This window comes from Tetrao urogallus (assembly GCF_951394365.1).
Source record: "Tetrao urogallus genome assembly, chromosome: 14".
In the NCBI taxonomy this organism is placed as follows: Eukaryota; Metazoa; Chordata; class Aves; order Galliformes; family Phasianidae; genus Tetrao; species Tetrao urogallus.
In genome coordinates, this window is record NC_136827.1 from 1 (window position 1) to 277,500 (window position 277,500).

At 46.7% G+C, this 277,500-nt stretch overlaps 7 protein-coding genes across 10 annotated transcripts; 4 read left to right on the forward strand and 3 right to left on the reverse strand.

The window, feature by feature from the left end:
* Positions 1–38,486: 38,486 nt before the first annotated feature.
* Positions 38,487–42,346, forward strand: APBB3 (amyloid beta precursor protein binding family B member 3; the record flags this gene model as incomplete). Its single annotated transcript, XM_079542306.1, has 9 exons — positions 38,487–38,535; positions 39,560–39,750; positions 40,054–40,130; positions 40,321–40,381; positions 40,593–40,733; positions 40,879–41,006; positions 41,190–41,322; positions 41,402–41,495; positions 41,571–42,346. The coding sequence occupies 9 exons, from the start codon at positions 38,487–38,489 to the stop codon at positions 42,344–42,346; spliced, it is 1,650 nt and encodes a 549-aa protein (XP_079398432.1).
* Positions 42,347–42,542: 196 nt separating this feature from the next.
* On the forward strand, positions 42,543–43,648 carry SRA1 (steroid receptor RNA activator 1; the record flags this gene model as incomplete). Its single annotated transcript, XM_079542370.1, has 5 exons — positions 42,543–42,567; positions 42,680–42,805; positions 42,923–43,116; positions 43,230–43,338; positions 43,413–43,648. 5 exons carry the CDS (start codon positions 42,543–42,545, stop codon positions 43,616–43,618), a joined length of 660 nt encoding a protein of 219 aa, XP_079398496.1. The 3' UTR covers positions 43,619–43,648.
* A 4,723-nt stretch (positions 43,649–48,371) lies between these two features.
* Positions 48,372–149,672, reverse strand: ANKHD1 (ankyrin repeat and KH domain containing 1; the record flags this gene model as incomplete). 3 transcript variants are annotated; one of them, XM_079542462.1, is made up of 34 exons in its annotated part: positions 48,372–48,431; positions 48,889–49,053; positions 49,838–50,013; positions 50,567–50,767; positions 51,932–52,111; positions 56,112–57,727; positions 58,030–58,179; positions 61,152–61,298; positions 63,517–63,970; positions 64,314–64,488; positions 65,460–65,576; positions 65,828–65,923; positions 66,713–66,875; positions 67,524–67,699; positions 69,013–69,226; positions 69,949–70,091; positions 70,287–70,432; positions 71,391–71,502; positions 71,648–71,793; positions 79,469–80,212; positions 88,946–89,048; positions 89,644–89,787; positions 89,955–90,082; positions 90,756–90,843; positions 103,693–103,802; positions 105,525–105,716; positions 105,935–106,172; positions 110,043–110,137; positions 111,664–111,897; positions 112,899–113,046; positions 113,753–113,900; positions 116,097–116,253; positions 134,435–134,588; positions 149,394–149,672. In XM_079542462.1, the coding sequence occupies 34 exons, from the start codon at positions 149,670–149,672 to the stop codon at positions 48,372–48,374; spliced, it is 7,599 nt and encodes a 2,532-aa protein (XP_079398588.1). The 3 variants fall into 3 exon arrangements, with proteins under 3 accessions (XP_079398588.1, XP_079398587.1, XP_079398589.1); XM_079542461.1 differs by having other exon boundaries at positions 50,567–50,821; XM_079542463.1 differs by lacking the exons at positions 48,372–48,431; positions 48,889–49,053; positions 49,838–50,013; ... (20 more) ...; positions 90,756–90,843; positions 103,693–103,802 and adding an exon at positions 98,084–98,160.
* A 1,276-nt stretch (positions 149,673–150,948) lies between these two features.
* SLC4A9 (solute carrier family 4 member 9) lies at positions 150,949–167,015 on the reverse strand (the record flags this gene model as incomplete). The annotated part of the gene is given in 23 exon segments (XM_079542219.1): positions 150,949–151,037; positions 151,040–151,175; positions 151,177–151,221; positions 151,225–151,425; positions 151,515–151,688; positions 152,352–152,420; positions 154,781–154,853; positions 155,039–155,217; positions 156,044–156,205; positions 157,490–157,603; positions 157,742–157,924; positions 158,041–158,096; positions 159,746–160,017; positions 160,142–160,275; positions 161,170–161,344; positions 161,556–161,672; positions 162,284–162,438; positions 162,727–162,814; positions 164,102–164,259; positions 164,610–164,671; positions 164,789–164,932; positions 165,111–165,271; positions 166,753–167,015. Coding segments are annotated over 23 exon segments (3,210 nt in total).
* Positions 167,016–172,005: 4,990 nt separating this feature from the next.
* Positions 172,006–177,036, forward strand: HBEGF (heparin binding EGF like growth factor; the record flags this gene model as incomplete). Its single annotated transcript, XM_079542419.1, has 5 exons — positions 172,006–172,048; positions 172,153–172,341; positions 174,548–174,725; positions 176,699–176,854; positions 176,964–177,036. 5 exons carry the CDS (start codon positions 172,006–172,008, stop codon positions 177,034–177,036), a joined length of 639 nt encoding a protein of 212 aa, XP_079398545.1.
* A 4,522-nt stretch (positions 177,037–181,558) lies between these two features.
* On the forward strand, positions 181,559–210,184 carry PFDN1 (prefoldin subunit 1). Of its 2 annotated transcripts, none has more exons than XM_079542308.1 (4): positions 181,559–181,615; positions 181,792–181,958; positions 195,120–195,204; positions 209,987–210,184. In XM_079542308.1, the coding sequence occupies exons 1-4, from the start codon at positions 181,583–181,585 to the stop codon at positions 210,068–210,070; spliced, it is 369 nt and encodes a 122-aa protein (XP_079398434.1). In that variant the 5' UTR covers positions 181,559–181,582; the 3' UTR covers positions 210,071–210,184. The 2 variants fall into 2 exon arrangements, with proteins under 2 accessions (XP_079398434.1, XP_079398433.1); XM_079542307.1 differs by having other exon boundaries at positions 181,576–181,615; positions 209,990–210,184.
* Positions 210,185–211,786: 1,602 nt separating this feature from the next.
* CYSTM1 (cysteine rich transmembrane module containing 1) lies at positions 211,787–228,690 on the reverse strand (the record flags this gene model as incomplete). The annotated part of the gene is made up of 2 exons (XM_079542198.1): positions 211,787–211,965; positions 228,468–228,690. 2 exons carry the CDS (start codon positions 228,688–228,690, stop codon positions 211,859–211,861), a joined length of 330 nt encoding a protein of 109 aa, XP_079398324.1. The 3' UTR covers positions 211,787–211,858.
* Positions 228,691–277,500: the final 48,810 nt, after the last annotated feature.

A 277,500-nucleotide genomic window follows, 5' to 3' on the forward strand; every position in this document is an offset into this window, starting at 1 on the left:
GAATACACTGAGAAGGGAAATAGCTGAGCATGACAAGAGGCCTTGCTTTTCTGATGGCAGAACATGCTGAGCTGTACTGTGTGTGGAAAGGCCTGTCTGCTGACTATTGTCCCCTTTTTTTTTTTTTTTGCTGCTTTGTCTACCAGTATTTTGTGGATTTGGTTCTACACTTGGTTGGCCTATGTAGCCTGATTATATAATGTGATAGCATGGAGAGTTTAAGGAGAAGTATTTACTTCCCAATGGGCTAATTTTTGTATCTGGTTCTTCAACTGGCTGCTCCCTATTACTACCTGTAGTAAAGATATAAATACATCGTTTGATTTGCCAGAAATTAATGTTATTGAATGCCAGCTCTTCTCATGTCTAGGAAGAGCAAAGTTCTGCAGCTGCTATCAGAATTTCCTCTTCCAGAATCAGGAGGAAATGTAGGGACCCCACTGATTGCCTTTGAATTCAGCAGTTCGTTCTGTTTCCTTTCAGAGCGCATAACATCCTGAGCGTGTTAATCAAGAGACATGGCTTTTTAGTCTGGTGTGAACTATGTTGTGCATTGAGCCTTTGTCCCTTTGTAATTAGGACTTTGTCCATTTCTGCAGGACTGCAGAAAATCCTTTGGGCTAATCAACACTGCAATTTGCAGAACGTGGCAAATGGAAAATGATCCAACTGCTTCAGGTGTACATTTCCTTAGAATTGTGAATAGTTTTGGACTGAGAGTTTGTTAGCAGAATGGAGCTCTTGAAGCTGTCCAAGATTGTTTCTGCAAAACTTAGTTCTATCTGTCTGATGCACACAGGAGCTGAGGGCTGCATTGCTTGAACTGGTGGAACTTGTTTAAGTGAACTGGGATGAGCAAGTTTCAGAACTGAGTCAGAATGCAGTAAAAAATGGATAATCTCACAAGTATTAAGATACTGGCTTGCTATTTCTGCACTGAATTTGTTTTAATTGCATGTGGCTGTGATCTGAGAGGTGCTTGAAATGCAGACACCTAGGCATTGTTGTGTAATTGACTTTCGCACGTTACAGATCCTGAAATATCCTGGAATCTAAAACTCAGAATTGGTTTAAGTCTACTGCTTGACTCTAATCAGGATCATAGCATCTGTGTTCAGTGTTCTTTTCCCCGTAATGCTCCACATCACTTCATTTGGGAAGTACTTAAGGAAATTGACTATGTGCCATAACTGCTGTTAGAACAAAGTATTTCTGGTGTGATCTTAGGCATTTTGTAGCTCTTGTGAGCAGTTTCCCTTCCAGCATTGCCCTCAGCCAAGTACGTGTTAATTTTTACCATTAAATTTATTCAAGCTATTCTTAAAGCAGAGTTTGTAATCTCTGTTCCTGTGCTTTGAAAGAAAAGAGATGTCAATATCATCCAAATAATTTAATAGTTCCTTTTGAGCTAGTTGTTCAAGGTTCATTCTCAATCCTCTCTTATTTTAGTTAAGAAAATAACTTTTATTGCAGAGAGGAAAATACACTGTTCCAAAACGGCTTTCACCTAGCAGCACGCTGCTACTTAACCAACTGCTACAGGTAAAAGGGCTGCTTCTATTCAGATTGATGTACAAAATGCTGTTGCATAAGCTCAAAACATTGATGGAGTGCTTAGAAAATATGCGGTGTTTAAACAAGTTAAACTGCTCCACGCCTGATGTCCTTGAAGAAAAGGTTAGCATTGCCTTGTGCTGAAAATTCTCAAATAATAACGTAGTACTAGTTAATGGTTATAGAAATAATTACAGTTTTAATAATTAAACAGTCTTCAAGCAGCTTGCATTTGGATGTTCTTAATTGTGCTGTATAATTAAAAGCGATTTGTAAACAAAAGATGTTTCATAAAGGAAGCTGAATGTACTAAGTATGCCTTTGGGCTGTATCTACGCAGTCTCAAATACAAAATCCTGGTGGAACATTTAGAGAACCTATGGTTACAGTAACTGTTCTTCACAGCTCAGGTGTTTGACCTTCCTTTTGGTGAAGTGAATAAATACCGCTGGTCTCTGTCTGTGCTTCTAGGCACCTTGAAGTTCTTAGGAAAAGAATAACTGTCTCCAGTTCTTCTTGATGATATAAGTAACAGCTTGAATGTTGCTGCCCACTAGGTAGACCTGAAGAAGCAGATTACAGTTAAACACCTGTTAAATCACCCTTGGCTCATGCGAGATTATTCTGATGCTGTTCAGCGGCAAAGTAAATACCCAGTAAGTACGCACACTCGAAGAAGCCTAAGTATTTTCTGGAATCTTTTCTGGACCACTGGCATCCTCACAGAATAGGAGTGATAATACATTTCTTCAGAGGCTGCTGACAAGTGGTGACTCTCGGGGGTCCATTTTGGCGCCCTCAATACTTTTGTCAGTGACAGAGAGAATGGAACTAGAGAGCACCTTCAGAAAGTTTGCAGGCAGCCCCATGCTGAGAGGTGCGGTGGATAAAACAGGAGGTAGGGATGTCTCATCCCTGATGGTAATCAAGGCTGGGTTGAATGAGGTCCCGGACAGTTTGATCTGGTGAGTTGCAACTTTGCAACTTGGAGCTTGATGGTCTTTAAGGTCCCTTCCATCTCAAGCCATTCTATGAGTCTCTGGAACTGTGCTTGTCCTCCTTATCTCTCAATTGTCTGACCTGTGTGAGAGGTTGGGGTAGCGGGGTTGGGGTGGGGCTGGGAACTGGGTGTGTGAGGGAGATTCTTGCTGCAGATACTGAGAAGTTGCTGTGTATTTGCAGCCAATGGCTGCTGCTGGCCACTGGGTGCCACTGTTTCCCTGAAGAACAGCTGTGCTGATGGTACCACCGTGTGCTGTGCAGGCCATGCAACTGAATAATTAAGGAGGGATAGATGTGTAACTTCTGCTCTCGTGAAAATTTCATCTGCTGACAGGCTTTTGTACTTGAATTCAAAACCTGTTGCCACAGAGGGACCAGTTGCTGAAGTTTGGTGACTCTTTCTCAGGGGTCTGTGCTGGGTCCGGTCTTGTTCAACATCTTCATCAGCGACCTTGATGAGGGGATGGTGGCCACCCTCAGCAAGTTTGCTGATGACACGAAGTTGGGAGGATTGGCTGACATGCCTGAAGGCCGTGCTGCCATTCAGCGAGACCTGGACAGGCTGGAGAGCTGGGCAGAAAGAAAACGGATGAGGTTTAACAAAAGCAAGTGTAGAGTCTGGCATCTGGGGAGGAATAATTGCATGCACCGGTACAGGTTGGGGGATGAGCTGCTGGAGGGGAGCTCTGCAGAGAGGGACCTGGGTGTTCTGGTGGACGGCAGGTCGGCCATGAGCCAGCAGTGTGCCCTTGCGGCCAAGAGGGCCAATGGCATCCTGGGGCGCATTAAAAAGAGCGTGTCCAGCAGGTCGAGGGAGGTGATCCTCCCCCTCTGCTCTGCCCTGGTAAGGCCTCATCTGGAGTACTGCACCTAGTTCTGGGCTCCCCAGTACAAAAAAGACAGGGATCTCTTGGAAAGAGTCCAGCAGAGGGCCACAAAGATGGTGAAGGGCCTGTCCTATGAAGAAAGGCTGAGTGAACTGGGTCTGTTCAGCCTCGAGAAAAGAAGACTGAGAGGAGACCTGATCCAGGTCTATCAGTATCTGAGGTGTGGGGGGCAGAATGGCGAGGCCGGACTCTTTTCAGTGGTGAATGGAGACAGGACAAGGGGAAACGGCCAGAAACTGCAGCATAGGAAGTTCCACACAAAATGTGCGAAGGAACTTCTTTACAGTGAGGTGACGGAGCACTGGAACAGGCTGCCCAGGGAGGTGGTGGAGTCTCTTTCTCTGGAGATGTTCAAGACCTGCCTGGATGCCGACCTGTGCGACCTGCTGTAGGGAACCTGCTTTGGCAGGGGGTTGGACTCGATGAGCTCTGGAGGTCCCTTCCAACCCCTACAATTCTGTGATTCTGTTTACTCCTTGCAGTATTTAGCCCTGATACTAACTATTTAAAATAGAAAATCTGAAATGGTGGCTTACTATTGACTCGATTGCTGCATATCAGAAGACTATCGTGGTGATATTGGCTCTGTGAGATGACTTGGAAGCTGTTCCTTCAGTATAGGTCTTGTTCTTGCAGCTGGGGCACCTTGATGAAGACTGTGTAACAGAACTTCCTGTGTTTCACAACCAGAGCAGAGTATATCGGCATTAATATCAGAGGTAATAAATGTATGTAACTCATTGTATTTAAGCTCATTACTACAGTAAATAACCTTTCTGTGTTAACAGACTCTAATGCTTGCTTATTCTCAAACATGAAGTATTTTATACCTTTCAGAGCTAAGGTACCCCTGCTGAACTCCGTATAGTCTATCTGTAGCTAATAACTACATTTCTGAAGTTCACATTTATTCTATTTTTCTCCTTTAATTTTGTTTTCTAAGCCTTTCTGTTATTTTCTACCATGTTAAAATCCTTATGAAATGAATCCATTCCAGTAACTTTTGAAAATAAATGAGAAAGCTAAACTGAGTGCTTCTAGAGATATTGTATAAATGTCACTAATGACATTCCAAGCTGCAGAAGAGATTTAAAACACGATGTGTACTCTGGCTTTAACCTGAATCTGAAAACTGTTTCTTGAAATTGAATTGTCTTTCTATTAAATAGAAAGTGGTAGAATTTGGAAGGATTGTTAAGATTTCCATATAACTTTAGTAGGAATAGATACAAAATGTAAGTTTTACCCAGGAGAGACGTTTCTACTTTTTTTCAGGTACAGAAAATAATGAGAACAATCTACCTACAAGGGGAAGAAGTTCTTCCATGTTAGTCTGTGATATTTTCACAGTCCTTTATTAAAGGACTTTTAATGCCTTGTAATTGTACTACACTGTGAGTCTATCAAGCAATTCATCCATGGTTCTCATAGTCGTCAAAAAGCTGCTGAAAATCAAGTTGAATGTTGATGCTCCTTGGGGCTGGGCTGAAACATGACCCCCAAAAATGGGAGTCCAGATGAAATACTGTGCAAAATGCATTAATAGGAGCTTTGCCATTCACTTCAGTAGAGCCATTCTGGCACCAGCTTTACTCTTCACTTTCAGCAATTGTACTGCTCTCAAGCAAAAACAAGAGCAGTCTGCTTCTTTATCTTAAACTTGTTGTGTGAACAGCTAAGGTCTGAAACTAGCCTAATGTGATCAGACATGAAGGTTGCACATCAAGGGGAAAATATTCCAGACATGCAGAAACGTTTAGAACGCTAAGCTTTCTTTGTACTGACAACTTCTCTGAAGAGATCTAAATACTCTTGTTTTCAGGTGGAATTATGACCGGATGTCAGCAACCTATCTCTTGATTTAATCCAGGAAGGTTCGTGGCAAGCGCATCCACTTAAGAATTCCATCACAAACGACGTGCCAGTACAACACAGCCAGCAAGCCAGGGGGTAAGTTTTAGAGTTCAGCACAACATTCTGGTAAAAATGCTTCTGTGTGCTAAAGCTCTGCCTGGTAAACAGCCTGGTGGCCTAAACATCTGTAAGAGAGATGTGTGCAGCCAGTCTTGGTCGTCAAATCTTGTTCTATGTTAAGGCCACTCACTTTGTGTATGAAGGCAGAGGATGTAATCTCTCTAGATTTCAGGGAGGCCTTTGATCCTGTCCTTCGTGGCATCCTTCCAGACAAGTCATCCAAATGTGAGATGGACAGGTACAGGCTATGACATCTGACAGTGCAGACAGTGCACTGCAAGTGGTTTAACCATATGTCAGGGCAGGTTACTCGTCTATTAATTACGGAAGTTCTCACAAGGAGCGTGCCTTTAGATGCATTCAGATAATGAGACAATTGCTGTGTTCCTAAAACTAGCACGTGGTTCCACTTCTCATGGAGATGTAGTAGAAAATTTCTTCAACATTCATTATGTTTTTTTGTTTTTTTCTGGGCTGCTATTTTGAGTGAAAGAGAAGGGTATGCTTTTACTTAACTGTGCTCTTATTGCATCTTGCTTCTAAATGAAATGTAACCTGTACTTTCACATATCTACTCAGTGTGGCATTGAAAATACTTAGGCTAGCAATGTTAACACTTGCATTTACGTGCTGGACCAGAAATGTGTCCATGCTATAGCAGCTCCTCTGAGTTACAAAGATGTTTGTCCTCATCCTTAGTGCTGATACTGCACGTGTTAACTCTGCCCTTTAAAGTACTAAGCATTTTTCACAATTGAAGATTCTTCTGTTCCAAGTGCTAGGGAATATTGTTCAGAAATGCTCGATCTCTGCAGGCTAATGTGTTACTAAGAGTTACTGAACATACCACTTTCCTTTGTTAAGTATTCAACGAAGTGCATTACAAAGGCTGGTTGTTCACGCAGGTTTTATTTTTGTCTTAAGACTGCATGTGGTAACTTCTGATGTTGGTCTTTACGGTAAGTTTAAAAAGTAAAAGTAGGTATTTCTTACATGAGAAGTGCAGAAGTGTGATTTCAGCTCGTTTTTGTTAGATATTCCTGAGAGTTAAAAAATTAAAATACTTTTGTTGTTCTATTGGAAGTTCTTACATTCAGGATAGGTTAAAGCAGTACTTAGAGATATAACAATAAACGGTGGAAGTATCTCTTGGAAGTGTTGAGAAAACATCGCTGTCTGGGGCCAACTGCTGCTATGGAAAGCTGAATCTTCGAGCTTTATTGAGTTGTCTCCACAAATTCAAAGCTGCTCTACAGAGCTCTTTTCCAACATGTGGACAATAGAACTTTTTAGGCCGTTACTCAACATGTAGTATTAACTGTGGTGATGCAATTCGCACCTTTCACATAAAGGAAAATGTGCTTGATGTGGAATGCAACCTTTTGACATAGTAAATTCCTCAGTGTTTGTCCTGAGACCAGTAGCAGAACAAGAAACCAGTTCTGGTCCTCATCCCTTCCAAACCTGCTGTACTGCACTGCGCCGGCCCCTCAAAGACTTTTGAATTACAGAGCTCTGGGGGGATCAGTCTCAGTTTTCTGTTGTGGTCTTGTTGTTCTAGTAAAAACCTATTTTATCACTCTGAAGATCCAGACTAGAGATAGATAGGAGGCTGGCTTTAAAAAAAAAAAAATTGCTAATCGTGAGAAATCCTGACTGAAGAAAAGTAAATCCTCTACTGCAGAAACATACCTGCTTTGGTTTGGATACTTTCTTTCAGAGAGCCAGTGCACAACAGTCATCGCAGTTAAGAAGCCCAAAACACCAACAAATACATATGAACTGACAGCAACGGAGATTCTTCCTGAGAGGAGGGAAGTGTACAGTTATCTATATATGTTTTTGGTTCAGAGCAGTGCTACCTTAATCAGTGAACAGCCTAGGAGACATTGTTCGCAACAGCAAGCGGTATTTCCTTTCTCTTGGTTAAAATTTTCCGAAAACCTCTTGCTGTATTCCCTGGGAAGCACTGAAAGCAGAAAATAAAATAAAATAAAATAAAACTAGAAGTCACTCATCTTCAGAATGCATTCCTGTTTTCCATAACATAAATCCCATCTTGTTCCATTTTCCCTGAGTGCTGCAGTTTTAAAATGCATCTCCGAGCTTAAAGCTCAACTGACATGTAAGCAGAAACTCTCATAATACACAACACTTCCTTTTGTTTTCTTCATTCTGATCTGATCATGTTCTAATAGTGCATATGAAATAACTACAGTCTGATTGCTGAGGAAAAGTAACTAATTAATTTGGTTTTGTAACAGGTGTCATTCTGTGGATTTAGATCTCAACCTAGCTCATGTGGAGAGCAGCCAAAAGAAGAGAAAGGCCAAACGACTTGGAAGTCTTCAAAGAGGCCTGGATAAAGTGATTACGGTGCTTACAGCAGGCAAAAAAGGAAGTGATTCAGCAGACATGGGCCAAGAAAACTTAAGGTATGTTTGCTAGAGAAATATTTTATGGGAGTGATAGCTCTTGAAAACATTTAATACTATTAGGAATGGCCTTGTGAAAAATTCTGTAATCTGAGTTGCCTGCGCTCTGTAGAAAATTGCACTTGCTCGTCCTGTTTTTCTATTGATATAATGGCCCTGTTATTGCCCAGGGATTTAGTGCTGGCTTCAGCTCAGGTGAGTCACCAGCACGTCATGGGAGAGGGCTGACCATTGCTTTTTGCTTGCCATCTCTCCAAACTGGAGGAGGATGCAGGATGGGTTTAAAGGAGGCCTAGCTGAAAATATTGAATGATGTTATTTCTGTAGAGGTACCGCTAGCTTTCCCTCTGGTTTGAGGGAGCTTTGATAACATTCCTTGCTGGCTTTTTTCCTTAGTTCAGGAGTGATACACTTGGAAAGGAGTTCTCTAGCATCTTTTCTGGAATTCAATAGAATCCAGATTAAAGATTTAAAGATTAATAAATTCAGCTGGTGAAGGAATTTCTGATGCGGTCAGTGTGACTTTTGATTTTCAAAGTTTTGATGTCTCTGCAGCCAAGCCATATTTTTTTTATTACTAAGTCTTTAAATAGCCTTAAAAATAATAATTACTTAGTGCACTGCATAGAACACTTTTGCATGAAACTTACACCAGGCGAAGTCGATATATAGCATCAGTTTTAGATTTTTAGAATCTGCATACATTGACTTTTCCATGAAGTGAACAGAATCATATAAATCACTTGAGAGGAATTTATATTTGAATCAGTAGATGACATGTTCAAAAAAACTGTGATTCATGTGAAAACAAGGCTGTTATGAAGGCATAAACAGTTCCATAAAAGAAATTGACGCATCTCTCCAGCTAGCTGTCTTCTGGAGCTGTAGCTTTTAGAGACATCTCCAGTACAGTCACAGGAACAAGGAGTCTGGAAGGGAGACCTCTGGAGATCATCTAGTCCAGCCTATGCTAAAACAAGTTCTCTACTGGTGTGCTGGAAAACATCCAGGGGAATTTTGAATATCTCCAGAGAAGGAGACTTCACAGTCTTTTTGGGTTGCTCCAGGGCTCTGACACCCTCAAGGTAAAGAAGTTATTTCTCGTGCTTGTGTGGAACTTCCTGTGTTCCAGTTTGTACTCATTGCCTCTTGTCCTGATGTTGATCACCTCTGAAAATCATCCGACACCTTGACACACTTGACACCTATGATTCAGATATTTGCAAACGTTGATCCCCTCTCAACCTTCTCTTTCCCAGGCTGAACAGCCCCAGGTCTCTCAGCCTTTCCTCATAAGGGAGGCACAGCTAGCCTGTGCCATTGATCACAGCCCTGGCTTATCAGCCAGTTCTCAATCCACCTCACTCTCCAGTATTTATCCCACACTTTCTAAGCTTACCTATGAGGATGTTATGGGAGACAATGTCAATTCAGTGTCTTGCTGAATTCAAAGTACACAGCAGCCGCTGCTCTTTCCTCATCTACCCAGCTGGTCATGACATCATAAAATCCTTAGAGTTGGAAATGGACCTCTGAATGCCATCTAGTCCAAGTCCCGTGCAATGAACGGCGACATGCACAGCTAGATCAGATTGGCCAGGGCCTGATCCAACCTCTCCTTGAGAGTCTTCAGGGATGGGACATCCACCGCGTTATGAGACAGCCTGTTCCAGTGCCTCACCACAGAAGAGTTCTTCCTTATGTAAATCTACCCTCTTTGAGCTTGAAACCATTTCCCCTTATTCTGTCAGACCCAGCTGAAGATTCCATCCCCTTTTTTGTCCACTGAACAGTCCACCCATCAAATCCATACCTTTCCAATTTGGAGAGAAGTATGTTGTGGGATACCATATCAGAGGCCTTACTGAAATTGAGATAGGTGATATCAGTGGCTCTTCCCTTGTCCATTGACTTGTCCACTATGTGACGCCATCATGGAAGGCCGCTAGTTGGTCAAGCAGGATTTGCCCTTGGTGAAGTCATGCTGATTCTCCTGTATCACCTCTTTGCCTTCTATCTGCCTTAGAATGGAATCACAGAATGTCTGGGGTTGGAAGGGACCTCTAAAGATTCATCTATTCCAGCCCCCCCTGCCGGAGCGGGAAGCTCCGGTCACTCAGGAACACTTCCAGGTGGATTTTGAATGTCTCCAGAGAAGAAGACCCAACAACCTCTCTGAGCAGCCCATTCCAGTGTTCTGTTACGCTCACCTAAATAATTTTTTTTCTCATATTTATGTGGAACCTCCTGTGTTCCAGCCTGCGCCCACTGCCCTTTGTCTTATCACTGGGTGTCACTGAGAAGAGCCTGGCTCCATTCTCCCTGACACTCACCCTTTACGTATTTATAAACATTAATGAAGTCACCCCTCAGTCTTCTTCAAGCTGAAGAGACACAGCTCCCTCATTCTTTCCTTGTAAGGGAGATGTTGCGCTCCTTCCACCATCTTTGTGTCTCTGTCCTGCACTCTCTCAAGCAGTTCCCTGTCCTTCTTGATCGAAGGGGCCCAGAGCTGGACGTAATATTCCAGATGCGGTCTCACCAGGGCAGAGTGGTGGGAGAGGAGAGCCTCTCTCGCCTACTGACCACAGCCCTTCTATTACACCCCAGGATGCCTTTTTCCTTCTTGTCCCCAAGGGCACAGTGCTGGCCCATGGTCATCCTGCTGTCCATCAGGACTCCAGGTCCCTTTCCCCTGCTCTCCTCTCCAACAGGTCTGTCCCAGCCTACACTGCTACCTGGGGTTGTTTTTGTCCAGATGCAGGACTCTACACTCGCCCATGTTACATCGCATTGAATTCCTCCCTGCCCAACTCTCCAGCCTGTCTAGATCTAGCTTCCAGGAGGATCTGTTGCATGATTTTTCCTGACACAGAGGTGAGACTGACAGGTCGGTAGTTCTCCGGGTCATCCTTTTTACCCTCTTTAAATATGGGCATGATGTTACCTTTTTTTCCAGTCTCCAGGGACTTTACCTGATTGCCACAACTTATATCATCAAGAATGGCTTGAAGATTATATCAGCCAATGTCATTAGGAGTGGGATGCATCTCATTAGACTTGTGGATGTGTAAAATAAACAGGGTGGATAAATAAATGTGGATGTATAAAATAAAATGGTACCAGATCAGTCAAACATGATTTCCCATCGGTGAGCCCATGTTGACCAGTCCTGATAACCCTCTTTTCTTCCACTGCTTGGAGATGACATCTAGAATAAACTGCTCCATCATATTCCCAGTGACAGAAGTGAGGCTTCCTGGCCCATGGTTTCTTGGCTCTTCTTCTTGCCCTTTTTGAAGAGTGAACTGACATGACTATCCTCCAGTCGTCAGGCACCTATCCTGTTCTCTCTGGCCTTTTAAAAATGAAAGAGAGTTGTTCAGCAGTCACTTCTTCTAGCTCCCTTGCTGCTTGTGGGTGCATGCCATCAAAGGCCATGGATTTGTGTGCATTGAGTTTGCCTAGCCTATCTCTAATCAGATCCTTCTTGACCATCAGGAAGTCTTCCTTTCTCCCGACTCATTCTCTTACCTTCAGAGTCTGGGTTTCTGCAGGGCAGTCTTATCAGTCAAGACTAAAGCAAAAGCAGCATTCAGTAACTCCACCTTCTCACTGTCCTTTGTTGCCAGGACCCACTGCATTTGGTAGTGGGACCTCACTTTCCCTCATCTTCCTTTTGCTATTGATTTACTTACAGGTGGCTTTCTTGTTGTCCTTGACCTCCCTCACCAGATATAATTCCAGAAGTGTCCTAGCCTTCCTTCTTGTAACCCCGCACGTCCTGACAGCATTTCTATATTTCTACAAAGCGGACAGACCCTTTTTCACATTTCACAGACTTTCCTTTTTTCCGTTTGAGATTTCTCTTGAGCTCCTCGCTCATCGTTGTAGGTTTCCTGCCACCTGCGCTTGATTTCTTACCCATAAGGATTCCCCAGCTGTGAGCTTGGAAGAAGTGATGCTTGAATGTCTACCAGCTCTATTGGACTCTCTTACATTATTTATTGGGCATTAGCTCCTTCTGTTGTTACAAAATCATCCATGGGCAGTAAGAGGCACCTGTATCCACCGAAAGATAAACTTCTTTATCCTGTTCCCCCAGCTGTAATTTAAGCAATGGAACTGCTAGGGTAGACTTCCCAAATTCCCATCCTTCATCTATGCAACCAGAAATTGTTCCCTCTTTCTCAGTAATTTACACATTACTTTCATTCCAATGGGGTGGAGCCCTATCTGGGCTCTTCCAGCCCCCATCTCTCTCTGAATGGATCCCTGGGTCCTACGGCCCCACTCCAGTGCCGCGACACTAACAGCTGCTGTTATTCCCAATTTACCTCCTCCTCTCCAGAGGCTCCCAGTACCAACACTGGGATTCTCTCTGCAGAGGCTAGTCTCACTTCCAGTGCCGTGTCCTCTTCACCTCCCCCTTTGCAAGTTATGCTGTTTACAGCAGCAGTCTCCGTCTGCAGCTCACTCTCTCACACCAAGTTCTGCTCGCAGGGGAACATTGTGGGGGGTTGCTCTCACACCAGCGCAGGCAAACTCACTTTCTCTTTAACCCTTTTTCCTTTGTCGTACCCTCAGTTATACTTCCACATATCCTCCATTCTACTTCTGTATACCAGTAACAATTACCTTTCTTATACCATCAAAACAGTTTGTCCCATTCCTTTCAAAATCCACAAATCAAACCGTACAATTCTTCGACTTCCACAAACACCCAGCACTTGGTCTCTCATGATTAGGGTACTCAATTAGAAAACTGGTCCCATTTTTCCATTTATGTTCCTAGTTTCTTATTTAATATTCCCCCTGGCCCTCCTGCAACATCCTTCCAATGTGACAACATACACCTGAGAGGTGTTTTGTTTATTTGTTTGTTTGTTTGTTGTTGTTGTTTTGTTGGTATTTCTTTCCCTTGCGACCCTCCCATAGTACTCTTTTGTTGTTTTATTAGTTTATTAACGTTTCCACAAATTACTCCTTTTACCCTGAAGTTTCCCTAAAATGATCCCCAAAACTTGTTCCACCACTGTTGTCCACACTCCAGACACGAGTAACACCAATCCCCTTAATATATCTCTTTACAAGCTAAACAGAGTATAACATAATCTGGACAAAATAATATGTGAAATATACACCTTTCTTCCGGTCTGTCACTGTAATTTATGATATATAAGTTCCCATATTCATCCCACTCCAAAAAGTTCATTTGCATTTACACTAAAAACCATTCAGATTACCTTTTTCCCAATTTATCAAAAATAAGAATTTTACTTCTTTATTGGTGAACGAGGGATGGGAATGTAACAAAGGACCCTTGACTTAAGGCACTTGATTAAGAATTGATTTTTTTAATGACAGATTCAATTTTGTTTTAAAAACCAAAACAAAACATTTGGCAATTAAAGAAAAGCTATATAAATACTGGTTAATAAGCTTTAATATCATACCAAAATACTTTTTCACATCAGTTAATATAGTTAATAAGGTATTTGTGGATTTTGTTTATATACATACAATATATGGTTTTATTTCACAAAAACAACAACAAACACCAAAGCATTGCTTACAGCAACAATTAGTCACTTTAAACAGATGCTGACAGTGAGCATGAGATTATTTGCCTCCTTTATACTCGTCCATTAAGATCTCATTTTAATCATTTGTTTAGAAGCCATTTTTTGTCCTGCTTATTTGATACTTAAGGATTTTGAATCAGATTCTGTGAATTCTTTTGCCTGTGAAATATCCTGAAGCTAATTCTGCACCTTTTTTATCTCAGCAGCACTGAAAGGTTTCTGTCCAATGCACAGTTCAAGTTGCAGTGATGCTGAATTCACAGGTGAGAAACAGGAGGAGCTTGCTTGATTTTGGTATTCAGCCTTTTGTTCACTCCTGACTGAACAGGCCCTATGGATGAGAACTTTGACTGAGAAAGAGAAATTTCAGAACAAAAAATCTACAGAGAGCTGCAGTCTCCAGAAAGGTTTCCAAGTATTTCTCAACTGCAAGATAGATTGCTGCTCACAGGAAGCAGTGTGATCCATTTTGCCGAAGGATGCAAAAAAAAATCTTGCCCCTTTTGATTTTTGATGCCTTTCATCGTTCTTTAACGGAAAATCATCGTTTCTTTATCGGAAAATGTCTTAGCTGGTTCAGCTGGGATAGAACTGTTGTTTTCAGTGTTTCTGGTATGATGCCATCCTTTTGATTCAAGGAGAAAAACAATGATGATAACACAAGGATGTTTATAGTGGCTGATAAGCAGTGTTCTACAGAGCCCAGGCCATTTTCAGAGAAGGGCCCAAGGTGCTGGGAGGGAACAGAATTCAGCTTAAACTGAATGAATCCAACAGGCCGACCATCTCTTTCAGTAGTTCTATAAAAGTATCTGTGGGAACTAAATGCTGTTCCTGCATTTAGAACTAGCAAGATGAGTATTTTATGGTCTCTGCTGCCATTTATTGTCATTTATTGGTACTCACAATTCTTCTGGGGATTCTCTTCATTCCAATAAAGGGGGGTCTTTAATAATTCCTATCACTTGTCCTTTAGGTAATCCTTCCATATTTATGCACGCTTAGTAGATAAGATGAAATACTTCAGAAGTACCAAAATTGTAACTTTTGTATTATAGGCTATTCTGTTTTGCCAAGAAGCCCTCAGCAAAAGAACAACTTAAGGGGCCTTTGACCTGAGGTCAAACTGTCCCTCTTTTGGATTAGGAGGAATGCAACTGATGCTCCTCTACATTTTTCCTTCCAACTTACCTCTATCCCAGGACAGCAGGTGTCCAGGAATAATGGTCTAGTTTTGAATGAGCAAATGTGAGAAGTTAATTAGCAATATATGCTTAGCTAGCAACAATTCATCTTCAGCCAGTAGCCGTATGTTTAGTTGAGTGTCGGGAAAATTGTGAGCCTGCAGTACTCAGCCAATGTGGAATCAGGGCAGGTAGAGAGAAGCGAAGGGCGATAGGGAATGAAAGACCTGATGGCTGTTCTATATTGGAATGTCCCCTAACACCTTTCCCACAATGTAATCTGCCAGTTAGGGGTGGTTTTTGGAGGTAGTAGCTCAGATACGATCAGTAAGGAACTTCATTTTCAGATTGGCAGGGTTTTTAGGAGCTCCTATCTTCCTCGTTCACTTGACAACTGCTGTCTTTAAATAACTGGAAACAGCACTTATGACTATACTGTTGCAAGGACTTCAGAAGGTTTCTTCCTGTGATAAACCTAACTGCAGCTTTTCCATATTTGATTATGGATTGGGGATTATTGCCAAGCCTAGTAAGGGTATGAAAGAACAACAAAGGAATAAATGTTCCAAGAATTGTTATGGGCTATGGATATATCCAATTCTGCTTACTAATTAAAAAAAAAAAAAAAATCAATTCTATGCTTTGTGGAAAGCAGCATCTTCTCTTGAAATCTTATTTGTCTTATGAAAAAACACCTTTGTTTCTCAGCTTTGGTGCTGTTTTGTTCTTGATCTGCTTTGTGTAGTAACATGACAATTTTCTAATGACAGCTCTCTCCCACAGTCAATGCAGCTAACATCTCCTGCATGCAACACATGAATCTTCCTGGATTTCATTTCTGTATTTGCAGATTTCCAGGAGAGTGCAATGGAAACAGCCACAGGTTTTGCAAGAATGGGACTTATTTATTTCTTTGATCCATATTCTAATAATATTATTGTATAAATAAATATGAAGCTTGAATTTTGCCAAGTTTTGAACTTTGAATGGACTTTGGCCTGTTTAAAGAAAGAATGTTCCTGAGCCTTTTCAGCATCACCAATCATCCAGCTTGCCTGGGTGGCATTAGCTGAAGAGTCATTGTCTTGGGCTGAAGATAACATGTACAATGTCCTTAATATATATGAGTAACAAAGCTTCTTTGTAATATATGACTAAAACATACAATAAGAAAGCATAACACTAGTGGGAATTTGGACCTTGCTTTTGTGAAATGAATGCATCAGTGTCTGATTCAAGGGAAGTGGTTGCAATTTTGAAGTTCTCAAGGGTGTTTGTCAGAGGTTTTTGATGAAATATTGCTCTTTCTGTGATTCATCTTTGAAAACAGAGTGTTCACAAATGCGCCTACTGACAAAAAGTAATGACAATAATAAAGCAATAATGACTATAATGACTGTGAAGCAAGGGATATTGTTCTCTGGTAAGACAGCTCTTATAAATGTCTCGTAAAGAGACATAATCAAATATTTATTTTTGTTGAATGTCTAATTGTAACTCAATATATTCAATTTGAAAATTTGCAGCTAATGTATTCATGTTGACATAAAATAAAAGCGAGACTCTTTTTAAGTCTTTTAAGTCTTGAAGCCTATTCTCAAATTTCTTTATCAGAAATAAAAGCATGGATGTATATTTTTCACTGCTCACAGGACTCTGTTTAGCCAGCATATCAAAACACATGAAATCATTTTCCATAAGTTAGTTAAACTCATAAGATTTGTGCTCCAGACCCCTCACCAGTTTCGTTGCCCTTCTCTGGACACGTTCCAGGGCCTCGATGTCTTTCCTGTTGTGAGGAGCCCAAAACTGAACACAGTACTCGAGGTGCGGCCTCACCAGTGCTGAATAGAGGGGGATGATCACCTCCCTGCTCCTGCTGGCCACACTATTTCTAAGCTCAGGGAGGCCAGAAACCTCCCATGGAGCAGAACGGCAAAAGCTCGCTTGATCTTGCAGACCAGAATGCCGTTGGCCCTCTTGGCCACCTGGGCACACTGTCGGCTCCTGTTCAGCCGAGCATCAACCAACACCCCAGGTCCTTCTCTTCTTCGCACTCATCCAGCCACTCATCCCCAAGCCTATAGTGCTGCATGGGGTTGTTGTGGCCAAAGTGCAGGACCCGGCACTTGGCCTTGTTCAACCTCATCCCATTCACCTCAGACCAGCAGTCCAGCCTGTCTAAACCCCTCTGAAGGGCCGCCCTACCCTCAGGCAGATCGACACCACCTCCCAGCTTGGTGCCATCTGCAAACTTACTGAGGGTGCACTCAATGCCCTCATCTAGGTCATCAATAAAGATATTAAACAGGATGGGCTCCAGTACCGACCCCTGGGGGACACCACTTGAAACGGGTCTCCAGCTGGACTTCACTCCATTCACCACGACCCACTGGGCACGGCCCTGCAGCCAGTTCCTTACCCAAAGAAGTGTATATCTGTTCAGACCATGGGCAGCCAGTTTCTCCAGAAGAAGCCTGTGAGGGACCGTGTCAAAGGCTTTGCTGAAGTCTAGGAAGACTACATCAACAGCCCTTCCCTCATCTACCAGTCTGGTCACCCAGTCATAGAAGGAGATGAGATTGGTCCAGCACGACCTGCCTTTCACGAACCAGTGCTGGCTGGGCCTGATCCCCTGGACACTGCGCACATGCCGTGCAATCTCGTCCAAGATGATTTGCTCCATAACCTTCCCTGGTACCGAGGTCAGGCTAACAGGTCTATAGTTCCCCGGATCCTCCTTACGGCCCTTCTTGAAGATGGGAGCCCCATCAGCAAGCCTCCAACCCTCTGGGACCTCACCAGTTAACCAGGAGCGCTGATAGATGGCCGAGAGGGGCTCGGCAATCACCCCTGCCAGCTCCCTCAGCACCCGAGGGTGCAGCCCATCCGGTCCCATGGACCTGTGACAGTCCAGACGGAGGAGGAGCTCTCTGACTGTCTCCGCCGGAATTGCTGGGGGCATATTCTGAGCAGTGTCCCAGACTTCCAGATCGGGGCATAAAAAGCCCAGAGGATAACTGATCTGGCTGTTAAAGGCAGATGTAAAGAAGGCATTGAGGACCTCAGCTTTCTCCTTGTCTTCAGTGACCACATTCCCTGCTGCATCAAGTAGAGGATGAGAATTATCTTTGGTTCTTCTTTTGCCATTAATATATTTATAAAAGGATTTTTTATTGTCTTTTACTGCAGAGGCCAACCTGAGCTCAAGTTGGGCTTTCGCCTTCTTAACTTCATCCTTGCATACCTTAGCTACTTCTTTGTAATCTCCCCAAGCAGCCTGTCCCTTCTTTCAGAGGATGTAGACTCTCTTTTCCTCCTTGAGTCTCAACAGCAATGCCTAGCTCATCCACACCGGTAAATGTATACATGTATACATTAGTCTCCAAGTTGCCAGGCATCAGTTTTCAATGGAGAAAAGCCGCATTTGACATTGGAAACAGCACTAGACAAAATTATAAGTCAGGCTCAAAGGCAACTGTGAGCAAGATGGACAACACTAATGCATGTCAGGATCTTCAACATGAAAACTGTTGGTCATTTCAACTTATAAGGAATTGTAAGAACAATTAGAAAAGAGAAGCAAGCATGAAGGGCAATGAACTCTTCCCCATCATGAGCAGGGGTTAGGAGGTCTCTCATTGGGACTGGGGACTCCAGGGGCCATATATGATTTGTTGGAGGGGGTCTTACTGGGCTTGGAGGACTGGGGAGTCCCATTGTGGCTGGGGGTCCCATTGGGTTGTGGGGCTCACTGGGCTCCTGTTTTAATGGGGAGAGTCCTAAGAAGGGTTGGGAGGGTGTGTGCATTCCCATGGGTCCTGTCTTTTTTCCAGGGGCCTTATTGGATTTGGGAGGACATGGAGAGTCCCATTGAGGCTGGAGTTCCCATTGGCATGGGGGGGTTTTGGAGGGGTTGAGGGGGTCCCATGGAGGTTGAGGGGTTCTGGGGGGATGTGAGGGGACTCCATAGGGGTTGGGGTCCCAGGGTTTGCAGTTACCCCCCAGAGACCTGCAGCCTGGAGCTCCAGCTCCAATCCTTCCATCTTGCCCCTCCAGCAGCCCCTCGAGACACCTCACTGTCCCCTCAGTGACTCCAGGAGCCCCTGCTCTGCGGCAGGATGCAACAGGACCGCTCCAGAACCACACTAGGTGGTTCCATGGCCGGGGGACTGGGGGTGAACCCTGTCACCTCCCTGTAGGGTCTGGGGGTCTCCAATCTCCTGCCATTTCAGGAGGGGACATGGTGGCATCAAGGGGATACGTGATGATGTGCACAGGAGGTGATGGGTACATGGTCATGATGGCCTTGGAGATTCCAGGACCCCCACTGGAAGCTCAGAATCCCCTTGTGGGGTCATGGTGGCCTTGAGTATCCCAGAACCAACAATGGGGATGCCAGGAGCTCTGCCATGGGAACACCAGAACTCCTTGGTGTGCCTGAGGTGGCTTTGGGGATACCAGAAACCATCATGGGGCCACTGGGAAGCGACATGGAAGGCACACAGCAGAAGCGACATAGAGAGACATAGAGAGGGGTGTGGAAGGGACACATGAGGAGGTGATACGTAGGGACAAGGAGAGGAACGGGGGGACAGATATGAGCAGGTGACACAGGAGGGGATGCATGAGGATCCTGTTGACATGTTAAGGATAAAGTGACACGGAGCCAGAACCTCGTCACGTGATAACATTTTTATTAAACAAAACTATTTTTATAAAACAAAACTCTCTTCCCGTTTTCACTGGCCGCCACCGCCACCTTCTCCCCTCATCCCCATTGTCCTTCCCTGTCCCCTTTCTTCCCTCTGCCACTCACTGTCATTCCCTGTCTGCTTGATCCTGCTGTCAACTCCCAGCCCTGTCCTGTCAGCTGTCAGCTGTCCCCTGGTCCCTTCTGCCACCCCTTGTGCCCTCTGCCACTCCCTGCCCCATGTCTCCTCATCCCCCCTGCCACCCCAGTCTCTGTCCCTACCCCCAGAACAGCTCCGCACTCTGTCCCACCTCAGAGGGGCTGATGGCCCTGGTGACATCCTGCACCACATGGGTGGTGGCAGCAGAGTGACAATACACCACCAGTCCCAAGGTCATCACTTTCAGGCAGGATTGCACAGAAAACCCAAACTCTAATACGTTAGTGTGGTAGTGTTGCAGCAAAAAACCATGGACAGTATTGTTAAATATGAGGCTGGGGATCTATGGGACCTTGGAGCGGGGATTCAGCTGGCTTTAGAAATAGGGAAAAGATCGAAAACAAATGCAGAATGGTGCAGCCAGGTGCTGCTGCGGGGGATTGCAAAGGGAAAGGAAAACCTCCTGCAGGGCAGAGCACGACTGGCTGCAAACACGTGGTGCAGGAGCATGACACGCCCTGTTCCATGTCTAATATTCCAGGAGGAAGATGCCCCCTTTTTCCACAGTTTTTCCTCATTTGTGGGGCTATTTTCTTGCTTTTCCTCCTTATTTCCTGACCACCCACTCCCCAGTGTCCTCTGATGTCCCCAGTAGCTCCCTATGTCCCCCATACCCCAGTCGCCCTCAGCAGGTCTCAAGCACACCCCCAGTAGTGACCTCCATTTTGTCCTTGATACATCCCCAGTGTCCCTGGAGCTGTCCTGGCGTGTCCACTGTGAACTGGGGTCAATCCAGAGCATTCTTGGGGTCAATCCAAAATCATTCAGTGGGAAAGTTTCAGGGCGTTCCCCCTCCTGCTGTCCCCATTTAGCCACAGTGTCCCCAGCCTCAAGTGACAATCAGGAGAGTCAGTGTTCAATGTGTCCTTGAAGATTACTGGGGACATGAGACAGTGTCACCCATTTGTCCCCAGTGCCCACAGGCTCTTGTGTCCCCACAGTTCCCCATTGTCCCTGATGCTTCAGGGGACATCAGGTTGTCCTTCAGACATGGAGGTCCCACCTATGTCCCCAGATGGATACAGGGACATCCCAGTGTCCCAGTCCATACTCCCTCGGCAGACTCTCCAGCACTTGATCCCCTCCTCATCCTTCAGCACTGTCCCTAAGGCCACCACAGTGTTCCCCAAGGCTCAGGCACTGGCAGGGAAACCTTTGGTCACCTCTAGTTGTTGTGGTTTTGTAATTGTTTTGTTGTCAGTATTCCACATCAGAACATCATGTGGACCAGTGGGAGTTAACGAGGTAATGTTCTGGTTCCGTTTGCTGCCTTTTGTGGACTCTTGGAGTATCCCGACGGGAAGGGAGGGGGCGGCATCCCCGGAGGACCTGGCAGGCAGAGGCAGTGCGGTGGAGCTGCGGACAGGATCCGGAGCGACTGCCTCTCTGTCTGGCCCAGCTCAGCGTCTCAGCTCGCCGCAGAGACAGCGCGTGCTTTCCCCGCCCTGTCGTGGTTTGACTCTCATTTTTTTATACTCTTGTCTCTCTCGTTTTGTTTGATTTAGTTAAACTCAGTAAATTACCCTTCCTCCTCAGATCGTTGCCGCTGTGTTTTCTCTTTGTTGAAACAATCGGCTAGCTCTCTGACCTTCCCCCTCTCCCGGAGCGCACGTGGCCCGGAGCCGGCCGGGTCGCGCCAAACCGTTCGTCCCTTTTTTTTTTTTTTTTTTTTTTTTTTTTTTTTTTTTTTTTTTTTTCTTTTCTTTTCTTTTCTCTCTCTTCTTCCCAGGGCCTGTGCCCCCGGTCACGGACTCCTATCTAAGGATAACCCCGTGACAATTATTGATGGAGGACACGGGCAATTACGGTTTTTTTTTTACTTCATCTTAAGAGTATTGTATAGAGGACTAAGGACCCTTATGTTCCTTGGAACATATTGGTCCCTTTTTAAGCTCCTCATATTGTGTTTTGGATTTGGACATATGCATAGTCAGTTAAGGGCACTGATGGAGATACCTGCCTGGTTCCTATACATCCTGGCTAATCTAACAGATAATATGATGCTTGGACTGGCTTCCAGGTGCTTTTCCCAGTTCCTAATACATGTCCAGGATGCCAGCTTAGGTACTGTACTATAAGTCTCTCTGAATGTATTCTCCGTGATAGGATTTTACATCGTGTGGAGGAAGCTTTCCCCAAAACCAGAGAATGTGGAGTGGAAGGGAATATGGAGAGGTTTAGGACAGAGATTAGAAGCATAGGGACCCCCCGGTGTCTTGGGATTTTACTCTTGAACACCTGAGGAACTAAGTGAGCACTTTGGTAAGGGATGGTGCAGCTCAGAAAGATCTGAGGAGGAACAGCTTATTTTGGGTTTAGCTTGTGCTTACCAAGCTCTATATAGCACTGTCGTGGAGAGAGAGAGAGATTCCAAAGTGAGATCTGACCCAAAAGGGGAAGCCTCCAAGTCAATCAATCGCAGGAGGCATGAATATCAATGTTAGTTGCCACTGTGGATGGCCAGAAATAGAAACGGGTGTCTTCACATTTAGAACGGAAAGAAGAAGAAGTGGAGGAAATAGAGGAAGATCCAGGCGAGGGGCCTTCCTCAAAACCACCACTACCGAGAAAGGCAACAGAGAAAAGTAAAAGACATGGAGAGGAGAGTGATGAGGAAGGAATCACTGTTACTACCATTCGCCAATCCCTGAAAATGACTGAAATCCAAGGCATAAAAAAGGAGTTTACACAACACCCAAGTGAGCCTGTTGTCACTTGGTTGCTTTGGTGTTGGGACTGTGGGGCTGATAGCATGTTCCTAAATAATAATGAAGCCCACTAGCTAGGAAACATCACCCAAGACTCAGCTATTGACAGAGGGATCAGTAGATGTCTGGATGGAGTCACCAGCCTTTGGGAACAATTAGCTGTGAAGGAAAGGTATTCCTTCAGAACTGAGCTGGAGCCTGGGATGAAAAGCTGGAATACTGTTGAGAAAGGCATCCAGTAGAGAGAGAAACAGCTGTAGCTGAAATGCTGTATGATCCTGAGTTTGTTTCTAACAATCCACACCAAGGCCATGATCCTGAGAGAATGGTGAGTACACCCAAAATATGGCAGAAACTCACAAGAACAGCACTGGAAAGGTACGCCAGCTCATTGTTTGAAATGACCAATAGATATGAAGACTTAGGCAGAAGACCCCCAATTTTTGAACTGATTCTTGCACTTCGGAACAAAGATTACCACCGTCCCATGTTTCCTTTCAGTCATCTGCCAAATGGCAGAAAGACTAGATAAAGCAGAGAAGAGCCAGAACGGCACGCGGTAGAAGTTGTCCCTAGTGTTCAATCGTGATGAACCCGCGGCAGAAACAGAAACACCTAAGAAGACCAGGACAATCAAAAGAATCTGCTGAAGGAGCTGGTTGAACTGATTAAAGTCTCAGCTATTAAAGGCAGACAACCCCCTGCTTGAGCAAAGGACCACAGTAAATATTTGTCTCATGCTGCCCTGTGGAGCTACTTACGCGAGCATGGAGAGGATATGAAGAAATGGCATGACGAATCCAATCCTGCACTGCGAGCACAGGTGTGAGAATTACAAAGCAGATCAACCACCACTGAAGTTACTTCAGGTAACAAATAGAGGGCCCCTGCCTTCAACCAGGGGGAGGAAAGGGATTATAGATTGTATTGGACTGTGTGGATTCAATGGCCTGGCACATCAGAACCACAGGAATATAAAGCACTGGTGGGCACCGGTGCCTAGTATACTCTGATGCCCTCAAGTAATAAAGGAACAGAACTGATTTATATTTCCAGAGTGACTAGGGGCTCCCAGGAATTGTCTGTGTTGGAGGCAGAAATAAGCCTCACTGGAAAAAAACTGGCAGAAGCATCCTATAGTAACTGGACAGGAGGCTCCATGCATACTTGGTATAGATTATCTTGGGGGTATTTCAAGGATCCCAAGGGATACCAATGGGCTATTGGAATAGCTGCTGTAGATACAGACAGTGTTAAGCAGCTGTCTGTCTTGTCTGGCCTGTCGGAAGACCCATCTTTGTGGGGTTACTACAGGTAAAAGAGCAGTAGGTACCCATTGCTACAAGAACAGTACCGCACCAACAGGGATTCATTGCTGCCCATTCATAATCTGATTCATCAGCTAGAGAGTCAAGGAGTGATCAGCAAAACTCACTCACCTTTTAACAGCCCCATACGGCCAGTGTGTAAAGCCAGTGAGAATGGAGGCTGACAGTAGACTACCACAGCCTGAATGAGGTCACACCCCCACTGAGTGCTGCTGTGCCAGAATGTTAGAACTCCAGTATGAACTGGAGTCGAAAACAGCCGAATGGTATGCCACCATTGACATTGCCAATGCAGTGTGTTACAGGCCTTAGTGTAAGGACTTCGTCACAATTTCCTTGTGAAATGCTACAGACTGTCATGCAGTGCAGTCTCTTTATAGCCTTGATAGTAGAGGAGAAATGAATAAATCTGCTTTTGAGATGTTTGGTAAGGACATGGCTTGGGAAATATTTACCTTCTGTTCCAAGTGTTTGTTGCAATGGCATCTCTTAAGTGAGAAAGGTGATAAACTTCCTGTGAATTGGAAGAAAATAGAAAAGGCTTCTTATGGTTAGTCTTAAATGAAGGTCAGGAAATTTTCACTGATGGTCTTCCTTCTTCGAGTCCAAACATACCTAAATGAGTATTCCAGTAATAACACACAGCTTTCACACTGTTGGCTCTATCTACCAAAGAATGTATACCACAGGACTGCCTTTTGGATGGTTGATAGTAGGGGGATGGTGTCTCGGTGAGCGTGGCAGGTCTGATTGCTGTCATATCAGCCAACATTTGGGAAATTGTTGGAACTTCTGGACACCAAAATGAGCTATTGTGGAACTTATAGGAGCTCAAACAAACCTGAGTTTTCTGTATGGTTCCCCATAAGAGATTGATTAAAAAAAAAAAAAAAAAAAAAAAAGCAACCATGAAATCTACCACACTGGTGTTTTCCTCTGTACAGAAATAGGATTTTTACATACAACTCTTGCAAGCCACAGAAGCTGCTGTGTGTGTGTGTGTACATATACACACACAGAGAATCTCAGAACATTAATCTTGATTATATTTTATGAACATTAAGATGATTCTGCATAGCACAAACTAATCTTTGTCTTCACAGCCCAAGGCTGAAAAAGCCTATCAGAGTTCTGGGAATACAAACTGAAATGACTCCAAATGCAAACCAGGTGCATGGCAGCCCTGGGGCTTACGGGGGAGATGAGCACTCGCTGCAGGTAGTTCAGCTTTGCAGCACGCAGAGGTTGTTGCTGGCAGCTCACTGGACATCAGCACCTGTGGAGCAGCATTTTGGGGTCTGTGTCAAGTGAGCTGTGGATATGCCTTTCAGTCCTCACCACTGTTGAGTGTCTGGGAGGTGCTTTCAGGATGCTCTGTGCCTGGGATTGTTGAAGCAAAACCGGAAAATGCTGCGCGTGGGAAGGACTCTCTTGGTTGGAAGGAATTACACCTATATCAGCATATGAATACATAGATATATCATACAACCACAGAATGGTTCTGTGAAGGCAGAATGCCACCTTCCCTCGGCCCACCCCTCCCCTAACCCTCTGCCCTGTCCCTGCTGGAATGAGCATTCTGGGGATGCACTTCCTGTCCCAGACAGCCTCTTTCAGCTGCCAGCCAGACTTGCTCCTGTGACAGGAGAGGCCTCACCATCAGCAATGCTATTTCAGTTGCCTTTCCTGCTTCTCCTTGTTTCCTTCCTTAGCTCCTTGTCACTCCAGACCACACATTCTACACTGAAATAAAACCCTTTAATCTCACATCCCTCTCCCCTTCCTTATGGGATGTGGTACATTTAAAACTTACAGTGTTTGTGCTGAAAGTCTGTGACAAAGCAGGTGCTGAGACTGTACTCTGTGGTGTGAAGGTGTACAATCAATGAATATACAAGAGAGTTTGGCTAAACAGGCTATTACACTAAAAAAAAAAAATAGATAAAGGGCTTACCCTTGTCCTGGGCTCACTGCAAAACTCCAAAGGAAGGGATCTCCAGAAGAGATCCTTCTCCCCTGGCAGTCAGTTCTTAAATGGGTCTAGGAGAGGTGCAGCCAGGCTCCCCCCACTTCTGGCAGCACAGGTGAATTGCCTTCACTGTGCTCCCTGGCTGACTCATTGCTTGCCTCAGGTGATCAATCAGAGGTTCAGGCTGTGATTCAGCAGTTCCCATACAGAAGGAGACCTCACAGAGTAAAGATAATGTTAAACATCAGCTTTGAAGTGGTGGTCTCCATATTGGCCTTTGTGAACGAGGGCTTCTGCCCTGTTATGGAAAGGACCTACAAATACATGATTTGTTTGTTGATTTGTTGCAAAACCACTCGCTCAGTCCCGTGGCAGTCAGTGCTGGCCTGGAACGTTTATTCCCCATAACCTGCCCTGGTCATCATGACAAAGAAAGTTGGTTCTTACACTTACTTTCTGCTTCATATTAGGTTATGAATCAGTGCCCTTTGTTTGGCTTGGAGTGTTTTCCTTAACTCAAGGGTTTCATAGAATCATAGAATATCCCAAGTAGGAAGGGACCTCTAAGGATAATTGAGTTCAACTCCTGGCTCCACATAGGATTTAATGGATTAGATCCCTTTTAGTAATTGGAGACATAATCCAATGCTTTTTGCATTCTGCCTTTACAGAGCAATAAATTTTTATTTTCCCTGACTCTGAGGATTGGCCTGTTGAATCTTCTCACATTGTTCCCTTTAATTTCCCTATTCAAAAGGAAAATCATCCCAAAGCGATGGGTTCCACCACTGCCACCTGACGTGGCCTGCACTTGAGTCTGTTCAGGCTTAATTGGACACAGATGACCCAAGATGCTCCATGGGTGTTTGTGTGTTTATTAAGAATCAGGCAGTTTCTTGGATTCCTGGTGGCCGTTTCAACTGTGAGTCATCCCCTGGGACCCACTGACTTGTCTGGGGAGGGTTTAGTGTGCTGGGCTGCAACTACAGGACAACTGCTGGCAGTATAGGTACTCTGGGGCTCTTTGTCCAGCCTTCATCTGCAGCTCCCAGAGGGCTCTGATCTCCTGCAGGTGATCTCTGACCAGCTCCTCTGGTGCAAAAGAGCTGTAATATCCTGATGCAGACTGTAATGGAGAGATCGAATGTAAGGAAAACAGATGCTAGACCCAGGTAGCCAATGACAGAAATGGTAGGGCTGGGAGGTGAGCAGCCACTTTGTCCATACTGTGTCAGACTTCAAGAGACTGTTTGTCATACCTATGCAGGTCTTACAGTGGGATACCCTGGATTAGTATCAGTTGAAGAATAAAGCTCGAAAAAAAAGTAAGAAAATGCATCCTTGAGAACAAAAATTGTTTGTAAGAGGTTTTCTTTGAAATCTTCATCGTTAAGGACTTCAGGAAATCTTTCCAATTAGCTGCACATGTGTGGAAGACTTGAACAAACCTATGAAAAAGACAGCTCATTAGGACTTTCTGTATTTCACAAGTTCCAAGTCATATTTGATGCTAAATATTTGAACCTCAAATAGGGAGTGCAGAATGAAGTAAACTCTGCAGAAATTTAAGTCAGAATTAAATGTTGACTTGTTCACAGGACCCAGTGAAGGCCATTACTCACAAAGCCTTCTCCTCAACTTGTTGGAGTACATATTTGGAGGTTGTGATTACAGACAGGCAGAGCACTGTGCTAGGAAAACTCTTGGTTTGTTTGATGGAGCAGAAAGGCCAAGGCCTGACAACCAGATCCTGGGAGGAGAGACCCATCCTGTCTGGCTCAGGGCTATTCCTGGGGTCAGTGGGATGGGCTGGGTGCATTGCTATGTGGAGGACAATGGCATGACAGCTTCCAGCCTCTGCACAAGGATGAAGGTGGCCCCATTGCCATGAGCACAGTAAATCTCCTCACAAACCATAGTAAAGGGGACAAAGACCTTGTTGCTGATTGGGCCTTCCATCCTCACCAGCACTCTGGTTTCTCCTCTGCAGGCTTTGCTATACTGTCCCAGACTGCCCCTATTTCCCTCCAGTCTGCGGACACCCCCTCTCCTCCCCACTTTTATCTGACCCTGGCATTTCAGTCATTTCACTCTCTCAACCCTCACCAAATGCTCCTTGAGAAAGAAAGATATAGTGTGATCTAAACTGCCTTGGAGTGAAACCACTGCATTCCTCCAGTGATATCACTTCCTCCATATGCCCAGTCCACATATTTCAAGCTGCACTTTGTTGCCATTTTTTTCTTTTCTGTGGTTCTCCACTGCCATGGTGAACTCCATCATGTTGGAAGTCACCTCCTCATGGAATCTCCATCCATTATCCTTCTTGTGGCCTGTCAGCTGATGAGACAGAAGGAACAACATCATCTTCAAAGATACGCGCCTGCTGCTGGCCTTTCAACTTCTTGGGTAGACATCAACTCATCAGAATTATCTCAGCAATCCCAAATATCTCTGCCTTGTGGCATTAAGCTGATCAGACACATCACATTTGTACACATTACTTGAAAAACACGTGTCTCCTCAAAGACCTCACCATCCATGCACTGGTAAATACCCAAAGTTAAGGGTTAGGAGATGGGTTGAAGAGAAGAGGTCAGAACACAGAAACAAGGGCTTTATGTGCAAGGTGTTCAAGTGTTAGGGAATAAGGATTAGAGCTCACCTTTCAGGATTACATGTTAAATGATGGTGCTTAGAGCTGAATGAATTCCTACAGTCAAACAATATGTTTCTCAACATTTGCACCTGGTTGTGTTTTATTTGCTGATGCACCTTTGCTCTGCTGAGGGCAGAGCTGTCAGGCTGACTGCGGTTCATTTGCTGCCATCTGAGCAGGAATGAGACAAGTAAAGTTTTCTGTAAGCCAAATGCAGCATAAGCATCCAGCTCCCCATCAGGAAGCCAGAAACCCCACAGAAACCTGCAGGAGAATCAGAGCACATGTGGGTGCCCAGGAGGAAATCTAGCCCCAGAACTGGAGCAGCATCTGGCCATGGAGCACCACAGCCCAAGAACAGAGCGGTGCTGTCTCTGCCGAGCTGGCTTCCCAAGAAAGACTTGTTTATCCCCTTCAGACCTAGCAGGCTGGTTCATCCAAATGCTTGCTGATTGTTTGGGAACTCAAATTCTTCCGGCCTTCAAGCTGGAGGCAGCCAGAGGGGAACACCTCCTGGGTCTGATTGTGTGCTGCCTGAGTGAGAATGTAATCCAAGCTGGCTGCACAAGAGTCTTCTTAATATCTCTATCATTTTACTTCAAATAACCTCAGGCACAGAAGTGATGTGGACACTTGCTGAGGTCACAGTCGTTGCCATGGTGGGAGTGTTTGTGCCACAGCTGGTGAGCAGAGCTGGTGCTCTGGTGAGCAAAACACTCTGCAAGCAGAGACTGAGCTCTGGGCCTTCCAGGGAACAAATCATCCTGTGAGAGCCCATTGGTAGCACCACTGCAGTATGTGTGTGAGCTGACACAGCTTAGGCTGATCAGGCTGAACAGGTGAGCTGGGTTTGGTGCTGGGTGGTTGCTGGGAGGTGTCTCAGAAGAAAAACTAGGCAGGGGAGGAGTTCCCAGATCCAGCAGTGCCCCTCGACACAACTGCTTCCAGGGGAAATGGATTCTTGTAGGGATTCCATCCCACATTTCAGTGGGGATGAAAAGTCATTACTCCCCTGGATAACTGCTGGTGGGCCCCCACCTTTATGTCAGACATTAAAAAGAAAGGAGAGCACCAACTGCACAGAGCACAACTTGTGCCTCACTGCCCCAGTGATCACTGGCTGTGCCATACCCAGCAGGCACTCAGCTGGGACACAGACTGTCCGGTGATATCCCCACACACTGAGATATCCAAAGCACATGGGACCATGGCTGCCACCAGTGTCACAGCTGTGAGCACTGTGCAGGAAGGTGGCACACGGCGTCAGCTCTCATCCCAGCTGGAGGTGAGGGGGTAGCCGGTGGGTGCTGCCTGCTGTCACTGCCATGCTGACCATGTGGCACAGCAGTGCACTGGTGTGTGTGCTGGGAGGGAGAAGGGCTGCCGCTGTGCTGGGCTAAGCCAGAGCTGAAGGTTTGTCAAAAACCCTGACTGAGGGTTGGGGCAGAAGACAAAGGGAGTTTTCTTCACGACAGCAACACCAACTATGTGCAGAGCTATTGAGGAGATGAAGAAGAGCAGTTGCTGACACAAGTCATGGTAGACACAACCTGGAGTTAGTGTTAGGCAGTGCTTGCAGCCAGCTGATTTCCATACGTTGTCCTCCTCGAGAGACTTACTGGCATTACAGAAGAAAGCTGGGGAAATGTTTCTTCCTCATGATTTCTCACTTGTTGATACTTTCTACAGGGTTTCTATCCAAAAGGAGATTTCAGGGAGCAAGGTGGTCTGAGAAAGAGTGAAGCCAGCTCTTTCCACGAGCGAGGGAAGTCCCTGTGGAGAGGGCAACGAGAACTTGAGCTTCCCCTGAGACATTCCCCACCATGTCTCAGCAAGGACACGGCTGCTGTTCCTATTCCTGCTCTGCATATGGAAAGGTATGGCTGGGTTTCTTTTCCTTGGGTTTTCTTCCTTTTTCTCATTTTTAAGGGGAAGGGGTGAAGCATGGGGAGCCCTACTCGTCTTTTGTTACCTCAGTAACTGGTTGGATTCTGCATGTGCAGCAACAAGACAGCATTGCCAGGCTCCTTAACCTGCTGGGACAGGGTGGGAGCAAAGAGCGTGCACTGCCCTCCTGCTAGCTCCACCTGGTTATGGTTTGCCAGGTCCCTGCTGCCCTGGGTTTCTGCTGAGAAGTTTGTTCCAGCTGCCTGCAGTAGTAAAGGGTGGGGAAGAAATGGTGGTGAAGAGCTAAGGCTGTGCACGGTAATTTTGCATGGATTGAAATGTGGCACCTGAAGGCACTGTTTCCCTCAGAATAATGCTGGTGTTTGCAGGTGTGTTGGTTTAACCCCCTGAAGTGATGTCTGAGAGCACCTGTCTTCTCCACGTGAACTGAAAGACGGATATGCCCAGAAATTGCAGCTTGTGCAGATGTTGTGAATACACCCCCAAATATTTCCTTTAGTGATAACTAATGTTTCAGCACTCTGATATCCATCTCTGGCATGATCTGGAATGCTGCAGCTCTCAACAAACCTTGGCTGCCCATTCCCACCGACATTTATTCCTTTCTCTCTTCAGAAGCAGCACAGTGCTGTTCCCTGTGCTAGGAAGCAGCAGCCAGCAGGCTGCCAGAAATCCAACAGTGCCTTGCAGTGCACAGGGGGACGCGATGGGGACGGACCGTCCTTAGCACCATGCAAAAGTGAGTTTCTTCAGTCCTCTGTCATGAAGTATGGAAGAATGCATTTTAAGTATTACTTCTGAGCGGGTGCAGTACTGTAGGGATGTCCAGTAACCATGGTGAAAGCATTAGAGAGGCCAACAGTGATAGCTGATGGCAGCAGTGAGACAGAAGTGTGTGTATAAGTAGTGGTGCTCAGAGCTGACTGAATTCCCTTTAGGGACAAAAAATCCATGTTTTGATTTCTGCAGCTGATAGTGTTTTGTTTGCTGTGCTCTGCAGAATGCAGAGCTGTCAGGCAGATGGGGTTCCTCTGCTGCCATCTGAGCAGGAATGAGAGCAGTACTGCTTTGTGTAAGCACATTGCAGTTTAAACATCAGTTTCTGTTCTGGCTGTAGAACAGTGTCTGTCAGTTTTTGGGGGTGGATGTGGGCTAACAGGACAGTGCTGCTCCCGTTGTCTGTGAAATCACACACGATCTGTTGTTGCAGGGACGGAGCCTGCGCATCCATGGGATGGTGCTGGGCATGGGGGGAAACGGAAAGCCTCCCCAGGTAAGAAGCTCTTGTGAGCTGTGGTGTGGGTACCTGCCTCTAAATAGGGCTGCACAAAAGGCTGTGTGTGATGGAGGAGAGAAGACGGGCACTGCAGATCTGTGCTGACTGCAGAAATGGCTCACCATTGAAGCAGAAAAAAGGCAAATTGAAGAAACTACACTTGAAGACCAGAAGTCTGTGGTTGGCTGTGCTAAAATGTTCCTCCAAATAGATGCTCTTCATGTCTTTCTTGTTTCCTTTCTGCCAGAAGCTGATGCAAGCAGCCTTCCACTGAAGCACTGCTCTGTGGAAAGGCACAGGAGAAGCATGGAATGTGGCACAGCACCAAAGAGAGATACAGACACAGCAGGCATCTGGGTTTGGTGCCCTGTCTTTCTAGTTAGGCTTTCTGTCTGTTCTTTCTGGGACTGTTCTCATTGCATGTTGCTCGGGGTCTTAATCCCTGGGATTTAGTTACCTCTCCTGTCCTGATTTGTACTGGGAACCCACAGTTGATACAAGATCCTAAGATCCATAACCATGAATACCCAAGATTAGATTTTCTAGTACTGTGGCCTATTTTGTAGAATGAAAGTAGTTCTGGACTCTCTTTAAATCCTGTTGCTTTTCCTTTCTTTATGGTGACAGTGAGAGGTGCTGAGTCAAATGGAGAGAGACGCATGAATGCAGTACAAGAAGTCTATTCTGAAAGAGCTCATCTAAGAACTGAATCCAAAGCTCGTGTACGGGCTGGAGGGCTTCTTAGCAGAGCAGGTCCCAGTGAAGGGAGAAGACCATCCCCTGCAGTGAGCCTCCACTCCCTCTCCAAGACCCTGCCTGAAAGAAAGCGCAAGGACTTGGAAGGAGCAAAACAAGCAACAGAGCAGCTGCCTCCCTACAAAAGAGTGAGGAGTGAGTGCAGCAGGGAGAAGGCTCTGAGGATGTATCAGAGTGGGGACAGCGTGCTGCCTCCAGCAGCGCAGCCTGGGCCTGCCACAGCGCAGAGCTCCAAGCGAAGAAGTAAGAAGGTGCTGCGATACCCTCCCCGGTGAGCTGCTGCCTTTGGTGAGGCATTGAGTTTGCTTGGGGTTGGCTTTGCTTTTTCCTTCTCTGTGGAGGGGAAAAGAGTTGAAGGCACTGAGGTGCCAGAATATGTAACCCCATCTTTTTCCATTCATTCCATGATGGTCTTCTGCGCGTCCAACTGGAAATGTCATTCACTGAGAATGGCTTCCTAGTCCAATTTCAAAATGAAATTATCTTTTTTCTTACTTCATAGCTAGAAGAAAAAGAAGAACAGGACAAAAAAAGAGGAGAGCGGAAATGATGAAGGCTTCTCTGAGAGCTGCTGCTGCACATGCAGAGGTGAGTCCTTAGTGAGCACAGACACACTCTCTTGTTGTTCTCATTGCCTCCATCTGTCAGACATGAAAGAGTGCTGAGGGAAGCAGCGTAGTAGGAAAACACCCAGCTGTGCGTTTGAGGAAATCACACTGTCAGTGAGGGCTGCCTAGGGGAGCTTGGGTGCCTTTCTCTCACTTGAGGACTCTGTTAGTAATGGCCAGAGAGTTTTGCTGTGATAAAGAAGTTTGCCATGTCGGGCACTGCAACTTTGAAACTGCGTCTCACAGCAGAGCATGAATCTTACCATGGGCAGCTGTTGTGGGAAGTAACATCAGTGACCTGAATGGCAGGAACGTGCTGTGCTGCATGGGGCCATTCTGGAAGTTTTCTGATTAAACTTTCTTAATGAGATCTCCCTAGATTGTTTCTGTCCTATTTCTACACTCACTTTGTTTCTTTTCAGTCTTCCACAGTGAACAGTCTTGTGGAGATGATGCAAAAGCTGCAGCTTTTCGACTGACAGGAGGAGCATCAGAAGGCAGAGGCAGTGCATAGCGTTACAGGGCAGCACTGCGAGTGCCACCCAACTCAGCATCCAAGTCTTTTTCTGTTGCTGTCAATCAATAAACTGTCACGATTATGGACTCAGAAAGAGCACACAGCCTGATTTGCTGAGCAACATTCCATGAGCTGGTGCATGACCTCCCATGTGCAACTCCCACAGCTCCATCAGTGAACACTGGAATTTATCAAAGCAATGGATGCACCAATCCCTTGCACTGCCCACAAATGCACTGTCTGCAAAGCACGTGCAAAGAGCTGTGAGCAGCACAGCTCGGCCATGAGCATGCTAAGTTAGAGAACAGCTCTGTGCAGATGTCTGAGTTCTCCTGGGGCAGCACTGAGCATAAGTGTGCATGTGCCCCTCACCCTGCAGGCATCTCTGCTGGGGGAAGAGAGGCTCCGCCGGCCGCCTGATCCCAGGAGGCAAAGGTGTTCTCCCAACTTCCCTGCAATGGTTGCTTCCTTCATCTTCCCCCGTTTTCAGCTGTTGTTCTACAGATGGGGCTTGAGTGTCTATCATCATGGCACATCTTTGTTTTGGGTTGTATCACTTTGGTTTTAAAAGACTAAGCTAAAAACTTCAGAGTGCACACTAAATGAGGGGTCACAGCCCATGGAAGTGGAGAACTTTTGGCATGAAGGTGGTGTTTGGTTTTATAATGAGTGTATAATAGGCAAAGTTCACCTAAAGGATGGCGTTTTGTCTAAAAATGACAGATGTTTTTTCAAGAGTAGCAGAAATTCCTGGTTTTAGTTCGATTACATTTTGGTGTACAGAGCTCATCATTGGAGTCTTTTCTGCTGGGCTCTTTTTGAAGGAGGAATGCTTCTTGGTGAGCCTGTGCAAAGTTTTTGGATGTTTGAAATCAATTACGAGAAATTCATTATTAAAAAGAAATAACTACCTTTATGCATACTTTCTTGTTATTGCTTTTTCCTTACCACTGCATCAACAAATATACCACTGCTTCATGAAGCCTTTTAAACACCAGTAAGTTGGAAACTATTGATGCTTGCTTTATTTGCAAAGGATTTTTCACAGCTTTGAGGGTATATTTGAGGGGTATTTACCCCATGTTCAGGGGGACCTTCATTCTCCACCCCTTTCTTCCTCATGAAGCCAGTGGAGAAGTGGAAAGAAGAGATTATGGTTCTATAGAGATAAAGGGAAAATAATTTACTAGAAGTGGTAAAGAACTGTGAGACTATACAGTATAAAAGGAGTCAAGGGCAATGAATCAAACAAACAGAAACAGAAAAATCTCTGAGCCACTCTGCATTGTCAGCTGACCAGGTGGAAAAGGAAGTCCTCACATCACATCACATTTGGTTTTTTATTCATATCATAGAATAATAGAATCACCAAAGTTAGAAGTGACCTTCAAGATCATCCAGTCCAACTGTCTGCCTATCACCAGTAGCTCTCACTAAACCACATCCCCCAACAACATCTAAACATTCCCTGAACACCTCCAGGGTTGGAGTCTCCTCCCCCTCCCTGGGCAGCCCTTTCCCCCTCCCTGGGCAGCGCCTGACCATTAGTATTTCCCAACATCCAGACTGAAGCTCCTCTGGCACAATTTGAGGCCATTTCTTCTTGTCCTGATACATGAAAGAGGAGGCCGACCCCCATCTCACTACAACCCCCCTTCAGGTAGTTACAGAGAGCAATGAGATTTCCCCTGAGCCTCCTCTTCTCCAGACTGAACAATCCCAGCTCCTTCAGCCACTCCGAATCAGACTTGCACTCCAGACCCCTCACCAGCTTTGTTGCCCTTCTCTGGACACGCTCCAGGGCCTCCATGTCTTTTTTGTAGTGAGGGACCCAACACTGAACACAGCACTTCAGCTGAGTACAGGGGGGATTACCATCTCCTGCTCCTGTGCTATTTCTGACACAAGCCAGGATGCCATTGGCCTCCTTGGCCACCCGGGCACACTGCTGGCTCGTGTTCAGCTGAGCATCAACCAACACTCCCAGGTCCGCTTCTTCCACACAGTCTTCCAGCCACTGCGCTCCAAGCCTATGGCATTGCCTGGGGTTATTGTGGCCAAGTGCAGGACCAGCCCTTGGTCTTGTTCAACTTCATCCCACTGTCCTCAGCCCAGCAATCAGCTTGTCCAAATCCCTCTGTAAGTCCTTCCTACCCCCAGGCAGAATGATGCTTCCTGCTTGGAAGTCATCTGCAAATTACTGAGGGTGCACTCAGTGCCCTCATCCAGGTCATCAGTAAAGATATTGAAAAGTATATGTATGTATACATTCATAATACCCTAGAAGGGAGGGGAGAGTTGCAGTGTTTAGAAGTGTTTCCAAAGTTTCAACAAATTTAAATTAATGGGGAAAAAAAAGATGTCCAGCAGAGGAAGTTTCTCAGACAGAGAGAGACTTTCTTTTGGGTAGAAATCAGATTTTTTTATATACCATAGAGTCTGAAGAAGCATAGGACACAACTGGATAATGCAACCATTTCAAATAATATACAATAGACACCATTAATATTCATCTTTCTTCTGAGACAGACAAGAGATGATGGTTTTTCTTATATTCTCTTCAATAATTTTTTTCCCGAGGCTATTTCCACTTTCTGAGATGATAATTTTTTTTTCAATTTCTTGTTTTATCCTCATCAGTGGTACATGCCTGCCATCCTATTTCTTTCCCAAGCACAATTCAAACCAAACCCAGATCCCATTTTTGTCAGAATCAACACCAGAAAATAGTGATTTACAGAATTAGTAGATGTGCCATGCATTTCCCTAAAGAGGAGGAGGGAAAGCTGCTTCATGTGTATAAAAGAAAATCTTCCCCAGGCTCTCTTGGGCAGCTGGCCTTCACTGAGTCCCAGAGCCACACAGCACTGCCTGCTGCAGACAGTAATAAAAGTGTCACTGTATGTAAGTGCTGCTGGGGAATGGGGATGTGGGATGTGGTCAATCCAAAACATTTTGCCTCTGTCTCTCCTTCATCCTCAGGCTCTTTCTCTGCTTCAGCACAAGGTATGCAGTCCTTCCATGGGATGCAGTCCTTCACAAAATGAGATTCTCACAGTTCAAAATTCACCATCTCCATGTCCGTACAATGGGGTGCAAACAGTGCAAACCAGTGGTGTGTCCTTTTTCAAGCTGGCTGGAATATCCTCTTGTCTAACGAAGGGTAGCTTTTGAGCTCAGCTCACAGGTGCCTTCCCTGCTATGTATGACCTCCTACCAAAATCTTGCTACATGAAACCAATACAGATGCAAAGGATGCATCCAACATAATGAGACCCATCTCCAAGCCATGCTAATTTGGGGTGCACTGTGCTGTATAGCACGACAATGTGAGCATACCCCACTGTCAGAAATCGTAGAATCATAGAATGTCCTGAGTTGGAGGGATCCACAAGCATCACTGAGCTGAACACTTGAGTCCCCACAGGTCCATCAAAAAAGCTGAACCTATCTAAAAGCATCGCTCCAGTTTCTTGAACATCGATAGGCTTGGGACCATGGCTGACCACCTTTCAGAGAGACTTTTGTTTTTTCCCAGTATCCAATCTGAGTTTCTAATGATACAGCTTTAAATCATTCCTTTGCAATCTATCACTGGCCGCCAGAGAGCAGAGACAGTCATCTCCCTCTCTGCTCACCCTCATAAGGATGTTTTACATAGCAGTGAGGCCATCCTCCAGTACTCTCACTGCCAGGGTCCCCACCATGTGCACGCAGCTCTTCACAGAACTGAAAACAGGTCCCAGTCTAATGCACTTTCAGACAGTCCTGTGATTTAATATACAAGAAAAGTAAAAAAAAAAAAAATCTGAATAAATAAATAAATACATACATATGTATCAAAATATCAAAGTCATGTAAGTAATGACATTAAGATTCTTACGGTGTTATTTACCACCCAAACTGATGGAAAGACAATCTTGCTCATTTGCTCTCATTTGCTTTATTCCCAAGTTTGCGAATAAGCAGCACAATGGCTGCTTATTAATTATCCCACCTCACAGAGTCAGTGGGTCTCCCTGGAGGCAGCAGCCCTCTTTTCCACTACACGTATGTCGAAAAGTATGTTTTCCATCGCTAAGGATTTGTCTCTTCTTCATTAGGGGCTGGGAGTGGATTTTGTGTTAGGAAACAGCCTGACAGACCTCTAAAATGGAGACCCCAAAGGCAGGTTCACTCACAGGCACAGAAAAATAAGGATCTGTCACATGGCCAGTGGTGAGCTGAACAGGTTCATGCTGCGCTCTGTGATGTATTGGCTCAATGGTTGGACTCCAAGGGCTGTAGTGCACAGGGCTACATCTGGCTGGGGACATTTCACAAGCAGTGTTCCTTATCGGGCATCTAGACCTTTGGGAGAATTGTATGTAACAGTACATGACGTGATCCATAGGGGAAATCAAAGTGTACAGCTGCTGCATGGGAAGCTTTTGTCCCCAAATACTGAGCGTCAGCTAGAATTGCCTGCTCAAGACAGCACAGAAAACAGAAGTATCAAACTAGGGGCACAAAGCTCCAGACTCCTGGTGACAAGGGGATTGTGGCACCCACATCCAGGTGTCCTCAGCACTGCCTAGAAGGGACTGAACCACAGGCAGTTATTTTTCAGTGATGTTCTAATTCTTCCCGTTTCCCTCTGAGCAGGGAGGATCTGAGCATGCGTGAGACAATGAATGCAGAATAACAGGTTGGGGGGGGGGGGGGAAGGGGGAGGAGGGGAAGAGATCTTTGAGAGAGGGAGGGGAGCGGAGAAAATGTAAAGGATGCGTGGAGGGGAGAGGAATGAACCTAAGGGCACACAGAGCAGAATAAAGCCGATCTGAACCCACTATCACACTCAAATCCTCCAATCCTATTCCCAGATACCCCCATTCACACTCACACATCCCCTTTCTCGCACCTGGAAACGCTCCTTCCACACACACTTAAATGGAGTAACCGTGCCACGCACCCAAACGCCGCCTCGCATTTCCAAAAGCCGCTGCAGCACCTCCCTCGCAACCGCGCCATTCCCCTTCACGCCCACCCGCATTCGCCCTTCTCACTGCAAACGTCCCCGCCCGCAGCCGGGCACCGCCGTCGCCCGTCCCGCCCCGCCCCCGCCGCCCCATCCCTGCGCTCGGGCTCCCTCTGCGGCCGACCGCGTCCCCGCGCCCGCCCCCGCCGCAGCCGCCGCTCGGGCCGCACCTGCGGGAGCGGCAGCCCGGGGCGGCAGCCGGGGCCATGCTGGGCAAGGACTACATGCTGGCCATCATCCTCGTCAACTGCGACGGTCAGCCGCGCGGGGGGCGGCCTGGGGGAGCAGAGGGGAGCGGGGGGGGGCGGGGCGCGCGGCTGAGGCGGCGGCCGCTGTCCGCGGTGCTGAACTCGCGGCGCTCGGCCCGGCGGGGTGGCGCATCCCGCAGGCCTCTTCCTGTGCGGGCGGGAGCGGGGGGGCGCGGCGGCACCTCCTTCTCCCAAGGGCGGCTGGGGAGCTTCGCGCTCCGAACGGCGCTGGGAGTCGCGGAGCTCCCCGCCCTTCGCCCCCTCCGCGATGTAGGGGCCGCAGAGACGGGCTGGGCCCCGGCGAGGCGGGTGCGGAGGAACGGCGCGTCGGAGCGCTGCCGAACCGAGCTCAGACAGGGGGTGCTGAGAAACCCCGATAGCGGACGGGGACGGAGTCCGGCGCTGGGAGCGTTCGCGGTCCAGCGGGAGGCTCGGCCTGGCCAATGACAGCTGCAGCGCTGTCACTGGCGGATGGCATGACGCCCATCCTTCCTGGCAGCACCACTCTGAGGGACAAGCAGCGCAGGGGGCACGACGACCTCTGTATTTTTAGCCGCAGACCCAGGAGCAGATCCCATTACTTATCCACACCACGAGCTTGTTCTCTCGATCTCTCCAGGGCTTGCAGGAGAGGGCCGTTGCCCTTCCCTGGCCATGCTGGGAGGAAGTCAGTCCTGGTATACTGCTCTGCTGGCAGAGAGCTAGGAGCTGCCCGATGCTGGGGACGTCCCTGGGCCATGCCCGGGCAGCCTACCTCGGTGCCTCCCTGGCGGGGCCATCTCACCTCTCAGGCTGCCAGTGAGGCAACTGCCTGTACCGACCATGGTGCAGGGGGTCTGCTGCTGCAGCAGCAGCTCTGGCATCTCTGCAAACCATCCTGCTCAGCTCTCCCCTGTTCCATGCCGGGGCACCAGGTCGCAGCCCAGAGGCCACTGTGCAACCATTTTCTCACCAGTTTATTGCTTACTGCTCCCTGCAGCTGGGAGCAGCTGTGGGAGCTTTCTCCCTTGCCTCACCCTGTCTCTGCATAGACAACCTCTGGAGTGACCAGAGCCTGGAGACGGACCCTGACCTTCCTCCCGGCTGGAGAAAAATCCATGACTCTCTGGGCACCTACTACTGGCACGTGCCCACGGGCACAACACAGTGGCAGCACCCTGCTCTCTCTAGCAACCTAGGAGGATTCCTGGAGGCTGATGGAGAGGAGACGCTCCAGGAAACGGTATAGGACATGGGCAGGGAAGGAAGGGCTGGTGCTGGATCCCAACAGCCAGTGTGCAGGCACAGAAGTCTCTGGGTACTTTGTGCAGCCACCATAGCAGGACTCTGTCACCCCAAAGTCGTGCTCAGTCCATTCCTAGCCAGAGTTAAGTCCCTTGAAGAACTTCAGGAAGCCCCACAGTGTTCCCCACCCCAGCCATTCTGCCAGGCTGTCCATGAGCTGAGATTGCTTTCCCAGAAGGGAGGCCTCTTACAGGTACCTCTGCAGATATATGTTCTCCTGACAACCCCTCTTCTCTCTCAGGACTGCCAGGTCTCTGTGGTGAAGCACACATCAAAAGCCAGGCCTGTTCCCAGCCCCATGGCCTCACTGACCAGGAGGTAAGGTTGCCCCTGTGCTCTGCTGACTTGTGGCCGGGGAAACTCAGGATTCCACCTACTGAGGCCAGAAGTTTGAGCTGGCACCATGGTAGGATGCGGCCCTGACAGTGGTGTGGGGGTGTTCTGCTGCTCCTTGGGGCTCTCAAGGTCAGAAATGCTTACTCCTCCCCACCTCATCCCATCCCTTCAGGACATCGCTGACGTGGCAAGGTGATGACTTCCAGCAGTGTGGTGCAGAGCCCAGCTCCAAGGTAATGCATCAAGGCACTTCCCTGCACACACACAGCCTGAGGTCTCCCTGCACTGCCATGTACAGGCTGCCAGGAGTGGCACAGGAGGGAGGTGGCAGCAGCTGACAGGCACCAGGGTGGGAGCAGGGCTGGCCATATAGGCACAGATACAGATACAGGTACAGGATAGGGCTATGTCAGCCCAGCAGAGGCCCACCATCTCTCTGCTCAGTGCTTTGCTGTGCGTTCACTGGGCTGGGTGGAGATCCCCGAGGAGGACCTAGCGCCTGGCAAGAGCAGCATTGCTGTCAACAACTGCATCCAGCAGCTCTCCAACAGCCAGGGCCGAGGCTCTGCAGACAGCTGGGGAGAGGTGAGCTGCACGGAGGTCCTGCTGCTGCGCTCCGCGGAGTGCAGTGCTGCAGGACGGGGCTGTTCCCATCCTCGGTGTAGTTCTGGGACATGGGACGTGTGCGGCTGGGCCGCTACCAGGTAAGGGTGCCCCCGGCTCCCCGCAGGGCCAGGACCTGGTGATGATCCTGAAGAAGGACACCATGAGCCTGGTGGACCCTCTGGACCACAGCCTCATCCACTGTCAGCCCATCCTCAACATCCGCGTCTGGGGCGTCGGCTGCAACAAGGGCAGGTGCCGGGCGCGGGGCGGGGCCGTGGGTGCGCCGCAGCTCCACCGCTCGGCCCCGGGGGGCCCAGGCACGAACTGACCGCCTCACTCTTCCCCCACCGCCACGCCGCGCACAGGGACAGGTAACGGCAGGTAAAGCCTGTGCGGGGCCGAGCGGAGCGCCACTTCTGACGGGGCTAAGCTCAGACCTTCGCGGTCTCGCAGGGACTTCGCCTTCGTGGCGAGCGACAAGGACACCTGCGTGCTCAAGTGCCACGTCTTCCGTTGCAACGTGCCCGCCAAGGGCATCGCCAAGGCGCTGCACGGGATGTGCTCCCAGGTGCGCTCCGCGGATCTCTATCGTCGGGCCGCTCCGGGAGCGCCGGGCCCCGCACGAACCGGATCGCCGTCCCCGGCAGATCGTGGCAGAGCGCGCAGCAGCGGGCAGCAGACTTTCACCGCGCAGCGCCGCGCTGGAGTCCATCTCCGCGGCCACGTGGCCCCTGCGTACAGGTACCGCACACGCCCCGGAAGGATTCGGGGTCCGGGCTGGGGCGGGGGTCCCGCTAACCGCTCGTGTCCCGGCAGCGGACGTCCAGGACGCCGTAGGGAGGCCGCCCCGGCAGTACGAGGCATTGTACATCGGCAGCCGGCCCGTGCCCAGGGCAATGGGTAAGGCCGCCCCGCCGCAGCTCCGCCGCAGCCCCGCAGCGGGCGGGGAGCACCGCGCGCCTCTCCCCGCAGGGATGGACGTGCTGAACGCCGCCATCGAGCAGCTGCTGGCGGGCCCCGGGCGGCACAGCTGGACGCCCGCCCACGTCTACGTGTCCGACACGGCCGTGCGGGTGCGGCGGGCGCAGGTGGGGCCGGGGCGGAGCCGAGGGGAGCGCGGCGGGGTCGGGGCGGGACCGGCGCGGCGCCCGCAGGAGGAGGACGGGGCGCACGTGTGGCAGTGCGAGGTGCGCTACGTCACTTTCCTCGGCGTGGGCCGCGACGCGCACACCTTCGCGCTGATCGCCGACACCGGGCGGCGCTTCCAGTGCGCGGCGTTCTGGTGCGAGCCCGACGCGGGCACCATCTCGGAGGCGGTGCAGGCAGCCTGCATGGTGAGCGGGGCGGCGCGGGGCGACGGGGAAGCGGATCGGGAGCCGCCCGCCGCCACGCCGCCCGCGTACCCGCAGGTGCAGTACCAGAAGTGCCTCGTGGCCGCCGCGCCGGGGCCGAAGGCGAAGCGCGCTACCGCCGGGGGGGCGAAGGCGGGCGGGGGCAGCGGCGGCGCGGCGGGGCCCGGTCCGCGGAAGCGCGGGGTGCTGTCGCTGCTGGAGGCGTTCCGCCAGCGGCATGCGCTGCTACACCTGCCCTAACGCGGGGCTGCGGGGCTCGGCCACACCGCGCCCCTCCGCCGCCCACCAATAAAGCTCCGCAGCCAGCTCTGCCTCCGCTTCGCTCCGCCCTCGGTTCCGCCCTCGGTTCCGCCCTCGGTTCCGCCCTCGGTTCCGCCCTCGGTTCCGCCTCGCCGTGGCGCCTAGCGGGAGGGGCGCGGCGCGGTGACGTGGCGCCATGGCGGAGCTCTACGTGAAGCCGGGTGAGGGCCGCGGCGCGGGGGGGATGCGCTTCCGGGGCGGGGGCGGCGGAGGGAGAGGGGCGGCCGAGCCGTCTCTCACCGCGGCCTCCGCGGCCTCCTCTCCCTCCTGTAGGGAACGCGCAGCGCGGCTGGAACGACCCTCCGCAGTTCTCCTACGGGCTTCAGGCGCGGGCCGCGGGCCGCGGGCGGACCCCGCTCAGTCGCCGGGCGCCGAGCGCTCCGTTGGGCCCCCCCGCAGGTCAGTGCCGCACAGCCGGGAAGGGTGGGGCCCTGAGCGCTCTCGTGCGGCGGCGGCGACGTCGGCCCCGCGGGCGGCCCCGGCCCTGAGCGCCCCGCGCCGCTCCGTTCCCCGCAGGTGCTCCTCTGGACCGCCCCCCCGCGGCGCCGGGAGCGCCGCCGTTGGCTCCTCCCGGCCCCGCCCCGAGCGCCCGCGGCGCTCCGAGCCCCGCGCCCGGCGAGGAAGGCGGTGCTGCGGACGGGGAGGTTCCCGCTGACGCCGTGCTGGTCCCGCTGCGGGAGGCGCTGTCCGCGTGCCGCCCCGCCGTGAAGGTGAGGCCCCGCCGCTCTCCGCTCGCAGCCGTTCCCGGCGCCGTCCCCGGCGCCGTCCCTCCCCGGGGCCGTCGGCCGGCGGAGCCCCGTCCAGCGGGTACCGCTGCTTTCAGAAACAAGTGTGCGATGACATCGGGCGGCGGCTGACGGCGCTAGGGGACGCGTGGGCCCAGGGGAAGCTGTCGGCCCCCGTGAGGAGGAGGATGGCCCTCCTGGTGCGAGGTGAGGGCGGGGGCGCCCGGAGCGCAGTGGCGCGGAGCGGCCGCGGGACGCCGACGGTTTCCTCTTCGCGGCAGAGCTGGAGCGGCGCCGCTGGGACGCGGCCGACGAGATCCACCGCTCGCTGATGGTGGACCACGTGAACGAGGTGAGCCTGTGGCTGGTGGGCGTCAAGCGGTTGATCGCCGAGTGCAGGACCCTGCCCGCAGCCGAGCTGGGCGAGGACGACAACACAGTCGCACCCGGGCCGGAGATGCCCACACCACCCGGAGCTGCGGACTAAGCGGGGCGGCTGGAGGAGGAAAGCTCGGGACCTGGGCGATGCTTTTGCCTCTCACTTTTCTCTCAGAAAAGGGGAATTTTAATCACTGCGACATATCGGTGGTGATTCACTACATGATGCTCAATAAACAGCGCTAATCTGTCCCCAACCCCTTTCTCCGGGTACAGAGCTGCTGCGTGGGGGCTGCAGCAGCCTCAGCTGTTGGTTGCAGGCTGTGCAAGCCCAGCGTGGGAAGCAGTTCCACCCTGTAGCACAGAGGCTGCACTGCAGCTGGCTGTGACAGCAGCGCTGCTCGTCCCTGCCCCACTGGCACCCTCTAGCCTCAGATATGGCAACATGGGGGTGAGTTGCTGCAGCAGAGCCAGAGCCCAGGTCAGCTGCAGGGAGCGTCGGGAGAGGGGAAATGGGAACCACCCCAGGCAGCCTCAGAGCTGGTGTAGAACCATCATGACACTCCAGGCCAAGTGCTCCACAGATGCTGTAGAGCAAGCAGCCCCTGCCCCACCACTCCATCACGTGCCTGCCAGCACTGCCCCAACCACAGCTGGGACAGTGAGGGACATGAGTGGCAGCAGCAGCAAGGGTGTACAATGGGCTGTGCCCAGATGTTAGCTTGTACTGCTGAGGTAGTTGGAGCTGTTGCTGACATAACCTTGAATTCCTACATTCACGTGCAGGATCTCCTTTGCAGAAGGGAGGTACCTCTGCACTCTGAAAAGTCACCTAGCGCTGCTCAGATTCTCTAAGCCTCCCTCCCTGGTGCACTGAGGACCAATGGAGAGATCCACCAGTTCAGCAATGGGGTTTCATGGTGTTTATTAATCAAGCATGAGCTCCTAGGCAGTTGCACCAGCTAGTTGTGCTAGAGCCTGAGGTGTCACACATTCATCCCCAGCATCAGAGAGGGCTGCAGCCAGCTGGTCACGGTGCCAGCACCTCCACAAGGCCCAGGAACAGGCCCAGCCACAGCCTGGAGACATGAAGCTGGAAACTCAGATGTCCATGTCACACTGGTCTTGATCTGCAAGGGTATGGATGGATACAGACATGGGTTAGGATGGGGCTCCTCCAACATGCAGGGGAACATGCAGACAAGTGGCTGGGACAGCCCAAGGCTGAGCTGCAATCTCCCACCCTTGCCCCTGTGGCCAGGCAGGAGCCCCATGCCCCAGGCAATGTTGGCCTGGTCCCCCTTAGGCAGGTGCTGTACCACCCATCTGGGCTGCTCACCTGGCATGGCCTCTTCACTCTCATTCTGCTCCTTGTGCTCCTCCAGCTTGACGAGGCTGGACTGGGCCAGGGAGGTGACACCGGGGATCTGGGGCGGGCAGCAGGGAAGGGTCCTGGCCCCGGGCGAATTCTTGCACTCCAGCAGGAACTTGCGGTCGTAGATGATGTGGGTACCTGCCAAAAGGAGGGGGCTGTCAGGCACTGCTGTCCCCTGCAGCCCCCTTTTCTGTGCACCACAGTTCTGTCCCGAGCCCGGTGCAGGGGGTGGCACTCAGCTATGCTGAGAGCCACAGCTGAGTTTGGAGCAGTGGTGAAATTTCCTGCTGGCAGTAGGCTGAATCCCATCCTGTTCAACAGCCACTGTTCACACTGTTCCTTCCCCCTGGAGGCACAGTATGCAGCAGGACAAGTGAAGGCAGAAAGCAGCCTCATGCTGGGTTCCCTGCAGCAGCGCACACAGTGGGCTCAGGTCGGGGTTGCTCCCTGTGTTGCCAAGAGTACTTCAGGGTTTTGCCCAGGCTTTTGCATCATGGTGCTTTTGCATCCTGCATCTAGGAGTCCTGTGCCCTGCCCGGAGGCACAGCTGGCTCTGAGATGCATCTCTTCATCATTGAACAGCAAAGACAAACTGCATCCCCCAGTGGCTTCCTAGGGAGGCCACTCCTCTCAGCTCAGCCACACAGGCCATCCTTGTGTGCACTGTGCTGGGTTCAGTGGCACGCTGCTAGCTTGTCAGCTGCTCAGGGTGCTGCTGGGGGGGAAAGACCCTGCACTGCAATTGCCAGCAATTTCAGAGACCAAACCATCCACTGTGCTACATCTGCCACCCACACAGAGCAGCCAGGGCCCAGCAGGATGGAGGGTTAAAAAAAGTACCAATTCTAGTGCCAGGCTCCAACAGCTACAGAGATGTAGCTGGCACCAGCAGGGTGGCCAAGAGATCCTGCATGGGAGCAGCAGGACAACGGCACACAGGTACCCGCTGCAACCTTCTCTGCTGTAGACCCGGCTCTCACAGCCCTAAAAAGAGCTCACTGATGGCACACAGTGGAGCCAGTGCCCACAGGGTGAGCACCTGCCATTCAACTCAAACATGACTAGAACAGGGATGGCACCAGAAAAGGGCCTGCTTGACAGCTATGAGTTGTTTTTTGCAGGGGGTTGGATGACAGTTAATAGGGCACAACTCAGGCACCCTAAGTGAGAGCTGTACCAACCAGCTCCTGAGGCTAAAAATCTCAGGTCTGAGCAGCTTTTATGCTGGCATCCTGTGCTGCTCCAGCAAGCCAGGGTGCCAGAGTACAGCTTGTCCCTGTCTGAGAGCAGAGCTCCCTGCTGGAACCCATCTCCCACCAACACAACCCTCAAATGCCAGTCAAGGCTTCTGCCTGCTCCCACAGGCAGCATGATGGCAGCGATGGCCTCAGCCGCAGCTACAGCCTTCTGATTAACAAAACATTAGGCTTCCTGTTCCACAGCATCCCTGTGCCACCCAGAGCCATGCTGTGAGGCAGAGAAGCACAGCTGCCTGAGGCTCACCGGGACCAGCTTGGGGCAGCCTGCAGCAGGCAAGGACACAGCGATGGAGGGCACTGCTCCTGCTCAAGACAAAGCCCAGCTTTTGTCCAGGAGGAGGACAGCAGGGCAGCAGCCCTCCCCCCCCCCCCCCCCCCCCCGCCAGTCTGGGCAGCCTTCCTTTTCTGCCCTCTCTTGCACAGTGTCTGATGGCCAGCAGAAGGTATCAATCACAATGCCTACAGCAGAGCTCTTCACTAATGCAAAAGTGAGGCCAGCTCCTAAGCAGGGTGCTGAACACCAGGTCACAACTGAAACTCCTCCAAGGGTACCCAAGAACAGTCAGCTAAGTCAGCACAAAAGCTATTGCACTAGAATGCCATTTTTTTTCCTTCACCATCAGCTTTTAATACAATTACCATCAACACAATCATTTCTCCTTTGATATTTGTGTTATCAGGGTGTCAGTAAGATCATTTCCTTCTTGAATACTAGATAGAACATCTGAACACATCCAGTGTTGTTTCTGATGTTTATTTGCCTATCATACTTGGATACTACTTGTGCATTTCATATTTTTAATATTCCTGAACACTCAGGAGTTAACTGGGGCTGAGAACAGACACCATTACATTATTTCAAGAGTTCACTCCATGCAAATTAACACTGAATCCTCTCTTTTGGCTGTTCCTTCCTCACGCTCCTCCTGGAGAAACTCTGATGTTTTATGGTAAGGAATGGTCAGAAGGTCGAAGAAGAAAGGTAGGGAAGTTTCCATCTCCCCTCTGGTCTAAAAGACCATCAAAAATGGTCCATTTACTGAACACTGTGCACTGTATTTACCTGCTGGAGAAACAGACCAAGTATTCAGTGTAGTTGCGGCATCATCACTGAGCAAAAGCAGAAAGTACAAAGTGGAACGCCTCTAGTGTGCAGGCCTCTAGTGCAGGCCAACACCAGAATCAGGCTGGGTGCAGAATGAGGGTTTGTCTCGTTTGCTGTATCCAAAAATCCTCTTCTTCCTCACAGAAAAGGCGTGAGGAACACTTACCAGATTTAAGGGGTTACAAAAAACTTGAAATTGCACAATGACATCTTTTCTCTAGTAGAAAGTAGTCTGCTTTCCTAATATTTGCTTTGGGGCAGTAGGAGAATGATGAGAAACTGAAAGGGTGAAGAAGCCCTGCATTTGTCTACGAGACACTGATTTACCTATGGCAAATTTAGACACCACTGTTGCCAACGTGTCAAGTCAGTCCCTGAACAACACCTCAGTCAACACATCTGGAAAAACAGCACTGGAGGAAACAAAACCAACCCAGAAAAGTGCACAACCATGGCCACAGAGAAGAAAAAGCACCACACCCCAAAACAACAAGACTGGCAGAGGAAGGATCCAGCAAACTTTGCATCACAAATATCTGCACATCAAAACCCTCTCCCTCTTTCCCCAAATCCTGACTACAACCACATGCTGATGATGTGACTGTGAAAAGATGCACCACTAGGCATGGCAGCTACCAATGACAATACACATCCTCCCCAAAATTCTCACACACAACCTATAAATACTGTTCACCTTTTATTGAATATTCAGGTAAATATTTCACATTAATACAGGCTACAGAAAGTAGAGCCACTATAGGACATGAAATTTACTCAGCTTTTCCTTTCAAGTATGTAAACAATTATACACTTATTTACCACCTTAGCAGGTTGAAATCATATAATTATCTAGTTCTCTCCTGTATACCAATAGCATTTAGTAGTTTAGCCAAAAGCATTAATTTTATCTCATTTTTAAGTTCAGAATGGCTAAACTAACTGGAGAATGGAATCAATTTTACAGGTAAATCAATTTGTTCTTATACAATGGGCAATCAAGTTTTCATTGTTACACAGCCCACAAAAAATTGCTTAGTTAGGCACACTAAAAAAAAATAATCCCCAGGGTTCTTCAAATCATAAGGTTTCCCAAACAAGACTAAAAAAGGATAAACCCCTTAAATCAGTTGACGTACTTGAGATGCATGTTTCCAATGTGAGGTGCCCAGGTGCCAGGCCAAATCTACAGCAAGAAATAGAAAGACAAATCTATTATGAAAACAAATAAAGGTTCCTTTAACAGACCAATTTAACCACTAGAGGGTAAGCTTAAGGCTTCTCCTAAAATATAAACAGAGTGTCCAAGCACTGGGAGCTGTCTTCAGCTCTGGCCTGGTTTTGACTGACAACCTGAAAGATAACAAGCACGGGTGTGAACCCTGCCTCTTACAACAAGAGCTATTACCCTGTTAAGCATTCTTGAATTCTCACCATTTTACCTGAGAGTTTCCACATTGATACCACTATATGTATTAAACACACGTGTTATGGGTGAAAAAAATCACATAATCTCCATTCTAGTATCAAAGAACAAGGAGAAAATGACATCTAGTTAAAAAAAAAAAAAAAAAAAGCAAAACAAAGCATAACACCATAAAAAGCCCCACAAAAACAAAGATGGAAAAATGCAACTACACTACCTGCTGAGCATCAGTACATTCTGTTGAATTCTGGACAACTTTGATCATGGGATTCCAGGCTGGATCTGGCGTATGAAGCCCATTAAAGAGAGGGCCTCCTGGGCCATCCGCTAGCTGAGGGTGTGAGGGTATGAGAGTGCCTCCGTACATGGAAATTGGTAGGCCCTGAAGAGAAAACACAAGCACCAGGGAACCAGTTACTAGTAGCAAAGATAACCATACCACAGCTACTTCTGAAACACACTGCAAAAGCAGTTTCACTGTCAAGCCCATAGCACCGGACATTTCTCCAGCAGAGGCTGAGCTGATTATGGCTTGGCTACGCTGGTCTGCCTCCAGCTATTTTCCAGTGTTAATACACAAAGGGCAGACTTGCAAGTATTTTTCTCATCCTGTCACTTTCTTAAGAAAGGCCTGTGGCATTCAAACAAACATGGTTTCTATCTTTAATCAGGCTCTAGAGCTCAGCCAGCCTTATGCTATCATTTCCAAGGGACTGGGTCTATGAGAAAGGAAAGTAAAGACTGACGAAGGCATCCAGTGCCTAAACAAGGAAACATCTGCAATCCGCAAATTCTGATTTTGGTTAAGTGTGCCTCTGGGCTTAGCATCCTTTCTAGTCAGTAACACAGTCCTAGGATGAAAGTCGATCTGGGTGTTACAGCAAGAAAGGGTAGAAGAGGCACAGATATACAGTGTAAAGCAGCGAAACAGAAAATACATTTGCATGTAGAATAAACTTGTCTCTCAGAATCAATGCTACAGACTCCTATGTCTACTAGCACAGTGAAACTCCCACATTATCCAAATTTTCCAGTTATTTTCCGAACCAATCACAGGGATGCAGCATCATGAACTCAATCTGTTAGGCTTGAACTGCACAAATCATCCTTCGAATAAAAAAGTAATTTGTCATTCAACAGCCCAAACTCATCCCTCTGTGACTTACTTTAGAAAAATCCACAAAACTGTTTGGCATAGGTTGATGGAAAATGTTTGAGGGAGCCACTATTCCAGAATCATCTCTCTCCATTGGCTGATGCTGAGAAAACGTGCCCGGGTCTGACAACTGCTGATGCATCGGATGGTTCCCCATTACAGGCTGAGACCAACCTGACAAGCCTTCTGGAAAGAACAAGATTGAAAATGGACTATTAGATTGGACTGAAGATACTCTGAGTGTGTACAGCTTCATGCACTTCCACAAATCCAAAGGAACAATGTAAAATCAGCATTCACAACTATGCATTTCTGGATGCATTAGCTGCACCACAGCTTTTAAAGTGTCTGCAAACAAGCTTAAAAGCCTGGAGGAAGGCAACTATCCTTCAATGCCAAGGTTCAGACCTGGAGATGGACTCCCTAAGTAAGTAAAAGTTGTTTATGTTTACAATTCTCAATAGACTTTAATATAGCGTTTTTGAAAACTTCAGGGTTTACAAGTCTACTCATAGAGATGATCTAGATTGAGTGAGAATCATCTCTGTTAGGAGCAAAAATCACAATATCTGCATTGTGAACATTACTGAAAATTACACCACTTGATAATAGTTTTCCTTCTGGGATACACTACATCCACCTCTCTCTTTTCCTCTCCAACTTCCTTTTCAAATGTACTATTTTCAAAAGGCCCCACAAGTTTCTTCAAGGAATTCCAGACCACGAAAAATAGACTTACCAGATATGCTGTTAACTCCAAATGACCAAATGCCACTATGACCAACTGGAGCTGTGAAGTTGGTTCCTAAGGGCGTAGGAGTGACAGATCCTCCCTGTCGAATTCTAGCAAGTCTTTCTGTCCCAATAGGGGGGGGTACCTTTCGATCTTGATTTGTGTTACCCGTTTTTGGCTGGCTCAAGTTAGAAGGTGCAGAAGCAGCTGAAAGGGGTGAAGATGATCCTGAGGAAACTGATGGAATAGGAGATTCACCTGCTGAAGAAAGAATTTATTTTGTTTAATCACACAAAAAACCCCACTGAAATTAATGACAGTAAATGCTACCCTTTCTATCCCCTTAATGCTATCTCAAGGCAAATGATAAAAGGGTTTTAATGGCTTTTTTTTCCTCCAAAACATTCTTCAGTCTTTCACAGAAGTTCTCTTTAAATCTTACTTTAATTCTAGAACGAACATTAGCACAAGTGCTTTCAGCTGCCAGAATTGTGATAGTCTCATAACATAGAAGTACATCTAAAATAACTACAAGAAAGAATAAGAAACATGGAAGAGTTTCGGGAAGATATGAAAAAAATCAGCCAAGATACCACAAATATCAAAGCAGCCTGGTTTTGGTATCTGCCACCTCCAGCAAAAGAGAAATTAAAAGACAGCATCTCAAAGCCAAAAACGTAACATAAGAACACAACTTTCACCAACTTCAGAAGCGTCACTGTTTCTGAGAAATCCAACTTCTTTTGAGCACTCATTTAAACATTTTGCTTCTTAAGCTCAGAGTTGCAATGAAGTTGCATGCAGTGACATGAAAACTCTCTTCATTTAAGACTCTAAATCAAAGACCCACAGTTTCTGTAAAGCTACTTCCATGTTCTTCCCTTTAGTCGAAAACTTCTATGTCAGCTTGGATGATACATTAAGATATTAGGATATTTTGACTAACAAGAAAATTCCAGAATGCCAACTTAAAATAAATAATAAAAACAAAAAGAAAAAGGAATTATAACTTCACACATTTATGACAGACATAACACATTCCCCTAACATTATATTTGTTTAGAGGGGAATCGTTAACTTGCTATAATCACCTCCACTCCCACTCCCCCACAGCTTCATGCCTTCTCCTTTTAGGACCTACAATGACTAATTTTTTTTCCCAAATAGCCTTTGGAAATGCTACCAGGCCTAATGGCATTTTACTTCTAAAGAAACAAAACAGTGAAGTGGGATTGGCATGGCATTTCTCACAACTGCTAAATTGGAAAGCACTGTATTCATAACTGTCTAATTTCCCCTCAAGTTACAAATCTACTGAAGACAACAGCTAAGAATTTACAGTTAACTAAGACAGACCCATGAAGTTCCTACATGAATTTGTTGCGCTTGTCCAAGGATGTGGTGAAAAATGCTGTCTGTTAAAGCTGGGAGTCCCAACAGGCGCTGGCCCTTGAAGGTAAACCCGTGCTCCTTGCATGTTTGCTGAAAAGCCTGTCAAAGGACCTGAAGAAGAAGTTGTAGAGCTGTTGGATGGATCTAGAGAGGGTAAGCCTGAAATAAACATAAATTTCATTAAATATATCTCTTTGGGAACCTGCTTCAAAGCACTAAAGAGAGCTTGTACTTCAATATAATTAATTAAAGCATCTCATCACCTTCGGGGGTATCTGCATACACTAAGTTAATTTTACAGGTGCATAATTCTCCCTCAAACAGAAACCAACAGAAGGCATTTCTGTATGATCTCTGCTTTTGCCTCAATTTTTTTTTTAAAAGCCATCTCTTCAGTCCTTGAAAGGAATTGAAATGGAAATTACAAGAAGAAAACCGGGAGGTGGCAAAAATCTTTCTTTACCAAAGAGCCAAACAGGAATACAGGGTTCTGTGAAAGCCCTGAGGGAATCAAGCACCAAGGAAGTCTCACTGCAGCACAGTTCTGCCACCTAGTTACAGTCACATACAGGTCAGTCAGAGCACACTGCCTCCAAGGAAATAGGGCTGACAACACGCAGCAAAACAGAGAAGGGGCTGCTTCCTACAGAAGTGCGTGAGAGGAGGGAAAAGATGGAGTTTAAAGTCCCACAAAAAAGAATCAGCAAGAGAAATAACAATTTTTGAACAAGTCCAAGCTTTTAAGCACTTTTCCAAAATACTTTTAAAAGTTTTTATCACACACCATTACCAGAAAAAAAAGAAAAAAACAGCATGGCCATACATTTACCTCTGTTTTGGGTTTAGTTTCAAGGGCCTATTAAAAGACTAAAGACTAATTTCAATACCACTGAAACATTTCCAGATGACCACAACCAGGACCAGCCTGTATTGTCACAGAGCAAGGTTGAAACCACATCCCTGCTTACACTCCGAAAGTCTGAAAGCAGCACTGGTGACAGGCAACAGCTTAGGTCATAAACTACAGACGCACCTTTCATCTCTTGGATATATTACCAAAAGCCATGTCTTTTCCTCATTATTAAATGAAGCATATCAACCAAATGCCCTCAGTTTCCTGCCTCCAGAAGTGTCAGATCCAACCTGCTCACAGCAGCAGAAATGACGCGCTGCTTTTGGAGGTCGTGTTTTTATCACTAGCCACGCCCAAAAGATTTGTTTAGAGTCTCTGTTACAGAGAAGGAGAAATACAAAGGTAAACCTCCACCACCACCAGAATATGGAGTGATTAGAAGGAGCTCTAAGACAACTCTAAGAAGCTGCTGAGGCTGCGCAGGCTGCTGGCACACACTGCCCAGACCATTCCTTCCTAGGGCAGCAGCTCTCCCCCAGCACACTCCTTGCCAGAAACAGACTGCAGCATCTCCAGCCAAGGGCCCTTCCCACACACCTGCCACCAAGCTACCGATGGGATGCTCCTGCTATCCTCCCTCGTGTGACAGTACATCGGAAACAGTCAGAAGGCCTCTATGGCCATGGATGGCACTGCACACCAAAGACTAGCTTCCAGCTGGCCGGTATGAATGTATGTACTCATCAGTGAAAGCAGATGTTTTAACACTAAAACAATTTGCAATAGTGTACTTTGCACTTAGAAGTCAGACTCCACATTATGCTTAAAAAGCATTTCTGGGCTTTAAGAGACTGGTGCATCAGCATTGTACAAATCTGCTCAAAATTTAGTTCAAAGCACCCAGATTCTCCCTGCAGAAATCACTTAACTACAAGGGCTAACTCCAACTTCAGAGAATCAGCAGCAATATTGGTGAATCCATGCAAAACAGGGAGCCCAGCAAGCCCTTGCAAATTCATAGTCATGCACTGCTTTTTCACATGCCTTATACCAAGTTTGCAGTAACTTTTAACACAAGCAAGTTCTCAAACCCCTTCTTAAAAATGCAGAGGAAAAAGCAGACTTCTGGTCATCCTAAAATCTCTCCAAACAATCAGGCTCTGCCAAAAATCTGCAAGCTGCTAAGACAAGAGCTCTGAAGGCACAGATGGAACAGAAGGCCATTCCCAGAACAGATCCACAAGAGGTAAGGATGCGTGCACAGGTACCTGAGCCTCAAACAAACTGGTGAAATCAGAGACAACTCAAGTTGTAATAGCTTTTACCCAAGAATAGAGAACATAAACTCTACGTTAAAGTGACAAAAAAACCTGTTGTAGTGCATAATCAGATCAGGCTACATCTTTACCACAACAGCTTAGAGGTGATTGCTAAGAAATGCTGATCTGCAGAAAGATTTCCTATAGCCCAGCTGTACAAGACAGGCATAAGAGAAACCTCCTGCTCCAAGCATAGAGTCACAGCCAGAGATTAGAGGACTGTATCTGTTTTTACAACCATTACTATCCACTCTCTACATATAAAGGCATACTGAATCACCAAGCAAGGTCCAAACTATAACACTGCTTGAGGCCAAAGTATATGCAAGTGCTCTTTGAAATCACACAAAACCTGCCACTAAAACTTAAGAAAAACATCAAAACAGTCCCAACTCATCCTACCTCAAGGGCTGAGTCTACTGGAAGGCCTATTCATCTGCAAAATCCCACTAAGAAAAGAGGCAAGCAGACTGGAAGACCACACTTCTGGCCTAAGGGTCAAGATGTTGGAGAGCCTCCAGCCTCCTGCCACTTCTTTCCTCACCATCACAACTTCCAAATACCCCCTTCTCCTTCAGCTCAAGTCCCTTCTCCTTCCATGCGACAGAAAAAAACCGTAGATTCTGAAAGAAGGGTGATCATTAATTAGAATGACATTGTGAGCCAGCAGAGAACCCAACAAATCAGTTAACTGCTGTCAGTCAGAATCTGACATAACCTTCCTTCCGCAGAGCAGGGTATTCCAATGAGCCACAGTTCCTGGAGTCTACTGAGGATGGTCTGCCAGCTCCTGTGTTGGCAGACATCTGATGAACAAGGCCCAGTTACTTCACCCCCTTGAAGTCTCAGTTACAACTTGTTCTGCTTACCGCACTGGGAATGGACACGGTATAAGTAGTCTGGGTATCCATGTGCGTTGCAGTGCAGTCACGCAACCCAAATTAAATGCCTGCGAATACTACAGTCATAACAAATATCTTGATAGTGGTTAAACCTAGTTTCTAATTTCAAGATCTAGTTTTCAGAAACCCTGAATGTTTTTAAATCCACCGAATGAATGTGAATACTAAAAACCCTTTTCTTCACCACATCTTTCCAATGCCCCCTTCTCCTTAAGTCTGGAAGTCAAACTGAAGAAGTGTACAAATTCAGCATTCAAGTCCTGAAGCATCAGCTGACTCATCTAACACCGCCGTTTGGTGTGGAAGACGACTTTAAAGCAAGCTTCTCCAGCTGTCCAGCTGCAAGGCACCATAAATGCACCTCAGCAAGAAGAAAGCGGAGAATGGAGTAGCAGTGGGACCTCTTCAGAGCGCCTTCTAGCCTAATGAACACAGCCAAGCACCTGCGTTATCATCATCACTAAAATGATAATAATCTCCCAGGCAGTGTTTTCACTGTGAGTGTTTCTAGCCCACTTCAGTTAAAGATTTGTAAGCTTGAACTACTATACTTCACACCTGAACAACAATTGCTTCTTAATAACACACCATGCAGAAGCACACCAGTTTCCTAGAAAAACATAGCAAAATCCTCTTTCAGCCTACACGATCGGGTCACACAGAAAAAAATACAGGGCACTCTTTCATAGTCCATCTGGAATCTCATACAGTGAAAATATTAAATGACTACATGCTGTCACTCCTGCTGCTAGGTTGAATCTGTTGAAAGCTCTGGCCTGGCTATTTCAAGTTTAGAATCACCTAACAACATGTTATACTCCAACTCAAAAACTAAAAATCAAAGCTACTCTAAATTCTACAAGGAGGGAGACACATTCCTCTCTCTCAGGGCAAACAACACAATGTCTACAACATTCCCAACAATCAATATCCTAGAAGAACTGGAGAAAAAAGAAATAGATGAAAATAGGTCATCTAGTATTCCATAACCATAACTTGTAAACTATTTCTCAAACGATCTCAAGCAACAGAAGTGTTGCAGAAAAAAAAAACATTCTGTCCAGTACATGATCTTAGTGACTTACCTACAGGACTTGTAGAAACCCGTTGCGAAGGTGGCCTGAAACCAGGAGCCTTTGAGTTATCAGGATGCACATTCTCCACATGTCCTAGCACAGAGTTATTCAGAAAGGTGGACTGAACAGTGAAAGATGGGTCAGCTGCTGCTCGGGTGGAAAGCGGACAGTCTCCCCATCCTTGGTTAGAGGGCACCTGGTTACTATCAAAAAGACTACTGAAGTGATTGAAGAGAGTTGCTGGCCCAAAGGTAGGAGGCAATGACTTATTTGCTGGGTTAATGTGCATCTGAGAACCGTTCATAACGTTCATGGCTGACGAAAGCTGCACCGCAGCAGGTGGACCTTGAGAAGGTGTTAAGGGAACTTGATTTGTAACAAAAATAGACTGAGGATCTTGATGAAGGTTTGCATTTGGTACCACTGAATAGAAAGAACCTCTGGACTGCATCCTGTGAGTAACTCGAGGTGCTGGTACAGCTACTTGAGGTAAGTTACTGTTGTCCTGATTATCTGCAACAACCGACCTGGGTGATGCTAAGCTTAAAGGAGCGGTTTCTGAGCTGGAAGAAATAGGCATCGACATAGAAGGGCTCATTTCTGACATGCTGGCTGTTAGTATTTCATCTTGGGTGTTCGTTAGAGGTGCAGGGCTGCTAGATGGGTGAGCTTCAGTGACTCCTGAATTGCTGCTAGTTGACATACTGGAACTACCTGCAACAGAAGATGGTGTGCACGTATTTCCAACAGGCTGGTCTGGTGTTGACACTTTCTCTTTGGGCGCTGAGACAGCTGAGAAAGAGTCTGCTTTAAGTGCAGAATGCTGCGTTTGTGGAGCAGAAGAGGGCAGAAATGCTGCAGAAACTTGCCCATTGTTTGGGGGCGCAGAGGAAACTGAAGGCAGAGTGCTACACGTGTTTGTCACAGTTGAGATTGCTGTTGCTGCAGCACTTGTCTTCGGAACACAGGCAAACAACTGCTTTCTGACTGAAGAGGGAGTCCGATTACTTGTTGCACATAGCGGCTGGGTGGAAGCAACTACTGAAGAGACAGTAATGGGACAACTAGAAGTAGCTAATCCGGGAGACTCTGTCTGTAAAATATTTCCATTCTGACTACCTACACGACTTGAACTATTATGCTTTGGAGAGCTATTTGTGCTGCCAGGGTTAACTGGTCTCACTGGGAATGGTCCCCAAGTGTTTGGTGAAGGTGAAAAAGTTCCTCCAAATTGGGCCATAGGTAAGCGAGGGTGCCGGATCTGTTGCATAGTTTGGGCAGCCAGCAAGGCAAAATGAGGATGAGAATAAGCTAGAGGAAGAGATACTGGAAAAGATGAGCGCACATTTGCTGGGACATTCTTGTTTAGTTTGTTAGTAGGCTGGAAAGTAGATAGAGTCGATGACTGCGATGTGACAAGAGGTGGTGCTCCAAGAGGAAAGGAGTTTTTGTTTGGAGCAGATGCTGTACTAACTCCAGATGAGAAGTTTGCATGGATTGATTTGTTACTCGAAGCAGGTGTTCTTATATGAGTTTTAGGAATCAAGTCTTCCAGTTCCTTGGCAGGATCTTGAATAAGGGCATTGATGAGTTGCACTGCGTATCGCGTTGACTCCATACCACCCCTAGGTTAAACACAAATATATTTACCTTTAACAAAAGGAAACCCCATTCTGTGCAACATTCTGTAGCCCCAACTTGATATTGATCTACAAGTCTACTGCAGTTTTGCTCCATTTAATTAATCCTTAAGATAGCCATAGCCAAGAAGTAACTTTGAATATGCAGACCATCAGCATATTTTGGCAGCAGTATTAGAAGTTCTATTCTATAACCAAGAAACTAAGTACGTCCTGTCTTAAAAAGCAAAGAGAAGTTCTTGAAAAATGACATTTCTGAGTTAGAGTTTCATTTCTAAAAACTGTACCTTATAGTGATCATTCTTTCTCCATTCTTATCTTTTTGTTTATCAACATCAATATGGGCACCAGTGACATCTTGAATTGCTGTGATGTTGCACCCACCTCTTCCCATTATTCTAGACACGACAGAAGCTGGGACAGATAATTTCTTTGACCTATATCACAAAGATCATAAATCTGTCAAATGTACTTAAACAATATGCACATAAAAAATGCCTCATTGTCTCACATGTGGCTGAAACAACATACTTATGTTTGAGGGTAGCAAATGGTTTTTGCTGATATTTTGTTCACCCTTTGGAGCCTCTCTAAAAATCCCCAACCTCAGATTATTTATCATTTTCAGCACCTAACAAGGGTTCTTCACAAGCATTTCTATCACCACTGCTGTATCACAAGTGTGCCTCATGTACTGCATCAGAAACATTTTCCAATTTTATCTTATCTTGTGCGTGTATCTTCGAAGACAAAGACAAAGCTTATTGACCTAAATTTACTTAAGTAGCACTGCTTCATATACAGAAGGCCACAGCTTAGCTACTTTGATCATTTGTAACTAGTAGAAGGTGTTTTTCCATGATCTTCTCAGTGATGAGCTCTGTGTACCACGTGTTTTCACAACCCTTGTAGTATCCATTTCTTTTAGGCCTCAAAGACACTACAAAAGATCTTAAAGTTTAACAGGTGACACTACACAACGGTGGATATCAGATTGCTAAACCATGCAGTTCTGCAATCCAGTGAGCTGCTGGAAGCCACTATGAAGGCAGCACAGATTTTTCAGGAGCAGGCTCACTTTTAGGCCACAACACTTCAATGCATACATCCAGTAAAATAAGTCATCTTATCATTTTTCTGATTTACACGGTGCTGGTGGGTCAGTGCGGGCATACAGCACTGAGGAGTCTTTGAACATGATCTATGCTTGCATCCAGACCTCTGCCAAGGTCTCTCTGGGCCACTTCTGTCCCCAGATTTGAAAGGTTGGACCTCTCAAGCCCATACAGTGCTTTCCAGCTTACTAGTGTTGTACAATAGTAGTTCAACACTGAACAATTAGAGGGGATTCAAAGGGGTTTCAGAAACCACAGTTCAAGCACCTCTGAACACTGTACAGATCACCACAAATCCCCCCAAAAGGCTGCAAGCTTCATTCAGCTATTTCACTCTGAGAATTTCACGTACTTTGATCTGCAGGCACCCAGATTATGCACCAAGCTCTCAATCCGAAGGCAACTTCATGCTTTGGGTATTTGTCTCTCCACCCACCCCAAAGGCTCCCTGCTCAAACCAGACAACTCTGTTGCTCCCTCCCCAAACTGCAGCTCCCAATATCACCTAACTTGAGAAGATCCCATTATACCAAGGATTCCAGCTGTCCCTTTGGTTCCTTTCAACTCTGCCGACAAGGAGCCCCAACACCACCATCGACCAAGAAATGCCTCCATCAAAAGAGCTTGCCCCAGCACCCAGGATCCCTTCCACCCATCACCCACTGCCACTTCCCTCCCTACCCACAAATCTCAGTGGTTTTTACCTTAAGTACCCCAAAACAGTACCTTTTTGCTCCTGAACAGCAGCGCCCTCCTCTCTGCAGCTGAAATTGTTCAATTGGTGTTGGCTGCAGAGTGTTGCTAGGGGGAGGGTCTTTCAAAACTCTGCCTACTTGCCTGTCAAGGGTAGAAGGGATGTTTTCATTGGTTACTTCTCTGATCCCTTCTAGCCACAGTAGGATACTCACAGAGAGAGGGGAGGAGAAAAATTGCTGTAGAGACTGGGAGAGACTTAGAAGATGAAGGCATGCAGCTCCCAGGCATTTTGTACACAAAGCTACAGTTGCGAAACAGCTCTTTGGCTGGATGAATGCTTTACCAATCATCAGGGCACAGCAAATATGTGCAAAACATTTATGCACATAGTCTTTTTGACAAGACCTGATCCCCTGAGGACTAGGAAATCTCAGGTTTTAGATGCTGTTTCTTGAACACTAGCATCTCTATCTGAACAGCAGACAACACCCAAAAAAACAATTCTTAGGAGACCCAGGAGGAGAGATGGAGCAGCTCCTGAGTCAATAGCAGGCTCTGTGTGCAGCGCCGGACAAGACAGCTGCCTCTGCAACAGTTTCATGCCTGCATGACTCACCAAGTGGCAGGCAGTCTGTGACTGTACATTTGGCAAGGACACAGCACAGCAGAGAACGTATGGTAAATGCAACAAAAGGCAGAAGACTGAGCCAACTTTCTAAGGGTTCATATGTTTAAGTTTTCAGATTAAAATGCCTTTTTTTTTTTTTTTTTTTAAAGTTATAATGAAGTTTGTAGCTTCCTCTGTGCAACTATGGTACACAGCTTAAAATTTCCTAGAATGAGCACATACAGTTATACCACTGCAGAACAGAAAAGCAGCAGGGCGCTATAAGCATACCTAAACATGGGACACTTGTATGTTCATGCTGCATTCCTTTTCAACAAAGGGAGCAAAACACGACAGCCAGATTTGTTTGTTTGTTACTAGTTAAAAGTAGCAGACATAATAATGATTGCAGATGAGATTGAGTGGTTATTAGCTAGACAGCAAAAAAAAAAAAAAAAAAAAAAAACCAGAACATTTTCAAAGGGAGCGTGCTTTACAGAAGTACAATTACATTTAAAAGGCTTTTCAACACTGAATTAAGGTCACAAAATTTTCATTGGAACTGGCAATCAAGGTAACCACTCAAAATGCATGAAATTTAGCCACAAAGTGATCATCCACCTGTCTTCTACTTTACCAACATCTACTCCACTTTCATTGCAAGCAATCATCCACATTAGGAGCTTTTTTGCTGCCATTTGTTCCCTCCTTCTGTGTCTTAAGATATACCTTAACTTTTACTCCAATGACAACACATGTAAAGAAACCTCCTTATGCCAAATAAAACGTTCATATCATGTTAAATTAGTGAGGGGGTACTACAAATTAGGACTCTAATTTGTTTTTACAGCACTGCAAGACAAAAATAATGGATTTTTTTCTAATTATTACAGTGGAATAATTTTATGAACCTGATGGAATTCTACATTTGAGTATAATTTACAAGTAAAAATGTTGAAACATTTCTTAAATACAGAATTAAATTCTTTACCTTCTAACCACTTCTTTCCAGCCTTCTTCTCTTTTCTGGCCTCTTTTTGGACTGGTCAGATTCAGCTTTACATTTGGAGAGGTCAGAGGCAGGGAAACAGGCTTGTAAGCAGTTGACAAAGAATTTGAATTACCTTCACCATCAAGTCTGGGAACAGAAACGTGCCGATTACAAATTATAGAACAAAACTGACAGCATGAGAGCATTCATTTCTGGACCTCAGCACTTCCAGCATGAACTGCTTTCATTCTTTTTTTTTTTTTTTTTTTTTTTTTTTTTTTTTTTTTTTTTTTTTTTTTAAATTTCTTTTTTTATTTCCCACCCTATTTGGAAGAACTGTTGGCTGACTTCTATAATTTCTTACATTTTAGTCCACGGCATTCCTTCCAAAATGGAGTGCTAAACTGAAGCAAGTAATATTAGAAGCACTAAGGGCATAATCTATAAAGTACTTTATAATAAGTGTTACACAGCCATTAAGTTACACTTGGATTACTCACTCTCCTTTTTAATAGGTTTTTAAGAAAAAATACTTTTATAATCATGTCCCTTTCTTACTAAGTACTAGAAAATGTCTTCATTTTTCATCTCCTTTTAGAGATCCCCTGTAATTAGGTAAGCAGTAGGTAAGTGCTTCTATCCTCTGCCCCCGCACCCCGTTTTACAAACAGGTAACTGCATGTGGTGCACAGATTGCAGGGTATTTTGCTCCCGTTGAAGTCAACATGAAAGTGCGTATGCAAAACCTGTACTAACACAACCGTAGCAATAGACTGGCAACACAAAACAGAGTAAAGTCTGGATGAGACAGAAAGAGAGGAACAGCTAAGCTCCTGTAGGCTAACTTATCTACATGAATGTAAAAAGAGTACATCTGGGTGCTCAGGTTCACGTCCAGCACTGAAGCAGAGGCAATCTCTAAAACATAAGGCTAGTCTTCAAGGAATGACTTATAAAGTGATTTGGGTATAACAAATATAACAAAATAAAACAAACCTAAGGCATATTTAGAAAATGTTTCAATTATAACAGCATTATCATCAAGTCTATGCTGAAAATGAAAAAATTCAGGAGGAGAAAGTTTAGAAACTTTTCAGAAAGACTGCTTAGTGCCGGAAGTAAAGAGCACCTGCAGAAGTTAAAAAACACACCAGCCCTACTCATTACTGTCGTGGTTTTTAGGTATACTTCTATCTGACAGAAGAACCACTCCTTTCTTCAGTTTAAGGAATTCAGTATATTTAGTTAACTCTATGTTAGTGGGTCATACAGGATTCCAAGGCATTTGTAGGAGAGGTCCAAGGCAAAACTCAGTTTATATTCATAAAACAGGATATGCAGACAATCCAATTTCTGACATTCTTAAGAATTTTAGGGAACTCTTCCCTCCTCCTCACAACCATAATGGCTGACAATTCTAATTCTGGAGGAGAAAAAAAAAACAAAAAAAAAAAAAACCAGCAAAAAAATCCATAAAGCTGAGAGCCAAACTTATCTTCCCCCCTCCCAGCCAACAGCCTCATGCTTGCTACACTTTTTGATGCCAGGTCTGCATTCTTGTTGAAGGTAAACCATGCGTCCTGCAGATCAGTCCCTATAGCCTCTACCTCTCTTAACGCCGGGATAAAAATATAAGTAGTATGAATCTGATTTCCATATAAGTAAAAGTTAGCAGAGGCAAATTTCTCAGCAAAGGCTACAGATTAAGAGGTTATTTAAGCTTACTGGTTTTCAGTAATGATCCTATTCAGAAACTGTTGTTTCTGTTAGTTACTAGCTCCTTCACTGGCAACTCAATGATCTTCCAAGTCATTAGTATGGACCCTGTACATTCACTGAATTCTTTTGACTCTCACCTCTGGCTTGACAAGGTTAAATCAAACTGGCCATCAACCTGGCAGGTGAAATGCTCAGAGTCATCAGCCTCTTCCCTCCTTAAAAAATAAAAAAATAAAAAAGAGATGGCAATTCAAAGAAGTTAATGATGAAATCAGAAAACAATCATAGGGTAATGACAACTTGTGATTATATTATAAATAAGATTGGCTTTTACTTTTTTAAATTCCCTGCAAGTTTATTCTAAAATCTACTCCAATTAGTTCAGAGTTTAGCAAAGTTATTAAAACAGTGCAGAGACTTAACTGTTCTGCTAGAGTAGTTTAAACTAGTCAGCAATAACAAGAATTTATCTCTAGTGTTTTGACAAAGCTGCATTCAGCAAACCAGACAACGTAATTTAACAAGCAAGCAAGCTTACTCTCTGGTTGCAAGAATGCTCCAGCTGCTGTAATGCCCGAGCTACAGAAAATTTACATCAGCACAGGCAAAACACTGAAGAAATAGGGAAATAACACTGAAGTCTCACCTTGTTGGTGTTTTTGAAGCTGAAGTGCTCGTTTTTTCTTCCTGAGAAGGGATAAGCAATGAGGCATAGCGCCGCTCAGAGGAATTTGTATCCATCGTGAAGTTCAGCTCCTGACTTTTACCTCCACTGCTACTTTCACTATTGCAGTCTGTGCTATCCAAATTATCTGAATCGCTATTTCCACTTGCACCACCACCTCTTGGCTCTCCATTTATTTTATTCTTATCTGCTTTTTGCTGTGCTAGAGATATATGCTGATCTGGCAAAATTATCTGCATATTCTGAGGAGTCTCTTTTGTTTTATTTTTCTTATTTTTTCTATTTGTGCTGGGAGTAGTCACCACATTAGCTCTCTTCTTCCCAAAGGCATTGGTGAAAGTAGCTGAAGTTGCAGAAATCCCAATTGTAGTGGTAGTCGTTGCGCTAGGAGGCTCTATAGGAACTTCTTGCTCCGCTAGAAAAAAAACAAAAATCACCAAATATATAAATCAGTGCCTCTGACTGAGGACACTTCAACCGAGATCATACTCCTGCTGAGCTGTCAAGTGTATCTGCACTATATGCAGATGTAAGATCACCAAGAAGGAAAAAGTTTTAGGAACAAAGAAGAAGAAACAAAGATTTACCAGCAACGCAGCGCCTCCACACTCTAACAGCAGGTAAGAACCAGGGTAGAAACTATACAACATCATCACAGTACCAAAGAAGCCAGCTTACTAACAGATTACCTTACCTAGGTGCTTTTAAAAAGGCAACTATAGAACTGCATTTTTCACATTTAAACACTTATTCTTTACCTTCATCATCATTTTCTTCTTCATCATCGTCTTCGTGTAGTTCTAGAATTTCTTTAGGCTTATTTTCTTCATCTTCTTCTTGTTTCCTTTTTTGTTCCTCTTTCTTCTTCTTTCTCTTTTCCTTTCTTTTCTCCCTCTTAGCTGCAAGGGCTTGTTTTCTGCTTTCCTCTCTTGACTATATAGGAGAAAAGGATTCATATTTAAATACGATCACAAAGACTAAATTGTAATTCCAATCTTTCCTACAAATTGGGGCAGGGGATAAAAGAGAAGAAAGCATGGTGAACAAGTCACAAACTGAAGCATTATGCAGAAACCCAACAGACGTTATGGAACAACAGGCCTGAGTGGTTCCAAAAATTTCCAAAGAACAACGATAAATACAACCAAGTGAGAGACACTGTAAAAACAACTTCACTGAAAAAGCCAGTAAGATCCCTCATTATCTCAGTCCTTTATCAAAAACCATTAAACAATGTTGCAAAAGTATTGATGAGATTAACAGTTTTGACTTTAAAAAACTATCCCACAGTACATTACAGAATTAACTGGTCTTACTTTCTCATTTTAACCACGTTTTTTTAGTATGAGATTGGTCACAACAGCAGCGCCATACTGCAGCTTTGCATAGCAACCAACTTCATGAGTTGTCATCTTCCCTCTTTAATTAAACGCTGCATGAATTATTCATCAACAATTCTAAGAGCCTCCATTTAGAACGTTCATTGCAGATCACTTCTCTGCATTAGTCTGGGACACTTAAGGAGTGAGGAAAAACTTCACTTCCCACACCACCTTTTCAATTCACTTTAGCTCATGTGGCAGCTTCCTCTTTGTGTAGTTTGTGAAACTGAGCACTGGCCTATAAAACACTTATGGACTACATTTCACACTAAGTACAACATACTATGCAGGATACCACTGAGACTGAAGATCTCCCTTACTCGCACTCTTTATCTGTGCTGAAGTAATGCAAGAAAGCAACTAGTCTGGATAAAAAGGACCTTGGAGTGTCTAGCTAAATAACAGCTCTATACCCTCAGTATATACACTTACAGAAAGTAGATACAGTCACAGCATGAAGAATTACTGCCCCTAAATCACAGTTTTAAGCATTAAGCTAGATGACCACAATTCTCCACTCACTTTTTCCAGGTCCAGCTCCTTCAGCAATATAGTTGCATTCTTATTTGCCTCTGCAGCTTGCTGGTCTTTAGCTTTCACAATTGTTTCCACACACTGGTGACACTTTTTCAACAGGTCCTGGAATGCAAAACTTCTCTTATTACATCTGTAATAAACTAGAACTAAGGGAGAGATGCTTGCTCTACGAAACATGCATTGATTAACATACAAAATAGTTCAGACTCTAAACACTAATTTTACGTTTCATATTAAAAAGATGTGAAAAAACAATCAAACATACACATTCACTTTCTGAATAATTGAGAATTTCCCGTACATATTTTTGTTGAAAATAAATACAGGGACTTTTCCCTCATAGTTACACTCACCTTGTCAGTTATAGTTGCTATATATCGCATGCATTCAATGTCCGATGGAAACTGGTTAACTTCTTTCACTAGGAACTGAACTACCTTCACATGGCCCTAGAATATCAAAGAAAATCCTGGTCTCTGGTATACAACTGATAACATTCATCATCAAAATACAAATTTGGTATCTCTTAGTTCAGTGCAAAAGACTGAAAATATACAAAAAGATTTTTGGTAAACTATTATTTGAAATGAAAAGTGTTGTCCAGTACATTTATATTTCATTTTAAATGCGAGCAGCTAACTGGGCTCAAGGGCAGAGCTGTCTGTCCACATTTTTAGCAGTCAAGACCACTCTGTTTAGACCTCATCTGTCACCCCCAGCTTGCTTTCTTGCCAGTCACTCCACAGAGCTAATGCAAGGCAAGTCTGATTGACAAATTGAGCTACCTGAATATTATCCTAGCAAACTTCTGCTGGATCCACCACCTGATAGGGTACACTGTGCAGCCACACAGACAATAGCTAAATGTTGCCTAGGTAGTTATCAGCAAGCAGTGGAAGGACAGTAACGCATACTCAGTATTTTCATTCGTCAGGAAAGCTGCAGACTTGTTTGACATTTTATTAAAGTTAATAAATTCTCTGCAACACAGTTAGTTAACTTGTTTTATAGACAATTTTCATCTCTCCAAAATGAGTTCAGTGTGATATACGTTTTAGTTCTTCTCTTTAGAGGGTCTAGGATTCACAGATTATGATTACTTTAAAGTAGATGTTTTATGAAAACAGAAATTTTGTTGTGCTGATTCTTCCAAAAATCAACCAGTCAGATTTAAGACCAAATGAGAAATGTTTTGAAAACATTTAACACTGGCTCACACAAACAACTTGGCGTCCTACCTTGCGAAACGCTGACATAAGAGGTGTTATTTTCCGGTTATCTGCTGCATCCACATCTGCTCCTGCCTGCACAAGCAACTGAACTACATCATAGTGACCACCATTAGCTGCCAACCAAAGAGGTGTATTTCCTTTCTTGTTACGAACATCAATATGCGCTCCTCTAAAAGAGTACAAGTGTAATCAAATAAGACATGAGTAAAGATAATGAAAGATCAGAATACAATTAGATAAACAGCTTTAATTATTGAAACCTAGTGGCTAGAGAAATTGTGTCCTTGGGATCTGCTCTTTAAATCATAGTAACACAAGGATTAAGACTCCCTCTCCCTTCCCAGGAAGAAAGGCCCACTGAATGCAGACTACTGCATCACAGTTACACAGCTAGCCATCTACGGTCCCCTTACCTTATCATTAACATTGTGACTATCCACACAACAGAACAGCCCCTTGAGATTTTAGCTGCATGTAGGGTTACGCTTGAAGAGCCAAGAGTTATTTCCAGGCCTTGCCTCATAACTGACAGAGGGACAATGATCATGGAAATTTCTGGATTAATATCCAAAGCTGCCAAATCAGACACTGTTTGCTTACCTCTGATCTCAGCTGTCTGCTGAGCTTAATTAATACTGGAGTAGCAGGATACTCCATGGTAACACTGAAAGAGTTAGGAGCAGATGCAACATGCTACTTCCAAAGATTTCCATTCCCTCTGCTCTAAGATGCAAGAGGCAGCATAAACAAGAGAACCCTTGCCACAGAGGATCATAGCTACAGAATACATGGCCTGGTAATGAAAAAAATAATTTACCGATTAATCAGCAGCTCACAGAACTTGTAGTGACCCTTATCTGCCGCAATTGTTAAAGCGGTATCTCTTGAGGAAGGCACAGGTGGAGCATTAACATCTGCTCCTTTGTCAAGGAGAACCCTCCCAACCTCTGCATATCCTCCTGAAGCAGCTTCCATCAGCGGCGTGAGACCAGTCTGGGCAAAGAGAAGGAAGTACATGATGTGAAATTCATACAATATACTTTGGATAAACCACACACAATTGCCACACACAGAAATCAGATTTGTATTTACTTAGCTGCTTATATCTATGTTATGGAGCCTAACCTGGAGCAGTCTCAAAAAACTCTTGGCACTGCATTTATACAAACTTTGACAAACTACTGACTACCACTGCATACCCATCTCAACAGCAACAGCAAAAACAAAAGTTTTCAAAAGAATCTCTAAAGGAAAGGCTAGAACAGATCCAAATGAAGACAACTCTTTCTATGAAAATGTCCCCAGTCTGGTTTTACACGCTTTATATCTATCCTTCCTCAGTACTGAGGCTGATGTTGAGTCAACTCAGTTGCCTGGCCAGATCATTAAATAAACTAACACTAGGCTCCCAACATGCCCAACCAAAGCCAGGAGGGCTGGCTTTTATCCATATCCCTTTTTCCTTTCATTCCAGAAGCAGGCAGACACAGCAATTATTTCAGCAGCCTTAGGAGTTACCAAACATTCTTCTACGCTTGGGAAATGGGTCTGGCAGTCCACACAAGATTTAAGCTTGTTTTATTGCAGGAGAAACAAAGCTGCCCCAGAGTGACAACACATGCAACCTATGGAGTGTTTCGGAGGTGCAGAAAGTCATAATACTGAAGCCATTGGTTCTAGACTAACATAAAAGCTTTATAAGGTTTGATTGCACTACTTCTGTTCATGTGGACAAAGAAATCTGTGACAAATGAGGATCGCTATAGCAGCGCAAATCTCTTCCAGTCTAGACGTTTTTATATGCTAGTGAAGTCGATCTGTTCTGTTGACAAATATCCGTACTGATCTTAAACCTGAAAAGTTCCCCAGTACTACAGAGGCAATCTAGTAGTTTCATTATTAAATTGGAGGAAACAATCAGCTTTCCCCTAGTGCAAACAATGCATCTTCCTCAATGCTTGCAGTATTCTTAAAAGAAAGCAAACAAAAAAAAAGAACATTCAATAAATCCTCAGATTCTTCTCTTCTGCATTAAGATTTGCATATCAAGAGGGGCAATACAGATTCTACAATTTAATTTTTCATCAGCACACAGTGTGTTTGAATACCTTTCAAGAAAAGAAAAACATACTGTTAAACATCCACCTCCCTTCACTACTGATTTGCCTTTGAACCACTGAAAAAGAGAAGGATGAATGCTAGAAGAGTAGGATATAGAGTAGGAATAGGATAATTTGAAGAAATAACTACTGAGAGAAACGCGCTTGTTAAAGTAAATTATATGGAAAAGCAGTTCAAATACTCACTTTTGCCCTGTGCTCGACATTGGCCTTCCTGTCCAACAGCAGACTGACCACCTCTGCTCGGCCTTGGAAGCAGGCCAAGGTGAGGGCTGTGTTCCGATTGGTCTCAATCTGGGCGTTAATATCAGAACCCATATCGAGCAACAGCTTCACGGCAGGTACGTGGCCATTCATAGCAGCCAACATCAGAGGAGAAATACCTAGCTTACTCCCAGTCCTAGTGAGAAAGAAACAAACTGCAGTTCCCAGAACTGGTGAATGCTCTGAGAAATGCAGGTGTATCTAAGAGGAAAATGTTTCACGGGAAGCCAAAAATGAACATTAATATATACAAACACATCCACTCTCCTGCAGTACCAGCAATTTTGAATTGCTTATCAGAAAGCAGCAGAGTAACCACATGCAACAGATAACTAAAATCTATGAACAAGTAAAATGTGTTTCAGCTTTTAGATGCTCAAATGGCTGAAGAACACGCAAGTATGGAACTACATATAATCAAGGCTGCATCTGATTCAGGAACACATGCTTCTAATATGCAGATACAGTTAAAGTTTTTCTAGTGACTGAAAGAACATTACTTTTCCTACAACTAATAAAGAGGAGGTTTGAGAGAAGTAGCTAAAATATATTTGCTTGGTTCTACTGAAAACTGCATTTGACTTCCAGATCACAGAAGGGTAAAAAACGGAGAGAGAAGGAACAGGTTTGCAGACTACAGCATCGCTTAGAACTTAGATATAAGGGAGATGAAGTTTGTCTGTGGTAGTTAAAGGTAAATTAAAAGCATTAATCAAGGTAACGTTAACATAAATAATAACATCAATACTGTAGAAAGGCTGAAAGGAGCTCTGAAAGAACTACAGATTCCAATATATGACTCAGAAAAGACAACAACAGAGCATCCGTCCCACACGCGGTTCATATGAGGTATGTTACCTTGAATTAATTTCTGCTCCAGCATTGAGAAGAATCTTGATGATATTGACATATCCACCAGATGCAGCGAGGCTTAATGGTGTATAGTCAGACACATTCCTATGCTCTTTGTTTGCTCCCCGGGCCAACAGCAAATCAACAACCTGAAAGGGCCAACGTAGAAAATAAATGCCCTCTCCTCTTGGGAGGAGACTAAAACTATCTACACTTATTCAATTTAAAAAAAAGCTTTTAGAAAAAAAAAGATTTACTATGCCATCAAAATAAAAAACTAACTTGTACATTAAAAAAAAAACGAGCAAAAAAATCAAATCCCTCAAGGACAAATATGTCTGTACCTCTTGGCGTCCACCAGAGCATGCCAGTGAAAGCGGAGTATCCTTTGTGCGCTCAGATTGTGCTTCTATATCCCCACCTTTGTCTAAAAGAATTTCCACTACACCAACATGTCCAGCAGTTGCAGCAAGAATCAAAGGCGTAAAACCTAGTAAAAAACGATCATGTTAAAAATAAACTGGATACCTCAAAATTTTAAGCAGAAATATGTAATTTACAGTGATTTTTATTGCTCAGCTATGTCTCTCCTGGATTGAGTATTTTCTGAGTAACGCCCAAACACTATCAGGCACTCTTCTAGCCCCCTACTGACCCTGACACTTGGAGACATGTAAGGCATGACTCTTGCCAGCTACATTTAAAGGTTCATCGACAAAAAAAAAAAAAACAACAACCTGAACAGTACTGCACTGACCAATATGGATTAAACTCTGACCAATTCAAGTCTTTAGACAAGTCACTGTTTTCTATTTAATTCCTACTGAAGTTCCAAGAAGATAATACGCATTCCTGCGCACATTGCTTACTGCCAGTGGCTAGCGTGACCTCTGGGGAGAGAAGCACGATGATTCTGTTCTCTCAGCTCCAACGGATATGATTTTGCAGAATTTGACTAATGGGAATGACACGATACACAGCCTGACTCCTACTCCACGTTAGCCTTGTCAGTTGAGATTTGATATTTACTCCAATCGTAGAATCATAGAATCACAGAATTGCAGAGGTTGGAAAAGACCTTCAGGATCATCAAGCCCAATCACAACCAGACCACATCATTCTAACAGCCCACCACTAAATCACATCGCTGAGCAGATTAGCAACTCTACCCAGGATGCTAAGTATTTTGTGCTGGGTTAACTGTAACAATAGAAGTGCTTTGTATTTCAAAAATTTGCCTTATATGCCGTTCAGATAGATAACTTCATTTCAAAATATGGATCGAAAGCCGTACAGTATCACTATGTGGCGTATACATTTCCACATACGTACTAGAACTCTACATCTTTGCAAGCTTTGTACACTTTCAGAAGCAAAAGCTCCCAAATCTCTATTTGAAACATCGTGTAGTTGTAGTTCTAAAGCAAACTTTTACTATTTCAGCTTACCCTTCTTATCTCTGTGTTCAATACTGGCACCACGTGCAATTAGTACAGAAACAAGTTCTTCGTGACCTCCTGCACATGCAAGGGTCAGAGCGGTGTCATGATTGCTTTCAGTCTGCATGGTGGAAAAAGAAGAAAATATTCAAAAGTTAAAGATACTTTAAGAGAGCTTTAGTATTTTTAATGCTACTAGATTATTATTTTTCCTTTCAGAACTTATCAGAAAGAAAATCTAGTCAAAACTAACTGAAATTACTCACATGTGCATCGATGTCAACTGAAGGATACATAGGGAGCACTGACTGTGACACCACATTGCTCGATGCCTGTGAGCAGGGCTCAGGCGTAGGGGATTCCGTAGTGTGCAAGGAGCTGGTGGAGCCGCTGGGCACTCTGCTATTCACAGCTGAAAAGCAACAATGCATTATTAGCCCACTCTTAGAAGTTCTACATTTTATATGAGAAAGATTTAGTCCTGTAAAACTGCAACACTCCGAAGCCAAAACAGAAGTGGAGGAAAACAAATTAAGTATTCCTAACAACAAACATGTCGGTATCTTGCTTAAAGAAGTTTTTCAGCAGTAAAATAATATAAGTATTATCTCCAAACTGTGTTAACTTAAACAAATAATTTTATTAGTCACATTAGAAACATTATAAATTATGAAATTTAGTTATCCTTTTAAAATTCTATCTTCACCACTAAAGATGAATCATACACTAAATCTAAGCAGATGGATAATTTATCAATAAAATACAAACCTAACATTCAAAAATGAAGTATCAATCTGGAATTCAGAAGTTTTTCCCTTGAAGGTTTTCAGAAAAAGTTTTTAAAGCAAGAAGAGTTGACAGCCACTTACACCTGTGAGTTACAACAACTAAAGAAAGGCAGAAGAGAGAGATGGAGGGGAGGGAAGGGGGGAAGGAAAAGAAAGCTGAAAACCATGTGCTCCCCAGGATTTATTTCTGATTGGTCACAGCCTTTGAAAGATTTCATTCTGAAGGTACATCTCAGCTCAGGGACAAGAGTATTTTGGTAGTGAAACTTAATACTTAAATTTAAAAAATAATTAAGAAGTTGAGAAAGAGTTTTTACATTATTTATTTTAAAGGTAAGAGCTGAAAAGCCTTAACAGATCAAGCAGAGATGACCCCTGCAATACGTATGCACGGGGATAAGGCCTTAGTCTGCCCTTGTTAAACCAGCGAAAGCATCTGAGGAGAACTCAAACCAAAGGCTCTCATCTCAGCTGGGGTCACTTGCCAGGAAGTCTAAAACAACAACTACTGATGCACTTTACAAAAAGTCCTGCAAAACAGCTGTATTTAACAAGTAACTTTTACTGCTGGAATGCCAGTTTCTACCCTGTGCAGTCTCTTTAGATTGAATATTTTATTAGTTTTAATTATTCCTAAGCATGTAATGCATTGCAGTATTCCTGAAGCAAACAACCAATGGAGAACATTAACTTTAGGTAAGAAATAATTAGCACAGTCTTTTGCTTTCGTCCAAATACTTCAAGTGACAAGGGGAGATGAAGGGTTAACTCAAATCTATGTATTGGCTACAAACCTTTCAGTGTGGCTGTGATTAAATAGTTCAGCCTTCACAATGCTATTAACAACACACACACTGGCAATTATTCATACATAAACATTGCAGATGGAAAGATCTCGGAGAAATCTTCAACATGACTAACACCACTAATGAAGCCTACTCATATTTGACTGTATGTGACAAAGGAAATACAGATAGGAGCAAGTTTTAGGTGGGTCAGTTTAGCTGGGGAGAGAGCAATAGCACATGGATGGGTGAATGAATGAACAGGGGCTGGGACATACAGACCTCAAAAGGTGACAATTTCCCACTGTATTTTTTAGAAGTCACTAAAGTGCTCTCCTTGGTCTACAGTTGTAAACAAGCATTAGCATTGGGCCAGCACATTTCAACAACAGAGTATTCTTATCTGAATGCCAAAGTGACTTGCTTCACCCTACAGCCTTCATGAAGAAATCAGGTTTGTGTTTTAGGTTTCAAAGTTTCCACACTTCATCTGCTTAGTATGGATTACCACTTGAAGCAGCAGATGAGAAAAAAATTCATGTAATATCATTATTTTCCCCCTCCCCCCTCAACACACTGATGTGCATTCAGATATTACTCAGATTTCTGAAGACTATTCCTTCCAAAATACAAAACACCGTATCACCCATAAACGACTAATTTCACTTTAAGTCAAGAAAGACATTAAATCAATGCTTTCAAGTCCTGTAGCTTCGGATGTGCATGGCTAATAATACAGAGCAGGTGTGTGCAGAGACCATGCTGGTGCCGCCTGAAGATTCCTTAATGGAATCCATTCACTGCTGCTGACAGATTCAAAGAGTTCTCTACTTTTCATGGCCATAACTGAAAGTGTCAAAGTATTTCTTGCATACTTTCAATTCTCACCACGTGCTTGATATAGGTGTGTGCTTTAAGCACTTCACTTTACATAGCAACAGTAAGAGCAAATGTGAGAAACAGACCAAAGGCAAGAGAAACACAAACTGTCTCTATATATCACCTTTTTAAAAATACAATCTCAGAAGAGTCCTACAGCAGCCAGTAGTTAACCCTCTCCTCTTAACTACTGTATCCACAAAACTGCAGGATTTATTTTTCCCTAGGTTAATTTGCACTTCCTTAGAATGTCTGACAAGCTTGAGGATATCTTAATGGAAGCGTCAGTGGGGTCTGTGTTCTGCAGTCAGACACAGCTGAGCACTTCTGCCTCCCGTTTCATGCAGATGATTTAGTTCAATGAACAAGCAGGATTACAGGATATACAGATTTTAAACTGGAAGTATTATGCTGGAAACTTCATTGCAAGTTATCTTTGCAAACCTCTGTGTGAAATGAGAGTTAACTGAGTCTGGGAAGATGCCCATTCCAGAGCCTGTCCCTCAAGAACACCCCCTTCAATCACCACACAGCAGTTACCAACCTTCCAAAACCCATTCATCCCAGCAGAGGATGTCATTCTATTTGTGAATGCAGTCTTTTGCCAGAGATGAAGCAATACCTGTCCCTTGCCCTGGCTGGCACCAGGCCCATCAGGCTTCACATAATCAGCCGGGCAGGGTCTGCCTGAAAGGCAAGAGGGAAACTGCAGAGAACATGCCAATGGCTAACTTTTAGCAAGTTCTATTTACAACCAATAGCTAAAGCATGGTCTTCCCGAGTAGCAGCAACACCATGCCTGGCCCAGGTAACAGCAGTTACTCTGGTCTCAGAAACCAGCATCACTGTCCCGACAGCCACACAGTGCACAGCACAGGAGCTCGAGGTACGAATGGATGGCAGTGCTTATGGAAAGCCCGTTGGGAGAATACAAAACAAGTGACCAACAACAAGATCACTTTCAGTGACTCCAAGTGACACTGCAGGGTTTTTAGTGGACCAGAAAAAATGTGCTGCTTTCATCTTTAAGACAAAAGCTTTTCAAAATGCTGTTTATTTCCAACAGAACAGATATTTCTTCTTTCCACAAGAAAAGATGCCAATTAACAAGGTAAGAGGCACTGATTAAAAAAATAAGTTAAAATCACTTTTCGCAATGTGTAACTCACATCTTGATAAACCATTTTGTGACGTATGTTGTGGATTTTTCTGTAGACACTTTTAAAAAGTTTATGTTATACCAGGTCTAAACTTTAAGTGACAAATGGCAAAATCCATTCTCCTCATATTTTAAGATGGGTTTGCAGTTTTCCAAAGAGACTTTCTTTGCATCATGGTGAAGCCTAAGAAATCTCCAAAGACACAGATGGTTATTTCCCAAAGTTATGAAAAAATTATCAGAAGAAGCAGAAGTAAAACAAACAGAACTTAGTATTCTATCTCAGTAAAACTCCTTAGACACTGACAGAACCTTAAGCAAACAGCTTCTGGATGCAACCAGAGCTGCAGTGTACCCAGAATTTGTAGAACTATTATGCATATTCATGAACACTGGATTTGTATTTCAGTCCTGCTTTCCTCAGACTCTGGTTTTCAGGACAAAGAAAACAATGTGTTTTCATGAGAGAACAGTCTTTCTGCTTTCAGTCTTCCCTAGGAGCTTTTAAATAACATGTTACTGTACACAGGCTTTTGCATAGGGGTAACCATGTCATATTCTAAGAGTCTCTTTTACTCCAGCTAACCCTAGTAACTAGTTATACTCCAGACAGCAATCCTAAAAAAAGTAACACACAGATCACACCTTTAAAACAGCTCCCTTAAAATATTCCAGTTCTATATAACCAACCACAACCAGAATTTCAGATCCAGATACAATTTAAGTGTCTTATAACATCTGGAATTTCTGAACCCCAACACCCTGAGGAGAAGCAGCCAGAAGCACACAAAAATGCTAACCCCTGGCAAAAATCAGCAGAGCAAAACAGGATAAAAACATTTTAACTAAACACAAAACCTAGCAACGTGAAAGAAAGTACCTCACCTTGAATGTCCTTAAAAAAAAAAAAAAAGAAAAAAAAAAGGAAAGTACCAATACATAAACAGCAATCTAAAATTTACTGAGGTAAACGTGCAATATGAACAGCAATGAAGCTGCAATAATGCAAGGTGAGATGCACAAGAACGCAAACTTGTACTGAATAATGAAAATTGAAGTGAAAATTGTGCTCTTGTACTGGAAGATGTGATCCAAGTTTATTGCTTTCCCACCCTAAACTGTACCGTGTCAATTTATTTTTTTTTGTAAATCAGATTTAAATTTTGACTGCATGTCACACCTTCAAGGACCGAATTAGGCATTCATTGTAAAGTTTTCCTTTATGACATCTAAATAAATTCCATTATAGCAAAAAAGAGTTGCTTCATTTTAAGGTAATTCAGTTACTGCCGCACAGCTCAGGCGCAGGCTGAGCAGCTTTGTGAAAGAAGGGACTCAGGTTACCTACCAGTGATTCTGACTGCCACTGAGATTTTCAACACTTTGTACCACCTCATCTCCTACCAGTTATTCAATTAGCTGACATGATGCAGGAGACAAGATACTCTGTTTGTGTATGCCATCACAAGAAAGCTATGTGGCAAAATAAAGATTTAGTAGAAATGTAAGGCATCCCCTAGAACCAGTCTGACCTGAGGCTTGGAAAAAACTGCTTTTTTTCCATTGCCACTGGTAAGAGTAACAATCACAGTTACTTCAGTGCATTGGGTAAAAGCTGATATAACATCTCTGTTCCTCTAAAGCAGACTTAATACAAAGCGGATACTCAATAGGAATAAAATTATTATCTCTTCTAAATCAAGGGTCACTCACCACCATTAATGTAGATCATAGAATCCTTAGAGTTGGAAGGAACCTCTGAAGGCTGAATAGTCCAACTCCCCTGCAATGCACAGGGACATCCACAGCTTCATCAGGTTGCCCAGGGCCTGAACCAGCCATGGACGAGGTATCCGCGACATACATCATGGGGCAACCTGTGCCAGTGCCTCACCACCATCACTGTAAAGGACTTTTTCCTTATATCTAACCTAATCTCCCCTCTCTGAGCTTGAAGCCATTTCCCCTTGTTTTATCACCACAGACCCTGCTAAAGTCTCAGTCCCCATCCTTCCTGCACCTCCCTTTTAGATAATGAATTCACAGGGTCACCTCACAGCGTTCTCTTCTCCAGGCTGCACAGCCCCAGTAGATCCACCAGCAATACTGCAACCAAGGGAGATATTTCACAGGCAAACCAAATTCTGAGTCAGAGAGAAAAGAGGAGCCTTCCCGTGCACCAAACACTGAGCCCCTTTCACAATAATTTTAACCAGTGTCTATAGTTTGGTTTTAAAAAAGTCAGGCTTTGTGTTTTTTACTGCTCATTATTTCCTTACCAAGTTAATCACTAAGATAAATTTGTGGGAAAAGATCAGGTCTCTTGCAAACAAAGAACTTAGAAGATATGTTAGATTTACAGTTTGTTTTTAAATAGGCATAAATTTAAGTTTAGGGAGATGATGATTTAACCTACACCCAGGATTTAAATTGAACAGAATTATCTAAAAATCTCTCTCAATGTTTTTGCAGGATTTTTTGTTTCTTTGGTTTTTTGGTTTTTTTTGTTCTTGTTTTTTTGTTTGTTTGTTTTTTTAATGAAACAAATTTCTGAATTTTGGAACAAAGTAAAGCAATAGCAGTAATTTTTGCAAATGCACCTGGAATTGGGACAGCTAATGTTTCCTTGAATTGCATTTCTATAAAAAAATAAAATGAAAAAATAACAATTTTGAATAATTTTAGGAGTGTGTGCTATTTGCACCTAGTTCTGAAACAAGATTAGGTTTATCCTGCAAAAACAGCAAGCAAATCAGAAAACCAAAAGGAAGCAGCATGTTTCCTCTGAAAGGTCTTACAGTCAAGATGTTTTTTCTTAATGAAAAAATGTTTGAATAGAAAACATTTCTTTCTGCCTGAGATTTCCCCCCCTCTACAAATAGCATACAGTTGAAGTTTATCTCTTTTCTTATGTTATCGGTGAATGAAAAGACAACGTGAATTTTTTCAAAGAGTGGACTGGCAAAATCCTCGACAAGTCCATTACCAGCCTAAAACAAAATTGGAAGAGTTGATTACAGCAATTTTTCATTTTGGGTACACTGGCTATTTAGTACATAACATACAGCTGCTAAACTCTAATAGGTATATAGTGCATGGTCTTCTGCTAGATACCTTCAACTCTTCGAAACAGTAACTACTTCATAGATTGAGTCGTTGCTGATTATTTGTTTGAAATCTTCCTTCCACACTGCAGTTCCAAATCCTGATAAATATTATTTCAGAATGATCCAATTGCCTTTTTTTTTTTTTTTTTTTTTTTTAAGCAGCCTCACTACTCCCAAGAAAATCCTAGAACAGCAAGGAACTAAACCAGATACTCTAAAAACAAAAAGATGTATTTGAACTAAAACCACATAGATGAAGGGAACTACATCACAACCGTTGGATCGACTGAGTTTCCAAGGAAGGCTGTAAAGTGAGCCTCAACTCGCCTGATCTCAATTCTAGTTATCACCATTCTAAAAGCTCACAGGACTTGTTACCAGAAAAATCTTACCACACATTTCTAAAACCTTGAAACAAACTTCAGGAGACAGGGCAGTAACTATGAAGAGGGGAAAACAAGACAGGAAAATAAGGGCTGAGGGACAGACACAAGGTGAAAAGTAAAAAAAAAAAAAAAAAAAAAAACGGTAATTAAGAATAAAAACAAAGAAACAACCCACTACAGACCAAACAACACCGGCTATGCCCTGCACACCTCCAGCAGTAAACACAAATCCTATTCAAATACATGAAATGAAGTCAACAAAAATGGTATCTCTATTTCACAATGAATCTCACAACCTAATGTGTGGGAACTTCAATTCCTCTTCATACCATCACATACAAGTGGAAGAATGCTTTGGTTTTTCCTTTTTATCCAGATAACAGGACACTTTTTTTTTCTTTTTTTTTTGCTACGTTATAAGAAATAAGCAAACATTCCTGCATAACAACCACAGTTAAAAATGAATTCTGAAAACACAAGCCACTGCAGAATTAAATGATTGTGCATGGATTCCAGATTGCGTTTAAATTGTAGCAACACTTCCAGCAGAAAGAAGAGGAATACGTTTGTAAATACCAGTGAAGGTATTTTTTTTAGAGATGGGCTAATATACTGAATATATCTACTGTGGTTATAAGCCTGCACGAAAAATTCTACAGAAGACAAAAAAAAAACATCACGTTTTTAAGTTTCCTAGTGGGCACTACTAATCACAATTAGGCTTTTTAAAGTAGCATGGAAAAAGATAATGCCAGAGGCTATAAGAGGTCTCCAGTACAGGAGAAGAGATTTTTTGTTTGTTTTGTTAAAAAGTCTTGTGTTAGAACTGGAAGTCACTATTAGGATTAATAGTACTAATCAGGAACTTTATGCATAAGCAAGTACTCCCAAACTGGAAAACCTCAAGGTATTTTTGGAGGGAAGGAGAAAAGGGAAACTAAGCACACAGGTTAATGCAAACATAGGTATATTTCTTAACCCACCTGCTATTAGGTCATCAAGAGTGTCGGTAAGCGTCTGTGCTGGAGTGGCAACCATTAATCCGTCTGGTTCTTGAACTAACAGTCCCTGCCCAGCAATTTGCTGCTGCTGTCCTACATTCTGCTGATTACCTATTGCTTTCTGAAGTTCAAGAGACTCTGTCCCATTATAACCTAAATTACCAGAAAAATTACAATGCGATGTTGGCAAAGGCTGGATAGGGACAAATTCTATTTGTTCAGCAGGTGGTGGAGAATGTTGTTGCTCATCATCTTTTGACAAGATTGTGTCAACCTGAGGTAACTCTGAAAAGTTATCCTCTGGCAGACCCTTATCAGCTTCCACTTCTGGGAAGACCCCGGTAAGTGGGCATTGCTGCTGTAGGGGAAGTGGTGTGTCTGTCTGACCTTTGGTCTCCAAATATTCTTTGGTAAACTGCTGTTGTGTTTTCATCTGCAACTGCCTTTCCACCTTCTGTAGCTCCTTCAATATTTTCTTCTTCTTCTGTACTTGTTCTTCTCTGTTCTTTTTAAGTTCTTCAATCTTATCTTTATTTAAAGGTTCACCTTGAATTAATTCCAATGACTTAAGTTGTGCTTTTTCAATAGCACTAATTCTCTGTCCAAGTTCATTCAGCTTGCCTTCAGTCTCTTCTACTATGCATTCCAAAGGCTGGTATGGGTGAAAAGGTGGCAGTAGGTCCTTATCTGCTACCTGCAGGGAACTTGACTTCTGCTTGGATGCACCTAAGCACATGAAAAATGTTTGAAAAAATGCCATGCTGAAGATACCCCAAACCTCCCCCTTTCACCCACCAAAAAAAAAAAAAAATTAAAAATGTTTAAAACTAACACCGCACATCCTTCAAACCATAGTAAGGTAAAACCCTATGCTCTACATTAAAACAGAAAGGACAAAGCAAAGCAAATAGCTGGAATTTTTAGTATGGATTCTAACATTCCCTTGAACACAGCTGCTTTAATCTTTAGGAATAAGGAACCTTTATGATATCTGACACACAACAGTCCATCTTGGAAGTAAAATCAGCAAGAGCGAGGCAGTTAAAAACAATCTGTTAAGTTCTCAATGTTGTTCTGAGGTGCAGAGCAAATTAAACTATTTTCTAGAAGCTAACTTCCAACAGCAGTTACAAGCAAAAGCACTCTACTTTTGAGAGAAAGTTAGCTCTACAGTAAAAGCAGTATTTTGGACTAGTTTACCAAAATGCTGTAGTGCTCCACCTTCACATTAAAACAAAATACAGCCAGTGCAAACTAAATATATGCAAATGCATTTTAAAGCTTTGGCACACCTTTTGGCATACCAAGCTCAACAGAAAATTGGCACCTTCCCTGCCTCCCTCTAGCCAGTAAGAAAGGAGCAATTCTCCTCACTATTAGGGCTCAAAAACCTTCAATACAACAACATACCATGCCAGAGCACAGCTTCTATCAATGCTCACAAGGCACTGCGTCCATGCTGCACAGGCTGCTGTCACGGAAATCTCACATAGCAGCAGCCAGATCTTGCAAACAAATCTTCAGTGCTTACATTTTAATTAATTTACATTCAGCTAAAGATAGTTTCATTACAGATCTGAAAGACTTAGCTTGACCAAGTAACTTTCTGCAGTAACACTCATTATCTATACCTAAAACAGTAATACATGCTGCTTTAAAAAGCAAACATCTTGAACATTTACAAAGCAGACTCACACATCTCAGCACGAAGGGAACTACCTAAGAAAGAAGATACCTAAAAATTATACAGTAAAGTGGAAGTCTGGATCCAAGAACTAAGTTCTACAAGCTCTGGAAGAATTAAATTCCCTGAAACACCAATTTATTTTTCTCTGGATCTTCTTTCACCAAAAATTTAATATACAACTGATTCCATTTTACACTGCTCTGAAAAAAGAAGCCACATACACTGCACTTTTTTTCTCTAATTAATTGAATAAACAAACAAGTGTGAGGATTTTGTTATAAAGAGAAAGAAAAAGTAATAAAATAGAGTTGAACCAATTCTATGCTGAATACTTTCACCAAACAGAATCTCTGAAGTGAAAGCAACACCTCACTCTATCTAACCTCAGCATACCAAAAGCTAAATACCAAAATACTAGGTACACTGAGACAGATCCCCTCACTGAACATTTTCTCCCATCTAGTTACTCTCCGTCACTGCCATGTACTGAAAGATCAGCACTTCCAGCTAAACACACATTCCAAACTTTCCTGCTGCTTTGTCTCTGAATCCTAAATTCCAAGAGAATCTCTCTGGAGAGAATAAAGAAAGTTCAACAATAACTGACTTGGTGGACTAACTGGTGGATACTCAGCTCAAGACTATTGTAAGCTTTTGGCTCTTTGGCTCTGTAGCACTTGTAGCTTTTCACAGTTATCTTTTTGTTTTAAAAGCTGAGATTTAATTCAAAAAGATAAAATATAATTTGAGACCACCATCAGAAACATCTAACTCACTAAAATTATGTAAAATGTTCTTCTACGTTTGTGTTAGATTATAATAAAAGAAGGAGTTAGTTGGTGCTTTGAAACTTAAGCTGTTCTACCACAAGTTCTCTTAATTAGCAAAAACAATTTAGTAAGTGTGACTTAAGACGCAGCTGAGAATGGAATGCTTCACACTGCTCTTCTTACAGTCGTCCTAAGATTACTGTATGTACCATCTTCATCAGAACACAAAGCATTCCCATGACTTCTGAGAGTTCTGGACAGCCTCCTTCACTCCACAGGAAGGAAAAGCTGCAGTTCAAAGAGCCCCCAGATTATGAAGTATCAATACTATCCCACTCAACTCATTCCCACCTGAGTAGAAAAACAAGCCTTGTTGTCATAGGAAAATCTTACCATAAAAAAAAAAAAAAAAAAAAAAAAAAAATCAAGAGAAACCGAAGAGCCAAAGCCGTACTACATAAAGATTGGGCGTTTCCAGTCTGTGTTGAACAAGACACACAGAGCTGGTCTCACGAGAAGCCAACTATCCTAACAATGTCGCAGATCTGGAACAGGCGCTGACAGTTCAGACAGCTTTTGAAAACAGAATTTAGAAAAATCAGGACAGCCTACAGGATAGTGCTGGGCAGACTGCACACAGATATGGACACAATGCAAGTGGACATCTAGGCTCTTCAGTTCCAAAAAAGGTGCACATATGTACTTTAATCAGCTTCCAATTAGTCAATGGGGCTGCCTTATGGGTTCCAAATCACCATTTCTATACCAGAAAATGCTTGCCATCTATAATCTTGGGAATAAAGGAATAGCGTGAGGAATTGGAAAAAAGATTTGCTGAACTTGATATTGTCATCATAACAGCCTGTACAAGCCAGAGCTGGAGAGGATGCTATTGGTAGCTTTGAAAGTGTAAGCACTGGAGAATACAACAAGTATTGAAAGGCAGTGATTTCCTGGTTTTACTCAAATCTCTTCTACGTACTCTTTGCATCCTGAAAAACACTGTGCCCATTTTAGTATATACTTTTGAACAAGACACTATTTTATACCCTTGCTTTTGAAATACTTAAACACAGGTAGGAATTAAAAATCCAGTCAGGCCAGGCCATAATTACTTCAACTTACATATATAAAATAGATATATAAATATCTAATATAAAAATATATACAATATATAAATATATATGTACATTAGTGTAATGTAAATCTATAAAACCAACCTAATGCAAGACTAAACCCAGGAATACTAAGCAGCCCATCTGGTTTCCACATCAATTATTTTGACTTCTTCTGGAAGACCCCTTTGGTACAAAATGAATACAGTGAAAGCCCAGATGCAGCTGTACAACCACCACCAGATATCAGGCAATCAAATTTATGGGAAAGAGAATCATTCATCTGACAGAAGATCCAAAGTGGTTATGGGCACATGCAACAGAGGAAGGAAACAGTCCCTCCCTAATAATCTACTAACACAACATCTCTCCATAGGGCTGATACCAGTGAACAAGCCAGATATTGTATCTCCTTCCTAGTGCTCAAGATTCTCTAGGAACTCTTCTAGTCCTGCCACCTAGTCTACAGGATGGCTTACTTTTCCAAGAAAGTAATTGATTTGTCCTTTCACAGGTAATTAGCACAAGAAAAGTCCTATCTGTCCAGAATGAACCTACACAGAACCACTGACCTCTAATCAGTCTGTTATTAGCTGTGCCATCTAGACTTGCTACCCCCCTTGTCAGTTACAGTAATAGCACAGGCAGACACTTCTGTCTTCTACAAGTTAAAGGACGTGTCCAGGACACAAGGCAGACATACAACTCTCACACAAGCAAAGCCTAGTTTCTACACTAAAAGCACTGCTGATAAACTGGTAAAGACAGACACACTGAAAAAGCATTTCTAAGCAAGCAACCGAAGTTGAAGAAAACCAGTACTTGATCTTTAAACTGTTTCCAGAAAAACATGAAGAGCAAAAGTTTGTTTTTATAATCCACTATGCTCTTCAGGAAGTTTTTGTCAATGCAGTCGCTAATTACTCCTGCATTTCACCTTAGTGGTTTTCATCTTGGCCACCACCAGCAATAGTTTCACTCTGCTTTACTTTTTACTACATGAAATCCTGGGGTTTGTTGACAGGTCCCTCATTTCAAGAGTTGTAAATGAAAACAAGTAGATCAAAACACAACAGTTAAATTCCAAACGATTTTCCTGACATAATAAAAGTGACAAGAAAAAAAATTCAACTGTGATGCACATTCAAACACACTTTCTTCACTGAAGCCAATATCTAGTACACAAATCTGTATTGATCTTCCCGATAGTATAACCTAGAACTAAAAAAAAAAAATTTAAAAAAAAAAAATTGTCTACTGTTATTCTTGCGCTTCAGCATGGAAAAAAAGGAGTGTTCAGGCCTTGTTTGTTTTTAAACTGAATTTTAGAATTAGACTTGTAGTCAGTTTCAACAGGAATAGAATGAGCTCAGTATTGAATCTGCAAGAATATTCTGCATTTAACTACAGGAATTCATACAATTCATAGGAAAAAAAACCTCAGTTCCAAGACCACAGAGAAATAAGCAGCCAACCCACATACACAAAATAAAATATTATGTAACTGAGAAAGGAAAGATTTGATTCTTCTACAAGAACAGGATGATTCAAGGAGTGCTGAGCGTTCAAGCGAGTTTCTATTCCACTACATTCCTCTTGTAAACCATGTGGCATTTTTGCCTGTCACTCCTGCAGGTGTTTCTATAGGAAACTTTCGGGGATGAGGTGCAATGATTACATGGTTGAAACCAAACCATAATCTAATCAACTTCAACTCAACTTTTGGCTTTGTAAGTTTTGGTTATCTTCCAACCTTAGTCTTCTTGTCTTCTTCCAAAGGTGGTGATGGTTGGTTTGTTTGTTTGATTTGTAGGGTTTTTTTGTTGTTGTTTTTGTATTGGGTTTTTTTTGTTTGTTTATGGGCTTGATGAAATCTAAATGGAAAATTAATACAACGTAATTAAACTAGCAGGTGGTAGGCAGGCAACTGAAGCTTCCAAGGAACAGAATTTCACAAACATTTGTAAAAATATTTTTAATAAACGTGTGATCATGGGGATATCTGCCTGATTTCTACCATCTGCCTGCACTGCTAACGTCATATGAAAGAGTATCAAGTACATAAGTCAACTAAAAATAGTCGTGGAGTTAGCAAGCAGTATTTCCTCCTTCTTTTACTTCCAGGAAGGCATTCTGCCTATACAGAATAATCCACCTCTACGGGCACACTGTTCTTTAGGATCTTTCAATAACTCACACAATGCATGAGTTCAGTATATAACTCAGAATTAAGCAGAGAAGTCATATATTTGAGTAAAAACATTCAATGATTTCAGAAGTAAGACGATTTTATTTAATTTTCTTCTCCAAGATATTAGATTGTTAGTAAGATTCAGCATGAGGATACAGGGAATAAAAAGCTTAAAAATTCCCAACCTATTCAACTTTTAGAGTGTTCTGACCTCCTTCTCAGGGACAAAGGGCAGATGTGGACAGCTTTCCTGCAAATAACAAGCCTGTAAACTCTGGTGAATTCTTGATAAATATGTAAGCAAACCCTCCAAATAAGAAATGCTGCAAATTGCTCTCTACTTAAAAACAACAGTGGAGAAGTTGAATGTCAGCATGTTGATGCCTTTTGAATCCTCATTTATGGCCAATTAGTTATTTTGAAACTAGAATTTCACTTTAGCTATGAAATACAAGAAACCTGGGGAGAAAAAAAACAACATTTCAGACCAGTGACAGCTCTGTCTTCCAAAAAAAAAAAAAAAAAAAAAAAAAAAAAAAAATTAAATCAACACATTTAAAAATATCTTGCTTCAGCTCAAATATTTTAACAAAGAAAACAATAGCACTGCTCTGCATGGAGTCCCTAAGCATCCCTTTATTTCAGTGCATTGCTTTTCAACGATGTTCTAAAAACACGTTGAGGGTGCAAGGCACAACACTCATCAAGAACGTTCTATGAAAGACGAAGGCAGGGCACTGCAGAACCCTAACAGTTGCTGGGAGCTTTGGGTCCCACTCTTTAACAGGAGCTTGCATTTACAAGCTATGCAAAACTATCGTGGCAACAATATTACAGAGACTATTTTCTTAGGGAAATGTAATAGCATTCTTTTTAAGGATTTTGTACACTGGAATGGCCCACAATTTGAGCTAAACAAGAAAACTTCAAAGGTGCACCCAAAATTCCAAACCCAGCCTGAAGACATTCACAGCTTCCGGTAAGTGGGCTTAGCAGCTCACACAGCCACGTGAAAATGACACACACCATTTCTGAGCATCACAGTATGTTTGTAAGGGACTGAGTGTGAAGAGCAACCTTTCCTAACAGGAAAAGAATTAAGCCAGTGAGGATCAGACAGTGCCAGGTGGAACAGTTCATAAAGGGTTCTTTCGTCACCCACTCTACTCCATTTGCCTTGCAGGTGGCCAACCTGCCCAGTGCCAGAGCTGGAGACCAGGAGGGAGGAAGCATTCGGTGGCTGCAGAGCGGCTGGCGCAAGGCACAGAGATCCGCTCCTGGGAGCTGCGCTGCTGCCCTGCACTGCGCCCCCAGCCTGTCAGAGCTGCAAGCAGCAGGAGAGATCTGCCATTCCGTCATCACAGAAATACTGCACTCCTTTCTAGTGGGAATGCTATCCTTGTGGAGCTGCATCAAAATTACTGCTTTCTGCTGAGCAATTCAGACTGCATTCAAGAGAGGACAACAACAGATAGACACAAGGCAAGCAAAACTACACCACAATTTCCCTCTCACATGGACATGCTCACCACATACTAGAAGCATGCTAACAGCAACCTTTCCATATTACATGAGTCAAGTTCTCCTCAGAACCATGAAATAAAATCCTGCTGCTGCTTTGTTTGACTTCCTCATCAATACCAGGTTACCACCTTTGCATATTACCCTCTCTAGAAATCATTTATTTTGAGTTGCTAAACATTGAAATCAAATCATTTGCCAGAACACTCCGTGGCAATTATTCCATAAGCCTTCTCACTAGAGTAAGGATAACACTGTCAATCAAAATTAAACCATAACTTCTTGGAAAGCCTCACAGCATATTTAACCCGTAATGATAATACAAAAGTGTATTCTAGTTTTACACATGACTTCCCAAGAACTCTTTAGGAAATGAGTTGTTCCTACTACATTTTTTTGTGAAACTAATCTAAACACCTAAAAAAGACCAAACTGAAGTTAAAAAACTAGGTGTTCCTCTCCTTCCTCCACAGAGGCAAGTCTACAGAAAAAACTTAGGAGACTCTGCAGGCAAGGAATTTGTCTTCTCCAAAATAAGTAACTGTTACATGAGAACTTGTATTTTTTTTCCCTGTGGAAGTAGTGAAAATATTTTATTTACACCCTCTTTTATCTTTCATCTCCCAAGTCTAACAGTGAAGTCTAATAAAGCCATGTGTGTGTCCGAAGACAAGAGCAAAAATCCAGCAAATACCAAGTTCTCAATTACAGTTAGAATAACAAAGGGAAAATGACCACACAGCATTTAACGCAGAAATACTGACTTTTCCCTAAAGATTTTAGGGGCACAATAACTTCAGACACAGAGCTCTTAATTAGACCAATGGCACATTTCAAATCTCTGTATCTCTTGTAACTGATCACAGACTAGTTTGGCTGACACACAAAGCACAATACTGAAATACTGACAACTATTAGATTTCTTGGTAACAGTTCCAGCAAGATAGTACTGCTAAAAACATGCCTAAAATATGAATTGACATCTCTCGTAAGTTTATTCTTTTTTAAATGAGTTCTACTTCTTAAGCTACATGAACTATCTGCATCTCAATCTGATTAAATAACAGACTTGAAATTTATAACTTCAGTCTTCTGACACAATCAACTGCTCTCTCTTTGACTCTGATGCATCATAAGCTGCATTCCCGGAACACTAGCCTTCTTAGTAGTACTAAAAATTAATTAATTTTAAGGGCACATGTAAGCATGTAGTTTTTGCTACATTATTTAAAACAGAACTGGCACTTTCTTACATTCTTTTGGGCCAAAATAGCAGTATTGCACATCCTACACAGTGACTGTATTTACACACACACAGTTACACACACAGCATAAATGCATAGAGAAAATCAAGGTTATACACTGAAACATTAGGTACACTTTCTTTTTCCCCCCCCCGCTAGTCACTTGTGCCCCTGGCATTGTTATTTGCTTGTTTTAGGAAATCCTTGAACACTTTCAGAATAAACAAATTAAATAAAGCTATCTAAGAGCTTTGACTGCTGTAGCATTTAATTTCCTCAAACTCCAAACCAGAATTCAGAAACTAAATCACTCGAAGTTGTAACTTTCCACTTAACAATGTGCTTCACTTTCTGAGCTTGCTTAGAAGCAAAGATTTATAACACAATCCGTAACTGGATGGCACAGCTTTGCCATTTAATGACTGCAAATAAGTTTTAACCAGTAAGTTAAAGCACATTCAAAGCAACAGCCCTAATTACTTACAAGAGTACTATTATAATAATAAGAAAACTCGTCCTCTGGGAAGTAGATCTGCATTGGCATTTTACAGTGCCAACATGTTTGTACTACTATTTTAAAAACAGGAATAAGTTAATATATCAAGTTCATGGATAATAGTAACTATTCTAAATGATCAATATTCAAAGCATACCTAGAGTTTACTAGTCTGGACTACAGAAATCATCTTCCAAAAAAATGAGAATAAGCATGCCCAGTAGCCAGTGCTATCATATGATAGTGTAACAAGAAAATTAGCAACAACTACACACTACATAAAATACTTTTATATTCAATCATACAGGCTCAGGTATCATTACAGGTGTTCAGGAATTGCTGGAGCAGACTATGATACGCATAAGCACTCAGATAACATCCCCTAGCCTAACACTTTCCAAACTGCATGTATTTTCTGAAGGGCTGCATACTAACCTTTCACCACTCCCACAAGAGGTGGAGAGTTCTCTTGAGGGGTTCTGTCAGGTTCCTGGGGAGGTACAACCATAGCAAGCGTATGCACCGGAACACGTGGAACCTTAAAATAAAACCACACAGTCAAATTAAAAAGCTCCTCAACTGACACAATCATGAAGCAGTAACACAAAGGTAGTTTTCTACAGCAGACTTCCATTCTACTGTTCCTGAAACATCTATGCCCTTTTATTTCTTGGTGTAATCACTCCAAACCTAATCTAACTGACATGATATTCACAATAGCTGTATGACGCTTTACTAAAGCCCTGGATGGTATAGGCTGGAAAACTTGTTAACATTTTTAGCTTTTTAATCAGCTAACTGCATTGGAAAGTACCTCTCAAACAACATGGTGAGCAATAAATTTACACAGTACAGTCTCTTTCTTATAACAACCAGAACCAGCAGGAAAACTTAAGATGCATTTTCATAGTGGCTCAGAACTGTAAAACAAAATACTTAGCAAATGCAAAAAAGCAATACACTTTTTGAGATTAGGTTTGGGACTAGCCTGCTTAAGGATCAGAATACAAGGCAGTTCATGCACTGCAGACAATTCCAATCAACTTTCTCACGCTGCTACTTTCAAACATACATTCTTTTCCTCCTCCAAAGGAAACTTTTATTTGAAACAGTCATTGTGGTGTTTAAAATACCTGAGTCTGATCCTGAGATGGAGGTGTGAGCTGAGACAAGTCTGCTGAAGGAACTGGCAAAACATTGTTTGGGTAATCCAGCAAGTAAGAAACAACATTTGTATGTCCTCCTTTGGCAGCTTCAATGAGCATTGTTGAACCATCCTGAATTGAGAAATTGGAAATACGTCAGAAGATGGATTCTGCTCTATGGCATGCAAAACATGAATTAGTCCATTTAAGATTGCACATTTTTTAATACACTAAATCAACCACGTGGTTGTTTTAGTACATGAAGTACCCAAAATAAACAAGCACTTTCAAGTGAATACCTTGAGTCGATGAGTAGGATCTGCGCCATGAGCCAGAAGGAGCTCAACAACTGCCAAGTGGCCTCCTGCACATGCCAGGGACACCACTGTGTGGTCATTATTAGCTGTAGCCCTATTGACATTGGCACCTGCAGAGAGAAAAAAAAATCCAAGAATTAAACACAAGGATATTTTTACTAAAATATCAACAGGTGCTGGAATATTTTCTGGAATAAGGACTACATTTTTCTTCCAATAATCTAAATTCATACATAATTCTGGGGTAAAAGCAAGAGATTTTAAATACACTATTGGCTTGCATACAGAACTGTCACTATCTCAACAACACAGAAATGACACAGTAATAGTGGGCCTCATAAGTCATAAGAATGACACAGTAATAGTGGGCTTCATAAGTCATAAGAGAAGGTGCACTAAAAGGCACTCACTCTAACCTCTTATCAGTACTACTGCATGGTGTTTTTTCTGTTGTTCCAGGCAGACCCTTGAGGGTGATGGTTTGATTTTTTTCCGGGGGAGTGTGAGTATTCTTTACTTTGGCTTTTTTTTGTGAATCTGAATATATTTGCCATACTCCAAAACTACTTCTTGATCTTTAAAAAAGAGTTGGGGAAAAAAAAAAAAAAAAACAGCAAAATATTCTGTGCTTTGTTTTTATCATATACAAAATGAAATACAGAAAATCCCTAACAGCCTAACAAGGGCTCATATATACATAAGACTAACCTACACGATGACAAATGCTGAATTATCTGGCATTTTATATTTTAAGTTTTAATACCAATTTTTAAAATATTTTACCTTTGCTAATAAGGAATTGCACAGTGCATAAATGACCAGCTCGTGCAGCCTTCATTAGTGGGGTTCTCCCCCCTTCAGATTCATGTTCCTGTTGTAAAAGAGAAATAACAGTGTTGTGTAAATGGGTAAAATCTCTAACGTTTCAGCTCACGAATGACCTTGTGATGGGACCGGAACCATCAGTCTCTGAAGATCCACCCATCTTCTTAACTGACTGGAATTAATTTTCCTTATACCTTAACTACTGACGCACACTGCCAAAAGGCATAAGGACTGCATCTCTACTGTTAGTCACATAAGTAAGTTTCCCTGTATAAATGTGTTTTTATTTTAGCATTTGAACACGTAACACACTTGAGAACAATAACATCTCATTTCTTCCTCAGAGATGAGCTAACACTTATCAGCAAACACCGCGAAGTACACAAGTAACCATCACGTAGCAGTTCTGAGAACTAATGCAGCAGATGAGATTTCAGAATTGAAATAACGTCCAAACTGCAGAAAACCTTTTTGTGACACACGGAACATGATTAGCAATAAAAGTTAGACAACTGCCTCTATTGCTTTTCTTTGATGGATCCTTCATTTCAGGTCATAAAGTCTCTGAATAAAAGGACTTGAAAAGAAAACTCAAGAGTGACAGAAGGATGACTTCAGCTTCACAGATGGCACAAAATAACAAAGGACAGACCAATAACAACAATTTTCTGATTTAAAAAGCTTCTGACAATGGAAAGATGTGGTTCAAGACAGCTGTATTAGAGAAATTAGAGTCAGAAAATCTACCTGTTAGGTGGACATGATCAATACTACAAAGAATGCTGACTAACATATATTAACTATTCCACTGCAACAAAGTAAGAGAATACTGTCTTCTCTGAGTCTGAATTTGCGCTCTTCTTCATTTAGTCTGGTTGATAATACAACAAAAACAATAGAAAACTTGGGGTTTTATGTTGTTGTCTTTTTTAATTTAAAACCAAGAAGCCAAACTCTAAACATATAATTTAAACCTAGAATAGCACACACATCCAAGTGTGAAAGTTAACATTTGGTACTGACAGGGAGTTATATTGCTATTTACAAATATAAAAGCAGAATATCCTACAGAATAAAATTGCCAGAAAAACAACTAATCAGTAAGACTTCTGAATGCAGAATAACAGAACACAATGCCACTGAAAAAAATGGCAGTGAAAATGACATGAAAGCAGTTTTCTTGAATTTCAGTCAACACATCCAGTACAGCTACTGATGGGCCTGGTGACAACTGGTCAAAAGGGAATTAATAGAAAATGACACAATTGCCACCAGCAATTCATATTTGATGAAAAACCACTGCATCCTACCCTGAGAAAACTTATGCATGAAAGCTTTAAAAATTAATAATGTTGTGGAAATCGTCAAAGTTATAAATGTCATAAGACTGAAGGACTGAATTATCGCCAATTCCTGGGGTTCCTTAACAATATGGATGCTGATTATGAAAACGTCATTTACTTTTCTGAAGTAAGGTGGCTTAAGTCAGGGTAAAAAGCTAAAAAAGATTTTACGCTTTGTGAAATTAAATCAACAGAATCAAAAGGAAAATTTGTGTCAGATCCTGGAAGATGAAGAATGGCTCACAGATTTAGCATTTTTGGTGGATTTGACTGCTCACTTAAATGAATTAAACATGTGTCCTCAAGGTGATGTCTTTCTTGCAGTGAGGGGCCCAAAACTGAACACAGTACTCTAGGTGCGGCCTCACCAGTGCTGAATAGAGGGGGATGATCACCTCCCTGCTCCTGCTGGCCACACTATTTCTAAGCTCAGGGAGGCCAGAAACCTCCCATGGAGCAGAACGGCAAAAGCTCGCTTGATCTTGCAGACCAGAATGCCGTTGGCCCTCTTGGCCACCTGGGCACACTGTCGGCTCCTGTTCAGCCGAGCATCAACCAACACCCCAGGTCCTTCTCTTCTTCGCACTCATCCAGCCACTCATCCCCAAGCCTATAGTGCTGCATGGGGTTGTTGTGGCCAAAGTGCAGGACCCGGCACTTGGCCTTGTTCAACCTCATCCCATTCACCTCAGACCAGCAGTCCAGCCTGTCTAAACCCCTCTGAAGGGCCGCCCTACCCTCAGGCAGATCGACACCACCTCCCAGCTTGGTGCCATCTGCAAACTTACTGAGGGTGCACTCAATGCCCTCATCTAGGTCATCAGTAAAGATATTAAACAGGATGGGCTCCAGTACCGACCCCTGGGGGACACCACTTGAAACGGGTCATCAGCTGGACTTAGCTCCATTAACCATTACCTGCTGGGCACAGCCCTCCATCCAGCTCCTTACCCAAAGAAGGGTAGACCTGTCCAGGCCAGTTTCCCCAGGAGAATACTGTGATCAAAGGCTTTGCTGAAGTGCAAGTACACTACATCAACAGCCTTTCCCTCATCTATCAGGCTGGTCACCCAGTCGTAGAAGGAGATGAGGTTGGTCAGGCATGACCTGCCTTTCATGAACCCGTGCTGGCTGGGATCTTGGATGCCACACACGTGTGATCTCACCCGAGATGATTTGCTCCATAATTTTCCCTGGTACCGAGGTTGGGCTGACAGGCCTGTAGTTCCCCAGATCCTCTTCATGGCCCTTCTTGTAGAGGGGAGTCACATCAGCAAGCCCCCAATCCTCTGAGACCTCACCAGTTAACCAGGAGCGCTGGTGGATGGCAGAGAGCGGCTCAGCAATCACCCCTGCCAGCTCCCTCAGCACCCTACGATAAAGCCCATCTGGTCCCATGGACTTATGACAGTCTAGAAGGAGGAGGAGCTTTCTAACCGCCTCCACCTGAATCATGGGGGGTGTATTCTGCGTAGCATCCCAGACTTCCAGATCATGGCGTAAAGTGCCCTGAGGATAACTGATCTGCCTATTAAAGGCAGATGTAAAGAAGGCATTAAGGACCTCAGCCTTCTCCTTATCCTCAGTGGTCACATTCCCCGTTACATCAAGTAAAAGATGGAAATTCTCCTTGGTTCTTCTCTTACCATTGATATATTTGTAAAAGGATTTCTTATTTTCTTTTACTGCAGTGGCCAATCTGCGTTCAAGTTGGGCTTTTGTCTTCCTAACTTCATCCCTGCATACCTTAGCAACTTGCTTGTAATCACCCCAAGCAGCCTGTCCCTTCTTCCAGAGGACGCAGACTCTCTTTTTCTTCCAGAGACTCAAAAATAGCTCCCGGTTCATCCACACCATCCACACTTCATCCCCTACGGCTTGCTTTACGGCACTCAGGAAAAGCCTGTTCTTGTGCCTTAAGATTTCCATCTTGAGGAGCGTCTAGGCTTCCTGGACACCTTTACCCTTAAGGAGCAACTCCCAAGGGACCCGTGCTACAAGCGTCCTGAACAGGTCAAAATCCACCCTCTTGAAGTTCAAGATAACAGTTTTGCCAGTCACCCTTCTGACATCACCAAGAATAGAGAATTCTACAATTTCCTGGTCATTCTGCCCAAGATGGTCCCCAACCTTCATTTCTCCTACCAGTCCTTCTCTGCTAGCAAAGAGCAGGTCTAGCAGGGCACCACCACTGGTAGGCTCTCCTACCAGCTGTATAAGGAAGCTATCTTCCACACGCTCTAGAAAATTCTTGGACTGCTTCCTCTGTGCTGTATTATATTTCCAACATATATCAGGGAAGTTGAAGTCTCCCATGAGAATGAGTGCTGGTGATTGCATGACTTCTGCAAGCTGCTCACATAATGCCTCATCCATCTCTTCATCCTGATTAGGCAGTCTATAACAGACCTCCAACAAGACATTGCCCCTACAGGCCTTCCCCCAGTCTTTATCCACAGACAATTCCTCTTCTCTTACTGCAGCCCAGGCAAGCCAAAACACTGGACCCGTATTAGAAATAGTAGCCTTGCAACAATACCAACCACTTCTCTTAACACCCTGGAATGGATCTGTCTGCAGAGGCTGCATGCCAGACCCTCCACCACTACTGGTGAATCAACGCACACTGGTGTGCTACTCAATCCTGTGACCTGCGGTCCAGCTATGCTGCTAGAGACAGAGACAACAGCTATTGAGAATCTCTGCCTTGACATTACCTGTGTGCTTATGTCTTCCCTGTGGTTATGCTTACTGCTCAAATATCTGTTCTTCCTGTTCTCAGCATCTTAAGAAAACTTCAGTTCCTTAGCCTTCTGCATTTCTGCACACCCTAGTGAGGTTCTTGTAATCCGCAATGGGTATCTAGACAAGCTCAGTCTTTATTCACCGAAGAGGAGGTCTGAGCATCTTTACGGCCTCCTATAGACCTACTCCAAAAGCTCCCTGGGCTTGGACACAGTACTCCCTATGGAGCCTCGTGAGAGCAGAGTAGCAGGGGACAACCAACTCTCTTGTTAAAGTTCTTTTTTTCTTTCATGATGTTTTGTTTTTCTTCCTTATTGAGTACTGGTGTTAAAATGGACTTTAATGCTGTAACCCATTTGAGAGCTGTAAAAGCACAGAACCGTACTGAATTGTGGTCCTTCCTGGAAAATCCTCTCTGGATACATGCTCTTAGGAGCCATGGGTTGTTTGTCTGAAGCCAGCAACAGCTTCCTCCAGGAAGAAAAGGCTTTGTAAAACTTGTGAGCCAGAGCAGTGTGCTGTTGTCTGGGTTGGAGAAGCTGACAGCGTGGAGAGGCTACTGAGCTGCTCTGCGAGCTGTGCTGCATGTTCTGTGCTCGTAAAGCTGCAAGGCCTGGATCAACATAACTGAGATCTCATTCGGGTGCCTGCCTCTGTGTGTCTCCCTTCCTCTCTGCTGAATAAAACCCCAGGAGGGCTGTATGTAGAGAATAGGCTCCACAAGTTCTCTGGACAGCCAGTGTTAATGTGTCACCTCCCCTGAGTAAAGAATTTCCTCCTAACATCTAACCTGAATCTCCCCTCTTTTATGCATAGTTTAAAGCCCCTCTCTCTTATCACTATTAGACCACGTTAAAAGTTTCTCTCCTGCTTATAAAATCCCCACAAGTACTAGAAGGCCACAACAGGCTCCCTCTGAAGCCTTCTCTTCTCCAAGCTGAGAAGCCCAGCTGCCTCAGCCTTTCCTCATGGGAGAGGTGCTCCAGCCCTCTGAGCATCCCCAGGGCCCTCCTCCAACAGCTCCATGTTTTTCCTGTGCTGGGGACCCCAGGCCTGGCTGCTATACCTCAGATGGGGCCTCATAAGGGCAGAAGACAGGAGGACAATCCCCTTTCTCGCCCTGATGGCCATACCTCCTTTTGCTCAGTTGTATCAACTATGCCGCTCAGCTTAGCATCGTCAGCTGAGGGTACACTTGATCCCACTGTCTATGTCATTGATGGACCCTTGGGGGACACTACTTGTCACTGGCTTTTACTTGGGACATAGAGCTATTGACCTCAAATCTCTGGCTACAATCATCCATCAAATTTACCTTCATCTTTCAAATCCATCTCTCTCCAATTTAGCGGTAAGAAAGCAGTATAGGACCATTATCATTGACCACTTGTCAAAGATCTTGCAGACAGGCCAAGTAGACAAAATTAGTTGCCCTTCCTTTGTCCACCGATTCTGTCACTCCATTACAGAAGGTCATCAGATTGGCCAGGTATGATTTTTGGAAAAGTTGCGCTGCCTCAGATCATCTCTTTTATGATACACATCTTCAGTCCAGCCAAGCTAAAACATTTGTGTGCCCATCTGCTATAAATTTTCCAAAGTTATAAAAGAATACTATAAAACTGTCATATCAGAAGACAGAAATGCTTTTTTCACTTTTTTTAAAAAGCTAATTCTATGACTGCAAGACTACATTGAGCTCTAATAAAGGCCAATAAATTAGCATCAACTTAAACATCTAGAACAAATCAAAGTCAAAAGTTAAGGCAATGCACTGTCTTTGTCTACTTGCATCCTTTCTTTCAGCTGAAATCACCAAAAATTTCAAAACTTTTTTCATGCTGCAGTAGAAACTTGGTCAAGATTAGGATAGGGAACATAAAAGTTGGCCAACAACATCCCACATCCGCTTTGCTGTATTTGTATTTTCTGCTCATACAAGGAGGAAGTGCAAACACTCATTTTGTCAGGGCAAGAACTAGCAAAGAACTTATCACCAAAGGACAGTTTTCCCTGCTATCTACACTATAGCAGTCATCACAATATTCTGCATCTTTTCTTCACTGACCAACTCCTGAGTAATTCTGTATAAAAAAACACCTATGCCAGCCCTGACCAGAAAAGCAGGAGACTACATGCAGAGAATAGCTCAGTCAATCCAAACAGAAGGAAGGCTTGAGTGTAATTTTCTGTAGGTTTGGATATCATATAGGAAGAGAGGGGAACGTGAGAGAATTCCCCAAAGTAAGAGTTTACATTACTTGCACCTTTTTCACCAGAACCCCAGAAGTAGATGATGACCCAGACAGTAATAAGTATTTCCCTTCTAGACAAAAAGCAATACAATCAAAAGCATAATTATCCTATAATCAAATGATCAAAACCTAATAATTATCACTGATAACGCTTTTATTCTTGACTTCAAGTCCCATTCTATTCACTTCCAAGATTAGCTACATTTTAATAGAATTTTTTATTTAATTTTATTAAACTACTCTCTTTGGGTTGCATGTATTCACTGGAATACTTCTGAGTTTGCTTCCCAATGTAATGTTATTTAAGAGATTCAGAACAAAATGACTTTTTAAGTAAAGCCCCACTGCTCTCTTCAGTTTTTTGACAAGCCTCTAGTCCACAACAGTGTCCTCCCTTAGTGAATAGTGAATTCCTAAGAGGATATTCAACAACTAATGGCTAAATTTGTTATTTTAAGCAAAATGATTTACACAAAATTAGTGATGATAGCCACCAAGTAGTGCAGTTCTCATTTATATGCCACTAATTTTCGAGATTTAACCCCTATCAAAAGACAGTACACCAGCTGCCACCAACCTAATCGCCCCAGACAGCCTCCTGAAGGCACAAAGCAAACCAGTGACTCGGGCAGGTAAGAACTCAACTACGCCTCTAGTTCAAAGAAAACATCTGAAGAGGGAAAACAAACATTGCGATAAGTTTATCACAGCTATATGAGCTAATAGAGTCAACGAGATAACCTGCTACATGTACATGAAGTTTGAGTTACTCTGGATTTTTTTAAACAGGGTTTCAGAAAACCCAACAGAAGAAGAAAATGCAGCACAAAGAAGGCGTTTCTAGTCTACACAGCAAGTCTTTAAGAAGAATTTAAGAAATTTAAATGCCTTAAAGCCATGCTTATCTCTTCAGCGTGTATCCTGAAGCTGCAGCTTACAAGCATCAAAGGCCAACCTCACCTGATGCTTGCCCGTCTCTATGCCCTCCAAAATAGTCTTCTTTAAGTCCTCCTGCTTGTCCTGCGGAAGGAAAAAGAAGAACTCACGGCTCTTGTTCTACAAATAAATATCATTCTTGGTCATGAAGACCTGGAATGTGAACTTAATGGAACAGATCCACCAGCAGAATACTCTGCTTTGCTGGACAAGCACAGAGATAAATCCAAGCAAGCAGCCCTCACCAGCTGAGACTTCTACTGCAAGCCATTCATGAAGATAGCACAAAGATTATGCATAGCATCTAGTTAAACACAAAATGCCTTTTCGTTCACTACTGACAAAAGAAAGTGTTACACTGTATTTTATCCCACTCAGAAATTACAAAATACAGCATTAAAAAGGTATTAACAGGAGGAAAAAAAAAAAAAAAAAAAAAAAAAAAAAAAGCTTACTGACTCCTTACTGCCTTTCCCTTTATTTTTAGAAGACTGAGGGCCAGGCAGAGACCTAAAATCCCTGACATTCCAATGATGGTTCAAGGATCAGTATGGAAACTCATCCCTCACTCTAACAAAAATATAGCTATTACTATTATGGTTTCTTTCAATTCCTTGTATTGGCTATTCTTGTACGTATTTAAATACTGCTTTACTTATACTACAGCAAACACAATGTGTCACACACATACAGGACAGTGAGTTTCTAATTAAGGAGCCACGTTAGCGCAAGTGATGTTAACTTGTGATCAGCTGAAGGCAAAGTAACAATTCCTGCAATGACAAGAGAATCTGTAAAAATATTTCTGTTGTAGGGGAAGGGTCAAGGGGTAATTCGGCATTTTGTTTTGTTTTGCTTTGTTTTTTGCAAGTGGAGTTACAGGAGAGCCAGGTGTAGTCTTAAGAAATTGCACACAATTTATAAAAATATGCTAAAATAACAAGCATGAAAAGATGAAGCTGCCCTCAGAGCTTCTCTCCCATCTCTCAACTTCAGCATAAAAGTGCCCATATTTCTTGTAGCAGAAAGAAAATCTCCATCACTGATCAACTCCCCTGAGTCTCAAGTAAAGCTACAAGGCATCCAGATCAGTAAATCTGAACTCAAAACTCCTTCCTGTATTTCACAGCTCTGAAAAGCTGGGATCTTCTTCTCACAGTCCAAAAAAGAACATGTTTTGTTTCCAGCTATACTGGCAGAAGCAAAGATGCAATGACTTTATCAAAAGCTGTCTTGTTTTCAAAATGGAGATAGAAATCTCAAGTTCACAGTGCTTAAAAGCAGGACATTACACCTCATTAAGCATCACCAAGTATTTTCCTGACCTTAACAGATCTTAGCACGGTTCCTGAGGGAACCTGCATGTCTTCCCTTCAGCTCAGAGCCTGTATAAGATACCTGCTACTCCCCTTAGGAAAAAGTTACATCTCTCATATTAAAAACATCTCTCAGCTTTGAGATTTCAGGAATTCATGTCATACAGGCAAATAACTATTACTGTAATATTGTTTTGTTGTTGTTTTTTCCAGTGAAGCTAATATGCCACAGTATTCTAAAATAAAGTGTTTTAATTAATCATATTTCTGAATTTCTGAATTTCCAAAGTAAAACTCCTAACAATCATAAAATCTCAAGTAGGCATTCTGTCCTGTCAAAAAATCTGTAGCCAAATATACTTTACGTTTTGTCTGGAGGCAGAAATTCAGACTGTGACCCAAAAGTCTTTAATCCTACTGGCAATAAAGGAATCAGAATGCAACTAACATAGGGATGGAATCATAGGCTGAAGTCTTCAGATATGCCTTAGTAGAAATCACTCCTATTCTCAGGAAAAGCAAACAAATTTAAAGATGGATACATTAACATGGTGTAGCAAAATTAGTTTGGCAGGCCTACACATTTCCACAAGCCAACTTTGTTCCTTTACGAACACCCCTTCAAGAACTCCATCAGAAAAGCATCACAATAATTGGTAAGAAGTCAGTCCATAAACGATTAGTCACGTCAAAATACCCTACGTGAGTGAGCAGCTCTGCAGAAGACAGATAAAGACAATTGGTAACATTGGTAACTTCTAATACTATTTTCCATAGTTAAGTTTTAAGGGAAAATTAACCACAAACCAAAGAACATTAATCTCAGACATAACTTTTTTACTTCTTCTGCTACCTATAAAGCTGCTTTGCTTAACTAAGCTAGCATAGACCTCACAAAATCTTAATTGGTTCCTGGATTTGATCAAATTAATATTTGATACCTATGCCAGAGGATATGATCCTGGAAATCAAGAGCTTTCTGCTTTCAAGAAGCACATATGCCTTACATCAAGACATAGCGGTAACATACTCTCAATTCGAACAGAGCTCTCCTGCTAACTAGAATCGCTTGAATTTTGGCTCCGGATTCTATTTCCAGATTGACAAAACACCACTAGAGACGAGCAACACACAGAAGTCAGTTAAAAAGCTGGGGTGCAAGACTTCAGCAAGGTTGGAAGACTTCTGTTTTCTGTGAGCACAGTAGAGGAAGCTGCATGAAAAACATGATCTGCTTTCTGCCAATGTGATCAGCGCAGCCTTAAAGAGGATCCTCCTCAGGACAGCAACCCCAAAGCCTCTATCTTGAATCCCACACAGTCCTGACCTCTTAGCAGCTAAGAGGAGGCTTGAGAAACTAAAACAGATTTGAGGTCTTAAAGCAGAGGTAGAGGTTCTGAACTGGGAAGAAATGGGAGAAGTGATTGTAACAGATCTTGATGGTCAGCATTTACTGTCCTTTTAATTCAAGAGGAGGGAGGAAAGAGTTAAGCAATCTTCTTTCCTCAATCTAGAACCAGAGAAAAGGTCTCAACAGTGGTGAGGAGCCTTCCTGGTGTGAAGTAACACACTGAATGCAGAAGGGTCACGAAACAAAAAATATTAACAACAAAACTCAATGTTCATATACCTCTATGGGTAAATAAAACAGGGCTAGGAAATGAGCTCAGGCCTAGGATCCACAATTTTCACACTGCTTCTTCCTTAGCAGCCGCCCTGGCACAGGTCTGGCCCTGTTCTGAATGACGGGGTGCATCAGAGACCATTTCCAATGGGCAGTTTGGATGACATGATGTCAAAGGTAGTGTCCACAGACCTCCAAGGCCTTTGTACCATGAAGAACTTCAAAACCTCACCCCACAGCCCAGGGGCATCCAGTACACACACAACCCAAAACCACACAGACATGTATGTGCAGCCCAAAGTGAAAAATCCCCAGGTCCTCTGTGACACCATGCAGATGGGTTCAATGACAGCCCTTTCTCCTAGCATTCCAACACCAGCCCTCAACCTTGCTTTGTTTTACTGTACAGACATAATCAACACTTTCCTCAAAAAGGAACACAAGATCAGTATCCCAATATCCCCAGCATCTGTGATATAAACCCCAGAGAAAAACTGGATTCCGGTAAACAATGAATTAATGAAAGCCATCTCAGGAAATACTACAGTTGCAGCATGAAAAAGCAGAGAAAGAACAGCAACTGAAAATGTATTTTCACCTGCAGTATCCAAACAACAAAAATAAAGCAAAGTTAACTAGACAAACTGAAGACAGAGTAACAGCAGTCCAGATCTGTGTGCAATTTCCCACTCCATGGCAGACATCCTGCAACAACCTGGTGAAATCATCTAATCTAAGACATCACAAATAAACACTGACATCTAGAATAATCTACACTACTGCCAAGGAAGGTATTTCATATTCCAGCCACAAGGTAACACACACTTATGAAACCTATCTCAGAACGATTACAAACACAACAAATTTATTCAAAAGAGTTTACAGCCTCTAAAAAAGCAAAGCAATGCAGAGAATTGAAAGAAACTTGAAGCATCCTCTCTAAGTATCACTGCAGTTCTTCAGTTCGAAGTATTTTTTATCTGTACCATGTAGATATGACTGCAGCTTCACCAAATGGCTGTTGACACACATCTTCCCTCCATCTCAAGATAGAACTACTGAAGCTTAACATATCTATGCTATAGACTGTAATTTGCTTTTAAGTTACTTAACACGAGAATTCAAAGAATAGGAGACTACATGGCAAGCCTTCACGTGCAAATCAACACTCCAATAAAAAGCAACTATTTGGATAGGCTACAGACAATTACCACCAACAACAATTCTTACTTCCTTACTATAACTCTCTTGACAGCTTTTCAGTTTGATTACAAGTAGTTAAAATGCAGTAAAAAGACCTTCTGGTTAGAAAGGCTTGAGTTTTCTCAGCAATACTAGCCACATCTAGGTGCTGCATAATGCCGGTCCAATCACAGCAGAGGCGAGATGAAAAAATAGAATTATTTACAAGTTACAACAATTTAAGTAATATTTAAGCAGTGATCACTGCATCTTTTTAAAGCTTACGCACACTGATCTATGTTTCTTTGCTTTAAGCTTTGCAGTTGTGCTCACTGTCACGGACTACATCTTTCATTAAGAAGAACTGACGTATTCTTCTTTGGTTTTACTGTTGATTTAAAGAAAATTCATCTCACATCTACTGAAGTGGTTACCACTTGGTAACTAACACTGAACTCAGCAAAGCACAGGAGGTATGCTAGCCTCCCCCAGCCCCAGCTTTCCCTGCACCTATCCTACTAACATATCCTTCCTCCCCGGTGGGAACAGATAATTATGAACTACAACTTTCCTGCAGATAAATTAGTAGGGCCTGAAAGAAGAGTCTTTACAAAGAAGAGCAAAACTGTTATTAAGAGTTATAGCATTCATTTATTTACATTTATCAGTGTGAACTTCGAATAATGAAAGACACCAAGACAAAACAAAGAACAACAAAAACAAACCAACACAAAAGCAGACTGTGGAAAAAGGAGAATAGTTCCAGCTCCTGAACTCCTTTAATACACTAACGTACCATTTGCTTTTTCCTACTTAAAGTCAGAAAAACACCTGTAGCTGATGGAAAAGCAGTTTTAAGCCTCATTTACAGCACAGAAAAGTGGAAACAACCACACACACACACACACACACAAAAAAAAAAGAAGAATGTAGTTAATGGTTAAAAGCATCACAGAACAAAAACACTATGAAAGCAATACACAGAAAAAGATAAAAGACTCCTGGATCAAACAAAAGAGACCATACTATGCAAGTCATTTTAGAGGTGGTACTTAGTATAAATTTTGAAAGCTACGTCACAAAAAAATATATATCAAAAAGACTTAGAAATTAACGAGAGTATTAATAGCTGCTAGTAATAAAACATTTAAATTTCACAGCCGTGAAACAAAAACTGTAAGTTTAGGAAAAGACAAGTTGCATGAGAAGCAAAGGTAATGCAGAAATGCAAGATAATACAAGGAACATACTGAAATTAACTGTCACATATGTGACAGCTAAAATTTTTCACTTAAGAGATCAGTAGTTAATAAAAATTTCCACTTTTTAGACCAAGCAGAATATGCAGACTTCTCAAAAGTTTTCCTACCTCTTTTTACACCCATATAGGAATGTCAATTTTTTGAATCCTCTATCTGCTCTATAAGCACACGAGCTTTGGCATAAAGTCTGAAACCAAAGATTTTTCTCCACAAGATGTAGCAGAAGCCTTACCAAATCAGCACCTGCTTGAAGCAACACATCCGCAACATCAGTATGTCCATTTTCACACGCGTAGGTCAACGCTGTATCTCCCGTTGCTGTGGTGGCATGAACATTAGCTCCTAGAAACACAATATCAATATTTTTTCCTTACTGGACATCACCTTACCAAGCATTTCAGACAAACACAAAAATCGAGACGCTATTTATCCACGACAGCAGCTACATCCCAACGGCCAACAGCTTCCACAGCCCACAGGTATCACTCTTACAGTTAAAAAATTGCTCTCACATGAAAATACTCTGAGAAGATGGGACAAGGCAAGGCTTATAACAGGCTTGACTGACAATCTAAGCACTTAAACCTTCATGCTCACTTGCTCCTAATTCTTCTCCTACAGCACTAGAAACGTCAGCTCTACCTACAAACACTGAATCCAGATGGTTGTCCAGACTGTCCATCTGACAGGTAGCTGCATACCAAGGACAGCCACATTTAGCGCTTATTCAGTGAAATACATTTATGGTACATGATTGCATATTTCTACAAATTTCATTATTTCCCTGCTCTTTAAAATAATTTTCTTTAAAACTATCTTAGTGAAATAATTAGATTAGCTTCACATACTTATCAGCTACTTGAAAATTATGCACTGTTCTTCTAAAAAAGTGAATGCTATTACCCAATTTCTTATTTTCAGTGTGAGAGGTGTTTAGAAACTAACTGATGCCGAAACAAAGCTTTTCTAACTACTACACTATCAGTGTAAGTGCAGTGTAAGCAGAGCTTCAAGCGAACTAGCAACTGGCATCACATGCTGGTATCACTGCACAGAGACACAGTTGCAATTTACTGCCCTTTGGTGAGCATTACTTTTTAGAATTACAAATCCAACAAATTTTATGCATATACTTAGAAAAGAGCAATCAAATAAAGTATTTGCCATTACAAGGAAGATTTCCAAAATACAGCTCCCTTTACTTTTTAATTATTGTACTTTAGCTTCTATCAGCTTTAAACTGATATCATCATTATGCCCTATAAAAGTCACGTAACATTTTAATTTTATAATTCTTTAAAATTAAGAAGTTTAGCACCTTCCAGAAATTTTCCTTCTGTGCCTTTTACCAAAGTGCAATTTCAAATGCACTGCTAATTCAGACAGATTATTTGTATGTAGATAGTTTCGCTCAGTCAACACAGCAGTCCCATATAAAAACAAGCATTATTCATATTAAAATTTTACCCTAAATGCTGAAAACAATTTTTCTAATGAGCACTGGTATTTCTTAGAGATGCAATATTAACCAGTATTCCATAAGGCATGTTCCTCTTAACAGTATCAGACAATATTAAGGCAGAACATATCATTGAGTAGAACCATTTGAGTTTGGAAAGGACCCTCAAAGGCCATCTGGTTCAACTCCTCAGCAGTGAACAGCTTGACCACAAATGTCTCCAAGGACAGAGCATCCACCACGTCTCTGGGCAACGTGTTCAGGTGCTTCACAACTCTTACTGTAAAAACTTTTTTTTTATTTTTAATAAATACCCAGTCTAAATCTCCCTTCTTCTAGTTTGAAACCATTTCCTCTTGTCCTCCTGCAACAGACCCTACTAAGGAGTCCAAAAGGCCACACTCAGATCTCCCAGAGCCCTCTTCTCTTTCCAGACCAAGCAGCCCCAACTCTCATCTGTCCTCACAGGGGAAATTGCATTGTTTGTTCTTTTAAATATCTGCGGATAGTTACATTACCCACCATCAAGCCTAGGTATCTTCTAAATCATATAGAACATCTATTCCACGATGTTTGTGGGCTAAGGATTTGTACTGTACACATACCTGCTGCCAACAAGTATTTCACCAGTTCAAGATGACCCTCTTGAGCAGCTTCCATCAAAGGTGTTGAGCAACCAAGTTCTATATCAGCTCCTGCCTTAATGAGGAAGTCAGCTACTTCAGAAAACCCACCACAACATGCCAGAGTAAGAGCTGTCTCTTGCGTTTCTTCAGTCTGTGCATTTATATTTGCCCCTGGGAAACAAAACAGCTGTTATTCCAGCTGAACAGAGACAGCATAGAAAGGTGAATGCTCATTACCTCTGCAGCTTAGGTGTTCTAGCTTTACTCTACAGTTACAGCAACAAGCAGTGATAACCACATACTAGGTAAGGAATTTGTGCACACTACTTGACAGGGAACAGTTAGTACCACATGTTCCGTAATGAATGTTAAAGAAACAGTGCTCTCACCTTGTGCCAGTAACAACGCCACCATCTCCTCATGGCCTTCACGTGCAGCTTCCATTAAAGGAGTATAGCCTTCGTCATTCACTTCCTCCAGGTTAGCTCCCCTTTCTATAAGAAGAGCTGCTAACTCCACATGTCCACCACAAGCAGCCAGGGTGAGGGGAGATTCAAATGAATCTGCAGGCATATTCACTTGAGCACCACTGTCTAAAAGTAACCGTGCTACTTCCACATGTCCATCCTACAAAACAGAGATGAAAATCAGAAACTAGCAAAGCTATTTAATACAGTAATTGTAACTACCATTGCATTAGGTCTGAAAATGATTGGGGAGTCTTATTTATGATGGTGCAGTTTATGACAACTATTATAACATTTGGATTAAACTGACATTTAGATTTGCACCTATACTTATTTTACATTTAAATGGACAACAAAAGAGAGCCAGATTTTTTTTTCTCCTCCTTTTTTTCTTGGGAAGAGATGAGAAAGAGTTGTGAGGTAAGACAGAATCATACACAGAATCACAGAATCACCCGGGTTGGAAGGGACCTCAAGGATCATGTAGCTCCAACCCCCCTGCCTAGCAGGGCTACCAAACATACACATTTAGACCAGGTTGCCCAGGACCCCGTCCAACCTGGCCTTGAACACGTCCAAGGACGGGGCATCCACAACCTCCCTGGGCAGCCCGTTCCAGGGCCTAACCACTCTCCTTGTAAAGAACTTCCCCCTGACGTCCAACCTAAATCTTCCCTCCTTCAACTTGGATCCATTTCCCCTAGTCCTGCTATTGTCAGCCCTTTTGAAGAGTTTACTCCCCTCCTGGGTGTAGGTTCCCTTCAGGTATTGATAGGCTGCAATGAGGTCGCCCCGCAGCCTTCTCTTCTCCAGGCTGAACAAGCCCAACTCCCTCAGCCTGTCCTCATAGGGGAGGTGCTCCAGCCCCCTGATCATCTTAGTCGCCCTCCTCTGGACCCTTTCCAAAATCTCCATGTCTTTCTTGTATTGAGGGCTCCACACCTGGACACAGTACTCCAGATGGGGCCTCACAAGAGCCGAGTAGAGAGGGACAATCACCTCCCTGTCCCTGCTGACCACCCCTCTCCTGATGGAGCCCAGGATCCCATTTGCCTTTCGAGCTGCCAGAGCGCACTGCTGGCTCATGTTAAGGACATTGTTAATGTCCTTAATAGGACATTAGAATGTTAAGACATTCTCAAATACCCATAAAAATACCCGTGGCACAAAAGTAATGTAGACAAAAAGCAATTCCACAAATAAACCTACTGCATGACTAAACCTCAAGACAAGCAGTGGAAAAAAAAATGATTTTTCTCTTCATAGTTGTTTCATAGCTTCTACAGACAAAAAAAAAAAAAAAAAAAAAAAAAAAACCACAACCAAAAAACCTACAATTGGCAGTTTCTGTATCCTGGAAATACACCTGCAGAAGAACTGAAGTGGGTTACATCTAGGTGGTTAAAAAGGAGCAGGAAAGGCTGGAATAGATCTTAAAGGATAGAGAAAAGTAGCCTGCAGTGAACTGATCTTTGCCACAGAACAAAGAGGATTAGGACTGCCATATCAGTCTGTTTGAGACTTAACAATCAAAATATACGAATGTAGCTGTTAGCTTCTCAAGAAACTATTATTAAACTTCTCAAGTTCCTTGGAAGAGCCTAAACACCAAAAATTTATGTTTTAAAGGTGTGGTTTGTAAAAAGCCACAATACCTTTGAGAATTGGCAAATGCAAATAAGTTTTGGCATCCGGAAACAAGAAACATCCTTACGGCTTTTTCCTCTCACATTATTTATTGAAATGGGATCCAAACTTTTGGAACACTGAGTAAAGAAATTGGTGAACTGAAACTCATTATGAACTATGCTGATAAAAGACCCAAGGAATGAAAACAGTGCTCAGTGAGATACAGGAGTCCTCTGAATAGAACCTAGGAACATTTCAGACTAGATCTTTCCTGAGCATAAACAAATAACAGAATAACTTAAGGACAAAAAAATGGAACTTCAAAGTGAGAAATTTGAATTGAGGCATGCTGTTTGTGTATCTTAGAGATACTTGCTGCCTTGCAGATGCATAGGTAGTAGGTGCATCACCTTGATCACTCTATTTACCATCCAAAGAAATGAGATTCTTCTGGAAGGAAAAAAATATTGTCAGACAGATCTGATGATTTCACAATGCTTACACATCTCTGTGTCCTGACACAGTGGTTCTCCTGGAATTTGGCCTCAAACCAGGATTATTTCTTCAAACTAACCCCCAACACCTGCTGACAGGTCTTCCTACAGAAGAAAATACTTCCAATGAAAATTAAAAAAAGGGCCAATTTCAGTGGTAAAAAGTATATGTATACATATCATTCTCTTGGAAGAAAAGTTGGACTACATTAAAGGGCAAAAAAGATTTTAGAATATATCGCTGCCCAAAGTTAAACACCTTGGCAGAATTGTGAAGTGGAATTCTTACTCACAACTACTCCCAATTCTCAAAACTAAGGAACTTATCCATTAAAAAGAGTAACCTCAGGTGAACTACTACTTCCCCATTTTGATCTCATCAGAATTGCCAGTCAGTAACTCAAACCACTAAGACAGTAAAACAAAAGGGGGAAAGATGAATATCAAACAGAACAACTCCTGACAGTGCTTGCCTTTATTAAGTCAACCAGGAAGCAGGTAGTACATAACGTGAGATTAACAGCAACCAAGTCTGTCAACTAAGGATAGGCTGTTGTTCTTGGAGAAGCTGCCCAAAAGCCAGCAAGAAACCCTTCTAACTAAAGATATTACCTTAGGTGTAGCATGCCAACTTTATAAGAACATAGTACCATAACTCGGAGGCACTTACAATATAACTGCTAAACAAAAACCAGACAATTCAGTTTCCTGAACCCACCGCTTAAAAAACTGTGGAGACTGGCATAAATCACAGCAATTTGCCAGAATGGTTCCCTTCTCTACAAATATAGCTATAAGACAACAATAAGGAAAAAATTTCATCACTAAGACTTGGAATCAGGACTTCAAAGGGTCAGTTCACTCTCGATTGCTTTTAAAGGTTAAGTACACATACTGTAATGCAAACTGGTCTGAAACACTCAAAAATTACAATATGTAGGCCATCCACATAGCTTATCTTGCAAGGGAGACTATTCAGAGCCTTCAAGTCAACCCACAGCTTAGACTATCACAATGAAAGCAAAGAAGTGATCATGTCTAAATGCTGCAGTCTCCTTTAGGTGACACCATACACCCAGTGCATTATCAGCAGAAGGCTACAACACAAGACATTACAAGCTGACCTTGGTCACTGGCATCATTTCACAGCTGCAGTAGAACTGAGAGCAGTAGGATCAGCTGAAGACTACTGGAATGCTGCACTTTCCTCTAAAGGTTGTAGCCCACTGAAAGAAAACTTTTTTCCTCCATTCTCTATGCTATCTACAAAAACAAGGAACTAAGAACTGATTTTCTCCTATTTTCTTTAATTTGCAAAGGAAAAACTCATAGCACCAGTTCCAAAAGCCTAGAACAAACTGCCTACACGCAACACACTTGTTCCCTGTACTGGTGAAACGGTAAGTGCAATGCATTAGTCATTCAGTTCAATGCACTTCTGGAAGGCATACACCACGATGATCTCTGAGGTCTAATTTATAAACACAAAGACAGGAAACTAGCTCTTTTACACTGCGAAAGACACAGTGACTTGGTCTCAACCTAATACCCAATGGCACTGCAAACTACTTATCCCTACACTTCACATAAGCAGCTTTTGAGGGTGACAGAGCCCCAGGACGGACTGCCCAGAAACGCGGTCAAAACTTCTTCTCTGGAGATATTCAGGAATTGACCGGATGCTTCCCTGTGCAACCTTCTCTAGGGAACCTGGATGGTCTGGAGATGATCTCCAGTGGTCCCTTCAACTCCCCATGTTTCTAATGACTCCGTGGTTACAGCAGGAACTGAAACACTCACTTGCAGACCCAAACTGGATTGTTATGAAAAGCTCATTACATTTATTTTATCATCTCCTCTATTTCTCTCTCACTGAAGAAGCAGCAGTACAGATAAAGGCTATTTACCATGCAGGCCTCCATTAACGCTGTGTGCATCTCATCTGTTTTATGTTCTTGATCAGCTCCGGCTTCAAGCAAAAAACGAACCATATCTAAATGGCCTTCAAATGAAACAGGTAAAAGTCAGTAAACGTTTAACTGCAAAAGCCTTTAGTACTACAGACAATACGTTAATAAAATAATTTAGATTCTCATAGCTTACTATTAGAAGTTACAAGTCATAAGCCCACTCTAAGTCTTCTGATGAGTAACGGAGAATGGTCAGCCGTAAGACTTTTTCAATGTCTTTTTCAATGACATTAACTACGAAATTAAAATAGACCTCTAATTTATACAATAGAAACATTTCCTTGTGACTTCAAGTTACAAAAGACTGTGTAGTTCCTTATTCAACAGAACACAGACATATCATTCGAGTGTTCCAAAGCAGCACAAGTTTTGAGAGGGGAGCTATCTATCTTCAAAAATATGTCCATATAGATCTGAGCTTCAAGCTTTTTATTCATAGCTCTTGGGAATATTTCTGAGAATTTGAGGAACACAGTATGATATAATGTGCATATATGTGACACTACTTTAAAAAAACCTCTACTGAACTTCAGCAAAACCTGTTTTTAACTCAAATCTATTATTGCTTTTGTTGTCATAGAATGTGTCCCTTACAAATTATACATTTTATCTTATCCTTCAAAACCAGATTTTGCTTCACACAAATTCATAGGAAAACAATGCAACTTAATTGTCTTGCCAAAGATGACACAGGAAATCCCCAGTCAAGGAAGATATTGCATTACATCACTCCTATTATGTTTACAATGAAAGAAACAGGAAAATTCCTTCAAACATATCCAAAAATGCTACTACTGAAAATTCTCATAATGAACTACTAGTACATGCTGCAGGATATCCATGATGGAATCAGATCCGAGCCTTCTGATGAATTACAAATAACTTGTATCCTCCAATTCTAACTGCAGAGGCAAAATGTAAATTACTTTGACAATAATCCGCATGCTTACAGCTTCTATTAGGGGAAAACAATTGAGGAAAACGTTACGGTTTTTAGTTTGCTTTCCTTTGAAAGAAAATAATTTGGTTGGTGGTTCGTTTGATTACTGTGGCACTAAGTTATTTTATGCAAAAACTTTGAACTGCAAAAGAAACTAAGCCCACAAGAGGTCATAATACACAATTGAAAAACATCCTCCAAAATTACACTGCAGAAAGAGTATTCGGTAATCATACTAGGGTTTTACTCCCACCAGTTATTACAGAACATCCAATCTAACAACAATTTCCTAACAACTAATAGAGATGTTTTCAAAACTTGCAGGTAGTTGGTGAGGAGAATCTAAATGAAATGGTGAATGCAGTAGTGGAGGGAAAGAAAGTGGTGCTGCGTCAAAGCGCAAGTTTGGACGTAGCCATTCACAAGATTTCAGCTCCAGCATGCCGCATATGTCCACCACATCCGAATACAAGCAGACCACTACACCAAGGAAGAATATCTCCTGACATCAATTTTAAACAGTTAAGAAAATCAAAAGTTCGGTTGGAAGTTTCAGCTAGGTAAAACCCAGAAATAAATTTCGTCAACAAAAATACAAAACAACATACGAGACAATACCTTTGTAGCATGCAAGTGTAAGTGCACTTTCTTTGAACTCGTTGGAATGAGTATTGATTCCTGCACCATATTCCAGCAATACTCTTGCAACCTCAACATGACCTGCACTGGCTGCTTCCATTAAGGGGGTATGCCCATTCTCATTATGGTCTTCTATATTAGCACCTGCTTTCAATAGCACCTTCACTATGTCAACAAAGCCCCCAGCACAAGCATAAGTGAGCGCTGTGTTCCCTGCAGAGAAGAAGAAGTTACACGTAAGTCCTCTTTGTTTCCCACTCCTAATACACAACATGAAGTTAGTTTTAAAAACCCTGAAAAAACAAGTACACCACCAGGGGCAGCCTCTTATGTCACAGTAAAGTTACTTCAGCCAATATCTTCAACGCAATTATGAGAGTTTTAACACGTAATACTCAAGCATTTTTTTCTTTTATTGTCAAGTTTCCTACTTCGACACATAAAAAGAGAAAATTAATCATTGATCTTCTTCTGTGTGAGTTTTTTGTTGTTTTTGTTTGTTTGTTTTGCTGGGGTTTTGCTCTGTTTTTGTGTTGGTTGTTTTGGGTTGTTCATTTGTTTGTTTTAAGATGGCACCCAGCAGTCCTTTAAAAAGCTTCTACTGGGTGGATAAGAATAAACTATTACAATTTAAAACTCTGATTCTGAAAACGTTGGCTCACATTTTAAGTTTTACTCTCAATTCTAAGACAAGTTCCACTTAATACAACTAGATACAAAAAAAAATGAATGTTACCTACTTAAAAAGAATTAATTCCATTTTAGAAAAATTAAAATGCAGGTTAATACTCTCAGCAAGGTTAGTCAGGTTGTGGTCAAGCATCAGCAGTGTGGACAACACTCAATGCTTAAAGAACTGTTCTACTTTGGTAAAATGCAACAGACCAAAATAACTGGTCTTGATCAGGTATATCCAGTAAGAAGACAAATGTGGACTGTACAAATGAGAAAAACTGAACTCAATGCATCTTTCTGGTCATTTAATACCACAGTAGACATCTAGGGAACAGTGCTTTCCATTCCAGTTAATGCTGAAAGCCACCATTAGAGTCTCATCTGGCCATTATTAACCATGTCGAGCATGTATCTAGCCTATTCTTAGTCATTCCTGTTGTGCGTACTTTAAGTTAAAATACCAGCAAAAAAAACTCACGTTCAGAACAGAAGCACTTGGCTTATGCTCTAGTTCTGTTCATTTTTTCAGTTTCTGTTACCTGTTGAAGACTGAGCATTGACATCTGCACAATGAACAAGGAGAAGTTTAACAATATCTACGTATCCTCCGCTGGCAGCTGCCATTAAGGGAGTTATGTCTCCTTTATTCCCTCGATCTTCAACATTTGCATGCATTGCTAGTAGCACCTAAAGAAAAAAAAGTTCACTATTAGAATGAACAAATTCTTGCACTGACATTTTGATTCTAGTTCAGTGGAGCTTGACACTGATTCCCCGGTCAGTCATGACATACCCTTACATTAAAATACCCACAGCAGTAAAACACAATAGTACTCCTCAGGACCACAAGTAATTACCCACCTGCACTATGCTCAGCTTAAGGTAACACTATTTTTCTACATTTATTCATATCTGTTAAAATCAACACTAAGTTCAGTACAGTACCGACATTTTCAAATGTCACAGAGCAATTCACTAGCCAAAATGACAGCAGATATACTACAAGTTTGCATTAATGACTACAGCCCACATTAGGTCAAGCTTACAGGTAAACAGTTCTCCCCCATACAGCTGTCAGCACAATAAACATGAAGCCGGTCGCTTTCTGAGTATCATCACTTAAGCCAAAAGGACAAATTCTGCTCCTGAATACACATGTATAAAAGCCAGATATTAACCCAAACTAATTCAATGCTGATGGCATTTTACATTAAAAAGACAACCAGTATCTGTGTGCTCACATTAAGCGGTATTAACTACTAATAACTAATCCAAAAAGAGTTTTTTGGATTATAAAAACTTTCAATTGTGATAGTTAAGGCATTCAGGTATCGAAGAAAGCCCTTTAACAATGTTTCACAAAGGTTTAGTTGTGACTGTATTTGTTACTTACTTGTGCCAATTCGTAATATCCTGCTGAACAGGCCAAGCAAAGGAGACTCTCTCCTTCTTCAGTATGTTCATTTACACTTCTTCCTTCATCCAGCAGCTTCCGTACAGCATTTACATCCCCATCCGAGCACGCTTCTGCCAAACTGCGACTGGAAAATCATTTACCACAGAATAAGCACGAAAAAGAGCTGCAATAAGGGGTAGTTTTCTTATGCACAGAGGAAGTCCTAAAAGCTCAAGACATCATCCTAGAAAATATAGCTTGCAGATGCTTTTTAAGAGAAAAGCTCACACATACATCATTTTCACTGGTGAAATGGAAATAAAGACCTTCCTCATGTTCACATTTGCTAACTCATTCAAGCTTCATATAAGCTACGTACAGAGAAGAGTGCTCAAAACTGGGTATCGCGCAGTGTGCGCAAAATACAGAGGTAAACACTCACTGATGTTTTATTCACTCTTCGGTGGAATGCCAGATAGACACAGGCTATGACTGTGGCAAACCACAGGTACAGAGGTAAATTTCTACTAGAGAGAAAGCCAAAAAGTGAATAGTCCACAGTAACCACTAATGCTCAATACTGCAATATGCCAAACTTTCTTACCGCTGTCTCTCCTATAGTAGGATTATCTCCTTCCAGCACTAGCCCAAGCTTTTTCTTTCAAGGAAACAAATTGATTTTTTCTCTCCAAATAATTTTCAAAGAAAGAAAAATCCTTACCTCACCTAATGACATCTTAGAGGAAGAAAAGAGTCTTACACGCTTATCCTGTTTCTTTTCATACAACCCTGAGAGCATTTAACACAAGTTTTCAGATGTTCCTGACATGTAAAAGCTCAGGAAGTATATTACCACTACTTTAAACATCTTTAAATTTTGCCTTCAACAGAAGAGCTATTTTCCTTACAAAAATACACTAAGCAGATCTAGAAAAGGTGAGTGAGCTTCAATTTATTTTGAACTTAGTCATCTTTCCTTGAAATCTTTTTCTGTACCAAAAAAAGTCTAATTCTAAGAGAACAGTTAAAGCACTGCTAAACACTTAAGTTTAAACAAGAGCAAGTCATACTCAGCACCAACTCAGTTACACTTACCCATATGATAGAAAGTCAGTTTAGAAAATACATGGGAGAAATCACTGTCTCTGAACCACTAGTGTACTGGCTGGAGAAGGGAAGGAAGGAAGAGCCTTCCATTATAAACAGTAGTGGACTGCATGCAATGCAGTCCATCCTGGTATAATTTGTGTAAAAAGGAGGGGACCTCATTTAATTAAAAAAAAAAAAAAAAAAAAAAAAAAAGCTAAACACTAACATATTCAAATGCATTAAATACCTTAAATTTCTACTTTTCTTCTGTAAAAGAGACAATCGTCCAAGAAGCTTACTTGCAATGAAGAATATATCCATTTGACCACAAGGCTTCATCAGGAAAGCACATTAGTTTCAATTTTTCAGAGACAAATAGTTAAACGAATAATTAAAGCCTTATTTGAAAACATGAGAAGGAATTCATTTGCAAGACACTCAAAAATGAGCTACACTGTGCTAGTAGCTGATAGTTAAGCTGAGATCTTAGCAGACCTGCAGAGAATACCCGGTACCTGGATCACTTCTATTTGCTTCACTTCTATTTTCAGTATTTTTACAAAAATAATTGAAAACTAGATCTACATAAGAAATACTTTGAATTTCTGATGAGATTTCAAGATCAGTCGTACACGCAATCACATTACCTTAACAGTTTAGGAACAACCTCTATTCATTTGTCAGAGTAGAAAATATTCCAGGACCCCTAACAGTGCTTTGAAATTACCAATGGAGAGGAAAGCTTTCAGATACGTAGGACAAATTCTCATTTCTACAGTCATGGGAATTGAATTTGTCCTCATTAATTACTGCCTCTGAAGAGTTAGCAGATATATAGCGCTTCTTTTTCCCCCAAGTTCCTTAAGCAAGATTCCTGGGGAAACTGCTACCTATTAAGTGTTTGTACTAAAAGCTGGAAGATAATATTACAAACCAGATTTCTTAGTTTCCAGCAAAACATAAAGCAGTAAGCAGAGAACTATCTCCAGCTCTTCTATATGGATAAGCTTAACCAATTTTTCAAAATAAAGAATTTGACCACCTAGCACACAGGAAGAGCAGCATGTCCTCTAATCAACACTTGACTTGCACTTCTAAAGTTAAAAACCTGATATGGCAGTAGTTAAACCTTCAGTTTATCTGCTAGTACAGCACGTATGTTACTGAGGACTAACTGTAAAAACTGAGTTTGAAATGAGAAATATCAACTTACATTCTAGCATTCAGAAACCAAGGAGAGATCAATACATACTTGTCCACCTGCCCTGCATTGTGATTGTTCTCCGCCCTCATCCGCGTCAATGCAGCAGCAGCTTCATCCAGTGCACAGCTGACAGAGGATGTCAGTCTTCGGAGAACCTCAGGATCTGCGAAGGCTTTACCATCGGCAGTGGACAATTTACCAATTCCTTCAGTGCACGTTCGTTCAGTGAGGTTAGTATGAAAGTCACACAAAAAAAATGCAAAGACACTATTTTAGATTTCAGCCACATGCACTATTAGTTAAAAATCATTTGCAAACATGCCAGAAAATTAGCTATGTAACACTAGCAGTTAACACTTGTCTACTACCTGAACATTTTTAATTGTAATAAGGTAGCAATAAAACTATTTTCAACTGGCAGTTTAAACACCCACTGAAAACTCTCAACTCATACCTTTGAAGAATAAAACACAAATTAAAATCTCTAAGGGGACTAAACACAAGCCTAAGGGTCAAACCCCCGCACAAGTTTGGAAAGCAGGCATTATTCCACAGTCTTGGCTTTAGGTTATCTACACATGAAGAGTCTTCTACTTCGCACATGCAACTCCACTGAAAATGAATTGGACTTGCTTCCAATGCATTATTTCTAAGAGCAAGAAAAAAAATATATATGTATAAATTAGCTTGAATTCCCACTAATTTAGTATTCTTAACTGCACACCTCCAGATACAAATATGAAATAAAACTTCCAATCTTTTATGCATACTTGAAAAATAATGTCACATCTACTCTGTAGTGCTTTGGTAGCATAGAAACAGAGGCTTAGCGAACTTTGGTACAAGTCATTTGTTTCAGACATTTTCTTGGCTACTAGACTAAATCTGAAGGGCAATACAGAGTATCAATCACCATGAGCTATTTATCTCATTCATTTGCATGGCTGATATAAAGTCACTGTACAGCTGCACAGTTTATTCCACACAGGTTTTATTACACACAGCCCCTCACAGACTGGAACACAGCGAAGAACTGAAGCTCAGTTCATTTTATCATTTAAACACCACTGCAATTGCTACTGCAGCACATGCAGAGCCCAGATTTGCCTACACTAATGTGAAAACAGCATTAAGGGAAAAGCAGAGGTATAGTACAAAAAACATTTTCATGTGGTAGAGAAAGAAAACAGTTACTGGTTTACAGATTAGCTACCTTCACCAGTGATGAATCAGTAACTTCTCAATTCCTTAGTTGTTAAACAGAGTCAAATTAGATATAAAACTCCGGGGGAAAAAAAATGCATCCTATATCTCTGAAGATTTGCAATTTGGGATGTGCGCGACTGACTTACATCATGTTTTGCACAAGCCAGTTTGCAACTACTACAGTATAGATACTGAAATCACGCTTAGAAAGTTTCAAACACTGTCTCCAGATGATGCGTTTCCCCAGTCTGAAAGCATTCAATAATTTTCACAGCAATCCAAGAACCAAGACTTGCCAAACTATAGCACCCTGAAAACAACCTGTAACAGCACAAGAGACACTTTGTCTTGTAACCCATATGTATGGGAACTGCTGAGTCACGGCCTGAACCTCTGATTGATCACCTGAGGTGAGCACTGAGTCAGCCAGAGGAGCACAGGTGAAGGCAATTCTCCTGTGTGCCGGAAGGGGTGGAGCCAGGCTGCAGCCCTCCTAGACCTATTGAAGAGCTGGCTGCTAGGGGGGAAGGATCTCTTCTGGAGATCTGCTCTGCTGGAGTTTTGTAAGTGAGCCCAGGATAGGGGTAAGCTTTCTATCTATTCTCTTTTTGTTATCGTTATCTGCTTTGCCAAACTCTCTTGTTTATTTTGTAATTATAGCATCTTAATATTCATTGATTATACACCATATCACTGTTAGAGAGCTGCTGGATGTTGGCTTAGAGCATTCCCACTCCAGGTTGCTGGAATAGCCAAGAAACCCTCCTCTGCCAGCATGAAAGACACCATAACAGGTGCAACAAGCATACCAACACGATGAAATTTGCATTGGTGGCACCATGCATGCATCTGCTTACAGCATACTGCCCAAGGAAAGGAAGGGAATTACTAACTCGCAGCCCAGCACCAACAGCATATCTAGGACCATTATAACCAAATAACTAGGACCGCCTCATTGAGCAAAATGGAAGTGGAAGGAGAGAAATCCACAGGATTTAGAGACATGATCCTCAAGCAAAGGCTTCAAGGACCAGCACAACAATTATCTTCTACGTTGAAGGCTTTCATGAAGGGAACTGAACACCTCTGCTGGCAGCAAAGGACCTGAGAAAAAAGAACTCCAGTGAAAAAAAAATTACCTAGATATCTGAAACTGAACTGGACAGACAAATCATCCCAGTAGTCCAGCTATCTGGACAGAATTAACCTCTCTGCATCAAGCAGGAAAAGGATGAGAGACTTGCTGTGGAAATATACACCCAGGTGACCCTAGTGCAAAGGACTGACTGCCTTGATCTCGTAAGCTATCTGCACTTGTCTTTGATCTACTTACTGCCTAAGAGGAGAAGCAACTGGATCTAATCAGGATGAGATACAGACAAGCATAATGTCTGCTTGGCTATTGTCTCCATGATGCATTCATGCACAGGATTTCTAAAACTAAGAGGAACACATCACAGCACATACCTAAGTCTTGTGCCCTATGAAGACAAATGGAACTCAAACAACTGCAGAGCTCCTGCCCCAAGGAATTGTTTCCATGGGTGACAATCAGTGGGATCCCAGAGGAGCCACAAACTCACAGACTGGTAGGCTCCTTCTTCCAGCTGCTGTATGTACAGATAGCTCACTTCACACTTTCCCACTCTGCTCCAAAAAAAAAGTGATGTAATCACATCAGGACTTTCAGAGTGTAAGCTGCAGAAGCCATTTATTCACATCACCAGCTAGGGCTCAACAACCCAACTGACATTCTTTGTGCTGATACTTTTTTTTTTTTTTCAAACCAAAAAGTTCACATGAACATCAGCCCACAAATCAGCCAAATCAGCCATCATCACAGCGCAAGAATCTGACCGCTTTTTTATACATGTTAAAGCTAATCAACAGCTATGCAAGACACCAGAGCAGGTGTGTTAGGCTAGACACAACAGAAGGGGACAGCAGGGTACTGCTACTGACACCCATTCATTTACTTCCCTTTTACAGGTTTATAGTACCATATAAACAATTGCTCAGGTTTTACTATACTGTCATTTAGGATGACTATGCTGTAAAGCTCAGTCATCTGATCTCCAATTTGTTTGCTTTTGAGTCCACTTAATAGCTATTTGTTCTTGTGTCATTCACCCAGGTGATTAAAATATCTCATGCAATAATCAGATTTTCTAGGCTCCTCTCATCCTTTGAAAACTAAAAGCATTCTCCAGAAGATTCTCCACACTCATGATCATTTAAGTGCAAGATTAACTCAACTTCTCATGTTATTGAAGTCTCACTAGCACTCTACCGAGTCACAAAATTGATAAGGACCCTCTGAAAATGGCTAAACTAAAAACTACAGTGTTTGGCATTCACAGCTTTCTCTAGCACAACGGCACATATGCAAGAATGCCAACTATCAGAGATGATTGTGCAGCACGTTATTATTTTTCCCTCTGTTAACTGCCCTCTTTTCATGCCTTGTATTTTCAGAGCTCGCTGAAAGATAACAATCTTCTCCTTCAATGCAAGTCTCTCCTGTCTCCAAAGTCTTTCTAAGATCAAATCAAGTGAACAAATATTTAAACCACACCCCAAAGTCATGATAGCTCAAAAGTCACACATCAGTAAGATCCTAGCCTCTAGAAAAGATAAGTGCATCTAAGGTATAGAATCTTCCATTCACTATTTGTTCCCCTCTTGCAAGCTCTAGATTTGGGAGAAACTCCAAACAGAAGAGACTTCAGCAAGAAACCATTCTCATTTCCTCACAGCAAAATTTCTCAGCTGGAAGGCATTCTTTCATATGGAACTAGATACAAAGACTTGTTTGTGCTTAAGCATAAGTTTTCCCAACATCTTCCTGAGATGATGAGAGAAGTTCAGCACTTCTGCTTGAAACCAATCATGTGGCAAGGTAAATGCATCGTTCTGACATGACATTATGGATGAGCATACTCAGTAAACCTCAATTCAGAAATCAACTAAGACAGACTGAGCTTTTATGGTCTCATGGGATTCCTGCAAACAAAACAGGCAAATAAAAAAAAAATAATAATAATAAAAATAATAATAAAAAAAAAAAATTCGATTGAAGTTTTTATCTGATCACCCCACACACACAGCCAAAGCTGGCCATAAGACTTCCTAATGTTTCAGTTCTTCACACTGCTGTAGTTAAGGATTAACAGCCTTTTTTAGCATCCTAACCTTCACAGAAGCTGTATCTCTACCCAGGCAAACATTTCAAGCGTCTTCATGGAAGCAGTGTGTATTCCATACGTCTCAGAGCTGATCCAAGGGGGTTAACTGAACATGGCACTTTCAGGATGCATTTGAGCAGCTGTGTCTGCCCAGCTGGCCCATCAGACCCAAGGCAGCCTGTGGCCAGCCAGCACAGAGTAACAGCAAGCAGTCCTCCAGCAGGTCTCTCTAGAAGATCCTACACTGCACAACTGTCAAGACTCCATCACGGACTCTGCAATCCCACACAGCCACAGAACAGCTTCAAGTTTTCTCAAGCGCGGTACCTTCATAGGAGAAAGAGTCGTCTTCTCCATGAATAGTACCAGAAACACAGGACAAAAGAGGATAACAAACTTAGGCACCAGAGGCAATCCAACTAACAGTAGGAAGACTTTGCTTAACTCAAGTAAGTCTTCCAAACAGTATTAAACGAACTAAAGAATTCTCCTGCAAATAGCTGGACTGGCTTAAGAGTTCCTGTGACAAAAGGAGCTGCTATGGGGGCCAGAAGAGCTCCTCAGTGCAGTGCAAAGGAAACTTGAAGTTGTGCCTAACTCAGGAAAAAAAAAAAAAAAAAAAAGACAATGACAGCACTACTATTTAAAATCCTGGCATCTCTGAAACATGCCCTCAAAAATCACAAGAAGTTTGTAAAAGTAGATTTGGCTTGACTGGGGAAAGAGAGAAGGAAGAGCAGGAGTAAGGTGGAGGAAAAAAAAACATCCGGCAGGAGAAAAGAGAACATCTCAATTGTAACCACAGACATTTTTATTACCTAGCAGTGAAATATTTAGACCATAGATAACAAACTCATAGAAGCTTTACACTCCTCCCAGCTTCTTCCCAAAAAATGTCCCTGAAAAATAGTTGTGTTTCTCAGAATTTTCTCATTTAAGACACTTTCCTGCATGTAAGGTTTCAACATTTTTCTGCCCAGAGCTGTCTGCCAGAATAACAAGTTGAATGTGAACTCCAAGGTGAACATGGCTACTAAGTGGCCTAGCAAACACCAGAAGCCATGAGAGAAAACTATGTAGCTAGAAACTGAAGAATTCCTGCTTGATGGTGACAGCAAACAGCCACTAGGTTACCTCAGCTACCATCGCTCTGCGATGGTCATTCACAATGTCCAAATAGCTAGATTTCCTTCTATTATTATTATTATTATTTCTTTTACCTTTGTAAAAAGAAATACAACTTTTTCATCTTTCAAGGCTTTCCTCATTTTAGCCCTATCAAAGAAACATTAATTCAAGTGCAAGGTGACAAGCTACCAGATACAATTTTTGATGCTTCTGATTCATTATGGGAACCCAGACATCCAGATGTGCTCACCACTGATCTGCATGTGCATAAAATCTTACTGATCAAGCAATCAAATGCACTTGCTTTCTATTCACGTAGTTAATACAGAAGCATCACACGCTATTCCTACATTAGTTTATAAACCATTTTCCGTACTCATCAGATGCAAAATTCACACCTGAATATTTTACAGATAGATGCTCACACAGAAAACAGTTTTCTCTGACATCTGTTAGTAAGTCTTGCTCTTTACAAACTGCAACCTCTTCTCCAGAAAGTTTTTTTCCCCACAGCTGGAGCCCTGCTACTTGTGTTCTTGCACAGCATCACAAGTCCTTCAGCACTGCTGAAGCAAATAACAGCATGCAACTGCACAGGAGCTGCAGATGCTGCTTTGGCAATGCAGGGGTGGACGCTCCAGCAGTAAGCACAGAAGGCAGAAACGTCTCAGAGAACAAATGGCTTTCACCCATCTCACTGTAGATAAGTGCCTGGGACAGGTATCTACCCTCAGATCACCTCTTTTTCAGAGAAGCAACTACGATTAGGAGAAAAGTAATAACACAGTAAGTTTACCTTCCCAACTAAACAGTTCAATGACCAAATTGCTTTAAGGAAAGCAAACCAACACAAAGCCTGAAGAATTGCATTTAAGTATCAGAAAGCAATTGTATTTCTTCTAGCAAATAAGCGAAAAATAAGAACACACTTGTTCTAGATTGGTCTGAAGTATTCAACTTTTTTTTTCTTTTTAAAAATATTTAAAGCTTTGATCCAGTATCTAATGAGTACCTATCTCACACCTATGAAATACTACAACCAATTAAGGCAAAAAATATTTAGTAAGTGCTGAAAGCTATTACACAGGAATTCTTAGACAGAAAGACAGAAATTCTTACTCTCTATCGACCACCAATAGCTAGAATTCAATTGACATGTAACTGCTCGCTTTTAACATTGATCCCACAGTATCCCTGCCGGCCAAAGCATCTGCTCAGCTAACACACCGAACAGGCAACAAGATGGGAGGTAAGAAAGAAGCACTCTCTCCAGTCCCAAGATTTTTTTGCAGGAAAAAGAAACTGTCTCCAAAAAGCCTGACTTTGGAAGTTAAACTAGATCTTTTCTATGTGTAGCATTTGAAGATTTCTTTCAAACTCATTATTTGAGTTCTAGATTCCAAGCCAAATCAAATCTCCATAGAGACATTCAAATTTGGGCTTGGAGGAAGAGAAAGCTTCTGTTTACATATAATGACTTAACAGCAAAAGTAAAAGACCAGATCAGCAAAAAATGCAACCTCCAAAAACTGACGGTAAGAAATGTAATAGGAAAGAGTCAGAAAAAAAGCCGGTCTAACTCTGGGGCAGCTGGAACTCAACCTGACTACAACTGCTGAAAGCCACAAAGCAGATTTTTTTTCCTACTATCACGCTGTAAAGGTCTAATGTCTTACTAAGCATCCCTATTATTTTTCCCTATATTTAGGGAAAAAAGATTCTGAATTTTATCAAAAACTCACAGTATCTTGCCAGCTTTCCTTCACTACATAAACTTCAGTTATGTACTTCCGTTAGCTTTAGTAGCTAACTTTAGTTAGCACAGTAGCGTTTACAAACTCCCACTTTACCAGGGACGTGAATTTGCTCTGGAGCCAAGAGTAAACAGGAGATACTGTATATTAAATAGGAGGTTTTCACTTCCTATTTGAATTTCTTTTTTCAATGGCCTGTTTGCTATTTATTTGTTTGGGTCTACTTGTTTATTTTTTGTTTTTCCCCAGCCTAAACCTGCAGCACATTCAGAAAGATCTGCCACAGCAGCAGTGCTGCCATTGACTCCTGGCTGTCTGCAGCCTTTTCCAATACTGAGCCTTCTCTTCCCTATACAGCTGCCTCCTGCAAGGTCCAGCAACATCTTTTTCAGGACCATGCACTAGCAAGTACTGAAGCACATTCATGTACACAAACACATTTCTGGCTGTACCATACTTGACAATACCACTGTGATTATCTAAGAGAATCACTGACTGCAAGTTGCATTGTCTGTGTGGCTTTGTTCAGCTTTAAATGGACAGAGGCCAAAAGGCAGACTCAGCACATCTGCCCCAGAGCCAAGCAAGTCACCTGCCTGCAGCCCTGTAGCCATGAGCTCAGCCAGGTCCTGACAGGGCGCAGCACTAAATGAGCACACTGCTACCAGCTCCTGAGCATCCCAGCTATAATCAGGGCAGAAAGGCTCCAAATTCACAGGTTTGGGCAACAGTTTAGACAAACTTGTACTCAAAGACAGTATCCAGACTAGACATTGAGGAAAGAAAATCGAATTACTTTGGAGTGCTTTAAAAGTACTTTAAAGCCCAAAATCCTTCTTGGGGAATTTGTTTTGATTGCAGCGCTTACCATACCTACCTGTAATGCAATAAAAGCAGCAACTTCATTAATGACCCAGAAGTAAAAACCATCATATCTCAAATTCTCTACTTCACGCCAGTCAATATGAAAGAACAAGGTTCATTACTGTATAGAAATACACCAAGGTGAAGAACAGGCATCTCTTCTTTAATCCCTGATTTTTCTTTTAGTGCCTCATGAACCTCATTGCACTGTACAACTTCCTGAAGGGAGGTTGTGGTGCAAAAGGGTCTGGCCTCTTCTCCCAGGCAAATAATAGGACCCGAGGAAACGGCCAGAAGTTGTACCAGAGGAAGTTTAGGTTGGACATTAGGAAAAACTTTTTCTCTCAGAGGGTGGTCAGGCACTGGAATGGCTGCCCAGGGAGGTGGTGGAGTCGCCATTCCTGGCAGTGTTCAAGAGGAGCCTGGATGAGGAGCTACGAGAGATGGTTTAGTAGCTTGTGGTACTAATAGGAATGGGAGGGGGGCTGGACTAGATGATCTTGCAGGTCGTTTCCAACCTTGCGATTCTATGATTCTATGATAAGTAAAAGTTAGCACTGCCTCATTTCAAGTGCCTGCTTCCAAAAACATGGAAAATACACCTCAAAAAACTAAGACTACTGCTGAAACCTGGAAACAAGGAACATGGAAACCAAAGTCTGCTGTGAGATGTAAAAAGCACAAGGAAAAGACAACCACCTACCCCTGAGAACTCCCAAGAGAAACTACAGGAAAACATCAATATCCATTCACGCTGTACAAGGCTCATAAAATTCCTATTCTTGACTGCTAGCATTCTAAGCCAAATATTATATCTGTCTGAGGTCTTCTGACTTTTGAAAAACAAGTTACTTTCACAAAATCACTAAGGTTAGAAAAGACCACTAAAATCATCTAGTCCTACCATTAACCCATCACCTGCACCCACTCTTTCCAGACACCTTCACCTGTTTCATGGTAGAAGGAGCAAAGCACGGAATTCCATACTAATGGCTTATGGAGCAAAAGGATCATTGTCCTATGGAGACTAACAGCAAGATACACACCCACAATGAAGGAAGAGACTTCAAATAAACTTTGAAGGCAATTTGTAAGTAAATATTCCACTTGCATTCCAAATTTTTAGCATTCAGTGAGAAACTAAGTCCAAATGGATAGTAAATGCTCCTAAGAACTAGAAATTGGCTCTGGTATAAGTCAGCAACTACATGGAACAAAAACAACTTCAAACAACTGTATGTTTTTGAGAAGAGAACCAAGAGGTCCCTAGAAGGCCCATGTCAATAGCAGCTTATCCCAGAAGCCATGGACTTCCAGCCACTCACTCAGTATGCTAAACCAAGTGAAAATATTCAAGTATTATCAGGGGTGACCAACTACCTTACCTATTAAAAAAAAAAAAAAAACCATATAATCAGTCTAATGACGTATAGCACCAAATTGTGTACAATTCCACGTTTCAAAAAATCACCAAGGTTGGAAAAGATCTCCAACATCATCCAGTCCAACCATCCACGTATCACCAATATTTCACACTAAACCACATCCCTCAGTACAACATCTAAACACTTCTTGAACGCCTCCAGAGACAGAGATTCCTCCCACTCAGACAGCTGTAGAGAGCCATAAAGTCACCCCTGAGCCTCCTCTTCTCCAGGATGAGCAACCCCCATTCCCTTAGCCTCTCCTCATAAGGCCTGTGCTCCAGACCCCTCACCAGCTTTGCTGCCCTTCTCTGGACATGTTCCAGGGCCTCCATCTCTTTCTTGTAGGGAGGGACCCAAAACTGGACACAGTACTTGAGGTGCAGCCTCACCAGAGCTGAGTACAGAGGGATGATCACTCCCTGCTCCTGCTGGCTGCACTATTTCTGACACAAGCCAGGATGCCATTGGCCTCCTTGGCCACCCGGGCACACTGCTGGCTCGTGTTCAGCTGAGCATCAACCAACACTCCCAGGTCCGCTTCTTCCACACAGTCTTCCAGCCACTGCGCTCCAAGCCTATGGTATTGCCTAGGGTTATTGTGGCCAAGTGCAGGACCGGCCCTTGGTCTTGTTCAACTTCATCCCACTGGCCTGCGCCCAGCAATCAGCCTGTCCAGATCCCTGTGTCCAGGGCCTTCCTACCGCCAGGCAGACCAACACCTCCTGCCAACTCAGTATCATCTGCAAACTTACTGAAGGTGCACTCCATGCACTCATTCAGGTCATCAGTGAAGATATTGAACAAGACAGGCCCCAGTACTGACCCCTGGATCTTAACCAGTCCAGAACAAACATTTGAGAAACTGCTCATAAAATCTCCCTACAATCAAAGATCTACAGCCTTTCAGTGTATTGTCATTAAATGCACACTACGCAACAAAACATTCTGCAGATATGATTGTAGGAATGCCACAGTAGATTTCAGAGTACAGGATAATCAAAATCTGGATGCTACTCCCTTTGGAAAGAATCCGTGTAATCTATTTTACCACGACCCACGTTCAAGAAAGAACACATTTTTCTATTCTGAATGCATTAGCAGAAAAGCCTCATCAAGATGAGTTTAAGGGTTCACAAGGCCATATAACTATGCAGTACTGCTATCCACTATCCTTATTTACTAGCTGTAACAAGAGTAAAACTGAAGATGACGAAAATTTGTGTTTCTCTGCATTGCATCAATGTATGGGCAGCACCCAGAAAGCCTCACCAGACCCCAGCTCTCCAACACTAGCTGCAGAACCTAACACTTAGGCCTGAGCTTGCAGCACACAAGGTCCAGCGTAAGCTTTTCCCCACTACATAGGGGGAAATGCCCTGTTCAGGCTGACTAGTGAAGGAGCACACACATGGGATTTCCATTCAGTACAGACTGAACTCCAATTCAATCCACACACCAAGGAGGACTGTCAGTAGAGCACTGGCTCTTTTCTCCTGCCTGAACTGTCCCTGCTTTTGAGCTCTGGCTGAGGCTACTTGAAGCATTAAGCTAACACATCCTAGAAATAATACAAATTGGAAAAGGCTTTTGTTCAGAAATATCCCTGTATTATAAGAGGGGAGTGACAGGGAATTTGCCTTGCAGAAGAATCCAGCTTATAGAAAAAATAAAATACAGCAGAAGTAAAACAAGGGAAAAGTTGAGTTAATAAAAAAAAATCTAGGACTCAAAAAAAAAAAAAAAAAAAAAAGCCTTGCAAGAATGAGAATTGCATAACTTTACAGTGTAGTAACAATGCACTACTAATTAGCGCTGACCACTGACACTCAAGCAGCTAACTAAAGAGACTGAGTCGTACTCTCATCAGTGATTGTCTGGTCTTTCCCTGCCACCACATCCTGTTGAGGGAAAGTTAAAATCTTGGAATCATCTCTGTCAAAGAAAAGAATTCCAAAAACATTGCTAAGTTATCATATTTGACCTGAGAACTGTTTGATACCTAGAAGCATCAGGTTAAAACTAAACTGCTCTTCACAACAAAATCCACCTGAAAAAGAACCACATAAATGAGAAGTCTTCGAAACACTTCAAAACACTTTTCAAGTATGGAAGTTAATTTTTCAAAAGCAGGATTAGACTCAACTTTTTCTAATCTGAATGACTAAGATTAGAAAAAAAGTATTTCAATCATGCAAAATCTTAGCAAAATATAATATTAATAATTACATGCACAAAATTCAGATAGTTTATCCAACGTATTCAAAAGCACAACACATCTGTAGGTTTCACGTACCATATATTCCTTCCCATTCTGAATCTTTAGGTGGTGAAGAAAGAAAATGAGCAAGTCACTGTAATGTGCCAATATCTCAAAAGGCAAAAGTATTCCAGTTACTAAACACTGGTGATTTAAGTAGTAGCACAGCCCTGACCTTCTATCCTAGAACGAAGCCTACTGATGAAAATTGTTCTGCTTATTTGATTCATGTACCATGCCCACGTAACACAAGTATTTCAAATTGAGCAAATTGAGATTAAAAAGGCTTCCATGATTTAAAAACAACCGTTCAGTAACAACAGTGGCTCAAACCAAGGCGAGGCTTTTGATGTGCTGAGGAAGCCTGAACATGCTTCATATCTGTTATTGACACGACTCAATAGTAAGGTTTAATCTTTGCTTCAGTTCCAGCACTCCTCTCTTAGATTCCCCTAATAATAACTCCATTTTTTAAAATCAATAATACTGAAATAAATCCAGAAAGGTATTCACTACATTCTACAAGCATATATTTGCAGTCATTAAATTGATAAACATGAATGAATCTTCCACGTCTCCTATATCTCCCAATTTGTAGCTTCTACAGTTTGGAGTAGAACCTAGATAACTCATTAGAGGTTAAGCTTATAACGTATGAGAGGCACACCTCCATTTAAAAATCACAGGTAAGTTACTCATCAACCCCCAGAAAATAAACACCAGGTTCAAATATAAATCTTTTACTATAAGAAAGATCAGAGAATGTACCCCCCTTCAGGCTTCAATGCTTCCCAAAGTGACACAGTGTCATGGTTCTATGGTTTTTTTTTTTGTTTGTTTGTTTTTATTTTTGGGTTTCAGTATTCCACATCAAAACATCATGTAGTGTACAGGGTATTAAAGTGTTAATGCCCAATCCCAGGTACCTATCCCTGTACATTACAGAAGTAATCACGGGATCTGACCCTTCCGGGTGGGGGGGGGCGCTCTCTTGCTGCCTTGCAGTGGGTGCTGGAGGGTGCTTTCCTAGCCGTTCCAAGCTTTTCAGGTTTGACTCGGTCCCGGGACTTCTTTGATGTGGAATACTGAAACCCAAAAATAAAAACAAACAAACAAACAAACAAACAAAAAACATAGAACCATGACACACAGATGCAGGATGAAAGCAGGCCACAAATCTTTTAAATCTCTCTTTTAGATCATAGCAGACTCTGCCATAGTGTTGGATCACAAATCCCGTTCAGGTCCTCTAATGTTGGAGGAAAAGCTTTTTCTTCTTTAAATCCATTTTATTGGAAAAAGCGATGTTAGTGAATAATGAATGCTTCTGTTCACATCACAAAACGCCGTTTTGGTTGACAGTATAACTAGTGGGTATACAGATACATATAGACGCTGGAAAGCATTCAATTATACACTTGCTGAATCTCACTCTACTATTTCAGTTTATCCTAAAGCAGGCAGATTTTGTCCAGGCCCACTCGCATTTTGACCTGTGTTTTGTATTTCCACTTAGTTGGCAATTACTTTCACTTATTGCTGCCCCCAGTTCCAGAACATACCACCTGCTTCCCTCACCTCCTTGCCTTTCATCCTAATGGTTTTTCAAATAAAAGCTTCAAGCTCTTATTTCCAAATCAACGACCAAGATCCTCCAGATCTACAGCACAGCTGAGGCTGGTGGGGACCTCTGGGTCCATCTGGCTCAGCCAGGCCCCAGCAGGGCCACCCAAAGCAGGGTGTTCAGCATCCATTCAGCTTCAGAGATCTACCAGGAGGAGACCCCACAGCATCTCCAGTCGCTGTGCCAGCACTCTGCCACCTGCACAGCACAGCAGTGCTGCCAGACAGTCAGAGGCAACACCTGTGTTGCACTGTGTGCCTCTTGTAAAGGCACACCTGTTGTCTGAACAGACATTTGTGGGAAAAAAAAAAGAAAAAAAAAATTCTCTTTGACCATTTATTTAAAAAAAAATTACACTACATTTGATTTCCCAGAGTCTCAAGCACACTAAAACTTCATTTGCACAGGGGTCTCTAGTCACCCTCAGTCATATCCAGAGACATCCTTCCTTTCTGCTGAAATACAACTGTGCTCCTGTTTGAGCATATCTGAAGAAGTCAATCATGAAATCACAGAACATTTGGGTTGGAAGGCTTCTTAGAGCCCCCCGGCCCCACCTCTCCATGGCTTGTCTATTCCCTCCCCAGATTAGGCTGCCCAGAGCCCATCCATGGCCTGGGGCATCTCCAGGGATGGAACACCACAGCCAATTCCTACCTTCTAAATTAAATCTCCACCTTTGAGATCGAAACCATTCTCTTCTGTTCTATTACTGTCTGCCCATGTAAAAAGTCTTTCTCCATCCTGATTATAAGCTCCCTTCAGGTACTAGAAGGCCAAAATGAGCTCACCCCAGCTCAGCCTGAAAAAGTCTTCTCTTTTTTTAGGCTGAACAAGCCCAGCTCCCTCAGTCTCTCTCCATAGGATAGACATTTCCATCACCTTCATGGCCTCTTTTGGAACAAGCCATTTTCCAACACTACCCTATTACATGCCCTGAGCATGATTACATGACCTGTACTCACAAGTCCGACATCAGACTAGTGTACCTGCAGCCAGGACCCCAGAGCCACCCCGGTGTGAAGAGTATGCACCAACTGAACACCAAGATGGCAAGGGGCAGTTAGTTTTGTCTCCTTGAATACAACTAGTTGAGTTCTGATAACTCTCAGGAATAGAGAGCACTCTAATGCTAGAAAAAAGAAGAAAAAAACACATATACATATATTTACCACTTTCTTCTCTATCTCTTTTTTGAGAAAATTCAGAAACATAGGGAGCACATTACTCAAGTTACTAAACTGTTCAGGAGCATTCAACGCTGCTTACCAAAAAGCTCAGCAATGCCATACTGAAACATTATGAATGGAGTACTTCAACTGCAGGGATTGGCATTTTGATGTTGTAAAATTTCCCATGGTACTCCATGTTTCAGGTGTGGGATACACCAAACAGGCAACAGGACTTCCACTCAACCAGTATCCTTCTCTTTAAGGACAAACTTTTACTCCTCTTGAGAGCACTGCACTATGTAAGCAAGCCACTTTCCAGTCCTGATACCTATAAAAGGAGGGACCAGAACACAAACCAGCTTTTATCTGCTAAATATTCCCCTGCTCTTATTTTGAGGATTAGTTTGCCCTCCTAAGAAAACATGCCTAGGGACCACTGAGGAATCCATCAAAAGCAGGAGCTCTGTTCCTGCTAAGGTACCAGGATGGATTAAAGAAGGTAAAAGGCTCCTGCACCAACGTTAAACCCATTCATTCACAGCACCAAAGAGCTTTCATCATCCAGGTGCCAACTATCATCTCTAAAAAAAGAAATTTAATATGCAACCTCACTGAAAGTCAGCAAAAGCAGCATTATTTTTTAGAGCTGAAATATTATTTTAAGAGATCAACACTGCCCTAATTAGCAGTGGAGCTGAATGTTTCAGAACATGAACCCAGCATCAGAATACAAAGAATCACTTTAATAACAGCCTGAAAAACTGAAACATCTCCAAACAGTGATCTCTTTCCATAAGTTCACTCTAGGTATAAATCCCTTCCTTGCTACCAGCAATAAAAACTGCATACACTCAGAACCCTTGGCTTGTTTAGAAGAGCTTCACAACTGGATTCACTTGCTTTTCCTGAAAATGAAAACAACAAACATATAGCTTTAGAACAGTAAGGTCTCTCTCAGAATTCAAAATAGCGCGTCAAGTTTGTTTCTCAAAAATTTATCTTTAAAAGGTGGATTTTCATTAACGAAGCGCCTATGCTTTGCTCAAGCAGACTATGAAAGGAAGCTTCATCGTTGAAATTGAAGCTAATGAATCAGGGTTTTGGAGGTCCTAGCAAACGCAAGGAACTGCTGTTTGCCTGCATGCACGCCAGTGCGAGTGCACATTTGCTGCTTTGTTTTAACAAAGGGGAATTAAACACAGCTCTCACACTACAAACTGTAGTTTAAGCTGTTGCCACTCAAAATATTATGTGTTTGCAGAAGTCAAGTCATCTTGAAAAGAGAAACTAAAGAAATAAACTAAGCTATTAGGATAGGTAAATACAATATATAGAAACACTTTTAGGCAGCTCAACCAAATAAGACCTCTACATCTCCACACACAGGCTAATCAGTTCTCAAATCAAAAGAGCTACAAAAACCACACACAAGTTGTAGTAAGAAGCATGGAATGGTTGGGGGGAAAAAAAAACAAACAAAAACACTCCTGTGTAAGTGACATGAAAAAGAATATTTCGTCTGGCTGCAATTGCTACTTACTTCCTAGAATTAACAATCAACATTCACATGAGATCTGAGCATTAAGGAATTCTGGAAGAATAAGCAGAACTAGTTTTGCAAGTCAAAATTAAGATCCTAAGGCCACAGCCATGAACCCTGCATCTGAAAAACACTCAAATCTGAGACATATGCATGACCACCTGTTCTCCCTGTTGCAAGTTGGGATAAGCCTCACACAGGAGAGAGGAATCACAGCAATGAAAGCCAAGGACCCTGGAAACAACATCAGACAAACTAGAACTAAACTACCTGTTCCAGCAGCAGTGCTGTCACTTTTTTTTTTTTTTTTTTTTTAGTTATTATTTATTTATTTATTTTACAAGCTATACTTACTGTAGGAAAATAAAATATGACTAAAATGTCTCTAAAGTGACAAGAGAAATTGCCTTCACTGTCAAACTGCAAAACAAAATCACACCAGTGAGCTGTTTGGTTTGTTGTGCCTGAATACCTTACTTAAGACTTGGAAGGGCATTTTCAGACAAATTACCCAGATCAGTGCAAACCCCTGCAAAAACATCTAAAACATCTCCCAGAAGCACAAGCTTATTTTCCAGTCACCTTCAATGTACAGCTTTTATCAATAAGCTACTAGGCCCTCAGTGTTTTCTTTCAATATTTTTCGTGTTCAGATATTTTCAGTGTTCAAATTCACAGTGGTACAGACAAGAAATCCTTAACTGGTCGACTTCTTCATGAGTGCTTTTGGTCTTTCAACCTCACACACTCATCAACTGATCAAATGGCATGAATTTTGTCCTGTCTATTTGAGAAGGAGATGGAGCCCAAAAAAAGCCCTCCAACAAGTTTACTTTTCTATTCTGTCCACTGTCTGCAGTCTGAGTATTAGGAAATACTCAAACATATAGGAAATCAAAGCATGGGACTGCCAGATTAAAAATGATTCATCTAATCCTGTGGACAAGCAGCAAACTGCTATCTAGAAACCTAAAGGAAGCAGTCTCACAAACATAATAAAAAGCAATGATACATTGTGTATATACATACACATAAACATACACACACACGTATGTCAAAAAATGTGAAATCATTTTGAACATTTTAACCTTCGAGTAAGATGTGAGGGTAGTTGAGGTATGTGCTTACACCAGCCATCAGCTATTTCCATGGACAATTTATAAAGCTAGCAGTAGGTTTTAGGACACATCAGCCATCAGGTACCTGAGAGGAACTTGAGAGGAACTGCGACTGATTTTCATTAAATGAAAAAAGGGGTCCATTACACAAATATTCTTGAGTGTCCAGAAAATCCCAGATATATTCTATCTTCCCTGCAAAGCAAAGTTTGAGCCACAACAGTTACACCCAGTTTGATTAATTTTAGAGGTCCACCTTTAATTAAGGCGTTGCAATTTTCTGCTGACAAAAAGGTATATAATTCTTTTCACATTCAAAATGCAAAGCAAATCCCTTGCTCTCTTTGTTTCTTCATCCTGACGTTCCTTAAGACTGTAGACAGCATTATGCCTAAACACTTGCAAACAAATACTACTGTTTCTATTTCCTAAGACTGGTCAAAAAATTCAGAATATATATGCATAACGATCAAATGGGATTTGTTTCAAAGCAGGGTTTTCACAACTTTTTGTCCTTCAGTTTTGGAAAGACGAGTCACTTCCAATTTCACTGCAAATATCTGTGACACAAAATTTGGAAAGACTTCATTAGTCAAGCTCTACCATAGAAGAAACAAATGTAAGTAAGTCACTGTTTTTATCTAGTCTGTTTCTGTAGCAAGAGCATTAAATCTGTATTTTTCAAAATCCATATCACAGGCCTACAGAATCAAAACAGATTTTTGTGAAATTCAAACAGTAACTACTATTTCATCCGTAATTTTCTGGAGTAATTCGTTAATAGTTATATACTGAACAAAGCAGCACAAAGAAAGATACTGTTTTCCTTCTCTCTTTCTCTCCTCTGTAACCCTCCCTCAGGTACACATGTAATATCACCTGGTCAGTGAAACACCACTTCACTCAAATGAACCTTTCTAACCTTATGCATACAGAAACAGTGAACCAAGAAACCCTCAGCGCCTGTAAGAATTATACGCTTATTGTTATGCTCATATTCACATCATCACAGTAAGTTCCTGGACTTCACTAGGGTCAAAATTTACAGGTTGCCAGGCCTGTGTGCAAGTTATTTTCAGAAAAAAAGTAAAATACTGCACAAATAAAGTACCTGCTGCCTCCAGTAAGGCTTCTAGTCTTGCTTGCGTTTCTGGATCCACAGCTCTCAAGTCCGCACCTTCTGCAGCGCTCGATAAGAACAACTCTGATGTGGTTTTAAGTACAGGGTTATCAAGATCTTCTTGGTCCAAAATAAATGATTCAACCTGTTTGACAAGTTAGATAAACAGTTTTACCATTTTTCACATTTTATAACAAATCTAGAAATCACAAAATATATAAAGGAATTTAACTGTAATATCATAATACTTGAAGCATACAAATTATTAGATAGAACCTTAGAAGTTATTTGGTCAACTCACTAGAAAGGTAGATGAAATGCTAAAATAAAGAACTCTACACGAGAAATAGCTTATCCTAAAAATAATAACTGACAAGAGCTGAAACTACAGCAAGACCAACTCAGATTAAATACTGAAAATAAATGTTATGGATGTTTGCACAGTTAACCAGCAGAACAGACTGCCACAAGGAGCTGTGGCACCTTTGTCAGCAGAAATGCACTTTGTTATTACAGAAAACAGCCACCAGTAATGACTTCAGTACAGCTGAACCTTTCTGAAAGCCAGGAATGGACCCAATGATTTCCCAAAATACCTTTCAGTTCCCTTCTAAAATATTATTTCAACTAACACTGCACAAGGATTTTCTGTTTTGAATACAAACAAGATAGTCAATGACGATTCAAACCAGAACAATTGTTTCCACACTGGCACTTAATATTACCCCAGTCATCAACATTTTCTAGACCAGATCAGATACACAGAACAATTAAACAAGCAGGTACTCCAACGAAGCAGCAATAATGCTGTCCCATTGCCAGTCCACGTGATCTCCAAACACAAGCTCATGGAATTACTCAACATAACACAATGTAGTTTTAGGACAGCTTGCCGGCGTAAACAAGGAGGATACCTGACTCATACTCTAATGAGAACAGAACTACATTTCAGAATCTGTCTCAAGTGCAGACAAAACTCCTTCTATTTTCAGCAATATTTTTACATCAAAACAGGGATATCATTCCATAATTATCCATTCAATGCTACTGGTGTCTTTGGTATCCATCAGAAATGAGACATACATGTTGCTGTCCTTTCTCACTCCACATCCCAATCCCATCTTCCTTCCTCTGTTTTCCCTTAATTCTTTCCACTATCTCTTCCATATCAGCAGTAAGCAACCACCACATCCAGTGCTATCACACAACGCTTTGGGAAACGTACAGTTCGTGCTTCAAAAATCAAAGCAGGCCCAACAACAAGCTCGGTAAAACACCCCATCACATGAAGGGTGTTCATGAGTCTGGAAAGCTGCATGTAACACTGCTATTCAAGATCACCTGAGTTAATGTCTGTCCCTTGTTAATATGTAAACGTCCCGTAACATTATCCCAATCAGCAGGTGCCCAGTGCAATGCAATGGTCACACATGAATACAACGAGAACTGCATTCACTGAAGGAGGTGGTAAGAGTAGCTTTCAGGAAAACAGATTGTTAGTCCCACATCTGCACGATGTTGCCTAACTTACAGGAACTGTACCTTGCATGTCCACACACAAACATTAAAGGTCAGACAGCAGGCTGTGACCTACAGCTTTAAGCAGCAAGTCTCCTAAATTAATCCCAGACAAGACACGAAAGTCTTAAAACAAAGAGAATGGTCAGTGTTAAGAGCCAAGAGGGAGAAAAGCAGAAAATCAACGACCTAAATTAGTGATAAACATTTTTACTGCAAAGCAAGAAGATCTACTTACGATAAACAGCAAAAATCATAAAAACCATAGAATGAAATCACAGAAACAACAGAATGGCTTGGGTTGGAAGGGATCTCCAAGGATCATCAGGTTCCAGCCCTCTTCCCACAGGCAAGGTTGCCAGCCACTACACTGGGTGCTAGATCAGATTACCCAGGACCCCATCCATCCTGGCCTTAAACACTTCCAGGGACAGGGCAACCACAACCTCTCTGAGCAACCGGTTCCAAGACCTCAGGACCCTCTCAGTTAGAATTCCCCCCCCACCCCCAACATCTAATCTAATCATCCCTTCCTTTAGTTTAAAACCATTTCCCCTTGTCCTATCACTTTCTAGGAGAGGTGCTCCAGCCCCTAGATCATCTCTGTGGCCCTCCTCCAGACTCTCTCCAACAGCTCCACATCTTTCCTGTGCTGGGGATTTCCACACTTGGACAATCCTGTCCCTCTCCCTGCTGCCACCCCTCTGCTGATGGAAACCAAGACACCATTGGCCTTCAGGGCTGCACATGCACACTGCTGGTTCATGACACGTATCCCTGCACTAAAACTCCCCTCTGCAGAATTCACATGTGGATTAAGTTCATCTGGCCCACATAAGGACTCCCTGCTGGAATAAGGTCTGAAGCAAAGATATCTTGGGGAAAAACTGACAATTATCTACAGGAGCACTTCAAGGTATTTCATTATTCTCCCCTAAGACTACACAGGGAACTCTGCTTCCTCAATGCACCAGAAATATTATTCCTGCTGCCACAGCACACGTGACCTACCAACGGGTAGAAAAATACCACCATGTATACAAGTGACTGCACACTGTACATAGCGGAGAAGTCCATAGAAGCAGCTGTACTGCACTGCATTTTGGTTTGTTTTCCCCTTTTCCAATTACACTGCTGAACATTATGTAACCCCCTCCCCTTTTGACAATGTACCAAAAGATGCGAAAATCCGACCACACATCAGAACAACAAATACCCCAGAAACTTTCAGACTGCCTTCTGACATGCTTATCCTTCAGCCTCTGCACAGCCTGACAGCACCCTAGGCAAAGCTCATACCAGCATCAACTATTAGCTTTTGTTCTGATTGTTTTAGTAAGTTTTAGTAACATATCCAGAATACAAACATAACTTGACTCTGAAAACAGAAATTCCACATGTTACATGTTAAAGCATTCATGCCATTGCCAATCTTTCAGAAGTTTCAATGCATTTTCAAGTCAGAACATCTGATGTTTCTGTAGCTGTAGTCTCTCACACAGACAGGGGATGAATACCTTCTCACTAACAGCAGAGCAAAAATGTCCACATCAACAAGATGCCACTTGTGAACGAAAGCGACCTATGATGATCACATAACAACCAAACAATATCAAATACATTACCAAAAAAAAAAAAACAAACATAACCAAATAAATTTTACTTTAATACAACACTCATATTGCAGATTTAGGTACTCCGCCCTAAACAGATCCGTAGCAAAGTGAAAGAGTCACTGGTCACCATGCTGTTTTTGGATTATTTTGCAAGTTGCAGTTGATAAGCACCTTACTTGGTAAGGCTCATCAGGAATACACGTACTCAAGACATCACTCCAATTCCCAAACTTATTATGAGCAGGAACGATTCCCAGTAACATTCCCAACACACTGTGTGGGACCTGAGCACCACTGCAGCACTGCACCTCACCCAGGAGAACGAAGGGCTTGTCTGACATCCTGCCAAAGGCTGCAGCAATCCCTCAGCTCTGCAGATCCAGTTACACCACGGGGTCCTCCCCCCCCCAGCCACATTCACAGCTATCTGGACTCAACTCCAACAGTATTTATACATTAATACCGCAAGTTCACCCCGGGCCAGGGGTACGAAAAGGCAACTTGGCAAGCGCTAACATCAAAAATAACATTAGCCATTCTTCTAAGATTGGCAAAGGCATATAAGGTTAGGAGCACACTTCTGTTTTCAAGTCTAAACTGATCTTTTTGGTGCTGCACTGAAATTATTATTACTTTTTTGTTGCAGGTTACTGACAAAAGCAGTATTTTCCCAGAATAGCTTGGACTGCTCCCACCAGCTTGCTCCTGACAGGACGGACCAGTGATGGAAATGCCTCCCGCTGAGGCCGCTCCCGGTGCATCCCTCCTCTGGTACACAAGGGCAGCCACAAGGACTGCTCACTCCATCTCTTGCTTTCCTGTGTGCCAAACCACTGCTTCTGGAAGAGCACCTTGACAAAGGGAGTCCATAGGTAGGACAAAGCTGCTAGGAAATCACTTCCCAGAACTTGCAGTGAGCAACAAACACTTCTGTGGAGCCAGGCCTCCATGCCTTGCACCTGGAGTGTCCACAGGGCTGCAGACCCTCAAGCAAAATCACACTGCCAATAAACTACTACCCAGTTTCTGAATTGGGTTACCATTCCTAGTTATTTCTATACCAATTCAATTTGCATGTGTCTCAAATGTATACTGACGTACACAGGGACCCAGCTTATTTTGGAAAGCCTGTATCTCAGGCTGAAAGTTCATGAAGTGGAAATAGACCATCTACATTTAAACTATTTTCATTTCATAATTAAGATGTACAGCACTGTCTATGAATCAAACTAGGAATATACTGTGCTTTTGTTTAATAAACCTTACCCCCACATTTACACTGCCATGTTCTTTATTGCACTGAACGCCAGTATCTGACTACTACCTTATCATCATTCCTACTTAAAGACCCTGGGAGTACTGGTAAGACAGCAGATGACACAACATTAGTGATTTAGTTTGTATTTCAAATTTGACATAAAACACGTTTGAATACCACATTTAAAGAATGTCAGCTTCAAAATTACTGAAAATAATCAGCCCAAGGAGACTGCACAGTGCAAGGCTGGCACTGAATCACACAGAATCACAAGGTTGGAAACGACCTGCAAGATCATCTAGTCCAACCACCCTCCCTTTCCTATTAGTACCACAAACACTAAACCATATCTCGTAGCTCCTCATCCAGGCACCTCTTGAACACTGCCAGGGACGGTGACCCCACCACCTCCCTGGGCAGGCCATTCCAGTGCCCGACCATCCTTTGAGAGACAAAGTTTTTCCTAATGTCCAACCTAAACCTCCTCTGGTACAACTTCTGGCCGTTTCCTCGGGTCCTACTATTTGCCTGGGAGAAGAGGCCAGACCCTTTTGCACCACAACCTCCCTTCAGGAAGTTGTACAGTGCAATGAGGTCTCCCCTGAGCCTCCTCCACACTGAACAATCCCAGCTCCCTCAGCCGCATTCCCAGTCCTGGGGCAGACTCACACAGTACCAGGCCTCACTTAGCTCTGCTATAAGCAGTACTTCTCAACATCAATCCCTCAAAACTCAACAATATCGGTCACATATTCTTACACCGGTACTGAGGTATACTCTTGGCACTACTATTTCATTCTCAAGAGCAGGGTTAAAAGACAGAAAAGCATGCAGGAACACAGACATTTCCACATAACTTCCCGAGGGACCTCAGTATGCTACCTTCCCTTGGCACTTCAAAGCTAAGGGAAAAACACTTCAGAGTCAGTATGAATGGCTCCAATGACAATTCAGCCATAATTATGGAAATACACCATCTCCGTTAAGGTTTGAATTGTAAATTCTGAAGGCTGTTTCTTCAATTTAAAACAGCTCAAGAAAATTTAAGTCACTAAAACCTATTAATCACCACATATCTTCCAGTTCTGGATCTTGTGCTTACTAGGGCTACTGCCAGCACTCAGCAGTTACCACGTACTTAGAGATATCACTGCATCAGCAGAGAATGCCCAGCATGGCTGAAGCATCATTTCCAGTCACTGCTCACCCTATGACAAGTGAGGCAGATATCAAACATCCTCATGAGATGAATTAACACTGAAATGGCAGAAAACTCAGGGGGAAAAAAGGGAGCTGATACTTTTCTACCACTCTACTGAATTTCCAGCTTACAAAGGCAGTGATTTAGGAGCTGGAACATCTTCCTTCTGGAAAGAGCAAGCCACCAAATCATGTTAGCTCTTCTTGCGGCTACAACCCTCATAACTGCCTGACCCCAAGTTTCAGGGGAGCTGTTAGTTAGTACCTGCACACTGCCTGAGCTCTGCAAAGAGTTGCTTTTGCTGACAGCAATCAGATGGCTCAAACCCATTTAGCTCCAACTACAATAGAAAGTTGACTAAACTACATCTGGATTATCTGAAAGACAGCCTCTATTCCAATATACATTCAGCAGTTATTCAATAATGACGCAAGCAGCTATGAGAACTGGGCCCTAATCTTATTTCAAAATAGCAATTCGTTTTGCAAATGCTGCTACAAAGGTAACATGAGAGTGGACACAGTGCTACCATATCAGACACAAAGTCCTGGTCCTGAAGTCAGACATTTGCACATAAAACTGTGTGGTGCAGCCTAGTGCTGACACATACCAAATGAAGATGGCATTCACCTGTGGCCACATAGGAGGCCTAAGGTGCTCCAGCAGCAAGGCAGACCCAACATCCCTAAGCAGCTCCTCTCCAGCAAGTCAGCTCTAGCCAAGGACCTCAAGCCCAGCACCCCAAGGAACTAGTCAATTCTCACAGATTCAGCTTCTGCCTGAAACATGCAGATAAAGGAATAAATAAAAGCTAAGGTTGTGTGGGACTACTCTCCCATGCCAGAGATTAATCATCTTAGGGTTTCCATCTCCTTGTGTTAATACTAACAGAAAATGCAAAAGCAGGATTCATGATCAAATGTCTGTCAAAAGATTCAGGCAAATTTAACTGCTTACCCAATACCTCTCTTAAGCAATCTACAGGCACTAGCTTACACCACGCCAATTTAAGTAGCTTTAGATACTATGGACTGCACTGTATCACATATCATCTGTCAGCCTCTGGACAAATCTGCCCACAAATAAGAAATCTGCAATTCATTTTTATTAAAACAGCTGACCCAACATACAACTATAGCCATAGTTCCATGGTTGCACCCTCCTGATACAAGGCAGGCAATGTTAAAAGAATTTTATTACAGGAAGTGCTGCTCCTTTCAGTCACTTTAAAAAAAAAAAAAAAAAAAAAAAGCAACCATGTAGTCAATGTCTGTTAAAAAGAAACAGAATTACGAATAAGTTTTCCTAATTCACAGAAGAATCTCCTTTTGCAACTTGGAGCTGCCATTTACAGAACTGAAACCAACAGCCATTCAAAATTCACACTAAACCAAGAGCCTGTTAATGACATGTATGGTCTTCATACCAAAGACCAAATGGAGACAAGCAGATCTTACTATCTGAAATGAGAACTTACACTAAGCACTACTTGTTTTCATGTTTCAACCCACTCTAAGTCATGTTTTCAGTGTTCAATTTTATCTACTGCTATAACAGGTAAGCACCTATTAGAAAAATAGTCCTATAGAAACAGCCCCTCTTCTTTCCCAACATGTCAGCCCAAGAAACAACAGGTGCAACTCAGTATTCTAACTGACTACAATCTAAAGCAGGTCTCTGGTTTCAGCGTAGCCAGGGCTTCTTTGCTCAAGTGTTTTAGTGTTTGGAATTGAATCAAGCGAGGGAAATAAATTCAATTTGTTTATGTGATTCTATGATTCTGATGTAAAAGCTCACACCCACTGAGACAGCAAGTGTTCCGAGCCATCTCTTCAAGAAACATCTTACACATATCAACACACAAGCTTAATTAAAGTGCAAATGACTTTCCCAGGTCTGCCATCATTCCAGAGGCATACAGTGATCCAGCACTCAAAATCATACGTACGAATCCCGTGAATACACCCTGGTCCAATAATTTGATAACCCATTCCCACATCAATCTCTCTTTCAGGCAGAGAGGAGGGTCAACATTCAAAATACCTAAATGCTAAGTTACCTGCAGGCTCATATCAAACTGAAATTCACACTGGCCTTTCCTCCATTCTCAGAGCCGAAGCTAGTGGCACACATTTTCCAAGCCCTGTATTAATGAGTTTGTGGGGGCTCTGCCGCTGCAAAAGCAGCAAAATCCATCACGTAACTACTGACCCATCAGAGAGCCATTTAAAACACCCAGCATACTGAACAACACAGCACAGATCCCACACATCTAAAGTACACTCCACTGAAAACTACAGGCGGCAGTAAAAGGGCTTTGAAGTGTAACTACTTGAGAAAAACAAGTAAAAGGTGTGCAGTCCATACACAGCACTGACCTTTAACTGACAATTCCAAGATGTTAAGTGGCCATTTCATGGACACCCTTTCCCCATGCTATCTTGTCACACTGAAAGCACACACACCCAGAGCAGTGAGCTCCGAGGATGCCACGATGTCGCACAGATCACTCAGCCCCAGCAGCCCATCTCCTCCTTCCACTTGGATCAAACAGTGGATTTGCCACCTACTAGCCATGTAAGGTCATTATTTTATTCATTAATTTGAAAAGGGAAGAGTTCAACAGGGTTAGGGATTTTCCTGGAGGAAACTCTTAGTTAATTAGTAATCCCTCTGTTTTACTGAAGGCAAATGAGAATAACGCATGGGTCTGGTTGAAGCTTAGTACCTAGAGAAAAAAGAAAAAAAACACCCAGGAAAATTCAGAGGGACTTTTCAGCTGGCACACCGTTCATCATGCAGTAAAACATCAATTTTTACTTGACAAACAGTGAATCACCTCTCCTGCAGACTGGCACAGCTTAGCAACTTTCCAAATTCCTCCTGGTGGGAACAGCCAGCCACCCGTCTTCATTCCCACCTACTCCTGCAACAGACACAACGCAGTAACTCAACCCTGCGCAACGTCACCAAGTGTAGGGCACTGCTGCAGGGAAGGGGTGCTCTGGAAGAGCTGAAGATAAAAAGAAGTTTGAAAAACAAGCTGCATAACTCCCTCCTAAAAGAGAAGGGCAAAAAATAAGTGGTCTCAGTCCATGAAAAGCAATTAAGAGAAGAAGGATTCAGCACAGGACCAACCCTCTCATTTCATTTTTTATAATAATGCTTTCTATACACATCTGAAAAGAAGATGCAGAACACTGTAATAAAAATGAGGAAGTTTTTGAGTATTTCAATCGAAAATATACCTAAGAACTTAAAAAAAAAAAAAAAAAATCAACACTTTCTCAACTAACATTAAGTAATTAAGTGCAAGAGTAAAAGGAAGACAACATCCTCCAACATGGTGCATTTCTTCCATGGAACTCACTTGCTCAGCATCCCTCTGAGTACACCCAAAACAAAACCTCCACAACAAATAGGGAGAGCTAGTTGCCAGAGGGAGAAAAAATAAACACAGAACAAAGAGCTTTCCATTACTAACATGCACCAAAAGGTTATAGCTCAGACAACCATGCTACCCTAACAAAATTAATCTGTAAGTCCAAATATTAATTCACCTCTATCCACTATTCTCCTCTAATTCAGAAGCAGTGTGGTATTATACCGTGGCTATAGAAAACAGAATTTTTATCATTTAGAAGTTAAACTAATCTTTAATCACAGAAGACCATGGTCATGAGGTATCAATGAAAAAGTTTCCATTAAAAATAACCCCTCAAGCCAAAACTTTTCAAAAAATTCTTAAATTCACATAACAGTTCAGAAATCAGTGTTTTGTTCAAGTTATGGTAGCAGACATCTCAGCTAGGAGGATGAGCTTTAAGAAGGACTTCAGACAGCATCTGCAACAGTGCACTTGAGCTGTTATCCACCCATCCACAAGGATCCACGCAGGCAAAAATGAAGCAGGTTACCAAAACTTCAGCTTTGGAACTCAACTTACACACTGAGTTCTGCAAATAGTCCTCAAACATATGAAGTTTTTTACCTGCTTCATGAAGTTATGATTTAGAAATGAGCCTGGGAAAGTTGCCTTATTTGCCTGCCAGACTTTCCTCAGTTTCAAGTGGAGAGTCACTTCTGCTCCCCTCCAACAACAGCTTAATGTGAAGTATCTTCACATACGTTACAAGAACTCAAAATGACCTACTAAGATCAAAGCCACACAGCCTTCTCACCTGCAGGGGCTAGAACCCAGTTCTGAACTCCCTCACCAAACACGCCAAGCCAGTAAGGTAGCTGCTCCCAGGTAAAGGTCAGGCTGTGCGCATGCGCAGAAGGAGCGCCTACTTCCCTTCCCTCCACACCTACTCTTCTTAACTGAATGTCACAAGGATGGCTTGACCTCTAAACACAGGACAATGTCGCAGCAGCATCACCCTGCTGCCTTCACAGCTCTATCTCAGAATCTTCTGAGATGAGGACAGGAGCGAGGAGAGCATCCCAATGCCAATTCCAAGGGAGAGCAGCTGTAGTCTTCTCATTTGCCAGCTGTAGTCTTGTTTTTCACTAGTGCCCAAATGGACCCTTCTCCCCTTTTACCAGACAGTAACTAGTAATTTGCACCCATGTGGAAACCTGTAACTAGATACAGGCATTCTGCTAAATTTTGGTAAGTCTTCACAAGGGGATGCACTGCATATTTACATAACTATATAGTAGTGTTTCACATATCTATTTTCTATAGCTATCATTAAAAAGGTTGCTGACATTTGTCTTAGGCCATGTAGTCAATTGGGTCAAGGTGCACTGAAAGGAAACCAGAACACTGCAAGAACTATTAGAAATCATTTCATTTTTAAGTGTTATTGAAAAGGAAGTATTAACTACAAGTCAACAGATTGGTTCTGGCTACCACAGGTCAGACTGCCAAAGTAACGGCGACAACTACCAGGACTTCCCAAGAACCAGCACCCGAGGGATTGACACGGGGCTGTGATGGAGGATGGTCAGGAAATCTGGAGAAGGCTCTGCACCAGAGGGCAGTGGGCATGGAGTGGGCTCCTGGGGCTGCAGACACGGCACCGAACTTGTAGGGTTCAAGAAGCATCTGGACAACGCTCTCCTGTGGTCTGGTTTTCACACGTTCCTGCATGGAGCCAGAAGTTGGACTCCGTGATCCGTAGGGGTTCCTTCAAACTCAGGATATTCTGCAATTCTAATCAGGCTGAGCAGGAGGGAATACACTATTAAATGGCTATTAGCATTATGAAGCCTCTGAATACTTTCAGAAATCTCACCCTGTTATCCCACCATGCTTCTATCAATTAATAATTTCAGAAGGTTTTCCATTTTGTTCTGAAAAACACCAACTGATAAATTTTCAGAGGAAAGAGGAAAGCCTTTTCTGCCTGGCTTAACTTCATTTGAATCAACTTTCTGAATTCCTATTCCTTATGGTCCAGAAAATGCTACTTCTGTTATTTTAAATAATAAAATAAATCTGAAATTTGTAAGCATTCAATTAACCTCAAGTCAGACATACATTGTTTAGACCACTTAAGCAGTGCCATGTTAATAGGGTTCACTGACATAGCAATAACTTTAATAGATTACATTACCAATTTAAAACAAAGCATTTATCTTGAACACCCCCCAAAAAAATCTTTTTAAAGTTAAAATACCTAGAATTTGTGAAAAAATTACTTAAGCCCCAGACAAAATCCCCAAGTACTGAACCGATCTGGAGTCATGCCATTCAACTAATAATTCTGCCCATTGTAGGAGGTATGTTATGTCTGATTTTTAATTATGCTTTGTGTAAATATCCCCAGAGGCTTATGCAATAGGTAGAAGCTTAAGTAAGGCAAGCTGGAGGAGGCAGGCGGCCTGCTCTGGAGAAAGAGCCCGAGACGTGTGCTGGTGGGCTCTGGTTGGTATGGGGCAGCTGAGCCCTGAGGAGCACAGGGGCACTTGCTGCCCAAAGGCCACGTACCGAACAGAGCTCTGAGATCCTTCAGAACATTTGTCACCACAGCTGGCTTCCCATACTTGATTCACAACAGATCAGCAAACCACACAATCTTGCAAGCACTAACAGCGCCATATTTATCACCTGCTTCAGCTCCACATGCCTACGGCCCAGTTTTCTTCCAAGACAGAGTTTGGTAGAAGTCCGCACGCCCTGCAGCCGGAAGTCTTCCATCACTGAGGACCCTATGGATTCCACATACGTGCACTATTAATCACTGCCCTGACAGCATGCCTTCACCCTGACCTGCAGGCTCTGCAACCAGTATCACAGAGCCTGCTTTGCACTCATGCCTTTGGCACCACTGTTAAGTGCCAGCAGAACTCACAAGGCCTGGTAAGAACGCACTCAAGGATGCACCAAAATTTCACTCCAAGCAAGCAGCCAACTGCATCCAAATCCCAAACTGCTTCCTAAGAACCGAGGCCAGAGCCACTCTGCTGCTTAGAACACAACTGGAAGTCTCTCCAAGCACCCAGAGAACCATGGCTTCCCTTCTATTCTACACAGGAACAGCAGAAAGCCTCCTGGCCTCCTCTTTCCATGGCCAAAGGCATGCTTCAGCTTGCAATTGTTTCTGTTTGCATGTGATAATTTTAACTAGTAATTCTAGAAAATACTCCATTTGAATTTCTCCTTACAGACCTCTCACAGCTCAGTCACACACCAGCCTGTCCAGCCTTTGCTTTCCCAAGCAGCTGAAGCAGCTGCCTGGTGCCTCTCGCAAGCAGGCACTGATCTGCCACACCAGAAGGCTGCATCATTCCTCTCCATTTTGCAACACATGATAAACACAGCTCCCACTCCTCACTGGCCTCCCCTGCAAAAACGGGACAGCATTCTTACCAAAACTACCTGAAAACCCAATTTAAGAAACACAATACATCTTCTGAAAAGTTAAGCTAAAATACATTATTGCTCTTTACCTTCTCTAGATAAAAATTTCATTATACTCATCTTCCTGAAATTCTCTGATGACTTTTTTCTACTCAATCTGCCATTTTAACAAAATCTAATTACTTAAGCATATAACACTCAGACTAATACAAAGAAACAAAAACCAAATACCGATGCACAGCCTACAGAACACTGCACCATGATTTTCATGGCTTCAAAAGTAGAGAAAAGAGCACAGATTAGGGCCTCATGGGAAACGCTCCCATTATTTATTTCATTCTCCCTTCTCATTCCCACTAATTTCACACAGTGGTAGCAGCTGAAGGCATACACCCAGATCAGTGACTCATGACACGAGACCACAGTCCAAGCAGTCACTGGGTTTTCAAAGCAGTGCTTCTCAAGAACTGCAGTTTTCCATCCCAATAGTTCAGTTGTCTCGTCTTTGTTCAAAAAACAAAACAACCAGGACAAAAAAAGGCAAAAAGTCAAAACCCTAAAAAGTCCACAGCACGTTGGCAACAGGTGCTTCTTGAGTTCTCACACTCACAGAAGAAAATGGAAAATTCACTTCTGGCCCTCACAACCATATTCCACAACCTACCAAGGCTGGAGAGACTCAAAACACATCTTTCCCATCCATGTCTCTTCTGCACATTGCTCCACACAGAGACACAAAACCCAAGAATCCCCCAAGCAAGTTCAGTCTCAGAGATTGGCTCAACTCCTCTAACCGCACTCTGCAATTCTCCAAGTGCCTTAACTTCAACTTAATTTTGATGATACATTTCAAAAAATGCTCTTCTCAGATTTTTCAAACAAACAATTTTAGTTTATCAGCTGACTGTGAAACTTCTTTTTTCTTCCTACCTTAAAGATTGCTATTACTCAGAAGACCAATTGAATGTTCATGAACACCTGAGCTGCTCAATCTTCACATCCTTTAAATAATAGGGTGAGCTGAAACAGAATTGCAGAGCTCCACCATTTCCATCTTGCAAGGAGAGCAACAAACATTGTTACATAGTCCATTCCACATCATTTTCCAGGTTCTGTAACTACTGTTGCACTTTCAAGGATACATTAACATGTGAGCCCGCAGACATAAAAGACATCCCAGGCAGCGGAAACTCCTGAGTTACTTGTGTGCTATCCATTCCAGACCGGCCTACCACCTTTCCAAAAGAGGAAGACCACTCAACATGTAATCCTGTACCACCTCATGCTCACAACACCAGACTGCTATCATTCATCTCAAGTGAGTTTTATGTGCTTGATCATTAGATTTTGAGCATACTTATGTGTCCAGTGTCAACCCACAAGCAAAGCAGAAATGTGGGTCTCTGTCAGTCTAATCACTTTTTAATTCAGAGCTCAGCTGGGCTGGGCAAAAGACGAACAATGGAAGGGAGAAAATTTAGACATACGAGGAAAGATGTAGGCTCCTCTTCTTCCATTTCCTCCAAAGAAACATGTGCGCACACTTAAGTACCCACTCCTGGCCCTCATATTGCACTGGCTATCATCTTCCTCATCCTGCAGAAGCACACAGAGGCACAAAACACCGAAGCTACAACATGCTTTCAAGTGATGGCCACTTTCCCCCAACTCCCACTAAAACAACATTAAGTGCTACAGCAGTGATTGCAATCCTAGCACTTCTTTCTAATTGACAACAAAGGCAGTCAGATTCACCCCTTGGTGTGCAACGAGTGCACAGATGAGGCCACATCTTCCTAGGCTACACAAAGCAGTCCCAGATGCAAGTTTCAAGAGCCAAAATGCTCCAATTGGGCAGGAATAGGGCTCCAGTCCCTCCCACACGCCCTTCCCTTGGAACCCTCCACAGGTTTGGCAGATCAAAGGGAAACACCTCCATTATCCTCTTCCATTTCTTCCAGAACGAGGACGTCGGGCAAAGACCACTTCTACTCCACAGAGCCGCACCTACCGGGAATTCAGCAGTCTGGGAACCGTGGATTCCCCCACCATAGCCCAGCGCGACAATACTGGGGGCTGTAGGCTTCATTCCGTTCCCGCGGCAGAAGAGATGCCCTCCGCTCGCGGAAGAACCTCACCTAGCGTTCGGAACACGGCTCCAAATGGAAACCTCTCCCTGAGGTCGGCCCGCGCCCACACTCCGCTCGCCGAGAGGAGGCCGCGAGCGCAGGGCCCGGCCGGCCCGGGCGGAGAGGAACGGCCGGGCCCACCCGCGGCGGGGCCGACCCCACTCTCCCGTCCCCCGGCCCCGGCGGAAGGCCCCGTGCCGGGCGCCGGGACCCCGCCCCCGCGGCTCTGGTGCGGCCGCTCACGCCTACGGCCGCGGTGAGGCCCGGCGGGCGCAGCGCCGGAGAGAGGAGCGGGCCGCGACCCCCAGCGCCGGGCGGGTCGGCGCAGAGCGCCCGGGGCCGGCGGCGACGGCCGGGCGCGGCGGGAGGCCGGCTCTGTCAGAAAGCGGCGGCCGGGCTCGGCCGCGGAGCGCTCACCTCGGACACCTCGTCCTCGTCGCTGCCGGAGCCTCCACCGCCGCCCCCGCTCCGCAGCACGGCGGCCGCCAGCTTGAAGTCGAGGGCGGCCTCACCGGCCGCGGGCGCGACGGGGCCTCCGGGACCGCCGGGCCCGGCCTCCCCGAAGAGGCGCACGGCCCTCAGCCCTAGCGGGGAGGGCCCAGCCGCGGCGGGCGGCTCGGCGGCGGGCGGCGCGCGGGGAGCGACCGAGTCGATCTCCTCGTCGCCGAGGGGGGCGGCGGTGCCGTCCGTGAGCATCGCGCTGATCCGGGGCCGCCACCGCTCGCAGAGCCCAGCCGTCGCCGTCCCTCACGGCACCGCAGCAGCGCCACTAACTTCTCACACCCTACCCGGCCGCGCCGCCGCACCGCCCACCCGCCGCGCTGCCCTCACCCATTGGCCTGGGGCGTCCCACGGCCACGCGCTATTGGGCCGCGCTGCCGCCACTCTGAGTGACGTCACGCGTTCCCAGCATGCTGCCTTGAGAGCACACGCCGAGGCAGTTTGAGCCCCCTGCCCCGCCCCGCTTCCCTGGCTTCGCTTCCTGAACTTTCCGGGAGCCGATTGGCTACTCGGAACGTCAGTCACACGTCCCGCCTGAGTTTCGGGCGACGATTGGGCCGCCGAGCTGTCTAACAACGGTAATACGAGAACCCGAGATTCTGGTTGCCTAGAAGGCCCGTCGCTCACAACGCGCGCTGTCTGACGCCGTCCGATTGGCTCTTGCCGCGGCATATCCCCTCCCCTCCCTTTCGCCGCCCTCTGAAGGGCTCCGTCAGCGCAGAAGCCGACACCGCCCCCCCGCCTCGAGCGCCCACTGGCGCTCGGCGCTGCCCGTCAATGCGCGTAACCCGGCCGTGAGCGGCCCGCCCCGCCGCCCCCAGCGAGCGCGCGATTGGCCCCACACGCTGTCACTCACGTCACCTGCGGCCCCGCCGGTGACGACGCCCGTGCGGCCACGTGGCCTCTGTCAGCGGGTGGTGTGCGAGCAGGGCGCGGGCCGGGCGCGGGCCGGTGCGCGGTTTTCCCTCCGGAAAGAAGAGCCGAGAGAACGGCGCAGGGTCAAAGCATGGTTTATTCAAATGCCAATTATCTTCATCCTGTAATTTCAGTGAGAGCTATCGCTGATGGGTGGGTGGTTGGACTGGATGATCTTGTAGATCTTTTCCAACCTCGGTGTTTCTGTGATTCTGCGATTTTGCAATCCACCGACACGCCGCGGGGCCGCACGGCCTGCAGGCCGAGAGCTGGGCCGGGATCAGAGCGAGGCTGCCCACAGCTGGGGCACGGGGCTCAGCACGGAGCGGAGCGAGCGCAGGTTTGGGGCCTGCTGCAATGCGGAGGCAATAAGTACCTGCCAGCGGGCCTCGTGTCGGTGCTGAGCGGGAGGTGAGCAGCAGGTCTGGTCCAGGCTGCTCTGCCTCGTCCCGGCCGCAGCCCTAATTCACGGAGATGTTGATCTCTCGTCCCTGGCGATGCATCAGCTCAGACTGAAGGAGAAGCGAGGGGGCGATGCGGTTTGCAGCGCTCCCAGTCACCCTCCGGCAGCCGTGCCCACAGGATCCAGCTCCTGTAGCTGCTCGACCAGCTGCCGCGGCACAGGGTGTGCTGAGCCCATGGCCCAGCGTGCCAGCTCTGCTGCTGTCCCCACTCCCCCGGCCACTCCCTAGATGAAAGCACCGCAGCTCTGGTGCCATTCCATCTGGATTTGGCATCTTGTGCTGGAGCTGTTGGCTGTTCCTGCATCTCCGGGCTGCTGCCTGAGCTGCGTGCCCTGGCCAGGTGCAGCCCCTGCACCGCAGATTCCTCAGGGGTGGCTGCAAAAGAGCACAGCTCCCAGGATATCACCCACCTCTTCACCAGTGTTGCTTTCCTGCTCCTCCTGCTTCCTGCGCGGTTTCCCCTCTGCCTCCTTCCTGGCTGCTGCAGGCATAATGTTATCCAGCCAGCTCAGGTCATGCAGGGAGAAGATGAACTCAAGTGCCTTCCGGATCCCCACCAGGGCCAGCAGCTGGGGCCAAGGCAAAGCATAAGTCAGCATGGGCCAGGGGACTGCAGGTCAGTGGGTTTTAACCAGCCTGGTTACAAGAGACATCCTACCATCACTGGGAAAACAATGGCAGCCGCAGTGGACTTGATGACCCAGAGAATGGCCAGGCACAGCAGCTGGATGAAGGTGAAGAGGTGCACCCGGCGCAGTGGCACATGGCGGAGGTAGAGGTGATCTGGCTGGTGTTTTGCAGGCATCAGAAGCAGCCGCACTCGGTCCGTGAACTGCAGGGAGAGGATAGCAGGCTTGTCAAACACAGCACAGAGAAAGGATGCTTATACACTTGCAGTCAGCTGTCACCCACCTCCCTGCTGTGACCACCCCATTGCCTAGCACAGAGGGGTGCCAGTGATTGCCCCCTAGGCAGGCCAAGCCCTCTGCCCTGACACTCCATGCTGTCGCCAGGGCTGCTCATGGGATCTGTTGCAGGGGAGCTGATCTGAACAGTGCTACAGAACCTGGGGCTATGGCCTCTGGCTATGACTGGACAAACTCTTTCCAGGCAGATGCTTAGGGAAAAAAAAAAAGAAAAAAGAGGTAGATATTTCTGGAGCCTGGATTGTCCCTGCCCAGGGTTTAGCAGGAGAGGGCAGAGTCGGCAAATCAGAGAGCTGCTGCGGGGACATCCTGCAGCTGTGGAGAGTTGCTCTGGGCCACCCATTGGTCCCCTTCCTTCACTCAGACTACCTGATCCACCAGTGCAGGAGTAATTCATGCTCCCCAGCAACCCAGACGCCACTCCTTCCCTCTGCCCAATCTTAGGTCCAAATTCAAGGCATTGAGCTGTACTGCACAGAGTGAGCTGGTATTGAGCAAAGCGCTTCCTCCCTAAGACCCACGAGTATCCCAATACAATCCAGATGCATGCTCTGTGCAGTCCCACTCACCTGGATGCTGTTCAGAGCTGCCACTCCCATGTGCAGAAAGACCCCATAAAGCACCGGCATTGGGATATACTGCAAAACACCAGGGTGAGGCTTCAGCAGGGAATTTGCACTATCTAAGCTATGCCTCCTGTAAGACCAGTCCGTATTTACAGATGCAGTGTTTGTTTTCTTCTCTTTGAATAGCACAATTTCATTTCATGTTTTTTTGCTTATCTTATGGCTCCAAGGGCATTACAACTGGATGTGTTCCTGTCTATGATAGGAACTGATGCAAGGACATCACCGTCTTCAGAGAGGGGACACAAGTTCTGAGATGCTTGCCCCGCTTTCTAGCTGGGAGTAACCCAGGCTGGAGATAAGGCACCAAGGCACTTGGAAATGGGTCATACAGCGTTGGATTTATAAATAGTGGGGTGTCTGATAAAGCAAATGCTTTGCCCTGGGATGAGAGACTGAAAGGCCATGGCCTAGCTACAGACAGCAGGCAGCTCTGTGAAACAGCACACCAAGCTGTCCCCTGGCTGGCATGGTGTGGAGCTGCAGGCCAGATGGAAGGTAGTAGAATCACAGAATCACCAAGGTTGGAAAAGATCTCCAACATCATCCAGTCCAACCATCCACGTATCACCAATATTTCACACTAAACCATATCCCTCAGTACAACATCTAAACACTTCTTGAACGCCTCCAGAGACAGAGATTCCTCCCACTCAGACAGCTGTAGAGAGCCATAAAGTCACCCCTGAGCCTCCTCTTCTCCAGGATGAGCAACCCCCATTCCCTTAGCCTCTCCTCATAAGGCCTGTGCTCCAGACCCCTCACCAGCTTTGCTGCCCTTCTCTGGACATGTTCCAGGGCCTCCATCTCTTTCTTGTAGGGAGGGACCCAAAACTGGACACAGTACTTGAGGTGCAGCCTCACCAGAGCTGAGTACAGAGGGATGATCACTCCCTGCTCCTGCTGGCTGCACTATTTCTGACACAAGCCAGGATGCCATTGGCCTCCTTGGCCACCCGGGCACACTGCTGGCTCGTGTTCAGCTGAGCATCAACCAACACTCCCAGGTCCGCTTCTTCCACACAATCTTCCAGCCACTGCGCTCCAAGCCTATGGCATTGCCTGGGGTTATTGTGGCCAAGTGCAGGACCGGCCCTTGGTCTTGTTCAACTTCATCCCACTGGCCTGCGCCCAGCAATCAGCCTGTCCAGATCCCTCTGTGGGACCTTCCTGCCTCTCCCCAGGCAGACCAAGACCTCCTGCCATCTCAGTATCATCTGCAAACTTACTGAAGGTGCACTCCATGCCCTCATCCAGGCCATCAGTGAAGATACTGAACAGGACAGCCCCGGTACCGACCCCTGGGGAGCACCACTTGTGACAGTCGCCAGCTGGATTCAGCTCCATTCACCACCACTCTCTGGGCCCGGCCCTCCAGCCAGTTCCTTACCCAGGAAAGAGTGTAACTGTCCAAGCCATGGGCTGCCAGCTTATACAGGAGAATACTGCAGGAGACAGTGTCGAAGGCTTTCTTGAGATCTAGGTAGACTATGTCAGCAGGTTGGCCTAGCTCCTGTCTAGCCAGTGAGATCAGCTGAATCAACTCTGGTGATCAATGGGGTGACATGTCACAGCCAGATTGCCCTCGCATCCAGGTCCTGCCACCTCGGGGCTGCTTTCTAGTCTAACCCCTCTTTCACAAGCACATTTCCCCATATCCAGCCAGATTCCTGCCGTCCAGTTGCTCAGCATGTTCTGTTTTTCCTCCCAGGCCTTGTGAGGCAGGGGACATCACCTTCTGCTGCCATTGAAGTGGGTGAGAAATGCCTAGGATTTGGCCAGCTTCCCTGGCATAAAGACAACCACTTGAGATTCATCACCTGCCCAAGCTGGGAGGCAGCTGCTGGTCCTGGGGCTAACAAAATGTTTGCACAGCCCCATCGACCAAGCTCCAAGCTGAAGCCTCACAGGCAGCCTCCCACTGTAACGGGAGGAGCAAGAAGTTTTGGTCTTTAGTTTCTCTGCCATCCTCAGGTCTGGGGACAGAGATGATGCTAGAGAAGGGACCCGACTTTCAAGTGACCCAGGTATGGCAAGAAGTACACTTGGAGCTCTGCCACTCTCACTGCAGTGCCGAGTAAGTGCTGGCACTGCTCTGGTGATGGGACAGAAGGTTGCAGGGGACAGAACTGGCTCCTCAGGGAAAACTGTGAGCCAGCTGCTGGGGCTGCCTTGCAGAAATTGAGCCAATCCTTCTGGCCTTTGTCAGACCCCTTCCCACACAGTGCAGTGCTCCTTCTTAGGTGTGTCTCTCTGTGCTGCAGCTGGAGGAGCGGTGGGGTTGGGAACCACTCAGGTTGCAGTGCACCTTGCCCACTTCAGAAAGGAGGCAAAGACACCCTGAGGCCAACACCAGCAGCCAATTTCCATACCTTGAGAATGGGTGCCATGAAGACAGAGACTCCCGTCAGGATGAAGACCACCAGGCCAGTCAACCTCTGCTCCCTGTGGACAACAGTGCAGGAGTGTTCAGGCTCTCCCAGGCACCCACAGCCCCCATCAGTCTGCGTGAGCAGCAGCCTGTCCCCTGGTGCCACTGCTGTGGGCAGGAGAGGTGCAGGAGTCCCCTAGAGTAGAGGCTCCAGGCCAGATGAGGTGCAGCTCACTGTGTGGCAGAGCTCAGGCCATACCTGATGCCCAGGAACTCGGGCTGCTCGCCTGGAGCTGAGGCAGTGCTCTCCTTCCTGAGGCTCTCCATGTGTGCCAGGGAGATGACAGTGGCCGACACGTACCAGGGGAGGCCCATCACAGAGGTGACAATCATCAGCAGCGAGACGCAGAGAAAGTCCAGGTGAAAGCCTGCCCCTTTCTGCAAAGAGGGAAGCATGGCCGGGAATGAGCCCATGGCACGGCAGCACTGGGAGGCCCTCCCAGCATGATGGGAACAGGACACTGTCGCAGAAGACAGCAGGGCCTGGGCTACCACTGACCATCAGGGTGGGTGGTGGATGTGGTAGGAAGCCAAGGATGAGCACATGGCAAGGCCAGGCAGTGGCATCTTGCCTGACTGTGCCGTGAGCATTGTCCCTCAGCCCTGCAGAGCCACATCTATGCCCCACAGCTCACAGTGACAGGATGAGCCATATGTCCATATGTCCTGGGCAGATGTGTGGCGGGAGCCCTGCCAGGTCCTGCATGTATCTGAAAGCATTTGTAAGTATCATAAACCTTCAGATGGAGTCAGAAACACCCAAGGGCCAGCCTACAACCTGATATTTGCACTCTCTTGGTGATCAGCCACAATGCTGCCCAGCCCTGAAGATGTCTGCAGCCTACAGCTGGCTTGTCCCAGCAATGTCCTATGCCCTCTGTCCCCCACCAAGTCCTATCCACAGCCTCTCCTGCAGTGGGTGATGGAGGCATGGGGGGATGCCTGCAGAGGGAGAGACTCAGGGGCACCCCCAGATCTGGTGGGAGGGCTGACACCCCCAACACAGCAAGTCCCACACCCTCCTGCCTGGCAAGGGCTGCGCTGCTACAGGAGCCAACACAGCAAGACATTGGCACTGCCAATGCCAGCTCTCCCCTGTCTGCTCAGCCTGGCCCAGGCAAGAGCTCACACACAGAGTAGAGCAGTGTTCCCCATCTGTAGCCTGCACCCTGCTGGCACCCCTCCACCCCTGGGCTCTGCTCACCTGCAGTTTGTACTCCTTGCGGTTAAGAATGACAGCTGTGATCTGCTGATCCATGAAGATGAGGATGGTGACAAGGATGGCAGGCACCACAGATGCCAGGCAGATCCACCAGGGGTTGGCTCCAAAGGGGAAGACGATCCAGCCCCTCATGGGATTTGTGGGCTGCAGAAGGCAGAAAGATCATGCTAGTCAATGTGTGCCTACAGGGCCTGCAGCATAGCAGAGCAAAGGGACCAGCCCATGGGCACGAAAGCTGGATCAAGATGGACGCCCTTGGATGCTCCTTCCTTGGGAGTGTGACTCACCCAGCAGCTTGCAAGACACCCACTGCAGCAGAGCTTACTCCTGGGCACCATGAGCTGGTGCTGAGAGCTGGGCACATCTAGAACAGCACATGCCCACCTGGGTAAGCTACAGGGGCAGCATTTGAGCCGTGGGTGGAAGGGGGTGTATTGCAGAGCCCAAGCAGTAGCAGCACACATGGACTACAGCCCAGTTCATGGAAGAAGCAAAGCATGATCCTTTGCTCTGCCAATCCCTCTCCACACCCAGGGTGGGGAGCCCAAGTCCAGGCTTGAGCTCACAACTCCTGCTCCAGCATGAGCTGTAGCGTAAAGTTGTCCTGCATGAGCAGGACCAGGCTAGGCCATTTACAGACCACAGGATTGTCTGTGGCCCAACCTCTTGTATGCAGTGGGGCAGTAACATAGGACTGAAGGGCTGCAGGGCAGTCATGCCAACAAGTCCACTGTGCGTTTCCACCCAGACCACATCGATGGCAGACAGCAGCAGTGTGGGGCAGGTTCACCAGCAAAGCTTGCGATGTCCAGCCAGAGTACACCAGCCTGGCAGCACAGTGGGATTCGGGGAAGGCGGGCTGGGGAGCCAGGCACAGCCAGGCTGTTTACGGGGAGAGGTGAGGAGGCAAGCTCCCAGAAGCACTGCAAAGCAAATCCTACAGAGCTGAGCATTGCCAGGCTTGCCATCTAAGCCTGAGTGAGCTTGGCACATCAGTGCTCGCAGTGCTGGCCAGCCCTCCTCGCATTGCACTGGGTCTGGCTGGGCTGGGGGCAAGTAGGTCAGACACCAGCTCTTCCAGGAAGCCTGCTGTCTTCTCTCTTCTCCAAGACCTCCACGAGAGCTAGACAATGCCGGAGAAAGTTCACAAGCCAGGAAGATGAACTGGCAGCCTCCTGCCGGCAAGGGCGAGCCCTCACACACCCATGGTGCATGTGGGATGCGCCCAGGCTGGCCAAGAGCAGGCAAGTTCAAGCAAAGGCTCCGTTTTTCTACAAATCCTCCTTGCTCCAGGCTGCGCTGGAGGCCTTATATAAGCCACAGCAGCCCCTGCCCTGACAGTTCAGCCCAGCCATGCAACCAGTGTGAGGCTTGCTGCTGAGCCAGCTGCTCTTTGATAGTGTTCCTGGTTCTCTATCTGTTGGTCACCTTCAGCTCACTGGGAACCAGGAGCTTGGGGGTCTCCAGACCAAGAGCCGCATCGATGGCACAGAAGATGAGGATGGCCAGGATGATGGAGAAGTCACTCACCAGCTTCCGAAACTGCAATGCCACAGATAGGGAGGTTTTCACCCGCACTGGCCGGGACCATTCCCAGGCAGCTGTGGCAGAGAGACCATCCGCAACAGCCCCAGAAACACCCCAGGGTCAGCCCCAGCGAGGCGGCCGGGGGGCACTCACCCCCGTGGGGAAGTAGCGGCTGCTCTTGAAGTGCTTGAGCGTGGTGCAGCAGAGGAAGGTGCCTCCAAAGAGGAGGAAGGACATGAGGGCAATGTCAGGCACGTACGGGCAGCTGCTCCCCTGGAGGTGGCCTCCTCGGCCCAGGCACTGGGCCCGGCTCAGTACGGATAAGGCTGCAGGAGGCTGTGGGGATGTGGGAAGGGTGGAGGTGGGGAAATAAGCCAGGGATGTGCCACTGGAGCCAAAGGGCCAGTGAGGACAGCCTGGTGCTCTGTGTCCCCTCCCAGAAGGGTCCGTACCTGTTGCAGGGTTGTAGTTGGAGGAGACAGTGTGTTGTTGCCTGCTGTGACGTGTCCTGCAAGGCAATGGAGGGAGTCGGTGCCCCAGGAGCCATGGGGCTGCAGAGCCGGGCACCAAGCAGCCAGTACCCTGTCCCCAGAATATTCCCAGGAGTTCTGAGCTGGCTTGGCTACCCAGGTGGGGCCATGTGGGACTCCTGAGGCATGAGAATGACACCAGGCAGCAGGAGAGCATGGCCTGCAGCTGGATACTCTGGGCAAGCACCAGGCCAGGGCTGATGCCTGGGAGCACCAGAGTCAAGGTTTCCAGGGTGCATCCCTGGCCCAGTCCCTCGCAGACTTTTGCAAGTCTTCCTCACATCCTTCACAGTTCTTCACTGTTGTCTCCTTATTGTTGTGCTAAAATAGTCCTTCAGCAATTCCTACTGTCCATTAACAGCTGTCCCGAAGTTGGCCAAACTGCAGTCCTTCAAGGTGAAATTTTCCAGCCTAAAGTTGTGCCTTTGGGGTCATAAAGGCTTGGAAAGGGCTTGGCTGAAGCATCAGCACACTAACAGTCAACAGCAGAACCAAGCTCTGCCTAGCACTGGTGCTTCAGGTGCACAGTGCCATGGCTCCACTGCCACAGTGGTCCTGCAGACATGGTGATCACCATGGAAGCAGAGACACATCTTGTTCAGACTCCATGAAACACCCTCTGAATTACAGACCAGATTACAGACTACGGAGAAAGTGTGCTGAGGTGCTGAATGGTCTGCTGGGCTCCCCAGTGCCCCACATCCTCTGGCCCCACACTGCAGGAGCTGAACTGCAGCTCACCCCACTCCCAGAACTGTCAAGGCTCCAGAAGCACAGCCCCAGGCTGCTGCAGGTCTCTGTCCCTGCCTGAGCCGGGGGGCAGAGGGAAACAGGCAGTGCCACTCCCAAAAAAGGGATAAGCCTTTGGAAGCAGCCTGACCTAGGGTCACAGGCAGGGGACACAGTACACCTGGGGACAAGAGCGACAGGCTAGATGCTTGCAACAGGCACTGGGAGTTGGGCTGTGCTCGTCAGGGTGCTCCATCCCAGGTGGGGATGCCTGGGGATACCATGCAGATGGTGCTCTTGTCCTGATACCAACCCTGCAGCATAAAGAGGCTCAGCAGGAGTCCCTGGTGTGGGGCAGATAGTGGCAGGAAGGTAGTTCTTGTATCCCACTGGGAAAGGTCTGTCTCCAACTGGTACAAGGGCAGGACGAGGTGACATTTCCATGCAACTTACTGCTTACCCTTATGCCTACACCTAAGCAAGGTGTGAGGATGCCCAAAGCCAAGGGAGCACCAGGTGCCAATATGGATGGGCAGGTAAGGGTAGGATTGGAACAGCCTCCCTCCTCTCGGCTGTGAGGCATTCTTGAACTAGACATTCCTCATCATTCTCAGGGACTGTGGTGCTCCTTGGGGCCACAGTTAGCTCCTGTGGTTCCTGGGACCATCACCTCCTGCCATGCCCACATCCTCCATCTTCCCTGTGCCACTCTGATAGAGTTGTGGAGACCAATGCGCAGCAGGTAGCACTGAGGCCACCATGCTGGAGCTCTGTCCCTATGAAGGCACAGCCCTGTGTGCACAGCCCAGCACCCTGCCCACCAGCACTGTGCAGGGACTTGGCCCAGGGGCCATGCTGAGTGTGTGGGCAGGAGTTGTGACAGGCAGCTTGCATTCACCTGGGACAGATAAGTTGCAGGTGCAGCTGTACAAGGTCACATCATCAGCCCGGTAGTGCCAGTTGATGGGGAAGGCTTCCGCCAGGCTCAGCATCTTCTTTAGAGAGTCATAGATGAAGATCAAGCTGATGAGGGCACAGAAGCCTTCCTCAGTGAAGCGGGTGAAGTACTGCACCAGGTGACTCGCTTCAGTGGCCACCAAAACCAAGCCGAAGAAGGCCACCCAGAGCCCAATCCAAAGGCGAAACTCCAGGTAGTCCAGACCATAGTCCCTAGTGGGGAGAGTGGCCCAGACTCTTACTGTGGCACTCAGCCATGTGAAGGCAGCCTGTGCCCAGCCCACGGATGGTGCAGCTGAGGCTGCCACCTGGGGAGATGCCCTCATTCAGTTCTTACTCGCTGAAGGAGAAGAGGAGACGCTCAAAGACCAGAACTGGGCCGGTGCTGCTCAGGATGGTCAGGGGCTGGCCGGAGAAGAGGCAGAAGATGGAACCAGCGAAGGCAGTGCCCAGGAAGCTCTCCAGTACACCCTGCAGTGCAGAGGGATGGAATGCAGGACCAGGTGAGCAGTGGGGCCAGGGGGACAGTGCTGTCTGCCTGATGAAGCCAGCAGAAAGACAGGTACCAGGGTGACAGCCCCACAGGCAGGAAGGAGGGGACAAAGGGCATGTGGGCTTGCCACTGGCTACAGGTGTGAGGTGATTCTGCTCGGGGAGAACCTGTGGACCCTTGCTCTCCTCCAAGCACTCAGAGACTCAGAGCTGTAGCCACAGCAAGATGAACTAGGCAGCCTGGGGCTGAAGCTGCAGGGCCTGTCACCCTGACTACAGGTGACATCACCCCAATCACAAGTGATGTCAGTATGTTGAACTGAAGGAGGGAGGAAGGAGTCTGAGAGGTGCCGAGAGGCCAGCCGCTGCTCCAGGAGTCACCCCAGCACTTCACGTTTGAGCTGTCACCAAAGCCAGCCCAGTGGTGAGCACAGGTCCTGAGGTGGCTCAGGTGTGGAGCTGAAGAAGTGGGGCTACACCAGGGGCCACAGCTTCCCAAAGCCTGCTGAGGGGAATGCTTGGCACCCCAGCACACAGCCAGCCATGCCTGTGCCTGCAGGTCATGCTCAGAGCAGCCTCCTTCCTTCAGACCCCTGTAGAACAGAGTGCAGGGTCCTGCCTGGGCACCAGGACTCTGGGCTGCAGGGATGGATTTGAGCACTACACTTGCCCAGGCCCAGCCAGTGCTCTGGGACTGCCAATGGAGAGCAGTGCTGCAGGAGGCCCTGCAGCCTCGGTGAGCAGTGCATGAGCAGGGAGTTCCATGTGGCACTCCCCAGGCAGCCCTGCCCTGAGGATTGCAGGCAAACCCCACATAGCCCACTGTTCTGCATCACAGCCCACACCCAACTTGGCACCCCAAGGCACACTGACCTGCATGTTGGCTGTTGCGTCCCCCAGCATGCCCCCAAAGGTGATGGCATTGGTGACCGTTGCCAGGTAGATGTAGAGAACTGCTGAGAGGCACTGGATGTGCATGGCATCAGAGAAATCACTGCGATACCAGTATGCCTTCCTTCGGATGTCTTGGATCAGTCCCCCGAAGAGTCTGCAGCAGCCCAGAGAGGAGAAGAGGCAGCAGAGATCTGAGCACCCTCCAGCTGGCTATGGCCATCACCAGAGAGCAGAGTCCTCTCTTGGAATCATTGGCTGGTGCTGGTTGGAGGAGGATGTGGCCCTGGCAGCAGCGATCTGCCCAGCGAAGCCAGGATTGATGTAGCAGGCAAGGCCTTACCCTGCTCCCATCTGCACGCACTGACCTTCCTGTCCTCTCCAGCTCCTCACTGGTATGCAGGTGGGCCAGGCTAGGCCTGTCCTTGGCAGCAGTTGTGTTCCCATTGCAGTGAGATTTCCACTCCCGCAGGTGCATGGAGATCCTGAGGCAGAGCCAGGGGAGACTGAGCAGGTGGGCTACAGACCAGAGCCCTCAGGACATCGATGCATCAAGAAGATGCTATCAAGGATGGGGAGGATGGAGAGGGAACAGGGCTGGAGGCACCTTCTGTATTCCCTGGCAATGAGGTGGGGTAGGATGAGGACAAGATATCTCCACCAGCTGGCAGGTCAGCCCCTGAACCAACCCTATACAGACTAGTAATGAAAGAGCTGGGCAAAGCAGGAGGTGTCCTGCTGGAAGGTGCTGAGGCCTCGTGTTCCCAGCAGCTCTTGCTTGAACATTGCATGGGATGGTTTTGCCACTCCCTCACTGGCAAGAGCCAAGTGGGACTGCAGATCTAACAGCACCAGGACCATAGCTGTGGTCTGCATCAGCTGGAGCTGCAAAGGGGCTTGACCAGGAATACTTCACTGACAAAGGCTGGCTCCTAGGATAGCTTTACCCCCATTGAGATCCAGATTTCCTAAAGGTGCCTTCCAACCCAAACCATTCTATGATTCTATGATTTCAGCATCACAGGCTTGCAGCAGAGGTCTCCAACTGGGACCACAGGAGCCAACAAAGGCTGTGGGTGCCCTCCCCCCAGGATACCTCTTGTTTGGGGACGACAGGCAGCGTGGTGGAGGAATTCGGTCACTGGGGTCCCATTTTCCAGGAGGAAGCACAGTCAGTTCATCCAGAAACTCATCAATCCCTGCGATGAGGTCTTCTTGGTGCTTAGCCTGCCAGGCAATCCTTTGGAAGAGCTGTGGTGAGATGCAGTGGATTAGCCACCAACTCCTGCATTCAGCTAATCAGAGCCTTTCTCCCAGTATGTAGACACCACCGAGGAAGGCACCTATCCAGTCAGTTGCAATGGATGTGCTCAGACCTTATAACCACCCAAATCCTTTGTTTTCTTATCCTGGGCCAGGAAAGCTGCCAGCCCACCTTGTCCTTGGCCACCTCTGCTGCAGCCTGCAGAGAAGAGGAGCCTTGGCATCCTCAGCCATTCTGCTGCTGTGTGCTCAGGACAGCTGCTGTGTTAGGCTCACCTCATCTGTCAGCAACGTGGCCATAGCCCTTCCAATCTCATGGTAGGCTTTCGCTTTGGCTTGAGGGCCCAGCAGAATGAAAAGAAACCTGCGGACAAGACAGCAACCCATGAACACTGCAGTACCAGCAGCTTCTCTAAGGGAGCTCCTTTTCAGGGCAGGCAGTGTGCTGCCAGGTGCTCTGCAGGCAGTCTGCTAAGCATATGGGGAGTGAGTGGGTTCATCTGCACAAATTGGCTAATGGTGGTGACTGTGTTGGAAAAGTGTTCTATAGCTGAGACTCTATCAAGCTGTGTTATTGTGCTCTTTGTATCTGCTGTAGTTTCGATGGAAAAAAATAGGAGGCATCACTTTTGTAACGACCTATGTACGTGCATCAGGACTATGGGAAAACTAGAGAGTTAATATCCAAGAGATGGATCTGAATGGGAGGTAGCCCCAACATGCTGGCTGTACCTCAGAGGGCAGGCAAAGGGGAATGGCGCTTAGGGTACGGAGGGCAGGGACGAGCTCTCCTTCCATCCCGTTCCAACCCAGAGAGGAAAAAGGGCCATTCGGAAAACACATGAAGAACAGTTGCTGTCAGCTAAATAATGGCACTCAGCAAGACTCCGCATGGGTCTGTCTCGACCCCAAAGCCATACATTTCCCTTTAAGGAGAGCGCAGGAAGTGAATGCTCGGTTCCCTGCGTGCTCACCACGGGCGCTCTGGCCTGAGTGACCAGGAGGTGGCAATGTCCATCCTCATCCCTACCCCTCCTTAGGGTGCTTCCTAAGGAAGTCCTCACTTCAGAGAGTCACACTGACATTTTCTTGTTACAGCTTCAAATGATACCATGTAAAAACATCTCCTGTCCCTGTTCCTCACCCTCTCTGCTCACATTGCCCCGGACAAAAGCTCTGGAAAGCACCCCCACAGGGCAGCTAGGCAAGAGAGAGCGAGAGTCCTAGAAATCTGCGTCTCTTTCCAGCCTTGATCACTGATGCTCCCAAGGAGTAAGTGGAAAGCACTCAGAGGCCCATAGGGAGGAGGATGAATGCAGAGCCCATATAGGGGTAGCACTGGGTCTGTGCCCCAAGGCTGCCTGACAGCGCTGACACTGCTCTTGGCGTATCCCCACTGCAATGTTGAGTGCCCCTGAGGTGCTGCAGGATGCAGAAGGGGAGGCAGTGAGTAGAGGTTCTGGGACTGTATGCGGGCTCTGTACTTGGCTTTAGGTGTTTTCTCCATTGCTTTTACCAGGTAAGGTCTTTCTACTGGTGCTGGGCCCCCACGGCTGTTCTGTGCACCAAGGCACAGAGCTTAAGGGATGCAGGAGGCAGGAGGGACACTGGCAGCAGAAAGGGCTACAAGGCCTCTGTGTGCTCCAGTTACCTGCTGGGGAGGGCAACTTCAGCCAGTGAGCCAAGGGTCACAGCCTCTCTTAAGCGAAGGAAGACAGGAAATGGCTTCTTCAGGAAGTCGACTTCCCCAACCATAACGCTGGCTACTTCGGCCCCTGGCAGAAGCTTCTTCTTAAATTGGTTTCTCAGCTGAAAGGACACGGAAAGTCAGGCCCATGTGGGACAGCCAACTGAGACCAAACTTCAGATCCCAACCTCACCATCTACACCATGGTCCCCCTCATCCCCCCTTCCAGGCCACCTCCCTCTGAGCCCTCTCGCCTGGGGGCTCTCTGCCTCCCCCAGCGAGAACACATCACGGAGGCTGCGTCCTGCAGTGACAGACACAGGTCCTGACCTGTAAAACCTTTCTGTGCCATTTGTGGACAGAGCTTTTCAGCTCATTTAGGGTCTGAGACCAAGAAACTGATGCATTTCTTGGAAAAACTGTTTCTCCCATGGAGACCATTGATCCATCTGCCCAGCCCTTCCCACGCTACCTGCTCCTTGAGAGGCGTTTCTGAGAACTGGGTTCTGGGCTCAGGGCAGGATTTGGCCTTCTCTGCAAAAAAACAGAACAAGCAGCAAAATGTATGCACAAGCAAAAGGTCAGCATGGTACATGTCCCAAAAGGGCGGCAGCAGCAGCATGCCAGCCCCTGCTGTGTTGCCAGGTGTACCTCTGCAGGGAGCAAGGCTGAGCTCTGTGAGCACACGCAGCGGGGCTGTGGTGGTTCGGTGCAGCGGCTGGCAAAGCAGCAAAGCTGCCAGGCAGTCCTGCAGCTCAGGATCCCATACATCAGGCTGTGCAGAGAGTGCTTTTTCTGCAACACAAGGTAGTGCTGAGCCCCAGCTCTGCCCAACAATGGGGCTCTTCTGGGGAAAGCCCTCTTTGCTGGTGGATCCAGGTACCCTCTGTCACTGGTTTGTCTAGAGATCTCCTGGTGGGCTGGCTCCTGTTCCGGGAGCATCCCATCCCATTTCTCTGCATTACCCACATACCGATTATTTCCTTGAAACTGTGGGCATCCAGATCCAGCAGCACTGTCCCCTCCTGCAGACACGTCCTCAGCTCAAAGAGGCTGTGCAGGTGGAGTACTGGGACATGAGGTGTGCTCCAGCGCTCCCCTCCGTCTTCCACCTTCTCCTCAAATTTAATCCACCTGCCAAGAAAGAAGCACAGTCAGGAGCAGGGAATGTTGCTCTGGTGTCCTGTGCTGAGCAGCAGGAACACAGATCCCTAAGTTTGGCTTGGGCACAGGACCCTGCTGCTCCACACCTTGCTCTGTTCCCCTGGCCGGAGGGATTCCACCCAGCCCCAGGGCCAGCAGTGCGTGCTGGCAGTCAGAAGAAAAGTGTTTGGAGCAGTTTGTCATGGTCAGGCTGTGCCAAATCCTTGCAGAGCAGCATACACAGAGCTTCCCTTTGTCCACTGGCATGCAGCACAGGGCAAACGTGCCCAGCACAGGGCAGTGCTGGCCACCCCTCGGAGCAGAGCCTGCTGCCAGGCCTCAGGGCATTGCCTGGGGCACAGCTGCACGGGGAGGTGCTGGGAGAGCCCCAGCATTCAGGCACATGGCTCCAGACCTGCAGGGCTCTGTGGCAGAGCCGCTGCTGCATGGGAACTGCCAGCATGCACCTCCGTGTCTCCTTCAGGCATCGCTGTCAAGCTGCACAGGGACAGCATGGTGAGGTGGCATTTCCCAGACATGCTTCCACATGCCCCACACCAGAACTGGGATGGACCTGGCTCTGCTGTGCACCTGCCCAGGATCTCATTGCCCTCCCCATGCCCCACCTGCCCTCCTGGCAGTCTGCTCTGCCCCTGGTTGCTTCTGACTCCTGCTGCCCTGAACATCTGAGCCATTTTCTGGCTCCTCTGCTCTGCTGCTCCACTGCTGCATTCCCACTGCAGCACAGATTCACACTGGGAGTGCTACCCCTGGCCAAGCCTTTTTTACAGGCCGCTCTTGCTTGCTCTGGAAAAGAAACCAAACTATCCCCCCGGGCTTCAAAGCACATGCACTGGGATCATGGCCACGTACCTCTCACACCTGCAGTGCCCCAGCTCTCTGAGGTGAGCGGTGCACCTCCTTTCCCACCAGTGGTTTGTGGGAAGGATGCATCCCCTGCCCTGAGGAAGAGCTGCCCAGCACCGCTGACTGCTCACACTGCACCCAGGCTTCACCTCTGACGCAAATGTCCTGCAGAGCACATCCTTCTGCCCAGCTTTCCCATGATGTCCTCTTTGCCCATTTCCCAGAGCACAGTGCTTTCAGTTCTGCCCAGCCAGACAGCAAAGCGCTCCCACAACTGGCTTGCTGCCAAGGACTTGAAGAGTTAGGGAATGCAGAAGCAGAACTAAGAGAATTACGTGAATGCTGTGAAAAGACAGTGTGGCCATTTGCACCCAGCCTGACACAATGCCCTCATAGGGGGCAGAAGATTTCACATGAAATGAGTCACTCAAAATCAGGAACAAGAGTTTCCTGGAAGGCGCAGTGCAGGCACTAGAGGCAGCAAAGCAAACCGAGCATTCTCACAGTGTAGGGCACTCCTGGGGCACCCCCCAAGCAGAGCACTTACAGGCTTCCCCCCGCGCTCCCACTTTGCCACCAGGCCCTGCCCGCTGCCCACTGCCTACCTAGCTGTCTCTCTCCACGCCAGGCCTGACGCAGTGCTGAACAGCTCATTGAGCTGGACAAACAGTGGTGGCCACTTTCGGTCCCCCACCTCTTCCTGCTGCAGGATGGCACTGATGCGCTTAGCTGCCAAGGAGATGCTCGGTGAGAAGATGCTGTGGCTGACTGCTGTGCGGAGAAGCTTGGAGCTATGGGTTGCAGAGTCTCCCTGCCCAGGCTGCACAGCTGGAGCCGTGCCGGCCAGCCCAGGCACTTCGGCTCTCATTGTGCAGAGCAGCCAGGAGCCATATGCACCACTGGGCACTTGCTTTCTGCAGCTTCCAGTACTCGCAGCACCTCACTCATCACACCCTTATAAAAGTTGTGAGCAAGTTCAAACTGGCTGCAGACCAACAGCCAGGAGCCAAACCCCAAACAGTGTTATCAAAACACAGTGGCCAGCCCTGAAGGCCTTGGTGTCAGTGGCTCCCGCTGCTCCAGCTGTCCATCTGGGCAAAAGACTGGGGAACCCAGCTTTGCCACCAGCTGCATCAAACCTGGGCTGACGGATGGCACAGCCCATCACTACTCACCTGGCTCACTGCAAGAGACACGAGCATGATGCAGACAGCTGCTGCCATCACTCTGTGACTATGGTAGAGAGGATGAGGTGTGAGTCTCCCAGCTAAATGTCACACACAGCACTTGCACCTGCCCCTGAGGCCAATCACAACCTGCTCTTATGTTCTAGGAAGAAGCAGTGTGGCTCCGAACCCTCTTAAACCTCACAGGGCTTTCGAGAGCACATGAAAGGCCAGAAGCAGATCTCTGATGGCAGCATCAGTGCATGGGATGGGAAGTGCATGACCCTGTGGCAGCAACGCTGAGGCAGGGGGATGTGGCACAGTGTCCCCCCTTGCTGGCATTGGGCCATGGGGATGCATGACTGGGAGGAACATGTCATCACTGAGGGAATCTGGAGTAGGGTAGAAGGGGCTAACAGGAGACAGCCTACATCCCGGGACAGCAAGGAGCCTCTCTGACTGCCACCCCCAGCCCCACCAGCAGCTGGCAGCCAGGGTGACTCCAGCCAGAGTAGGGCTGAGAGCACCAAGGGATGCCCACACCAGCAGGCCAAACGGGATGGAGATAAGTGCGCCGTGTTGCCACAACACATGGCCCTGCTTGCACAGACTGTATCACCACCAGGTTTTGCTACCTTGACTCTTTGCAAACAAACAGCCTCATTGTATAGAGTGCAAATACCACAACATGCAGCACAAACACCCCAGCAAACACAGGCTGCTTGTACTGGAATCAGCCGGCTGGCCTTGCAGCAGCCACTGATGGGAGCAGGGTGGCACAGGGCCAGGCACCAGTGTGGCAGATGTCACGTTTCAGGGCAGCACGGGTGGCCACAAACTTTGGCTCTTGTGCCAAAGGGGAACACAGTGGGTTGAAGTGTGCTGAGATATGCCTTGCAGAAACTGCAGCTCAGGCTCAATGGGCTTGGAGCTGAGGGTGAGGCTGGGACATGGCTCTGGTCCCACAAAGCCTTGCGATGTGCCAGGCCCCCCATACTGAGCAGGACAGGAGCTCTTCTCACATGTGGAGCTCAAGTCCTGTGGGCAGCGACTGAGGGAGCCAGGGTTGTTCAGTCTGGAGGAGGATCAGGGAAGACCTCATTGCTCTTTGCAGCTCCGTGATAGGAGGTTGTAGCAAGGTACCAGCCTCTACTCCCAGGTAAAAGAGACAGGATGGGAGGTGATGGCCTCACATTGTGCCAAGGCATGTTCAGGTTGGGTGTTAGGAAACATTTGCTCTCTGAAGGAAGATAATGCATTGGCATGGGCTGCACAGGGAGGTGGTAGACTCACCGACCCTGGAGATGTTCCATAATCATGTAGACATGGCATTGGGAACGTGGTTAGTGGGCATGGCGGGGACAGGCTGACGGTTGGATTTGGTGGTCTCAGAGGCCTTTTCTAACCCTAATTCTATGATTCTATGGGCTGTTCAGCCTTCCCTCTGCCCTCCCCAGGTTGCAGTGAAAGGTCAGCCCACTTCCCCATGAGGCATCCAGTCCCACCCTGACGAGAAGGGACCCCTCCCCATCAACCCTGCTTATCCTAAGGATACAACCAGAACTGCCCCACGCCCCTGCCCTGCTCTGTGCCTGCATCCCACCGGAGCCAGCCCCCAACAACCAGCAGGTGCTGAATGATGCCACCCCACCAGGATCCTTCCTGCCACAGGCACGGAGAAGGGAGCAGCACACGATACTGCGGGGCCAAAGCTGGCACGGACCTCTCGGTATTCCTCGGCGCTCAAGCCGTGCCCCGGAGCTGACAGGAGTCGGGCAGAGGCGGCGAAGCTGAAGGCTGCGGTGGCCGCGAAAGACCGCAGGAGGGAGCCCGGGGGATCCGGCTGCCAGCGGGCTGCGCGGGGCGCTCCTGGGCGCGGCAGGGGCTGGGCACGGGTGGCCCGGAGGCAGCCGACCCCCGCTCCGCCAGGATCCCCGTGCAGCCGTCCTACCAGCCTGCAGTGCGCCGCGGCCCCGTCTGTCCACCCCCACTTTGCCCTTGGTTTAGTGCTGGCCCCTTTCTCCCGTTTCTCTCTCTGCCGCGGCTCGGCTGCCACGTCTCAGGGAGCTGAGCGCTGCCCTCGCGGCTGAACTCAGTCACCCGAGTCGTCCAGAAGCCTTTGCCACCCCAGCTGCACTCTGCGTACAGCCGCGCCGTTTGCTCTGTGATAACGGCGTTTTCCTAAGGAGTGTGCCGGGCCGCACAGCCGGGCGGTGTGCAGCTGCCAGCAGGGCTGGAGGGCTGCCTGGCTGGGGGGCTGCTGGCAGCAGTATGGGAGCAGGCTGGCACTGGGGAATGAGCACAGTGGAGGCTATGGAGCTGCTCCCAGCGCAGTGCCTGCCTCATCCGGACCTTCCCAGAGCAGCCCCAGGGAAGCGGAAGCATGGAAATGCACAAGTGGTTTTGCCTCCGGATTTGCTGTGTTCAGTATGGAGCTGCAAGGAACCAAAAGGAAACTGTAAACTTCTTTATCTTTCCCAGAGTGTTTACTCAATGTATTTGATGTATCTTTGAGCTTGGCCGCTGCTGTGGTTCCTCCAGAACAGCCAGTTTTTTTCAGCCATTTCCCTCTGTCTGCAAAAGGTCTTTTCACACATCAGATAGAGAAAAGAGCAGTTGAAGAGCAGTGCAGAGGGAAAAGTGTTTGCAAAGATGCTGGAACTAGCCCAGGGCCAGGAATAGCACCTGGGAGCACCCTAGTCCTGCCAGGCCCAGCAAGTGCCCCATTCGGCTGCGTGGGCCACCTGGAGCAAAAGCCACTTCCAGGGGCACCGCGGCACCTCTGCTGACCTCGGCCCTGCCTTTGCGCTCTGCCAGGTAATGCAAAGGCACCTCCTCCTGTTAGCCTCAGCTGCACAAGGTCGTCCTAGAGGATTTTGGTGACAGGGAACAGGCAGGGGAGAAAATTCCCTCCTGAGGCAGGGACATGACTGGGGAGGGAGGTGTGGGAGTGGCAGAGGTGCCGGCACTCAGCAGGTCAGCAAGGCAAGAGCTGCCGTGCAGTGACACACCCACCTCGCCTTTGCTGCCTCTGTGCCAAATTCTTATAGTCTGGTGATGCCCAGAGGAGACGGAAGGAAAACCATCCAGCAAACAATTGCATAAGTCAGGTCTGAGCAAAGCAGAGGGTGTGAGCCAGGGGATTACCAAATTCCTTGGAGACAACAACAACAATCACAGGAATATTTAATCACACTGCTGCAGTGCTGTGCGGAACCGAAACTGGCATCAGGGCTTTGGGCCTGGGAATTTGAGCTACCACCAAGAACAATGCAGGGCAGGTAGCCATGCCAAATGTGACCTAGAACAATGCCTACCACTGCATTTGTCCAGTGTTTGGCATCACCGGTGTTTTCTGGCCTGTCACCTTGGATGAAAGTAATGCCAAGCACAACACAACCCAAAGTGGTTCTCAGGGTGGTAGAGGACACAGACTGCTGGAGCAATGGGGCCAGTAGCCAGGGCAACCTGCTGACATGCCACATTCTTTGGGGAAGCCACAAGTCCACCTGGTTAATGGCCTCACCATCCAGGCACAGAGGTGGCTCCATGGAGTCACAGGGGGCTGAGGCTGGCGGGGACCTCTGGGTCCATCTGGCTCAGCCAGGCCGCAGCAGGGCCACCCAGAGCAGGGTGTTCAGCACCACATCCATTCAGCTTCAGAGATCTACCAGGAGGAGACCCCACAGCATCTCCAGTTGCTGTGCCAGCACTCTGCCACCTGCACATCACAGCAGTGCTGCCAGACAGTCAGAGGCAACACCTGTGTTGCACTGTGTGCTCTTTGCCTCCTATTCAGACACTGGGCACACTGAGAGGAGCCTGGCTCTGTCCTCTAATATGCCCTCCCTTCAATCATTTATGGGCACTGATAAGATCTCCCCTGAGCCTCCTCTAAGCTGAATGCTACAGCCTGTCCCATAGGAGAAGTGCTCCAGTCCCTTCAGCCTCTCCGTGGCCATTTGCATACTCTCCATTTATGTCCTCTGACAAAAAGGACTTCCACTACCTCTGCAGGCTGGCATGCAGAGCTGCCTCCCATTGACACTGATTGGTAACAGGGAAGGAGTCATGCAGCTGAATCATAGAATCATGAAGGTTGGAATAGACCACTAAGATCACTGACTTCAGCCATTGACCCCACCGTGCCCACTGACCACATCCCTCAGTGACACATCTCTGCATTTCTGGAATTCCTCCAGGGATGGTGACTGCACCACCTCCCTGGGCAGCCTGTGCCAGTGCATCACCATGCTTTCTGCAAAAAAATGTTTCCTAATATCCAACCTGAACGTTCCCTGATGCAACATGAGACCTTCACCTCTCCTATCGCTAGTCCTCTAATGGTTGCCAGCCTCAGTGCCAGAGCCAAGGAGCAGATTTCAGTTCCGTGCCGTTGTGTTCTGTTTCCAACACCTCGCGGGCGGTGCTTAGCGGAGCCCCGCTCCTCTCCAGACCGCTTTCCACGGTAGTGCTAGGCTCCAGAGAGCATCCTGCGGCTCCTCGCACCGCAGCAAACCCCGACGGAGGCGGCCCCGCGGAGCCCCGGGGAAGCCCTTCCCGGAGGAGGGGCGGCCCCCAGCCCCGCCCGGCCCCGCCCCACCGCCTTCTACCCGCGGCGGGGCCGCGCGGGCGAAGAGTTGCTGCGGAGCGGGGTTGAGCTGAGCGGCTGCCGGGACGCTGTGCCCGGCCATGGACGGGCGGGCGGTGCTGATCCACGCGCTGCTGACGGCAGGTGCGGAGCTTGGGGTCCGGCTTCGGGGGGTCCCGGGAGCGGGCGAGGGGTGCGGTGCGTTCGGTCCCGTCTCGTCTTATCTCACCGCGCCTCGCTCCCCGTAGTGTGCTCGGCGGCAGTAGGCGGGTTCGGCCGCGACGGTCCGCACGGCGAGGCGCTTCACAACGAGGTGCTGCTGCACGAGGGCGGCGGCGTGGCGTCGGTCCCGGCCACGGCCCCGCTGCTGGGGGGCACCGCGGAGAAGGAGAGTGGCGGAGCGGCCTCGGGGGACGCGCTGAGCGAGCTGCCGAGAGGTACGTGTGGGCGGCGGGAGAGGGAGCGGGGGGGACTTCGGTCTCGAGGGATTCCCGGAGTGCCCAGCGGAGCTGCCGGCGGGGCCAGGGCGCGGCGGCGAGGCCTCGGCCGGAGTGGGGAGCGGCTCCGGCGGCGGCCGCGGATCGCCGTGGGGAGCATTCGGGGCCGCGCGTCGGGCTCCGGCGGCCCTTCGCTCCGCGCCGGAGGTCTCGAGCGCTCCCGGGTGAGGCGAGCGGCAGTCCGAGCTCGGCCCGGGAGGGGAGAGCCGTGCCGGGGCAGTCCCGGGTCGGTGGCGGGCCGGAACCGCTTTCCTGAGCGCGACCCCGGCGGCGGGGGGGACCGCCGTGACTCAGCGCCGCCCACGCGCGGCTGCTTTTTATGCCCGGGGTTCGTCAGCGAAGAGTCTCGGCCGGGGTGCCGGGGGCGCCGCCCGGCTGTAGAGCGCTCCGAGCGGCCGAGCTCGGCTCCTCTCCCCTGGGTTGGGGGCGGGGAGCGTCCTGGTGGCTGCGTGCGGGTGGGGGGAGCCGCATCTGTCCGGCCCGGAGCTCGGTAACCCGGCACCTGGCGGAGTGCGCTCAGCCCCGAGTGGGTCACCCTCGCCTCGCTCTGCCCTATTCCCTCCTTGTCGACTCTCTGCCCTCCGCCGAGCGTGAGCTCTGCCGAGCTGAGCTGAGCTGAGCCTCTCCCGAAGGAGACCCGGCCCTGCGAAGTGCTGGGGGATCTCCCCCTACCCTTTGAGGGGGCGGTGTGGAAGTGAGGGGAATCGAGGTGGTCTTTTCCACGCATCCCAGCAGGCTCTTGCTGGTGGCTTAGAGGGCAGCAGTAGTCTTGTGGAGCACTCCCTCAGCACCTCTAATTGATCTACAGACAAACAAGATGTTGAAGTTCCCTTCCATCCCCCTGCTGCAGCCCCCCTGGACCCAAAGCACTAACGATAGTGTTGGTATCTGCCTACGTGCCTTGGCCTGGGGCAGTTTTCCCACCTCTGACTTCCAACACAGGGCAGAGCAGGGATGGGGATGATGACAGCAGAGGCCCTCAGTGGGGTGTCTGGGGGTGAGAGGACAGCCCTTGCCCTAGAAGAGCTGCCTGCAGCCTGGAACCTCCCCTGCGCTTGGGGGTTTCTCCAAGCCCCGGTTTCCTGGTGTATCTGTTTCCTCCTTCATCCTTGGAGGATGTTGAAATTGCGCAATGACTTCCTAGACGTGCGGATGGAGTTCTGCAGCACGAGAGGCTGTGCGTGGAGAGGAGGAGCTTGCTGAGGGCTCACTGCGCGAGGGATCTGCTGGGCAGGAGCGTGGAACCAGCTGGTTTGATGTACTGCTGCCCTGTGTCCCCTCCCCAGCTAGCACAGCACTCAGCTCCTGTTCCCACAGTGTCACTGTGGTTACTGAGCACTGTGCTTAGGGAGAGCTGAGCAGTCCCTGTCCAAGCAGTGGGTGCCCTCTGCTATGGGCACCCTGTGAGGCTGTGTGAGGGGCTTGTTTCTGGCACCTGCTCATCTTAAGTTATTCTAGTATGTTGCTGGTTTGCCTCGTGTCTGTAGGGAGTGTGCAAGGAACTTGGTGCTCCAGTTCCCACCAGCCCGGCAGGGAGCTGGCCTCGGACCAAACCCCACCAGCTTCTGCCCTGCAATTAAAGAATACCTCTGCAGTTTGTAGGAATGCTTCCTTTGCTGTCTGCTTGGTTTTGCAAAACCAAAAATTGACCTGGGTTTGCCCTTTTAATCCTGCTCTTGTCCTGTGGGCAAGCATGGTTGTAACCACAGGAAGGAGCATCCCTCAGGGCCATGAATGGGCTCTTATAAAAGGCCAGGGAAATAAAAGCCAGATAACAGCACAATTAGCAATATATATATATATATTTTTTTTTGTGTGTGTGTGTGTGTCTGTGTTCAGTGGAAACTGGTAGGCATAATGGCAGCATTTGAGATGCATAAATTTGAGATGCATCTGTCTTTACCCTGGTTTCTTGATTACTTGCTCCTTTATTTCCTTTAGAATTATTTGTATGAATCAGAAAGGCCATGATATTTGTGAAAATCTGGAAAGATGGAAAAACCTCTGCTTGGGGCAGACAGAACAAAAGGCTGCGCAAATGCCAGGGTTGAGTTGGCCACAGCCACTGAGGCTGTGCTGCTTTGCCTTGTCTTTAAATGACAAACTGAGGTGACCGATGTTTTCTCCTTTTGAAATTGTTTTTCAGTTGCCTTCCTGTCAAAGCCTCAAGGCCCAGTTACTCCCAGGAAGAAGGGGAATGGGAATAAAAGAAGAAAAGGAAAAGGCTTGGGGAAGAAGAGAGACCCATGCCTGCGGAAGTACAAGGATTTCTGCATTCATGGTGAATGCAAATACATCAGAGAGCTGGGTGCTCCATCCTGCATGTGAGTGAGTGCTGCGTGCCGGGGAAGCCTTGTCATTGTTTCTTGAATTCTCCAGGCAGTGCAAAGGAAGAGTGCAGGGGATATTTTTAGTGCTTGTTCCCCATTTGTGCAGGGATTGCTCTGACTCCGTGTCCTCTCTGCACACTGTGCAGCTGGAAGAGCACTGAGAAATTTTGGCCTGGATTTGCTCCTTCAAGCAACCTTGGCTTTGCCAAAATCCATCTGTCCTTAGGGCAGAGGCTCCAACACCCCTTGCCTGCAGGGTGTCAGTCCATCAGCTCAGCAGAGGCTGTGGATTTTGGAGGAGGCAAAATCGCTGTAGGGCCAAGTTGCTGGCAGGTGCCTGGAGGTTGACTTCCCTTCAGCTGTAGTTAGGCCCAGAGAAGTCACTGAGCACCTGAGCAGGCAGGATGGAGGCAGCTGCTTGGGGGATGCCCTGACAAAGCTGTGTGCTGATGGCCCTCTAGCCCTGAGGGGTGGGACTGTGTCTGCACAAGGGTGAGCGTGTTCTCTGTCGAACCCTGTGGGGGGTGCAGGTGGTGAGCAGGAATTGGAGGAGGCAAGCAGAGAGGAGAAATAGTTTGATTGCTGCTGGGCACCTGGACCCAGCACTGCTGCCTCGGGAAGTGGCCAAGGGTGTGCGCCTGATCCCTGCTGACGTGGGCAGAGGTTGAGCTGGTGGATATAAGAGGCTTTGTTCTTTGCTATCAATCCCCTGAGCCACCCAGCCTGGAGCCCAGGGAAGATAATAACTCCTTGGCTTACAGTGCCCAGCAGCTCTCACGCCTGGTGGTTTGTGGGGATCAGGGTCTGCACAGCTCTGTGAACCACTTAGATTTCTGTGCCCGGAGGCCATCAGAAAGTTGTTGGTGGGCTCTTCAACAGAGCTCTCAGGACAACTCCAGGATCAGCTGGGCCTCCTGTCCCACTGTGAGGCAGGCGGCAGCACCAGTGCACGTGGGGCTGGGGCAACCACATCCTCTTCCTTACTAGTGTTCCCTTGGTTCCAGAGGCCAAAGGGGGACGTGTAGAGATATGCAGATGTTAGGGATATTCTACCCTTGGTGCTGGCATCAGCCAACGTCTGGGCTGTCCTTAGGGAAAACAGCCCCATCCCTTCCGTAACAAGGCCTCGTGTCTGTGACTGGTGTCAGATTGTGCCTGTTTGCCTGGCCAGTTCTCTTGGTGGCCGGAGCACACAGTTCACAGCTGGTTTCAGTTGTGCCATCTCAGGCTCTTCTCAATGTCTGTTCCCTCTGGCAGGTCCTGGGGCTGAGGCTGGCTTCTGCTGAGTGGAGTGCTGGGGGCATGGCGCCCAGCTATTCTGCATGGGTGGGAGTGTTGGCATGCAGTGGTGTTAAGAAGCCCTGGTGCTGTGCCCCAGGCAGCACAACTGGATGTAGGGAGGGGCTGACATTGCTTGGCACTGCACAGCATTGGTGGTGCTGGGTGCATCCAGCTGGTCACACTGGCATGCCTTGGCCCACAGGGAGGGCTTGGGTGGCTGCCCCACAGCTCTGATGAGGATCATTATTTCTGGTATGTGAGCAACCTCCCACCTGCCTGTTGGCTAAGAGCAGGGGAAACCCTGCTCCAAGCAAAGCACTGAGGCTTTCCTCTCCCACAGGCTGCAACCTGACTCACACAGCCCACTGCTGTGTGCTCCAGAAACCTGCTTATGAAAGCCTGCTGGGTTCTCCTGTGTCCCTGCTGTCTGTCCCTCTGAGACTTAAACTGGCCTTGCCAGGAGTCTTTATGTGATGCTTGGGGTATGGATGCAGAAGCAGCAGAACTTTCCAGTACCAGGAAGCAGTGGTGCCACCAGATGTGAAAGTTCAGGGTAGGGTCTGTGGGGAATGGGCAGGGTGCTAGTGAGAGCTGAACAGAGGCAGCTTTCTTTGTGCTTAGGTGTAAGGGAACCAACATCCCACTGCTGGCCAACAACATTCTTAAAATCTGTTCTTTTCCCCCAGATGCCAGCCAGGATATCACGGAGAGAGATGCCATGGCCTCTTGCTGCCTGTAGAGCATCCCCCAAGCACGTATGACCACACCACAGCGCTCGCTGTTGTTGCAGTGGTCCTGTCCTCGCTGTGCCTCATCATCATCACAGCCTTGTTGATGTTCAGGTGGGTGGAATGGGGCTGTGCTGCTGGAGCCATGTCACCAGGAAGGCTGCATGTAGGAGCGGTGGGGGCAGCTGCTCCATTCTCTGAGCATCTCTGCTTGGCCTCACAGGTGTCACAAAAGAGGTGTCTACGATGTAGAAAATGAAGAAAAAATAAAGCTGGGCATCACTGTGAATCACTGAAGATGCCAGATGCTGGTGAGGTGAGCCCTTGCTGGGCATGGGGCTGCGGGTACTGCTGCGTGCTGGGAGCTCTGCTTGTTTTGCTGGCTGGGACCCTTGTGTGATCCTGTGCCAGAGCCAGGCACGAGCTTGATGTGTTTGGTGGCCTGAGAGCCCAGGCTGTCCTGCTTGGGCCCAGCCATCTTTGCTTCTCATTCAAACCCCTTTCCTTTGATATTCCTGACCTTTCATTATCTAAACGGAGCTACAATAAAATAAGGAACAGTCTCTTTGGCAGTGTCTGTGGTGATAGAACAAGGGGAAATGACTTCAAGCTCAGAGAGGGGAGACAGGTTAGATATAAGGAAAACGTCTTTTACAGTGATGGTGGTGCCCAGCGACGTGGTTGATGCCCCATCCCTGGAAACTTTCAAGACAAGGCTGGATCAGACCCTGGGCAAACTGATGTCCCTGTGCATTGCAGTTAGACTAGATGGCCTTCAGAGGTTCCTTCCAATTCTGAGGATTCTATGATTCTATTGCCGCCTTCTTTACGTCCCTCCTTGAGCCTGTTGCTGCATGGTTTGGTGACATTTAGCAGTAGTGAAACTGCTTTCCCTGCCTTCCCCGCTGCCCCCCCTGCAATTTGTTCTGTACCCTCTGTCTGATCCACTGAGTCATTTCCCCTCCTTAGATATTGCCTCTATTTATATACATATATAAAAAGCTTCCTTTTCCCTCCCACTTGTTCTTTGCTCATTACTTGCTCCAACGTAATGCCTTGCAGCTGGGCCTGGGAGTGCCCCATGGTGTTTCTCTGCCACTGTGGCTGGGTGTGCTCTTCCCATGTGGCAGTGGTCACCGGGTGCTGGGGTGCCACCAGCCTCGGCTCTGCTCCAAATCCTACGTGTTAGATGATGCGCTAAGTGCATATTCAGACTGTGACCATTTCCTTGATGCTGTGTTTCAGGGCTCGGCACTGATGCAGTTCTACCTCCTGGAAGATGCGAGCCGCAGAGCCAGCGCCGTCCCTGGGACCCTGCAGCACAGCGGGACAAAGCCGCTTTGGGGCTGGCCAGGCAGCAGTGCCACTGCAGGGAGCTTCGGCGACCTCCGGGTGGAGGAGGCTGGGAGCAGTGCTCTCGGGCAGGCTCTGAGCAGAGCCGGCTGCGTAGGGCTCTCCAGAGGCTTGGGGCCGCCCGCTGCAGTGCATGCAGGGGAACAAACTGTGAAAGGCTTGGAGAGCAGGCTCGAGGCTTCCGTAGGCGCAGGAGGGGTGGGAGGGTAACAGCTATTTAACAAGAGAATGTTCCTTTTAAATTATATATTTATTTTAGATAAATTGTACATACTATTTATATTTATTGGAGGTCTGTCTCTGCACCCTTTGTGTAAGCCAAGGTGACCCTTGTGTGGGTCAGACCTCCTTTATTTTTTAAGTGCAATGTAATATTCTAATAAATAACTTTGTAACAAACACTTGAGTTGTTGATTTAAGAGATGTGGGAAGGCGTCAGGTCTCCCAAGGCTGCAGGTGACAACTGGCCCATTCTGGTGGGGTACTGAAACCACCCAGGAGCATCTGTGGAACAGTGGTGCAGATCTCAAGCCTGCTGGCCTTGGGGTGCAGCAGGGCAGCTCCTGTTGGGGCACCCCCAGGGGGAATGGGTTATGAGGAGTGTGGTCTGCCCTGCCCCTTGGAGCTGCAGCTGTGTCAGCCCCACATGTGTTCTTGTACCTTGGCTGGCTCATGAATGGGTGTGATTCTTGGGTACCTGCAGATGAAGCAAAGCCTCATTAAGTTCAGCCACTCTAATCTAAATTCAATGCAGGCAGGAACTGTTAGTAGTTTTTAGCCAGCATTTGGCTGGAGATGCTGAGTTGGAAGTCATAGCTGCTCTGTAGGAGCTGCTGGGTGAACTGAGGGCTGTAGTTACTTGTATCATTTTGGAGTGCGATTTAGAGTCCATTTCTGATTCTGCTGTATAAGACTCACAAATTTATTGTACATCTTCCTTGGCCTTGTATGGGAGGAGCAGAGAGATGTGAAGCAGACAAAAATGGCTATCCCACTGCGGAAAATCTGCTTTCCTCCTGGTCATTTTGCTTTTGTACATATCAAACTTTAATTTCCAAAAGGGAATGCTAAGTTATGTTCACGCCCCTACAATGCGTGCTAAAGTAAAGACAGTAAGTAGTCTGCAAAAGGTTTGTGTTTTGGACAAGTTTAGCCCAAACTTAGCTCTGGCAATGCATGGAATAATCTCTACGCTCAGCTGCTGCCTGGAGAAGGGATTGTGGGTTGCTTAGGAAGTGACTTTACAAGTTCAAATCTCTCGTGCAGCTGGTAAGGCAAAACCTGGGTGTGGGTAGGGGGAATGAAGCAATGCCTGGGCTCTGCAGAGCTTCCCAGGACAGGGGGATTAAAGTGCACAATTATGGCAAATGGGAAGTGGGTTTTTAGCAGGGTGTATCTGTGTGCATTATCACCTGGAGAGCAAAAGCCCCTGGCAGCTGCAGGAAGCCAAGTTACTAGCTCTGCCTTGCACAAACCTTAATGCTGGTTTAGCAAGATTCTCAACTTCGGTCCTTTTCAACGTCTGTTAAATAACTAACCTCTTCAGTTACTGAGCAGGAGGCCCTTTTGTTAAGCCTCACCTTGCTGTACCTCAGCCTCTCTGCACTGCTCTTGCACCCTGCCTCCAGCCCAGAGCACTGTCCTGCTACTCCTTGTGGGCAGCTCTGCTTGACCCAGGCTGGCAGCATTGAAAATAGCCTAGCTGGAATGTTTTTCTGTATACGGCTGGAATTTTTGTGTTGATTTTTGCTCTGTATGGGAAGGCGTGAGGAGGAGGTGTAGGAGTCTGAGTGAAAGCCTTTGCAAACCCCAGCTGGGTGAACAGCAGAAATTGCTGACTGGGGGTGAGCAGGCTCAGAGTGCTCTGCACAGAGAGGAGGGAAGCACAAGGGATGCATGACTGCCGCTGTGGTCCCATCTGTGATGGGACCAAGGCAGTCACTGTCTAGGGGCAGCAAGCTGAGGGACAGTGTCCCAGCCCCTGGACCTCCTCATGTGGATGAGACTGGGAGTAGCGGGGGTGCTCCCTGTGGTGGTAGCTCTGAGAGCCATGAGGCCATGTCAACACTGCTATTCTACCCTGAGCCCTGCTGCCCTCTACATGTCTGCCATGCAGGCCTGCATCCTGGTCTGTGGGGCAAGCAGGGATGTCCAGATACCAGGGATGGTAATCTAACAGGACAGGAAATGGGAACATATTTGAAAGTGTAGAGTGGGAAGATGGCTATATCTGCCTCTGGGCTGGGAAAGGACAGGAGTTCTGTGGATACCCAGAAAGGTCAGGGATGAGGCCCCGTGGAACAGCTCTGGCTGCACTGTGGTACCATGGCAGCATTTCTGTCACCATCTGTGCCACCATTGGGTCCTGCTGAGCCCCAGACACGGTGCAGGGAAGGTGAGCCATGCAGCAGAGGCCTGTTGGCAATTCTGCAGGAATTCACTCAGGCCTCTTACTTCAGCAGCTGGGCCTGGCCGCACACCAGGGGCTCAGTGGTGAGGCCTTTGGGTGCCTGCCCCTGCTCCCCCAGCCCTGGACCCAGGATTACAGGCAGGTGCCTGAAGCAAGATACTGAGCCCTGTCACCCAGCCTGCCTCCCTCAGCTACTCCGTTCCACTGCTGGCACTCCTTGTGCCCCAGCACAGAGCCCTGGGACCTGCAGCACACTTCCTCCTCCATGAGCACTGGCTGTTCTCCAGAGCGAGGCTCACAGGCAAGCAAAATCCCACCTTTGGATTTAATTTAAAAACAAACAAACAAGAAAAAACAAACCCAAACCAACACAGTGTGTTACAGCAGCCTGTTTGATAACCAAGCGCCTCTGGCCTGTGCAGAGCACCTCACAGCTGCAATCCGCACCACCGCCCTGGCAGCGGGTGGGAGCAGAAGAGCTGCAGCACTGCAGGAGCATGGCTCAGACTGCGCTTCTGAGGGAGGCAGCCAAGGAGAAACACCAAAAGCTGTCCTTGCTTTCTCCCTCTGGGAATAGTCACAGCCCTACAAGTGGTTCCATTCCTTCCAGAGGAGGACCATTCGTGGGATGCTCTGGGGGCTGAGAACCTCTCCTATGAAGTCAGGCAGAGGGAGCTGGGCTCGTTCACCTGGAGAAGAGAAGGCTGTGAGGGGACCTCATTGCAGCCTTCCAGTATTTTAAAGGGGATTATAAACAGGAGGGGAATCAACTTTCTACTCGGGTGGACAGCGATACGACAGGGGGGAATGGTTTCAAGCTCAAGGAGGGAAGGTTTGGATTGCACAGCTGCACACAGGGCTGTGGACGCCCCATCCATCCGTGGAGGTGCCAAGGCCAGGTTGGATGGGGCCCTGGGCTGTTATTAAACGTGCAGGTTGGTGGCCCTGCCTGCGGCGGGGTGTTGGAACTCGATGGCCCTCGGGGTCCCTTCCAACCCAAGCCGTTGTGCGATTCTGCGATCCGGTGGTATTTCCTCCCACCCCGCCCTCCCACCGCGCAGGCGCCGAGCGAGGGGAAGATGGCGGCGCCCGTGGACTTGGAGCTGAAGAAGGTAACGGGCGTCCGGCTCTATCCAACGGGTCTCTCGGGCCGCCGCTCCCCTCTCCGCCCCCTCCCGGCCCCCTCTTCACCCTCTCCCCGCAGTCTGGGCCGGCTCGGCCCGGCCCTACCCGCCCTTCGGCACCCGGCCGGGCCGCGGCCCCTCGATGTGCCGCTCTGCCCCCGCAGGCCTTCACGGAGCTGCAGGCCAAGGTGATCGACACGCAGCAGAAGGTGAAGCTGGCCGACATCCAGATCGAGCAGCTGAGCAAGACCAAGAAGCACGCGTACCTCACCGACACCGAAATCATGACGCTGGTGGACGAGACCCGCATGTACGAGGGCGTGGGCAGGATGTGAGTAGCGGCCCGCGCCCCGATCCGGCGCTCTTGTCGCACGCCTTAAAACTGCATAAGGGGCTTTGGTTGAGTTTGGCGGCGCGGCTCTGACTGTAGCAGCCTCGTGAAGAGCAGCGTGCAAGCTAGTTTCCAGTCTGACTTGTGTGCTGACTTGCTGCGTGGCACGCTGACCTCCTGTGTGTGTTTTTTCTCTTGTGTTGTGATTTGGGCAACAGCAATGATTACACTTACTCAGGGATGTGGTTTTCTAAAAGGCTGATCTGATTGCTGCCCAAAGGGGTGATTGCATCTCCCTGTCCCCGCTTTCCTTTGGGCTGCAGTGGACCTGTAGCTGGTTGGGCCTGCTGATGCAGTGAGCTCCCGGACCTGATTTGTGTCATCACACAATCTATAGGGTGAGTCTTAGGGAGCTGGCAGGCTGGGAAGCCAGGACTGGTGTGTGGACTGCACTTCACTGGCAGTTGCCAGGTGAGACCAGTGAGCAAATGCAGGTGTGCTTGGGTTCATCCTGGGCAGATTGATGTAGTAGTTGGCAGCCCTGCCTGCAGCAGAGGGTTGGAGCTCCATGGTCGCTAGGTCCTTTCCAACTGAAGCTGTTCTATGGTTCTGATGGAGGTGTTCAGTGTGTCAGTCTTCTTTGGACCAGGATGGTGTGGCTCCAGTTAAGCTTTTCCAAGTGGCTGAACTTGGGTTTGTGTGGAGATGCTGGTGATGCTGAAAGGAAATAGATTTTGATCTCTTGCAGGAGATAGCTGATGTGACCCAGGCAGGCTGTAGGCTGGTTTTTTTTTTCACAGAAAAGACAAACTAAGAGTAGATTCTGGAATCAACAATTTTTCTTTAGAGGTTTTTCGTTTGTTTGTTTTTTTGTTTTTTGTTTTTTGTTTTTTTTTTTTGTCTCAAAGCAGGGTATAATTCTTCAGTATGAAATAATTCCTCAAGATTCTTTGAAAACATGAGTATATTGGCTTTTATGGTAAAATAATGTTGCTTGTGAATGAGACTGTGTTTTTGTGCTAGCTGAAAAGTACTGTCCTACTTTTAGCCCAGCTGCTGGAGTGCAGTCTTTTTGGGGTTGTTCTCTTGCTTACCTTCACGTGACCAGGCAGGTGGTTCAGACCTCTGCTGATGGTAGAGCTGCCATCAGAAAAATACTATCTGCATGATATTAGTGTTCAAATTTTTGAAGTCTGTACTCCTTGTGGGTTTTGTTGTGCTAGTTACTATGCAAGCTCAGATTAAGAGTGCTTGTGCTCTCTATGCTGCTTATTCGCTGATTTGCTTTACCATTTTTTTCCTTCTTCTTCATTGGTTGATGCAGCATTTCTGTGAGCTGTGCCTATTCTGGCCGTGGGGCTTAAGCCTGCCTTGCAAATTGGTAGTTGCATTTGGGCATGCTCAGTATCATTCACCAGCAGAGTGAATTCACACCAGGGACACAAGGCTCTTACCAGAGCCCACTCCAACCCTTTGTAGAGAATTTCTGGCTGAAATCTGGGCATTTGGTAAAGTTAGCTGAAGCTGTGCTTGTGCAGGAATTAAAGTCCAAAGGCAGTTTGGCATCTTATATTCTCCTAGAGACCAAAGAGACCAAATAACTGCCATTGCAGTTATTCTGGCTGCGTAATTTTTGTTTGATGGAGTGGAATTTTTAATTTGTTGGCATAGGTGGTTTGTACAGATTGAAGATTTCAGCTACCAAAGGGATGTTACGGTGCATCCAACACTTATGATCTCTGTCATGTAGTTTAGCATCATCTCATGTGACAAAACAGAGATATAGGTGTTTAATGTAAGTAGTGTTGGAGCTCTAGTGGGTTTCGGCTATCCAGAAGAGATGAGTGTCTGCATCAGTGTTAGCTATGATGACTGGTGATGTTCTGACAGCTTGTTTGAATAGCTGAATTATTTAAAGTGGGTTTGGTGCTTCTGTTCCTGCATTCAACTTCTACCTTGTTAGAGAGGTGATTATTCCCCACTGCTCTGCCCTCGTGAGGCCCCATGTGGAGTGCTGTGTCCAGGCCTAGGGCTCCCAATTAGAACAGATGTGGAGGTTTTGGTGACGGTCCAGAGGAGAGCCATAAAGATGCTCAAAGGACTGGAGCACCTCCAATGAAGACAGACTGAGAAATCTAGGCTTGTTCAGCCTGAGGAAAAGAAGGGGGGCCCTGTTATGACCAGTCCAGTATTTAAAGGGAAATTGTAAATAGGAGGAAAATAAACTTTTTATGCAGTTGGATGGGGCAGATGGTTTTAAACTAAAGGAGGAGATATTTAAGTTAGATGTCAAGGAAAAGTTTCTCTAGAGAGGATGGTGAGGTGTTGGCACAGGCTCTCACAGAGGCTGTGGATGCTCTGTCACTGGAGGTGTTGAAGGCCAGATTGGATGAGGACCTGGATAGCCTGATCTAGTGCTTGATGTAGTGGTCGACAACCCTGCCTGCAGCATGGAGACTTGAACCAGTGATCTTTGAGCTCTCTTCCAACCCAAACTGCTCTATGATTCTAATACATGCTGTGTGCATGGGAGCAGTGCATAAAATTGCATAAAATTCTGTAGAATAAGCTACTCCAGGGAAATGTAACAATTTCACAAATTACGTTTGTGAAAATGTAATGCTTGAGGAATGTGATGGTGTGATGCATCCTGGGAGGAAGTCTGCCTAGTTCCATACTTGCTTCTGCACTACTTGAAAAGAATTACGTGGTTTCTGCTCTAAGCCCTGAGCCTGCTTCCTGCCTGAGAGGCTTTCCCTGCGCCCTGGCAAGTGTGGAAGTCCATTTGTTGTTTCTAAACATTTACTGTAGCTAATTTTGGTTTAACACAAGAATCGTCAGTGCCACATAGTATGAGATGATGAATTGCTGTGTACTGTATATATCTGTTAGACTAGGATATCATCTGAGTAGTGACATCGTGCCAAATACATTTTTATTTTCTTACTTCATGCTCTTTGAAAGGCTTGTTACGTAGCCTGATACAACTGCCACTGTGGTGGACTCCTGCTTAAGCTATTTGTGAACTGATATCATCGTGCTGCTTTGAGAACTATGCCGAAAGCTTAAGCTTCAGAATTTTGTCTGAATGCTTCAGACCTTTCTCTTCACATTCCTCTGAATGATGACCTGGACCAGCTTCTTATTTACCAAAGAAAAACATCAGGGGCTTATGCTGGGCGCAGTGAGGAGACCACTGCAGTTTTTCACGCCATGCCAAAATAGATGTTCCATTTTGTTTTGGTGTTGCTTTATCATTAGTGTTCTCTCATTTGTTGTAGAAGTAAAAAATCAAGCAAATACTGTAGCTTTCGCAGAAAACCTTGAACATAAATGTATATACTATTTCTATGGAGATTTTTTGGCAGAACCATGTGTGAGTGAAAGCCGAGAGAGGATTAAAGGTTTTGGGGTATTTATTGGGTTTAAATGCACTCCTGTTATTTAGTGTGATTCTGGATTTTGCTTCTAAATAAGACATCACAAATAATTGTAAACTTTTCTGAAGATTTTCCAATGGTGGATTTTTGGATACAGCAGGAAGAGCTGATTTTTGTTTGTTTTGTTCTGTGAATGTTTGGTTCTCTGAGGACAGATCACTGCAGCATGTGGTAGCCATCCTCTTCTTCCCGATCACGTTTCCAAGACTCAGTAAGAACTGAAGGACAGGCAAGGCTCTGTATTTATGGTTCATTACTACCTATAGGTCAGCCTGCGAAATTCAAGTGGCCATCAGAAGTGTGAAGCTCACTTATCTCGCTATTGAAAAAGTAAGGGTTTCATTTTCCTCATAAAGTCTGGTGTATCCAGAGAAGTAGAAGAAAACAGAATTTGTGTCCAGCTGTTTGCAGTTGGACCACTGTTTTTACGGTGTGTTGAACAAGACGTTCATGTGGCACAAAAGGCTTACAGGGCACCATAAGCGGGTGGGTTCTGTGTCGCTGCCTTCATTTCACTGTAGCTTTGTCCTGATTTTTTTTTTTTTTTTTTTTTTTTTTTGCACTTCATATTGTTGCAGTCTGAACAGTGCTGCTTACCATGTTATGGGTGAGTGTGGGTGTAGTAGTTGTAGGCTGTCTTCTGGGAGCTGTCATAGGGAGCTGAAATAAAAATGAGGTGCCAGGTAATCTGGTATGAGCTTTTGCAGGTGTCTGTGACTTGAGCAGTGCAGTCAGTGGCAGCAGTTGTTTGCTGTCCTCTTGTTGGCTGATGTGTAGTGCAAGAGAAGGGTGTGCTTGGTCAGTGGTTCTCATAGTTAACTGCTAGCAATAGTGGGATCCTGGGACTTTGTATGGCTGAATTCTGTTCAGGATCAGAAAGAGAGTGTGTTCAGGTGAGCACAGACTCCCATTTTAGCTTGGCATCTCTTGGTGTCTTGAAGACTCTCTTGTTTCCCGCTCTCCCATTTAGTTCTTGATCTGTGCCTGCTGCCCTGGGCTGCTCACATGCAGTCTCCTGGATATCTTGGTCCAGTTGTAGCTCTCCTGCCTTACTGCTTCATTTAATTTCTCTATGAAGTATTGAAACTTCAAAGAAGGAAGCTTTCCATGACTTGCATGCAAGATGTATATCTGCTTAGTTCTAGGAAGTAGCTGTATTTCTTCAAATAAATAAATCAGCTTTAAACAGGTGTGAAATGGATACGTCAGATAAGTCAGTGTTTGTCAAATACTCAAATACATAATCAACAGGAAAAAAAAAAATCTTAAAAATAGTAGCTGTCTTTAAAAGTATGTTTTACTCAGCGCTGCGTGGAAATGAACACGTCTGTTGCACACTCCCACCTATTCTGTGAGAACTGTGATAGAAGGTTGGGGAGCCAATGATGCAGTTTTTATGTGAAGTTCGTCTCCTTTGTCTGGAAATTTCTAACTCTCTTTAAGTTCATATTTGCTTTGATTCCTGGATATGGCTTTCAGACAAATTAGTTCAGTTTGTTTCTTCTCTCTCCACAGCATTTTCCTGGTCTTCTACCAGGGCAGTACAGAGGAGTAGGCTACCTTAAAGGGGATAAAATCTAAACTTAGAAGGTAAGAGTTGGAACTGAGACAAACTGCTTGTACAGAGTGCTGTCATGACTAAGAACAGACAGTTCAGTCTGCTGTGGTCCAGAGGCAATGTTCTGTAATGCAAGTGCCAGAGCTTTCAAGCACTTTTGTATTTACAGGTCAACAATTTGGATGTCAGACTGCTGTGGGGAGCAAGGGCTGTAGAAGAGCACCTCCAAAAAGGTGAAATCCTGGGTCCCTTGGAAGATGCCATCAGTGTGTTGCTTCAGTGCTACGGAGTTATCTTTGAATACATACGACAGAAGTATGAAATGTTTTGGGGAATAGAATGGTTTAGTATGGCTGGAAGGTGCCTACAAAGCTCATCAAGTCCAACTGCCTGATCACTGAGGGGCTACCAAAAGTTAGAGTCTGTTATTGAGGGCATTATCCAAGTGGAAGCTTTTGTGGTGTGCTGTGCCAGATGGCTTCAAAAGTCATGGATCTTGACTGTCTTACTTTTGTACATAAAATGTCAGCTTGGTATTTTGATGTACCAAGGAACATTAACATCTAGTGGACTTCAAGTACTGCACTTTGAGCCTTTTCCTCCATTTCCTATGGGAAACAAGGAAATCAAAGGCTGGATGCCCAGAGAAAATACTCAGCATTATAGCCTTTCTTTTAGACTATAGCACTGTTTCTCTGTTTTAGTGCACGGACTTGAATTTGGCTTTCCTCTGGCAGGTGAGAATGGCCAAAGTAGCGGACCACAGAGTTCCTGTCACATCCCTGTGTACATGGGAATGCCGTGCTGACTGTGTTATCACTGACTGTGACGAAGTAGCCCTACACCTTGGGCCCACAGCTGGTGGGTGGAGATGCCCAGAACCAGTTCCCAGTCTGATATGCATATAAAATTTGTTTGCAGTTGTCTTAATACACACAGGAAGTCGAGGTCTGAATGTGCTCTGACCTACGTGTCTAGTCTTGCTTGACATTGGAGATGAGGAGGCTTAAAGTCATGTTCCCTATGTTAAAACACTGAAGTAAACTAGTAGGGAGCCACTGATGTGCATATATTTTATGTAAGTTTAGTACAGAGACACAGCAAGAATTGCTGTGGGGAGAACTCCTTGAGTGCACTCTGCAGGGCTGCAGAGTGGGACTTCAATGTTCTGGTGGGTGAGAAGCTGGATATGAGGTTGAGGCAGCAGTGCACTGCAGCTGTGCTGCCCCATGCCTGGAGGTGCCCCAGGCCGTGGATGGGCCCTGAGCTGGGGGGCTGTCAAGGCCCTTCCTCACCCCAGCATTCTGCAGTGCTGTGAAGCAAAGTCCTTAACTCAGAAATTCTGTAAATACTGTCTTGAATTTTTATTCTTGTTGTCCGCAGAACTATTTGCTGAATTGACAGAATGTTTCAGCCAGTTGGAGCTGGAGCAGGGGGAGGGAAGGAGAGAAAAGCTTTCTGGGAAGGAAGGATTTTTCCAAAACAGCGTTTCTGGACCGAAAAAAGACTGAATGTTAATTCAAAAAAGTTTGTTCTAATGATTAGGAAAAAACAGTGAGTGGGGTTGAGTTAGTGCTAACTGATTGAAATCTAGCACCAGAAATATCTCTGTGTGAATGTAATGCTTGATCATTTCTGACTGAAACAGTTATCTTACACCCACTTCTGTGATGCTTGCTGTATTGGTTTCTTTGATCTGTTGTTTTTATAGTGGGATTCATGGCATGCAGGAGCGAAGGCTGTGTTATTTAAGAACCATGAGTTGATAGCTGGGTCTTCCTTCTCACTCCAGCATTTCAGAGGTTTATTCTATTTCTGCCCATGTTTTCACTTGGGTAGGCCGGGAGGAGAGAGAGATTTTTTTCACCTGCATCTGAGGGTGAATTTGCTTTTCAAGAGAGATGCATCTTGACTTTCTTATTTTCCTGTGAGCGCTCTTTATGAAGAGCTGCTACCGAGCAGAAGTTTGCATGTCAGAATATAGCAGTATGTCTGTGTCACTTATTCTTTTATTTATTTATTTATTTACTAATACAAGCCTCACTTTTCAGATCACTGAAGTTTTACCAGTGGAAGAACATTTGGTTTTTTTTTTTTTTTTTAATAGAAGCATATTTAGGATTGGTTGACCAGGGGAATTGTTTCTATTTTCTGCAGTTTTCAACTTTGAAAATTAGTGGAAAATACACTGCAGGAAAAATTGTTTGAAATTCTGTACTAGGTTGAGCTTCTTTTGCTTCAGCAAGCTACAGGGCATCATTGCTACATAGCAAAACAAACAAACAAAAAAGACTATAAAACAAACCTAGAGGATAAAGTCACAAAACCAGGGTTGTAATGAGGGAAAACTATTGGTGAAGCTTTCACCTCCACAAGCTGCAATTAGCTGTGCTTGTGCTGTTTTCCACGCATGGTTTGAATCGCAGATGTTTTCCATTCCTGTATAATGAGAAGGAGTTGCTTTCTTTTTTTTTTTTTTCTTCTCTTTAATTCCACTTATCTCTCTTGAGCCCTTGAAAAGAATGGATGAAGTCCTTTAAAAGCTGACTATGGTACTGGTTTGTTATTTTGGGTTGTACTATATTTAATGCACACTCAAAGATATATTCCCAATTTCAGTTTTTTAAAAGAACCAAGTATGAACAATGGTATAATTCTACCATCTAGTTAAGTGTCTGGCAATGCAGAAACTGCTGCTTGCAAGCTGTGTTACTATCTTTGTTTGAGGTAATGTAATACCCTCTAGCTATTGACAGATCCCAGCCTCCTCCCTCCCCCTCCCCCCCCCAAAAAAAAGAAAAGAGTGCTGTTTGCATGAGCATACAGCCCAGGGACCAGAGCAGAAGCATCATCTTGCAGCAAGGCGGCTGTGAGCGCTGGGCAGGCTGCAGCAGCTCAGAGGCAGTCACGGCTTGGCATTGCTTTTCTTTTCCTTTAGCTCCTTAAGGTAAATAGGTTTATGGCTTACCAATGTTCATCTGAGTAAAAGTTCCCCTTGTTGTGGCCTACGTAAGACTGCTTCTGGCATGCTGCCCATGCTGCTAACCTCCCTCCCCACGCCACTGGTCTCGCATGGGTGCACTGCTCTGGGTGCAGTGGTAAAATGACACGTGAACTATAAACGGCTGCTTCTAGAATGTGTTCATATATAACCCTCCCAATATAAGCTGCAGGATTTGTTTTGCTGTAAGTTATGTGCTGCTCTGGCAGGGAGGAGGGGGGCAGTTACGCTGAGCTATATTGGGTGACCCAGTGAGATGAGGGGCTGCTGAAATAACGGCAAATGGAGGAAAAGCCTCAACCACCTCGACCCACGTGAGCTCTGCTTAAAGGTTATGATATGGTGAATGGGAAATTCAGAATCAGACTGAAAAATGCAAAACACTTGGACGTGAAGGGTCCGGACTATAATTAGTCATAGTTTTCCTTTTTAAATATTGCTTGCTTGTCTTGTTTGGAACTGGCTAACTCATCTAGGGTGGCTAAACTGGAATTTGCTGGGCTCTATCAGTGCCTGTTATGAGCTGCATGTTGTTGTGGAATAAAGAATCGAGGAATTGTTTGTAGAAGCAGATGCAGACCCTGGGAGAGCAAAAGGAGACTTCTGGATGCTTGCAGTTGTGAACAGCCGGCTCCTGTTCAATCAAGCTAGATTGCTTGGGATCAGCTCATTGGAAGCCTCTATTCCATTGGCTTTGAACAGTACTTAAAATGCATTAATCCCTTACTGAGTATGCTCAGAGCTTGAACAGCAGTGCAAGTTCAGAATTAAAAAGCATCTTTAAATAGATAAGGGCATGACTGGGCTTAGTCCAACTTTTCTCGTGGAGTAGTCTAATGGAAATGCTTGGCTTCAAGGAGAAGGGTGTTATGTACAAACAACTGTGCTGTGCTACAACAAGGCATGTTAGATTCCTCTAGAAATACAAGAAGTATGGTAAAATAATACTACGACTTTGTACAAAGTTGACAGTTTTCTGCATTAAACTTACGCTAAGATACAAAGAGTTTCCCAAATCAAAAAGGGGCTTTAAAGCTGATGTTGTAATCACCCTGTCTGTGAGCTGGAAGCCAGAACAAGTGGATTTCTGGATCTGCCATTAATTAAAATAGCTTTGGAGCTTTCCTGCCTCTAAAAATGCCTCTCCAAAAACTCGCACCTGTGGACTGCCAGCTTCTGTCCTCCCTCAGAAATACCTGAACTGTTACCTAAGCAGAGCAGAAGGGGGGAAGTGCTCATTGTTGGGCCAGGTGCCCACCACCAGGAGTTCCAGACGAGAAAGCTGAAGCTGACTAAGGTTGCAAGTAATTGGAAATGTTGTTAACGGAAAACCTTTGACATGAACATCACTGTTACTCCACCTCTAATAACTTTAATACATTCTATGTCATAGTGAAGGCTGGCGTGTACTGAATAAACATCTCCATAACCTCATTCATTAACAGATGAATATTTCAATATCTAATACTGTGTTTTAAAGTCAAGTAAACAGTACATTTTGGTGCAAACAAACTGAGTTATGGAATTACTTACATAGCATGAACATCGCTTGGTGGGTGTGTATGTGTGGCAGATGAAGTTAACAGCATCACTGAACAGTGTAACTGAGCCTGAAGACCATTTTGGCCAGGGTGTGAGCGAGTGCTATGTAAATACTGACTAAGTGGGGCATGAGATTTAGAAATTCAAAATTAGAGGAAAAGATCTCTTCATAGGGAAGCAAGCAACTCATCCTGTAGTATTATAAATCACTTGCTCTGCCTTAGAGAAACAAAACACCTGTTGTGGAGCTAGCAGAGAACTGCAGGGAAAAGAATAGAAGCAATTGGGAATATTTAAAGTGAGGTTTCTCTTTCAGTTCTCTTATGCTCTATTTCTGTTCCTCATGTTGCTCTTTAAGAACCAGCAGTAGCTGGGATGCCAGGCCACGTAGAGGCTGCCGGTTCAAAAATACATGGCTGTGTTCTAGAGCTCTTCTTGTTGGCAGCCCAGAGCTGGCTGATCATTGCTGACCTCAAGAACCCCAGTCCTCTGTCACTTTCTTTTGTAATTTTGTGTATGTAAGTACTGGGTAAACTGCTAAGCATCTGGAATAGGGCATATTCTGCTCTGATGTTACTTGCTGTTCCCTTTTAAATGAGTGAGCAACTCAGACTGGGCGAATCTGACTGTTTTGATCCGAAGCACAGAATGGCTTGGGTTGGAAAGGCCTTAAAGATCGTTGGTTTTCAACTCCTTTGCCATGGGCAGGGTTGCCAACCACCAGAGCAGGCTGCCCAGGGCCCCATCCAGTGATAGGGCATTTCTGGTATTTTTTAACAGCAGCAAAAAAGCTCACATGGGTTGTTCATTTGTTAAGTTTTGTAATTAAAGCATTCAGTGATACTGTGTCATTCTGAATCAGTATTTCACGTTCGATAGCATAGGTATTGTGTTTGACAGGCCTGCTGGTGTGTGCTGCAAAGTGTCTGTATGTAAGCAAGAAGAGCTTAATTTCTGCAGGACCCAGCTGGCTGCAGCTGGCTGCAAGAGTTGTGCTAGTTGTCTTCTGTGGAATGCCCGTACTTAAAAGTTTGTGCCCAAGGTGTGAGTGTGGAGCCTCTTTGTTGGGCCAGGCAGTTGGTTTGTGCAGGAAGTCTTTCAGTGCTGTAGCTCGCTTTATTACATGTGCCCTGTGGCACTTCTTACCTACTGAACAGAAATTCCGTGCTATTTCAGTTACTTCTTAAGCCGTGTTACTTCCTAAAGTAAAAACTCTGGCTGAGGTGTTTGTGAGGCGTGTATCCCAAGCTTAAAGCTTTTCAGTCTTTACTACTTTGAAAAGTGAAGCCATAGACTTAAATGTTTAATTGTGGATATGGCTTTGCAGCTTCAGCTTTGAGAATGTGGCCTTGGACAGATGTGGGGCAATACCTGTGAGCATTATTTTGAGGGCTTGATGACCTTGTGGCAGGAATTCTGAGGGCACACCTTGCAGCTTTGCTTTTTTCACTAATGACAGCTTCTGCAGGAACGAAGCACAATGTTGTCTTCATCCCAGAACACATGGGGGATGTGAAATCTCATATTGCTTTCCACGTTTCTTTTATCCAGTATGCAGGTGCAGTGTAGGAGCATCATCGATGTGATAATGCAGGTGATTATTCCGAAAGCATCTCCCATCTGCCTGGCTGCAGGGTTTACATCTAACAGGAGGGTGGTTGTGGATGGGACTTTCATAGGGCTGAACAAGATCCTCGTGTTCTGTCTGCAGGGTGGTGTGTGCTGGGAGCTGGAAATGCGATCACTGCCTGAAATGGGGAGCTGAGGGGGGGAGAGACATGAGTTTGCTGTGTTGTGAAGAGTAGGGATGAGTATGACAGCCAAGATGATTCTAGTAGAGAGACTGGAAAAGAATGAGGAAAGATTTGAGAAAACTCTGAAGTAGAAGACCTAGCAGAAATTCCTGTAGAAAAGACAAGGTGGAGTCGAACAAGGGAGAGGAAGAAGAGGAGGAGGAAGTGGTTGCTAAGCACAGCTAATAGCAGCACTGAGGAGTTTTAATTTTCAGTCTGCTGTAATTAACCACAGTTCCATTCCAATGCATTTCAGGAATGGATGTGGCACATAGTTTTCCTTTCGGCTGTAGTGTTGCTGGTGCAGAGTAGGCTGAATTTCCAGCCAAGCAGAGTGGATTCCATTTATGCCCAAAGAACATCTTGCAGGCCCTGAGCAAACCTGTTAATAATATCGTTTGTTGTTGGAGGTGGCACTCCACTGATTGCAGGCTTCGTTGCAGTAGGCGAGGAATGCATTCTGATTCTGCACTGTCTGAAGCTGTTCACGGTAACTGTCCAAGCGCTTGCTCCTGTCACCTGGCAGCATGCGTTGTCCCAGACGCTCTGTAGTGCAGGGGCAGACCTTGACCTCACTGGTATGACCCACGGAGACTCCTTCTAAATCCCCAGGGGACTTTCTAAGTAGGGAAGGCGCTGATCTGTGTCTTGTGCGTTCCTTGTGTCTGGAAGCATGAGAGGCAGCTATGAAAAGGTTCCTAACATTCATCTGAGCTCAGTTGTTCTTTACTTCTTTGTGGGATTCCAGCACCACGTGCTTGTGAGCTGCTTTGGTTGGTGTTGATTCTTCAGAGCAGGTTGGTGGCTTTTACATGCTGGCTTACAGAACACCGAGGTTTTATAGAGGCATCTTTCGAAGCCCTTGTGCAATTAAAAAAACCCAAATAAACAGAACAATGGAAACCAGTGGCCGCAATTACAGTTAAACAACAGTTTCCTACCCTGTTTAAAAAAAAAAAAAAAAAAAAAAAAAAAAAAAAAAAAAAACTCTGAACTTAAAAAGCAAGGGAATTTGGCATGCAGTGAGGGTGCGTGTTAAAGCCAAGCCCTGAGCAGCAGGAGTTGTGAAAACTTAAAGGCAGGTGGATGTGGCTCTCTGGAAGCACTTGGCCTTCCAATGTAGTGTGCACATGGCCTCTGTTTCTATGGTTCAGGTTTGCTTAGCTTACAGTGATGCGTGACTTTTAACCATTGAAAGAATCCTCCTTGACTACATTTCCATACTATAATGCTGTCATTGCTGAAGATCTCTTTGAATGTTATTTGATAAGGACTTCCCTTGCTAGGTGTGTTCCAGAACTGCTTTTGGAACTTCCAGGACACTGAATGTAGAGGGCAACCTGTGAGCATTTATTTTCTTCCTGCAAAGTAATGGGTGAAATAGTAAGCAAACCTGGGCGGGCAGCCTTGTGACACAGCAGTTCTGCTGTTGTGCTGTTTGCCGCCCGCCTTAGTATTTCAGTGGCTTCCTGTATGTATTTTTTTGAATGTTAAGATGGATCGAAAGGTGGAAGATTGGTAAGCATTTCAGAGTTGATGAACAGAAAGAAAGTGTGGAGTCTTTAACAGTGGAAATTTTTATTTGAAGGCATTAAATAACAATGAATTTTTAGTAGCGGGTAGCAAGTGTTTTCCAGCTGATTTTTCTGAGCCTCTTGGGCAATCCATTATGGTTTGTTCTTCTGTCTCTGACTAGAACATGGATGAAAATGAGTATTTCTCAGAGGTCATTGCAGTTTAACTTGGTGTGCAGCTAAGTGTACAATGCCTAGATATTTTTTTTTTTAAAGCAAAATCCAACAGATTTTGTCTTTTTTTTGCTTGTAGGTTTATTCTTCAGTCTAAAGGAGTCATTCATAATCAGCTTTTAGAGAAGCAGAGAATAGCAGAAGAGAAAATTAAGGAATTAGAGGTAAGTTTTTGGCCTGTAAAGGTGATGAAAACGTTGAAGGTCAACAAGGTACTGTTTGTTACATCCCTTATTTTTATGTGATACATTCTCAAGGATTGTAACTGCAGGGGAGCATGAGGTCTGTTGCAAGTAACCTAAAAGTAATTTGTGTGCCTTGGATTTTTGCTAGGTCTACAAGCTTCATGAATGTTAAGAAAGCAGGTAGGGACTAATTGTTCTCTCTGTGTCCTGATATGAAAACTGGATGTGGGGGGTTCAATTTAAATTAGTAGGAGCTAGCTTTAAAAGTATTTAGAGAATGTTTAGAGATTACTTGCAGCAGATAACTGATGGGAAGCTCTTTGCTCTGAGTATTAAAAGTTTATGTTGGGACAGGATAATTGCACAAATTCAAGGAAGAGAAATCCATTGAGCATTTCCAAATATGTAGAAATTGCATTCTATTCAGGAAGCCTGTGAGCTAAAAATGTCTGGAGTCTGGGAAAGTATTAGGAGGAAGTACCACATACGCTTACCCTGTTCTTAAACTCTGCCCAAGACTTTTACTTATGGCTGCTGTTGAAGGCTGGATCCTAGAGAGGATGGACTGTAATGATGTAATCAGAGTACTCCTGTGTTCTTATGGAGAGAGTGCTTAATGAGGCAGAGAAGAATGCCTGAGGCACATAAAGTAGTGTCCATGCAAGTTCCAGCTGTTTGAACAAGCTATTGTCTGAATCTTAAGTATCTTCTAGTGGCCCCATGAACACTTTACAGTTCTTTGGAGAAGGTGTTTAGACTTATTGGACTTCTTCCAAGGCCATTAGTATTTTTGTTCTTAATGCTCCTGAAATAGAATTAATACATAACCATTTTCCTTAGCTTTTGGAAATGACAACAAGGAAAGGTTGAATTTCATCAAGCTTCTTGTCAAATCTGTTAATGTTTTGGAGAAGGTGAGTGTGCAGACCAGGGAAGTAGGGACAAGTAGCAATAGGAAGTAGGTGCTCAGACAGGGCTGTGCAGTCTCTATTGTTTCCTACTTACACTACAGCAAAAGTCAAGTTGTGTTTTTTTAATTTGTTCTTGAAACACATTTTGCCATGGGAACTTGCAGGTTGTGTTACCTGCCATGTTTTCTGTATCAGGTAATAAGGGGTTTTGTGTATCTGGCCACCAGAACCTTTTCTACACAGGGAAAGTACTTCACGGATAGGCTGTATATGCCACCCCCTATTCATGCAGACGGCACAGTCGTTTTTATGCTTACGTGGTTATATGTGATTGTATCCTGGCTATTCTGGGACCATCCCTGAAAACAGTGGCCCTGAGCAAAACCAGAGCTGTCACTGAAGTTACAGAACTTCATTGCAATTTGCCTGCATTTGGAACTGATAGAGTGTGTTTGACAGTTTTGGCCACTGTAACCTTCAGCTGTGCATCTCAGTTTCTTCCTGTTCCTGATGGAGAATAATCTTACCTCCTGAACTTTTAGATCGCTGACTTCAGCAGAATGGATGGAATTCACCCCCCCAGATTATAACCTTTGCCATTCTTGCCCCTCAGCCTTGGAGGTGGTTGCTTCACAGATGTGTTTTTACTGTTTTGTAGCTCCATGTTGCCTCAGGTCTCTGGTTATGGCCACTGAATTGCAGTTCCCAGCAATTGTCTCAAAAGGTTGTAAGAGTGGGGAGGTTATTGCCACGTAGATTGTTTTTCTATTTAACTATAGAAAGTAAGGTTCAGATTGCTGAAACATTTGACAGTTTCTTTTAAATGAACATTCAAGTCCACCTTTTAACTGGTTTCCAGATGTCTGGCAGTTTTGTGTGAATAATATTCCTTGGACTTGGGATTCTCTAAGGAAGAGGATTAGATTGACAGTCGCTGAAAAGTGAGATTTCAAGGGAAATACCTGAGTCCACTTATCACAGGAGTAGAGGATTTTGCTCTTCTGAAAACAAGTTGTGACAGGAGAAAAGAATGTGAAACTTTGTGACCTTGCGCTCCCACTACATGGTTGTAAAATAAATGTAAGACCAAGATAACCAGGTTAAAATATCCCTTCATCAGTTGTTCAAACTGGAAAAAAAAATTAAAGCTATTTTTCACATTAACTACCTTATTTTTCATTATACGTAATACCTTACTACACTTTGCACAGTTGAATTAAGCTGGCCGGAGTAACCCTCTGGTATCCGTGCAGTGTGACTCACCTGGTTGCTCTCACAGCATGAGCTGGAGGCAATTGCATGGTGCAGTTACAGAGCTGTTGCCAAGGTACTGTGAAATGTGCACTTTTGATACAAACCTGAATTTCAGAAATGGTGTCACTGGTAGCTCAGTCCAATTCTAGAAGAGTGCAGCATAAAGTTTGGGTTCACAGCTGAACTCTTCTCAGCAGTATAGCAAGGAGAACTCCTGGCAGTTTGTGAAAATGTGGACTTCTGTCTGCTTTGGAGGTGTGAGCTGGGTTTCCTGATACTCACAGTCGTTAAAATGAACTTTGAAAGCAGGAAGGGGTTTTGCCTCTTCTTTCAGAGGTTTGTTTCTCTCTCCTCTTTCCTTTACTCCCCTCTGTTGTGTTTGCCTGTTGTTGAAGACCTGCCTTGTTTCTTTTATGTCAGCACCAGGAGTGGGCTGTGACACTGCTAGCCTGGTTGTCCCCGCTGCTCACCTCACAGCAGGGCAGTGAGGATGGCCAGGGCCGGCTTTGTACAGAGCTGTGAAAGCAAAGCTTTGCTGGAATATGCACTGCATGTCCTCTGTGAGTGGAGCTATGTGAGCATGGCTCTGAAAACCCAAAAGGGTGTAGATATGTACAGACAAACAAAGGGGCAGACATAGTCTGTCAGTCAGCACACAAAAGTTTTATCCTTCTTTTAAGGGAGGAATGTATATATGCACGTGTTTAGCAAACTTAACTTCACACTCTGTGTATAATCCTTTGGAATCCAAAGGGACTGTCTAGGCTTGTTTACAAAATGCACGTTTGCTTACAGGCTGGGCCAGTGAAGCTTACCAAAGCCTTCTTGGCACTTACAGAGGCTGAGTGTATGAGTCCATGCCATCACATGGGAAGCTTCCTGCCTAAGCGTAGCTATTGGATTTTTCCAGTCCTGATAATATCAAATTCTTCTTGTGTTTCACAGTGCAAAGGGTATGTGTAAATCTATTTTGAAAGCATTCTAAAGGGATGAGCACTGACTCTTTTTAGCTCAGCAATGTTTGTGCAGTATTAAGAGAAAAACCAAGTAATGTTTTTCTTCCCTTGTTTTTAAGGAAACATGATATGTGAGGGGTGGAACAATGCTTTGTTTCAGGAAATGTTATCCGTTTCCATTGTAGAGCTAGATGGGTTCTGTTTTTAAATGTGGCATTTTAAAAAGAACAAACTCTGATATTACAAAGACATGGAAAATTGATTCTTCGTTAGGGGTGGAGAAAGTGAATATTGCCGTGTGTTTTCTCTGATAATATCTGATAATCCCTCTCTCTCCTGCTATATTCAGCATGTTTAGTTGTCAGGCGTTGTCAGACTAAATTTCTAAAAATAACAAATAAGGGGGAGGCTGTGCTGGGCCACGTTGTTGACTGTGCCACTGAATTTAGCTCCTTCTTGCAAAGGGCAACCTGCGGCTTTCTTGGGGAATTGGATTTGGTTTTAAGCTCTGCCTGGGGCACCGCTGCGTGCCCATATCCCATGCAATTCTTTATGCACTTCTATGGAGTCTGAATGTTTAATGCTATAGGGTAGGTTGATTTCTTCTCTTTCTGTCTGAAGTTGAAAATAATATGAGGGAACGCATACACAAGTGCTAGGGACCCCAAAAAGAATTTCTAAGTGTCCAGTTGTCCCATCCCATGCAGAAAGCTTCTTAACCTTTGTTCATGATTGGAAAAAAACTGCCTCTTGTTTAAAGACTGGTCAGGTTTGGCAGGACTGCATCGTGCTGAAGCTAAGATGCCACTGAATTGTGGTACTTTGAAGTGCTTGGATGTCAGATGTAGCAGTGGGTCTTCCCTGGTTTTCCTGCACACACACCTGCTTGCACTCCGGCTGTCCATTCTGTGATGCTTTCTGGGGCTTTGGAATGGCCTCACTGCACTGGTGTGATGGCTGCACCCCTGTTCTTGCTGAGCAAGCAGGGTGTCTGCTGGCTGCCACAGCATGGTTTTCCTTCCCTGGGGCAGCTAAGGCTGAAGTGGGTTAGGTGTGTCTGGGGAGCAGTGCCAGAGTCTGAGAGCTGGTGCTTTGTACTCTCAGTGTAGGCATGGCCTGCTCCGTGGCAGTTCTCTGGACAGTCCTTTGGTTTTTGTGCTGAAACTGTCCATGTGGAGGCCAATTCAGAGGGTAGCTTTAATGATGTGCAAACAAATTTCTTGAGATGTGTAGGATGTCCTGCAGACCGTTGGCGACCACCAGAAGGTAACAGTTTTTTGGCCGATTTCTTCCTGAGATTTGCAGCACAGGAGCTCTCATCCTATAGTTGGAGTGGATAGGCCAGCACCCAGGAATGTGTGGTGTGCTTCTTAAATAAACAGGGGAAAATAAAGAGTGCTTGTATTTGGCTTGCAGGGGGAAAGCTTCAAGAATAGCCCTCTATGATTTAGCCTAGAGCAGATTTTGCTTTGGAAGAGTGTGTTTTTCTCTATTGCATTGCTGGCATATATCCATGTGCTCAGGATGTGATTTAAATGTGTTGTCACGGCAGCCCCCTAGCTTCTAAGGACAGCCCTAAGTACGCATATAGAAGATGTCAGACCCTGGCTTGGTCTCAGTCTTTTGGCATTATGGCCTCATCTCCTCCAAGGAAAGCTGCCATGCTTCTGTCCTTGTTGCTCATCCAGCAGCCTGAATTATGCTCGGGAGCTTCATAGCTCTCCCTGGCCATGAAAAGGCCTTGGGTCCAGGATGAAAGCTTCCAGAGGTAGCTTGTTATCAGCATGGGGGCATCCACAGCTGCTCCTATAGGAAAGCAGAGCACAGGCAGAGCTGTTGGCATGCGTCTGTTTTCCACCAGCAGGCTTGTTGTGAAGAAAGCAGTACTGAAGCTCATTTGTTTTTTTTCCTGTAGGCTGTCTTATAGCGGAGAAGAATTTTTCTTCTCCTTTGAAAAGGGAAATAACCTGAACAATGAACAAAACAAACCTTAAATGTAACATAATGATGAAAAGGTTGAGAGTGTTGGAGCTAATGCTCTTGGGACAGAACCTTCTTAATGGAGAAGTCCTCTGACGCTGGACTGGTGCCATACAAATTTAAGGTAAATATTGGGTATGGGTAATGCTGCTCTAGTTCTTTCTGTCTCTTGGATCGACTCTGCTGGTGGGAGCCCAAGCAGCATGCTTACCCCTTGCTTCCAGGGCTCTGGATGGATCTGATGACTTCTTTCTTTAAAGCCTCACAGCCCATCTTAAAGATTGCTTGTGAAAAGTGAAGAAGGCAGTAAGAGGGTTTCTTTCTTACAGCCTACCTTACGTGTATTTTGTGCTGTTTTCCTTCTATCCAGATCACATAATTTCACTCTCAGGTAAATGAAAGTTGGTTGTGTGCAGTTCGTGTCCTGTAGCTTTACAAGGGAACAAATACTCTTCATTAATTGCAAGGAAGAAGTTGTATTTTTTTTATACTGGTCCACATCCCTATGCTAGATTTGTTAGATAAAGGTAGATATGTGCTCTGCTCTGAAACTTGCTTAACAAGTTGGTCATATGTTAAGTAGTGCAGAAGTCACCAGTTGCAAAATGCCAAGTTGTAACCTCACAGATGGAGGAGAAGGAAAATAATCACATTTAAAGGGAATCCCCGGCTCTCAGAAAGGATCTTCCACCAGTTCAGATGCAGAATGGCTTATGAAAACTCCTCTTCCTGTTTTTTGTGAAACGTGATTGTAGGTGATGCTCATTTGGGTAGAATGACCTGAATTTAAAGCGTCATGTGTATGATGCACACAGGGCTGGAGTTTTCATTTGCAGCAGTCGTTCACAGCACAGTTTTCAACCTTCCCAAATTTTGCAAGGAACGAGTTAATTAGTAATCGTGTTACTCTTCGTTGCGCGACGTTACTGCAAAGTAAGCACACAAACTAGATGAAAGGGCAAAGGCCTCATGAAGGGGGAACCAGGATTTGGCAGCTTTTTTTTCTCCCTGCTATTCCTGCCTTTATTTTTTGTTGGATAATCGTAGATTATAAAGGCAATATAATAATTAATATGTATGTTGATTGCTTCCTTTAATACCCTTCAGAACTTTGTTACAGAGACACTTTCAAAATAAGTTTTATCCCAGAACTTACTTTGGGCTTTTTCGTTTTGATCTGACACACAAATCTAATGGAAAAAGCTTTTCACAGCACACTGTGCCAGTGCTTTGGCATTCCTTTGTCAGTCAGGGGAAAGTGAAGAACATTACGCGCTAATAGAAAGCACTTCTTCCTCTGTCTAAATGGTTTTGTCCATCCAGGAGCATGCGTTTTGTCATCAGGATCTGAAAATGTTGCTTGTTTCCTCTGCTTAGCATTGAGCTGCTCTTACGTTATGTTACATTACATTGAAATCATTTGAACACCAAACTGATAGATAAGTCTTTCTTTGTCATTTTAAACCAGGGTCTGATTCATTGTCAAAGCTCTTCTTTGTACTTAGGGCTGTGGAAATAACCAAAGCAATGAGCGGAGCTGGATGTGGGTCCCTCTCCAAATTCCTCCTTGCATGAGTAATAGTTAGTCACAAACCCAGCGCCGCTGTGCCTGCCTGAGTCACCCGGCCCCGAGCGGTCGGTCCTTGCTGCCCTTTGTGCCTGGTGATTCCAGGGCTCTGGGCAGGGGGATTACACGTACCTGCCGCCCCCATCTCCTCTGTCTCGCCCGGGGAGAACAGGAAGCGATTATTTGGAAAGCGTGCTGCTGCGTGTGGGAGGCCTGACCCAGCCCTGAGTCAGCTTTGTGGAGCCACACCTTGCTCACCAGGTATGCGGGAGGCTGTAATGACTTCCTGCTGGCCCTGTGCTGGTCGGGTCGCTGCACTGCTCTGCCCAAAGCACGCTCCTGGGGAGACGTGGCCGTGTCCTCCCTTCTGCCTGTGAGCCCACGGGCATTGACTGGGGGAGTTCTGGCTAGTCAGGCATTCATTTCTTCCGGTTGCTGACTTTCTGGGTCTTCTACCTTTACAGAAGTAGTTTTTCTTCAAAAATAGCCTCCTCTGGCCTGAACTGTATGAGCAAAATGGAGATGTGGTTTGGCTTGTACAACAGCCGTGGTGCTAGCAGGTGCTCTGATCTGCCACGCTGGCTCTGCAGGAATGTAGAAACTGAAGCACTGAGCGAAGGAACTTACCATGTTTTGCAAGAGGCACATTTCCTCCCAGGCAGAATGTGGGGATTTCAGCTCTGGGGTGAGTTTCCTCCCCAGTTCTCTGTATATGACATGACTGCTGTCATGAGGCTGCCAGCAGTGTGGTATCGGGCTTGGAGCAACGTGTCTGAGAGATGTCCTCTAGAAGGGTGATTTTTCCAAGAAGGAGTATTCCAATAGGAGTCTGCACTGCAAATATATTTCTGCTGCCACCTACTGAAATGTTCCCATCAGCTTTCCCTGCTAGCCACCTCTGGGGTAGGGTGCACAAGTTCAGTGGAACAATCCATCATTTCCTGATCACAGAAAGCACCTGTCTCCACCTCTAATTAACGTGCTGCCATGTGGCTGACATGACAGTTATGTGTGGCATGCCTGGGCTCTGTTGCAGAGGGTCCTTGCAGTTGTTCCCCTGCCTGTTACCTTGCCCCTTCTCTTGGAGACCTGCCTCCCTTGGTACCACACTGGAAAACAGTGAATACTTTCTCAGGGCACGTGTGCCTCAAAGCACTGCAGAGATGATGTTGGAAGCCCTGCTGGCAGTGCAGTAGGTAGGACTTGCTCGGGATGGGGGCAGGTTTGTACCAGCATTTCTTAAGCTGAGCAGTGGGCCCAGGTGAACCTCACAAAGTTCAACAAAGCCGAGTGTACAATCTACACCTTGGTGCCAGCAACCTTTGCTATCAGTACAAGTTGGGGGACAAAAGGATAGAGCACAGCCCTGCTAAGAAGGACTTTGGGTTACTGCCGGATGGCAGCTGGACATGAGCCACCACTGTGCCCTTGCAACCATAGCCTGGGTGCACCCAAAGTGGCAGCCAATAGGACAAGGGAGAGGATCTGCTCCTCTGCTCTCTGCTGTGAGACCTCACCTGGAGTGCTGCATCGGGACAGGGAGTGTTCAGCACAGGAGAGACGTGGAGCTGCTGGAGCACATCCAGAGGATGGCCCAAAAATGCTCCCAGAGATGGAGCACCTCCCTGTGAGGATGGGCTGAGAGAGCTGGGGCTGTGCGGATGGAGAAGGGAAGGTGAAAGTGGACTTCTGGTATCTGAAGGGGCTGTAAGAAGGAAGGGGATGTTCTCCTTAGCAAGGACTGCTGTGGCAAGATGAGGGAAATGGTTTCAAAATAAAAGAGGGGAGACTTAGATTAGATATAAGGAAACAGTTTTTTATACTGAGGGCGGTGAGGCACTGGCACGGGGTGCGCAGAGAAGCAGCGGTGCCCCGTCCCTGCAGGCAGCCAAGGTCTGGCTGGATGGGTTGCGAGCACTGATGGGCTGCAGGTGTCCCTGTGCTCTGCAAGGGCTTGGATTAGATGGCCTTTGGGGGTCCCTTCCAACGCGAACAGTTCTATGATTCTAGATCTCCTTCCTAATAGGTGGACTGTGCTGCCTCTCTCTAGTTCAGGCTTGAAAGTGATTGAGTTTCCCCATTGCCTCGTGGAAAGAGTAAGTGAGGGAAAACCCAAGGACATGAATCATTGCTTCTCCTCCTTGGTGGGTGGCATCATCATGCTGCTGTCAGTGGCTGTCGTCAGGAACCAGCTGTGGTCCTTTCCTATTGCAGTTCACTCTTAAGCAAACTACAGGCAACTTCCTGAGAGCAATAACCCTGCTGCATGGAAAGTCTGAAGTGCATCTAAATATTTGGTGGTTGCTGTGTCATTCCCAGTGTCAGTATACCACACCATTCTCCAGGGTGAGGCCGCGGGGCATGGGGCTGCCCTGTGTGCTGCCCATGGGCTTTTTGTGTCTCTGCTGCAGAATGGCTGAGTGTTGTTCAGGAGATCCTCCTTATCATGGAGTTTCAAGTGGAAATCTCATTGGGCACAGCGCATCTCTTGAGCACAGTGAGACCCTGGGCAGGAGAGCTGTGTGCTGTGGCCTGACCCCACGACAGCCCTGTTCCTCTGGAGAAGGGCTCTCTGCAGCTGAGGGTGCATTCCCTGCTCTATCATGGGATCTGCTTATCACTTTCCCAAAGAGTGTGCACACGGAGACTGCAAGGAATGCAAAAAATGACCTGATTTAACTTTAGGGATAGTGAAACTAAGCTAGCACGTTTATTGAGACTGTCACAAGATGAGTTATATCAGGGCACCTATTTGAGGCACTGCATCATGCCTGAAGACTCCAGGGCATTCTTCCGCAGCAATCTTCTTCTGTGTGTGGTAGGGGTGTGCCAGGGAGGGCTCTGGTAGGGACCTGAATGTGTACCATCCTCACACGTTGGGAGGTGTAGGAAAGGAGTGTTTAAAAAAAAAAAAAAAAAAAAAAAAAATACAATGTGAGATTGCACATCCACAGAGCCATGTGTGTTGGAAAAGGCCACCCCCTAAAGTGGGCTCCTGACAGGGGGTTATACAGGAAAGCATCCAGTGGGTTCCGAGTATCTCCAGAGAAGGAGACTCCATCACTGCTCTGGGCAGCCTGTCCCAGTGCTCTGTTGCTCTCAAAGAAGTTCTGTTGGTCACCAGAGCACCGGGTCCTTCTGTGCAGAGCTCCTCTGCAACAGCTTGGCCCCTAACCTGTGCTGATGCATGCAGTTATTCCCCCCCAGCTGTAGGGCCATACTTGCCTTTGGTGAACCTCATAATTTTTCTCCCCACTCAACTCTCAGCCCGTCCAGATCTCACTGCAAAGCAGCATAGCCTTCTGGTGTGTCACCCACTGCTCTGAGCTTTGAATTGTCCAATATCATTCCATTGCTAGATTCTTCAATTTGCTGGAGATGTTTTTATTTGAGTTTAGTCACCTCATACTTCTGGTTGCAGGCCACTGATTTACAAGCTGAGGTAAGGAGACAGAAGTAAAATTTGAAGAGCAAAAAAAGCAGAAATTGAATGATAAGCTGCTGTTTGAAAAAGGGTAGCACCTGTGAGTTCTAGGCATAGTGCAGTCCAAATAAATACTAGCTGCTGTCCTTTGGTTTCTTGCTGAGCACAGCAGTGCTGTGCTGTCTGTTGGAGCTGAGCATCCTGGCCCCAAACTCCTGCATGGAGCTGACAGCCCTGGGCAGCACTCCGAAGGCAGCTATGCCCCGAACATGGTGCTGTGTGAATATGGTGCTTTGATCATCTGAATCTGGTCCACAAGGAGCTGATGAATGTTTTTTTTCTTGCTGTGGAATCTGTGGATGCTGGCTCTTTAATGTGACAGGAATGCGCAGTCTGGATGTGTCATCGTGGACAAAGCCTGGCTGCTGCTCTCAGTGTGATGCAATAGCGGCGGAGGTGGGAGGTTTATGCAGTGTCAGGAGGTCGCTGCCTACATCTGCTAACCACAGTGGCCGTTTCTCAGGGCTGTGACCTGCAGGTGTATTTGCCCTAAATCCAGAATTTCCGCAGCAGCCGCTGAGAGCACATAGCGTGGAGCTGAACAGGGAGCAGACTGGGAGGTTACCTGCAACAGGGAGCAAAGTTGAAGCTTTGGGGTACTTTTGAAGTACTTAGGGCATTGCTTTCATTGTGTGCACAAGCACCTGGGCACAGACCTGCCCCTGTGGTGCAGAGTGGAGCCTTGAGGGTGCTATCTTCTCCAACCCCCAGCTGAGGCTGGGCATTCTGGTGCTCCGGGCACTGGATGCATTGTGCCAGGTTGGCACGTGCCATTCCTAGCCCTTGCCCCATACACAGGGTCTAGGAGGGTTGCAGGAGTGCCTTGAGATGGGGAAGGGTCCCAAGAACTGGAGGGTTGGGGTGAGCAGGGCCTGGGGGCAGCCCAGGAGAGCCCCAGCATGGCTACAGGGGCACTGAGAGGTGCAGGGAGGACTGACCCTGCGAACAGCTTCATGAGCAGGAGGGATGTGCTCTGCTATCTGGAGAGCAGGTCTTGGCTGTGGGTTTTGACCCTCTTTCTTGGTGCCAGGGAGCTGTTAGTGGTTCCAGAAGGCAGATTTAAGTGAAAATATTTTTTAGGGCTAGCTTTTGGAGACATCATGAAGTCTGTGGTTTGCTTTGCTGCCAGTTTCCTGGTTGGGAAGGAGAACTTTTTGGCTATAGAATTAGTGTAAAGAAATCATGAAACTGCACACTTGGAAGCATTAACTGCACTGGCTTTCTCCAACTCTGCTTTCTATCAACTGCTATTCACATAGCCTGGGCCTTGCTAGCTGCAGTGGCAGCAGTGGCTGTCTCGCATGTTCCAGCGGGGGTGGCAGTGCCCTTCTGTGCAGGGGAGCAGCTGAGTGGGAGGGGTTGAAGCGGCTGTCTCTGCAAGGGGTGGCTGAGGTGGAATCTGATGGGTGACAGCCTGAGGGTGAGGGTGCAGGAGTTTGTCCTGTTCAGGAGCAAGGCAGCTGGTTGGATTTCAGTATGCGTATTGAGGATGCTGCCCTCTTGGAAATTTGTTGCTGCAAATCCTGTTATGTCTCTGAGTGCATTCAGTCGCCTTCTGGGCTGCCTCCTGCTCCTCCTGCAGCGAAGGCTTCTTCTGAGGCTGTAGCCTCAGGTCATTACTCCTTGTGTGAGAGATGCTAGAAATGTGGATCACAGCAGCAAGACAGTGTTTTGAATCTTTGGGAGTGGAGAGCAGCTGACAGAAATCAGAGCTGGAGAAAGTGCTTCTAAAACGACTATGCATTTAATGCCTCCCAGTGTGCAGTTCCATCATTCCTTTAATGCCAGGCAATACCAGGTGCAGGAATTGCAGAGATGGAGGCTGGGAGGCCACAGAGGGCGTTCCTTGCACAGCTAGTGGCTACTAGCAACCCAGCAGGGCCAGCCAGGCTGGAATGGGCTCAAGGATGACTTCAGAGCCTTGATGCCAGCCCCACACGGCAGCCTGGAGGGGTGGGGATGTGTCAGCCCCGCTGGCTCACAACGCTGCTCCCCGGGAAAGAGCATCAGAGACACTGAGTTTCCTGTCTAGACCCCGGTAATTGTGGTGAGAAGGCAATTGGTACAAGTTCCTGCTCCCCCTCCTGTGGTTACCTAAGCAGAAGCCATGCTACAGCTCCACAGGAAGGAACACTTTGCTTCTGCGGTGCATCTTGGAAATACAAATCCTGGCCTTCTCAGGGCTGCCAGTGTCCCCAGCAGCACAGTGCTGTGTAAGGACCGCATGGGCACCGTCCTCATGGCAGCAGTGTGCCAAGTCTGGTCCCTGCCTCAGCCCCTTGTGCTTGAGAAGGAGGGGCTGGAGTTCCTGTCCCCAGATGTGAAGTCCCTCAGCGTCATGCAGAGCAGCATGAGAACAGCAGTGGCTGGGGACGTCCTGCCCTGCTTGTGTATCAGTGCCGGCAAGGCATCCGCGCAGGGACCCACGCTGGGCCGCCTCCCAGCAGCTTCCTGAAAAGCAGCTCTTGTAGCAAGAGGCATCCCACGTGTCTGCGACCACAGCAGGGAGACAAGGAGCCCTTTACTGTATCCCCAAGCCCTAGCTGTTGTTAACAACCTTTACTGTTTAAATGAAAGTTCTTCAGTGTTTAGAAATGGGAGCAGAAGGGATGTCCTCATGGCATGGGAATTTCAAGCGGGTGTACAGAAGAGTTGCAGTGGGTCAGCTATGGGAGTGCGGATGGCAGCAGGACTGCACCGTGTGTGAATGGTTTTGCTTCTGTGTTACACACCCCAGCACCCAGCATTCTCACAGTGTTGAGACCATTGGCAGAGCACCCCATTGGCCTTTTTTGTCACCCTTTGCTGCTGACAGTCACTGTCCCATGGCACATGCACAGCCCACCTGGCCTTCCACTAGCAGCTAGGTGCCATGAGCACAGGCTGGCACCAGCTTCTGGTTTTACATCACCCAGTTCCCACACCATACCTGAGCCCTGCTGCTGCCCTGCTCCAGTGAGGTGACGCTGGGGGTGAATGCCCCTGACTGCACCTCCTGTAGCTGGGCAGTGCTGGGAGCAGTGCAGCTCTTCTTAGTGCTGGTGGAATTCGGAGGTCATTCACATCGTACCGGGTTCCTCTGCCTGTGGTTGGGAAGTGGTTCGATGGAGATGTGCCGTTGTAGCCCAGGGAGCAAACATGCCCCGGGTGCATCCAAACCAGTGTGGGCCAGCAGGAAGAGGGAGGGGATCTGCCCCTCTGCTCTGCACTATGAGACCTCACTTGGAGTGCTGCATCCAGTCCTGAGGGAGACCTCAGCACAGGGGAGACATGGAGCTGTTGGAGCAGGTCCAGAGGAGGGATGGAACACCTCCCTAGGAGGATAGGCTGAGAGAGCTGGGGCTGTGCAGATGGGGAAAAGAAGGCTCTGGGGGAGCTGAGAGCGGGCCTCTGAAGGGGCTGTAAGAAGGAAGGGGGCAGACTCCTTAGCAGGGACTGCTGTGTTAGGACAAGGGGAAATGGTTTCAATCCAGAAGATTTAGACAGATATAAGGAACAAATTCATTACAGTACTGGCAGGGAGGCACTGGCACAGGGTACCTAGAGAGGTGGCAGTGCCCCGTCCCTGCAGACAGCCAAGGTCAGACTGGATGGGCTGTGAGCACTGATGGGGCTGTGGGTGTCCCTGTGCACTGCAGGGGATGAACTGCATGGCCTTTGGGGGTCCCTTCCAACACAAACGGTTCTGTGATGCCCCAGGCTGAGGCCCACCTCCTGTGGTGTTAAGGATCACCCTGCTGGCACCCTTCAGCACAGGGCTGCACTGCGTTCATGGGGACAGCCCTTGAGGCATGGGCAGGGCTGCCTCGGGAGCATGTCCCACAGTAGTTCCAGTGGGCTCTGCTGAAGCACCAGGCACTGGTGTGCCCTGCACCAGGGGCAGCTCTGGGACAGCATGGGGACAGAAATGCGTTCTGCAGGCCTGGCACCCATGAGAGACTGTTGTGTCTGTCGTTTGGAAACCCAGAGAAAATAGTCAGGAGAGCCAAGTGCAGATTTTCCAGTCACCTAGGAGAACCCAGACTAGCAGGAAAAAATGCTGCCTGTTGAATTCCTATCTTAGGATGCACAGCTTCGGTCTGCTTCCCTGCCAAGCCTGGGATAATGAGAGATGATTAAAGAAACACACGTTCTATGGTGACAGCAGGGGATTTCTGAACACACAGCAGATAGAAAGGAGGGTCTGGTTTCTGAGGATGCCTAGCTGGGAAAGAACCTTCTTAACCTGAGCGTGAAGGGGTTTCAGTGGCACTGATGGCAGCACAAGTTGTGGTGCATAAATTAATCTCTGGACTCCAAACATGATGGGATCTCATTTCCTTTTCTTTATTGCTGCAGTTAATTTAGCAGACCCTTTGTAGCTCTGCTGTTGATGCAGCCCAGCAACTCTGAGGAGGTTTCAGAGGGAACAAAATTCCTGTCTATGTGACCACAGCCCAGCCAGAAAGGCAAAATGCTGGCACTTCCAGGATGTGTCTGGGAATGACTTCCCTCCTGGGGAAGCAGCATGTCCTGCACCCTCAGAAGTGCTGGGGCTCTGCCCTGGACGTGCTCACTGCTGCCGGTGCCAGGCCAGACATTAACTCTCCCCTGGGTTTCTGTCTTGCAGCAGAAGAAGTCCTACCTGGAGCGGAGCGTGAAGGAAGCAGAAGATAACATTAGGGAGATGCTGATGGCCCGGAGGGCGCAGTAGATGTGAGTTCCTGTTGGGCCACGGATGGACCTGTGCTGCTCTCTGGGTGATGCTGACAGCTCTGCTGTGATGGCTGTTACCTGGCAGATCTAATAAAACCCTGCTGCAAAGCCCGTGTTGGCTCACTGTGTCTGCTGGCTGCCTCTGTCATATGGCAGCTGCCTTCCTTGCTGAGCTTTGACGAATAAAGGAGGGGCAGGACTTGGGGTGGGTGCCCTTGGGGACATCCTACTTTCCTTGCGCCCCCATTGGCGGACAGTGTGATCAAAGCAAGCTTGCACCAGTTGCCTCCCACTTCTCCCTACTCCTGGCTGCTGTTAATGGGATTTTTCAGTGGTTTTCCACCAGCAGCTTGTTGGGATGTCACTGTGGCTGAGCTGTGCTGGACGGGCGCAACGCTGCCTGCCTTAGCACCATGCCTGTGCACTGGCCATCTGCCCTGTGCAGTGTGAGACAGCCCTGCTGTTGGCACTCGTGTGGTATGGGCCACTCCTGTTGGTGTCTGTGCATACGTGTGTGCATTTGTGTCTGCTGCATCTCACTTCCAGCCCATGTCCAGCACTGCTGCCCGCCAGCACCAGCTGGCTACTGGTGTGCTGCTTGGCAGCCCCACACAAATGTGATGGGGTGGGTGCATCATGAGCACCCTTGTTCAGGTGCTCATCCGTGTTGACCCTGGGCACAGAGCAGACCTGGTCTGGGCAGGGGAGCTCTGCACAGAGCTGGGGCTGAGCTTCTCCCCAGTGCCCAGGCCCAGTGCTGGCCCAGCATGACACAAGGGAAGGCTCTGACCTGCTTGCTGCAGTCCTGATGAAGCCCTCTCCAGCACTGTCAGCCCGATTTCTCCTCATCATATCAGGCAGTTTCTTAGCACTACATTAATCCATTGTTTCTTACCCACTTATTTACCTCTACTGCAGCCAAGACTCTGCAGCAGTGCCATGATGGAGCAGTGATGGATCAGCACACAGCTAGGAACTGCTGGTGCTGCCTCCTCTCAGCTCTCTGTCTTTCCAGGACCTGTCTGAGGGTCCCAGGTCCCAGCAGGGGCCCTTCCAAAATTATCTTCACCCTCTTAGCATACCATAGCAGGAGTGGCCCTGAGGAAGCAGAGGGCTTGATGGGACAGCCCCACGCAGGGCAGTGGTCAGTACTGTCAGAAGCAGGCACTCCATCCTCCTCCTTTCCACCCTGGCTGCTTTCACTGCACTGCCACAGCTTACGCAAGAGATTTCTGCAGAAACCCCACAGATGCTGGGAGCAGCAGTGCCAGACGCTGTATGCCAGGCCCCAGCAAGGGGCAGAGGCACATATTTCTGCAGCAGAACTGCTCAAAGCTGAGTCCAGCATTGCTGCACTGCAGTCAGAGCACGCAGGAGGCTGAGAAGAGACAGTGATGGGGAAAGCACACCCTCTACGGGACAGATTTATTGAAACAATTGGGACTTAGCAAATAAAATCAACTGTTGGCTTTAATTATTGCGTATATCTTCTTTTCTAGGACTAGGAAAATTTCAACTGATAAATATTTCATCAGAATGCCTTTGGCTGAAATACACCATGAGCACATTCTTCAAAGTTACAACAAAAGTTTTAGAAATGTTAAAAAGGGATTTTCCTTTACTAAAATAAAGGAGTGCACCCCCCCACCCCAACAAGGCGCTAGGACTGACAGACAGGAACTCTTGGCTGTGCAAAGCAGAGCGTTGATTACAGTAACAGAAAGGAGTCAGGAAAGGAGTGGGGAGACTGCATAGCACTCGTGAGAGGTACGGCGGCTCTGGCGACTCAGGTCAGCATGTCCCAGAGGCAGCAGCAGCAGAGCGCAGTCCAGCATGCCGTCAGGCAGGCGCTCTCCCCCGAGTCGTCCCTCCGCCTCTCCTCCACGACGTACACTGCGGGGACAGAAGAGCCATCAGTCGGTGCCCGAATGGCCGCAGCGCCCAGAGGTGGCCCACATCGTTCTGTAGCTTGGGAGCAGCCTCCAGCTCAGGAACAGGGACGGGAAAAATTAACTGAACATCAATTAAAGTAAATCTGAGTAGTGAGAAAGACAAACATAATCTCAACACCTTTCCTCCCTCTCCCCAGCTCAGCATCACTGACCCCTCCACTTCCTCTTCCCTGCTCAGAGACAACGATGGTGAAGGGCAGCTGCTGTCAGCACACAGCTGTTCCCCCTTCACTTTGCTCTTCAGCCTTCCTGCATCTTCCCTTGCTCCTGCCAGGTGGTGCAAGCTGTGTAACTGCTTGCGCAAATGGGGAGCTGGGGTTGCTTCCCTGTCCCTACAGAGCCACCGGTGGCTGTGGCCAGCAGGGACCTCCAGCTCCATCTGCCACATCCCCGGCTCAGGCAGGGAAACCCTGGTCAGGTGCCCAGGGCCACACACAGGCAGCTTCTGCACAGCTCCAAGGAGAACACTGCAGCCTCTCTGGCCAACCTGTGCCAGTGCTGGTTGCCTGTGCATACACAGGTGTTCCACAGTAGCCAGAAGGAGCCTCCTGTTTGTGCCCACTGCCTCTTGTCCTGGCTCTGTCCTCTTTGCACCTGCCTTCAGGTGTTTATAGACAGTGATGAGATCCGTCTGAGCCATCTCTTTTCCAGGATCAACCGTCCCATCTCTCAGCCTTTCCTTGTAGGGGAAGTGCTCCAGCCCCTTCATCACCCTCACGGCCCTTTGTTAGCCTCTCTCCAGTAGCCCCACATCTGTCCTGGGCAGCCCAGAACTGGAGCCAGCTCTCCAGCTGTGGCCTCACAGGAGCTGAGCAGAGGGGCAGCACCACCTCCCTCCCCTGCTGGCAGCACCAGGCCTAACGCAGCCCGGGACACCTTTGGCCCTTGCAGCACAGGCGCACTGTTGACTCGTATTCACCTCAGGGTCCCCCCGCACCCCCAAGCCTTTCCTGCCAGGCTGCTTCCAGCTGGGTGCCCCACCGTGTCCTGGGGCCTGGGCTTGTTCCCCCCAGGCAGGGCTCTGCCCTCCCCTTTCCTGAGCTGCAGGAGCTTTGTGGCAGCCCATGGCTCCAGCCTGCCCGGGGCTCTCTGGATGGGGACACAATCTTTTCCTCAGTCTTCCTTTCATTATGATGTTCTTGGAGTAGCCCTTCTCAACATCCCTGTTCAGATTCATCTCTGTTAGGGCTTTAGCCTTCCTAACTTCATCCCTGGGTGCTCAGACAGTGTCTCAGTGTTCCGCCCAGGCTCTTTGTTCTTTCTTCTACGACTGTTCATCTCTGTAGCCTTCCTGGCACTTCTGCCTGACTTCCTGTTCTTAGGGATGGATCACTTTTGAGCTTGGAGGAGGTGGCCCTCAAACATGAACCAGCTTGCTTGGGTCCCTCTGCCTTATCCGAGCAGACTCTTCTAAGCAGATCCTCAAAGAGGCCAAAGTCTGCTACCCAGACATCTAGGGTTGTGAGCTTACTGTGCACCACTCTCCCTGATCTAAGGAACATGAACTCCATCACCTCACAGTCACTGCAATCAAGGCTGCATTTGACCTTTATGTTCCAACAAAACCCACTCTGCTGGCAGCTACCATCCATAAGATCACCTCTCCCCATCGGCTCCTGTCGTCTGCAGAAGGATCTTATCATTAGTGCATTTCAGGAACCGGACTGCTTGCTTCCTGCTGCAGCAGATATTGGAGTGGTTGAAGTCCCCACGAGGACCAGAGCTGGTGAACATGAGGCTGCTCCTATCTGTCAATAGAGGGCCTCATCTGCCTGTTTTATGCGGTCAGGTGACTCCTAGTAGACACCCGCTGTAATGTCACCTATCTCTATTTTCCCTTTAGTCTTAACCCATAAGCTCTTGGCTGACTGTTCATCCATGTCCACGCAAACCTCTATGCACTTCAGCTGTTTTCTCACATAAAGGGAAACTTCCACTTTTGCAGCCTGTCCTTCCATGGCAACACACCAGCCACAGCCACGGCAGCCACCCAACCACGTCCCTGTGAGCACCACGGCAATGTTTGGCAGTGGAGGGCTGCAGAGTGCCCTCTGTGAGCAGAGTCCAGCACTGCCCCACGTCAAAGCAGAGCTCCTGCTGCTCCCAAAGGGACCAGACACTGCCAGGGTGCAGCATGAGTGACGCTAGGGAAGGCAGACTTAAGGAAGGGAAAAGGACTTCTCAGCTGTGGTATTTGAGGGAGAGGGAATGGGAAACGTGAGTGAAACAGCCTTGCAGACACCCAGGTCAGGGCAGGAGGATGGCAGCATGTGCTGCAGGGCACAGAGCAGAGGTTCCCTGTAGCCCCAGCGAGGCCATGGCAGAGCAGGCTGTCCCCTGCAGTCCACAGGCACTGTGCAGAGAAGACGTCCATGTGCAGCAGGGGCAGACAAATTGGTAGAGACTTAAGTGTTCTGGGTTGCCCACAACCTCCACTCCTGGTTCTCGTGCACCACTCAGAAGAGGAGGCAGAAGATTGTGGATGGGAGTAAGGTGTTTTGGTTTGCTTTTAGTTCACACTGCTCTAGTCTGTTATCAATAGGCAATAATTACATTAATCTCCCTTATGCTGAGTCTGTTTTTCCTATGACAATAACTGGTGAGTTAATTCTCTGTCCTTATCTCAACCTATGAGCCTTTTTTCCATTATATTTTCCACCTTCTGAGGAGGGAGAGTCAGAATGGTATGGTGGTCCTTAGCTGCCCATCAGTGTTAAATCACTACATACCAACAAGACTGTAGCCCTGCAACTGCACTCCGAATTTGGCTTGCTCATTCTCCATCCTACATGCACTTGAAGTGCTCTGGTCCTGTTCATTTCCATACTGGTTGTTATGAAGGGGGGATGGAGCAGGCTGTCAGTGCTCCCAGCAAACGGTGCTGAGCAGCAGGAGCTGCTTTAAATGCATTTTCCCAAAAGTGCCACCAACCTCACAGATGCACTCAGCTGTGCCCTGCAGTGAATTCATCACAGAACTTTGCCACCTCCACTCATATAAGGAGACAAAAGTCCCGGGAATGGAGTAAGAAGGCTTGGAAAAAAATGCAGGTGGGTTCCTTGCCACTGGGTCACTTTCATACACAAACAGAAATTTTAAAAAAAGAAATTTAAAATAGAATTTTAGTACAAGTTGACAAGGACTAGAGGACACCAACTTGTATAGCTACAGTGCACTTGCGTTTATCTTTACTGGCAACACTGAGTCAGGTTGTTTCCTTTTGGTTCCTCTTCACTGAGCTTGGAGATCACACCTGAAACCACAGCACAATTTGAAGGCAGGCACATAACATTCCTTGGGTCTGTTTGTTATGCTCTGCATGAGACATACAGGCAGCCAGCGCTGCTGAACGCTGCTGAACTCACGGGGCTGACAAGCAGAGGTCTGGGCAGGAAAAGGTGCACCTTATCAGCCTGGTGATACTCCATCCTGCTACCACTGCACTTCAAAGGTGGGGCACAGAGCAGCAGAGCCCAGAAAAAAAAAACAGATATGTACCCTCAGGCTACAGCCTGCATCCCCAGCCTCAGACAGCCCCCCTCTCACCAGATGCAATAACAGAGGAAGCATCTCCTGCCACGCGGACACAGCACAGCCAAGCTCCAGCAGAGTCCCCACACATCTCAGCCAAAGCACAACAATCCATTCTGCTCCTCTGTCCGTGACTTCACAGCTACATATGAGCACGCAGTTCCATTGAAAGCTGCCCTTGGCCCAGCAATGGCAGGGTGGAAGCAGGCAGCCACATTCTGTGCTGGCACAGGTGCGCCAAGTGCCCTGCTCCTCCAGAAACAGAGCCTGCCCGTGACCCTACCACCCCTGCAGAGCTCACGCACACACCCACACCTCCTGTCCCTTGGGGTGAGGCGCCCGGGCAGCATGCAGCCGTGGGGCCAGCGAGGGGAGGCTGCACGTGAGGCTGGGGCTGTGCTCCACTGCAGCACAGAGCAGAACCAGGGCAACGACGCCTGAGCCCGGCGTTCCGGGCCTTCTCCAGGGACCTCTTCCACTCCTTTAAAAGGCTGGACCACACGCACATCCCCTCTAAAGGCGTGGCCTAAGAGCTGTGATGGGCGGCGAACCCTGCCCCACACCGTGCCTTTGTGCTGACACTGCCGCAGGACCACGCTATTCAGTAAGGAGAGTAGCTGAACAAGTTCAGCTTGGAAAGACTGAAGGAAGGAGCCGAGTTTCACGCTGGGAAAAGCCTTCAAGCTTTTTTTTTTTTTCTTTTTTCTTTTTTTCTTTTTTTTCCTGTGGCAGATCCACAAGGTCTGAACTTTTTGGTGCCTTTGTTTCCTCTGAGAAGGGTTCCATTAGAATGAGCAAAGACAAAACATTAACAAGCAACCCAGTACAAAAAGATGATGTGCAGTTCTTGAGCAGCACACACTGCCTGCCGAAGGGCACATAGGAAGGGCAAGAGCTCCTTGCCAGAATGGAAAACCCCATGGAAAAGGAGAGTCCTCAGCTCCTGCCATCCCTCGGAGCCTGCAGCCATGTCTCCCAGGCTGCTTGTGAAACTCCCAAAGCAGCTCCCAGTGCTGCGAGCAGAGGCAGTGCTGGAGGCCAGCTTGCTGCACAGTGCAGCTCGAGCTCTCCCGCTTCAGAGCAGGATCGGCGATGTACCCAGAGTCGAGGGCCATGCTGCCCCGAGACAACCAGATCTGCTCTGCACACGGGGAAGGAGGATGTGTTGGCAACCCTGGGGTTCTGTCAACTTGAAGGCAGCAGGCTGACCGTCCTCTGGAGAACACCAGCAAGCACAGCACATCCTCTTGTGCTCCAGAAAAAGCTCTGCTTTTTTCTCTCCCAAATCTGATCCGTGTAAGCTTACACTGCTTTGAAGGCACTGCCTTGCATCCCTTCAGCTGGGTGCTGGAGCAGCTGGGATGGATGGGGCTCCCAGGCTGGGAGCACACAGCTGGTGCTTCACCCTGAGCAAAGGCAGGCCCTGCTCATCAGCAGCCCTGCATGGCACCTGCAGGCAGGAGGCCACGGCCCCACACTGTCATGCCAGGCAGGACATCTGCCCTGCCCGTTCCGAGCACACCGGGCTGCCTGCACGGCTGCTCCACATCCGGTTGCTTCAGTGTGAGGATGCAAAAAAGTTGCCGTTGTTAGAGTATCATTTGACAACTCCTTCGCTGCAGCAGTCAAACCAATAAAGGGTTTATTGGTGTGTTTATAACTCACAAAGTATCCACTGTATGCAGTTTCACTGGAGGATAGCTCTGCATAACCATTCCCGCCTTGAAGCAGACCTGAAACGGCTGCCTGGGGAGGTTTATATACAGCAAGCTGCCCGGGACTGCAGGCATACAAGGAGAGTTTGCCTGAACTATTTACGTTTAATCCACCAGAAATTTTAAACTACAGCCAAGCGTTGAGGACGTAGTGACAAAGCATGTTCAAAGCATGCATAAAGTGCTCCTACAAAACGCTTGCTGAAATATTAAACAAAATGGCTTTCGCAGATCTGGGCCCACACAATGGCAGCTCCCCGCTCCCGCTGCACAGTGGTTTGTGCTGGATCACAGATGGATTCTGTTGCTCAGCACAAGTAGGCCAGTACCTCTCTGCTCCCATCCCTGCAAGTCAGTGCTGGCAGCTGCTGGAGCAGTGGGCATAAAGCTGGCAGCAGGCGGGCAGCTGCAGAGACTTCAACCATGCTGTATCACTGATGTTAAGGAGCTTTTTCTCAGCAACCAGCTGGGAGCAGGGCTCACTCTCAAGGTGAAGGCTGGCTCGTTATTCACTTGCAGCTATCAACATGCATGGGGCAAAAAGCAGTTCAACAGAAGAGTAGATAAACCATTCCCAGCAAAGTCTCTCACTGAGCTAGAAACACCAGTTCAATGATTTTGGACACTGAGCAGCTGAACATCAGCTTCAAAGCGCTAAGACACAGTGAAAGCAAGGAAGGCAGAAGCACACCTCATAGCCCCGCTCCTCCAGGACTGTGCATTGGCACCACTTTCAGTGCGTAGGATCCCCTATAAGCAGGGCACTCACAAGGCAGTGTAACAAACCCAAACCACAGCGTTAGTGACACAAGGCAATCGATGCCCTCCCGGATGACATCAGCCGGTGGCTTCCCAGCACTCCTACTGCTCAGCAGCTGTCTTTTAGCAGGGAGCAGGTCTGCTGCTGCAAGAACTGCTGACTAAAACCAACCCCCAAAACGTCAGCTAGGGACCAGCTGTTTCTATATGCTTTGTGTCAGAAAGCGGAATGCCTCCCAGCTGCAGCCAGCCGGCTGTGGCACACCTTATGGGGACTTCATGAGCCCCTTCATGCCCAATAATAATTGCCCAAGGTCAGACACCCGAGGATCTCCCACACAGCACCAAAGTCTTCCCACTATAAGCATAAGCCCATGAGTGCCCTGGGACAGGTGGTCCAACACAGACAGAAGCGACTGTTTTCAGAGGCACTCAAGTTGTTTTTTTTCTGTTTTCATTTCCTAGGTGTTGTCTGATTTTCAAAGGCTCAAATTTTTCCACTTCTACTGCTCTCTGCAGAATGGGATGGGACAGGGTAAGAACTGAGCGGAACCTCCCACCTTCTAATCAACCTCAGCAACTGCAGATCACGATGAATCATGCTTGCCCCAAGTGGCAGCGCTCCCTGTAATCATGCAGTACCAGTCTGCGCAGCCCAATGCAAATACCTCCCACTCTGTTTTTAGAACAAATACTACTATACCTTGTTATTTCATGTACAGTCTCCTTTATCTTAAGCACACACATTTTCTTTCTGCTCATACCTCATTGATACGTTAATCATTAGCTCCAGAACGGAAAGGTGCCAGCACTGCTTTTCACCCATAAACCAAAACAGTGACCTTAGGCTTCCGACACACCCACACCTCTCTGCCACGGACACTGCTGCTCTGCTAAGGTACCAACTCACCAGCATGGCAAGTCCCTTGGAGAGCTGGGAGGACCACGAGCCCTTCCAAACGCTGCTTCATGCCTGAGGCTCCGGCCCTTGTTGAGGTACTTCAGGCACAGCACCTGGGCACTCAGCAAACCGCACTTCAGGCACCCACGAGCATGGCTGCCAGGGAGAAGGGAGGTGCTGCTCCTTCATCTCCAGCCATGGCCGCGGCACAGACCAGCTCAGCACTGCGCTGCTGCACGCATCAGCCGGCGCTGGGCGCGCCCCAGGAGGCAACCAGCGGTTACCGAGCACCGCTGCTGCAGACTGCAAATCTCCAACACGATCTGCACAGCTGCTTGCCATAACGACAGCTGCTCGGAGCAGAAGCGTTCATTAGTGCTCTGGGAGGAGAAAACATTCAGTAGAAAATGGACCAATAAGATTTTCTGCATTTGTGATTAAAGCAGCTTTGTCACAAGCTGCTTCTGCACGAAGAGCTTTATTTTTGCTTGTTCAGACAGTCAGTGAAAAGTAACGCTATTTTAACAGTGATTTCTGATGGTTAATCACTAGCTGCAGCTCATCGTTACTGTCTGTGCATCTGCAAAAGCCTTCAGCACATTGGTACTGAAGTTTTCTCAAAGTCCTTCCATTCCAGATGGAGACAGAACAGAGGAAGTTAGCACAAGAGCATTACCAGCAGGGACGCAGACAGGGCAGTGACCAGAAATCCTGTGTTCCTGGGCCACCCCTTAGGATGAGCACTCCATAGGAAGGAAGACCCAACCAGAGCTCCCAGACTGCAGCACATCCTGCAGAAAATCCCATGCTGGCACCAAGCACAGAAGAAGGGGCTGCACCCCTGGGAAATAGGGGTCCTAGGCCTCCAGTCAGAACTGGCGTGTGCCTCACACCAGGGCTCCATTCCACCCCACACCTCCTCCCATGTCCACGAGGCCTCCTGGGCAGAGCTGGGGCACATACATGATGTCCAGCAGCTCCCTGGGCACAGAGCACCTTTCAGCATTCTCCTCCTTTCTGTGCTCCTTTTCTGTGGACACGTGCTCAACAGCTCTGTGCCTGTCACATCACATTTCCTGGTCCCCCACCTCCATCCTGACCACAGGCTTTCACTGTACATGAGCTCTCCTTACCTACATCATATTCAGATTTCAAGCAATGCCTTAGCAGACTCAACATCTGTCAGAGTCAGATGAAAATACAATTTTCAAGCCAAAAAGCTTCCAAAGTTGCAGAATGCTCAAGAAAGTTTCCCAGACCCCAGCTCTGAGCCCAAGCAGCTCTGCGCCTTGAGCAGATGTCAAGTACTGCACGAGCTAGTGAGCACACTGACACATCCCCACATCACTGCAAGCTCACCCCACCAGGTGACCACATCCACCAGAACAGGAAAGTCTCTCCTCTCTGCTACAAGCCTAAAAACTCCTTGCAGTCACCCTGAGAGCAGCTGCTTGAGCTGTCAGGGAGCTGCACAGGCCACACGCTGCAGGACAATGACTACACAGCACACCAAGTGAGAACCCACCGGGGCCACACTGCACCAGGAAGGGTTCCACAGGGTTCCACAAGGTACTGCCCAGGAGCAGAGTATCGCTTTGGCAGCACGTATGCAGGCTCTGCAGGAGGCCAGCAGGCACCAACCAACTCCCCAAAGCACCACAGACTTGTCACACAGAATGCACTCAGGAGGTTCAGATAAAAATAAAATAAATATTTAAAACAAACAAACAAACAAAAACCAGGAGAGCATCAGAGAGGTTACGACTGGAGGCAGCCTGGGCTGCACCATGCAAGGCTGACCATGCCTTGGCAGAGTTTGTGATCCTGAAGAATGCAGGCCTGCCAAAAAGCAGAGTTAGGACCCTGTGCTTTAGGAGAGCAAACTTCTGTCTGCTCAAGGAACCGCTGAGTGGGATCCCCTGGGAAATGTGTCCTTAAGGGCATGGGCACAGAGCAGAGCTGGCAGCTCTTTAAGGGCACCCTTCTGAGAGCGCAACGGCTCTCCCCAGCAGAAGTCGAGCAGGGGAGGCAGCGACCATGGTGGCTGTGCAAGGACCTGCAGCTGAAACTGTGGGAAAAGAGGGAAATGCACAAAGAGTGGAAGCAGGGTTGTGTATCCTGGGAGGAATGCAGGGCTGTTGTCCATGTGTACAGAGATAGGATAAGGAAAGCCCAGGCACAGACAGAGCTGAACTTGATGAGGGATGTGAAAGATAACAAGAAGGGGTTCTACAGGTACATGCGCAGGAGGACACAGGCCAAGGAGAGTGTTCCCCCTGATGAAAGGTTATGGGGAGCTGGCTTCGCCAGACATAGAAAAAGCTGAGGTGCTCAATGAGTGCTTTGCCTCAGTCTTCACAGGTAGTCAGGCTTCCTGTGTCTGCCAAGAACATGAGCCTCCAGATGATGGAGTGGTTTCTGTCCCACTGTAACAGTGGAACAAGTCTGAATCCTCCTCATGAAACTGAACGTGTTTAAGTCCATGGGGCCAGATGATATCCATCCCAGGGGTCTGAATGAGCTGGCTGAGGTGGTTGCCGAGCCACTCTCCATCATATTTGAAAAGTCATGGCTGTCTGGTCAAGTCCCCAGTGACTGGAAAAAGGGAAATGTTATCCCATTTTTAAGAAAAGGAGAAAGGAAGACCCAGGGAAGTGCAGGCTGGTGAGCCTCACCTCTGTGCCTGGGAAGATCATGGAGCAGATCCTCCTAGAAGCTATGCTAAGGCACATGCGAGACAAAGAGGTGACTGGAGACAGCCAGCATGGCTTCAGCAAGGGCAGATCGTGCCTGACCAATCTGGTGCCCCTCTGTGATGGAGTGACAGCTTCTGTGGACGGGGAAGGGCGATGGATGTCATCTACCTGGACTTGTACAAAGCTTTTGACATGGTCCCTTAACACATCCTTCTTGCTAAATTGGAGAGATGCAGATTTGAAGGCTGGACTGTTGGATGGATTAGGAATTGGCAGAGGGCTGTGATCAACAGCTCTGTGTCAGGGTGCAGGTGTCACAAGTGGTGTCACAAGTGGCGTCCCTCAGGGGTCGGTATTGGGACCGGTGCTCTTCAGCATCTTCATCACTGACAGGCAATGGCACCGAGTGCAGCCTCAGCAAGTTTGTGATGACACCAAGCTGAGCGGTGCAGTTGACACACTGGAAGAAAGGGCAGCATCCAGAGGGACAGGCTGGAGAAGTGGGCCCATGAAAATCTAATGAGATTCAATAAGGCCAAGTGAGGGGTGCTGCACTTAGGTCAGGGCAATCCCAGGTATTTATACAGACTGGGGAAAGACCTTCTTAAGAGCAGCTCTGCAGAGAAGGACTTGGGGGTCCTCGTGGACGAGAAGCTGGACACGAGCCAGCTGTATGTGCTCACAGTCCGGAAGGCCAGCTGTGTTCTGGGCTGCATTAAAAAGGGGCGGCCAGCAGGAGAGGGAGGTGATCGTCCCCCTCTGCTCGGCTCTTGTGAGGCCCCATCTGCAGCGCTGCGTCCAGGCATGGGGCCCCCAGCACAGGAAGGACGTGGAGCTCTGGGAGCGGGTCCAGAGGCACTGAGATGAGTAGAGGGCTGGAGCAGCTCTGCTGTGAGGAAAGGTTGAGAGAACTGGGCTTGTTCAGCTTGCAGAACAGAAGGCTCTGGGGAGACATCATTGTGGCCTTCCAGTTCTTGAAGGGAGGTATAACGTGGAAGGGGAATGGCTGTTTACAACGGTAGATGATGATAGGACAAGGGGGAACGGTTTTAAACTGACAGGGGAGGTTTAGGTTGGATATTAGGAGGAAGTTTTTTCCCCCAGAGGGTGGTGAGGCACTGGCACAGGTTGCCCAAGGAGGCTGTAGATGCCCCATCCCTGCAGGCATTCAAGGCCAGGCTGGATGTGGCTCTGGGCAGCCTGGGCTGCTGGTTGGCGACCTGCACACAGCAGGGGGTTGGGACTGGATGAGCATTGTGCTCCTTTGCAACCCAGGCCATTCTGTGATGGACATGCAGAGAGAAAGCCTGAGGAGCTGCTCACACTGCCTTCTAAGCAAACTTATTCTGGGGATGACGGAACCGAAAGGCATCTGGAGGGTGAGCTGGAGAAGCTGCAGCTCCTTCCTCTCAGCACTGACCTGCAAAGAGGAAGAACGCACAATTTGGCCTGCATGCTCTTGCAGCTGACCAAACATTAGGAGGCAGGCTGCATCACTGAGCCTGCTGCTCTTATCACCCCAAGCATCACTGCTGCTCATCAACTTGCAGAAATCCTACTTCCCTGTGTATGCAATAGGTGAAATGCAGTGCTGAGCTCTGTTTGCCACCAGGAAGGTGGGCTGCTGCCAGAGCCTGGCTCCCACACCCAACGCAGCGTTATGGATCAATGGGGGAAACAAGTAAAAAGATGAGAGCTGGGCAAATGGCTAACATCAAACAGTGCCTTCACAGCTATGAATAAAGGATGTCATTCATACTTTGCTCTATTATGCTTCTTTTTAAAGCACATCATCAGTAATAGTACTATACCACACCTCTAACTGAGAGTGAGAAAGAAGCACCTGCTGGTTATCACCTGTTCCCATGCGCTGGCTGACACTGAATTAATGCTTTAATTAAAACACTGGTGGGGAAATGGGATAGGAGGGCTATCCAAAAGTCCAAAAGCACCTCTAAAGCTAGAAATCAAGTTGTGTAGCTCCCATCCAAAAGCCAAGCCAGCCATGAGCCCTTGAAAGACACAGGTATACCACTGGAGACTGCCACCACAGAAATGCTGCTTTACCATCCGATTCTGACAGCATGTATATGTGATGACCAACATATACATACCAGAAGGAAAACATCCAGATCCAAAGTGCCTCAACAGTTATTATTTCTACCTGAGGATCCACTGAAGCTGGATAATTGACTGCTTCTCCACATCAGCTCAGCAGAAGAGCCAACCCTGGAGGTTGCCCACACAGTACAATACCTTCAAGCATGAACATTAAAGCATAACAGGTTTCCTAGTTCTCAGTGTAAATAAACGAATCCTAGCATATGACTTGGAGTAGCTTAAACCGTAACATTAAGAAAACTCAGGTAGGGGAGCAGAATGTGCACTCAGGTGGCAAAACAGCACACAGCAGCCCTCCTGAGACCTGATTGGGAACACTGCTGGAGCTGAGCAGCCACACCACACCAGGCCAGCCTGCAACCTTTTGATTCAGTTACAGTGACAGTTTTTGCCATAAGAGGTACAGATTTACAGCATCAGTATAATGGATCTTTAAAAATCAGCTTTTTTCAGGCTATCAGTTCTATATGAGATGCTGCTGGAGGCAGCCATTAAGAGAAGCCCCACCAAGAGCTCTCTCAGAAGACTTCTATGAAGCTGTCACAGAACACAGGTCTGCCTTGTGTTAGATGGGCTGGTTGGGAAGAAGAACAACGGGGGCTCAGGGAAGGAATCAAGGAAAAGGAGAAGATTTGGCAGGAAAAAAAAAAAAAAAAAAAAGGAGTTGTAGCCTTGACTTCATTTTACACATTCATAAATGTTCTTTTACATAAGCAAACAATGTATTCCACTGAGAAATTACCCTTCACTTTATTTATTTTTTACCTGCTCTGTGGAACACACAGAACCACAAAGTGCTGAGTGTTACAACAGGGGCAGATGCAATAAAACCACACCTTGATGAAGACAGCGCCAGGAAGAAGCAAAGATCAAGCAAAAAAAATACATCAGTATCAATACTGTGATACACAGCATGACTGCTTTCTTCCAGAAACCAAAGTGCAGTGCTCCAGCATGTGGGGCTCCTGCATGTTTTAGGGAAACAAAAATATGCTGAAGAGTACACACGCATCCCACATGCTAGAAATACTTGGCTCCTAGTTACAAGTAAAAGGCTTATTTTTATTTAAAAAATCCCCACTGACATGAATTTAGTTTGTGGGGTTTATATTTACAAGTGGCTAAAAATAGGCAGAAGGCCCCAGTGAAACTTCTCTCTCACATGTGCTCAACCTTATAGGCTTTTTCAGAATCACTTCTTCAGGAGCAACAAACCCAGAAGCTCCTCTTACCTTCACAAACCTACTGATAAATTCTGCTGTTGATATGCAATCTGAACTGTGAGCTACTCAGCTTATGAAGATGCTCCAACCCACCTCTGTGCACCAGTTTACCTATGCACGAGGCATAAAAACAACCACCCCCCATCACTCTTTTTTGTACAATCTTGTCTGAAAGTTCCATCCTCACTCTTGACATATCTTCTACAATTTGCTTTTGTTTTTCTTTGGTAATTCAGCAAAACACTCATAGCAACCATAGCAGTTGTTACTGTGAATTCCGCCTTTTTGACATCTGGATATCACCCCCAGATACAAAATGATGTGCTCCTTCCTTACAGTGTGGGAGGTTAACGCATTACAGGAGACACAGGCATACAGGTGCTAAGAATCGTATGGAAAACTCTGGATGCAAAACACACTTAGTCCTGCTTTTGTTTAACGTCAGTCATGAGTCAGCAATAAGAACTTAATGGAGGGGAGCAACCTTACAATTTGCAGCTCGTTGTCATTAAAGTCTTTTAATTGCAACATCTTTGTACCTTGCCATGGGACACCCTGCTCAAGCAGAGCTGCTGTGTACCAGCCAGCAGCAGCTCAGCAGCACACGGCTGCTTGCTCACTGTCCCTAGGTGGGGTGGGGGAAAGAACAGCAAAGGTACAGGTGAGAACTCCTGGTGTAGATACAGGCAGTTTGCTGGGCAAAGCAATAATAGCTGCATGCATGAGTGGGGCGCAAAGAACTCACTCGCTGCTTCCAACAGCAGGCAGACATTCACCACTGCCAGTGAAGCAGGACTCCTCGTGTGCAACTGTTTCTCAGGAAAAAAGCACTCCAAACAGCCCCTTCTCCTTCCCCCTCCCCAGCTTTTATTACTGATGCCATAAGGCGTGGAACTTCCCTTTGGCCAGTTTAGGTCAGCGCTGCCGCCCAGCACCACGCTGACAGGGTGGCTCAAGGAGCAGAACTGCCCTTGACTCAGCACAAGCACTGCTCTGCACCAGCTGCATTACTGTGCTGTCACCACTTTTCTCACATACCCAAAGCACAGCATTGCAAGTTTCCACAGAGGCTGATAACTGTCTCAGCCAAACCTATTACAAGGGGGAGGGACCCGATGACCTCCAGAGGCCTCAGCCATTATGTGATTACATTCAATTCAAGAAAAACAACACAAGACACCAACTCCCAAGTTTATCCTAGATACTTCATTGGCTTCAGAAGCCAATTCTGAAACAAGATCTCCTAGATGGTTGGTTTGTGGGTTAACATGCAGAACAGCAGCTGTGTTTGCTGAGGTTTAATACAAAACTGTGCCTTCTGCAGCATAAGCCTTGGCTCTCGTTGGACAAATATTTCACTACTGGTCCTCTGCAACTTCCCAGCCAGTTTTTTGTGCTGGTTAAAAGGTGCCCGAGTCAGAGAGACCTGAACAAAACAGCTTTCAGTGCAGTTTCCTTACTGAGTCTGATACAGAATCCTTTCAGCATTCAAAGCAGCAGATCTGCCAAAGCAACAGGACACCTTTCCCTGCAGCTCCTACAGCATCCCTCTGTGACTATAGCAGCAAAATGCTACTTGCAGTAAGCAAAGCCAGTTTTCTGCCTGGGAGACTAGGAAGTTTTTCCCTGAGAACGCACCCAGATATGGGTGTTAGGCAAACAAGGTGCATTTCCTAGGGAAAATCCTGGTTACTTCAAGTACGTGTGGCAGCAGCAGAAGGAAGCATCTCCACGCTGCTGCCTCCCCAGTCTGAGGCAGACCTTTGGAGAAGGAAACTTTTGTAGAGGAAGCTGAGCACATGCTGTTGTCACTGAGGCCAGTAATCAAGAACACTGAAAAAACAGGTTCTTGAAAACATCCCTTTACAGTTCAGTCTGTCCACCCATGTGTGTCGACTCTGGATTCACCACAGTGGAAGAACTACTTGGAACTATCTCAAATTCCAGTTTCCCATATAACAAGGGCCTTGAACATACTTTGTTGCAGTGCACTGTTCACTCAGAGCATCACACAGTGGTAAAGTAGCAGGGTACAGAAGACAGTTATCTCAAAAACACAGCACAAGCGCATCAACTCCAATCCTGAGAAGGCCTCAAGCAGTAGCACACTAGCCCCAGTGGTGTAGGACAATATATGGAGAACGACCTCAATAACTAACAGCTAAGGACAGCCTCATAGCAGAGAAGGCCTCAGGGGAATTTTCTGAGCCCTGACAACCTACCAGGTGACGTCAGCTCCAATTCCCACTCTATCAGCCCCAGTCTTTACAGCAACAGCAGTACCTGAACTGCTTAGCAGTAAAGCACTGACTGCGGTTTGACATAAGTGTTAGTTTTCTTTCCACTCCTGAGTCAGACCTCCTGCAACCACAACAGACACCTCCAGCACACGCAGAGCCTCTGTCTATTCTTCCTGAGGGCAGCTCCCACCTCAACCGCAGCTGTCAGACAGCACTTCTGTGATGCCCACACGAATTCCTACAGAGCAGACATGTCAGCAGCTCTGGCCACATCCTCCAGCATCCCAAGGCAGCCATAGGCACTTAAGGCTCTTCTCAACAGCTCAGGCCTGTCTGTAATATTCACTGCAGCAAAGGTATAGATGGTGCCTGGATTAGTACCATTATCACTGAGGAAACCTGAAACCAGACAGTGGAGTCGGTATGACAGAGTCTAGACCTCTCAGCTCCTCCCTTCAGAAATTTGCAGGCATTGAGATCTCCCTGTGCCTTCTCTTCCCCAAGCTGAAGGGTCCCAGCTCCTCCAGCCTCTCATCATACAAAAAATGACACAGTCCCTTCCTTATCTTTGTGGCCCTACTCTGACAATTCAAGCCTGCACCAGGCACAGCAATGAGCCCCAAGAGAGCTATGAGCATTCACATTAAATCAACATGCTATATTGAGAGGAAGTGGCACATGGAAGGACCGGCTACCTACCAAGGTAAGTTACATTGTCCTCCTTCCCTTCTCTAGAAACCTGGTGGTTTTGTTCCGCACATCCCCTCCACCCCCTCAAAAAAGGGAAAACAACAACAACAATTATAGCTTCAGCAAAACACACAGAAATCCAGGAATTATTCCAGTGGCACACAAGATCACCTGGACAACTATGTCTAGGCTCAAGAAAATGGACAGATGTTAATTAAGTACGGCACATTTGAATATCAACAGCTCTAACTTTAAAGCCTTCAGCTAAACTTTTATCAATCCAAAGACAGACAGAAGAGTTGTGGGAAACCTAGAGCCAGCAAAATGCGTGTACAACAAAGTCAGTGCAATGATTCCCTGGAGGGATCAGCATAAAGAACTTTCAGCAGTATCTTCAAAAGAATCAGAGAACTATTAGAGGCTTGGCTGCAAAAGATAGCAGTAAAACAAGATATAATCAGAACACCTCCCTCAAACAGGTTTCCAGCTCCACCAAAAGCTTCAAGGTCATGCATCTGTAAGACAGAAAGGGTAACAATCACCCTGCACCACTGCTGCTAGGCATACCTGTGTTTTTAGGCCCATCTGCATACACCGGTCCTGGAGGCGGAGGTGCATTTTGCCATCCATACTGCGGATAACCTTGATAGCCTGGCTGGCCTGGCGGGTACGGCCCCGCGGGTCCGGGTGGATAGCCAGGGTAGGGGCCAGGAGGGCCGCCCGGCTGTGGGGCATAGGGTGGGTAAGGGGCCGACGGGCCAGGGTAAGGTGGAGGATTTTCGTAGTTCATCTGGGACGCAGAATCTGTCCTGTAGAAAAAGGAAAACAAACAGAAGAGTTGGTTTGCTTTCACCCCAGCATACATACTCCATTTCAGACTGCTCTCCAGTGGACCAGAGTTTGACGTAACAGACCTGAGAGTACCTGCTCAAGCAGCAAACTGATTTTTAACCCCATCACAGGACAGACCTGAGTTGAAGTGATTTCTTTTAAGTGACATCAGTTCACAGCAGCAAGGAGAGCGGCTCTCCCATTTCCAGTAACACATTAGCCAATCACACAAGGAAATCTGCTACTACAAAGAAAATGTCTTCTGCTTCCCCTCATGACTAAACTGCTTTTAGGAGATATTTAAAAGTGATTACTTCACGCTTCTGTCAATATTACAACAGAAAAACATACAGAAAAGCAGCCCATCCAGGACACACACCAGGACACCTCATCTCCAGCAGAAGAGCGCTTCATTCAGGAACAGGACATTACATGTCTGCTGTTACTAGCATCCAGACTCACTCCAGAACAAAGCTGTGCATGAAGAGTTTCCTGATGGTTGTGCAACCCAGCACATCACCTGCTCCCTCCAGCTCTGTGCAACCAATCCATTAAGCAGTCACAAACAATCAGGACCATGGGCTCACTCTCATTCAAAAAGCAACATTAAAAACACTTCAGGGACTTGAAGTTCACAAAACCTCTATAAAACATCTATTGCATTACTCAAGTCACAGCCATCAGAAGACAAGGCTGCCACCACAATGATGCAACTTCAGTTAGCCTCCAAATAGCATGACTGAGCAAGACATCCCTTACACAAAGTTCCTGATACTTCTCTCTGCTTGAGAAACGTAAGTGACCCCAAAGCCCTGTGCAAAGGAGCCTTCCTGGTTTCAGTAGCTCTCCCAGGCACGCAGCAAGGAAGTTCCCCCTTCACAAACCAGGCCAAAGGCAGGCAGCACGTCCTACAGCTCACTCAGGTGCAACACACTAGAGAATTGGTTCACCAAAGACCACTAATGTCCATCTAACTTACAAACAGCCCTAAGGAGTGGCCAAACAAAAGTTCCATTGGAAGAACGAGGCTGGAGCGAGTATGTGTGAGTAGAAGCAGGCAAATACCAGCATGGCACCACTTGGTGCCCCAAGCCCAAGCCAGCCATGGGAACACAGGGCTGCCCCTGTGCTCAGAGAAGGGGCCTGCAGCTCTGTGGCTGCATGAAGCAGGACGGCAGTTGCCCTCGTGGCTTTGTGTGTTTGCAACAGCAGTGGAGGCCCAGGGGAAGCCTGCTGTGTCCCACAGCCCTACAGCTTGCTCCCACATCAGCCTGGCACCCTGGAAACACATGCAGAGTGCTGTGGTAGCACTCAGACCGCAATGCCCCCAGGGCCCAGCTGGCTGTAGCCATCACTACCAAGCTCCGGCAGTCAGTTCCCGCAAGGGAATTTGTCCCAAGGTACGTTTTCTGGAATACATTTTCCTCATCCCCACTTCCATTACTGGCTACTCTTCTCTATTTGCCCATTTCAAATTGCACGATAATATTTACTTTTCCTCCATTTTCATGAACCCACACACAAATTTACATGCCTAATAGCCCTATTCACCCACCAAGGTATGTGTTAGCAAGGCAGGGCCTTAAATCATTAAGCAGATTCCTTTCAGAGACATACTTGAGCTCCTACTCAAGCTTATTATCATGCATTGCTGTGGGCTCTCATCCTAAATTCCATGGAAGCTGCAACCAGGACTAACTGCTGAGAGCTTGCATCAGGAGTCATAGTTGTAGGTTTCCCAATAAGCACTTTAAAGACAAAGCTCTAAAGAAAGAGGCCAGCATGTCAAGCGAAGCTGTTGGTGTTCACAGCACACCAGGAAGTCCCAGTAGGAAGAGCCAGGGCTGTGCTGTAGCCTTGCCTAATGTGAAACTTGAGTTCAGCACTAAATCCAGCAAACTCGGAACTCTCAGATGCCATTAAGCAAGTGTCCTGACTGCTGCTGCTGTACCAAGACATCAGGAGTTTCACCATTTTCTTCAGATGCACACAACCCTATTCTTTCTCCCCTCCAAACCACTTTTTAAGAGATAAGCTTGCTAATATAGCATTACATTTCCCTAAGCTCTCCTTGAACTTTTGTTCCATGCTGCCGAGCAAACACTGCTTACCCTATCCTAACAGAAGGGCAGGATTTGTAAACAGGCAGCTCACTGTGCCCCAGAAGGCTGCATTCTGGCTCCCTTAAGGGCTGGGAAGAAGTGAGAAAAAAAATAAATAAAGCTGAAGACCAAAATGTGAGTATGTAATGAATACAGTGTGTACATGCACACATACGAGCCTTGGGCAGCCTGATCCAGTGACTGTCAACCCTGTCCGCAGTAAGGGGTGGAGCTCAGTCATCTTTAAGGTCCCTTCCAACCTAAGCCATTCTATGATTCTATGACATAGAGAGCCACATACAAACACAGACACAGGGTGGGAGGGAAGGTTTATACGTAAGAACCACATTTCTTAAAATCTTAAGTCTTTCTACATCTGCAATCTTTGACTAACACGGGCAAATGGTGCAGACAGAAGCGTAATGCTTTGCGTACTGGCAAGCATTTTTTTTAACCTGTCCATTTTGGCAAGCACTACACTTCAGAGAAATAAATTTCACTGTTACACTTTTGAAAATACCCACTTCTTTCTGGTGGCTTTAAACTTCCTGCCTCCTATGAGATCAGCACCCCCGCAAAGCTGCTACAGAGCTCATCTGTTACCAATCTCTGGTTTCTCCATCTCCCTGAGAGAGCAAGCAGCCAGGGCAGGCCCTGCAGCTCCCCCAGAAGGCCCCTTAGCAGACTTGGTATTCCAGGTACCTCTTTTGGACTCAACACAATTCTAGCCCTGTAAAGGAGACCAGCACAGATGTGTATCTAATTACTGGTGGTGAGGACATTTTGACATCTCTGCCAAACTGAAAACAGTATGTACAGAATCTGCATTTTTGAGATACATGCGATCAGCATGGTACATCAAAGGTGCTAACCCACCTGCAAAGAAATACCAATCCTTACGGGCAGCTGGAAGTCTGAGTCTCCAAACACAATCTTCTATGAAAGCACATCAAGTAGGTAAAAAGCAGCATATAAGGGGTGACACAACAGTCTGACCTGCGTACTGAAGGCCTTCCACTGTATGGGAAAAAAGAGTTATTACCAGCTTTCAGGAAGCTTAGAAGCAAGAGCTGGCTTTTGTGACAGCAGAACAAGCACCACACTCCGTCTGCCGTTTGGGTCAGGAGGAATCACACTGCACACGGTGGGTATCGACCCAGCCAGGCTTCGCGCAGAGCGGCACGAGGGCGCAGGGAGGTGGCACAGCCCCAGCGGGGATGCAGCGCCCTGGCACGACCCACCCTGCCGACGCCGGCAGCACTAGGAAGCGGTTTGCCAATACAGAGCTCTAATGGAAAGTACATCGAACATCAACAACGCAGCTTTTGGCAACGAGCCTAGAATCTAAATGATATTTCATAGGAACGGTATCCAAATGAAAAAAAAGCACAAGTGGCTTTTAAATGGCACTGATTCTGTGTTTCCCCCTTACCAGCTTCTACCCAAGCTCCACAGAGTGACTGCATCAAAGGTACATTAAGGATAAAAGGCACTGTTCCTCCTTGCCTGGCCCGTCCCGAGGCAGCAGTAACAGGACAGCAGCACTGCGCGGTCCTGCTCAGAACCACACTGCTTTCACAAATGCAGGCACAGGGAGAACTGAAAAGCCCAGCTTTGTGCTGTCAAAGGAAGAGCTTCAAAACACTGTTTTGTTCAAATCAATTTCCTCAGAGGGTCTCTGAGGGTAGGGGATACTCTGTGTGCAACAGGAAGAGGTGCATCTCCTCATCTTTATCCAAGCAGCTGCCAGAACTCCCCTAAACAACAACTCTGAGGCCACTCTGAAGGGCAGAAGCCACCACACCAGGCACCTCTGCTGGCCGAACCCCCTCAGGCCTGGATGAACAGTATTAACCCTCACAAGTGCCCAACTGGGTGCTGCGTTCTGCAGAGTCCTCAGAGCCCACTGAGGCACTGAGCCCTCTGCCCAGGGACAGGTGAGGCTGTCCCCGCGCCCTTCCAAACAGAGGGCTTCAAACCCTCCCACCTCTCCGACCCCTTTACCCCTCATACTTTCTTAACAAAACCACACTGGCACATGGGCTTCCACGACACTTCGTGTTTATGCTGACAAGCTTCACTGCCTTGCTAACTGTTACAAACTGTTTTGAAGCTCTTCAGAATCTATTGAATGAAGCTATTCATCCCTTACTCCCTAATTTTCCTTCTTCCAAAATGCTGCCTACTGTATACCTACATGTTCTGCACAGCAAAAGTATCAGCATGAGACTGAAGAGCTGCTTGTGTAGTTTTGACAGTGAAGCTGCTAAAGGAAAAGAAGACCAAACCCAACATTCTGTTTCTGGTATCATGTGAGCTGTACCCTCACAAGGAAAAATTTCACATCTTTCAGACATGTGATGAAAGGTTTTGAGAACACGTGACGTAATAGCACAGACCAGCAGCTGTGACAAAGAGAAGCAGTGCAGCACAGATCCTCCAGTCTTACAAGCCAAGGCACTCAGTGCTCACACACCAGCTGAGCTCTGCCCTGTGGTGTGGCAAGACGCGTGAAAAAGGAAAGCCCTGTTTATGGAACACACAGCAGATACAAGTGTGAGCACTATGGTTTCAGGCCCTGAAAGCTTTCTTGTGCAATGCAGTTGTTCAGGTGCAATGTGCTACACCAGAGACAGCTCCAGAAATATCTAGTATATATGCTGCTCTGAAAGGGATGTATTGAGACTTTCTTAAGGCATAACAAATACAAAAACCAAAAATCACTGAGAACATCTGATTGTCAAGTTAAACCAGATTGCAAAGTAGACTTTTTTTGTTGCAACCTTTGTTGCTCCAACAGAAAAGAGAACAAGAAGCAAATAGCCTGACTGGCAAGGAGGTTAATAAGCACCCAAGACAGATAACACAATCCCATGCGTAATTCAGATGGTGCCCTGGCAGCAGCCTGGCGACGAAGCAGCAGTCCCCAGCACCGACACGCTGGTGGATTTAATGGAGGATGCTACCTGGGCTGCCTGACAACATCCCATTTTCTGAAGAAGTAACCATACTGAAGGGCGGTACACGGCTTCTTAAATAAAATAAAAGTAGGGTCATGCACACATTTCCTACATCTCTGATCTCCTTCCTCCAAAAATGGCTTTTCATAACAGGCTAGAAAATTGGATAGCACAAGCTTTCTTGCTTGCACTTTTTCCACATCACACATGCAGCTGTAACACAATGCTTTACTTAGCCTACAGGGGACGTACAAGAATCTTCTTTAATGGCTGCTGGTCACAGGGGACAAGCAACCACTTCTGAAGCAACACTCTCAAGAGAGCCTTTGCCTTACAGCTTCTTCTGAATATATGATAGAGTAAGTCCAGGGCCATCAAGAGCTCACTAAACAATGCCTTTACAATGCATTATAACGCTGATGTCGAACGCATCTTTCTGACAAACAACAAAAAGAACCTGGAATAGTAATGACTGATGTAAGGGCTGCAGCCAGCCAGATCGATGGCAAAGCTAGAGCCTTCCCAGCACACCCTGCCAGCACCCAGCCCAATGCAGCGCAGTTGTGAAGCAGGAGTGTGCCCAAAGCCAAGAAAGGCACCCTGCCACACACCAGGACACTTCATCTGCAAGGCTGGGGGCAGGCAACAGTCCATGTGCTGGCTGCAGAATGCAGGATACCAGAGCTGCAGTAATGAGCATGTCTGAATGACTCAGGCTTCTTGCTGTCTTCCCCTCTTCCCAAAAATGACAGAGTGCTCCTCTCTGCTCACTGAGCCACAGGGTTTCAGCTGAGAAACAGGAAGTTAAGAGGCACAGCACACAGCTGATTGAGTAGAAAATACTGACATCAGAGGGGGATACGTGAGCTCTGCTTGCTCAAGTACTGTCACTATACAAATGATCCTGGCTCCTTACAGCGTGGGCACAGACAACAGGCAACTGGAGGAAGGCAAATCTGTTTGCTGAAAACCTGGAGGTACACTAACTTGCTCTGCCCTTCTACAAAACAGGACATTAATCTGAACATGCACAGAATTACCCCAGAAAACAAGCAGTTCCTTTGCTAACTGCACACAAAGCCCCCCAGGTAGTTCCCCATCATCACTCTAGGGCAATGCTAGAGATGCTGAACCTCACGATAGCAGGCACACCCGGGCTGTGAGCAGCAAGCTGCAGCCAAGCCTCGGTGCAACACCACCCAGTGCTGGGGCAGCTCCGTCCCAGCCCGGGGGGTACAGGGTGCCACGGTCAGGCTGCATACAGAACTCAGTCCCTCCCAGGGCATTCCTCCATGACAAGAGCACCCAGCAGCGACTGCACTCTGCTCACAAACCCTTCGGGGAATGAGAAACCCGTAGTTTACAAAGACGGCCTTTATCAGGCACGGAGGAGGCGGTCCGTAATGGTTAGTGCTGCACGAGTTCCAGTACTTGGGGAAAAAAACAAAACAAAACAAACAAACAAAAAAAACACACAAAAAACCAACCAACACCGCTGTGCGCACTGCAGATTAGTATGGAACGCACCGACCCCCGACCACCCCCGAAAATCACCGAGATCCGATCGCAACTTCGCGAGGTTCGCTCCGTGCCACACAGCAGCAGCGCCCCCGACTATCTCTGCACTCAATAACCGACGCGGCTGAGAGAAGCGCTTCCCGGCACAGGAGCAGCTCCACAAGGCGCCGTCCCGCACGCTGCAGGGCACGGAGCCCGGCCGCCCGCCCGCCGTAAGCCGCCGCCGCCGCCTTCTCCCCCCGCCCCGGGTCGGGCCGAGCCCCGCTCGGGCGGTCCCTCCCGACGCCATTCCAGTCACGGTCGCCGAGGGGCCGCGGCCGGGGGGAGCCGAGAGCCTCCCGCCCCCATCTCCCGTTTCACGGCGACATTCCGTTACCCGGAGCAGCTACGGGAAAGGGAAGCGCGGATCCGGCGCGGCCGCGGCAGCCACCGCGCGGCGCCGCCCTCCCCCCGGGCCCGCCGGCACCTCGCGGCCTTTACCCCGGCGGCGCAACCCCTCCGCCCCCCGCGGAGCCCGGCCGCGCCTCGGAGGAGCGGGGACGGCCGGAGGTCAGCGGCGGCACCGTGGCCATCGGGACCTCGCGCGGCCGCTCCCGCCCCGCTCCCCGCCGTACCTGCGGCGCCGCCGCCTCACCCCGCACCTGCCGCGGACGGTGACGCACCCAGAGCTGAGCGAGCCCCCAGCCCTCCCCGAGCGGAGCCGGGAGCCGCCGAGGGGCGGTGCCACCAGCGAGACCGCCCTGCGGGGGGCGCGGCCCGGAGGGAGGGGCTGACGGGCGACGGTGGCGTCGGCCGCGGGGGTTCCGGGTGGGAGTCCGGCGGCGCGGTGTGACGGCGTGTTCGGCGTGAGGCCGCCCGCCGTTGTCCCCCAGCTCCCTCCGTGCAGCAGGGGCTCGGGAACGCGCAGTGCGTCACGGCCGACGGGAAACGTGCGTGAGAGCTCTAGGGAAAGCAGTGTAAAATAAACGAGGTCAGGGACGCGGTGGGTCAGGACTACGGGTCAGCGTCACATGAGCGCGACTCACGGGCTGCGAGGTACAGCGGTGCTGCGCTGGGAGCTGCGGACGGGGCCGCGCTGCGCCGCGCGGGGCTGAGTTCCATCCGCAGCTGCCGGGGCACTCGGGCCGCTGCGGCGCCGCGCTCCTAACGGGGCTCACCCTGGGAGAAGCTGTGCAAATCCCCGAGCGCTGCCCTGCGCGTTTATCTGTGTATGCCTTGGTGAACGACGTGCCTGTCTGGCCTCTGCAGTTCGGCAGGTATACGTTGTTCCGCTGGTTAACCTTAAACTTACCTCGATCCTTTAGCGCCGATGGACACGCTCCATTGTCTTGTTAAAAATTAACTTAGAAAGCACTTTGAAAAACACTGGCTTCATTAAAATGTTAAGATGACACTCGATATTTAAATCTACTTTTAAATTACCCAGTTTGCATGCACTTCAGATAGTGAAGTCCAGACTTCAATGCTACTATAATCCCTCTAATAGAAATTCTGTGTTTGTAGGTGAGAATACCCTGGAAACGAGGCTGGGATTTCACATTGTCCATCTCACCCCACACATCGGATTGGGATTTCGGTTCTCCAACCCAGTTCTCCATGGGATGGGAGGAGGTGGGACTCCTGGTGGACCAGGGCAGATGCAGTTTGCTCACCCAGTTTCTATCTGTGTTGGCACATCACAAGAAGTTACCTGAGCTCTGCAGGAGCCTCCTGCAGGCATAGCTGGAGTGTTCAGCTCCTGCCCCATGTGCATGCAATGTGGGCATTACTGAGTTGCAGCTGAGGGCAGAAATCTCCTGAGACACATTGATGTCATCACTTAAACACTCTGAGATGCTACAGGACAGACAGGTTTTTGCTCCTACCAAAACAGCCCCTGCTGCCCCTTTCTTTTACCAGTGGATTTCTCTTGCGTATTGCATTTTCCTCCTGCTGGGAAAGGAAAGGAAATGTGAATTCAGCTTACTGGACAAACTCTGCTGCCTGCAAACTCTGGTTGAGCAAGATTTACTTTCCCTAGCCCTCCCCACCCTGGGTAAATCCATACGCTTTATAATCACAGCTTTTGTCTTTGTTGTTTATTTTGTTCAATCTTATTGTCCAGGAGATACAAGCAAGAAGGCATGGCTTGACCTTGTAGAGCACAAGTGCAGAAGCCAAGCTCACACAGCACTGCAAAGAAAATGAGAGGGAAAAACAGAGTGCAAGACCATTGTGGATAGAACTTGCTGCTGTTTGCTTGCCCCCATTCTTTTTGCATTTCCCGTCTCTTTCCACACAGTCATTAGGTGAAACCTCTTGCAAAAGCCTTATGAAACACCCTGCTGGCTTGCAGGGTGGTAATGTGAGGCTGCAGGCACGGCCGCGCAGCTTTGCCAGCCAGCTATCGCATTTGGTGGAGGGGTCTGGAGGGCAGAAGGGCTGGAGTGAGACATCTTTATCTGCATTAGTGCCAAATGGAGAGATCCTGGTCCAGCACTCCTGCCCTCTTCTTTGCTCTTCCCACACAGCAGTGCTGTGGACTTGGCAAGCAGACCCAGATTGATAAAACACCTCAGAATGAAAATGCTGCCATGCAGGCTACACTTGGCAGGTCTGCACTGTGTGTGCTGGAACTCAGGGCCTGCCCCGGACAAAGGTCTGTCTCATGCATCATCTGTGCTAACTGGAAAGTTCTCTGCTTTGCCTGCTGAAGACTGACAGTTTAAATGTTCAGGTCCATTGCTTGAGGGACACAAGGATTTAGAAGGAGATATCTAGAATTGTTTGAGATGAGGGGATCTTCTAAGGTCATATAGTCCAACTCAGCTGCAATGAACACAATGGACACCTACAGCTCCTTCCTCAAAGCCTGGTCCAGTTCTGATCTGTTTTGCTGCTCACATGCTCTAGGACTCTGGGTCCTTCCCATGCTGCTGTCCTGCATCAGGTCTCCCTGAAGACCTGGGTCTCTATGCTCCATCCCACCTAGTGTCTTTTGGTCCTGCTTTATGCTCCCTCACCACCCAGTCAAGCAGGATTTATGCTGGAATGCAAGGTACAAAGGCTGTTTTACTTGGGTGCGTGGAAATAAAGCATTACCAGGCTTGTCACTAACAAAGAAAGTGGGTCCCCTGGCAAGGGCCAAGGCTCAAGGACTTGCACTGGAAGGTAAAACTACAGCCATAGCTCTTTTCTTCCTCTGTCAATGTAAGAAGTGTTTGAGCTTTATCTCAGACACTTGAATGCTCCCTGCGCTCCCAGCCTGTCTGATGGAAGTTTGTTCCACCTTGGACTTCCTGTCTGCAAGAAAAGGCTGAGCAGAGGTCACCCTCAAAAACATGGGTATCAACTCACCAGTGCTTGCATAGGAGGTCAGGAAGGCCCCCTATGAGCCACCCCAAGGCTCATGCTGTTCAAGGGATGTCATTTGTACTGGGGAAGGTATGCAGCAGAGCACATTTACGAATCTGCATCCAAAAAGTAATGTGATCACCTTGCTCTCTAGTCAGTGCATTCCAAGTGTTGCCTCACGGGGGGCTGGGCAGGCACACCCCAAGAGCACGGCGCAGCCATCCTGCAGCTGCCAGGGCCAGGAGGAAATCCCCTTACCTCGGGGAGTGCTGGGCAGCACACGTGTCAGGTAACACGCGTTTCAGTTTTGCTGACTCTGCTTCAGAGGCTTTCAAGCTGTGGGAAACCAAGACACCAGCAGCAGTAAACCTGCAAGAGTACTTCATTCAGGGGCTGGCTTGACTCCGATCTAGCACAAGAGATCAATGGCAGCTTGGCAGAGCCGATGTGGGCTGCGAAACCTTGCCTGCGTTTAGGCCACAAGGCCGCTGTGTGGTTTTCTCCAGGAGCCTGGAGCAGTGCTGGGAGCCCTGAGGGCTGCACAGGGCTGCAGGAAGCCTGGGCAGTGCAGTGAGAGGAGGCAGACGTGGCCTGGAGCGGGCAGAGCAGAGCCAGACAGAATGAGAAGGGAAATTTGCTGGTGGGCACAGGCCATGCAGGAATGTCACCTTGGGGGTACCCAGCAGCAGAGGTGTTGATGCTCTGCAGAACGTGCTGGCTGCTGCAAGGCCAGGCAGCAAACATCACAAGGTCTGTGGAGGGAATGAGGGATGGGATACCCTGTCCTCGCTGTGCTCCCGGTCCCTGTGGGCCTCAGAGACGGGATGCTCTGCCATCGCTGTGCTTTAGGCCCATGCCACAGGGCCAGGAGGTGCTGCCAATGAGGTATCGGGATGCTCATCTCCATCAGGACCCCGTGTCACCACTCTGATGCTGGCTCCTGCACAGCCTGTGGCACGATGTTTGGAGCATGATAGGGCAGAGCAGCACTGCTCAGCTGCACTCAGTGCAAAAGAACTTCAAAGCAACCATAAATCAGCCTCTAAGCTGTGTTAGGGCCAGCACTGGCATGGATCCTGCTACCTCCTATGGGAGTGACAAGTGAGCTGGCCATGACCCATTCCCACTTGGCCAGGAGACCAGGAGGTTCCTGGGAGAGCCTGGATCAGTCCCTGCCACTGGGAGACTGATGTGTGTGGAGGGCAGCAGATGTCCATGTGGACACAGTGCTCTGAGACCAGGTTATCTGGGGAAAACACGTGGTGTAAGACGAGATTGAACAAAGAAAGACCTCAGCATGAGTTTCCCTAGGGTCCTGCTGGATTCCCCAAGGTTCTGCTGATGGCATGATGACTGTGAAAGGGGAAGAGAGGAAATTTTACAGGGAACAATGTCTCAGAGGTTGCTATTAGTTAGGCAAACCACCCCACTTCAGTGCAGGCCAGCTGAGGGTGCGGGACAAGAGCGCTAGAGGGAAGACAAAACTCAAAACAGCACCAAATAAGAAAAATATTTATCTCCCTCCTTAAGCTGCTGTGTGGCTAAGAGACTAAGCTGGGATGTCTCTGGCACACCCCCCATTCTGCAGGGCCATTTGTGAGACACTCAACAGTTACCAGGCTGTGGCTTGTGCCTCAGCAGCAGTTCTTTACAGACCTTGATTTTGCTCAGTTTCTCTGTTAAGAGCTGGAAAGATTATGGGTTTTGGACCCTGTCATGGAAGACCTGGGCATGGCCCACACCACACCTCCTCTCTCCAAGGGCTCTTATCTTTGCATGTTTGCATGACTTTGGAGCCCTGTGACCCGTGTTAGAAGCTCCCTGTGCCACTAAGCCAAAGGGTTTTGACTCAAGCAATACCAGCTTTCACAGCACAGTTTTGTGATCTGCTTGCAATCCTTCTGCCTGTGCTGCCCCACAGCCCACGGGACCTGCTGAAATCAAACCCTGCCAGAATGTTTCCCTGGCTGTGGCCTCTTGCATATCTCATTCTCACACTATTTATATCACATGGAACAGCACATAGGCACCACTGTCTACCAATAAAGGGCTATGCCAGCCCTCTGCAGTCTGACCTTACTTTCAGATACCTCAGCAACAGCTTAGCAGCCTGAGGGCACAGGGAAAACTCACGGCTGGCTGTGCTGTGCTAGTTTCCAGCACTGACTTTCCACTGCCTGGCAGTGGGAGTGGGACCCAGGTCATCTCAGCTTTGTCCATGCTGGAGAGATGTGGCAGCTTCTGCATGAAAAATCCATTCTTCTGGTCTGCTGTGCAGCCCCGGAAATCCTCCCACTGGATAAGGAGCTGGCACAGAAAGGGATCAAAAGGAAGGCGTCAAAGGCTGAAATCGTTTTAGGAAGTGCTGTGAATCTGGGGAAAATCCCAGAGGTAGAAAAGGCTCAGTCTGGATGACCTTGGCTGCCAGCTGAGCTGATTTTTGTGCGTGGAAGAGCTGACTGGAGCTCTGCAGGGTTGGCTGCTCCCACATTCCCAGCAGCTCAGCCAGTTCAGCCAGCACCCCATCGGGCCTGCTGGCACAGCCTGGGGCTCAGCCTCTGCTCTACAGAAGAGCAGAGTGGGAATAGATTGCAGCTGCCATAGGCATCCTCCTGGAATGTGGCTGCTCCAGACAGAACCTTGTAGCTTCTGGGCCTTGAGGATACCCAGCTCCCACTTCTGACAGAAGATAGAGAGGTTTCCTGTGGATAGCCTGGCTTCTGCAACTTTCAGTCTGTTCTTATTTTTATTATTATTATCTTATTATTATATTTATTTCATTTATATTATCTTATTTATATTATCATATTATTTATATTATTATATTATTTATGTTGTTATTATTAATCAGCATTGCTATCTGTTGGGGTGCTTTTATCCCTCGTAGGGCTGGTCTTATGTGGCATAGCCCCTTGTCCCACTTGGGTTAGTGGGATGGCCCATCAGCTGAAGCCAGCTGAAGTGGCAGAGACCTCTGCTTTGTGCTAAAGAGCTATTCCCAGAAGCAAAGAGTACTGGGGATCAGATGATCCCTATGGGCTCTGCTGTGGTTCATAGTGGAGACAGAGCTACCATTTCTCTCTGGTGGCAGGAGGCTGCCCGGGTGGTCGGGCCTTGGTCATAGAGATCCCTGGACCAGCAGGGCATGGGCTGGTGGAGAGTGTGGTGAAAGCATGGCCAAGAGGACACGGAGCACGGTGATGTCCTGCCATGTGGAAGCACTGTCCAGCTGCCTACCAGGCCTCCATCCCTGGCACTGCAGCCTGCATTTCCCATCACGCAGCAGCAACCTGCATGAGGCTGCATGGCCAGGCTGATGTGCCCTCAGGGTCCCCAAACTGGGCTAGGCTGAGGGCAACCTGCTCAGCCAGCTGAGCCCCACAGCTCTAGAGAGCTGATCGTGGAACCCATGGGGTCCCTTCCTAGGGAATTAATGCAGACTTGTGTTTGCTGGGGGTTCTGAAGGCATCTGCCATTGGGGTCCTGACATATAAAGATGATCAAGAGGATGCCAGACTGCGGATCCTGCACAGCCATGGGATATGTGACCCCTTGGCCCCATCCAGAGGCCTGCTAGTGAAGTTCTGAAGCCTGAAACCTGTGAAAAACTTTCATTACGCCTTTTGGTTGAGGTTTATTGGGCTCACCAGACCTGCACTGCTATGAAAAGCCTGGAGACAGCTGCAGTTCATAATAGGTGGGGTTACACTGTGCCTGTTGTCTCTGCCTTGTTGTGCTGGTGGCCACAGGTATCTTATCATGGAGGAAGCCGAGAAACACCTGCAACAGGTGCCAGAGTCCCTGACATAGCTCAGCTCCATGCACATCCCTGCATCATAGTGGGCTCTGCTCCCAGTCCTGCACAGCTGGCATGACTCTAGCATTCGGACTTCTGAGGCAGGAAAATATGGGGATTGCTCTGAAAGTAATGCCTCCTATTTCATTATGCGGGCCCATGATGTCAGAGGTGGATGGAGGTGGGATGGAAGTAGAGGTTGGACCTTCCACCAGTATTCCGTAATATTCTGTTGCCATGTGACAGATGGCAGCAGAAGGGCAGTCTGACAAAATGGCATCTGACGTGGAAGCGCATATGAAGCAAAGGTGTGAAACTGAATGATCGTTGAAATGTTGAAAAAATTGCACCCATTGACACTCATTGATGCTTGCTGAACATTTATGGAAACCAGTGAATGGTGTGGGTCACCTCTACTGGTACAGGTTTTTATGAGTGTGACATGCAGGTTCTTGTTCATTTCTAGCAAAAATACACAACTAACATTGGGACTACGTTGAAAAACATTGTTTTGTAGCTGAGAGTTTTGTCTAACAAATAGTAATTTTGTGCTCTTTGTATCTGTTGTAGTTCCCATGGAGATAAATAGGAGGCATTTCTTTTGGAGAAACCTACATGGGTGGGCTGTGCTTGCAGCATCACACAGCCCCTAGGCACCCCTGCCCAGCTCTAGGCCAGCTGCTGGAGGAACTCGGTGGGACAGGAGAGGGGGATAGGCTCTACAGGGCCATGCACTGGCACCCTCTAATATATTCAGGCAGTGCCATGATGGCTGAGCTGCTGGCCCAGGAGCTTGGTTCTGTTCTGGCACAGGCTGGTGTCCAGCTCACAGGCTTCAGTGGGGCAGAGCCACAAGCTTTATTCTCCTGTCCTGCTCTGCTCCAGACTCTCAGCTTCAGCTCCCTGGGCTCAAACAGGGACTTGAGAGAGGCAGCAGGAGGGATTGTGTTTGGGCACGGCTTCTGCCAAGTGCATGTCCACAGGATGACACGGGCTCTGGAGCATTGCAGCAGGGCAGAGGGACCTGGGACGGTCTTCTATCTGCTCCCACAGCCCCACAGGGACCCGCAGCCTGGCTCTGAGGGCCTAGCAAAATTAAAATCACTGTGGCAGAGTTTGGCTCTGTGAGATGGATCCAGGATGGTGAGGCCACCATCCCGGGGAGCAGCATCCTTGGCACCTGGTGCACAGCTGTGGTCTGCCCTTTCCTGGAAGTTGTGTTAGAATGATGCTGGACTTTGGTGCCCTGGGTTTGAGTTAGGATATCCAGACTGGCAGCGCATGTCTTTCCTGCTGTCCTGCCAGTGTCATAACCAAAATCAGCAGCTCTTGCCTCTCTGCACTGGGAAGGAGGTGGAGAATGGCCCTGGAAAAGCCAGGGATGTGCATTCTCAGACTGTGGGCTGACAGTTTCTGGAACAGTGAAGCAACTGTGCAAGCAAGGCTGAGGCCGAGTGCTCTGGGTGATGCCCTGGGTTGGGCCTGCCTTTTCATCTTGGGGCAGCAGAGAGCATGGAAGTGAGTTCTGGTCCATGTCCTGGTGCACACTCCCCAGTAGCTCCTGTGGGGCCACCTGGCACTGTCATCTGCCCGGGAAAAGTCACAAGAAACCTCTCCCTTCAGTGGTGGATAGTTGGGGCCTTCATACAAAAAAGAAGGATGGGGATTTGTTAGGATGGAAATGGAAATGAGGTAGGAATTGAATGGGATGAGAATGGGTATGGAAGAGGTAGAGGGATGGGAATGTGGATGAGATGGGAATGGGATGAGATGGCATACAGGTGAGATGGGATAGGGATGGTGATTGCAGTGGGATTTAGATGCGAAGGGAGAGGGTTTGATGTAGAGATGAAGAGAGAAGGGATAGGATAGAGGTGGGGAGCAGAAGTGTGATTGAGAAAGGACTGTTGATGATATAAAGATGAGGAGAGAGAGGGGATGGAAATAGGGATGGAAAGGGTTCAGCTCTCATTAGAGAAACCTGTGTTCATACAGGAGCTCCCACTAGCTCAGTCACACTGGTTACAAACAGCCATTGAAAGCACTGAATGCCTGTTTCTTCCCTTGCTATCCCAAGGGGCTGTGTGCTCAGCCAGCCAGCTATTTACCAGGAGGATTTTATTTTACATTTATTTTCCTAATGATTTAGTTGGCCCAAAAACTAGAGCAGTGAATTGTGACTGCTTGAGATTGGGTGAAAATCCACACAATGGCTGTGCACTGCAGTGTGGTACCAGGGTGAGTCATTGAAATTGCATTTCAGGAGGAAAATAACAGTGAGTATGCAAGTTTCTTTCCAGGAGCATTGCATTTTCCCTGAACTGCAGTGTTTTAGAATGGTTTACAGAACATTGCTACATGTTAAAAAAAAAAAAAAAAAAAAAAAAGCATATAAAAGGATGAAGAGAGCTGATGTAAAACAGTGTAACAGCTAAGGGAGGAAATAAAAACAGCATTTTTACTGTGACAGCACAGGAGCTTTAGGAGGGACCTGTGGGGATGAGCAGAGGAAACAATATCGAAATCCAGGGATGGGAGAAAATGGAGCTGTGGCCAGACGTGAAGTTCAGGGGGACATTGGTGGCCTTGGCAGAAAGGGCAAATGAGGAAGGAGTCCCAGAGAGAGACAGAAGTCCCACAGGCATCTCCTCATCAGCTACACAGCTCTCAGCATCTTGTTGGAGAGAACTTCAGAGGAGTGCAGCAACAAAGACAGGTGCATTGCTTGGGAGCTGCAGTGTGGCAGGGAGTCCAGAAAAGCAACGTTTTGATTGTCTGCCCATGGTTTCATTTCAGTCTTCCAGAAAGGCACGTGCTGCTTTGCAATGAGCAGAGGTGTAAAACACAGACCAAAGAAGCTCTGTTGTGAAAGGGCATATTTATAGTTCTTGTGGCCTCTTGCTCCAGCTTTCCAATCCACATAGTGCCAAGACTTCTGACCTCTGCAGTTGATGTCACCCTTTAGCACGGTGCCCTAGCTCTGGGAGAAAAGGCCAGTAGGTCCCTGTGATGTATCCATAGGGCTCATATATGGAAGTATGCATCCCTTCATTGGGCTTGGCTTCACCTGGGGAGCAGCAAATGCCCAGGAGGCTTTGTGAAAGCCAGAGCCCTGGAGGATCGAGCCATCACTTTCACCTCACTGGCTGCTGGGAGATGGTGACAATTTCTGGCTGTTTCATTCCTGCTCCTGCCCAACCACACTGTCCCCAGCCTGTTTTCTGAATGACTGCAGTTGTGCCACTCACCGGCTGCTGCACCTGTCCAAAGCCCCGTAGTGCAAGGGGACCTGTAATTCTGGGCAAGGATAGGAACAGTGAAAATCAGTCCGAGTACTGGCTGTGCCACTGCTTCTGCTGGTTGCTGAATAAGGTTTGGGAACCTGGGAGCCCACCAGGGCATGAATGTCTTTTAAACAGCTTCTTGAAGGAGGTGGCCGAGCTTTGATGCTTGCTAGGAGCTGCAGAGTTTAAGATCAATTGTTTACATACCTGACACCCATTAAACAGGTTTTATAGGCTATAAGACAGCTGTGTGTTGTGCATTCAGATCCCTACAGATATGTGCATTAGCAGTGACAGATCTAATCAAGTGTCTGTCTCAGAGTGGAAAAACTACAAAGCAAGCTGTGAAATGGGATGTCAGTGCAGCACTTCACACTGATATGCAACTTCTGCCTAACCAGACTTCCCCTGATCTCCTTAATTACAGTATGTTCTCATCCTGAAAACCAAGGATCACACTCCACAACAGCTCTCTGCAGCTTTCACTGCAGGGCAAAACCAGCTTGCTGCTTTCAGGTGCACATCCCAGTTTGTAAGGAGCTAGGTGAAGTCTGCTTTTGAGAACCTCCTTCAAAGAGAGCTAAAGCCAACCTGGGGAGCAGCAGGCACAGACTGCAGGATGTGACCAAGTGAAATACTTGGTCTCCAGATTAGTTAACAGAAGGAAAAACTCAGTTCCAATCAACATGAAGTGAGATGTCTGAAAACAACCCCCAGGTTCAAGGGAGAAGATGTGGAGGGTCCAGTGCTGACTGGAGAAGAAATACACTGTCTGGGTGCTAGGGACAGATGGGGGAAGGTGTTGGAAGTCCTTCAGTCCTCAATTTGAAGGTCAGAAGAGCATTAGACATGGATCATGGACTTCAAGACGCTAAGGGGAAAGAGAAGGGCACACAGTAAGCTCACAACCCTAGATGTCTGGGTAGCAGACTTTGGCCTCTTTGAGGATCTGCTTAGAAGAGTCTGCTCGGATAAGGCCATAGAAGGAAGAGAGGTCCAAGCAAGCTGGTTCATGTTTGAGGGCCACCTCCTCCAAGCTCAAAAGTGATCCATCCCTAAGAACAGGAAGTCAGGCAGAAGTGCCAGGAAGGCTACAGAGATGAACAGTCATAGAAGAAAGAACAAAGAGCCTGGGCGGAACACTGAGACACTGTCTGAGCACCCAGGGATGAAGTTAGGAAGGCTAAAGCCCTAACAGAGATGAATCTGAACAGGGATGTTGAGAAGGGCTACTCCAAGAACATCATAATGAAAGGAAGACTGAGAAAAAGATTGTGTCCCCATCCAGAGAGCCCCGGGCAGGCTGGAGCCATGGGCTGCCACAAAGCTCCTGCAGCTCAGGAAGGGGGAGGGCAGAGCCCTGCCTGGGGGGAACAAGCCCAGGCCCCAGGACACGGTGGGGCACCCAGCTGGAAGCAGCCTGGCAGGAAAGGCTTGGGGGTGCGGGGGGACCCTGAGGTGAATACGAGTCAACAGTGCGCCTGTGCTGCAAGGGCCAAAGGTGTCCCGGGCTGCGTTAGGCCTGGTGCTGCCAGCAGGGGAGGGAGGTGGTGCTGCCCCTCTGCTCAGCTCCTGTGAGGCCACAGCTGGAGAGCTGGCTCCAGTTCTGGGCTGCCCAGGACAGATGTGGGGCTACTGGAGAGAGGCTAACAAAGGGCCGTGAGGGTGATGAAGGGGCTGGAGCACTTCCCCTACAAGGAAAGGCTGAGAGATGGGACGGTTGATCCTGGAAAAGAGATGGCTCAGACGGATCTCATCACTGTCTATAAACACCTGAAAACAGGTGCAAAGAGGACAAAGCCAGGCTCTACTTCATGGTGCCCAATGCCCAGACAAGGTGCAATAGGCACAAATTGGAACACAAGACATTCCCATTGAACTTAAGAAAGGACTTATTTAATGTGAGATTGTCTCAGCAGTGGCACAGCTTGGAATGGAATCCCTTCCTCAGGGATATTCAAAAGCATCCTGGACATGGCCCTGAGCACTGCTCTGGGTGGCACTGCTTGAGCAGGTGTTGGAGAAGATAGACTCAGGTGTCCCTGCCAGCCTCAGCCATTCTTTGATTCTCTGGTTTGGTGATTCTGAGACTTCATAGAAAGGACAGGATGAGTTTTGGAGCAGGAAAGACAGAGTAGGCCAACTGAGCGTGTGCTACTTGGTGTCCATTCATCAAAGGGCTGTGATTAGAAAACCTATGAGAGGTTCCCTGCTATGCTGTACTGACCGTACTGGAAAGTTTCAGAGCTGTTTCCTTTGCTGGTCTTGAAGCTGACCAAGACATCCATGTACACTTATTATGTTACATTATGAGCTTCCACTGTGTAGATACAAGGTGTATGGTATGAGCTGTCTCCATTGTCCTGGCTAATGAACACCTGGGCTGAACTTGACCACAGAAGAACAAGTGTCTGACAGTTTGCAGGATTAACTGATTTATTGTACAGGCCAGGAGAAATGATCAGTACATAAATATCTTCTTTGATCTGTATTTATACAGCTACACAACTACTTTGGATTTTTCAAAACTGCTGTGTGCTGAGCTGCTCCTGTGAGATACAGAATATTTGTTTAGCTGGCTGAAATACAAATTAAAGGGGTCAGCTTCAGGCAACATCATTTCACAGTCTTGGTGCTGATTTTTAATTTGCACGCATTTTATATGAGCATCTCATCTGAGTGCCAGGAACAGCATAAACAGAAACAAGCCACTGTCAGTCTTGCCTCTAATTTAAAAGCCTTCATCCAGCCAAGTCCTTCCTGTGGAATTAATGCTTTGGCAAAGCTGAGTTTTAGCCAAATATGATGGGTCACTCTCCTTTTGCTGTTAAAGCTATTTGTAATAACCTAGCTATACAATTGGCACAGCGAGAGCAGCTCTGCACCTCTGGAGCAGGGATCAGAGGGCCCCATGCCCTCATCTCGAGCTGCCCTGCTGACCAGCACTGTCTGGCAGCAAGCCGAGCAGGGTGCTGAGGCAGTTTCTGCGTAGAAGAGGGGACATGCATGTGAAGGTTTGAGACTATGAAGTTTAAACAGCAGCATGGAGGTGGGTGGAAAGGCAGGTCTGGGCCTTCAGGCAGAGATCCCCTCCAGCACTGTGTTCCCTGAAGCTGTGTGTGCCGAAACTCCCCCTGCCTCTGTGACAGCTCCTGTGGCATCTCTCTGCCGTACCTTCTCTACATCCCACTGCAGTGCCTTGGCATGTCTGCCCCAGGTCTGTGGGATGCCACAGTGGCACATCCTGTGACACCTGGGGAGATCCCAGTTTAGACTCACTTTTGCTTTGCAGTTCTCCACTGCTTCCTCCCTTTCTGAGCAGAGCAGAACCGAATGGGTGAGCGTGTCAGGATCACACTGGGTAGCATGACCAGTGGCTAGAAATGTTTTCATGTTTAAGCAAATTGTCAAGCTGAATTTTAATCTTATTTTGGATGAACCAGTTTGATTTTCTTTAATATCCTCTCGTTCCAGAGCCAACAAAGCCATTATGCAGACATCTCCAGTGTTGTTTGTTCTAAAGTAATGCCTCTGTAAGATGTTCTGTTCAGAATAAACAGAGCAGCATGTTGTGAAAGGAGTTTTGGGGAAAGCAGGGTTATAAAACAGCTTCCCATGGTGTCTCCAAGGGCTTGTGCTGCAGCTAAGCTTTCACTGCAGTCTCTCCATAGTGGTGGAGGAGCAATGATTTCACCCTCCTGCCTGGACACCACTTTTAATGCAGTGTAGAGGAAGTTAATTACCTGACATCTGCCACGTCCAAAATTTTGCAAAAATTGGCTGAGAAATACAAATGTCAGTGGGGAGGGGCTGGGGATGACATGCTCTGAGCACGCTCAGCTGCAGCAGCTTTCGTTCAACAGAGAGCTGCTGGGCAGTACTGTGCAGGTGTGCTGAAATGTGGGCAGCAATCTGAGCTGAGCTCCCAGCTCATGGTGCTGTTCTGGCCCACAGCAGACGTGGGATCAGAGACACACTGAAGTCTGCTGCAGAAACGGGTAGCAAAGCAGGACGTGAGGTGCCCGTAGTGCATGGACCTGGCAGAGCAGGAGCTGCACTGGCACCAGAACGCAGACGTCCCAGCAAAGATCCAGGGGAGGTTTGGCAGGGGGATGTTGAGCAGAAATAAGAGCGGGATACCCCGGCTAAGATAATAAGTAATATAAGGAGTTTCCACCAGAGGGCACTTCGTTATTGCTCTTGCTGAACACATGGCGTCTCCTAGCGAGACCAGCACCGGATTGCCTGACAATGCACTTCCAAGCCTGAATCATTGCTGGCACAGAGAGTAAAGGAAAGCACTCAAAAGGCATTTGAGAAACCATGCATGAATGGGAATTTACTAGCAAGGCAAGAAGATTGAGCTTTTCTTCCAGACCTTTTCAGAAAGGTCTTCCAGTGGGTCTCCACCCCATGTAGTCTATCAAAAAATGAGCAATGCACAGTTAGGCTGTGGGGGCCCACAAGGGCTGGCAGAGAGGGAAAGGTTTTGCTCCTCCATCCTGCTCACAGTGCACATATCCTGTGTGCTCTCAGCCGTGCAGCAGGAGCCCAGGGCCAGGCGGATGTCCCAGTCCGTGCAGGAGCCCAGGGCCAGGCGGATGTCCCAGTCCGTGCTCTGCTGTCTCTCTGAGAGCTGGGGGATGGATCCTGGCTCAGCAGCCACTGTGATGCCTGTCTGTGTATCTGTGCTCTGCTTTTTATTCCAGAGTGTGCAGAGAGAGAAATATTATCTGTCTTCCAGGAGAAACTGTATGGAATGTGTAAGGAAGAAAGGTAAGGGGCGGGATTTCAAACTCAGTTCTCATTGCTCCTCAGTACCCATCAGGATCTGTGTACCAAATAATGTTTGCAGATTTGAGGACAGACTTGCTGATGAAGAGTCACATTAAAAGAACGAAAGAGAAAAATCTTCATACTGCTCTCTGAAAGAAGCCAAAACTCCCCATTCATCACATAATTGTCCCAGGGAGGCACCCTGGGGCTCGCCGGTGGGCTGTAGTGTTTGACCCAGCTCATGCTGCAATTCTTGGTTCTAAGTTCAGTGATCTGCTCAGGGCACACTGAGCTTGTAAGGATTCTGAGGCAAAAGGAGCTAAAGCTGAAAGTGCTACAGATATAGGTGATAGACAACTGAAGGGAACATGGCCTTTCTGCAAACTGCAGAAAACAGAAAGCAGATGCTGGGCACTGGTGTTGGTAATGCTACTATTTTCTTCCTCAGATAGCTGAAGAAGATGGATTTAACCTCTCTAGGACAGGTGGCCCATGTGCATCAAGCCAGAGTGTGGCCCAGGAGGTAGGGGGCATTTGGTAGGGAGGCTTGCTTTGGGAAGTGACATCTCCCAATATCTCACCCAGTTTCTACTGCTTCTGAAGTAGTCAGAATCCCATGGAAGATCAGCAAGCCACCCTATGCTTTGCAGCAGTCTCCCAATCTGAAGCACACAAACCCTTCTGGAAATAGAGACTGCTTGCAAGGCCAGCAGCTTGTGCAGAGCTGTACACACGCTCCAGCATGTAGGCACTTCTGTCTGGATGGGACATGGGAAGGATGGGTAGAGACATTGTGGCCCCAGTTGTTGGGGTTCTCCTGCCATCATCCATCACACAAATGCCTCCTTGCTGCGTCTGGGCAGCCTGCCTGTCCTCACCTGTGCAAGAAGTGGCACTAAGTGATCTTCAAGGTCTCTTCCAACCCAAACTATTCGACGATTCTGTGACTGGGGCTGGCTTCACCAGGCCTAGGTTCCTTCCTACTCTTTGGTTTGCCTGACTGGTTGCAATTAACACTAATTAGTGTTTCTTTTGACAGTGCCTTGTCCTTGGCACACAGCGCCGGGTGCTGGGCCCCACAAGACAACAACTATTTATCCCAGGCCACTTCCACCAGTCTCAGCAGCAAAGACAGGATCATTTTGGGGCTGCATCCTGTTGTCCCAGAGGGCATATCTGTAGCTATTCTCATTCACAGGGACCTTTCTGCTTTCTTGAAGTTTCCCTGATGTTTGGTACTGGGTGTGCTGTACCACTGCCTGGGTAGTTTTGGCTCTCTACCAGGACCAGGTTACCAAGAACAGTGGTAGACAGTCCTCCCCATTGCTGCTGCTTCTCAGCCACAACAGGACTTAAGTTAAATTCTGCAGGGAAACGGTAAAGGGTGGTCTTACTGAAGGGTCACGTTTCCAGAAGCAGTCTTACTCTCTGGAAAAGATCAAGATGGATTGGCAGCGATAGAGATGGGATGGTCTTGGGAGAGACACCCTACTTCCCACAAGGAAGCCCAGGAGGACTGGAGAGGAGCCCAATAGGGAAGGATGTGAAAAACCAACATGCAAATAATGTACATTTCAGCATTCCCTCTGCAGAGCTTCTGGAGAAGGGGAGTGTAAGAAACCCTCAAATGATTCCTCAGGTGACTTAAGCAACTCATCAAGGAAAGCTGAATCACAAAGAGATGTGCCACCATAAGCCTCCACTTCTCCTGCAACCACCTCCTCCCTGTTATCTTCAAGCATTATGCTCACAGCCATCGTACACGTGTTTGGGTAAGCTGTGAGTGTGGCTGAAGTGCCATCTGATGGCATAGCACGAAAGGGACAGCCATTGTAACAGTTAAACCATTACAGTCAAGTCTAATCACCTCTGCTTTGGAGTCCTCCAGCATAGCTCTAAGTAAATCTGCCCCAGTCTTCCTTGGAGACTGCAGAAAGCGGGGCCAAGCCCAAGGTTTTTGTGAATACCAGTTCAAGCACTATGACACTGTCAACTAAGATCACAGATTTCATAGTCAATTAACCTGAAAGACTGTATAGGTGAGTGTCATCACTTCCTTTTCTCCAGGTTTGGAACCTGATTGCATGACACATAAATTCTGTAATGTTTGTTTGTGCTATTCTCTGGGAATTATTTAAACAGATGAGCATTTTATATAATCTCATGACCATTACATGTACTTGGGATAGGTGTAAGATCTGGACAGAAATAAGAGTGCATCTCATTTGGGATGGAGTCATTTTGCTGGGGGAACAATGGCTGAAGCAATTGCCCTATTTGCAGTCTTCAAGCACCAAAAATCTCTTCAGACAAAGGTTTCTGAGGAGCAAAAAGGAGGCTCTGCATCTCCTGAGAGGTGTTGGGAAACCAGGTGCAGACATGTCATGTTTAGACACAACTGTCTGGATTTATATGTTCTGTCGGAAGAACAAGAGCTCAGGACTGCCTGGGATCTGCTGAAATCCATTGTGCTTCAGCTGTATTTGAGCTTTGAAAAGATTTGAATGTTTGATTTGTCAAAGGTGGTATGATGCCTAGCAAATATGTTTAAAAGCAGAAAACACAGTTTGGCTTCACTTCTTTAGAGATGTTGAAAATTGAGAAAAAGCTTTAAAATACACCAAAAAAAAAAAAAAATAAAAGGTCTATAGAAAAGATAAAGGGAGGATGGTCAGAGCAGACAAAAGCATCCAGCAGCTCACTGCCCAGAGCAGGGCTGTGAGGGGAGGGCAGGAAGTCTGTATGTTGTCACTGTTCAGACCAGGATGCACTCAGCCTCACAACGCATCTCTTTGTGATGTTTCTGAGCACCAAAGTCCCAGGTTACTTCCATTTCCTCTAACCTCCCAGATGAGGCTTAGCACCTTTCAGGTTTTCTTTCCTTTTCTTTGACCACCTGCCTTAGGAACGCAAAGTGGAGGTTCCTTGTTATGCCTCTGTTTCCATTCTGTAAATAGCAACTATGAATGTCTTACCTGAGGTTGAAGCCAACTGGCTGGACATGCACAGGAAGCAATGAGTTGTTCTCTTCCAAATAGCAGTGTCATTAAAAAAATTGTAGCCAACTCGACTTTGCCCAGATGAGCAGGTCTTTTGAAAGCTCACATGGATGAATGATCTGAGAGAGCTCTGACGTTGTGCTGCTAGACAGATGGTCTAAATTTTTCTGGCTCATTGGTTCCCATTTCATGTCAAGGATCAGTCTGGGGAGAACGGCCTTAGGGTGCATAGCTGAAAGGCAGAAGAGCCCAAAAGTCAGACTTCTACTCTGAACCTAGAGCACCGGCCCAGCTCTGCACCAAAGGGGGGGTGCAGTGGGAACACAGCTCCCACAGCACTGCCTTCATCATCCTCCTCTTCCTCTGGCACAGCTCTGCCAAGAGGCTGCAATCTGCACCAGCACATCCTGCTTTACCAAGCAATATTGCCTTGGATGCCTTCATCCAGGTCCAGCTCCACAGGCAGTCAGAAATGACTGTGGCACCCAGTGCAGCATCAGCAGCTGGTTGGGGCCTGGACAAAGTCTGTGTCCCCACAGAGGAGGTAACCTGGAGGCTTGGTGCTAGCTGGAGGAAGCAGAGAAGTAGCGGGCACTATGCCAGCTGTAGCTGACCCCCAGGCAGGACCAGCTGTGGAGGTATCAGGGGCAGGGCTCTTCTGTACCCCATCTTTGCCACAGTGAGGTCACACTGGGCAGCCTTTTGCTGTCTCAGCCCAGGATCTGTTTCATACTGTCTAGTTACCCATTGCCGGGGCTCAGGATGCATCTTTTCTAACGACTTGCAAGGAAGAGCTTGACTCAGACAAGAGTACACATGGCACAGACAGGAATTTGTTACTTGACACAGGTTTGTTCATTTGACAAGCAGCCTGAATTGCATGTCTTTGCAGGACTGGGCTGCTGCCAAACATAGACTTAGAAGTGAATCCAGGACACCTGAACACATGAAATGCTTCACTGGGCACAGCTGTGATGTGAATTGAAAATAAAGCTGGTCATTTATTCTTTACCTGGTTCCTTAACTCATCTCTGGAAAACTGGGTTCTCCCTTTCAAGCCACTCCTACATCTGGGATTCCCTTAACTGCAAAGGACAAAAATAATTGCTTGTAGGGAACAAATCTGCAAGAAGGACAGCAGAGCTCAGGAGACCCTGCCCAGCATCCTCCCAGTTCTGTGACACTGGGATATTAATCATTTGAGAGCAGGTCGCAAGTTGGAGCTGAGATCTCCTCCCTGGCCGTTCCTTGGCATCTCTCATCCTGGCCAAGGGAGGTACCAGGTTTGTGCAATGCATTGGCAACAAGTTCTGATGGCCTTAAGACTGACAGAAGTCAGTCAGACTGACAGTAGTTGTTGCCACACATTCTCCCCAGCAGTGCCAGGCTTTGCTGGGAGTACTGGCAGTGCCTTGGCTCATCCGTCCTCCAATGGCTGTGTGCCCACATTTGTCTCAGGAGAACAGACCAGGCAATCTGTCATATCACCCCAGAGCTCTCCATGGGTTCCTTGAGCCTTAGCTCAGCCCGCTTTAGAAAGGAACAGCGTGGCCAAGGGTGCATGTGGGCAGTCCTCTGGCTACAGGACTCACAGGACTCAAAGGCAGGCTCCAAACAGGTCATTCATTTACTGAGAGAATTAGTGGTGCTGCTCCATGTCTCGCCTCTCAGGTATATTTTGCTGTTCCAATATTTTGATGCATCTTTAGTTTAAGGAATGGAAAAGCCATAGATTTCATCCCACCTCGGGCGGGCTGCAAGATTCATCTGCTGCCAGAGCCTCTTTTATGACAGTACCTGTAGAGAAGCTCAGGTCAGCTCTCCTTTCTGCACCGAAGTTTCCCACTATGTCATGTGTCAATACCTTGAAAGATGTTTATGGAAGGTCATAATACTGCAAGCTTTTATTAAATTAATAGAAATACTGTCAATTTTTTTCTTTTTCTTTCTCTCTCTCTCTCTTTTTTTTTTTTTTTTTTTTTTTTTCTTTCCCTGCTAGTAGGTATGCAGAAGGGTAACAAAGTGAAAAATCATTTTGTACATAGATCACATTAAAGCAATATTTAGTTTACTAATTCATCCTTATTAAATGTTTTTATCTCTGTATTTCTTGAATGATTCCTTGCTGTTCCGGGATGGGAAAAAGCATGGGTGCCTGGCCACCTCACGCCTGGCAGCAGGGCAGGCCCCAGGCTTTCTCCCACCTGTCACTATAGTGGGAAGATCCTGCTGGGGCCAGGGAGGAAAAGATATGGATGAAGTTTACAGCTGCAGCTGTTCATCTCACCTGGCAGAACAAAGGAGATGGAGCTTCCGGCACTCTGCTACTCTGAGAACTGCCTGTTCTAGTAAAATTCTGATTGCCTGGTCAATGGTGGAAGTGTTTGTTCCTCCCACTGGGGAGCCAGGCAGGGTGTAGTGCTACAATCTAGCTAAAGGAGACACATCAGTACAGGGAAGTCAAGTGTCCACATGGAAGAGGAACTGGGCTTCCTCATTCAGAACCAGCAATTCCCCTTCCCCTGCCTTTCTTGCTCTCTTCTGTCATCTGTATTGTGGGTCAAGGTCTTCCAGGCGTCTGTCAGCACCGTGTGCCCACAGCGAGTGCCATCCATGTGCATTTGCTGTACTGCAGTGCAAAGACAGCCCCTTCCTACCGCTCCCAGCAGCAGGAAGGTGGCAGTGCGCTGCCTGCAGCTGCATGCTGGTCAGGAGCTGGAGCAGGCACCTGTGCACCAGCTCGTCTGGGATGCGCAGAGCAGCAGCTTGTGAGGCATCCCACTCCCTCCCTCCTTGCCCAAGAGCAGAAATCACTTTCCATCTGTGAAATGGCATTTTGTTCACGGGCCAGGTCGAACTCTGGGTAAGTTGTAAAGTCAAACACAGTAAGAGACAAGTCTCTCCCATCCCTGATGCGAGTGGCTGCAACAAATGTCACATTGGTTTCCCACCTGAACAATTATTTGATGTTATTGTCAGTGTTCCTTCTGCCGTTTAAGTGCCTCTCTTTCCCATTTTCAGCATCTCCACATTTAAAACTTGGAAAAAATAAATCTGAAGTGAAATAAATTATGTCTTTACAGCTATAATGCTCTTCTGGGTTAAAGAGGAAGCTGTTTGGAGCTGGAATAAGTTCATATCTATGCCTTCTTATTGCAATTATGGTGTGATCAACATGTACTGCAGTATGGGAGGGATGCCATAGATCGTATGCTATGCCTCAAGAGGCTTAAGAGGTGGGCTCATGCAAACCTCATGAAGTTTCTTAAGGCCAGGTGGAAGGTGCCACACCTGAGTCAGTGCAATCCCAAGCACAAATGCAGGCTGGGTGGAGAATACACTGAGAGCAGCCCTGAGGAGAATGACTTGAGGTGCTGGTTAATGAGCACCTCAATGTGAGTTGGTGGTGTGCTCTTGCAGCCTGGAAAGCCAACAGAGGGCTGGCCAGCAGGGTGAGGAAGGGGACTGTCCCACTCTCATGGGACCCCATGTGGAGAACTGCATAGAGCTCTGAGGCCATGAAAAAAGACATGGAATTGTTGGAGTGAGTCCAAAGGAGGCCACGAAGATCATCAGAGGGCTGGAGCATCTCTATGTGAAGAGAAGTTCAAAGAGTTGGAGTTGCTCGGTCTGGAGAATAGAAAGTGCTGAGAAGACCCCAAAGCAGCCTGTCACTACCTAAAGGAGCCTGCAAGAAAGCTGAAGAGGGATTTTTCACAAAAGTATGTAGTCATGGGATAAGGGATAATGGTTTTATGCTAATAGATTTATTTAAGATATAAATAAAAATTCTTCATGGTGGTGAGGCACTGGACTAGGTGGCCCAGGTACCTCCTCCCTGCAAGCGTTGGAATAGAGCTTTGGGCAGTCTGTTCTAGTGTGAGGTACCCCTGCCTCTGGCAGGAGGTGGAACTAGATGGTCTTTAATATTCCTTCCAACCAAAACCATTCTATGATTTCTTGAAATCAAGAGTAGTCTCTGTCCCAAATGCCTACAAGGCACCACTGAAGAGATACCAGTTGATGTTTGAGTTGTCTTTCCATGTGAGCAGTGGTGAAGGTGATAACAGAAGCACCTGCTCTGGTTTCCTGTGTCAAAGAATGCCACCCTGTGGTAGCTATTCTTGGCTAACCTACTTGAACCACTTCCCAGCAACGATACCAGGCTTTCTGCAGATGCCTAAAAGCCAATGCAAAGGAATTGCTTTAGTTGGAAGCTTTGACTGAGCGCACACTAAGTTTGTGGGTGATACTAACTCAGAAGGAGCTGTCAATTCCCTTGAGGGTAGAGAGGCCTTACAGAGAGACAGTGATAAATTAGAGATCTGGGCAATCATCACACATATGAATTTCAAGAACAAATATTAGATTCCACACCTGGGACAGTGTAACCCTGGATGTATGTACAGATTGGGAGACGTGTGTGGAAAGCAGCCCTGCAGAAAGGGATCTGGGCATTTAGGTTAATGATAAGCTCAGTATGAGTCAGCAGTGTGTTCTGGTGGCCAAAAGGGCCAACCCTACCCTGGACATGCATGAAGCTCACTGTAGCTAACTGGGCCAAAGGTGTGATTGGCCTGCTCTGCCCAGCCATGATGCAGCCTCGCTGTCTGTGAGTACTGTGTGCAGGTTTGGATGCCCATAAGTCTCTTAAAGAGCAGCCAAAGGAGGGCTACAAAGACACGGAAGGCTCTAAGGGCAAGGTGTTGGAGGAGCAGCTGAGGTCCCAGAGTGAAGGAGGTTGAGGTGAAGTTACAGAAGCATTTGGCCAATGCTTATAGATGCATGGTTTAACTCTCAAGTTGCCCTGTATGGACTTGCTCAGGTGTTGAACTTGATGTTCCTCACAGAACCCTTCCAGCTCAGGCTATTCCGTGATTTAATGATTCTATCATTCAGTCACGTTAGGAAAAACCAGTGAGTTTCAAGATGGGCAAGATGAGCCATATGAGAATGTTCAAAATTACTCAAGCACCACTCTATCAGTGAAAAATGAATGAGAGCAATTGCTGAAAATGCAAGTTTATGATCACTACCTGATGTTTCAATCTGCATTTTGTTTTAAAATGAGAACAGAAGCACCAGAGAGAGTGGGGCTGGAGCTGTGGGCATGTCACAGGAGCCCAATAGACTTTGCTGGTCCCTGTGTTACAGCACTGTTACGGCTGTGAGGCTCAGCAGCAGGTTAAATCATTTCCTGAGCTATATTTGTAATTCCTCTCAAGAAGAAGAGAGGTGGAGATGAAGGGGGGAGAGGTAATGCTAATCTGGATAATTTTTTCCCCCCGAAAAAGGGCTTTGCATCTCACCAAGGTAGAGAACATCTGATTGTAACTTCTGAAGCAGCGTCCATTGGTCAGTGCTGTTAGGTGTCAGCTTGGTGAAACCTCTGTCCCAGATAAGATTCCTGGTGTGACTCACACCAGCACAGCCATTTTATCAGCGTGTTCCCCCAAAGCAGAAAGCAAACTACCAGGAACATACTACTCAAAAACACACACGCTATTCCTCCTATAAGGAAAAGATGCACATAAATATTCCATACAGAAAAAGAAGTGGAGGGCAGAATGACTTGCTGTTGAAGCAGCAGAATGCACAACGTGCTGTGCTAATGGCAGGGCCCCTGGGGACAGCAGGCTGTGATGAGCTGGAGTCCTGCTCTGCAGGGAGCTGGGTGGGGGTCTGCTGCTCGCAAGCTGAGTACCGATCCCTGCGAGCACAGGGACAGCGGGGAGCAGCCTGTGCACGAGCACACCTTGAGGAGGATGGGAATCCTGCCCTGGATATGAAGCATAACATCCATTTCTGAAAGCATTTCAAATGGTGTTCAATGTAAATGCCAGAGAGGTTTTCTAAGCAGGAACATAGCGCTGACAGCATTGAATTAAACATCGCGTGCCTTAGCACGCTGTTCAAGGAAGCCTGGCAAATGAGAAATACGGGATAGATTGCATTATTTGTACTCTCATTTTTTTCAGTTTTCAGCTCCTAATAAAGAACAAACGCATGCTGTGCTTAAATGGGGACACGGTGTGGCCAGACTCTGCATCTGCAAGGACTGCCGCTACTTCTGCCTCGGCCTTCACCAGGCTATCTCCTCCCGCAGCTGCTGACCGGCCGCCAGCGCCGGGCACGTGCCCTCGGGCAGGCCGGGTGCCAGGGCCGGGCTGCGCCCCCTGCAAGACCGCTCCGTGCGCCAGGCCTTGCCGGGCCGCGGGGCAGCGCAGGCCTTTCTCTGCCGTGCCAGCTGGCTCCCCTGCGCCAGGCCCGGCTCCAGGACCCTCTGCGGCTGCCGGGCCTCGGACGGCGGGGAGCCGCACTGGGGGCACCGGGCCTTGAGCCGCGCCCACGGCCCGAGTTCAGCCCGGCTGCACACAGCAGCCTGCAGACAGGGCCTGGAGCCCGGGGCGCGGGGCTTTCCTGCAGCTGAAAAATGAACCGGACCACGTGCCGTGTGCTTGGCCTGCCAGAGCTGGGTTTGACTGCCCTGCAGGACGGAGTTGTGCCACTCGGCCATCACTTTCTACTCAAAAAATACCTATCTATCCGCAAGATAAAAGACGGCACTCAAGGCCAGGCTGGATGTGGCTCTGGGCAGCCTGCTCTGCTGGTTGGCGACCTGCACGTAGCCGGGGGTTGCAATGAGATGAGCATTGTGGCCGTCCTATGATTCTGTGATTCTCTGATGGGACTCAGAGCAGGGAGAATGGCAGCCACGCAGTGCTGCTGCTGCTGCAGGGCTCTCAGCCCGCAGGCCCTGCTCTGCTTCTGCAATAGGATCGTTAGCTTGGGACAGTGAGGGCAGCGTGGTGATGTGCAGAGTGCTGGAAAACCTCTGGGAGTGCTCCTGTCACACCTCCCAGGGAAATGCATGTTTTGCATCTTCCTCAGAACCTAATTTAAAACAAAAAGATGCATTAAAAATTTGGTTTGGGAGATCTTAAAGAACAGCACAAACTAAATGAGCGCCTGCCAAAATTAATTTTCAGCATTAAAAATCAGCACTGATGAGAGCCATTTTAGATCAAATAATTTATTTAGTAATTCCATGTAAACAGTTCAGCTTTACTAGCAAATACAATGCTTGCTGTTCTTTTAAATAGATCATTCAAAAAAATAAGATTCTATTATGAATGGCAGGTTGACTTCCATACTACTGTACGAGGAATTTGTTTTCTAACGAATTTAACGTCTTGATTTTTCTTGTTCTGCGTTTGCTTTACGTAAAGCCCAAAGGACACGCATTCGAACTGCTCCCTGCCGATGCCACTGCTGGCTGTGGTGTACTGGGGAAGTCACTGGGCAGGCAAATCCTCCCATCCTGGCACTGGCATAAGCTGATGTGAAAGTGGGGTGGCGGAACTTGTAATGACACTGTTCAAAAACATGCATCTTTTCATCAGAAAACAGAAAGTAAATGGTGGAGAGCTTTTCTTTGGGATGTATAAAAGCAACGAACTCCGTTGTTGGCATTTAGTTAGAAGCGTAACAGTACACACACACATATCCACAGTGTCTGGAAAGCATGCTAGGAACTGAAGAAAACAGTGGTTCCGAGGCTTGGTACACCAGTGCACTAAAACCAAAAGAATGATACCTTCTTACATTGTCAAATGAAAAATAAATATCTTTATTTTCTGCCTAATTTATTTCAGTTTTCAAATAAATTTTAAATAAATCTGTACAAAGTATACTGTTACAGTATATATTTGTAAGTTAACTGAAATGCCTAAGTGTAACAACACTACAATAAAGCAGTATAGATTGGCACATCTCTAATAAAGATTAACTTTTACACTCAAAAAAAAAACCAACTCCCATGAAAACCCCTTATGTTTTTTGATATCTTTATGCAAGTTATGTCGCAAACATATTACAGATGAGTTCTCCTGTCTCAAAGTCACTTGTAATAGTTTTTTAGAGAAAGTAAACATCTTTGTACTGTTAAAGGGACACTGTCAGGCTAAAAGAGAGATACATGTGGGGGAAAAAAAAAAGCAAATTTGTGAAGAGAAACTTCAGCCTAACAAAGGGTAAATTTTACGCACTTTCATCCACCTTGACAATGGTTATAAGCAGTGCCAAAGACCGGATCTGCCCCCTGCGAGGCCGCAGTGTGCAGCTGCACACCTGGGGAAGGGCCCCAGCCTGCGCCTGGAGCAGTGGGAGCCCCCGGCTGCAGCTCACCTGCAAGCACAGCTCCAGGAACGCTTTGAGTCAATTAGCAAGCCAGCAGAAAAAATGTTTTTTCCTTGTGATTGAGATGGAATTAACACGGGTGCTGGGGAGGTGAGTTTTGCTTTTTTTTTCTTCCCTTAAAACAAGAACCTAATGTTAATCTGACAGTGTCCCTTTGCTCAAAATAAAGACTTCTGTACTTTAAAGTTCAGGTACTGAAGCGATCTTATTCACTGCCAACAGGGTGAAAAAGCCAGGTACATTTCAAAACTCAAGTTTTCAAACGACACGATCCAACTGCAGTTCATGAGCTTTTGAAATCTTGTACTGTTTCATTAAAAACTCTGAACTGCTGATCGGGGGATAAATATTACAGATTGAGAGTGAAATTTTTCCTTATTTTTAATCTTTCCAATGATAGATTAAATCAGTGTTCACATGCTGAAAGTTAATCTTACATTAGAATGCAGTTCAATATTGGCTGCAACATAAACTTATAAATAAATCAACTACAATAGATTAAACTCTGTTAAATATTTCTAAGTTAATAAAATATTGACAGTATTATAAAATTACAGTATTTACAATAAGAAAAAATCTAGACTAATATATACCTTTAACAGATCCATCCTCCAATTTGGGATTGCCACGGAATTATGAATATATGAACAATTTATTATAAAGTTGCATTGCAGTATAATTTTTCCATTAGAACTAGAGACGGTAATCTATCACTGCCTTTTAAAAAATAAGTGACTTCTCATGGTGGGGTGTAGCTTTTGGGTACCAAACGGGTAACAGGAGTCCTCCGCAAGACGTCTGAAGGTAAGGTGGGACCAGCCTCAACTGCTCAGATTAAAGCTGTATTAGAGAACTGCCAGCAATCAGAACCACACAGGCTGCAAAAGGGGAGGAAAGGTAGTTTTCAGCTCAGAGTGTACAGCTGGAAGACTGCCGTCATTATGGACTCCAACTAAGGCTGCAGGAGCTTTGATCTGCTCTACAGTGCAAAACCTTGTCTTTTGTTTCATCGAGATGAAGTTGGTCTTAAAGGGACATGGTTAGGTTGCAGCTATACCAGAAATGCTCTTGCCAACCGTGCATGACAAGACCAAATCAAATCACTTGAGATGCTGTTCTGCTTGCTCTATGGAGGTTGCACTTTTTGGCTCAGGGTGGTTTTGATTATGATTTTTTCATTTTGTTTGTCCAAAAGAAAAAAAAAATTTGGCTGGGACCATGCAGTCAACTCATTTTCTATTCCTTGCCAGCTTTGCTGTTTCACAAGTATTAGCACAGTACTGCAGCATTTGGGTTGCAAACTCTTAGAAAAAAAAGGGAGTCTTCAATTCTCCCAAGCTGATTCGCCTTAGTATAGACCAAATTTTGCAAATTGCCTAAATCAATTGCGGTCATTAAGAAGCGCCAGCTGCTTTTGGAGTCCCAAACACCTAGCAATGTCCTTTTAAGGATCAGATCAGACCTTTCACCTGCCTTTTCCATCAGCCTTGGAGAAAGTGTTTAAAACTATTTTAGGATGGGCAATGCTCAAATTCTCTCCCTCCTCCCCACTTCACGCTTCTTTTCCAAAACAGAAGCCTTGCTTTCTAGCAGAATATAGAGAAAAATGAAAAGAAAAAAAATAAAATCAGAAAAAGACATATCCATACTCAGTTCCCACCCTCCGCTCCCCCCATCCTGTTCCCTGTAAAACTGAAATGCCATTTTGTAGCATGTACTTTTGGAGGAATTACTTTCCAAGCCCAAACCTGAAGATGCTTTGTGAGACACCTGCCCATAGGCTCTGGGAAGGTGAACCATGCCAAGCATCTGCAGGAATTTCTACCAGCCTGGTAGTAGGCAGATGGGAACAGCGCTGTCCTTAAAAGCAGACTTTAAAGTGTTAAATAATAATTTGTAAACTTCAGTCTACGTTACCAAGAGAAGGCTCTAGGTCCTGCGGGCTCCATTTCCAGAGTTGCAGAGTAGGAAAACTAGAAAGAAAGCTCGGTACCTTTCAATCACCTGCCAGTTTGTACTCGGGGGAGTGGGGAACGAGAGAGACGAAATGACAACTGACCTTATAAACAAAGGTATGTATAGGGCTTCTGGTTTCAGGAATAAACCGATATTTACTGGTAAAAGTCTGCCAAAAAACAAAAACAGAAACACAGGATTACTGGTAAATATTGGTTTATATGGAGAAGAAAAAAAAGTCATAGTGCTCCCGCTCTTCACGCGCCAGCGGGACGTGCTGCGGGACTGCGCTGCGGGCAGAGGCCGAGGGCTGGCCCCAGGCACCCTGCACTGCCAGCAACAGGGACAGGGACACCTCAAACCAGAAGCCACATGTGCACCACAAAGCCAGGTCTCTTTTCTTTGCTCCTCTCAAACTACGCACTGCTTTCCAGGCCCCCCTCCTCCACAAGACTGCCGTTCACCCCACAGCCCTACAGCGTCTGTCTGGCCGACAGCACCTGGCAATGACTTCACATCGTATGGTATCTCACCGCGAAGGCTGCTTTGCCTCAGCCTCTCGGCTGCGATGGGTCGGCCGCGCCGTGAGATGCCATAAAATATACAAGTCTGAGTGAATATTTGAAATGAAGCATTTTCTTGTAAGTGGCATAAACCCATTCATTTTATTTACATGCTTATTTATTTCCAAAAATAGAGAGTTGGTCCACATTGGACAAGAGAAATCAAGAAGCCATACAGTAGAAGAGTTAAAAGTCCAACATTTAACCAAAGTACAATGAAATTCCAGAATTCTGTGGCTGATTTGAACCACAGAAACATACACGAGCCACACAGACATTTGTACATATAGCATTATATTACCAATAATATTTGCAAACATGAGGTCAAGATGGCTAAGAACCCAGCAAAACCAAACCATGGGCAATGGCTGAAAAGAAGCAAGTGTGAGCAGCCGGCACTACCGCGGGAAAAACACCGCTCTCCAGGGGCCTGGTGTCACCCTCACTGAGTTTTCTTGACCCAAAAAAGTTCCAATTTCCCTTTCCTGGGACCCAAAGGCAGGGAGCATGCGGGGTGACCTGCAGTGCAGGCTGGTGCGTGGCACCTCAGCACCCCAGGCTGCCTGTGCCCCGCGCAGAGCCTGCCAGCGGCCGCTCCGCACTGCACCCAGAGCTGCGAGCTTTCTGCCCCCATGGGGCACAGCTGTGGGACGGGGCCATCATCCCACCCCGCTGCGGCACAGCCTGTCCCACAGCCCTGCCCTGCTGGGACCTCAGAGCACCCGGAGCAGAGAGCCGTGGGTGCCTGGGCAGCGCTGCCTTTACAGAAAGGTTTCCTTCCCTCACTGGGGCAGGTGTTGGCTTTGGGAATGCACACAGTCGGCCCTTCCTGGAAGACTACAAATAATCAAGCCTAAATGGATTTATGGGATGAGAAGGGATAGTATCTGATAGATAGTGGAGTAATTTTTACTCAAAGTTAAACATTTTACGTGACAAAAAAAGCACAGATACTCGATCGACGGCAAAAGAAAAGAATGGAAAAGATGCATTATCTCAGTGTTACAGCCGAGTTTGTCCAAGTGTTTCCAAGGACTTCATCACTAGAATACCTCGGTGTCAACAACGGATGGAAAAATAGATTTGAGCCTGTATCTTTCAGTTCATAACTTTCAACTGAAAGTAGAGTGGGCTTCCAGCCCACACATCTGGGCTCTCCCACCGAGAATCACCGCAGGTAAAGCAGGGAAGACCGACGTAGCACAGCTGGTACTTCTACAGACAAACCAACCCACCACTACCCTGGGCAGAACTGCATAAAAGGGTATAAATTCATTTTCATTTTTTGACATTCAGAATATTAGGCCTAGTCCAATGTGAATGCTAGTAGAGAGCTAGTTTACAGAACACCAATGATAACTGTATGTACCTAAGAGGATTTAAAGGCAACTGTACTCAGTACATTTAGAAAAAAACACCTGTGCCAAGATGCCAGACCTCTGACAGAAGTTAAAGCAGAAGCAGCCGTGCAGTTTTCTAAGTGGAAGGACAGTCCTTAGTACAAGTCACTACTGTCATCTGAGCCAAGAACAGACAGCTTTTCTGCTGATTTGTCTTCTGAAGCATTTGTAACCTCAGATGTGAAACGTTTTTAAAAAAGGTGGGCCTGACCCCATGCAGTTGGGTACACACAGCACTCCCCAGTGAAACTCAGAGCCCAAATTCCTAAAGAGAGAGCACAAGAGATTTTGCGTTTTCTTACATCAAATAACTACCATGCAAGCATACCACGACGTTTTTATACTGTGTACTTCAAAGTCAGCTGATACAATTTCACTAGAGTTGAGTAACATAATGAAATTGGTATTTCTCAGGGAGGGGGACAAAGGTTGTGTCAGTGACAACGGCCAGCTTACCAAGGGAAAACAGCAGAGGAACAACTTGGGAACGTAATGAACGGTATTACATGTGAGTTCAAAAACAGCAGCCTCTAAGACATTAGCACCTAACTCTGTAATACACAGTTAATTTCTATGGCACCTTCAGTTCATTTGGTTTTTCTATCCAAAATCAGATGCTGAAGGGAAGACACTCTTCCTCTTGAATGAGCAAGTCCTCTAAAGCCTAGATATATTTCCAGAGCATCACTGACATTTTTTCTCTCAATCTATTGCCTGTCCTAGCAGAGGCCATTCCCTGCAGCTGCAGACTGCCCACACCCAGCTCGTGCTCCTCTGAGCCAGGGGAATGTTGGGACGTTCAGACATTTAAGAAGCCTTAAACTGAACTACAGCAGCAAAGGGTTGCTCCTGCTCACAGCAGCTCACCTCCTGGGTCCTTGGGGAGGTCAGCACACACATGCACATGTATGTGTGTGGGCAGCCTCAAATACAGAGCTAGATGAGACCTGGAAAGAACTGGATAGGCTTCTCTCCCCATACCTTCCCTTTCTGCCCACTACCAAACCAACAACTTTCAGGTTTTTTGCTTGGTTTGGTTAAACAAACAAACAAACAAACAAAAAAAGCTGAATACATCCGGACTCATTGGTTGCTGAGGCATACTATGGGATGTGGCAGCCTTAGCTCAGGGTCAGGATTTGAACTGGGGCTGCCACATCACAGGAGGAATCTAGATGTCGTGCTGCCAAGTATTCTGCGCTTGTGTCTCCTCTTTGGCCAACCAGACTTTGACCTAGATGTGCTCACCAGATAAGTCCAGAGAAAATCAACCCTTTTCCACCCTGCAACTCTGGTTCTGACAAATCACTGCCTCCCAAAAGAAACTCACTTGCTCAAAGTCTGCAGATCTACTCAAGAAATACCCCCGCCTCCGAGCCCAGGAAAGTTTCCATCTCCAGCTCAGACTAAGCTTCCTTCTACCCTGAGCTGATCAATATCAGCGGTAGCAAAAGAAGGCATCCATGATACTGATCCATATTTATCCAAATAAAAATCCCCCGATTCTCTGCACCCTGCCATTTGCCAGCAGGTTAAAAGGTTTGGGCAGATTACCTGGAAAACGTGATCTTTCCTTGCAGAAGGTACGTTGCTTTCACCCTAGCACATACTGACATGTGATACTACTTTAGCTACTCCTCAAACAAGGAATTGCTGGTCTACAATTCCCAGTGCCCTGTTCAATAATGTCATTATTAATAATAACAATAACATTATCGTTATGATTGTTATTATTATTAATAATACACCATTAGGATGTATTCTAATCATGGAGGATACCAAGCTATTTTTTAGGAGACCCTATAATTACTACTAACTTTAGTGTTCTGTCCCCAGCTCTTTAAAAACTCCTGTGTGGGTGCGCATTGCTCCTCCACTTGGATTTGCTACCTGGCTGTGTTGTATTTGCCTCAAAGGTACAAGCTGCAGATACGTTCCTTATCCTTGCCAAAAGGAGAAAGGTGCCTCTTGAATGCACCCTGTGCTCCAAAAGTAATGCCTCCTGCTTTGTTATGTCAGCCCATGATGACAGAGGTAGATGATGGTGGGATGAGAGCAAAGGTTGGACCTTCCGCCAATATCCCGTTACATTTTGTTGCTCCGTGGCAGATGGCAGTAGAAGGGTGGTATGACAGTGTGGCATCTGACATGGAAGTGCGTATGGAGCAAAGGTATAGAATTAAATTGCTCCATGAGGAAAAAATGGCACCCGCTGACATTCATCAGCAATTGCTGACATCTTCTGGAGACTGAACAGTGGGTGTGAGCGCAGTAAGGCGGTGGATGGTGTGTTTCTGCGGTGGAGACAGTGACAGTGGTCACCTTGGCTGGTGCAGATTTTTACGAGCATGGCATGCAGGCTCTTGCGCATCACTGACAAAAATGCACACCTGAGAGCGTGTTCTATAGCTGAGAATTTGCTCTGTCAGATAGTGTCATTGTGCTCCTTGCATCTGCTGCAACTTCTGTGGAAATCAGTAGGAAACATTATTTTTGGAGCATTCTACGTAACACAAATTAGTGCAGAAAATATAACTGTGTCTTCAGTCCTACACGTTTAGATCCTCTGAAGAGCCTTCTCGCTTGTATGCTTAAAATATCGTTTGTTCCCGAGGGTCTCCGGCTCTCCAAAACATCCCTGCTGAACTGCTTAATTTCCACAAATTGAATTTGTGACCTGCAGCACAGCATGGCTCTTCCGGCACTCTTTGGGAGAGCTGGACCTCTGTCTTGTCAAAGAGTCTTGCTCCAGAAGTCCCTCCTTTTATAAATATTTCACTGGTCTGTCCTACACTTCGGCTCTGGAGCTCCTTTGTGACAGAGCTCTTCCTAACCTGGGTGTCTGGAACATTTCCAGGTGTCTGTGGAGCTACCTTGACCAGGCTCACAATTTTGCTTTTCTGATGTTCTCCCCTGCAATGTTTTATAACACAAGACTCATTTTTAGTAAAGTGTCTTCCACCCCTGAGGATGCTGAACCTGTAATTGTACTGTGGTCACTGCTATTTAATGACTCAGCTATAATTATATCTTGAACCAGTTCTTACGTTTTAGTCCTAAATCAAGGCTAGCTCTACAACAGGCTGTTAAAATAAATGATTCTTTAAGTAAATCAAGATGTTTGTTCATCGAAATGTTAGCCAGCTCCTTCCAAAACCATCTGGCCAGATAGCACCAACGTAATTGAATTTACCTTTTCTAACAGATTTATGGAGACGCACGAGCTTGGTTTTCCCTCACGTCCCATGAAATCCATAACCTTTTCCTTGTCTGGAATAGAAGGTGTCTCAATACCTCTGTTTCATTACAATGTGGAATTTATCTCCAACACAGGTTTGGCTGTGTGAGCACCACTATTCCAATTTCCTCTTGGGTTTTATGGCAACTTTTAAATCGAGTGCTCCTTCACACCTTTATGACCCGTGTATCCTGTATGGTTTGATGGCAGCCATTGCAGTATTTTCATCATATTCTCCCCCACTATGCTTCAGTCAGGCTAGCTATGTCAAAGTCTTTTCAAACCACCGAGCAGTCTACTCCGACTATTTTTATGTCATGTTTCCACACTGGCACACAGACTTTCTCATTTTGACCACACGCCTATTTCTCATTCAAATCTCCAGTCCAACATCTGGTTGCTCTTCCAGCACCCACAGCTCTGTTCCCAGCCTCCCCGTGCCCCACACTCACTGAAAATCACCCCATGCCCTCCAGCAAAAATGGCCATATGCTCCAGGTGCACCTCAGCTCAGCCTCAGATGCCTCAGCCTTCTCCCAGCGCTACTTCTGTCGCTCCTCCCAAAACCTCGTCCACTTCCTGTGCCACCACTCCAGTTCCTCTTCAGCTGAAGAGGAGACCAGCCTCCACTGCAAAGCAATGACAGCTCACTATTGACCCTTTCTATCGTTTTCTCAGCATGCATTAAGACTTTTGGAAAGCTGCACCTTGATATCCTACATATTCTTTTCTTCCCAGGCAACCAAATATAGTTTCTCAAGTATCTCAGCTTTCCATACCTGAAGATGACAGCCCCAGGACTGCCCTAAGCGCTCTGATATCTTCCAAGATCCATTTTTCCATCTATCAGATAGACCACATCATCATCAGGAGCGGAGCCCATCCTTCCCTCCATCAATCCTCTGCGTTTGTCCATCCCGAAGCCACTTCCCCGCCCTCTGACAGCCCCTTTCAGCACACAGAGAACCACACAGCCAAGGCTTACACGAAATTATAAGCTGCCCCTCAGTCCTGGCCAGTTCCGAGTCAAATTTCCTCAATCAGAAGTCAGTGCACAGGTGAGAACAGACCACAAGCACCTGCAGATGATTTAATTTGCTATTTTCTCCACCAGCTCAGCAACTCCACCCTCAAAACGCTTTTGGGAGCTCACAGCATAACCATTCACAGAGTGCATCCTTTCCACACTTCTTTTTGCTGTAACTAGTCTAATTAAGCTGATATTCTTCCATTTCCATAATTAAACTAGGATTTTGGCTTTGTGATCACATAGAGTCCCTATTTTTAATTACTTTTAACCAATTAGAGACTTTCATTGGACACAGTAAGTTACACGTGGCCTCTCAGCAACCTGCACGACTCACTTAGTAGGATTTCTATTGACAGATGAAGCTTGAAAGCTGCTTTTTTTTTTTTTTTTTGAACACAGCATTGTCAGAAGACGTATCCGCAAGCGGATTATTTGCATTCATGATAGTAGAGCTGACAATTACGTTAATTTGCAGTGCTTAGTTCAGAATTACTTGTGCTAGAAGAATAATCCTAAATATCTAGACCCTGTTGTGTTGAAGAACATGGTTTAGTGAGTATTCTGTGACTTAGAGACCTGCTTGTCTGGTCAGGCTGCACTCCAGCAGCGCTTGGCAAGGGTGCCCATCCTTTATTGTTCAAATAAAATGATGTTTTTAAGAAAAAGAACCGTATTTACGTGGTTATAACCCTGTACCTGACAAGACTCTGGCTTCTCTTCTTCACTTCTGGTGCCGTTCACACAACATTTTTCTTCAGTTGACCTGCCCACACAGCTCCTGATAAGCCAATGCTATGTTGCCAGCTCTCCTCATCATCATTTGAGTGGGAGGTTTAAATACCAGATTTCACAAAATCCTTCATCTACGCTTCCTAGCCCCATGGTTTCCTGAAGCACTGACAGATCAGTAAGCCTTCACAGTTTGCCCAGAAATGTGAAAGCTGGACCTGCTGCTGCTGATGGGGTGAGGCGCACAGCCCTGGGAATGGGTCTCGAGGTGGTACGTGAGTCTCGAGGTGACACAGGCTGACGAGGTGACACGTGCTCCTAACATGGCCTGGCTGAGATCCTCTGCCTATACAAACACCTGAAAAAAAGGCAAGCCTGGGAAAAGCGCATTCCAAACCTCAGAAGACTACAGCACTAAAGCCAACAGCTTCCATTGCACTCACCAACTGCGGGGCAACTACAGAGAAATGGAAGATACTCCCTTGTGAAACACTACAGACGGTCCCACCTGGAGGTGTGGGGCATGCCAAGCAGTGAGGCTACCCTTCAGATGGCAGCGATGCCCCGAGGTGTCCCGCCCAGACAGGTGCTACCCAAGGCACACGGCAGCGTGCCAAGCAAAGGTAGAAAGAAAAAACAACTTTGTCCCCAGCCTGTGACCAGAGTAATGCACTGGCTGAAGGGTGCTGCAGATCTCACAAGCACCTGGTGATCTGAGCTTGATTCCATATCAAGACACTCACCAGCAACAGAAAGAAAGAAAAGAAAGAAAAGAAAGAAAAGAAAGAAAAGAAAGAAAAGAAAGAAAAGAAAGAAAGAAAGAAAGAAAGAAAGAAAGAAAGAAAGAAAGAAAGAAAGAAAGAAAGAAAGAAAGAAAGAAAGAAAGAAAGAAAGAAAGAAAGAAAGAAAGAAAGAAAGAAAGAAAGAAAGAAAGAAAGAAAGAAAATGCCGCTGCCCACTGCCCACTCCCAGCAGTACGATTACACAGGCACACATTTATGAGGGGGCAACCCGGCCCTGGCACTGCTGCACGGAGAGCTGCGGTGCCCCATCTCTCAAGGTGACCCAGGCCACGGATGGGCCCTGAGCTGCCTGATCTGGAGAGCAGCCGGCCCACCACAGGGATGGGGCTGGGGGGCTGTAAGGGCCATTCCAACCCAACGTGACGTTCTGTGGTTCCACAGATGCACAGCAGCCTCCTCCAGCCTCCAAGGAAAGCCCGCAGCTTTGTCCCAGCACTGAGTGGTGCATCAGCACTGCTGGTGACACACAGGATCTGCGCACACAAGAGACATCCGTGCATGCCAGCCCCACACCCTGGGCACCAAGCTCATCACCTTGAGCCACGGCTGCACCCTGCATGACAGCATGAGACGCCTCAAGGCACACACCAGCAGAACAGTGTCACTCGATAGTCAGACCCACCGAGATCCTGTCAATAAAGACATGAGCTTTGACTCCTTGACAGTCACCAGTGGAGACTGAGAATGCAGTCTCTTTGCCGTGTCCAACAGGAAACCCAAACTCATTTGAGTTAACATTGTCATGCAGTCACCTTTTACAAATAGGCTCTCCATAGAAGAGAACATGCTTACCAGTGCAGCATTTCAACATATAGAGGTCCAAACCTCTTAAACAAGCGCTCACTTGGGCGTGCCCATGGCAGGTCAGCTCCCAGCAGCCTCTCACTCCCAGCATGCACCGCCAAGAAGGGCACATGGCCCTCTGCAGTAACCCCACACCTCTCACCTCTCCAGTCTGCAGCAGAAAGAATGAAGCTTTTCTTCACTTCCTGCATATTTTCAGGTAGTGTTTCAGACAAAAACCTCAGCCAGGAAGGCTCAGAACAAACCTTTAGTGCCAGTGTTGCAGTCAGCCCTCTTTTCACTTCAGTTTCCTACATGTCCTAAGCCTAAGACAAGGCTAAGACACGTATTTTGCAATGGTATGCTCTGCACACAACAAAGATTTTCTGCACAAGTGTGCTCCTGAGCTGAGCGATGGAGCCAGGGGAGGCCCTTCGGGTCCCCTGCACTGCCCCATGCAGCACCCCAAGCCCGGCCCGGGCACAACACAGTCCCAGCCATAGGGGTGGCCGTGGGGGGCCAAGCTCAGGGCCGGTCTCCCCCAGCACACATGTGCCCACTGTGTCCATCTGAACAGGGCTCTGCCTCGTTGTCATCAGCCAACGCTCAAAGCCAGTCAGTCCTCTATCTTTATTCTTCCTCGCTTATCTCCAGCCGGCGTTTACTCTGAAAACGCACCTCATTCCTTGCGCTAGGAATTCAGCTCTACCTCTTCTGCAGCATTTCGCTTCCCGAGTTCCCCACACATCTCCCGCTCCCACAGACGCGGCTGTGGGAAGCTCCGCCGCTCCATCCCCAGCTGCGGCCCCGAGCGGGGCTGTGCCCCCGCCGTCCCCTCGCACACGGCAGCCCCATGGCCGGGGCGCTGGGGAAGAGGCTCCTGCAGCCTTCGGGCTCGGAGCCTGAGCCCCGTCCCACCGCACGCTCTCCCAGAGCCCGCCGAGACGTTCCGCACCCTCGGACGGCTCAGCCGAGCGCGCAGCCCCGGCGCTGCGGCGGGCCGGGAGCAGCGGTATGCAGCGCCGGTTCCTCTCGCCCGGCCCCGCTCCCGTCTCCGCGCCTTCACCGGCGGCCGCAGGATCCTCCGCGTGGCGGGCAAAGCCCACACCTTTCCATTGCACTCCTCAGCAACCGCCGTTCCCACTGCAATAAAATATCGCGCCTGCTGTTGGTAGAGTAACTCTCGGCATGGCTAACAACTGACACTTGGCATCTACTTCTGCGCGACGTCCACACCGCTCCGACTTGCAGCAGCTCCAAGCGACGCGTGGCCCTGCGGTGCTCGCAGCCCTGGCGCTGTGCGAGCACTGAGATGCGCCGCGCTGCCTCGCGGGCTCACCGCCCGGCCTGCGGATACCGCTGTAACAGTTCCGGCACGAACCCAAATCCTCCGAAGAGTAACAAAGAGGGGAAGGCGGGCGGAAAGCAGCTCGCAAACCAGAACCAGGGCAACCAGCCGGCACAGACAGCGCGACAGCGGGGAGACGGCATCGCCCTGAGCCCCGCGCGCACCCGCAGGGCTGTCCCGCTCCGGCGCAGGGAATCCCGCAGCCGGAAGGGAGCAGCGCTTTTAGGAGCTGTCAGCCCGGCGCTCTCAGTCATTTCGACAAAGGAGAGCCAACGCAAAAGGAAAAACGAACGCCACGTGCTTCGGGTCCAAAGATCGGGCTCCGGTTCAAGCAGGATTTTCAGAAATGTCACCGTTTGGAGAGTTCATTGGATTAGCCTTAACTAGTTGAAAACTATATATACACCTTTCCTTGCCACGTTCACAGCCCACGCACAACAGTTTGCGGTGCCAGAGAGCTAACTCATGTGAAAGGAACCAGAGGAAAGGAACCGTCGACTCGAAAAAATGCTCTGGGCTGAAATTATCTCTCATTGTTACAAGTGGCACAGGAGATTGTGCCAGCTTCGGGACTCGAGGTAAAAATGGAAGCAGCTTGTTTACCTTGTCACTTGTGTCAAAACGTTCTGACAGGACTTCGCGTGCAGCCAGCTCCTCCGTTCTGCCACCCAAAGTTCTGATCCTTCCACCCATCCTCGCACATCAGAGAACAAAACCGAGAGAGCAAAACTTTCGGTGAGAGAAGGGATGTGCACGAAGTGCAAAGCCTGGCGCGGGGCTCCCTGTAAGAACCAAGCAATAGCAGAGCCGCGGCCCGCAGCTACATTTCTGCAGAGAAAGAGGGAAGGCAGCAGAGGAGGATCGGAAGAGAAGAAGAGGAAAGTCTGGGTAAGCCCGACAGAAAAGCAAACAAAGGGGAAGAAATAAAAAGGTACAAATCAGGATTTTAAAATTGCAATTAAAAATAAATCTTGACAGAGTCCTTTTAGCAGGGAAACTTGCCATCTTTTGGGGCAGGTGAGACCTCTGACCAAACGGTCCAAGCCAGGAGGGAGCAAAAGGGTTTTGAAGGAGCAAAAAGAGCATGCAGTCAGGTGGCAATTTGCTTCTGCCTTCTGACTTCCAGCTCACCTACGAGAAACGGAGGCTGTTTTCAGCACGTCAGAATAGCAAAGCTAGGAGGTTGGCTGGTTCTGGTTGCACTTTGAATTTCCCACAAGCATTCCCCGCAGTTCTTGTACGTTCATATCAGGATTTCCACTTCCAGCTCCACAGCATGGGAACAGCCGAGGCCGTCCGATTGTGTCTGCACCCTTCAGAGCAACGGGAAGTCAGGATTTTAAGTAAAAAAAAGAAACAAACTGCGTCGGTGCCAAGGTGTGGGATCCAAACGCAGTGGATCCTCTGAAGTCTTTGATCCAAAGCATACAGCAATTCTACTTAAAAAGAAAAAAGGGAAAAAAAGAAAAAAGAAAAGGAAAAAATAAGGGGAAAAAAAGGTTTTATCCATTCAACTTGGAGAAGAGGGGAAAGCGACAGAGCCTGGAGAAGGCAAGGGCTGCGAAGATGTAAAGTGCAGCACTTCACCTCAACAGAGAGCGGAGTTTCGTTCTAAATGCCGGGAACCAAACTCCCCAAATACGATTTTAGCGTTTTGGGGCACTGAGTGAAATCGAGGTGGGAGAAGCGTGGAGTGAGGACGTACCCCAGGCTTGATGTTTTCACAAACTGTAATGAAAAAGCGTGGCTGCTTTCAGCGGATCCGCGGATCAACCGGATCTCCGCCGAGCGGCGCGGAGCCGCACCGACACACCGCGCTGCCCTGCGCCGCTCTTGCCCCCGCTGCTCCTCGGGGAGGCGGCTCTGCCCGGCCGCGCACACGGAATGAAAACAGTCGGTACGGCTGGTACAGATCCAGTGACTTTTTATTACAAAGGTACTTAATCGCTTGGCTTCAGAAATTTTAAGTCAATCCCTATTTTCTGGACGCCAATACAAAGCAAAATCTATTTTTACAAATTAAACGCCTAAAAAAATTGACAATAATATTAGAGTTTGATGGAACAAAAATAAAACAACAAAAACCAGTTACAAAAACCTTAAATCCCCTTTTAAGAAGAAATCCCCTCCCGGCCCCGCAGTCCCGTTACGTGACATTAACACCGCTGCCAGAACACGGAGCTGCGTTCCGCCTGCGCGCAGCGCGCAAACCGCGCCTTATCGCTCGGTGTTCCGGTTAGAGCACCACCGCCATCCGACCCAACGGCACCGGCCGCCCCCCCCCCCGATCCCTCGTTTACATTTAAGAGCTTGCATAGTTCGAAGGGACAAAGGTCACACTGCAGGTAATCATAAAAAAAAAAAAAAAAAGAAAAAAAAAGAAAAAAAAAAAAAGAAAAAAAAGGTGGTTACAGTGCGATTCCAAAGGCAACAAAGGAGCCGCTCACCAGAAGCCGCCCTCACGGGGCTCCGAGAGGCTCTCCCCGCAACCGGCCGGGCCCCGCGCTGCCACCAACGGCATCCGCCGTCCGGGCCGACAGAGATCGGGGAGCGGGGAAAGCAGAAAGAGGAAAGGCGAGCGGGGCCGGGCGGAGCAGGGCTGGACGTGAACCGAGCGTCTCCCGGCGCCTCCCGGCCGCGAGCCGAAGCGCAAAAGAAGAGGCAGGACCAAGAGCGGCTGGTGCTTTTTGTCTGGGTTTTTATTTAACTTCTCAGAGACAGAGCTGTTCTGTTTTGTTTTCTTTTTCTTTTTCTTTTCTTTTTTTTTTTTTTTTTTTTTTTTTTTTTAACAACAAAAAGAATTGATTTTTACTTCGGAGGACAATTCTCCGTTAGTGTAGAACCACTTACAGGGAGGTCGCATTTTAGCGGTCAATTACTTCACAGCGTCCCTTTAACTCAGAAACAAAGCAATGTCAGTATTGCAATGCATTTCAAGTTTTCTTGCAGTCGTTACAAAGCAGTTCTATCGTGCTCTTGGACCTATCCTACAAGACATTTAAAAGCACGTCACCGAGGAAAATAAGGCATGCTGCTCAGGAATTGGGGACCTTGGCACATTTGAGCACACTGTCCTTTTGAGAAACAACAGATATGGTCAAATATACCTCGCTTCTCCCGCACCGAACTGAGCTTTCTGCACTTTGTTTTAAATACTGAGACATCGGAGCCGTGGTAAGGCACCGAGCACCTCCGGGAACTGATTAAAAAAAAAAAGAAAAAAAAAGAACCAAAACAAAACCAGAAAAGCAAAAGCAACCCAAAGCAAGCCCAAATCCCACGAACCTTGAGAGTCCTTTACTCTCTCATTATCGTCATTCACCAAGTCCTAGGAGGAAGGGGACAACAAAAACCAACGACCAACACGCCAGCAAAGCCCGAAGCAGGCACGGACGGACGGACGGACGGACGGAGCGCTCCGGCTCCGCTCCCCGACGGCCGCCCGGCCGCCGGCACCGCAGCCGGGCCGAGGTCGGGGTTTGAAGGCCGGGCTGCGGGCAGCCTCTGGCGGCCCAGCGGGGCCGTCGGGGGTCGGAGACGGAGCACCCCGCCCCGCACGCAGCACCGTAACAGCGGGAAGGAACGCAGCGGGAGAGCCCGAACGGCACCGCCTGACGATGCCGACACGCCGTTGAGAACCGTTCCGAATGTCACATTATGAGCTCGGAAAGCTTATTTCACTGCTCAGAAATAGGAAAGTGCACATGAAAGCCATTTTCGACATTTCCAGTGATTGTTAAAGAAACAGAAACGCCCAACGCTCGACGCCTCATCGATAACTGCGAACACCGACGGGGAGGGCACGGCACGACGGGAACAGCTCTGACACACAGTACATCTCCAAAACAAAGACGGCGGGGGGGGGGGGGGGGGGGGGGGGGGAGGAGGAGGAAGAAATTATAATTTTTCAATAGAAATAGCAGACAGCAGAAAACAAACTCCTCTCACCGAG

Coding starts and splice junctions, on each gene's coding strand:
- PFDN1 (XM_079542308.1), top strand. CDS start 181,583: ATGGCGGCGCCCGTGGACTTGGAGCTGAAGAAG. Junction 181,616..181,791: donor TGGACTTGGAGCTGAAGAAG/GTAACGGGCGTC, acceptor CTGCCCCCGCAG/GCCTTCACGGAGCTGCAGGC. Junction 195,205..209,986: donor AGAAAATTAAGGAATTAGAG/GTAAGTTTTTGG, acceptor TCTGTCTTGCAG/CAGAAGAAGTCCTACCTGGA.